At 40.4% G+C, this 288,358-nt stretch overlaps 6 protein-coding genes across 24 annotated transcripts in view; 2 read left to right on the forward strand and 4 right to left on the reverse strand.

Annotated features, from left to right (window-relative positions):
* Positions 1-45,615, reverse strand: part of LOC128689963 (major facilitator superfamily domain-containing protein 8) — a 76,377-nt gene extending 30,762 nt beyond the window's left edge. Inside the window, exons 1-4 of one of the 6 annotated variants that reach the window (XM_070088546.1) lie at positions 45,421-45,615; positions 36,465-36,581; positions 23,106-23,274; positions 1,923-2,038 (exon numbers count right to left, since the gene is read on the reverse strand). In XM_070088546.1, the coding sequence (XP_069944647.1) occupies positions 1,923-2,038; positions 23,106-23,274; positions 36,465-36,562 (383 nt within the window). In that variant the 5' untranslated portion in view covers positions 36,563-36,581; positions 45,421-45,615. Of the gene's footprint in view, positions 1-1,922; positions 2,039-23,105; positions 23,275-36,464; positions 39,314-45,420 lie in introns of those variants that run through there. The other 5 variants (XM_070088545.1, XM_070088544.1, XM_070088543.1 and 2 more) reach the window with 5 other exon arrangements.
* Positions 45,616-86,358: 40,743 nt separating this feature from the next.
* LOC128690067 (dual specificity protein phosphatase 3-like) lies at positions 86,359-159,531 on the reverse strand. 3 transcript variants are annotated; one of them, XM_070088550.1, is made up of 7 exons: positions 159,432-159,531; positions 109,968-110,532; positions 109,447-109,585; positions 100,509-100,623; positions 98,665-98,776; positions 97,503-97,619; positions 86,359-90,896 (listed from the first exon to the last, which is right to left on the reverse strand). In XM_070088550.1, exons 2-7 carry the CDS (start codon positions 110,008-110,010, stop codon positions 90,802-90,804), a joined length of 621 nt encoding a protein of 206 aa, XP_069944651.1. In that variant the 5' UTR covers positions 110,011-110,532; positions 159,432-159,531; the 3' UTR covers positions 86,359-90,801. The 3 variants fall into 3 exon arrangements, 2 of the variants coding, with proteins under 2 accessions (XP_069944651.1, XP_069944650.1); XM_070088549.1 differs by lacking the exon at positions 86,359-90,896 and adding an exon at positions 92,906-95,747; XR_011392396.1 differs by lacking the exons at positions 86,359-90,896; positions 97,503-97,619 and adding an exon at positions 101,031-101,554 and having other exon boundaries at positions 98,757-98,776.
* On the reverse strand, positions 148,153-159,511 carry LOC128690068 (dual specificity protein phosphatase 3). Of its 4 annotated transcripts, none has more exons than XM_053778634.2 (4): positions 159,396-159,511; positions 154,660-154,912; positions 150,788-151,011; positions 148,153-149,255 (listed from the first exon to the last, which is right to left on the reverse strand). In XM_053778634.2, exons 2-4 carry the CDS (start codon positions 154,827-154,829, stop codon positions 149,053-149,055), a joined length of 597 nt encoding a protein of 198 aa, XP_053634609.1. In that variant the 5' UTR covers positions 154,830-154,912; positions 159,396-159,511; the 3' UTR covers positions 148,153-149,052. The 4 variants fall into 4 exon arrangements, with proteins under 4 accessions (XP_053634609.1, XP_053634610.1, XP_053634607.1 ...); XM_053778635.2 differs by lacking the exon at positions 159,396-159,511 and adding an exon at positions 159,161-159,334; XM_053778632.2 differs by lacking the exon at positions 159,396-159,511 and adding an exon at positions 155,219-155,360.
* A 2,636-nt stretch (positions 159,532-162,167) lies between the features above and the next one.
* LOC128690066 (recQ-mediated genome instability protein 1) lies at positions 162,168-178,042 on the forward strand. 5 transcript variants are annotated; one of them, XM_053778628.2, is made up of 10 exons: positions 162,169-162,414; positions 163,509-163,649; positions 165,366-165,470; positions 167,425-167,550; positions 171,113-171,246; positions 171,983-172,160; positions 173,368-174,423; positions 174,709-174,834; positions 175,088-175,183; positions 176,378-178,042. In XM_053778628.2, the coding sequence occupies exons 1-10, from the start codon at positions 162,298-162,300 to the stop codon at positions 176,531-176,533; spliced, it is 2,235 nt and encodes a 744-aa protein (XP_053634603.1). In that variant the 5' UTR covers positions 162,169-162,297; the 3' UTR covers positions 176,534-178,042. The 5 variants fall into 5 exon arrangements, with proteins under 5 accessions (XP_053634606.1, XP_053634605.1, XP_069944653.1 ...); XM_053778629.2 differs by having other exon boundaries at positions 162,206-162,428; XM_053778631.2 differs by lacking the exon at positions 167,425-167,550 and having other exon boundaries at positions 162,168-162,414.
* Positions 178,043-182,297: 4,255 nt separating this feature from the next.
* Positions 182,298-226,988, reverse strand: LOC128690065 (transient receptor potential channel pyrexia-like). 2 transcript variants are annotated; one of them, XM_070088553.1, is made up of 4 exons: positions 226,888-226,988; positions 205,861-207,683; positions 189,102-189,271; positions 182,298-187,619 (listed from the first exon to the last, which is right to left on the reverse strand). In XM_070088553.1, exons 2-4 carry the CDS (start codon positions 207,409-207,411, stop codon positions 186,824-186,826), a joined length of 2,517 nt encoding a protein of 838 aa, XP_069944654.1. In that variant the 5' UTR covers positions 207,412-207,683; positions 226,888-226,988; the 3' UTR covers positions 182,298-186,823. The 2 variants fall into 2 exon arrangements, with proteins under 2 accessions (XP_069944654.1, XP_053634602.2); XM_053778627.2 differs by having other exon boundaries at positions 205,474-207,683.
* Positions 226,989-233,989: 7,001 nt separating this feature from the next.
* Positions 233,990-242,505, forward strand: LOC128690064 (tonsoku-like protein). Of its 4 annotated transcripts, none has more exons than XM_053778626.2 (4): positions 233,990-234,187; positions 235,699-235,784; positions 237,490-237,517; positions 237,985-242,505. In XM_053778626.2, the coding sequence occupies exon 4, from the start codon at positions 238,086-238,088 to the stop codon at positions 242,322-242,324; it is 4,239 nt and encodes a 1,412-aa protein (XP_053634601.2). In that variant the 5' UTR covers positions 233,990-234,187; positions 235,699-235,784; positions 237,490-237,517; positions 237,985-238,085; the 3' UTR covers positions 242,325-242,505. The 4 variants fall into 4 exon arrangements, with proteins under 4 accessions (XP_053634601.2, XP_053634598.2, XP_053634599.2 ...); XM_053778623.2 differs by having other exon boundaries at positions 233,990-234,154; XM_053778624.2 differs by lacking the exon at positions 237,490-237,517.
* Positions 242,506-288,358: the final 45,853 nt, after the last annotated feature.

Genomic DNA, 288,358 nt, shown 5'->3' on the forward strand with positions numbered 1-288,358 from the left:
GTACAGTACAAATTAGGTCAGAAGCTACAGCTCAGGACCTGAGTTTCTCAGAGTGTCTATGAGAGAGACAACCTCAGTACAACGTCAAAAATCACTAAGTCTAGGCTATGTTCTGTGAATAGAGTTACACAGAACCAACAACAAGAAAGCGACAGAGACAATCTTCCAACAAGGGCCATCAAGGAAGAGTTGGAGAGGCCGTCTTGTTGGAAGGCACATCAAACAGACAATAGCAAGCACATGCCAGGCAGACTACTCCAGGTGAGGTGTGATCACCCCACCCTGATCACGTGACTCCATGGACTGCTGCTGCCCAGCAACACAGAAGCCAGCAGCAAAACAAGTGGAGTGAAAATTACAGTAGTTAGACAATGCTGTCAGCTACTTAATACTCTCGAACTATGAGCACTGAATAATATATAAATGTTACATCCTACCTAATAATATAACAAAGTCAAATAATAATATAAAGCAATATACACCTACCATCCGACTTACGACCGAGTTCGGTTCCGAGAAACCAGTCGTAAGTCGAAATGGACGCAAGTTGAACTTTACTACTGAATATCAACATCACATTTTTGTAATGACTTTATTTTATTGTTTTATTTTGGTATTTCATGTTTTACTTTACTTTTTATGCTGTTAGTACTGTATTTTATACTGTAAGGTTTAGGATAAACACTGTGTACAACACAAATAGTTGTTTATTTCCCAGAAATTTGGCAAAAAAAAAAAACACGGTCGTAAGTCGAGTGGTCGTAAGTCAAGCAGGTCATAAGTCGGATGGTAGGTGTATTTACGATTTAGCTAATATCGCTAATATAAGCAATATAAAATTATATGAACAGGTAATATACATTGTATACATTGTGACCCATTCAAACACTGTAAATGCAAAAAGGGAAATTATATTGGAAATGTTTATGCATCAATTAAACATTAGCAATTGGTGCTACAATGCCAGAGGAAAGCCTTGGTAATAAAGAACCCAGAAGATAATTGTCTATTTAGCTGTAATATAGTATTAACATTTCTATAAATTATAGAAGAATCATCTTACATTATACTAACTTCAGATCAGTGTATATATATTGTGATGAGTATATTTCTTTTTATGTGTGTGCACTGAGAACAAAAGTGCACATACATGTGGAGGAGTATATATATTTCCTAGAGTTTACTAATTCCAGTATGATATTTGGAAATAAAATATTTTCGATTGGTGAACAAGTGATGTGCAGTTTTAATGACCTTCATGTGTCTATAGGCTTTATGCTCAATTAGAAAATGAACTAATCCGAGATAGTGTATGACTTGAAGCAGAAACTGTTGTTGTGCTGGAGTCAGAAATGGCAGGGAAACATATGGGACAAGAATACAATGGCCATAGCTTGACACCCATGCATAGCTTGCATAAGCATTAGACTTTAACCAACATAAAAACACTCTAAGAACACAATACCATGGCTGGAACAATTTACAAATAACCCAAACTTAGGAAAATAATTTTAGATGTCTTTAGTCCATTGTGGACCATTATCAAGCTGTAACATAATAATGGTCCAGGGTGAACCAAACCTTTGTCTAAACCTGTTTTAAATGTAGATTTTGTAAATAAAACCTGTTACTAGACAGGACGTACATTCCTGTAGTTTCTCTTAAAGACTACCATATTCCTGGATTCCTTGTGACTGTGCTTACACTGTTTATGATATGCACACCATTAGCAGCACACAACTGATTTTGGATTCATCTAATGTGATGACACATAGTGGAGAGGGTGAACAATAGACCAGCTGTAGTGTGGTCTTCTCTGAAACTGTATTATTTGTTAGAAAATACTGGAGTAAAAGACTGGTGATATTTGTTAAGACTATTACTGTATTATTCTCTCCTACCTTCATTTATTTTGTTTTTACCTGTTGGACTTGGCTTTGTTGCCCCAGTAGCCGAGCAGGGGAGAGATCAGCATCTGCCCTAGAGGATTAGCTGCGATCACCCATCCAAGGAACTCCTTTGACACCCCAGGATCCAGCTAAGCCATGGGTAGAATTATTAAACAGAATTAGATTTCGCAAACATCATTAGCAAGCTTTGAAATCTTCTAGCATTTATTATATAAATGTAGTAAAGTAAATTATGATGTTGACTTTCTCAATGACTATTACATATACACTTCTGGAAAGATGGGAGCTGAGTGAATGTTGGTGAATGTGTTTTCTTCTTTGAGTCACCCTGACTTGTGAGAGACAGACGCTGAGTTGTACGTATTATGTAATAATAAAAAAAATATATATTTTCTTCTAGGGTGGCCCAAACAGAAAAATGAAAGTTTCTCTTTTTAAAATAGCAAATAATGTTGTTGCAGTGATAACACCAGGAGGCAGCTCTGACGAGAACTCACACACACACGAGCTTTTAAATCTCTGCACAAAATTCAACTTAAACTAGCAAATAATAGAGCCTACTAAACTGGAGAATACACTAGACCTCATCTTCACTAACAGTGATGATCTGATACAAAATGTCGCCATATCAAAAAAATATACTCAGATCACAACATAATCGAGGTTCAGACATGTATGCGCGGAGCCCCAGACCGACAAAATGAGATCAGTCATGAGGGAGCCTTCACCAAATTCAACTTCAATAACAAGAACATAAAGTGGGACCAAGTAAACCAAGTCCTAAACAATATAACCTGGGAAGATAGATTAAGCAACACAGACCCCAACTTACGCCTAGAACAGCTTAACTCTGTGGCACTCGATGTATGCTCAAGGCTTATTCCTTTAAGAAAAAGGAGTAGATGTAAAATAGAATGACAGGCGCTCCCTTTACAGGCGATGGAAAAGAATAACAGAGCAGCTAAAAGAGGCCAATATATCTGAAATGCGTAGGGAGACACTGGTCAGAGAAATAGCAAACATCGAACTTAAGCTAAAGGAATCTTATAGGAGTCAGGAATCGCTGGAAGAACTAAAAGCCATAAATGAAATCGAAAGAAACCCAAAGTATTTCTTTTCTTGTGTCAAATCAAAGTCGAGAACAACATCCAGTATTGGGCCCCTACTTAAACAAGATGGGTCCTACACAGACGACAGCAAGGAAATAAGTGAGCTACTCAAGTCCCAATATGACTCAGTTTTTAGCAAGCCGTTAACCAGACTGAGAGTCGAAGATCAAAATGAATTTTTCATGAGAGAGCCACAGAATTTGGTAAACACAAGCCTATCTGATGTTATCCTGACGCCAAATGACTTCGAACAGGCGATAAATGACATGGCCATGCACTCTGCCCCAGGGCCAGACTCATGGAACTCCATGTTCATCAAGAACTGCAAGAAGCCCCTATCACGAGCTTTTACCATCCTGTGGAGAGGAACCATGGACATGGGGGTCGTCCCACAGTCACTAAAAACAAGACAGCCCCACTCCACAAAGGGGGCATTAAAGCAATAGCAAAGAACTACAGACTGATAGCACTAACATCCCATATCATAAAAATCATTGAAAGGGTTCAAAGAAGCAAGATCGCCATCCATGGGTTTAGAGCAGGTTGCTTCTGTCTGTCCCAACTACTGAATCACTACGACAAGATCCTAGATGCACTAGAAGACAAAAAGAATGCAGATGTAATATATACAGACTTTGCAAAAGCCTTCGACAAGTGTGACCATGGCGTAATAGTGCACAAAATGCGTGCTAAAGGAATAACAGGAAAAGTTGGTAATTTCCTCACAAACAGAACACAAAGAGTAGTAGTCAACAGAGTAAAGTCTGAGGCGGCTATGGTGAAAAGCTCTGTTCCACAACGCACAGTACTCGCTCCCATCTTGTTTCTCATCCTCATATCTGACATAGACAAGGATGTCAGCCACAGCACCGTGTCTTCCTTTGCAGATGACACCCGAATCTTCATGACACTGTCTTCCATTGCAGACACTGCAAGGCTCCAGGCGGACATCAACCAAATCTTTCAATGGGCTGCAGAAAACAATATGAAGTTCAACGATGAGAAATTTCAATTACTCCGATATGGTAAACATGAGGAAATTAAAGCTTCATCAGAGTACTACAAAACAAATTCTGGCCACAAAATAGAGCGAAAAACCAACGTCAAAGACCTGGGAGTGATCATGTCGGAGGATCTCACCTTCAAGGACCATAACATTGTATCAATCGCATCTGATAGAAAAATGACAGGATGGATAATGAGAACCTTCAAAACTAGGGATGCCAAGCCCATGATGACACTCTTCAGATCGCTTGTTCTATCTAGGCTGGAATATTGCTGCACACTAACAGCACCTTTCAAGGCAGGTGAAATTGCTGACCTAGAAAATGTACAGAGAACCTTCACGGTGCACATAACGGAGATAAAACATCTCAATTACTGGGAGTGCTTAAAGTTCCTGAACCTGTACTACCTGGAATGCAAGCGGGAGAGATACATGATTATATACACCTGGAAAATCCTAGAGGGACTAGTACCGAACTTGCACACGAATATCACTCGCAACACCATTGTTAATGAGGAGCTGATCAAAATATCGACTTGGATGACAGCCAATAAACTTACGCTTAACACTGACAAAACCTACTACATTATGTTTGGTAGCAGAGCAGGAGATGCGCAAATTAACATTAAGATCGACAACACTCTAATTGCCAGGCATAATGAGGGCAAATTCCTAGGCCTATACCTCGACAACAACCTGAACTTCAGCACCCATATCCAACACATAACCAAAAAAGTATCCAAAACGGTTGGGATCCTCTCCAAGATACGATACTACGTGCCGCAAACTGCCCTTCTCACACTATACCATTCACTTATATATCCATACCTCACCTATGCTATCTGTGCTTGGGGTTTAACTGCAGCAACACACCTAAAGCCAATAATAACCCAACAAAAAGCCGCAGTAAGAATAATCACTAAATCCCATCCCTGGCAACACACCCCCCCACTCTTCATAGATCTAAACTTACTCCCTGTTCAGTACATCCACACTTACTACTGTGCAATCTACATCTACAGGACCTTAAATTCCAATATTAACCTTGACCTAAAACGCTTTCTTGATAGTTGCGACAGAACCCACAGGCACAACACCAGACACAAACATCTCTATGACATTCCCCGTGTCCGACTAAACCTTTACAAAAATTCAATGTATGTCAAAGGCCCTAAAATCTGGAATACCCTACCTGAAAATTCTAAAACTGCAGACACATTCATCACCTTCAAAACTACCATCAGAAAACATCTTATCTCCCTGATACACCCTGTCAACTAATTACATGAATACCACCTGGTGGTTAACACTTACACTCACTCACCCATTTGACCATAAACAGAAATATCAATCTCAATCTCAAAATAATGAATCTTAACTAGTCATAAGTTGGCCTGTGATACTTCAATACTGAAACTATGTATAGTGCCAAAACAAAAGTACGTATTCACATTGCTAAACTCACAAACTAGTATTTAGTCACTTAGCCATAATACCAACTTACCTCATAATTTTGTAATATTTTAAACTTAAGATTTAATTTAAGTCTGCCCGAAATGCCTAGCCATGCTAGGTGTTCTAGTGGTACACTCTGTAATTATTATTTTACTACATGTAAACCACACAATAACCAAATTCTGTAAACTCAGCATTGTAATCCTTATAGAGAATAAACTTTGAATTTGAATGAAAAGCAGGGGTGTCACTAGGCCCGGTGGCCTGGTGGCTAAAGCTCCCGCTTCACACACGGAGGGCCCGGGTTCGATTCCCGGAGGGTGGAAACATTCGACACGTTTCCTTACACCTGTTGTCCTGTTCACCTAGCAGCAAATAGGTACCTGGGTGTTAGTCGACTGGTGTGGGTCGCATCCTGGGGGACAAGATTAAGGACCCCAATGGAAATAAGTTAGACAGTCCTCGATGACGCACTGACTTTCTTGGGTTATCCTGGGTGGCTAACCCTCCGGGGTTAAAAATCCGAACGAAATCTTATCTTATCTTATCTTAAAAGAAATACAAAAGTGTCAGGGGCCCGAGACTGTTCAACTGCCTCCCAGCATACATAAGGGGGATTACCAATAGATCCCTGGCTGTCTTCAAGCAGGTACTGGACAAGCACCTAAAGTTGGTATCTGACCAGCCGAGCTGTGGCTCGTATGTTGGATTGCATGCAGCCAGCAGTAACAGCCTGGTTGATCAGGCTCTGATCCACCATGAGGCCTGGTCACAGTCCAGGCTCGCCCCCCGTAACTCTCTCCAGGTAAACTCCAGTAATTTATACAGGAGAAGGGGTTACTAGCCCACTTGCTCCCAGCATTTTAGTCGCCTCTTACCACAAGGATGGCTTATGAAGGAAGAATTCTGGTCCATTTCCCCATGGATATATATAAACATGCTGGCCATCTCCCACCGAGGTGGGGTGACCCATCGTTTACACTATCACTGTCTTGCCAGAGGCATGCAGATTCGTCCATTTAGATGTCCCTCCAAACAGCAAATATCCCAAACTCCTCCTCTGGATTGCAGACACTATACTTCTCAAGTAATTGTCCCAAATTACAAACATCCAAACTTAAATTTTTACAAATGCCAATATGAAGTGCAACTTGTGAAAAAAAAGGCTCCACTGTACATTTTATTGTGTTCTACAGAAGAAATAGTTTGTAAGTTAAAACATCGCGAATACAATAAAGAAGGCCAATAAAAAGCTTTAGTCACAAACTGCACAAGGGAAACCAACAATTCCAGAATAATAATAGATAACCACACCACCTGTCAGGTCAGTTTATGTTGTCAAACAACACTGCGTTTTATCAATAACTAGATAGGTGATTGCACGAGAAAAATCCAGTCAATTTGGCTTACTTGAATGGGGGTCCGTTGGTGCTCTTGTCCAGGATATGACCCATAACAGCTGAAGAAAATAGAGCATTTATTTTCTGCTAGGTGTATAGGGGCAACAGATGTAAGGAAACATGGCCAGGAAACATCACCCACTCAAGGATCAAACCTTGGTCCTTCAGTTGTAAGCCGACGTTACTAATGAGCCACCACAGCCTGACCTTGGCTAGGGTGATTTATCAGCCTGGTTAAGCTGCAAGGCTGGTTACATATCATACTACCCTAAACATGCTTGGTCTCAGACCGGGCCACAGGGCATTGAGCCCCAAAACCCTCACAAGGTACAATGGAACCTCGGTACATGAACAGCTCCCTACTCAAAGCTCAGCACTCGACCAAAGAAATATGACCTGCCAGAACTTTACTGTAAACTATATTGTGTTTCTTAACATTTAGCATTTTTTATATTATTTGTATAAATAAGTCATCATGGGGCCTACAAAGATTAGTGATAACCAACCAAAAAGAAAATTGGTTGCAAAGAATGTTCGATACTTGAAGGATCGGCACTCGAACAGCCTTCTGGAATGAATTACGTTCGAGTACCGAGGTTCCACTGTATACCCATTTAAACAGAACTGCATCAGCACAACTTAGTGTTGCAAAGTGGGTAAGGGCCTTGTTAAATTATCTATAACAACAGCCTTGGTTTACTACATAGTTCACGTGTTTCCAGTGAGTCTGTTGGTATTAGTTGTACTATTCTCACAGCACAAGATCACCACTGTGTAAGACTCAGCAGTGATTATATAAGTAAGTTTATTCAGGTATACACAATTACAGTTGCATAGATTATCATAGCAGCATATGTGTTAGAGAACCTAAGATAGCCCAAAAAAGTCAGAGTGACTTATTTCTATTGGGGTCACATGTATTGTACCAGTATCACAACTGGTGAGTGTCACATACTGAGGACAAGATTGACCTTATTTGATCGAAATGCTCTGCATAACAATGGGCTTTCTATATAGTAGTAGGTCACTGACGTCAGCTAGGCCTGTATACCTTGTAATGTACTTGTAGAAATAAAGATTATTATTAATATTATTATTATTAGGACTCGGTAGTGACTTCATGTGTTTGTTGTACCACAGTCTCACAGCACAAGACTCAGCCGTGACTCCACATATATTTAAATCTCTCCCTGTCATTATCCTGTTAACCCATTGTAAAGAATTCACTTCAAATTGAATTACTACATCATTTCTCAGAAAGTAAGGTAATGCCAGGCTAACCCCTCAAGGGTGAGGGATAAGCCTGGTGAGGGGATCTTGATCCACAGAAGTAGATAATCTTCCTTGGCCTGAACCTGATTGCTTTATATTATCCATGTGCTGTATGACTCCTATGAGTTTAGCTCTTTCTCTGATAATAATAATAATAATAATAATAATAATAGGTAGGTAGTAGGCACAGTACTTGCTCCCATCTTGTTCCTCATCCTCATATCCGACATAGACAAGGATGTCAGCCACAGCACCATGTCTTCCTTTGCAGATGACACCCGAATCTGCATGACAGTGTCTTCCATTGCAGACACTGCAAGGCTCCAGGTGGACATCAACCAAATCTTTCAGTGGGCTGCAGAAAACAATATGAAGTTTAACGATGAGAAATTTAAATTAGTCAGATATGGCAAACATGAGGAAATTAAATCTTGATCAGAGTACAAAACAAATTCTGGCCACAAAATAGAGCGAAACACCAACGTCAAAGACCTGGGAGTGATCATGTCAGGGGTGTCACTAGCACGTTAAGAGACCATACAATAAGTGTCAGGGGCCCGAGACTGTTCAACTGCCTCCCAGCATACATAAGGGGGATTACCAAGAGACCCCTGGCAGTCTTCAAGCTGGCACTGGACAAGCACCTAAAGTCGGTTCCTGACCAGCCGGGCTGTGGCTCGTACGTTGGTTTGCGTGCAGCCAGCAGCAACAGCCTGGATGATCAGGCTCTGATCCACCAGGAGGCCTGGTCACAGACCGGGCAGCGGGGGCGTTGACCCCCGGAACTCTCTCCAGGTAAACTCCAGGATCTCAACTTCAAGGACCATAACACTGTATCAATCGCATCTGCTAGAAAAATGACAGGATGGATAATGAGAACCTTCAAAACTAGGGATGCCAAGCCCATGATGACACTCTTCAGGTCACTTGTTCTATCTAGGCTGGAATATTGCTGCACACTAACAGCACCTTTCAAGGCAGGTGAAATTGCTGACCTAGAAAATGTACAGAGAACCTTCACGGCGCGCATAACGGAGATAAAACACCTCAATTACTGGGAGCACTTGAGGTTCCTGAACCTGTATTCCCTGGAACGCAGGCGGGAGAGATACATGATTATATACACCTGGAAAATCCTAGAGGGACTAGTACCGAACTTGCACACGAAAATCACTCTCTACGAAAGTAAAAGACTTGGCAGACGATGCAACCTCCCCCCAATGAAAAGCAGGGGTGTCACTAGCACGTTAAGAGACCATACAATAAGTGTCAGGGGCCCGAGACTGTTCAACTGCCTCCCAGCATACATAAGGGGGATTACCAACAGACCCCTGGCAGTCTTCAAGCTGGCACTGGACAAGCACCTAAAGTCGGTTCCTGACCAGCCGGGCTGTGGCTCGTACGTTGGTTTGCGTGCAGCCAACAGTAACAGCCTGGTTGATCAGGCTCTGATCCACCAGGAGGCCTGGTCACAGACCGGGCCACGGGGGCGTTGACCCCCGGAACTCTCTCCAGGTAAACTCCAGGTAAATAGACAGCAACCACCCAGGGGGTTACTACCATCCTGTCGAGTGAGTGTGAAATGGAAACCTTTAACTGTTTTACATGATGGTAGGACTGCTGGTGTCCTTTTTGTCTCATGAAGACTGTTTGCACTTAGGTCACAGTACACAGGTTTGCAACAAGGATAGTTCCAGAGCTCAGGGTAATGTCCTACGAAGAAAGGTTGAGGGAAATCGACCTGACGACACTGGAGGACAAGAGGGTTAGGGGAGACATGATACAACATACAAAATACTACGTGGAGTAGATAAGGTGGACAGAAACAAGATGTTCCAGAGATGGGACACAAAAACAAGGGGTCACAATTAGAAGTTGAAGACTCAGATAAGTCAAAGGGATGTTAGGAAGTATTTCTTCGGTCATAGAGTTGTCAGGAAACGGAATAATTTAGCAGGTGATGTAGTGGAAGCAGGAACCATACATAGCTTTAAGACGAGGTATGATAAAGCTCATGGAGCAGGGAGAGAGAGGACCTAGTAGCGATCAGTGAAGAGACAGGGCCAGGAGCTGAGTATCGACCCCTGCAACCACCACAAATAGGTGAGTACAAATAAGTGAGGTGAGTACAGGCATGCACACACACACAATTATATATATATATATATATATATATATATATATATATATATATATATATATATATATATATATATATATATATATATATATATATATATATATATAATATATATATATATATATATATATATATATATATATATATATATATATAAATGGGAAGTACAATGCCTGCACTTTAAAGGAGGGATTTGGGATATTGGCAGTTTGGAGGGATATGTTGTGTATCTCTATACGTATATGCTTCTAAACTGTTATATTCTGAGCACCTCTGCAAAAGCAGTGATAATGTGTGAGTGTGGTGAAAGTGTTGAATGATGATGAAAGTATTTTCTTTTTGGGGATTTTCTTTCTTTTTTGGGTCACCCTGCCTCGGTGGGAGATGACCGACTTGTTGAAAAAAAAAAAAAAATATATATATATATATATATATATATATATATATATATAAATATATATATATATATATATATTTATTTATTTATTTTTTATTATTTTTTTTTTATTATCACACTGGCCGATTCCCACCAAGGCAGGGTGGCCCGAAAAAGAAAAACTTTCACCATCATTCACTCCATCACTGTCTTGCCAGAAGGGTGCTTTACACTACAGTTTTTAAACTGCAACATTAACACCCCTCCTTCAGAGTGCAGGCACTGTATAGGTAGTAGGTTGGTAGACAGCAACCACCCAGGGAAGTACTACCGTCCTGCCAGATGACTGTGAAACAGAAACCTGTAACTGTTTTGCATGATGGTAGGATTGCTGGTGTCTTTTTCTGTCTCATAAACACGCTAGATAACAGGGATATCTTGCTACTCCTACTTACACTTTGGTCACACTTCACAGACATGCACATGCATATATATATATACATACATCTAGGTTTTTCTCCTTTTTCTACATAGCTCTTGTTCTTCTTTATTTCTTCTATTGTCCATGGGGAAGTGGAAAAGAATCTTTCCTCCGTAAGCCATGCGTGTCGTATGAGGCGACTAAAATGCCAGGAGCAATGGGCTAGTAACCCCTTCTCCTGTAGACATTTACTAAAAAAGAGAAGAAGAAAAACTTTATATATATATATATACCCATGCACTCTGCCCCATGCCCAGACTCATGGAACTCCGTGTTCATCAAGAACTGCTTTTAACATCTTGTGGTGAGGGAGCATGGATACTGAGGTTGTCCCACAGTTACTAAAAACAACAGACATAGCCCCATTCCACATTATTTATTATTATAATCAAGGGGGAAGCGCTAAACCCGTAGGATTATACAGCGCCTGTGGGAGGATGGAAGGTATTCAGGGTTAATTCAGGGAACTGGATCAAGAGCCCCTCACCAGCATCAAGGAACCTTCTTTGAGGGGCCCCATTCCACAAAGGGAGCAGTAAAGCAATAGCAAAGAACTACAGACCGATAGTGCTAATGTCCCATATTATAAAAATCTTTGAAAAGGTTCTAAGAAACCCATCAGTTACACAACCCAGGGCAGCATGGGTTTAGAACAGGTTGCTCCTGTCTGTCTCAACTACTTGACCACTACGACAAGGTCCTGGATGCACTAGAAGATAAACAGAATGCAAATGTAAAATACACAGACTTTGTAAAAGCCTTCGGCAAGTGTGACCATGGTGTAATAGCGCACAAAATGCGTGATAAAGGAATAACAGGAAAAGTCGGTAGATGGATCCATAATTTCCTAACAAATAGAACACAAATGGTAGTCAACAGAGTGAAGTCTGAGGTGGCTACTGTGAAAAGCTCTGTTCCACAAGGCACAGTACTCGCCCCCATCTTGTTCCTCATCCTCATATCGGACAAAGACAGGGATATAAGCCACAGTGCAGTATCTTCTTTTGCAGATGACACCCGAATTTGAATGACAGTGTCCTCCATTGAAGACACTGCAAGATTCCTGGCGGACATCAACCAAATCTTTAAATGGGTTGCAGAAAACAATATGAAGTTCAATGATGAGAAATTCCAATTACTCCGATATGGAAAACGTGAGGAAATTAAAATTTCATCAGGGTATAAAACAAATTCCAACCACACAATAGAGCGAAAAACTAATGTCAAAGACCTGGGGGTAATCATGTCAGAGGATTTCATCTTCAAGGACAATAACATTTTATCAATTGCATCTGCTAGAAAAATGACAGGATGGATAATGAGAACCTTCAAAACTAGGGATGCCAGGTCGCTTGTTCTATCTAGGCTGGAATATTGCTGCACACTAACAGCACCTTTCAAGGCAGGTGAAATTGCTGACCTAGAAAATGTACAGAGAACCTTCACAGCACACATAACTGTGATAAAACACCTCAATTACTGGGAATGCTTGAAGTTCCTAAACCTGTACTCCCTAGAACGCAGGAGGGAGAGATACGTGATTATATACACCTGGAAAATCCTAGAGGGACTAGTACCAAACATGCACACAAAAATCACTCCCTACGAAAGCAAAAGATTCAGCAGACAGTGCAACATCATCCCCAATGAAAAGCAGGGGTGCCACTAGCACGACAAGAGACAACACAATAAGTGTCAGGGGCCCAAGACTGTTCAACTGCTTTACAGCATACATAAGGGGGATTACCAATAGACCCCTGGCTGTCTTCAAGCAGGCACTGGACAGGCACCAAAAGTCGGTACCTGACCAGTCGGGTTGTGACTCGCACACTGGATTACGTGCAGCCAACAGTAACAGCCTGGTTGATCAGGCCCTGATCCACCATTTGGGGTTTTTCTTCTTTTTCCTTAATAGTTCTTGTTCTCCTTTATTTCCTCTTATGTCCATGAGGAAATGGAAAAGAATCTTTCCTCCTTAAGACATGCGTGTCGTAGGAGGCGACTAAAATGTCGGGAGCGATGGGCTAGTAACTCCTTCTCTTTTATAAACTACTAAAAAAGAGAAGAAAAACTTTATAAAACTGGGATGTTTGAATGTGCGTGGATGTAGTGCAGATGATAACAAAGAGATGATTGCCAATGTTGTGAATGAAAAGAAGTTGGATGTCCTGGCTCTAAGCAAAACAAAGCTGAAGGGAGGTAGGGGAGTTTCAGTGGGGAGAAATAAATAGGATTAAGTCAGGAGTATCTGAAAGAGTTGGAACTAAGGAAGGGGTAGCAATAATGTTGAAGGATCAGTTACGGAGGGAGAAGAGGGAAAATAAATGTATAAATTCAAGGATTGTGTGGATTAAAATAAGAGTCAGATGCAAAAAGTGGGTCATAATAATTGTGTATGCACCTGCAGAAGAGAGGAGTGTAGAGAAGAGAGAGAGAGAGAGAGAGATTTTGGGAGATGTTAAGTGAGTGTGTTGGAACTTTTGAACCAAGTGAGCGAGTAATTCTGGTAGGGGACCTAAATGCTAAGTAGGAGAAATATTTAGATCTAGAGGGTGTGGTAGGTAAGTTTGAGGTGCTAGGTGTAAATGATAATGGGGATCCTTTGACTGAACTTTGTATAGAAAGGGAGTTTTGTTACAGGTAATATATATTTTAAGAAAAAAAAAGGATAAATAAGTACACAAGATATGACACATGCCGTAATGACAGTAGTTTGTATCGGTAGATAAAAGATTGTTGGGTAGACTTCAGGATGTGCATGTTTATAGAGGGGCCACAGATATATCAGATCACTTTTCAGTTGTAGCTAGTGAGAGTAAAAGATAGATGGGATACAAGGAGAATGGAAGCAGCAAGTAAGAGAAGGGTGAAGGTTTATAAACTAAAGGAGGACGCAGATATAGGCTATAGGAGAAGATATAGGCTAGTGAGAGTATAAACAAATGTTCATTATGGAATATATGAAAATAGGCTGCCTCAGTACAAACCCAAAAGTAGGTCTACTGAGAGGTATATATCTGGTCTGGTGGCTAAAGCTCCCGCTTCACACACGGAGGGCCCGGGTTCGATTCCCGGCGGGTGGAAATTCCGACACGTTTCCTTACACCTATTGTCCTGTTCACCTAGCAGCAAATAGGTACCTGGGTGTTAGTCGACTGGTGTGGGTCGCATGCTGGGGGACAAGATTAAGGACCCCAATGGAAATAAGTTAGACAGTCCTCGATGACGCACTGACTTTCTTGGGTTATCCTGGGTGGCTAACCCTCCGGGGTTAAAAATCCGAACAAAATCTTATCTTATCTCTCTTATCTCCCGCTGTATAGGAGTTTGCATATGGCGTTACATGATGAGCGTCCACCACAAAGCCGGTAGGCGCGTATTTACCTCTCGTATATCTTGACAAACCAGTCTTTATTTGAAGGATTTCGAAATACCTGATATGTAAAGGGCTGCGGGTCGTTAAAACAGAAGGTGGTAGAAAGTGTCTATCTCATTTCTGTTGAGAAAGAACGTCTGGGAAAGTAACTAACAACGATGAGGCAATTCTGGCTGCCAACACACTACACACACCTGTGTAGCCAACAGTGTGCTTCTGGTGAGTAGTTGGCAATCATTTATGCTCACCATATCCTTCAAGAAATGTGTCTTGACAGTGTGGGCATCTTGATCCAAGAAACTGGACTTCCCCTCCCTTTCCTTCCTTGACTTGAATTCAACTAGTTTCCCATTCCTCGGGCGTCTGAGGTTTAGTGTCTTTTATGATTTTTAATTATTATATTACACAGCAAAATGTATAACTTCTAGTGGACAATAAGTAATTAAGGTGTGTAGGCAACTATTTTCTGCCAACCCTCTCCGTGGTAGATTACAATCAAAATTAAGCGCTAAACCCAGAAAGGTCATACAGGTGTTCGTGGTAGAATGCTACATATGATCCCTTCCTATCCCTAATTACATCTGTCGCTACTCTCTACTTGGTAAGCAGGTCTTTTCACTCTCAGGCTTCCCATCATCACTGCCTCCAGTGTTGAGGCAGATAAGAGGGATGTTCCCATTACCTCGCATGATGTTTCCAAATCTGTTAACTGTATCCTCCATCCAAGCCCCAGGAAAACATGCCCTCTGCCTACAACTAGAACATTATTAACTATACTAGCGGTTGTGCTTGTGCCCACGATGACATGCGCACATTCCACTGACAGCACAGCAATGGAACTGATAGTCGTAAAATCTAGTGATGGGACGATACCACAGTTTTTACCAATACTGATCCCGATCCTCAATTTAAGGTCGATACCATCAACATAGTCGATACCGCCGTTCCTTTAGTAGATCCCCAGTAAAAGCTGCTTCGATCTTTATCTTCAGCTTAATCCTTGCTTGCCCATCAGTGTCTATTCCTTGTGGTTGGCATCCTTGTCATCGTTCTAGGGATGAACCTTTTTGTTCTTTAAAGGAAGTCGTATCACCTTCCTTCACCAGAAGGTACTGCTGTTCAAAACTTGGAAAAGACATTCTTAACATTTCAACAACACTAACGATGACAACTAAGAACGTATTCACAGGACACAGGTCAACTCACTACTGGTTACATCAGATTTACAGCCTAAGTGGGTGTTTAATACTGCAATTCACCTTTACACAAACTTTAAGAATATTTTAAAACCCTTAAAATAATTATTTTATTTTATTATCACACTGGCTGATTCCCACCAAGGCAGGGTGGCCCGAAAAAGAAAAACTTTCACCATCATTCACTCCATCACTGTCTTGCCAGAAGGGTGCTTTACACCACAGTTTTTAAACTGCAACATTAACACCCCTCCTTCAGAGTGCAGACGCTGTACTTCCCATCTCCAGGACTCAAGTCCGGCCTGCCGGTTTCCCTGAACCCCTTCATAAATGTTACTTTGCTCACACTCCAACAGCACGTCAAGTATTAAAAACCATTTGCCTCCATTCACTCCTATCAAACACGCTCACGCATGCCTGCTGGAAGTCCAAGCCCCTCCCACACAAAACCTCCTTTACCCCCTCCCTCCAACCTTTCCTAGGCCGACCCCTACCCCGCCTTCCTTCCACTACAGACTGATACACTCTTGAAGTCACTCTGTTTCGCTCCATTCTCTCTACATGTCCGAACCACCTCAACAACCCTTCCTCAGCCCTCTGGACAACAGTTTTGGTAATCCCGCACCTCCTCCTAACTTCCAAACTACGAATTCTCTGCATTATATTCACACCACACATTGCCCTCAGACATGACATCTCCACTGCCTCCAGCCTTCTCCTCACTGCAACATTCACCACCCATGCTTCACACCCATATAAGAGTGTTGGTAAAACAATACATTCCCCTCTTTGCTTCCAAGGACAAAGTTCTTTGTCTCCACAGACTCCTAAGTGCACCACTCACCCTTTTCCCCTCATTAATTCTATGATTCGCCTCATCTTTCATAGACCCATCCGCTGACACGTCCACTCCCAAATATCTAAATACATTCACCTCCTCCATACTCTCTCCCTCCAATCTGATATCCAATCTTTCATCACCTAATCTTTTTGTTATCCTCATAACCTTACTCTTTCCTGTATTCACTTTTAATTTTCTTCTTTTACATACCCTACCAAATTCATCCACCAATCTCTGCAACTTCTCTTCAGAATCTCCCAAGAGCACAGTGTCATCAGCAAAGAGCAACTGTGACAACTCCCACTTTGTGTGATTCTTTATCTTTTAACTCCACGCCTCTTGCCAAGACCCTCGCATTTACTTCTCTTACAACCCCATCTATAAATATATTAAACAACCACGGTGACATCACACATCCTTGTCTAAGGCCTACTTTTACTGGGAAATAATTTCCCTCTTCCCTACATACTCTAACTTGAGCCTCACTATCCTCGTAAAAACTCTTCACTGCTTTCAGTAACCTACCTCCTATACCATACACATGCAATAATTATATATATATATTTATATATATATATATTTATATATATATATTTATATATACATATTTATATATACAATAATTATATATACATATATTATGGAAAATTTTCTAGGATGCTTACCTGTATGTACCTCAACATTATATACATACCAGTAATCTCATTGGGAGACAATCATATTGTTTACCGTAGTCACCCCGTGTAGACATGTGAGAAAACTTAACCACCCCTGGTCGCACCAAGTGGTCCCCTCGACCTCACAATCTTATCCATATCTATCCGAGACCAGTATGGATTGGGTAGCACCCACAAGTACGGTGCTACTAATTAATTGTGGACTGTATAGATTATATTAGTTTAACTGAATGAAGGGGGGGGGGTAGGACACACCTGGATACATCCGTCAAGGAAAACATTTGTACATAATCCCACTACTTACCAGATGTTCTCTGGTGGTCACTTGATGTAGCTGGATCACTCGTAACCTATCTAATTATAACATACCACTACTGGCCAGTCTAAGGTTGCTATAACTAGAAGGGTTACTTAACTGTGGGTGATTGATATTCCTCATTTCTTGATTCACCATCTCATTTTCGATGTCCTGCTACACCGACACGATTCTCATTCCAGCAGGACGAGGTATCCGCTGGTTTGTCCTGCTTTAGACGTCGTGACTCAAGGAGTTTCCCTTTCCTCGTCTCGTTAACAACGAGGTCTAACGTGTTCACTCGGAGCAAACGACTTATTTCACTTCACATATTCTCTTAACTTAGCGTTATTATCATTAATTACATTACAATTCACAAGCCGATTTAACGTCTCATAACTATTATACAAACTAGAGGTCACTCCATTAAGATCTGAGACCGATGAGTGCTGATTAATCCAAGGGTAATTTTCCCCAGGACACAGTCCATTGTGACGCGTCAGTCACCCGCTCTTTATCACATTTTTACCACTCTATTACTGTGGTCCCGTAAATCCCGTTCCCTCACTCTCCACCAGGAACAATTACGACACTTCTTATTATGAGATGAGGCCTATATTAATCCTTAGGCCACCGTGAACGTCAATTTCGTGGTTCCATGTTTTCTCAGCTTCCTCACCACCATTCAAAACAATACGCGCCACTCCCTCCCGCACATCCGCGCATGCCCAAAGGGAACTCTTGGTTCTACTCTTATTTTCAAATACATTTTTGACCCATATAGACACATTAAACACCTATTAGGCACTATAGTTTCGGAAAATTAAAAAATTTTCCACACTGCGGCCGGGCGGAGGTCGTTGCTAGACGACTTACATAATGTGGAGTACAATTTTTTTCCATCTTCACTGGCCACCCATATTTATTGAACTCTCAAAATGGACTAATTGGTGTTCCATTCTCTCAGGGGCATAAGCCTATGCTCCCTGGATTAAGTTATTGGGCATACTGGAATTTTGAGACTTTACCAATAACAAGTCTCTCAGTATCCCAAGTCAGCCCCAGCACATTACTGCATATAGGCACCAACTCCATGGCCATCTATATTTATGGATCCCTCAAAATGGACTAATTAGTGTTCCATTCTCTCAGGGGCATAAGCCTATGCTCCCTGGATTAATTTATTGGACATACTGGAATTTTGAGACTTTAACAATAACAAGTCTCTCAGTATCCCAAGTCAGTCCCAGCACATTTCTTCATTATTTCATTAACCCCTTCACATATCCTCATTAGTTCCTCTTCAGTTGACGTCACACCCGGAAATTGTCCACATAAGATTATTTACCCAATTACTTCGCTCAGTGGACCGCCTGTGCATTTAAGGTGTGCATTTATCGTCGCCTGAAGTAAGAACAATTTATTATTTAACTGCTTATTAATTATATCATTATAAGCAGTCAACAATTTTGGTGTCTTGCTCAGTTCGCAGAGCTGGGTCCTTTAACTGTCCATACGCCATCCTATAATTAGTAGGTAATTCTGGACGGTCAAGCTTCCACGAAAGTCGCACCCAGTAATGTCCAGATTCACATTTAACATCCTTCAGGTATTGTTCCTGAGTAAAGGAATCATTTGGACTTTCCTCATTTACATTAATCCCTATGCTGTCCAGCTCCCACAAATTAGACTGGTTCAACATCATTCTCGATAGAAGAATACTTGTACTGGGTTGACCTTTCATGAGTAAGACACCGTGACCGTATTCACTACTTCCTCTAGTCATTATTACTAGGCGGTAGTCTGCCATATATTACATGGCCCGTACCAGTGTTGAGGAGAGTGACGCCGTATGGTTTTGGATTTATGCCCTTTATCCTGAATTTTTACATCCAACACCGTCAAGGCTACCTCAGCTAGGCCATCATTATTGCCATTAGCTGCAACCTTTACATCAGTCACTGTAGTGTCAGGGTTATTAACATTATCATTATTGTCACCATTATTATAAGAATCACATACAACCCTGCACATAACTGTATGGTGCTTTCCCTTGTTGCATTGATAGCAACTGTTCAATTTGGTATGACAATCCTTTACATTATGATTGTCTAGACATCTGATAAATCTGTCAAGTTCTTTCATTCTTTCCACTTTAATATCCCATGAATTACAGGCATTACAATTTTTAGTGAAATGAGTACCCTGGCAGAAGAGGCAGTCTCTCTTTTCCTTGCCTGACCTCTTATTAACTGGGTTACACTTACTGAGGTACTTATTCCTCTTACCTTGATGTGAGGAACCACTATTACTGATTCCTGACTTGATATGTGCCTATTTAACTCTTAACTATGATTATTACCACTGGGATTAATTTTCCCTTTTGAGACTTGACAGATACTTCAGAGTCATTATGTGTTATATCCTTAGAACTGTTTGGCTGACTGGTCTGCAATTGAACAATTAATTCCTGCCGACCTAGTCTGATTTCCTCCAGACCGTACTATGGAGGTTTTGGCAAACACACCCTTTGCATTAATAGGTTGATCAACTGCCTGGCTTACACCCTTTAATTTATTCAAAGCCTTACTTTTACAAGACAGTTTTTCTTCCAATTCGTAATGTTGATTAATTAAAACATTCATTTCCATTCTATCTGCACAATTCTCTAGCAGATCTCTTTCACAGTCTTTAAACCACAATTTGTACCAATCAAATCTACTCTCTAAAGCATCTAAATATAACTTTAATTCATTAGGGTTCACGGTTCTTTGATTCACTAAATCAAATGCCTTCGTCACATGGCTTTTAATAGCCTGTAATGATGCTTTCATTACTCTAAAATTCACGGACTTGTCAGCCACATTAACTCCATTAGATCCAGTCATGGTTAGAGAATTATTAATCACTGATTATACAACTTAAGTAGGCGCCTTATAAGAGTAATTCTTGCACTTTACTCTTGTATAAATCCTAGCCACACATGTGCTAGCAATTAATTGGGCTAATTGTCATCCATCACACGATCGATTAAACTTGTGCACCCTACACCCACTTCCTTCAATCAGTCACTTAATTATTAAGTAATTAATTCAATTAATTTTTTTCACTGATTGCACCCGGTTCTCGAAGGACCAACGGGCAGATATGGAAAATTTTCTAGGATGCTTACCTGTATGTACCTCAACATTATATACATACCAGTAATCTCATTGGGAGACAATCATATTGTTTACCGTAGTCACCCCGTGTAGACATGTGAGAAAACTTAACCACCCCTGGTCGCACCAAGTGGTCCCCTCGACCTCACAATCTTATCCATATCTATCCGAGACCAGTATGGATTGGGTAGCACCCACAAGTACGGTGCTACTAATTAATTGTGGACTGTATAGATTATATTAGTTTAACTGAATGAAGGGGGGGGGGTAGGACACACCTGGATACATCCGTCAAGGAAAACATTTGTACATAATCCCACTACTTACCAGATGTTCTCTGGTGGTCACTTGATGTAGCTGGATCACTCGTAACCTATCTAATTATAACATACCACTACTGGCCAGTCTAAGGTTGCTATAACTAGAAGGGTTACTTAACTGTGGGTGATTGATATTCCTCATTTCTTGATTCACCATCTCATTTTCGATGTCCTGCTACACCGACACGATTCTCATTCCAGCAGGACGAGGTATCCGCTGGTTTGTCCTGCTTTAGACGTCGTGACTCAAGGAGTTTCCCTTTCCTCGTCTCGTTAACAACGAGGTCTAACGTGTTCACTCGGAGCAAACGACTTATTTCACTTCACATATTCTCTTAACTTAGCGTTATTATCATTAATTACATTACAATTCACAAGCCGATTTAACGTCTCATAACTATTATACAAACTAGAGGTCACTCCATTAAGATCTGAGACCGATGAGTGCTGATTAATCCAAGGGTAATTTTCCCCAGGACACAGTCCATTGTGACGCGTCAGTCACCCGCTCTTTATCACATTTTTACCACTCTATTACTGTGGTCCCGTAAATCCCGTTCCCTCACTCTCCACCAGGAACAATTACGACACTTCTTATTATGAGATGAGGCCTATATTAATCCTTAGGCCACCGTGAACGTCAATTTCGTGGTTCCATGTTTTCTCAGCTTCCTCACCACCATTCAAAACAATACGCGCCACTCCCTCCCGCACATCCGCGCATGCCCAAAGGGAACTCTTGGTTCTACTCTTATTTTCAAATACATTTTTGACCCATATAGACACATTAAACACCTATTAGGCACTATAGTTTCGGAAAATTAAAAAATTTTCCACATATATTATGGGCACGACAAACGAGATTCTTAAAAAATAATTATATAAAAAGGAATCAAATAATAGTGTGTAATTCCTCGGGTGAATAAAATCCGCATCTTCCTGTACCTGACCAAGAAAATACGCCAAACTATTTCTACACATCAGAGACATCATAATCAGCTGACACTTTTTTAATACCCTAGTATAGTACTGTATACTAGATTACATCTCAAATGAAACAAATAGATAAAACGTATTAACTGCCAGTCATCAAAAAGTACAGCACCCTTTCAAGGATGGTGCCTTGATTCTAGCGAAGGTCTACCTTATCCAAGGAATTGAAACCACCTTTCCCTTCGAGTCAAACCTGATCACCTCATTTCTCTGGCGCTGTAAAACCTTCACGAATTTACCGCTTCTCTTCTTTCACCATATTTCTGCTTGTTGCTATTGTTGAATCTCAACTCCTGCATTATTTTCAAACCATACTTCTTTTATATTTGTTGATACGAAACAGCAAACCGGTGTATGTGTGATTAAAAGCAGGAGTGGCGGAAGATCGATCCTCCGTCTGGTAATGGCAAGACTCACGCAACCTGTGCCTCCCCTAATGCCAACTCTTCCTGGAGCGCATTCATATGTTCATCTCACAACGAACATAATATTTTATTCGGATTGTTAACCCGGGGGTAGTAATCAATGTGGCATATATCTACCGAGATCCTTTGATCCTCAGGATGCCACCCACAACAGTACAACAAAATCCAGGTATCTAGTTACTGATAGGCAAAGAATCTTATGTAGTTCGCTGAGCGAACTGCTAAGGATTGAGCCACAAGCCACCGAGTTGGAATCCCGGGTGGGTGGGATATATGTACAAGTCCCCTTACACCTGCTGTCCCTGTTCACTTAGCAGCTAAAAAAAAAAAAAAAAGGAAGGGGTACCTCTTGCAGGATAGAAATGACATGCATGTTTTCAAACAACCAAAGATAGTTTGCCCTTGTTGATTGCGTCTTAGTGATGGATCGCGATGAAAATAAGTCACTTCGTTTGGCTTTACTGGGTTATCCTAGGTAATATACACACATGTTACTATGTAAGATTACTGTAAAAATTTAAACATATCCTAACCCTACGAGGCCTGGTCACAGACCGGGCCGCGGGGGCGTTGACCCCCGGAACTCTCTCCAGGTAAACTTGAATAAACTTAAATAAGCCATACAGTACCACTTGGCTGTAGTGGGTTATTAACTGTCTGAAGGTGTCGTACTTGTTGCAGGTAAGGCCACACGCCCGTCAACACGATGGAGAAGCCGATGGACATGACGAAGGTAGTAACGTATACGACATAGTGCGAGCGTCGGCGGGCGCGTCGCTCCGATGGTATCTCCAACACTGGTGGCGACTCATCCTCTGGTATGTGAACTGATGCTCCATTCCTGCAACAAGGCATTACGGCAAATAAAAAACAATCGTGCGAATCATACGCTGATACAGCGCCCAAAGAATATCATGATAACCAAGGACAAGCTATAAACCCGTAAAGGTTGTACAGTACCTGGGAATGAAAGTAATCTGGATTGATTTCATAAATGTAATGCCCTGATTCCTAGAATCAGGAGCTCTTTACCAGCACCAAGACATCCCTTTGAAGGGAACACATGTAGTAGTGGAAGATCTATCCTGTTATAATGGCGAGACACTCAACCTAACTGCTACTACTCACCTCGTGTCCATGAAATCCTATCTAGCTATGAGTTTAGGTTTTAGTTAAAATTAAATGAAGCAGGAAAGGCACTAGCAATACTAGTCACGGCTCAGGCTTCGATCCACCATTTAGGAAAAGACAGAATAATATCACGTGGTTTACACCCTCGATGGAGACCACCCTGGCAGTAACCAATAGTGAATAACTGAATAATAAAAGCCATAATACCCTGGATGCAAGAATTTAGAACTCACAAATTGGAAATCTTAACACGTGTTGGAGTATTACATAGCCGTCAAGTGATAAAAAGGCTCACATAAAGCTAAATGAAACCTTATTAACACGGTTTCACATGAGGCCCTATCAAGCTTTATCTGTACTTAATAAAGCATCATGTAGGTGACGTCATACTAATTATTATAATCAACGAAAGCGCTAGAACGTCGTACTATTAAAGGTCTCATTTTGCTGTACGCGTCTTTTTACCAAATGCCAACAAGATGGCATTTTTGTCTGTCCTGGACCAGGATTGACAAACCTTGCCTTCTTTCCATTTTCGATTTATAGGTTTTACGCCAAGTACAAATAAGCTGGTAAAAGGTGCATGCTACAGAGCATATGCATCATCTGCTAAAGAGCTTGCAGTTTGTTCAAAGTTCTAAAGCCAACTTCTGAGCTACATGCTGGCTATGGAAGAATTCACTCATGAGCCCGTAATTTTATGAAACAATTATCGTAGACCGAAGAGTAATTCCTTAGCCTAGGGCAAGAATAAATCCTCATCTAACATGTCATAGATCCCACTCAAGAAGACAACATTTTGTTGTCAGGCACTGTACTCCTGTTGCGTACATCGGACTGTATCTTGTCTTGACCAGAAAGATAATCTGCTGTGCTCAGACCTTCCTGCTTAAACTAGTGTTTTTCCGGTCGATGCACCATCCGAGAACGCTATCAAACCACTATACGGATACCTGGAGTTTACTTGGAGAGGGTTTCGGGGGTCAACGCCCCCGCGGCCCGGTCTGAGATCAGGGTCTGATCAACCAGGCTGTTACTGCTGGCTGCATGCAAGCTGAAGTACGAACCACAACCCGGTTGGTCTGGTACTGACTTTAGGTGCCTGTCCAGTGCCTTCTTAAAAACAGCCAGGGGTCTATTAGTAATCCCCCTTATGTATGCTGGGAGGCAACTGAACAGTCTTGGGCCCCGGACACTATTGTGTTATCTCTCAGTGTACTCGTGGCGCCCCTGCTTTTCATCGGGGGAATGCTGCATCTCCTGCCGAGTCTTTTGCTTTTATAGGGAGCGATTTTCGTGTGCAGGTTTGGTATCAATCCCTCCAGGATCTTCCGAGTGTATATTATCATGTATCTCTCTCGCCTGCGTTCGAGGGAATACAGATCAAGGACCTTCAACCGTTCCCAGTAGTTTCGGTACATTATCGTACCTATGTGTGCCGTGAAAGTTCTTTGTACACTCTCCAGGTCTGCAATGTCGCCAGCCTTGAAGGGGGCCGTTAGTGTACAGCAGTATTCCAGCCTAGAGAGCACAAGTGATTTGAAGAGAATCATCATAGGCTTGGCATCCCTAGTTTTGAAGGTTCTCATTATCCATCCTATCATTTTCCTAGCGGATGAGGTTGATACATTGTTGTGATACAGTGTAGATACAGTGTTGTGGCTTGAACTCGCGGCAAAAGAGTCGTAAAACTCTAGGCCAGTGCGTAAGCCACTGGGCCAGCTAGCTACAAGATTCATCGAACTAGGTATATTTATACACCATAGGGAGGTTAGCATGGGTCCCACTGTGACCACAAATGCAAGTTTTTACAGATGAATTTCCCGCCAGCCAGTGTGGCCGTGACGAACGGCCAATGAGGAAAAATTCCAGTTACATTATGGTAAAATTGTGAAAATATAAATGATCTCGGGGTACAATAAAAACTCAGTCACTGAACAGAGCGGAAGTCTAATGGGATAGACTTAATAATGCCAGAGGCTCTCACTTTCAAGGATGACAACCCGGTAGAAAAGGAGAGGTTGGATAAATAGAACTTTTAAAACAAAAGGGGCCAAGCCAATGATGATACTCATCAGGTTACTTCCTCTCTCTCAGATGGAATGTTGCTGTATACTAAGCCTTCACTGTTTGAATAACCTCAAACACCTAATTACCGGAAACACTTTAAGTACCTAGATGCATATGCTACTCATTTTTTATAGAGGTGGACCGGTAAGCTAGCAGAAGGCCTCTGTCAGATGACCAAACGCTCCAGTGGCTGGTTATCATATGACTAAGAACCGCGTCAGAAACACTTGTCCTATTTCCTGACGAATCTTATCTAGCTTAACCTAAGTACCTCGAACTGTACTCTTTAGAACGTAGGAAAGAAAGATGTATCATAATCAGCTAGGCTTTTATTACCCACAGCCTGCAGACAGACATCAGACCCTTCCAGACCCAGTACATCTTGCACGAACTTGCCCAATTTCCTCTAGAAAGCTAACTTTCAACGCCATTTTTTTTTACATTTGCTTTTAAACGCTTAAAGAGTTGTGAGCAGTAAAGCAACAGCAAAGAACTACAGACCAATAGCACTAACATCCCATATCATAAAAATCTTTGAAAGGGTCCTAAGAAGCAAGATCACCACGCATCTAGAAACCCATCAGTTACACAACCCAGGGCAACATGGGTTTAGAACAGGTCGCTCCTGTCTGTCTCAACTATTGGACCACTACGACAAGGTCCTAAATGCACTAGAAGACAAAAAGAATGCAGATGTAATATATACAGACTTTGCAAAAGCCTTCGACAAGTGTGACCATGGCGTAATAGCGCACAAAATGCGTGCTAAAGGAATAACAGGAAAAGTCGGTCGATGGATCTATAATTTCCTCACTAACAGAACACAGAGAGTAGTCGTCAACAGAGTAAAGTCCGAGGCAGCTACGGTGAAAAGCTCTGTTCCACAAGGCACAGTACTCGCTCCCATCTTGTTCCTCATCCTTATATCCGACATAGACAAGGATGTCAGCCACAGCACCGTGTCTTCCTTTGCAGATGACACCCGAATCTGCATGACAGTGTCTTCCATTGCAGACACTGCAAAGCTCCAGGCAGACATCAACCAAATCTTTCAGTGGGCTGCAGAAAACAATATGAAGTTCAACGATGAGAAATTTCAATTACTCAGATATGGTAAACATGAGGAAATTAAATCTTCATCAGAGTACAAAACAAATTCTGGCCACAAAATAGAGCGAAACACCAACGTCAAAGACCTGGGAGTGATCATGTCGGAGGATCTCACCTTCAAGGACCATAACATTGTATCAATCGCATCTGCTAGAAAAATGACAGGATGGATAATGAGAATCTTCAAAACTAGGGAGGCCAAGCCCATGATGACACTCTTCAGGTCACTTGTTCTATCTAGGCTGGAATATTGCTGCACACTAACAGCACCTTTCAAGGCAGGTGAAATTGCCGACCTAGAAAATGTACAGAGAACTTTCACGGCGCGCATAACGGAGATAAAACACCTCAATTATTGGGAGCGCTTGAGGTTCCTAAACCTGTATTCCCTGGAACGCAGGAGGGAGAGATACATGATTATATACACCTGGAAAATCCTAGAGGGACTAGTACCGAACTTGCACACGAAAATCACTACGAAAGCAAAAGACTTGGCAGACGATGCACCATCCCCCCAATGAAAAGCAGGGGTGTCACTAGCACGTTAAGAGACCATACAATAAGTGTCAGGGGCCCGAGACTGTTCAACTGCCTCCCAGCACACATAAGGGGGATTACCAACAGACCCCTGGCAGTCTTCAAGCTGGCACTGGACAAGCACCTAAAGTCAGTTCCGGATCAGCCGGGCTGTAGCTCGTATGTTGGTTTGCGTGCAGCCAGCAGCAACAGCCTGGTTGATCAGGTTCTGATCCACCAGGAGGCCTGGTCTCAGACCGGGCCGCGGGGGCGTTGACCCCCGGAACTCTCTCCAGGTAAACTCCAGGTAACTGTAATTATTGCATCGTAAGTACATATCAACCGTATAACCTTAGCGACATACAGTACACAAAACTAGAAATGCTTTCAAGAACCTTGAAAAAACAATTTAGGACGTCATACACAACGTACGTCAGGTTCACAACGGAGCATGCATGCGCTAGCTAGGATTATACACCCGATGTGTGTGTATGTGTGTGTGTGTGTGTGTGTGTGTGTGTGTGTGTGTGTGTGTGTGTGTGTGTGTGTGTGTGTGTGTGTGTGTTAGTTACCATTTTGTCCTAGGCACATGTCGATTAGACACTAGGCCTGTTGTATATGAGTACGTGTGTGTGTGTGTGTGTGTGTGTGTGTGTGTGTGTGTGTGTGTGTGTGTGTGTGTGTGTGTGTGTGTGTGTGTGTGTGTGTGTGTGTGTGTGTGTTTCTCCTCTACGCTCTTTCCATTCTGCACAGCTGGTCGAGTGCTTTTGCCTTAACGAATTGACAAGAATGGTTCTGTCATCACCTGGAGTTGACAAGAGTGGTTCTGTCATCACCTGGAGTTGACAAGAGTGGTTCTGTCATCACCTGGAGTTGACAAGAGTGGTTCCGTCATCACCTGGAGTTGACAAGAGTGGTTCCGTCATCACCTGGAGTTGACAAGAGTGGTTCTGTCATCACCTGGAGTTGACAAGAGTGGTTCTGTCATCACCTGAGTTGACAAGAATGGTTCTGTCATCACCTGGAGTTGACAAGAATGGTTCTGTCATCACCTGGAGTTGACAACAGTGGTTCTGTCATCACCTGGAGTTGACAAGAGTGGTTCTGTCATCACCTGGAGTTGACAAGAGTGGTTCTGTCATCACCTGGAGTTGACAAGAGTGGTTCTGTCGTCACCTGGAGTTGACAAGAGTGGTTCTGTCGTCACCTGTAGTTGACAAGAGTGGTTCTGTCGTCACCTGTAGTTGACAAGAGTGGTTCTGTCGTCACCTGGAGTTGACAAGAGTGGTTCTGTCGTCACCTGGAGTTGACAAGAGTGGTTCTGTCGTCACCTGTAGTTGACAAGAGTGGTTCTGTTGTCACCTGGAGTTGACAAGAGTGGTTCTGTCATCACCTGTAGTTGACAAGAGTGGTTCTGTCGTCACCTGGAGATGACAAGAGTGGTTCTGTCGTCACCTGGAGTTGACAAGAGTGGCTCTGTCATCACCTGGAGTTGACAAGAGTGGTTCTGTCATCACCTGGAGTTGACAAGAGTGGTTCTGTCATCACCTGGAGTTGACAAGAGTGGTTCTGTCATCACCTGGAGTTGACAAGAGTGGTTCTGTCGTCACCTGGAGTTGACAAGAGTGGTTCTGTCATCACCTGGAGTTGACAAGAGTGGTTCTGTCATCACCTGGAGTTGACAAGAGTGGTTCTGTCGTCACCTGGAGTTGACAAGAGTGGTTCTGTCGTCACCTGTAGTTGACAAGAGTGGTTCTGTCGTCACCTGTAGTTGACAAGAGTGGTTCTGTCGTCACCTGTAGTTGACAAGAGTGGTTCTGTCGTCACCTGTAGTTGACAAGAGTGGTTCTGTCGTCACCTGGAGTTGACAAGAGTGGTTCTGTCGTCACCTGGAGCTGACAAGAGTGGTTCTGTCGTCACCTGGAGTTGACAAGAGTGGCTCTGTCATCACCTGGAGTTGACAAGAGTGGTTCTGTCATCACCTGGAGTTGACAAGAGTGGTTCTGTCATCACCTGGAGTTGACAAGAGTGGTTCTGTCATCACCTGGAGTTGACAAGAGTGGGTCTGTCATCACCTGGAGTTGACAAGAGTGGTTGTCATGATCACTAAAGTTCGTGGCTGAGAGCAGCAACAAAGTCTAATTGAGGTGCCTTAATCAACATGACAAACAGGCACATTAACACCTCCAGTGCTGGTGGCTGCCGTAACAACAGTGGCGGTAGCGGCCGTGACAACAATGGTGGTGGCTGCCGTAACAACAGTGTTGTTGGCTGCCGTGACAACAATGGTGGTGGCTGCCGTAACAACAGTGGTGATGGTGGCCGTGTGTGTGTGTGTGTGTGTGTGTGTGTGTGTGTGTGTGTGTGTGTGTGTGTGTGTGTGTGTGTGTGTGTGTGTGTGTGTGTGTGTGTGTGCGTGCGTGCGTGTGTGTGCGTGCGTGCGTGTGCGTGCGTGCGTGTGCGTGCTTGTGCGTGTGTGTGTGTGTGTGTGTGTGTGTGTGTGTGTGTGTGTGTGTGTGTGTGTGTGTGTGTGTGTGTGTGTGTGTGTGTGTGCGCGTGTGTGCGTGTTTGCGTGTGTGTGTACTCACCTAGTTGAGGTTGCGGGGGTCGATTCCAAGCTCCTGGCCCCGCCTCTTCACTGATCGCTACTAGGTCACTCTCCCTGAGCCGTGAGCTTTATCATACCTCTGCTTAAAGCTATGTATGGATCCTGCCTCCACTACATCGCTTCCCAAACTATTCCACTTACTGACTACTCTGTGGCTGAAGAAATACTTCCTAACATCCCTGTGATTCATCTGTGTCTTCAACTTCCAACTGTGTCCCCTTGTTACTGTGTCCAATCTCTGGAACATCCTGTCTTTGTCCACCTTGTCAATTCCTCTCAGTATTTTGTATGTCGTTATCATGTCCCCCCCTATCTCTCCTGTCCTCCAGTGTCGTCAGGTTGATTTCCCTTAACCTCTCCTCGTAGGACATACCTCTTAGCTCTGGGACTAGTCTTGTTGCAAACCTCTGCACTTTCTCTAGTTTCTTTACATGCTTGGCTAGGTGTGGGTTCCAAACGGGTGCCGCATACTCCAATATGGGCCTAACGTACACGGTGTACAGGGTCCTGAACGATTCCTTATTGAGATGTCGGAATGCTGTTTTGAGGTTTGCTAGGCGCCCATATGCTGCAGCAGTTATTTGGTTGATGTGCACTTCAGGAGATGTGCCTGGTGTTATACTCACCCCAAGATCTTTTTCCCTGGGTGAGGTTTGTAGTCTCTGGCCCCCTAGACTGTACTCCGTCTGCGGTCTTCTTTGCCCTTCCCCAATCTTCATGACTTTGCACTTGGTGGGATTGAACTCCAGGAGCCAATTGCTGGACCAGGTCTGCAGCCTGTCCAGATCCCTTTGTAGTTCTGCCTGGTCTTCGATCGAGTGAATTCTTCTCATCAACTTCACGTCATCTGCAAACAGGGACACCTCAGAGTCTATTCCTTCCGTCATGTCGTTCACAAATACCAGAAACAGCACTGGTCCTAGCACTGACCCCTGTGGGACCCCGCTGGTCACAGGTGCCCACTCTGACACCTCGCCACGTACCATGACTCGCTGCTGTCTTCCTGACAAGTATTCCCTGATCCATTGTAGTGCCTTCCCTGTTATCCCTGCTTGGTCCTCCAGTTTTTGCACCAATCTCTTGTGTGGAACTGTGTCAAACGCCTTCTTGCAGTCCAAGAATATGCAATCCACCCACCCCTCTTTCTCTTGTCTTACTGCTGTCACCATGTCATAGAACTCCAGTAGGTTTGTGACACAGGATTTCCTGTCCCTGAAACCATGTTGGCTGCTGTTGATGAGATCATTCCTTTCTAGGTGTTCTAGGTGTATGTGTGTATGTGTGTATGTGTGTGTGTGTGTGTGTGTGTGTGTGTGTGTGTGTGTGTGTGTGTGTGTGCGTGTGTGCGTGTGTGTGTGCGTGTGTGCGTGTGTGCGTGTGTGCGCGTGCGTGCGTGTGCGTGCGTGTGCGTGCGTGTGTGTGCGTGTGCGTGTGCGCGTGTGCGTGTGTGCGCGTGCGCGTGTGCGTGTGTGTGTGTGTGTCTTAAAACTGTGTATGGTTCCTGCCTCCACTACGTCGTTTTCTAGGCTATTCCAATGCCTTACAACTCTATGACTGAAGAAATACTTCCTAATATCTCTCTGACTCATTTGTGTCTTCAACTTCCAATTGTGGCCTCTTGTTTCTGTGTCCCCTCCCTGGAACATCCTGTCTTTGTCCACCTTGTCTATTCCACGCAGTATTTTATATGTCGTTACCATGTCTCCCCTGACCCTCCTGTCCTCCAGTGTCGTCAGGCCGATTTCCCTTAATCTTTCTTCATAGGACATTCCCCTTAGCTCTGGAACTAACCTTGTGGCAAACCTTTGTACTTTCTCTAGTTTCTTGACGTGCTTTATCAAGTGCGGGTTCCAAACAGGTGCTGCATACTCCAGTATGGGCCTGACATACACGGTGTACAGTGTCTTGAACGATTCCTTACTAAGGTATCGGAATGCTGTTCTCAGGTTTGCCAGGCGCCCATATGCTGCAGCAGTTATCTGATTGATGTGTGCGTCCGGAGACATGCTCGGTGTTATACTCACCCCAAGATCTTTCTCCTTGAGTGAGGTTTGCAGTCTTTGGCCACCTAGCCTATACTCTGTCTGTGGTCTTCTGTGCCCTTCCCCTATCTTCATGACTTTGCATTTGGCAGGATTAAATTCGAGAAGCCATTTGCTGGACCAGGTGTCCAGTCTGTCCAGGTCTCTTTGAAGTCCTGCCTGGTCCTCATCAGATTTAATTCTCCTCATTAACTTCACATCATCTGCAAACAGGGACACTTCTGAGTGTGTGTGTGTGTGTGTACTCACCTATTTGTGGTTGCAGGGGTCGAGTCATAGCTCCTGGCCCCGCCTCTTCACTGATTGCTACTAGGTCCTCTCTCTCCCTGCTCCATGAGCTTTATCATACCTCGCCTTAAAACTATGTATGGTTCCCGCCTCCACTACTTCACTTTCTAGACTATTCCACGACTTGACTACTCTATGACTGAAGAAATACTTCCTAACATCCCTTTGATTCATCTGAGTCTTCAACTTCCAATTGTGACCTCTTGTGTATGTGTCCCATCTCTGGAACATCCTGTCTTTGTCCACCTTGTCTATTCCACGCAGTATTTTATATGTCGTTACCATGTCTCCCCTGACCCTCCTGTCCTCCAGTGTCGTCAGGCCGATTTCCCTTAATCTTTCTTCATAGGACATTCCCCTTAGCTCTGGAACTAACCTTGTGGCAAACCTTTGTACTTTCTCTAGTTTCTTGACGTGCTTTATCAAGTGCGGGTTCCAAACAGGTGCTGCATACTCCAGTATGGGCCTGACATACACGGTGTACAGTGTCTTGAACGATTCCTTACTAAGGTATCGGAATGCTGTTCTCAGGTTTGCCAGGCGCCCATATGCTGCAGCAGTTATCTGATTGATGTGTGCGTCCGGAGACATGCTCGGTGTTATACTCACCCCAAGATCTTTCTCCTTGAGTGAGGTTTGCAGTCTTTGGCCACCTAGCCTATACTCTGTCTGTGGTCTTCTGTGCCCTTCCCCTATCTTCATGACTTTGCATTTGGCAGGATTAAATTCGAGAAGCCATTTGCTGGACCAGGTGTCCAGTCTGTCCAGGTCTCTTTGAAGTCCTGCCTGGTCCTCATCAGATTTAATTCTCCTCATTAACTTCACATCATCTGCAAACAGGGACACTTCTGAGTGTGTGTGTGTGTGTGTGTACTCACCTATTTGTGGTTGCAGGGGTCGAGTCATAGCTCCTGGCCCCGCCTCTTCACTGATTGCTACTAGGTCCTCTCTCTCCCTGCTCCATGAGCTTTATCATACCTCGCCTTAAAACTATGTATGGTTCCCGCCTCCACTACTTCACTTTCTAGACTATTCCACGACTTGACTACTCTATGACTGAAGAAATACTTCCTAACATCCCTTTGATTCATCTGAGTCTTCAACTTCCAATTGTGACCTCTTGTGTATGTGTCCCATCTCTGGAACATCCTGTCTTTGTCCACCGTGTCTATTCTGCGCAGTATTTTATATGTCGTTATCATGTCTCCCCTGACCCTCCTGGCCTCCAGTGTCGTCAGGCCGATTTCCCTCAACCTTTCTTCGTACGACAATCCCCGTAGCTCTGGGACTAGTCTTGTTGCAAACCTTTGCACTTTCTCTAATTTCTTGACGTGCTTGACTAGGTGTGGATTCCAAACTGGTGCTGCATACTCCAGTATGGGCCTGACGTAAATGGTATACAGTGTCTTGAACGACTCCTTATTGAGGTATCGGAACGCTATCCGTAGGTTTGCCAGGCGCCCGTATGCTGCAGCAGTTATCTGATTTGTGTACTCACCTATTTGTGGTTGCAGGGGTCGAGTCCTAGCTCCTCTGTGTGTGTGTGTGTGTGTGTGTGTGTGTGTGTGTGTGTGTGTGTGTGTGTGTGTGTGTGTGTGTGTGTGAGAGAGAGATACAAAAGTTTTCGATGAGACTGGTATTGAAATTGGGGGATATGACTATAATAAAACTCTAAGAGAGAGCGGCTAGGCCCTGGGAAGCCAGGGTACCAGCAACAGAGAGAGAGAGAAAGAGAAATACAAGTTTTTGATGAGACTGGTATTGAAATTCGGGGGGATATGATTATGATAAAATACTCTGGTGAAGAGAGAGTCGCTAGTCCCTGGGAAGCCAGGGGACCAGCAACAGCTAAGACATAGATGAGCCAAAGTGTCGTAAAAAGGCTCGTATTTTTTTCAGTTTCAGTGTGATGAACAAGAGGAAAGCATTAGAGGAAGAGGAAGTGGTGGCAACACACGAGTAATAATGACACGAAGAAAAACCCGATCTCTCTCATAATGATCATGTAACCTCCATAGATACCGGTGGCAACCAGAGTAAGAGACCTTGAGAGAGATTATCTCAACTCTCTACTCTCAATATTGAGACAGTGGACTTGGTTCTTGCACCTTGTTGCTCACTCAGCAAAGATCTTGACCCTACCCCACCGTATTAGGGTCATTCCATTCTTGGATACACAACACACAAATGGTGGGCCTTTTAAAATATTTGTCCTGGCTGCACATGCCACGCTCCTGCAAACACTACTTTTGAAGTTAACTGCAACATATTTGCTTCTATACTTTTTAGAACCATGAGAACCCATACGGGTTTAGCGCTTAATTTGATTATAATATGAGAAACATGAGGATATATAGCTCTAAGATTTTTGATGATGTTTGATAAATCTATTATTATTATAATCATGGGGGAGCGCTAAACCCGTAGGATTATACAGCTTGATAAATCTATTAAATCCCGTCCAACTGACAATACTCAGGAGGCTCTGTATAAGCCAAGAAAACATACTATGGAACTGAACCCCAAATTGAAAACAGACATGATAATGTGCAAGTGTTATCTTACACTGAGAACTTCTTTCATCTGCTCAATGTGAAAAGCTATTTTGAAGAACGATAATAGTGACAAAGACCTTGAAAGACCTCGAGTGTCAAATGATTGTTTATTTGGTTCCCTGTCAAGTTATAAATTCTAGGATAAACTGGGAACTTCCTTAAGATCAAGCTAAAATACAATATAAATATGCTTTAACAGAATAAGAGAAAAGTATTTTATTCATTCATCTTAGAACACAAGCTAACTAACATCAACAGATTATTTCTTCGTAACTCATAATTATTAAGCGTAACATTGAGCTGTTTCTTGCTAAGAATAATAAACAATAAATATCAAGCCGAAGTCTTAATATATAAAAGCTACAGTTTTCAAATTCAATATATAGCTCATGGCCTCATGAAAGAGAGAGGCTTCACCAAACAGTAACTATGATACGGATAAGTTTAGGAAAAGAGCAAGTGAGCAAACACTTTAAGACATTTTAAAGGAAACACTTCAATCCTTGGACTTATTTACAGCAATAATACACAGGGAACACACCTTACTTGTGCTGAAGCACAAGTAAGGATTAGACAGGTTAGGAATAATAAGTAAATGATACACTCAAGGTCACCTTACGAATTAAAAAATTAATCCCAACTTGCCTTCACTGCACCATATTTAAGGCGTTGTTGCTTACAAGACTCCCTTTATCGTTAATTCTAATAACACTAAGCAGGGAGCTTGCGATATCACAATATGGAAAATAACCACTGAAAAAAGTGTATTTCCAAGTACTTTCGTGATTTCCTAAATTATCTATTTCTTGTACACTGTGTATCACTGCCGTGAACAAAAGGTTCTTGGATAGAAACGTTTCAATGAAAATATAAATTTGCTCACATGTCATTTTCCATTTATCAAATAACTGAAAATTGTTTTAAAACAAAACACGAATTACAGTATATACACTCACCTCTTCACCACTGTTCGTATCTTTATTTTCATCTCAACATAATGCTAGTTAACAAACCACACCACGGGTGGGGATAGAACCCGCGATCAGTCTCAATCTCTGATCAGTCTCAAAACTCTGATCGCGGGTTCTATCTCCGCCCGTGGTGTGGTTTGTTTGCAATCGTGTCATTACGATTTCGTGAGTCATAATGCTAGTTATGAATTAAATAAATTTTGAAAAATTCCTTAATCTAAATTAGTTAAATTTATATAACATTAATAGTGTTTCGTATCTTAAAATAAAAAGAATATACGAACTTGCTGACCTGTTGGCAGTGTTCTTTCCGCTCCAGGTATAAACTAACCTTTATTTAATTTATTAAATTTCTTGGCCTATATGTTAGGGCTTGTGATATACAACCTTCACACGGCCTAAGATCAAGGCTACCGGAATCACTTTCCCTGTGCAACCCGTCCTCCTAAATTCTAAGTAAATTTACACTATTTAGGTTGGATTATCATCAATAATGTAATATTAATGCCAATAAATGTAATAACATAAAGAGGCGATAAAGACTTTAGGAGTGAAAACAGAAAACTGAGATCCATTGAGCGGACAGTATATGCAATACATTCACAATCACTGTTTCTTGTCTGTCAATCACTCATCCGACTGTCTAAGCCACAGTAAAATAATGACTGATTAGGAGGATATTCTGCCCTGTGTAGGAGAATCAGCGGAATTTCCGAGGAAAAGGTTTCCTAAATACTCACCCATTATTGGCCTTGAAGGAAGCTCTCACTCTGTTGGGTTTGATCAGCACCTCCGCCGAGGCTTCTTCAAGGCCTGCGTCTGCTACTTGTGCCGGCATATTTCTTTAAGATCAGCTCCTGAGATGACAGACTTTATTCCTGACGAAGTGAACCTACCACAACACCGTCTTACACGTTACGTTTCCTTTAATTTACATAGCACAAACTAAATTAAATATGAACACTACAGTTTCTGATGATTAGCATAATGTTTAGGGGCACTCATTTTCATTATTGCACCTTTAAAAGTAATCACCATTCACTGGAATATATTACTAATGGACCCTATAAGCTGCTGAAGAACTATAAATTTCTTACAAGGAATTTCCTCTCGCTTAGTGTGTTCATTCTAACTGTGTTAACAAATCATGGAACAACTGAGTGAGCATGTGTTAATAAAGCCAGAAGCCACAGCATAACACCATCTCCCACTCTAGCACACGTCACAATGACAAAAGAGGTGAAAGAAAGGTCTTCACCGCACCCACCTTGCTTCTCAATCCGTTTCGTTCGTTTTCCCTAAATCTGAAGGTTTTATACTATATATACATATATGTATAAGTAATATAAGGCAACAATTGTGACATCAATCAGTTTTGTATTTGTGTATGTTTTGTTTCAGTGTGTTGGGTGCGTCTATACAAGTGTTATGGAGAAATATTATTAAAGCGGGTTGTTTACTTTGAGAGTCGAGGCACAAATTACATGAAAAAAAAGCGAATTATACATTTTACGTATACATATATATATATTTGTAAAAAAAAAGGTGTACACAATACAGACCTCAGGTCGTAACCAGACTTAATGTAAAACTCGTCCTAATAAAATTACATATTACGCCTAAGCCAGGTATCAATCCGAGTTTTCGGATGTATCCAGTCACCGTGTACTCTATTCTATTTTTAGCGTTTAAACTATAATGCTATTTTTTGTCAAAGATCTGTTAAAGCCATTGCATACAAAATATATTGCATTGGTTACACTGTTACTTAGGAAAGACTTAATGCGTAAATTAAATAAAATACATTAAATAAAATCCAAACATCCGGCAACCCACGAGAACCACAGGCAAGGAAAACTTAATGAGCCTAAGGGACCTTGAATTTTGTTTGCATATCTCTAGTCTCTATATATACGCTAGGTAAACTTTAAATTTCTATTTAAGGGATTAAAATATTCTTGACATTAGTGTACTGGTTAGTTGCAATTTTAAGTGTCTAGGTCGCTGTTTGAACGAGAAAGATCCCCATATCATGTAACCTAGCCCATTCCACCTTGATGCACGTAGACATGTAGTGCAGGGCGGTCATAAAATTCTAATGCAGCGAAGTATAAAAATATACATACGTATAAGTGAGTATACTTGTCTGTGCATGTATATGTATATGTGCACTTGTGCAAATTTATACGTGTGTAAGGGTTTTCGGATGTTGCAGTTTGAAGGGTCACTTAAATTGTAATGTTGCAAACTTCTGACAAGACAGCTATTTAATGAGTGATAAAGTGCGTCCTTTTTTTGGGTCCCCTACCTCGGTGGGAGCCTACCGGTTTACCTAGAATTACTTCCGGAGGTCAATGCCCCCGCGGCCCGGTCCCAGACAAGGTCTCGTGATTGCTAGCCTGATCCATCAAGCTATTAGTACCCGCCGCCGCAGTATACATCACAACCCAGTTGTTAAGGAGTCGGCGAGTTAAGAAAAATACGTGCGCGTCTGCATCCTTGTACCCTTATTTTCTGTATATGTCTGTGTATATCTATACGCGTGCCTTAAGTGTAAGTTCATTTGTGTGCAGGAAATGAGGGTTCGTTCGAGTGCGAAATAGCCAGGGCTGGTGCAAAAGGCTAGCTTCATCTTATCTAGAATGTCTTAGAATAGTTTTCTTGGGCAAACACTTGACAGAGTTGTTTCGCGAGTCCTAAATGGCAGAAGGATGGGGTGTCTTGTTATGGCTATATGTAATATTGTATACGACTCACTCATCCCTTGTACTGTGGGGAAGAGAGAGGGCTCACGACTTCCTTGCTATCCCCTTGGAGGTAATTTCTCCACAAGGATGCCTACAGTTCAAAAGTCACAGAATGAGTCTGCGATGAAGATGGGATTTTCAGAAACGAGGGCAGTACCGGGTAGCAAGCGTGTCAGGGAATTTGAAGATGTCAAACTTGTAGTCTGGAGATCTTTAATAGATAGAATAGTCATTAACAGATGTTGTACTGTTGGACGCAATCAGCAGGTATTGCCTTTGCGGAATGTTACGTGTGACCTGATTATAATTTTTTCCAAGTGAAACAAACTTAAATTATTTGTGTACACGCTTCTATAACTACCTATATCTATCCACACACACGCACACACACGCACGCACACGCACACACACACACTCACACACACACACACACACACACACACACACACATGGGACAGTGGACCTAGTAACAGCCAGCGAAGAGGTGGGGCCAGGAGCAGTGAATCGACCCCTGCAACCACATATAGGTGAGTACATACAGATGAGTACACGCGCACACACACACACAAATGGTTCTTTACTACAGCCATATATCCAACACCTTCACTTTCCGTCAAAGTACACTCTCTTGTGATGCACTCACGCCCTCTTACACTTTCTCTCACCTCCCTTACTCTCCCTCACAGCTGTGCTACCAAGAGAATTACAAAGAATTTGAAATACACAGCACATCAACAGATCAATGTAAATACAAAGTCTTCGGGAAAAAAAGGATAGATGAGACACTGGTTAGTCTCAGGTTGTCTGAAACTAACGTTTCGAACAGTGCCAAGCCATCTACGAGATAAAATAAGAGTTCATTTTAAAGAGTTTCAAATACCAGAAAAATATCAACATAATGACAATATATCAATATTTCAAATTCAACAAGACACTTATTCACTTCTACCTCACTTCACCGAACGGAGAGTCGTTTACAATTGTGTCATTACGATTACGCGAGTCACTCATTTTTTTTTTTAATATTTAAATTTAAACACTCAAGTACTAAATGTAAAGACAACCAGAACACTGCATTTTCATAACATTCTTGTGAGCTATAATGGTTGTGGAGAAATTTTCTCCAGGAGGGGGGTATCAGCCCCCTTCAGCCCCTTTCAGCCCTGAATGGCCCAGCCCTCTCAGAAGGGGCAAACATCTTGTTTACTGCTACAGCAAGTAATTGATCTCAGATGCAGTAGAAGTATGTGACGTGGTCAAGCGACCGCCGCTCCTTGCAAAAGTCCAGTGTTGCAAAGTGTACTTTAATAAGAGACAGTCCATCTCTTACCTTAGCAGGACAATTAAGGAAAATCCTGCTCCCACTTTGTTACCATGGTAAATATAGTGTACATTGTTGTCTATGCTTTAGACAGCAAGAATTAAGCATTCTGCTTTGCGTCATGGAGGAAGCTTGGCAAGGAAGCCAAAGGAAGCTTTTCCTTTAAGTTCTAGGGGCATTGCAGTGGCGTAGGACGCTGTGAGGTCAGATTACTTTGACTCTACTGAGAGAGAGATATTGACGTGCCGGGATAACCAACAAAGAACGCTGTTCCGTGCGTTTTGCACAAAAGAATCTCAATAAACACTTATAGAGAAGTGTGATCAGCTTCTTTAATGACATTATGGTGTGAACAATTATTGATGAACAGTGTAACAACGAGTGTTGCGATCCAACAGAGTGTAGTGCGACATTCTTCGCACTACACACTATGGTATAAGAGGGCACTCCCTCAACTACCTAAAGTCATATCTCAACAACAGAAGCCAATATGTGTACACAAATGGGGCAAACTCTTCTGCACAGCCAATTACAGTTGGTGTCCCACAGGGAAGTGTCCTTGGCCCTCTTCTCTTTCTCATATACATAAATGACCTACCAAATGCATCACAACTACTCAAACCCACACTATTTGCAGATGACACTACATACGTCTTCTCTCACCCGAGCCCAGTCATGCTAGCCAATACTGTAAATACCGAATTACAGAAAATATCTACCTGGATGAGGACTAACAAACTTACTCTAAACATTGACAAAACCTACTTCATTCAGTTTGGTAACAGAGCTACAGATGTCCCTCTTAACATAATGATAAACAGATCACCTATAACAAAACTCAGAGGGAAAATTCTTAGGAATTCACCTTGATAATAGACTCAAATTTCAAACACATATACAGCAAATTTCCAAGAAAATTTCCAAGACCGTAGGCATACTATCGAAGATACAGTACTATGTTTCACAGTCAGCCCACCTGGCCCTATATCACTCACTTATTTACCCCTATCTCACCTATGGAATTTGTGCCTGGGGCTCAACAACAATAAACCATCTCAGACCACTAATTACCCAACAAAAGTCTGCAGTCAGAATGATAACAAATTCCCACTACAGGCAGCACACTCCACCAATATTCAAAACCCTAAACCTACTCACCATACAAAACATCCATACTTATTACTGCTCCTATTACATACATAGAACACTTAACTCGGATATAAACCCTCCCCTCAAACGTCTCCTTACCAACCTCAACAGAGCACTTGACCATAACACAAGGCACAGATCACTCTTTGATGTTCCTCGTGTCCATCTCACGCTATGCAAAAACTCAATGCACATAAAAGGCCCTAAAATCTGGAATTCTTTACCTGTAAATATAAAAGAAACACTGTTTATAAATTCAAGTCTCTTCTCAAAAATCACTTACTCACCCACAACCAAATAACTACTTAATAATTGTATATCTTAAAAATTGTATCTCACAAATGTTTCTCATAATTGTATCTCATAAATGTTTAACCTGATACCCAATCAAACTTTGTTATTTTTTTAATTACATTACCCAACAGAATACTCCATTCTATTGAATGCACAGCAATACAGTAAATGACCATATGACATGTCTTTGTAATACTCATTTGTGCTTAATTGTTATCTGTTTACAATAATGTTTTACCACTAAATATATCACTGCTTAGCTAATCTTAAGCCTGTCCATAATGCTCTGCATACAAGGGGCTTTGGCATGTTGCACGTAACTGTATTCAATTGTACTACTCTATATCATGTTCAAATTAATAAATAAATAAACACTATTCTTCAATCAACACATCGGATATCCGGGCGTAACTGTGGGTCAGATACATATGCCTAGGTAAGTGTGCTAACTCGTGATGTACTACTATTGACTGCGCAGCTGAGTATAAGTTAAGAGTTAGTCACTTATCATAAACCCCGGTGATAAGTGGACCTTTGAGTCCACACAAGTAAGTGTTGTCAGGAATCAGTGTCTGATATATGCTGATATAACAACCCCTAGGGGTAATTTATAATCATATCTAATACACTTTATTTCAGCCCGTTGCAAAGTGGTCAAGACAGCTTCTCAAGACCTCGCCTGCAGGGGCGGCTGTGTGGGCGATAGCTGTCTTTCCAAGCTAAGTTCCCCCTATATTTAAACTTTAATCTTAGCTGGTAAACCATTTCTCAACAATGGTAATAGTGTGAACACTTCGGTGTATCATACATCAACAATTACTGGTTTAACCCCAAATTCTCTTAGTTTGCACTTACCATGTATAAATTAAATTTGATATTCACATTGACTATAGTTTTTCATATATATACTGTACATTCGCAATATTTTGGTCTTCATTCCGATTTTGAACTTATACGACACAACCTTTTGTGTATATTTAAAATAAAAAAAAAAACAATTCAAGTCTTAGACAGGTAAACTGCTACAAAAGTTATGGCTTCATGGTCTCGCATGTCACACATCAGAAGGGAAGTATGCCAGACATGAGGAGGTCACCGACATCATAAAGAGAAGCCTTGCCACAGCCTGTTGCCCAGCCCAGTGGGAACCCCAAGTGCAGAGGTCTGATGGAAGTCAAAAGTGTCCTGATGGAGCCACTATGCTACCCTGGAAGGATGGAAAGCAGATTGCCTGGGACTACACCTGGCAGACACCTACTTCCCATACTCCATAGATGAAGAGGGTGGAGCTGCCAGTGTCAGCATAGTTGCCGATTCCCTACATGTCGTGTGACATATCTGAGTATCATAGTTAGTACCATCCATATATTTTATACAGTCGACCCCTTGCTAGACTTAGCGGCTAGCATGTGTGACATCACGTGATGCCGCATGTGAGTGTCAGACGCGCTAACTGAAATACTTCACTGCATGAATTACTGGGCAAGGAACACAGTACTGTGAACACGAGATAATTGTGAAGTGTAAACACAAGTTTAGATTAAGACACATGTGCAACATCTGGGTATCTTTATTGTAGACGTTTCGCCATCCAGTGGCTTTATCAATACAAATTCTAGGACATAACTTGAAGACAGTAGAACTATGTACAGAAGATGAGGTAATCAGTCCCTCAACCTAGGAGTAGGTGCGAAGATTACCATAGTCGTGGAGATTCTGAAGCAGAAGAAAGGACCCTGGCGCTTATATAGTAACGTCAGGTGTAGCAGACGAGGGCATATTCACTGGTAGGCGGGATTCCCCAGTGGAAGTAGGTCCTTCCCAAAGAGATGGGTTAGTTGTAGTAGTAGTTGTCGTAGCCGTGAAGGTTATGTACATGTCCTCAGAATTAAGATTCCATGATGTTGCAGTGTCTGACAAGTTGTGTACGAATGGTATATAATACCGACAAGATGAGATTAAGACACATGTGCAACATCTGGGTATCTTTATTGTAGACGTTTCGCCACTGGATGGCGAAACGTCTACAATAAAGATACCCAGATGTTGCACATGTGTCTTAATCTCATCTTGTCGGTATTATATACCATTCGTACACAAACACAAGTTTATACTGCTTATATATTGCACACAACAGGGAAAAACGGAAAAGTACTTACTTCACCAGCCACAGGGAGACCCAGAAGACCCGCCGATATGAAGGCCTTCCCCCGTGCTATAACTTTATCCCAATAGGATCGGAGACCCTTGGAGCATGGGGCAAGTGTGCTCTAAAGTTCTTCAAAGAGCTGAGTGAAAAACTCATCATAGAAACCAAGGACCACAGGGTGGCCAGCTTCCTCTTTGAGAGACTCAGTGTGTTGCGATCCAGATGGGAAATGCCTGCAGCATTCCGGGCATGCGGCCCACCACTGGGGAGCTGGACAAAGTATTTGAGATGTAGCTCTGAGTTATCTATGTCGTTTTACTCCCCACTGTATTTTTGTCAATGTATTTTGTCTTTAAATAAAGTATATATAAAATATAGAGGGTGGTAGGAGAAAATTTTCAAACAGCTTCAGGGAGAACCTTGAGTTTTCCCTGAAGCAAGTTTATTATTTTCTCTGAGGATGAGGGTCCCCAGGACAGTTCCAGTGGTGGTACCTCCCTATATATATATATATATATATATATATATATATATATATATATATATATATATATCTATATATATATGCAAGACAAGCCATGGGGTGGAAATCTTTAGCTCAAGTACTTTCACACTTTTCAGTGCATCATCAGGAGCTATGCAAAGTTGCAATGCAGCAACTGAAGATGTGAGCGTAAAGTTTTTTTTTTCTCAGTAGCGCACTGCGCTACTCAAGGAACTGTAGAAAATACTGGCATGATGTATTAAAGACCCAGATGCAGTATATAATGCGATCCTTTACTGACAATGTTTCGCCAACAAAGCGGGCTTTATCAAGTCACAAAGGATCTACTTCATTACACATGCACATCCTTTCTCCGCAGGTAAATCCGTTTGACCAGATAAAGCTCACTTGTCAATGAAGGATCGTATTATACATACCTTTGTCTCTATCTTTATGCTGCTTTGGCTCTTACTAAATTATGACTTAAGTTACTCATGGCCAAATTTTTCTTTTATAAATATCCTGACTATACACGTGTCTTTGTCCACATCGTGGTATCAACACGCTTTGTACCCCCCACAATTAGATTATGCAGCGCAATTCTGGTCTCAGGACCTAAACGTTTGTTAATGTCCTAGCGTTTGCTTCAACTACTTCGTCGATATTAATTATCCTGGTTTATTTGGAGAAGAGGTTATAAAGTAATTACACTGAGAGACACTAACGGAAAGGTAAATGATTCGAAACTCGTTTGTGTTAATAATAATAATAATAATAATAATAATAATAATAATAATAATAATAATAATATCTTTACTTACTACAAGTACATGTGCAAGGTATACAGACCACAGCTGATATCATTGACATACTACTATATAAAAAGCCCCTTGTTTTCAGAGCATTTCGGGCAAATTAGGTCCTTGTCCCAGGATGCGACCCACACCAGTCGACTAATTCCTACGTACCCATTTTACTGATGGGCGAACATAGACAACCGGTGTGAAGAAACACGGTCATGTTTCTACCCTCGCTGGGAATCGAACGCAGACCTCGCCGTGTGAAGCGAGAGCTTCAGCGACTACGCTACGGGGCACCGTGTTGTTGGGTAAGGTGCCCACAATTGTAGCATCACCATTCTTGGCAAATTATTTATAAATTATTGAATTACTGTTGAAATAACATAGAGTACAATTATCCACAATTATAGAAAAATACTAATTATATTTTTTTTTTGTATTCCTAGCACATTTCACATGGCGGGAACGTTGAAAGTAAAATTCCAAGTGTACGAGCATGTGTTCGTTTTATGTCTCTAGTGAAATTTATTCTATCTACGTACTTTCATGCATTTAATATACCTGTTAAGTGAGTCTTCATACTAGCATGCGTTTACCTCACAGGAATGCCAGAACATTTACCAAAGGTAAGAGCTAGTGGATGACTGAATAATTATTACTTTAGAACTCCAACGACAAGCTTAAATTAAGTAATGACATACAAGTATGTATGAAACCTGACCAGAGATCTGGACAACTACTGGATACCTTACCAGGTTAGACGCTTATTCCTGTTTTTTCTACGTGTTATGGTCTCTCAAAACAACTTTTGCACTTCAAGCAATAGCGTGCATATAATTCCAGAAAAAAATTGTATAAATCAATAACAAGAACTAGTGGCTTTGCAATAGATAGTACTAGAAGTAGCGGACGCACACCCGACACTTCCCCTCCTCAGCAGGACACTGGTGTAACCTCTGGTGTTTACCCCTCGCTCAGCTGACACTGTGTCCGAATGTCTCACCTCACTTTTGTTAATAATATAAATACTAAATATCACTGAAAGCTGATTTTTTATAAACTAGATGCAGTAGCATTAAAATTTTATTTTACTCTATATTTAGAAGGGGATAACGTATGATATTTCTTACTAACTCATATATGACTGAAAGGTATCCAGGTCGCGTGTCAGTTTTCGTGTGTACAGTATTGGTTGCCATGATTTTAATTTATCACGTTCATTGACTGATCATACTAAAATATTTAGAGCTTTCATTAATATTCTCAAATAACATAAAGAGTAAGTAAGCTTATTTAGGCACAGGTACACATAGGTACAATTGTCATTCATAGTGTAAATTACCAAGGATAACCAAAAAAAAGTCAGTAACTCATTGCAATTGGGGTTTCATAACAGAATTTTTCGCATTATAAGCATTGCAATCCGTTATTAATCAATGGTCAGTGTAGCACTTTAATGCTAGATAACACAATTAGATATACGTCGGTTCATGCGAGCCTGCCGGTCGTGGGAAGAAATAATCTTGTAAGTTTATTCAGGTACAGGTACACATAAATAAAATTGCATAAGATATCAGACATAGCAGCATATGTGTAAATTACCCAGGATAACCCACCAAAAAAGTCAAAGTGAGTTATTTTCACTGGGGTCCTTGAGTTAGTCTGTTAGTTACCAGGGAAACCTGACCCCAGGCCGGGTTGCTTCCAGGAAAACTCTGAAAACCGGTCACAGGCACATCAAACAAAGCAGTCCTGAAAGCAGGAATCCATGCCTGAACATTTCCCAGCATCCATCATGTGTTTCCTGTCGTGTTGACCTTACAGGGAGAGTTTAATGTCATCGTATCCTCCCGGCAAAGGTTCCTGTATTTCCGGTTAAAGGCTATTGTCATTATTATAATCATAACTAAGTGCTAAACCCACAAGGGTCACACAACACTGCGGTTAAAGGATAATAGTTACAGGGAAATAATTTTTTGTACTAGCAAAATTAAATAAATCCTCATCGTGCAACAACTATGACCATTATAATATTTATACACCAGCAACCGACTTGACTGTGTTTCTGTAATTAATATCTAATTTAGTATAAACACACACACACACACACACACACACACACACACACACACACACACACACCTGACAGGGAGGCAACAACGAGTCATGGTACGGGATGAGGTATCACAGTGGGCACCTGTGATGAGCGGGGTCCCACAGGGGTCGGTTCTATGACTAGTGTTATTTTTGCTATATGTGAATGATATGATGGAAGGGATAGACTCAGAGGTTTCCCTGTTCGCAGATGATGTGAAGTTAATGAGGAGACTTAATTCAGATGAGGATCAGGCAGGACTACAAAGAGACCTGGACAGGCTGGACACCTGGTCCAGGAACTGGCTTCTTGAATTCAACCCTGCCAAATGCAAAGTCATGAAGATCGGAGAAGGGCAAAGACCGCAGACAGAGTATAGACTAGGTGGTCAAGGACTGCAAACCTCGCTCAGTTAGAAAGATCTTGGGATGACCATAACATCGATCATGTCTCCGGAGGCACACATCAACCAGATAACTGCTGCAGCATATGGGCGCCTGGAAACATGAGATTAGCATTCTGATACCTAAGTAAGGAATCTTTCAAGACACTGTACACCGAGTACGTCAGGCCCATACCGAAGTATGCAGCACCAGTTTGGAACCCGCACCGGGTCAAGCACGTCAAGAAATTAGAGAAAGTGCAAAGGTTTGCAACAAGGTTAGTTCCAGGGCTAAGGGGAATGTCCTACGAAGAAAGGTTGAGGGAAATCGGCCTGACGACACTGGAGGACAGGAGGGATAGGGGAGACATGATAATGACATACAAAATACTGCGTGGAATAGACAATGTGGACAGAGACAATATGTTCCAGAGAGGGGACACAGAAACAAGGGGTCACTCTTGGAAGCTGAAGACTCAGATGAGTCACAGGGAAGTTAGGAAGCAGTTCTTCAGTTATAGAGTGGTCAGGAAGTGGAACAGTCTGGCGAGCGATGTAGTGGAGGCAGGAACCATACATAGTTTTAAGACGAGGTATGATATAGCTCATGGAGCAGGGAGAGAGAGGACCTAGTAGCGTTCAGTAAAGAGGCGGGGCCAGGAGCTGAGTCTCGACCCCTGCAACTACAATTAGGTGAGTACGCACACACACACACACACCTCTATAGCTGGACTGGGGACCCTCATCCTCAGAGAAGACAATAAACGTACCTCAGGGAAAACTCAAGGTTCTCCCCGGAGCTGTTTGAATATTTTCTTCTCCTACCACCTCCTATATTTTATATTTTATATTATATATATATATATATATATATATATATATATATATATATATATATATATATATATATATATATATATATATATATATATATATATATATATATATATATATATATATATATATATATGCTATAATATGAGATGGTGGCAATAAAATGCCTAAATTATGTATATTCATTTTTGGTATTGGTGTGTGGTGTTAGCATGTCATGGCGTGGTGGGAAAGTCGTAACAAACAATATGAATACATGCAAACACTGAGACATATCTGCACAACACACCAGTCATTGCTTCTAGGAGGGTAGTACGTTGAATATTTATCACAAAACTAGTACATCCGGTACGTGTGTGTGTGTGTTAGTGCGTCAGTGTGTGTTAGAGAGTGAGTCAGTGTGTTAGAGAGTGAGTCAATGTGTTAGAGAGTGAGTCAGTGTGTGTTACAGAGTCAGTGTGTATTAGAGAGTGAGTCAGTGCGTGTTAGAGAGTGACGTATGGGTGTCTGTGGGAAACAGTCAGGCTGCAGTACTAGGGCTGAAAACAGCGGATATAACCAGGATACCTCAGGGATATGTTTAAAAGACAATATTTAAAATAAAGTTGCTAGTAAAGGCAAATCAACTGATCAACGAAGAGAGATAGTAGAGGGCAACTAGTGACTAACTCCCTTAAGGTTTACTATACAAATAGTAGGAGTCTAAGAAATAAGATAGATGAGCTAAGATTACTTGCAAGTGCAGATAATATAGATATTATTGCTATAACAGAGACCTGGTTCAACTTGAAAGATAGAGAAATGCCCTCTGAATGCAACATACAAGGTTATAAACTATTCCATACTGATAGGGTCAACAGGAACGGTGGTGGAATGGTGATGTATGTCAGAGATAATTTAAATTGTTGTGTTAGACAAGATATAATCGCAGAGTCACTTATTTGCACAGAACTGCTTAATGCCTCAAATGATGTAGTGGAAGTTTTAGCAGTAAAGATCGAGAACCAAAACCTAGTCATTATGGTAGTCTACAAGCCTCCGGATGCAACGTCCCAGCAATTCCAGGAACAGCTGTTGAAAATTGACCATTGTCTGGAAAATCTTCCAGCTCCTGCTCTGCACAAAATTCAATTTAAACCAGCAAATAATAGAGCCTACTTGACTGGAGAATGCACTAGACCTCATCTTCACTAACAATGATGATCTGATACGAAATGTCACCATATCAAAAACAATATACTCAGATCACAACATAATCGAGGTTCAGACATGTATGCGCGGAGCCCCAGACCGACAAAATGAGCTTAGTCAAGAGGGAGCCTTCACCAAATTCAACTTCAATAACAAGAACATAAAGTGGGACCAAGTAAACCAAGTCCTAACCGACATAAGCTGGAAAGATAAACTAAGCAACACAGACCCCAACTTATGCCTAGAACAGATTAACTCTGTGGCACTCGATGTATGCTCAAGGCTTATTCCTTTAAGAAAAAGGAGGAGTAGATGTAAAATAGAAAGAGATAGGAGCTCCCTTTACAGGCCACGGAAAAGAATAACAGAGCGGCTAAAAGAGGCCAATATATCTGAAATGCGTAGGGAGTCACTGGTCAGAGAAATAGCAAACATCGAACTTAAGCTAAAGGAATCTTATAGGAGTCAGGAATCGCGGGAAGAACTAAAAGCCATAACTGAAATCGAAAGAAACCCAAAGTATTTCTTTTCCTATGCCAAATCAAAGTCGAGAACAACGTCCAGTATTGGGCCCCTACTTAAACAAGATGGGTCCTACACAGATTACAGCAAGGAAATGAGTGAGCTACTCAAGTCCGAATATGACTCAGTTTTTAGCAAGCCGCTAACCAGACTGAGAGTCGAAGATCAAAATGAATTTTTTATGAGAGAGCCACAAAATTTGATTAACACAAGCCTATCCAATGTTATCCTGACGCCAAATGACTTCGAACAGGCGATAAATGACATGCCCATGCACTCTGCCCCAGGGCCAGACTCATGGAACTCTGTGTTCATCAAGAACTGCAAGAAGCCCCTATCACGAGCCTTTTCCATCCTATGGAGAGGGAGCATGGACACGGGGGTCGTCCCACAGTTACTAAAAACAACAGACATAGCCCCACTCCACAAAGGGGGCAGTAAAGCAACAGCAAAGAACTACAGACCAATAGCACTAACATCCCATATCATAAAAATCTTTGAAAGGGTCCTAAGAAGCAAGATCACCACCCATCTAGAAACCCATCAGTTACACAACCCAGGGCAACATGGGTTTAGAACAGGTCGCTCCTGTCTGTCTCAACTATTGGATCACTACAACAAGGTCCTAAATGCAATAGAAGACAAAAAGAATGCAGATGTAATATATACAGACTTTGCAAAAGCCTTCGACAAGTGTGACCATGGTGTAATAGCGCACAAAATGCGTGCTAAAGGAATAACAGGAAAAGTCGGTCGATGGATCTATAATTTCCTCACTAACAGAACACAGAGAGTAGTCGTCAACAGAGTAAAGTCCGAGGCAGCTACGGTGAAAAGCTCTGTTCCACAAGGCACAGTACTCGCTCCCATCTTGTTCCTAATCCTCATATCCGACATAGACAAGGATGTCAGCCACAGCACCGTGTCTTCCTTTGCAGATGACACCCGAATCTGCATGACAGTGTCTTCCATTGCAGACACTGCAAGGCTCCAGGCGGACATCAACCAAATCTTTCAGTGGGCTGCAGAAAACAATATGAAGTTCAACGATGAGAAATTTCAATTACTCAGATATGGTAAACATGAGGAAATTAAATCTTCATCAGAGTACAAAACAAATTCTGGCCACAAAATAGAGCGAAACACCAACGTCAAAGACCTGGGAGTGATCATGTCCGAGGATCTCACCTTCAAGGACCATAACATTGTATCAATCGCATCTGCTAGAAAAATGACAGGATGGATAATGAGAACCTTCAAAACTAGGGAGGCCAAGCCCATGATGACACTCTTCAGGTCACTTGTTCTATCTAGGCTGGAATATTGCTGCACACTAACAGCACCTTTCAAGGCAGGTGAAATTGCCGACCTAGAAAATGTACAGAGAACTTTCACGGCGCGCATAACAGAGATAAAACACCTCAATTACTGGGAGCGCTTGAGGTTCCTAAACCTGTATTCCCTGGAAAGCAGGAGGGAGAGATACATGATTATATACACCTGGAAAATCCTAGAGGGACTAGTACCGAACTTGCACACGAAAATCACTCACTACGAAAGCAAAAGACTTGGCAGGCGATGCACCATCCCCCCAATGAAAAGCAGGGGTGTCACTAGCACGTTAAGAGACCATACAATAAGTGTCAGGGGCCCGAGACTGTTCAACTGCCTCCCAGCACACATAAGGGAGATTACCAACAGACCCCTGGCAGTCTTCAAGCTGGCACTGGACAAGCACCTAAAGTCAGTTCCTGATCAGCCGGGCTGTGGCTCGTACGTTGGTTTGCGTGCAGCCAGCAGCAACAGCCTGGTTGATCAGGCGCTGATCCACCAGGAGGCCTGGTCACAGACCGGGCCGCGGGGGCGTTGACCCCCGGAACTCTCTCCAGGTAAACTTCAGGTTACAGCCTGGCCAGAACTTTCAACAGTTACAGGTAACACTCTTTCGTTTGTTCGACTTTTGGATAGAGAGTTCAGGAATTGATCACAGTTATGAATCTCTTCGAGACTTCATGGTTGCTGACCAGTTCCTGACAGCTCTTCTGAGTAATTCGGTTACCTTTCAACTGTGTTAAGCAAGAGTCAGCCTGTTAACATCTATGTTCCTTGCCATCTCATCTAGTGGGTCTAGCGCCTAGTTAAAATTGTAATAGTAACAATTTGCAATCATTATACTTCTAGTTATACATTGTGTAAATTGTTTTAGACTATTTGATCAACTGGATTGTAGTGTTTAACTTCTGATACACCAATTTAATGACTGCAGACTCGCACTGACACATAATAAACACATTAAAACGCTGGTACCTCTCCAGAAGCTGGGCCTAGTGTGTGACTTTGAGAAGTTGAGAGTGTTTATTACTACCAGCGGTGTACCACTCTCACCTATATTTACATCAACAAAAGTGTATTCTAAGTGATAAAGTGTACACTTGGTGTACTTGGTAACACTTGTCATACATAGTAACGCATGTGTAAGTGAGATTGTTTAGGTACTGGTTCATCTATCTACAGCTGCACACTTATGCTTGCATACATGTATAACATAGTAATGTGTGAGTTACCCAGGATGGACCAAGGAAGTCAACCAGAGTGATTTATCTCATTGTCATTGTAACATTACCTAGTGTTTTTTTTTTTTTTTTTTTTTTTTTTTTTTTTTTTTTTTTATTTTTTTTTGTTTTGTTTTTTTTTTTTTTGGTTTTTTTTTTTTTTTTCAGTAATTCTGTTTACAATCTATGGTTGGGGTAAGAGGTTGTCTTCAGCGTTCATTGTGATGTCTGCTATATTATTATTTCAGTGAGGTACATTAGGTGGCAGTAGCCTGAACTATCTCAAGTGGAAGTTATCATTTGAACCTCATGTTTAATGTGATGTATGTCAGAATTCTAATTTTATGCTCAATATTACCTACTTTCTTTCTCTCTCTCTCTGTTCATCTTTGTAATTTGTGATATGGTGTAAGACCTCGCCTGTACCATCCATTATATCATTATATGTACCATATTATTAACACACATACAAGAGGTCTCTGAGTGTGTTTTTGGTGGGGTGTGTGTCGTATTGAGTGGTGGTGGTCTGGGTTGAGTATGGTTGGAGGTGTTCATTGAACTTGAGCACTTGTGTCTTGTGATCTATTTTGGACTTCTGACTTTGTAGTGAATATTTGCTCTTGCATAAGCTATAAGGGAAAGATAAGCGAGGAATTCTTGTGTTGTGAGTCTTACACCAGATATCATCACTGGCAAACATGGCAACTGTCATAGAGGAACCTATTTCTGCAGGTGATGGAAATGATGATAGCTTCCAGACCTTTAAAAGTAAACAAAAGAGAAAAAGTGAGAAAGGGCTAGAGCGTCGACGTAGTCAGACCCACTTGACTCGTACACAATGTGATACTAAACGTCCTTGGTGCACAGAGGCTGCAAGAAGTCTTTCTTCAAAGGAAGAATGTGTTAAGCTGAACTTCCCTGACAACACCCCGCTGCCTGCTAAGTGTGCATGGCTAATGGAAGCTGTAAACAAGCATCCTAACTCAAGGATCCAATTTAGGAAAAACACACACAACTTTGTGTTTGTGGAACCTGGAGAGAGACCTGGAGTTTACCTGGAGAGAGTTTCGGGGGTCAACGCCCCCGCGGCCCGGTCTGTGACCAGGCCTCCTGGTGGATCAGCGCCTGATCAACCAGGCTGTTGCTGCTGGCTGCACGCAAACCAACGTACGAGCCACAGCCCGGCTGATCAGGAACTGACTTTAGGTGCTTGTCCAGTGCCAGCTTGAAGACTGCCAGGGGTCTGTTGGTAATCCCCCTTATGTGTGCTGGGAGGCAGTTGAACAGTCTCGGGCCCCTGACACTTATTGTATGGTCTCTTAACGTGCTAGTGACACCCCTGCTTTTCATTGGGGGGATGGTGCATCGTCTGCCAAGTCTTTTGCTTTCGTAGTGAGTGATTTTCGTGTGCAAGTTCGGTACTAGTCCCTCTAGGATTTTCCAGGTGTATATAATCATGTATCTCTCCCTCCTGCGTTCCAGGGAATACAGGTTTAGAAACCTCAAGCGCTCCAAGTAATTGAGGTGTTTTATCTCCGTTATGCGCGCCGTGAAAGTTCTCTGTACATTTTCTAGGTCGGCAATTTCACCTGCCTTGAAAGGTGCTGTTAGAGTGCAGCAATATTCCAGCCTAGATAGAACAAGTGACCTGAAGAGTGTCATCATGGGCTTGGCCTCCCTAGTTTTGAAGGTTCTCATTATCCATCCTGTCATTTTTCTAGCAGATGCGATTGATACAATGTTATGGTCCTTGAAGGTGAGATCCTCCGACATAATCACTCCCAGGTCTTTGACGTTGGTGTTTCGCTCTATTTCGTGGCCAGAATTTGTTTTGTACTCTGATGAAGATTTAATTTCCTCATGTTTACCATATCTGAGTAATTGAAATTTCTCATCGTTGAACTTCATATTGTTTTCTGCAGCCCACTGAAAGATTTGGTTGATGTCCGCCTGGAGCTTTGCAGTGTCTGCAATGGAAGACACTGTCATGCAGATTCGGGTGTCATCTGCAAAGGAAGACACGGTGCTGTGGCTGACATCCTTGTCTATGTCGGATATGAGGATGAGGAACAAGATGGGAGCTAGTACTGTGCCTTGTGGAACAGAGCTTTTCACCGTAGCTGCCACGGACTTTACTCTGTTGACGACTACTCTCTGTGTTCTGTTAGTGAGGAAATTATAGATCCATCGACCGACTTTTCCTGTTATTCCTTTAGCGCGCATTTTGTGCGCTATTACGCCATGGTCACACTTGTCGAAGGCTTTTGCAAAGTCTGTATATATTACATCTGCATTCTTTTTGTCTTCTAGTGCATTTAGGACCTTGTCGTAGTGATCCAGTAGCTGAGACAGACAGGAGCGACCTGTTCTAAACCCATGTTGCCCTGGGTTGTGTAACTGATGGGTTTCTAGATGGGTGGTGATCTTGCTTCTTAGGACCCTTTCAAAGATTTTTATGATATGGGATGTTAGTGCTATTGGTCTGTAGTTCTTTGCTGTTGCTTTACTGCCCCCTTTGTGGAGTGGGGCTATGTCTGTTGTTTTTAGTAACAGAATAAAGAGCTGATCAATGATCTACTTAGTACACCTTATGGGGATATTAAGCTGCTCCGACCTCAATCAGACACTCACCACTTTAAAAAATGGGTCAGTATCATAATCTTTGGATACCCTCTCTGCATGGACCCATCCCATCTGACTCTAAGTGAGCATATCATCAAGCCTAAAAGACTTAAAGGAAAATCCCAAATTATTGCCAGTTGGGTGGGTCCTGTGCCCCTCCCCCGGAATATCTGGGTGCATGGTTTACGTTTCCTAAACATCGAAGTGTACCTACCCCCTAAACGTAGGTGTTACAAATGCCAGCACTATGGCCATGTTGCAGTAGACTGTGGAATACTACATTCTTGGTGTGGTAAGTGTGCTGGGAATCGAAAGAAACCCAAAGTATTTCTTCACCTATGCCAAATCAAAATCGAGAACAACGTCCAGTATTGGGCCCCTACTTAAACAAGATGGGTCCTACACAGATGACAGCAAGGAAATGAGTGAGCTACTCAAGTCCCAATATGACTCAGTTTTTAGCAAGCCGCTAACCAGACTGAGAGTCGAAGATCAAAATGATTTTTTTATGAGAGAGCCACAAAATTTGATTAACACATGCCTATCCGATGTTATCCTGACGCCAAATGACTTCGAACAGGCGATAAATGACATGCCCATGCACTCTGCCCCAGGGCCAGACTCATGGAACTCTGTGTTCATCAAGAACTGCAAGAAGCCCCTATCACGAGCCTTTTCCATCCTATGGAGAGGGAGCATGGACACGGGGGTCGTCCCACAGTTACTAAAAACAACAGACATAGCCCCACTCCACAAAGGGGGCAGTAAAGCAACAGCAAAGAACTACAGACCAATAGCACTAACATCCCATATCATAAAAATCTTTGAAAGGGTCCTAAGAAGCAAGATCACCACCCATCTAGAAACCCATCAGTTACACAACCCAGGGCAACATGGGTTTAGAACAGGTCGCTCCTGTCTGTCTCAACTATTGGATCACTACGACAAGGTCCTAAATGCGCTAGAAGACAAAAAGAATGCAGATGTAATATATACAGACTTTGCAAAAGCCTTCGACAAGTGTGACCATGGCGTAATAGCGCACAAAATGCGTGCTAAAGGAATAACAGGAAAAGTCGGTCGATGGATCTATAATTTCCTCACTAACAGAACACAGAGAGTAGTCGTCAACAGAGCAAAGTCCGAGGCAGCTACGGTGAAAAGCTCTGTTCCACAAGGCACAGTACTCGCTCCCATCTTGTTCCTCATCCTCATATCCGACATAGACAAGGATGTCAGCCACAGCACCGTGTCTTCCTTTGCAGATGACACCCGAATCTGCATGACAGTGTCTTCCATTGCAGACACTGCAAAGCTCCAGGCGGACATCAACCAAATCTTTCAGTGGGCTGCAGAAAACAATATGAAGTTCAACGATGAGAAATTTCAATTACTCAGATATGGTAAACATGAGGAAATTAAATCTTCATCAGAGTACAAAACAAATTCTGGCCACAAAATAGAGCGAAACACCAACGTCAAAGACCTGGGAGTGATCATGTCGGAGGATCTCACCTTCAAGGACCATAACATTGTATCAATCGCATCTGCTAGAAAAATGACAGGATGGATAATGAGAACCTTCAAAACTAGGAAGGCCAAGCCCATGATGACACTCTTCAGGTCACTTGTTCTATCTAGGCTGGAATATTGCTGCACACTAACAGCACCTTTCAAGGCAGGTGAAATTGCCGACCTAGAAAATGTACAGAGAACTTTCACGGCGCGCATAACGGAGATAAAACACCTCAATTATTGGGAGCGCTTGAGGTTCCTAAACCTGTATTCCCTGGAACGCAGGAGGGAGAGATACATGATTATATACACCTGGAAAATCCTAGAGGGACTAGTACCGAACTTGCACACGAAAATCACTCACTACGAAAGCAAAAGACTTGGCAGACGATGCTCCATCCCCTCAATGAAAAGCAGGGGTGTCACTAGCACGTTAAGGGACCATACAATAAGTGTCAGGGGCTCGAGACTGTTCAACTGCCTCCCAGCACACATAAGGGGGATTGCCAACAGACCCCTGGCAGTCTTCAAGCTGGCACTGGACAAGCACCTAAAGTCAGTTCCTGATCAGCCGGGCTGTGGCTCGTACGTTGGTTTGCGTGCAGCCAGCAGCAACAGCCTGGTTGATCAGGCTCTGATCCACCAGGAGGCCTGGTCACAGACCGGGCCGCGGGGGCGTTGACCCCCGGAACTCTCTCCAGGTAAACTCCAGGTAAACTCCAGGAAACATTCCACTAGAGAATGCACAGTAGGCCCTGACAGCCAAAAATTTAAGTGTATTAACTGTAAAGAAGTTGGGGTTACAGTTTCCCACAAGGACTGCAGTCAGAACCCAAACAACCTTCGAGGTAAACCTGATAACAGTCCTTTAATGGTAACTGAGGATGGGGCCATCCAGTCTACCACAGCCAGATCTGAGACTGAACTTCTGCAAAGTGTGCAAGAACCCCACCTCACTGCAAACAGTTCTGGTGATACCAGAATGCCATCACACACACCAGCTGTGGAGGAGCTAGCCATCCCTGCTAGCACATATGGAACTACTGGTCTGCCACTACACACAACTACAACAGTCAGACGGACACCACACAGGTAACCTCCCTGGAAATTGGAGATGAGTCAGATGCACAGGACCTACCTGCAATGAATGATGAAACAGAGAACACTAATGTAACCATGGTACCTGTTAAGGTGATAGGTGTTAAAGGAAGCACTAACCCAGAAGTGCCATCCTCCGGAGAGGCATTGGATTCGCCTGACCTTCCTCATATTATAACAAATTTCCAGAAAAAAATTGAGCATCTTGAACAGATCCTGACAAGTTTAATAAATATATGTAATCAGGATGATGCTCTTGAGCATGGTGATGATGTCAAAAGTGCAGCAATCTCCGTTCAGCTTCCAGCAATTTGTGAGAAAGAAGCCCATAACTCTTGCCTTCAAAACTTGCCTCATAACTGGCTGCCAAAATGCCGAAAAATGCTTAAAAATAAAGGTTCTGAAGATAAAGACGTACAAACTATGCTATTTGCTCTTAAGTATCTGCACACTGCAGTCAAAGCATAATAGTTTTACCATCTTATGAGCAAGAGATTGTAATAACTCACTACAATGGATACATTACAAATCTTTTCATGGAACATTGCTTCCATCAGGAAGCGGTTGCCTGACTTACATCATATTAGTGCAACCAAGAATATTGATGTCATCTGTTTGCAGGAATGTAGATTGAAAGATGGAGCACCTCCACCAAACTTGCCTGGATATGCAGCTTATAACCTAAGGTCAACCAACTGTTGTGTGATGTATGTCAGAAAGAACTTGCCACATTCACTCCTTTCCTTGCAGAGTCGAGTTAACATGCAGTATCATGGTGTCAAAGTATATGCAGGCGATTTTTCCATAAACATTTTTAATCTCTATGCCCCAGCGAACCAGCTTCGACCTGATGCTTTACCAGATCGCATCAATAGTGAACCTACCATCATTCTTGGAGATTTTAATGCCAGACATAAGAATATTGGTGGGTCTATTACAAACACCAATGGAACTAAACTAGTGAGATTGCTGAATGAGCATGATAATGTTCGAATTGTGGGCACTACTGAGCCTACTCACATATATGGTGGCATACTAGATCTGTGTCTTGGATTTAATACATCATATACGATGCATGACTCTGTCATAGTTGATGATCTTCTATCTGATCACTTCCCAAGACTAACAACTGTCAATCTTGATCACATCTCCAGCAATCAAGGAGCTAAATACAGAAGGAGGAAACTTATTCTCAAACCAGAACACAGAGACAACTTTATTAACCACTTGGATCAATGGTATAAGAATTACGAGCCCACTGGCACACAAAAATTTAATGATGATTTAATTACCACTATTGAGAGTGTTCTCACAGATCAAGTGGGCAGGAATAGGAAACAAAGACCCTCCACTATAAATAACAATAAAAACCAATGTAAATACTATAATGATCCACAGCTGCGCAATCTAACACATGCAGCTAGGAGGATTGGTAAAGCATACCGTGAATGTAGAACCCCAGACCTGCTCAGAACGTTCCAAGCTGCACTAACAAATGCAAGGAATAGAAAGGAAGAACTTAGGCAATAGGAATGGGAACAGTTTGTTAGTGGATTAAATAGGTCCACCCCTTTGAGTTTGGCTTGGAAAGGTATAAATAAAATAACCAGGAAAAAGACTGGCAATGTTGCTCATCCCTTTCCTCTTGAAAAAGCAAATGACCTCATAAATGACTGGTCCAAAACATCCAGGCATGAAAGCCTTCCATCTCATATTAGAAAAAATTTAGAGAGTACTTCTGAAGAAATGTTGAAACTGATTAATTTTATGAGCCAAAATATTGATGAGAGTGATTGCCTCTTTACCGAGTATGAATTAGATAATGCATTAACCAAAGGTCGATCAACTGCTCCTGGAGAGGATGGTATAACCTATGATATTCTCAGAACTCTAAGGCACGTGCCTGATAACCCTTTGTTGGCACTGTATAATCTCAGTTACATTGAGGGCGTTCTTCCTACTTCCTGGACCAATAGTCTCATTGTGCCTATCCCTAAGCCCCAACAGCCTGATACAATTAGGCCGATCTCCTTAACTAGTTGTCTTTGCAAAACTTTTGAAAGAATGATGCTTAACAGATTGTACTACAGAATCAGACATCAACTTTCCCCCTACCTCTATGGGTTCATGAAAGGTAAAAGTGTGCAGAACTGTATTTCCACCTTTCTCACTGCACACACCGTGCAGTGTCAGCGTGCCTCGTTGTGCTCGGGTTTTCTGTTGTTTTCACGGTCGCTCTTACGTGCTAGAACTTTGTGTCATCAATCCTATACGATACATCCCTCTAGCGCCTGGAACCAATCTTGGGCGGAAAACATTATATACTGGGTCAAAAAAGGAGAATTAGTGTGCACTACCTAGCAGAGTTTACTGCCAGAGGGGAATCATAGGCCTGTGTCCCGTGTGAAAAAAAAAAATAATAATAATTGAACTTTGTGTCAGAGGAAAGAAAGTCTCCCTGAAAACATTGAGTATACATAGTGTATAGTGTATACTACAGTGGCTCCCTAGTATATTGATGATAAAGGCTAAAGTGTCATTTGAAAACAGGTGAATTTGTAAATGAAGTGATAAGCCTATAGAGGCAGGTGCCAGAAGTCGCCAGAAACTTACCACAGGTCAGCTGTTTTAATAATCTTCCTGGCCTGCTAGTGTACTCGCATATAATCTAGTGATACCAGTGAATAGCAGAATACAGTGTTGTAGTAGCAACTAACCAGTATTATAATGGTACTTAGTGGAGTGGAGTGACTTTCATTAGTTTCTTTTTTTCTTGAAATACCAGACGTATACTGTGAATTTCATATAACCTGTTGTTACCAGCGGTCGCAATATACACAACGAGAAGCAATTATTACTACAGAAAAAGCGTCCTTCCTCCAAAATTTGCACCAGTCAACTATAGTGATAATATAGCATTTATTGTGGTGGAGACGGAAAAAAAAAAATAGAGAAGCTAGATACAGCGATTGATAAACAAGGGTGGAGGTCGACCGTTCGTCATTGTAGGAGCTGCCAGCAGTCACCGGCTCTTCAACACGCAAGTTATACTTTTGTATCAATCAAATCACATATTACTCGGGTAGATAATTTCCAGTAGATCCTTCATGTGTTAGCTCAAATCACCGACCAGTATGGTTTAAATAAGTGACCCACTGATCAGATCAGATAGACTGGTCCGAACCCTTGACTGGTCCGAACCCTTGACTGGTCCGAACCCTTGACTGGTCCGAACCCTTGACTGGTCCGAACCCTGGACTGGTTTCAAACGGTTTCGTTGTGCACTACCTAGCAGGTTATTAATAGAATATTCAAGAGGTTGCTAGTAGAATTGCAGTAAATCAACCATTCAAATCATTATGAAGCTGTGTGTAGTCTGTGGTCAGTCAAACAAACGGGCCTCCACATGCATAAATTGTCATTTTTGTGGAAATTGGTGTCACGCCCCTTGTGCAGATATCCAAGAACTAGCTACAAGCAGTATTAAAACAGGGAAGTGTTTTTGGGTATGCCCAAATGAGATAAATCTGTGGACTAAAATCACAAGGGTATTAAAAGAGGTCAACATCAAAGCTGCTTTCATAGAAAACCTGGAAGCTTTCTACAACAGATGGGAACATAAAAAGTCTGGGCTGAATGGTACTGCCCTTGATACTGGCCATGTAGTCAGAAACTGTAAGGCTGGAGATGATGTCCTGGTAGTCAGTAAATGGGGGGCTGATAGTGCTGTCCTGGGAGACAGTAATGGTGAAGCTGGAGTGTGCTGTCCTGGGAGACAGTAATGGTGAAGCTGGAGATGCTGTCCTGACAGTAATGGTGCTGTCCTGGGAGACAGTAATGGTGAAGCTGGAGATGCTGTCCTGGGAGACAGTAATGGGGAAGCTGGAGATGCTGTCCTGGGAGACAGTAATGGTGAAGCTGGAGATTTTGTCCAGGTAGTCGGGAATTATACGCAGGAAGGAATACATATAAATGACCTCATAGGGGACAGGAGCCATAGTAGGGAAACAAGTGTAGTCAAAGATAAGATAAAACCAATATTGCAAACTAGAAATACCGCAGGAAATAGCAAACAAGAGGACTCCACTAGCAATAGTGAGGATATATTACCAAAAACAACTGGTGGGAGCTCCATTGTTGGTGCTAGGGAGGATAGAAGTAAGACAGGGAAACATGCACCAACAGGGAATACAGTCACAGAAACCCAAGGCAAACGGAAACCAAGCCTGTGCACATACTATGCACTCGGTATCTGCTGGCATGGGAAATCTGGAAAAACAGATGGGACGTGCAACTATGACCACCCTAGAAAATGCCATGCCCATATGACAACAGGAAAATGCAAACTCCCTTCCTGTAAGCTTTTTCACCCTGAACTGTGTACCTCTTCAGTACAGGAAAGACTGTGCTATAACTTAAATTGCCAGGCATACCATCTAAAGGGGACAAAAAGATACAAAACATCCAGGCCATGGGAAAACCTGGGTAGCCACAGCCACTCAAGAGGGAGAGGTTTTTTAGTGCCAGGAAGGAAAAAAAACTGGCAGGAAATGGCAGAAATCGTACACCAAATCCAGTCATTCCTGGAGTGGAACCACAGTCGATGGCCTCCACTCCAAACCAACAGATACAGATACTAATCCCGGAAAAAAATCCCCCCCCAGTACCAACAATACCACCAGTCCGATAACATTCTTCTTTGCAAATATACAGGGTCTAAAGCCAGCAACAAACAACAAAATACCTTTCATCCGTGGACTGCTTGCAGAGGCAAAGGCAATGTTCGCGGCTTTCACTGAGACCCACATAAAGGATCACTTGGACAACGAAATATGGATCCCAGGTTACAACCTATACAGATGTGACAGAGTGAACAGGCAAAAAGGGGGGGGGGGGGTTGGCCTGTACATTGCAGAGTCACTTGTTTGCACAGAACTGCTAAATGCCTCAAATGATGTAGTGGAAGTTTTAGCAGTAAAGGTCGAGAACCAAAACCTAGTCATTGTGGTAGTCTACAAGCCTCCGGATGCAACATCCCAGCAATTCCAGGAACAGCTGTTAAAAATTGACCACTGTCTGGAAAACCTTCCAGCTCCTGCACCCAACATCTTGCTCCTGGGGGATTTCAACTTAAGGCACCTAAAATGGAGGAATATAGCAAATAATATTGTTGCAGTAATAACACCAGGAGGCAGCTCTGATGAAAACTCACACTCACGCGAGCTTTTAAATCTCTGCACAAAATTCAATTTAAACCAGCAAATAATAGAGCCTACTAGACTGGAGAATACACTAGACCTCATCTTCACTAACAATGATGATCTGATAAGAAATGTCACCATATCAAAAACAATATACTCAGATCACAACATAATTGAGGTTCAGTCATGTATGCGCGGAGCCCCAGACCGACATAATGAGATTAGTCACGAGGGAGCATTCACCAAATTCAACTTCAATAACAAAAACATAAAGTGGGACCAAGTAAACCAAGTCCTAACCGATATAAGCTGGGAAGATATACTAAGCAACACAGACCCCAACTTATGCCTAGAACAGATTAACTCGGTGGCACTCGATGTATGCACAAGGCTTATTCCTCTAAGAAAAAGGAGGAGTAGATGTAAAACAGAAAGAGACAGGCGCTCCCTTTACAGGCGACGGAAAAGAATAACAGAGCGGCTAAAAGAGGTCAATATATCTGAAATGCGTAGGGAGACACTGGTCAGAGAAATAGCAAGCATCGAACTTAAGCTAAAAGAATCTTTTAGGAGTCAGGAATCGCGGGAAGAACTAAAAGCCATAAATGAAATCGAAAGAAACCCAAAGTATTTCTTCTCCTATGCCAAATCAAAATCGAGAACAACGTCCAGTATTGGGCCCCTACTTAAACAAGATGGGTCCTACACAGATGACAGCAAGGAAATGAGTGAGCTACTCAAGTCCCAATATGACTCAGTTTTTAGCAAGCCGCTAACCAGACTGAGAGTCGAAGATCAAAATGAATTTTTTATGAGAGAGCCACAAAATTTGATTAACACAAGCCTATCCGATGTTATCCTGACGCCAAATGACTTCGAACAGGCGATAAATGACATGCCCATGCACTCTGCCCCAGGGCCAGACTCATGGAACTCTGTGTTCATCAAGAACTGCAAGAAGCCCCTATCACGAGCCTTTTCCATCCTATGGAGAGGGAGCATGGACACGGGGGTCGTCCCACAGTTACTAAAAACAACAGACATAGCCCCACTCCACAAAGGGGGCAGTAAAGCAACAGCAAAGAACTACAGACCAATAGCACTAACATCCCATATCATAAAAATCTTTGAAAGGGTCCTAAGAAGCAAGATCACCACCCATCTAGAAACCCATCAGTTACACAACCCAGGGCAACATGGGTTTAGAACAGGTCGCTCCTGTCTGTCTCAACTATTGGATCACTACGACAAGGTCCTAAATGCACTAGAAGACAAAAAGAATGCAGATGTAATATATACAGACTTTGCAAAAGCCTTCGACAAGTGTGACCATGGCGTAATAGCGCACAAAATGCGTGCTAAAGGAATAACAGGAAAAGTCGGTCGATGGATCTATAATTTCCTCACTAACAGAACACAGAGAGTAGTCGTCAACAGAGTAAAGTCCGAGGCAGCTACGGTGAAAAGCTCTGTTCCACAAGGCACAGTACTCGCTCCCATCTTGTTCCTCATCCTCATATCCGACATAGACAAGGATGTCAGCCACAGCACCGTGTCTTCCTTTGCAGATGACACCCGAATCTGCATGACAGTGTCTTCCATTGCAGACACTGCAAAGCTCCAGGCGGACATCAACCAAATCTTTCAGTGGGCTGCAGAAAACAATATGAAGTTCAACGATGAGAAATTTCAATTACTCAGATATGGTAAACATGAGGAAATTAAATCTTCATCAGAGTACAAAACAAATTCTGGCCACAAAATAGAGCGAAACACCAACGTCAAAGACCTGGGAGTGATCATGTCGGAGGATCTCACCTTCAAGGACCATAACATTGTATCAATCGCATCTGCTAGAAAAATGACAGGATGGATAATGAGAACCTTCAAAACTAGGGAGGCCAAGCCCATGATGACACTCTTCAGGTCACTTGTTCTATCTAGGCTGGAATATTGCTGCACACTAACAGCACCTTTCAAGGCAGGTGAAATTGCCGACCTAGAAAATGTACAGAGAACTTTCACGGCGCGCATAACGGAGATAAAACACCTCAATTATTGGGAGCGCTTGAGGTTCCTAAACCTGTATTCCCTGGAACGCAGGAGGGAGAGATACATGATTATATACACCTGGAAAATCCTAGAGGGACTAGTACCGAACTTGCACACGAAAATCACTCACTACGAAAGCAAAAGACTTGGCAGACGATGCACCATCCCCCCAATGAAAAGCAGGGGTGTCACTAGCACGTTAAGAGACCATACAATAAGTGTCAGGGGCCCGAGACTGTTCAACTGCCTCCCAGCACACATAAGGGGGATTACCAACAGACCCCTGGCAGTCTTCAAGCTGGCACTGGACAAGCACCTAAAGTCAGTTCCGGATCAGCCGGGCTGTGGCTCGTACGTTGGTTTGCGTGCAGCCAGCAGCAACAGCCTGGTTGATCAGGCACTGATCCACCGGGAGGCCTGGTCACAGACCGGGCCGCGGGGGCGTTGACTCCCCGGAACTCTCTCCAGGTAAACCTCCAGGTAAACTTACTCTGCCATGATCCATACAACAGGGTATAAGAAGATGAATACCATTCTTAATGAAGTTCAAGCAATTTGTAATAGACTAGGCCTCATAATATCTTCCTCTAAAACAAAGATATTAACAAGCAAACGACATCCCCCACCCATCTATTTGCAGGGTGAAATCATTAGCTACGTTAAAACTTACAGATATCTTGGTGTAGATGTACCCTTTAACAAATCCACTATACCACAACTAAACAAGAAATGTAAAGCTAGGCTAAATGCTCTCAAAGCTGTTGCTGGCTACAATCCCAACTATGGTGCTAATGTGAGAATCGTGAGAATGATGTACATAGCCTATGTTAGGTCCTTAATTGATTATGCTGCTCCCATGTTGATATTAGCTAGAGAAAGTTCCCTCCGACCCTTGGAGTTAATGCAAAATGAAGCTCTCAGGACTATTCTTGGCTGTCCCAGATCTACGAAAGTTCTTAACATGAGGAAGGAGCTTGGTATTTCTAGTATCAGTGATAGGATTGTTGAAATTAACACTGTACTTGGTATTAGAATGTTGAGAAACGAACCAGACACTGTCACAGTGAATCTTACCAAGTGTCTAGAGGTAAATACACACAGATCTAAATGGATTGTGAAAACGTGCAATTGCATTAAGTTTTATAACCTGCATGAACTGTATCACTGTAGGCAACAAGAGCATTTCACCCCTCCATGGAAGATGTGTTCATTTAATATCACATACCTACAAGTCCCTCCCAAGAAGCTCATTGCTAGTAATCCCTTCCTTAAATCTCTTGTTAGAGCAACTGCTCAAGAAGAAATTTTTCGCCTAGCTGGTAGTAATAAGTTATCACAAGTTATATACACTGATGGATCTAAACAGGAGTCTTCTGGCAGGGCTGCATCTGCTCTTGTTGCCACCTCCCTAGTTAAGAACGATAATAAATTTGTTGAGTTAGGCATAAGAATTAACAACTGGGCGTCTACACTGCAAACTGAATTGTTTGCAATCCTAATGGCGCTAAATTATTATTATAATCAAAAAGAAGCGCTAAGCCACAAGGACTATACAGCGCTGTAATGGCGCTAAAGCTAACCTATGACACTGAGCTTGACTCTATCATCATTACTGATTCTATGTCATCATTGAAGGCTCTTGGCTCATATAATGACTCCAACAACATGCTCATTGGGGAAGCCAGGTATAGATACTCAAAAATTAGGGACAAAGGAATTAATGTACAATTGCTATGGATCCCATCACACATTGGATTACTCCTTCATGATAAAGTTGATATGTTAGCCAAGAAGAGTATCCAGAAGGAGAACGTAGAATATAACTTTGGTATAACTGTGTCTAGCATTAGGAATAATATTAGGAGAGAAGTAAATAATGAAGATGATTGTTATAGGAATGCAGTTAGAAGCCTGAGTAGATCTATAACCCACTATGATAACATGAACGTAGATAAGTATGTTTATGGAGCAACTTGCAATGTGAACAGACTGACTGATGTTGTAGTGGCCAGGCTTAGGCTTGGTTACAAGTACTTCTGGCAGTTTGGGAGACACACAGATGATGATCAAACTAAATGTAAATTATGTGATCAGGCATATGGTCACTCTCTTGAACACTATGTGCTTAATTGTCCACTTATTGAGGAATACAGAGACAGACAGTATAATAACCTATGTGACATGTCAAGATATCTTATTAATGAAAATAAGATACCAGATATACTAAGCAAATTTCCTAAATTTGCTTGTAACAGATAAGTGAACTATAGATATGTAGATATAAATCCATATGTATTCCTGTTAACCCTTTGGGGCCTAGTTCCTAGGCCTTTTGTGTATCCACATGCTCTCGCGCTACCGTCCACAGGATGGATATGGGGTGCACAATAAACTAGCCACTTCGGTGGCAAAATCTAAAAAAAAAAAAATCTTTTGATAGAGTTCCGCACCAAAGACTGTTAAAGAAAGTGGCAGCTCATGGCATTGGGGGAAAAGTGCTCTCGTGGATCGAGTCATGGCTCACAGACAGGAAGCAGAGAGTGTCCATAAATGGGGTTAAATCTGAGTGGGGATCTGTAACAAGTGGCATTCCACAGGGATCAGTCTTGGGCCCGTTGATGTTTATAATATATACCAATGATGTTGTTAGGTAAGACACATATGCAACAGTTAGGTATCTTTATTTCGAAACGTTTCGCCTACACAGTAGGCTTCTTCAGTCGAGTACAGAAAAGTTGATAGAAGCAGAATTATTATTATTATTATAATCAAGGGGGAAGCGCTAAACCCGGAGGATTATACAGCGCCTTGGGGGGGGGATGTGGAAGGCATTCAGGCTTAATTTGGGGAACTGGAGCACAGATCCAATTCCCTAAATCAAGAGCCCCTCACCAACATCAAGGAACCTTCCTTGAGGGGATAGAAGCAGAAGAGATTTGAAGACGATGTAATCAGTCCATCACCCTTAAAGTTTTGAGGTGGTCAGTCCCTCAGTCTGGAGAAGAGCATTGTTCCGTAGTCTGAAACAACATGGAGTTGAAGTGACAGGATGGAGCCTTATATAGTGCCAGGATGGGTCCTACACAGATGACAGCAAGGAATTGAGTGAGCTACTCAAGTCCCAATATGACTCAGTTTTTAGCAAGCCGCTAACCAGACTGAGAGTCGAAGATCAAAATGAATTTTTTATGAGAGAGCCACAAAATTTGATTAACACAAGCCTATCCGATGTTATCCTGACGCCAAATGACTTCGAACAGGCGATAAATGACATGCCCATGCACTCTGCCCCAGGGCCAGACTCATGGAACTCTGTGTTCATCAAGAACTGCAAGAAGCCCCTATCACGAGCCTTTTCCATCCTATGGAGAGGGAGCATGGACACGGGGGTCGTCCCACAGTTACTAAAAACAACAGACATAGCCCCACTCCACAAAGGGGGCAGTAAAGCAACAGCAAAGAACTACAGACCAATAGCACTAACATCCCATATCATAAAAATCTTTGAAAGGGTCCTAAGAAGCAAGATCACCACCCATCTAGAAACCCATCAGTTACACAACCCAGGGCAACATGGGTTTAGAACAGGTCGCTCCTGTCTGTCTCAACTACTGGATCACTACGACAAGGTCCTAAATGCACTAGCTCAAATCACCGACCAGTATGGTTTAAATAAGTGACCCACTGATCAGATCAGATAGACTGGTCCGAACCCTTGACTGGTCGAACCCTTGACTGGTCCGAACCCTTGACTGGTCCGAACCCTGGACTGGTTTCAAACGGTTTCGTTGTGCACCACCTAGCAGGTTATTAATAGAATATTCAAGAGGTTGCTAGTAGAATTGCAGTAAATAAACCATTCAAATCACTATGAAGCTGTGTGTAGTCTGTGGTCAGTCAAACAAACGGGCTTCCACATGCATAAATTGTCATTTCTGTGGTAATTGGTGTCACGCCCCTTGTGCAGATATCCAAGAACTAGCTACAAGCAGTATTAAAACAGGGAAGTGTTTTTGGGTATGCCCAAATGAGATAAATCTGTGGACTAAAATCACAAGGGTATTAAAAGAGGTCAACATCAAAGCTGCTTTCATAGAAAACCTGGAAGCTTTCTACAACAGATGGGAACATAAAAAGTCCGGGCTGAATGGTACTGCCCTTGATACTGGCCATGTAGTCAGAAACTGTAAGGCTGGAGATGATGTCCTGGTAGTCAGTAAATGGGGGGCTGATAGTGCTGTCCTGGGAGACAGTAATGGGGAAGCTGGAGGTGCTGTCCTGGGAGACAGTAATGGTGAAGCTGGAGGTGCTGTCCTGGGAGACAGTAATGGTGAAGCTGGAGATGCTGTCCTGGGAGACAGTAATGGGGAAGCTGGAGATGCTGTCCTGGGAGACAGTAATGGTGAAGCTGGAGGTGCTGTCCTGGGAGACAGTAATGGTGAAGCTGGAGATTTTGTCCAGGTAGTCGGGAATTATACGCAGGAAGGAATACATATGAATGACCGCATAGGGGACAGGAGCCATAGTAGGGAAACAAGTGTAGTCAAAGATAAGATAAAACCAATATTGCAAACTAGAAATACCGCAGGAAATAGCAAACAAGAGGACTCCACTAGCAATAGTGAGGATATATTACCAAAAACAAATGGTGGGAGCTCCATTGTTGGTGCTAGGGAGGATAGAAGTAAGACAGGGAAACATGCACCAACAGGGAATACAGTCACAGAAACCCAAGGCAAACGGAAACCAAGCCTGTGCACATACTATGCACTCGGTATCTGCTGGCATGGGAAATCTGGAAAAACAGATGGGACGTGCAACTATGACCACCCTAGGAAATGCCATGCCCATATGAAAACAGGAAAATGCAAACTCCCTTCCTGTAAGCTTTTTCACCCTAAACTGTGTACCTCTTCAGTACAGGAAAGACTGTGCTATAACTTAAATTGCCAGGCATACCATCTAAAGGGGACAAAAAGATACAAAACATCCAGGCCATGGGAAAACCTGGGTAGCCACAGCCACTCAAGAGGGAGAGGTTTTTTAGTGCCAGGAAGGAAAAAAAACTGGCAGGAAATGGCAGAAATCGTACACCAAATCCAGTCATTCCTGGAGTGGAACCACAGTCGATGGCCTCCACTCCAAACCAACAGATACAGATACTAATGCCGGAAAAAAAATCCCCCCCCAGTACCAACAATACCACCAGTCCGATAACATTCTTCTTTGCAAATATACAGGGTCTAAAGCCAGCAACAAACAACAAAATACCTTTCATCCGTGGACTGCTTGCAGAGGCAAAGGCAATGTTCGCGGCTTTCACTGAGACCCACATAAAGGATCACTTGGACAACGAAATATGGATCCCAGGTTACAACCTATACAGATGTGACAGAGTGAACAGGCAAAAGGGGGGGGTTGGCCTGTACATTGCAGAGTCACTTGTTTGCACAGAACTGCTAAATGCCTCAAATGATGTAGTGGAAGTTTTAGCAGTAAAGGTCGAGAACCAAAACCTAGTCATTGTGATAGTCTACAAGCCTCCGGATGCAACATCCCAGCAATTCCAGGAACAGCTGTTAAAAATTGACCACTGTCTGGAAAACCTTCCAGCTCCTGCACCCAACATCTTGCTCCTGGGGGATTTCAACTTAAGGCACCTAAAATGGAGGAATATAGCAAATAATATTGTTGCAGTAATAACACCAGGAGGCAGCTCTGATGAAAACTCACACTCACGCGAGCTTTTAAATCTCTGCACAAAATTCAATTTAAACCAGCAAATAATAGAGCCTACTAGACTGGAGAATACACTAGACCTCATCTTCACTAACAATGATGATCTGATAAGAAATATCACCATATCAAAAACAATATACTCAGATCACAACATAATTGAGGTTCAGTCATGTATGCGCGGAGCCCCAGACCGACATAATGAGATTAGTCACGAGGGAGCATTCACCAAATTCAACTTCAATAACAAAAACATAAAGTGGGACCAAGTAAACCAAGTCCTAACCGATATAAGCTGGGAAGATATACTAAGCAACACAGACCCCAACTTATGCCTAGAACAGATTAACTCGGTAGCACTCGATGTATGCACAAGGCTTATTCCTCTAAGAAAAAGGAGGAGTAGATGTAAAACAGAAAGAGACAGGCGCTCCCTTTACAGGCGACGGAAAAGAATAACAGAGCGGCTAAAAGAGGTCAATATATCTGAAATGCGTAGGGAGACACTGGTCAGAGAAATAGCAAGCATCGAACTTAAGCTAAAAGAATCCTTTAGGAGTCAGGAATCGCGGGAAGAACTAAAAGCCATAAATGAAATCGAAAGAAACCCAAAGTATTTCTTCTCCTATGCCAAATCAAAATCGAGAACAACGTCCAGTATTGGGCCCCTACTTAAACAAGATGGGTCCTACACAGATGACAACAAGGAAATGAGTGAGCTACTCAAGTCCCAATATGACTCAGTTTTTAGCAAGCCGCTAACCAGACTGAGAGTCGAAGATCAAAATGAATTTTTTATGAGAGAGCCACAAAATTTGATTAACACAAGCCTATCCGATGTTATCCTGACGCCAAATGACTTCGAACAGGCGATAAATGACATGCCCATGCACTCTGCCCCAGGGCCAGACTCATGGAACTCTGTGTTCATCAAGAACTGCAAGAAGCCCCTATCACGAGCCTTTTCCATCCTATGGAGAGGGAGCATGGACACGGGGGTCGTCCCACAGTTACTAAAAACAACAGACATAGCCCCACTCCACAAAGGGGGCAGTAAAGCAACAGCAAAGAACTACAGACCAATAGCACTAACATCCCATATCATAAAAATCTTTGAAAGGGTCCTAAGAAGCAAGATCACCACGCATCTAGAAACCCATCAGTTACACAACCCAGGGCAACATGGGTTTAGAACAGGTCGCTCCTGTCTGTCTCAACTATTGGATCACTACGACAAGGTCCTAAATGCACTAGAAGACAAAAAGAATGCAGATGTAATATATACAGACTTTGCAAAAGCCTTCGACAAGTGTGACCATGGCGTAATAGCGCACAAAATGCGTGCTAAAGGAATAACAGGAAAAGTCGGTCGATGGATCTATAATTTCCTCACTAACAGAACACAGAGAGTAGTCGTCAACAGAGTAAAGTCCGAGGCAGCTACGGTGAAAAGCTCTGTTCCACAAGGCACAGTACTCGCTCCCATCTTGTTCCTCATCCTTATATCCGACATAGACAAGGATGTCAGCCACAGCACCGTGTCTTCCTTTGCAGATGACACCCGAATCTGCATGACAGTGTCTTCCATTGCAGACACTGCAAAGCTCCAGGCAGACATCAACCAAATCTTTCAGTGGGCTGCAGAAAACAATATGAAGTTCAACGATGAGAAATTTCAATTACTCAGATATGGTAAACATGAGGAAATTAAATCTTCATCAGAGTACAAAACAAATTCTGGCCACAAAATAGAGCGAAACACCAACGTCAAAGACCTGGGAGTGATCATGTCGGAGGATCTCACCTTCAAGGACCATAACATTGTATCAATCGCATCTGCTAGAAAAATGACAGGATGGATAATGAGAACCTTCAAAACTAGGGAGGCCAAGCCCATGATGACACTCTTCAGGTCACTTGTTCTATCTAGGCTGGAATATTGCTGCACACTAACAGCACCTTTCAAGGCAGGTGAAATTGCCGACCTAGAAAATGTACAGAGAACTTTCACGGCGCGCATAACGGAGATAAAACACCTCAATTATTGGGAGCGCTTGAGGTTCCTAAACCTGTATTCCCTGGAACACAGGAGGGAGAGATACATGATTATATACACCTGGAAAATCCTAGAGGGACTAGTACCGAACTTGCACACGAAAATCACCCACTACGAAAGCAAAAGACTTGGCAGACGATGCACCATCCCCCCAATGAAAAGCAGGGGTGTCACTAGCACGTTAAGAGACCATACAATAAGTGTCAGGGGCCCGAGACTGTTCAACTGCCTCCCAGCACACATAAGGGGGATTACCAACAGACCCCTGGCAGTCTTCAAGCTGGCACTGGACAAGCACCTAAAGTCAGTTCCGGATCAGCCGGGCTGTGGCTCGTATGTTGGTTTGCGTGCAGCCAGCAGCAACAGCCTGGTTGATCAGGCTCTGATCCACCAGGAGGCCTGGTCTCAGACCGGGCCGCGGGGGCGTTGACCCCCGGAACTCTCTCCAGGTAAACTCCAGGTCCAGGTAAACTCCAGGAAGACAAAAAGAATGCAGATGTAATATATACAGACTTTGCAAAAGCCTTCGACAAGTGTGACCATGGCGTAATAGCGCACAAAATGCGCGCTAAAGGAATAACAGGAAAAGTCGGTCGATGGATCTATAATTTCCTCACTAACAGAACACAGAGAGTAGTCGTCAACAGAGTAAAGTCCGAGGCAGCTACGGTGAAAAGCTCTGTTCCACAAGGCACAGTACTAGCTCCCATCTTGTTCCTCATCCTCATATCCGACATAGACAAGGATGTCAGCCACAGCACCGTGTCTTCCTTTGCAGATGACACCCGAATCTGCATGACAGTGTCTTCCATTGCAGACACTGCAAGGCTCCAGGCGGACATCAACCAAATCTTTCAGTGGGCTGCAGAAAACAATATGAAGTTCAACGATGAGAAATTTCAATTACTCAGATATGGTAAACATGAGGAAATTAAATCTTCATCAGAGTACAAAACAAATTCTGGCCACAAAATAGAGCGAAACACCAACGTCAAAGACCTGGGAGTGATTATGTCGGAGGATCTCACCTTCAAGGACCATAACATTGTATCAATCGCATCTGCTAGAAAAATGACAGGATGGATAATGAGAACCTTCAAAACTAGGGAGGCCAAGCCCATGATGACACTCTTCAGGTCACTTGTTCTATCTAGGCTGGAATATTGCTGCACTCTAACAGCACCTTTCAAGGCAGGTGAAATTGCCGACCTAGAAAATGTACAGAGAACTTTCACGGCGCGCATAACGGAGATAAAACACCTCAATTACTGGGAGCGCTTGAGGTTTCTAAACCTGTATTCCCTGGAACGCAGGAGGGAGAGATACATGATTATATACACCTGGAAAATCCTAGAGGGACTAGTACCGAACTTGCACACGAAAATCACTCACTACGAAAGCAAAAGACTTGGCAGACGATGCACCATCCCCCCAATGAAAAGCAGGGGTGTCACTAGCACGTTAAGAGACCATACAATAAGTGTCAGGGGCCCGAGACTGTTCAACTGCCTCCCAGCACACATAAGGGGGATTACCAACAGACCCCTGGCAGTCTTCAAGCTGGCACTGGACAAGCACCTAAAGTCAGTTCCTGATCAGCCGGGCTGTGGCTCGTACGTTGGTTTGCGTGCAGCCAGCAGCAACAGCCTGGTTGATCAGGCGCTGATCCACCAGGAGGCCTGGTCACAGACCGGGCCGCGGGGGCATTGACCCCCGAAACTCTCTCCAGGTCTCCAGGTCCAGGAGGTGAGACGTAGGTCACTTTGGGAGGTCAGGTCCCTCTCAAATCCAGCCGTTCTCACTATTAGAGGTTGTCGAAGTTGATTTTAGGTATGTACCAAGATACTCTTGTGTTGCAGTGTCTGACAGATTGAACATCAAAATGGTATAAAATACCGACAGGTTGTTAGGTAAGACACATATGCAACAGTTAGGTATCTTTATTTCGAAACGTTTCGCCTACACAGTAGGCTTCTTAGTCGAGTACAGAAAAGTTGATAGAAGCAGAAGAGACTTGAAGACGATGTAATCAGTCCATCACCCTTGATGAGGGAATTACTAGTGATATGAGCAAATTCGCCGATGACACAAAGATAGGTAGGATAATTGATTCAAACGTAGACGTTAGGGAACTTCAGAAAGATTTAGACAAACTCTATTCTTGGTCAGAAAAGTGGCAGATGCAGTTCAGTGTAGATAAATGCAAGGTTCTGAAGCTCGGGAGTGTCCATAACCCTAGCACTTATAAGTTAAATAATGTAGAACTTAGCCATACAGATTGCGAAAAGGACTTGGGGGTTATGGTAAGCAGCAACCTTAAACCAAGACAGCATTGCCTAAGCGTACGTAATAAGGCAAATAGATTACTGGGATTTATATCAAGAAGTGTAAGCAACATAAGTCCAGAGGTCATACTGTAGCTTTATACATCTTTAGTAAGGCCTCACCTAGATTATGCAGCTCAGTTCTGGTCTCCATATTACAGAATGGACATAAATTCGTTAGAAAACATTCAGCGTAGGATGACTAAATTAATACATTTATTTTTTATTATTATCACACCGGCCGATTCCCACCAAGGCAGGGTGGCCCGAAAAAGAAAAACTTTCACCATCATTCACTCCATCACTGTCTTGCCAGAAGGGTGCTTTACACTACAGTTTTTAAACTGCAACATTAACACCCCTCCTTCAGAGTGCAGGCACTGTACTTCCCATCTCCAGGACTCAAGTCCGGCCTGCCGGTTTCCCTGAATCCCTTCATAAATGTTACTTTGCTCACACTCCAACAGCACGTCAAGTATTAAAAACCATTTGTCTCCATTCACTCCTATCAAACACGCTCACGCATGCCTGCTGGAAGTCCAAGCCCCTCGCACACAAAACCTCCTTTACCCCCTCCCTCCAACCCTTCCTAGGCCGACCCCTACCCCGCCTTCCTTCCACTACAGACTGATACACTCTTGAAGTCATTCTGTTTCGCTCCATTCTCTCTACATGTCCGAACCACCTCAACAACCCTTCCTCAGCCCTCTGGACAACAGTTTTGGTAATCCCGCACCTCCTCCTAACTTCCAAACTACGAATTCTCTGCATTATATTCACACCACACATTGCCCTCAGACATGACATCTCCACTGCCTCCAGCCTTCTCCTCGCTGCAACATTCATCACCCACGCTTCACACCCATATAAGAGCGTTGGTAAAACTATACTCTCATACATTCCCCTCTTTGCCTCCAAGGACAAAGTTCTTTGTCTCCACAGATTCCTAAGTGCACCACTCACTCTTTTTCCCTCATCAATTCTATGATTCACCTCATCTTTCATAGACCCATCCGCTGACACGTCCACTCCTAAATATCTGAATACGTTCACCTCCTCCATACTCTCTCCCTCCAATCTGATATTCAATCTTTCATCACCTAATCTTTTTGTTATCCTCATAACCTTACTCTTTCCTGTATTCACCTTTAATTTTCTTCTTTTGCACACCCTACCAAATTCATCCACCAATCTCTGCAACTTCTCTTCAGAATCTCCCAAGAGCACAGTGTCATCAGCAAAGAGCAGCTGTGACAACTCCCACTTTGTGTGTGATTCTTTATCTTTTAACTCCACGCCTCTTGCCAAGACCCTCGCATTTACTTCTCTTACAACCCCATCTATAAATATATTAAACAACCACGGTGACATCACACATCCTTGTCTAAGGCCTACTTTTACTGGGAAAAAATTTCCCTCTTTCCTACATACTCTAACTTGAGCCTCACTATCCTCGTAAAAACTCTTCACTGCTTTCAGTAACCTACCTCCTACACCATACACTTGCAACATCTGCCACATTGCCCCCCTATCCACCCTGTCATACGCCTTTTCCAAATCCATAAATGCCACAAAGACCTCTTTAGCCTTATCTAAATACTGTTCACTTATATGTTTCACTGTAAACACCTGGTCCACACACCCCCTACCTTTCCTAAAGCCTCCTTGTTCATCTGCTATCCTATTCTCCGTCTTACTCTTAATTCTTTCAATTATAACTCTACCATACACTTTACCAGGTACACTCAACAGACTTATCCCCCTATAATTTTTGCACTCTCTTTTATCCCCTTTGCCTTTATACAAAGGAACTATGCATGCTCTCTGCCAATCCCTAGGTACCTTACCCTCTTCCATACATTTATTAAATAATTGCACCAACCACTCCAAAACTATATCCCCACCTGCTTTTAACATTTCTATCTTTATCCCATCAATCCCGGCTGCCTTACCCCCTTTCATTTTACCTACTGCCTCACGAACTTCCCCCACACTCACAACTGGCTCTTCCTCACTCCTACAAGATGTTATTCCTCCTTGCCCTATACACGAAATCACAGCTTCCCTATCTTCATCAACATTTAACAATTCCTCAAAATATTCCTTCCATCTTCCCAATACCTCTAACTCTCCATTTAATAACTCTCCTCTCCTATTTTTAACTGACAAATCCATTTGTTCTCTAGGCTTTCTTAACTTGTTAATCTCACTCCAAAACTTTTTCTTATTTTCAACAAAATTTGTTGATAACATCTCACCCACTCTCTCATTTGCTCTCTTTTTACATTGCTTCACCACTCTCTTAACTAGAAATTTAGAAATTAGAAATTTTCCTTATGAAGAAAGATTGAAGATTCTTAAATGACATTCACTTGTTAGACGAAGAATGAGGGGAGACATGATCGAAGTGTATAAGTGGAAGATGGGTATTAATAAAGGAGATATTAATAAGGTCTTGAGGATGTCTCTCCAAGAGAGAACCCGCAGTAATGGATTTAAATTAAGAACATAAGAACATAAGAATGGAGGAACGCTGCAGAAGGCCTACTGGCCCATGCGAGGCAGGTCCTTATCAAAACGACTACTGGAGTTTACCTGGAGAGAGTTCCGGGGGTCAACGCCCCCGCGGCTCGGTCTGTGACCAGGCCTCCTGGTGGATCAGCGCCTGATCAACCAGGCTGTTGCTGCTGGCTGCACGCAAACCAACGTACGAGCCACAGCCCGGCTGATCAGGAACTGACTTTAGGTGCTTGTCCAGTGCCAGCTTGAAGACTGCCAGGGGTCTGTTGGTAATCCCCCTTATGTGTGCTGGGAGGCAGTTGAACAGTCTCGGGCCCCTGACACTTATTGTATGGTCTCTTAACGTGCTAGTGACACCCCTGCTTTTCATTTGGGGGATGGTGCATCGTCTGCCAAGTCTTTTGCTTTCGTAGTGAGTGATTTTCGTGTGCAAGTTCGGTACTAGTCCCTCTAGGATTTTCCAGGTGTATATAATCATGTATCTCTCCCTCCTGCATTCCAGGGAATACAGGTTTAGGAACCTCAAGCGCTCCCAGTAATTGAGGTGTTTTATCTCCGTTATGCGCGCCGTGAAAGTTCTCTGTACATTTTCTAGGTCGGCAATTTCACCTGCCTTGAAAGGTGCTGTTAGTGTGCAGCAATATTCCAGCCTAGATAGAACAAGTGACCTGAAGAGTGTCATCATGGGCTTGGCCTCCCTAGTTTTGAAGGTTCTCATTATCCATCCTGTCATTTTTCTAGCAGATGCGATTGATACAATGTTATGGTCCTTGAAGGTGAGATCCTCCGACATAATCACTCCCAGGTCTTTGACGTTGGTGTTTCGCTCTATTTTGTGGCCAGAATTTGTTTTGTACTCTGATGAAGATTTAATTTCCTCATGTTTACCATATCTGAGTAATTGAAATTTCTCATCGTTGAACTTCATATTGTTTTCTGCAGCCCACTGAAAGATTTGGTTGATGTCCGCCTGGAGCCTTGCAGTGTCTGCAATGGAAGACACTGTCATGCAGATTCGGGTGTCATCTTCAAAGGAAGACACAGTGCTGTGGCTGACATCCTTGTCTATGTCGGATATGAGGATGAGGAACAAGATGGGAGCGAGTACTGTGCCTTGTGGAACAGAGCTTTTCACCGTAGCTGCCACGGACTTTACTCTGTTGACGACTACTCTCTGTGTTCTGTTAGTGAGGAAATTATAGATCCATCGACCGACTAAGCTTCCCTAGAAATAACTCCCGTACCCAATGACACCAATCAAACCCAGCCCCTCCCACTCATATATTTGTCCAGTCTCTTCTTAAAGCCACACAAGGTCCTAGCCTCTATCACCCCACTGGGAAGACTGTTCCACGCATCTACAACTCCGTTAGAAAACCAGTACTTACCTATGTCCTTTCTAAATCTAAATTTATCCAACTTAAATCCATTATTCCTGGTTCTTACCTGGTTCGACACCCTCAGTACTTTATTAATATCTCCCTTGTTTATGCCTGCAATCCACTTATACACTTCAATGATATCTCCCCTCATTCTATGCCTCTCCAGAGAGTGGAGATTTAAGGCTTTGAGTCTATCTTCATACAGAAGGTTCCTTACACAGTAAATCATTTTAGTCATTCTTCTCTGTATGTTCTCTAATGAGTCTATATCCATCCTGTAGTAAGGGGACCAAAACTGAGCAGCATAATATAAATGAGGCCTCACTAGTGATGTATAGAGCTGTAAAATAACTTTTGGACTTCTGTTACTTATACTTCTTGAGATAAATCCAAGTACATAATCTGTTGGCCTTGTTGCGCACACTAAGGCACTGCTGTCTTGGCTTTAGATTTCTGCTTACCATGACTCCCAAGTCTTTTTCACATTCTGTATGATCAAGCTCTACTTCACCTAGATTATAGCTTCAAGGGTTATTTTCATTACCAAGGGCAAGTACCTTACACTTATCCACATTGAACTTCATCTGCCATTTTTCAGACCAAGACATTAATTTGTCCAAATCGTCCTGGAGTTCATTGATATCCTCCTCAGAGTGAATTATACGGCCTATCTTTGTATCATCAGCAAATTTACTCATGTCACTCGTAATCCCTTCATCAAGGTCATTAATGTAAATTATGAACAAGAGAGGGCCTAAAACTGATCCTTGTGGAATGCCACTAGTGACTAATCCCCATTCAGATTTCACTCCATTAATGGTAACTCTCTGCTTTCTATTGGTAAGCCATGCCTCAATCCATGCTAGAACTTTACCTCCTATACCATGAGCTGCCACTTTTCTTAAGAGTCTCTTGTGAGGTACTCTATCGAAGGCTTTACTAAAATCCAAATAAACAATATCATATTCCTTATCACTGTCAACTGCCTCAAATGTTCTATTGAAGAACGTCAGTAAGTTTGTCAAGCAGGAACGACCTCTCGTGAATCCATGCTGAGATTCATTTATCAAGTTGTGCTCAAGGTGACTTCTGATAATGTCAGCTATAATTGATTCTAATAACTTGCCCACTATAGATGTCAGGCTTATTGGACGGTAATTTGAAGGAGTGGACTTATCCCCTGATTTGAATATAGGAACCACATTAGCCATCTTCCACAACTCTGGCACAACACCGGTAAGGATGGACGCATTGAATACACTCGTTAATGGCTGACTAAGCTCCATCTTGCATTCCTTAAGTACCCTGGAAAACAACTCATCGGGTCCCGGGGACTTATTTAGTTTCAGTTTGTCTATCTGTTTAATAACCATATCCCTCGTGACAGTAATATTAATTAACTTAAATTCATCAGGAACTAAATAATTGTTAATTACTGGAATCTCATTTACATCTTCCTGTGTAAAAACTGACAAAAAATAGTCATTAAATATGGAACACATTTCCAGTTCATTATCCGTCAGCTGTCCATTCCCAGTTTTCAGAGGTCCTACTTTTTCCTTCACCTTCGTCCTATACACTTGAAAGAACCCTTTTGGATTAGTCTTTGATTCATTAGCAACTCTAATTTCATAGTCACGTTTAGCCTTTCTAATCGCCTTTTTTACTTCTCTTTTAAGCTGAACATATTGGTCAGTAAGGTTAACCTCTCCTCTTCTGATGCGCCTATAAATTCCCCTTTTCTCCCTTAATAGATGCTTTAGCCTCCTGTTAACCCATTTGGGATCGTTATTATTAGACCTAATTTCTCTCTGGGGAATGTATATACTCTGGGCACTGTGTACATTATTAAGAAAACAATTATAAAAGCAGATCCCTTCATATTCGTAAGTATGATTATTGTCAATAAAATCATTAGCTAGATAACCCCAATCAAGATTAAACAGATGTTCCCTAAGTCCATTATAATCGGCAGAACGAAAATCAGGGATTTTTACTGTATTATCATTATTCTTGCATTCCCAATTAATGCTAAAAGTGATGGATTTGTGATCACTTGCGCCAAGCTCTTCAGTGATCTCCAGATTATTCACGAGTGTTTCGTTATTTGACAAGACTAGGTCTAGCAAATTATTACCCCTGGTAGGCTCAGTTACGCTCTGTTTCAGAAAACAGTCCTGAACTGTTTCCATAAAGTCACTGGACTCTAGATTACCTGTCAAAGAATTCCAGTCAATTTGACTAAAGTTAAAGTCCCCTATTATGACTATGTTACTGTGTCTAGAAGCCCTAACAATTTCGTCCCAAAGAAGTCTCCCTCTATCGTGATCCAAGCCTGGAGGTCGGTATATTACACCTAGAATTAGTTTTTCTTGACCCTCCACGAACTCTACCCAAACAGACTCTGTTACTGCTCCATCTATTTTTATACCTGTTTTTATGCAACAATTAATATTTTCTCGAACATACAATGCAACTCCTCCCCCTTTCCCATTACATCTATCCACATTGAACAACTTAAATCCCTGAATATTACACTCAGCAGTCATATCCCAACTCTTTAAATCATACCACGTTTCAGTTAATGCAATGATATCAAAGTTCCCAGCACATGCTACCAAACGTAGTTCATTAATTTTATTTCTTGCACTTCGACTGTTAGCATAAAATACCATCATATGTTTTTTCTTCTGCACATTTTTCCTATTCATCTTTGTTTTTACACAATATCTGAAATTATCATTACCCAGAGTTACTCCATGACAGTTACTATTAAGATTCTTAATATCAGAGCATAAGTCAATATATCTATACTCATTATTTATCATTTCTAAACCCATACCTCTAACTAATACTAGTTTAAAGTTGATGAGTGGAACAGTCTACCTAGTTGGGTTATTGAGGCTAGGACTTTGGGTAGTTTCAAATTTAGGTTGGATAACTATTGGATCACTACGACAAGGTCCTAGATGCACTAGAAGACAAAAAGAATGCAGATGTAATATATACAGACTTTGCAAAAGCCTTCGACAAGTGTGATCATGGCGTAATAGCGCACAAAATGCGTGCTAAAGGAATAACAGGAAAAGTCGGTCGATGGATCTATAATTTCCTCACTAACAGAACACAGAGAGTAGTCATCAACAGAGTAAAGTCCGAGGCAGCTACGGTGAAAAGCTCTGTTCCACAAGGCACAGTACTCGCTCCCATCTTGTTCCTCATCCTCATATCTGACATAGACAAGGATGTCAGCCACAGCACCGTGTCTTCCTTTGCAGATGACACCCGAATCTGCATGACAGTGTCTTCCATTGCAGACACTGCAAGGCTCCAGGCGGACATCAACCAAATCTTTCAGTGGGCTGCAGAAAACAATATGAAGTTCAACGATGAGAAATTTCAATTACTCAGATATGGTAAACACGAGGAAATTAAATCTTCATCAGAGTACAAAACAAATTCTGGCCACAAAATAGAGCGAAACACCAACGTCAAAGACCTGGGAGTGATCATGTCGGAGGATCTCACCTTCAAGGACCATAACATTGTATCGATCGCATCTGCTAGAAAAATGACAGGATGGATAATGAGAACCTTCAAAACGAGGGATGCCAAGCCCATGATGACACTCTTCAGGTCACTTGTTCTATCTAGGCTGGAATATTGCTGCACACTAACAGCACCTTTCAAGGCAGGTGAAATTGCTGACCTAGAAAATGTACAGAGAACCTTCACGGCACGCATAACGGAGATAAAACACCTCAATTACTGGGAGTGCTTGAGGTTCCTGAACCTGTATTCCCTGGAACGCAGGCGGGAGAGATACATGATTATATACACCTGGAAAATCCTAGAGGGACTAGTACCGAACTTGCACACGAAAATCACTCACTACAAAAGCAAAAGACTTGGCAGACGATGCAACATCCCCCCAATGAAAAGCAGGGGTGTCACTAGCACGTTAAGAGACCATACAATAAGTGTTAGGGACCCGAGACTGTTCAACTGCCTCCCAGCATACATAAGGGGGATTACCAACAGACCCCTGGCAGTCTTCAAGCTGGCACTGGACAAGCACCTAAAGTCGGTTCCTGACCAGCCGGGCTGTGGCTCGTACGTTGGTTTGCGTGCAGCCAGCAGTAACAGCCTGGTTGATCAGGCTCTGATCCACCAGGAGGCCTGGTCACAGACCGGGCCGCAGGGGCGTTGACCCCCGGAACTCTCTCCAGGTAAACTCCAGGTAATGAGTTAGAGGGGTTGGATCTGATTGGGACTTGCACATGAGTAGATAGAGTTATCAGAGATTATTTCTTGGGTAGCATTAAAATTGGGTTGGGCAAATGTTTTGTTTGTGGGATGGATTGTAAAGGACCTGCCTAGTATGGGCCAACAGGCCTGCTGCAGTGATCCTCCTTTCTTATGTTCTATGAAGTTTCGGATTGTTTAAACACCCCCAAACATTTATATGAAACTAATTTAATTAGTACTTTAACTAATAGTACTACAAATAATAATAATAGATAGTAATAATACTGACTTCATAAAAATAGTTAATATTTAAATTATGAAAAATATAAGATTTAACATAACCCCCTTTTTTACTGACTGTTGATTTCATTGATGGGAAGGTTGCAGCTGATGAGCGTCAACAAGGGCACTGATATTTTGTTGGAGAGATGAAAGACAAGGGGGAGGGTGGAAGATCACAGATACACATCGCGAAGAACTTCGCCAGACATTTACTAACTTCCCTTCCTCTTTTGACCCCCAGCCATTTATCAACCCCTTGGATAGTCACATCGGCTCTTATGGGTTGATACTGACCACTTTGGGAAACCCTGTCTTATACACAACTTTCCTCATCTGAATCTTAGTCCTGGCTTTGTTTCTGTATTATCAAGGGGAAGCGTTAAACCCATAGGATTATACAGCGCCTGGGGGGGGGGGAATGTGGAAGGCATTCAGGCTTAATTCGGGGAACTGGAGCACAGATCCAATTCCCTAAATCAAGAGCCCCTCACCAACATTAAGGAACCTTCCCTGAGGGGTTTGTTTCTGTAGATGCTCCAAACTTCAGAATACTCGTGACTTGACCTAATCTTTATCTCCTCTCCTTTCATATATTTTCTTTGCCTTTCCTTTCTTCTGCCTATTTGTGTTCTGTCCTGTGTTTTCCTTCCCTGTGTGTTTGGTCTCACCATCATGGCCATTAGCTCTTGCAGTTTGTTTTTTATTCTCAGACTTTCTCCACTACTACTACTACCACCTTGCTTCACTTTATTCTCAGATTTTTGTGCCACTACCACTTCTTCCCCTACCCACTACAACTACTGCTACCACCTGCACTACCTCTTCCACTACTACCTCCACTGCCTTCTTTTATTTTTCTATCTTTTTCTCCCATCCCTGCCCTTCTCTTGTATAAATACTGGATCCCTTACCTTAAATTTTTTTTTTGCAACAGATAAATGAACTGTTGATAAAAATGCAGATGTATGCCTATAAACCATTCTGAGACCTAGTTTATAGATCTTTTGTGTATAAATATACTCTTGCGCTACCGTCCACAGGATGGATATGGGGTACACCATAAACTAGCTGTTTTGGTGTCAAAATAAAAAAATCTAATAGACAAAGAGGCGTTGCACACCAGACCACAAGAATTAGCTCAGTTTTCGTGTTAAATTTGGAATATGCTACAGTCTTACCCAGAGTAAACCTGGTTATTCTGAGGGTCAGTGCCCCCCACAGCCCTGTCCATGACCAGGCCTCGTAATAGATCAGGGCTTGAACAGCCAGGCTGTTACTGCTGGCTGCACATAAACTGATGTATGAATCACAGCCCGGCTGGTCAGGTACTGACTTTAGATGTCTGTCCAGCTCCCTCTTGAAGACAGCCAGGGGTCTATTGGTAATCCTCCTTGTGAATGTTGGGAGGCAGTTGAACGATCTTGGGTTTCTGACACTTACTGTGTTGTCTCTTAGTGTACTCATAGTGTCCCTGCTTTTCACTTGGGGGATGCTGCACCGCCTGTTGAATCATTTTCTTTCATAGGGAGTGATTTCCATGTGCAGATTTGGGACTAGACCAAGTGTATATTATCGTACATCTCTCTGGCCTGCATTCCAAGGAGTACAGGTCAACTGGTCCTAGTAATTCAGGTGATTTATGGTACTTATACTTACAGTGAAAGTTCTCTGTATATTCTCCAGGTCTGCAATTTCGCCTACTTTAAAAGGGGCCATTAATGTACAGCAACATTCCAGCCTAGAGAACAAGTGATTTGAAGAGAATCTTCATTGGCTTGGCATCCCTAGTTCTGAAGGTTCTCATTATCCATCCTATCATTTTCCTAGCAGATGTGGTAGATACAATGATGTGATCTTTGAGAGTGAGATTCTCAGACATTATCACTCCCAGGCCCTTCAGGTTAGTTTTTCGACAGAACATCACTTGCTGTTCTACTACTGTTTCAGTTTGATGGGATCCTTACCAGCCACTCTCATCATCAAGATGATGGATATGGTAGGTGCATTTACTTTTTCATCTCCTCCCTCTTTGCCAATATTTTTGGTCAACATCCTTATCCAGAAAGAGTTTGCCAATCATGAAGCATTCTGAAAGAGCCACTGTTGGTGTGACCAGCAGGAGCAGTGATTCTGATTCATGAATCCACCTGGCCCTTTTACTCAAAAATTATCCTTCTGTACAGGTGGATGATCTTCCTGCTTGGTACTTTTGTTTAATACTGCATTCTGACTGAGTTTTCTTTTTTATGCTAGAGCTCACAAGTCCAACAATGTATCATTCTAGAACTCTACTTTTTCAACCATCATTATTCATAATGGTTTACCTGGAGAGGGTTTCGGGGGTCAACGCCTCCGTGGCCCGGTCTGAGACCAGGCCTCATGGTGGATCAGGGTCTGATCAACCAGGCTGTTACTGCTGGCCACACGCAAACTGACGTACGAACCACAGCCCGGTTGGTCAGGTACTGACTTTAGGTGCCTGTCCAGTGCCTTCTAAAAGACAGCCAGGGGTCTATTGGTAATCCCCCTTATGTATGCTGGGAGGCAATTGAATAGCCTTGGGCCCCAGACACTTATTGTGTTGTCTCTCAGTGTTCTCGTGGCACCCCTGCTTTTCATCGGGGGAATGTTGCATCTCCTGCCGAGTCTTTTACTTTCATGTGGAGTGATTTTCGTGTGCAAGTTTGGTACCAATCTCTCCAGGACCTTCCAAGTGTATACATGTATTATCATGTATCTCTCTCGCCTGCATTCGAGGGAATACAGATCAAGGACCTTCAACCATTCCCAGTAGTTTAGGTGCCTTATCGCACTTATGTGTGCCATGAAAGTTTTACATAATTTTACAGGTCGTCAAGTTTTTTGTATTCTAAAAAAATCACCCACTAACAGTTAACAAAATACTTAAGTTTAATTTATTCTAAAACGACCATAATAGAATTTGACCAAAACTAACCCTCAGGTTATTCACCAAGAGCCTATTTTCAGTTGTTAAAATGAGAACCCAGCTACCTAGGGGCTCATAAGTCAGGCTTGAAGATATTGTCAAATGATCAGGAAAAACCTTAAAAATCTTAAGAATATAGTACTGTATATTTGAGATGTATACAATAAGAATGTGCTCATTTGCATCTTAGTGATCATTATGCCTGTTCACAAATAATCAAATATTAAACTAAAGAACAACAACAAACAATACTGAGGGAAAATAATGATAATAAAATATGAGTGACTTTCAGAGATTTTTTGCTGTAAAACTCAAGTTATATTTATATATATATACTATATACAATTACAGTTGTACCTTAGTATACGTCCACTTCGGAGTAAGTCCAACTTGGTATATGTCCTGTTTGGATGCGAAAATTATTGCTTGGTATACGACCTTTGTTTGGAATACAACTCGCGTGCTAGAACAAATATGGGTTAAAATGAGCCACGACACTGTGTGCTACCCTTGTTTACCTCTCTCTCGAGAGAGACAAAGCCATGACTGCCCACTAGTGTCAGTACTATCATCCATTGCATAACTCTCATTGACAAAGCCTGGCAGGAAGTTTCATACAGAACAATGAACTCTGCTTGGAGGAATTTGTGGCCAGAAGCAGTGGATGAAAGGGATCTGAGGGCTTTGAGGCTGTATCTGTAGTGGAGGATAGTGTCTCTCTGGGCAGGTCCATGGGTCTGGATGTGAGTGATGGTGATGTGGAGGAATTAGTGGAGGGGCACAGGGAAGAGCTGACCACTGAAGAGCTGCAGGAACTTGAGAAGGAGGAGCACAAGACTAAGATGGATGCACCCTCTTCAGGCTCAGAAGAGGAGATAGAGGAAGCCCCTACTTCATTTATCAAGGAAATCTTTGCCAAATGGATGGACGTCAAAAACTTTGCAGAGAAGTACCACCCCAACAAAGCCCAAACAAGCCATAATACATTGTCTGGAATGACCAGACAATGTCACATTTCTGAAACATCCTGAGGAGAAGGCAAAAGCAAAGTTCTTTGGACAGATTTTTAGTAAAAGTCAAACCTGATAAGCTTCAACCAGGTCCATATAGGGAAAAAGAGACAGAAAAGAGGAGTCTTTCCTTCCAAACAATAACATTTCCTCCTCCTCCCTCCTAGCATTATTCTAGTAGGCACTAGACTTTTCAGCAAAGTAAAATGAGGTTAAATTTGCATTTGTTTCATCTAATTTTTTTGTGTCTATGTATATATTACAGTATTAAGTAGTGTTTAAATTACATATTTTAGTATTAAGCAATGTTAAAATTATTTTATACAACTCCATCAATGTATAATATGTCAATAACAATAGGATTTTTTTTCATGGGAATGGATTAATTGTTTTCCCTATATTTCTTTTGGGAAAATTCGTTTGGTATACGTCCTGTTTGGTATAAGTCCAAGGTCCTGGAATGGATTAAGAACGTATACCGAGGTACCACTGTACTAGTAATCTTGATTTTTTTTCAATGATTATTTTTTTCAACATTTGTACAAGAATATGTACTGCATATACATATTGTTTTACTATTATGACAAACTGGGCTATCTAAGATTTTGGAACAATGTGTTATCTCCGTTGCTATTATGAGTTAACTAACCTAGAGTGCAATAAATATAAATTTCACATATATTACTATTGCATCAAGTTTTCCATTAAAACATTCCAAAAAGATGCAGTTTACATAATACAGTAAAGTCTGAAGTCAGCCTTGTTAGTTCATCAGATGAAAGTAAATACAATCAATTAAATATATTTTTAACAGGTAAATAATTAAACATGAATATTTAGATTAAATTTTCTTAATTCATTTACAAACTCAAGATATGTGGATGGAACCTTAACCCTTTCAGGGTCGGCAGGCCCTCTCCTAAACTTGTTCTCAGGGTCGGAAATTTTTCGAAAAAAAAAAAAAAAAATTCTTATAAAATGATAATCTTTTCCCGATCATAATGACACCAAAAGTATGAAATTTGATGGAAAACTTACAGAATTATGCTCTCGCGAAGTTAGCAGTCTCGATGATGTTTACGCATCGGCGATTTCGCCCACTTTGAGCCCTATTTTCGGCCAATTCCCATGTTCCAGTCAAAGAAATCATAACTCTTTCGCTAGAACTCCATTTTTTCTATCGAATGAGTACAAGAAATCACCCATTTACCAATTTCAACTATCCAATGAAGTGGTCAGAAATTGGCAATTTTGCCAATTTCACACAAATTTCAAAAGATGCCAATTTCCAAATAGGGTCCAGAATAAACAAGACAGACATTCCTGGCACTTAAACGATATTTCCTCTGTTCATTAGTCATGTCCCCAGGCCTCTGTTACATTTGTTTTGCTTCCCACTTTGAATTTTTATTCTCACAAAAAAATAAAAGATTTACTGTTATGCAGACTACTGCATTAGTGTAGAAATGGTATAAATAATATCAGCACACTTGTGAAAGAATATTAGACTCACCAGTTGACGTGTATTGGACGCATGGCAGGATTTGTTTACTTTTGAACTTTGGCAAAAATCGAACATTTCTGCTACTTTGAGCTCAATTTCAAGGTACGTTTCTTTGTGAAACCAATCAAAATCATCTCAATTTCCATAATATGTCTTCCATTCTATAAAATGAGACCAGGAAAACTAGAATGCAACCATAAATATCATATGAAAATACACTACAAAGTCGCTGTTTTAAACCAAAAACACAGTCAGAGTTTTTTTTTTTTCTCATTATGCACTATGTGCTGCAGGATTTTTTATACTGCGTACACTGACCACATAGACCCATTCTTTCATATGTAGGCCTACCAGCTTTCTCTCGCTAGATTTGAAGGCGCTAGAATTTATGAGTACTAGTATGCCAGCAACCCTGGCGTGCAAGCCGTACTAGTACGGCACCAACCCTGAAAGTGTTAAAGAGAAATAAAATACAAATTTCCATATCTACTGTGTTCCAAAAGATGAATAGAAAGATATAGCAATCATTAACTACTCTTCTAGTGGTACACTCTGTAATCATTATTTAACTACATGTAAACCACACAATAACCAAATTCTGTAAATTCAACATTGTAATCCTTATAGAGAATAAACTTTGAATTAAACTTTGAATTAACTACTCTTAGCTACACTAGAAAGAGCATGATTTTATGTATTTATAGACTGATGATATGCCTACAATCATCATTATTCCAAGTTTAATAATTCATCCCATATAGATTAAATATAAATTAAAAGCCAAAATAGAGAGTGACAAAATTTATTACCATATCTTAAAAAAAAAAAAAAAAAAAAAAAAAAATGGAGGCTTCATTCCAGGTAAAGTAGATTGTTTTAGTCCAAGTACTTTGTTGTGGAAAGCAGTACATGAATACTGCAAGCCATATGTCAAACCTGATACCTGAATCATGTCACATGCTTAACACCTGACTTTCATGAGTTGCCTGTGTAAATCACTAGTTTAGCTGGACTTCCCAATCTGTTTCCTTTAGTCTTAGCCAACCTATCATGCTTCATTCAATCTTTCAAAATTCCTAAACCACATAAACAATGTTTCTGCGCCTTGATATATACCTTTCATACCACCACTTCAAATTCTAATTTTTAATTCGTTATTCCTTGCAAGATTTTCACATCAAGCACTCATTTCAAGCATGTATCTACACTGCCTCCAGTGGCCTCCTCACTGTAACAATCAAGAAGCCCATCTTACAATGATATAATAATGTTAGCACAATCCAGGGCAACGTGGTTTCAGAGCAGGTCGCTCCTGCCTTTTGCAATTATTGGACCACTATGATATGGTTTTAGATGCACTGGAAAACAAACAGAATGCAGATGTAGCATACATATATTTTGCAAAAGCCTTTGACAAGTGTGATCATGGTGTAATAGCACACAAAATGCATGCTAAAGGGATAACTGGCAAAGTAGGCAGATGGATCTTCAGCTTTCTAACCAATCAAACACAAAGAGCAGTGGTAAACAGAGTTAAATCGGAATCTTCCATAGTGAAGAGCTCTGTTCCACAAGGCACAGTACTCGCCCCTATCCTGTTCCTCATCCTCATATCAGACATAGACAGAGATGTAAACCAGTCACAAGTTTGCCTGTGATACTCCAATATAGAAACTATGTATTGTGCCAAAACAAAAGCATTCACATTGCTAAACTTACAAACTAGTATTTAGTCACTTAGTATTTAGTCAACTTACTCCACAAGTTAAGAATTAATCTAAGTTTGCCCGAAATGCCTAGCCATGCTAGGTGTTCTAGCGGCCCCCTCTGTAATTAGTATTTTATTACATGTAAACCACACAATAACCAAAATCTGTAAACCCCGCATTGTAACCCTTATAGAGAATGAACTTTGATTTGATTTGATAGCACTGTATCATCTTTTGCAGACGATACTAGGATCTGCAAATCTCCAAGAAGATATAAACCAAGTTTTCCAATGGGCATTGGAGAACAACATGATGTTATGGAAAACTGGAGGAAATAATAACAAGGACTAATCACACAATAGAGCGGAAAAGTAACGTGAAGGAGCTGAGTGTGGTAATGTCCAAAGATCTCACCTTCAAGGGCCACAACAACGCCACTATCACATCTGCAAGGAAACCGATAGGATGGATAATGAGAACATAAAAAAAAGAGATGCTAGGCCAGTGATGATCCTTTTTAAATCACTTGTTCTCTCTAGGCTGGAATATTGCTGTACATTAACATCCCCATTCAAGGCAGGTGAAATTGCAGATCTAGAGAATGTACACAGAACCTTTACTGCATGTATAAGTTCCCTCAAACACCTTAACTACTGTGAATGTCTAGAAGTACTTGACTTGTACTCAATGGAGTGCAGGCGAGAGAGATATATTATAATCTACACCTGGAAGACTCTGGAGGGACTGGTTCCTAATCTGCACACAGAAATCACTCCCTACGAAAGCAAAAGACTTGGCAGGCGATGCAACATACCCCCAGGAAAAGTAGGGGTGCCACTGGTACACTAAAAGAAAACACAATAAGTGTCCAGAGCCCAAGACTGTTCAACAGCCTCCCACCAGTCATAAGGGGCATTACCAATAGACCCCTGGTTGTCTTCAGAGGGAGCTGAACACATATCTAAAGTCAGTGCCGGATCAGCCGGGCTGCGGTTCATAAGTTGGACTATGTGCGGCTAGCAGTAACAGCTTCGTTGATCAGGACTTGATCCGCCGGGAGGCCTGGTCATGGACCAGGCCGCGGGGGGTATTGATCTCCGGAATGCCCTCCAGGTAGATTCCAGGTAGACTATGCTCTGACACATTTCAAGTTTTACTGCCACTGATGAACTTCCTTCTTTCTAGAGACTATTCAACTATTGTATTCTGTGATTCAACTCATCACTTGCAGACCCATCTGCCTACATATTCGCTTCCAAATATCTTAATACATTCACTTCTTCCATTCTTCTTTCCTCCAATTTCATATTGTCATCACTTCTTACTTTCATCACTTTGCTCTTTTCTGTATTCCCATTCAACTGTCTACTTTTACAAAACCTCTCAAACTCCATTAATTTCTGCAACTTCTTTCCCAAATCTCTCAAATACACTGTATCACTGGCATAGCGTAACTGTGACAATTTATTTTATTTTATTTATTTATTTATGTCTTTGCAAATAGGACATTGAGATTATGTATTTACAATAATGGGTTGCAATGCAAAGAGAGGCTTTATTATGCCTAGGCATTATGAGCCGACTTAACATTATTGGCTTACTGACTACTTAACACTAAGAATTATATCATAGTTGTACAGTAGAATATTAATTATATCATAGTTGTACAGTAGATTATTAATTATATCATAGTTGTACAGTAGATTATTAATTATAAGTGAATCTAATTTATATAAGATAAAAGATATATTCATATATTCAAAAATGCTTTTTGTGAAATAATGATTCAATTATATTCCTGTCGACAATGGATAAAAGGCGCAAAAGTAATTGTTGAAATTATGATATGGGAATACATATTGAGTATGTGAGTACTGAGTATTGAGCATTTAGTCTAGGGTGATTAAGTGGCTTTTGAGAAGAGTCTTAAATTGATTTTCAGACCGGGTTACTTTAGTATCTTCTGGTAATGAATTCCATATTTTGGGGCCCTTTATGTGCATAGAGTTTTTACACAGTGTGATATGGACACGAGGTATATCAAAAAGAGATCTGTGTCTTGTGTTATGGTCGTGTGTCCTGTTAAGGTTGGTGAGAAGTTTGAGTGGAGGGTTTATATTTGCGTGTATTGTTCTGTGTATGTAGTAGGCACATGAATAAGTTATTTAAATTTGTTAAAGCCCACATTTCTCCCTAAAACTTTAGCATTCACTTTTTTAACAACCCCATCTAAAAACATGTTTTACAATGACATCACATATACTTATAATGATTTAAGCACTTGTGGAGGATAGTACCTAATAATACTACAGTGCTTTTAACAATTCATATCCCTATTTCATTCTCCATGGGGAAGTGGAACAGAATTCTTCCTCCATAAGCCATGCATGTTGTAAGAGGCGACTAAAATGCCAGGAGCAAGGGCCTAGTAACCCTTTCTCATGTATCCCACCAAGGCCAACCTGCCTTGGTGGGATACGGCCAGTGTGTTGAAAGAAGAAGAAAGATCCCTATTTTATACATTTACAACACATTCTACATTCCTTTCCTATCTACCCTGACATATGCCAGTTCCAAATCCAACAATGCAACAAACAGTGTGATTTAATGTGAACACTTGATCCTCCAGATCCCCCTCTTTTAAATCCTCCTTGTTAATGTAAAATCCTACTTTATTCAATGACTTGATGCAGACATTTCTCTGAAACATCTGAATAAAGATGCTGATGTTAGCTTTGGTATTACTGTTCCTGATAAAAATAAAGTTTCCTAAGGTCAAGGCTATTTATGACATTATTATATGAAGCCATGGCCAAGCAAAACTACTCATCTTCAGGACAGTAGAGATGCTTTAATTCATGACATAGAAGTGGGACTTGGATCTTTGCTTTCTCAATATGTGCCAAGAATATGACTTTATACATGTACATGTACCTAAATTTTGTTAGGTATAAGGTATATATAATAAAAAAATTTGTTTACATGAATATACAGTGGACCCCCGACATTCGATATTAATCCGTTCCTGAGAGCTCATTGAATGTTGAAAATATTGAAAGTAAAATTAATTTTCCCCATAAGAAATAATGGAAATCAAATTAATCCGTGCAAGACACCCAAAAGTATGAAAAAAAAATTTTACCACATGAAATATTAAGTTTAATGCAATAGAAAAATTACAATAACAACAATAACAATAGAATAATAACAATAGAATAATTGACACTTACCTTTAATGAAGATCTGGTGATGATTGATGGGATGGGAGGAGGGGAGAGTGTTGAAGTTGTTACTGTTAAGAAAGGGAAACCCCTTACATTAGGACTTGAGGTAACAAGTCCTTTTCCGGGGTTACTTCCCTTCTTCTTTTAATGCCACTAGGACCAGCTTGAGAGTCACTGGACTTCTGTCGCACAACAAATCTGTCCATAGAGCTCTGTATCTCCCGTTCCTTTAAGATTTGTCTAAAATGGGCCACAACACTGTCATTGTAATACGCAGTCACCAGCATGGCTTGCAATAGCTGTGTTAGGGTGATTTTCATCCTTAATTTTTTAAATAGGCACAATGGATTCCACAACTGGCATAGGCTTCTCAGGGTTAGCCCCAAACCCTTCAAAATCTTTCTTAATTTCCATACTAATTCTCACCCTTTTTACCACAGGGTTGGTACTAGAAGCTTTCTTGGGGCCCATGGTGACTTATTTTGCAGAAACAAGCACCAAAAACAGTGATAATCCGGATAATATGGAATGTACCGAATGCATCCTTAGATGCGCACACACTGGCTGGCTTGTAAACACTGGCACACATGGGGCAGTTCAGGCCACATGTGGACACGTCTCGTACGAATCGTATCGAATAGCGGGTTTTCGATCGAATGTCGAGGCGAAATTTTTGTGTTAAAATGCATCGAGTGTCGGATTTATCAAATGACGATGCCATCGAATGTCGGGGGTCCACTGTATTCTTGACTGTTTAAACTACTGGATGCTGAAATTAGAACACAAAATAGACAGTTTAATTATCTTAGCAGTTCTTTATTACAGCTAAAGTCAAATTTCTCATTTATTGATCATAAATGTCCTTTATTATCAAAACTAATGTAAAAAAGAAACTGTTAAAAGTAAAATGCAATCATCATCATAAGTTAAGAATTTAGGTGTAAATACTGAACAAAAGGGTGATAGTTATAAAGTAATTGTTTATTTTAATTTTCCATAGAAAAACAAATAGACCAATTATTTTAAAAATATATACCACCTGCTATTAGTATTCCAAATCTTATATCCCATTAACCCTCACTACTTTCTTTCCTTGTAACCCGTCCACTGCCTCAACCAGTTCCTCCACACTCGTCTCCAGCTCTTTAACAACTTCTCAAAATATTCACTCTGAAGCATCTACCTTTCATTCTAGCATGTCACCAATTTCATTGTAAAGCCCACTTCTTCCTCAGGCTGTCTTGCCTTATCTCTCTCCATGGCTGCTTCCCATGCTTCCTAACAAATATTCACCCATTATCTCACATGTTTTTTTACACTCCCTCATCCCTCTTTACCCTTTTGTTTCTCTCTCCTTATGTTCTTATTTCTTTATGTAAATTTTACAATGTATAAATCTTTTATGCCAGGAGCAAGGGGCTAGTAGCCCTTTCTCCTGTATACATTACTAAATTTAAAAAGAGAAACTTTCGTTTTTCTTTTTCAGGTCACCCTGCCTCGGTGGGATATGGCCGATTTGTTGAAAAAAAAAAAAACTTTTATGTGCTAACTTATCCTTGATTACCACCTTTTTTTTTTTTCATCATTCTTTTTCCTCTCTCACCCACCTTCCTACATTCAAAAATCTGTTGCACACAGTCCAGCAATTTAATCATAAATCTAAACCATACCCCCTTGACCTTACTGTTATCACCAATGATAGCGAATATGTTTCCATTTTTGTGTTATCCTACCTTGGGTAAGAAGATAGATGGTTGTAGTAAAAAATAATATGTGCATTCAAATAAATAAATACACAAGGATGCACGTAACTTTTCCTTGTGTTTCTCATACATTCAGTCCAATAGAGATAACAGTTCTACCTCTTCTTGGTTGATCAGAATTTTTTATTTACATCCTCTCATTATGAGATATCACTATCATTTTCACAATCAAGTGATGAGTTCTCGTCTGGCTCTGACTCTGATTCGGAGGATGACTCGTCTCTCAGTTTGTCTAACCTCATTCTGAACAGATTTAGATCTAGCTCTGCCAGCTGCTGAAGAAAACCATTGTTAGGTCGAATCTCTCGAACTGGGAAGAAGAAACAATGGATAAATGGTGACATCTTTAGCTGTAATTATGAAAGTGCTATATGACCCTGGTGGTTTAGCACTTAGGTTTGATTATAATTATAATACATTTATGACAGCATACTATATTTCATTTCAGTACTCACATCTCACACATAAAAATACATTAACACTTTCACTATTGGCATGCAGAGCTACATCAGTGTTGCTGACGTGGATCTACGCATAATTCATTTTTTTTTTTTTTTTTTTTCAACAAACCGGCCGTATCCCACCGAGGCAGGGTGGCCTAAAAAGAAAAACAAAAGTTTCTCTTTTTAAATTTAGTAATTTATACAGGAGAAGGGGTTACTAGCCCCTTGCTCCCGGCATTTTAGTCGCCTCTTACAACACGCATGGCTTACGGAGGAAGAATTCTGTTCCACTTCCCCATGGAGATAAGAGGAAATAAACAAGAACAAGAACTAGAAAGAAAATAGCAGAAAACCCAGAGGGGTGTGTATATATATGCTTGTACATGTATGTGTAGTGTGACCTAAGTGTAAGTAGAAGTAGCAAGACGTACCTGAAATCTTGGATGTTCATGAGACAGAAAAAAGGACACCAGCAATCCTACCATCATGTAAAACAATTACAGGCTTTTGTTTTACACTCGCTTGGCAGGATGGTAGTACCTCCCTGGGTGGTTGCTGTCTACCAACCTACTACCTACTAATTCATAGCCCCTCAAATTTGGTGTAAGTAGCAAATTTTGGCCTTAACATGAGAGAATAGGTCTGTGCATTGGATGTGCACAATATAAAAAAAAATCCTGCCCTATGCAGTGCATGATGGGAACAGCTACCCACTGACCTTGCATTTGAGTTAAAATAGTAACTTTGGGGCATATTTTAGGGTGGATTTCTTAGTTTTATTGGGTGATTTTTGGTGTTAATAGATATACTGGAAGCCATATTATTGAAATGGAAGAAAATTTTCCTTGGTTTTGGACTAGAAGTGGTGTAAAAGAGTCCCCAAAGTAGCAGAAATGGTTGACTTTTGGCAATTTCCTGGGTAAGTGTAGGGTAGGGATTCTTCCCTACCCCCCAGTCAGTTCTGTAGGTTTTACCAGGGCTGCTTCAGTTACTGGGATGGCCTAAACTATGATTAAGCATTCTTGGTTATGGTTTATTGGCTGAGAAAGAGGGATAAACATTCAATTTTTGTGTGATGATGGATTCAGTATGGAGGACAAGTGTTTCATAAGTAATGAATAGAGGGAAGGTTACTTTACTGGCTGCAATACCCACAGTGTTAGTTTACGGACTTTTTTTCTAATGGAAGTTGTTGAACAGATAGTAAAATTGGTCAAATTTTTGAATTCTGGTTGAATGGGCAGTTACTTACACTCAGTAGATAGTACAAAATGCATACTAGGAAATAACTGAAAATTGTGCTGGTTTGAGCAGCGAATTGGGTGCAATCAGTTACACAGAGTGCTCCCAAACTTTCAACTTTGTTCCTATGTAATTCAGTAAGTATTATATAAATTTTTGCATTTTTGGTGTCATTTTCTTCATAAAGAAGGTACCAACAGTGAAAGGCCTTAATACAGAAAGTATGTGTATTTTCAAAGAAATGCTGTTGTGTTCACTGCTTTGTACTGGTAAGAGAATCCTTGGGTATCACACAAAAAAATATAAGCCTCTTTGATATTCCACTTAATTACCAATATATTACAGATTATATCATTTTTAATACTGTAATGGTAACTCACTCTCTCTTAGCATTGTTAGTGCAGTAGCTGCTGTCATGTTGTGACACATCATCAGGTATGCTGCAACAATTGTTGCTGATCGTGAACGCCCTTGTCTGCAGTGGACCAAAACTTTTCCTGTATGACAGGCACAGCAGTTCACATAAGAGAGGCCACAGTTGTAACTTGAGGAAAAAAAGTAAAGCTAAAAGAATACTAAAAAATTTTTTTTGTTTACAAAATGATAGAACAGTGGAATGGATTAAAAAGAGATAGAAATTTACAAAAATTATATGATCAATTAATTACTGAAGATGGCATAACAAAAGCACACTTCTGTTCCTGTGACTACAAATAGGTATTTAAAAAATGAGTAATTACTAGTGATAAATTTAGGGAAATATAATAAGTTAGAACCAAAAAAATATATTTGAGACAAAGGCAGACTGCTTTCATCTGTTTAAAGTCTGAGATGATAATTAAAAAAAAAAAAAAAAAAAAAAAAGAAGCACAGTACAGTACAACACTGCTATTTGGAACATTGGCATTTTACCTGTCAGTTCCTATGGACTGACATGTAAATTTACCCATTAATTCACAGATCCTTTGTTGGTTTCAGATCATAGCAAGAAAAAAGAATTCTTTTTCATATATGGTGCTCTCTCCAAATTCAAACGACCCTCTGAACTGCAACCTCCCCATCCATCCTAAAAAATACATCCACTATACCAACCATAGCCAGAACTCACAGACTGACTAACTGGTTTTCTTCAGTTCCTTCATGTTATCTTGCTCACACTCCAACAGCACATCAAATACAGTAAACCCTCCATTTAATGGACTTTAGATATATGTAGCTGGAACAAAATCTACTAGATTACTGGATTTGGAAACAATGGACGAAGTCGTTTGGTTGCAGAACTGTTCATTATTGTTATAATCATTGCAAAGCAATCTTTTCTTTATCTACCACAAATGCCATAACTGGCCATCTGCTCTCCTTCAATTAGTCTGTTAAACAGAGGTTCACTGTATATAAAAAACTTTTTAAAAATCTACTACCACATTGAAAACTGACCTGTTGTTTTAGTTTTAGAAGTAGTAGGGATACTGTGCTATCATGTACAGTGTACTAAAATTATAGTCATATTTAATTACACAAAAAATAATATATTGTACTAACCTCCTGAGCTTAAAGCATTGTCAATAAATTCTGAAGCCTTCTCAAAATGCATTGAAATATTGATAAATGGAAGATCAATGAGGTCAAGTCCTATGTATGTGATTGAAGGATCCTGCAAATATAAACATACATGAATTAAATAAATGATCAGCCTTTATTTACACTAAAAGCAACTAATGTTGTACATACGTGATAACATGAAGAATGATATACGTAATTTAAAGAAATGGCTAGCAAAAGGTGGTCATGAGCAGTGCTTATGTGCTGACCCTTTCCTATAGCATTTTAGTTTTGTATCACTGATAGTGAACTAGTAAGACTACCTACTGTACTTTGTTAGGATCTAAAATGAAAGTGGGGAGCTATGTCATCCCTTATAGTCATGCACAAATAACACGCACATAGAAGAGAGGAGCTTACGACAACGTTTGGTCTGACTTGGACTATTTACAAAGTGACTTTGTAAATGGTCCAAGTTGGACAGAAACGTCATCGTAAGTTCCTCTCTTCTATGTGTGGGTTATTTGTGTATCGTTCCAGTCACGGTATTGTGCCTTTTTTTGTTACTTATATTTAGTAAAGCATGATGGGCAGAATGTAAGCATAGGGACCCACACTGCCACATACACACTTGCTTTGGTTTACAAATAAAAAAACTGAAAAAATGCTAACCTGACTGGAATATCCATTCAAATGGAGAGGATTTTACACTAACCCCTCACTGGAGGTTCCTTGATGCTGGTGAGGGGCTCTTGAGCTAGGGATTTGATCTGTGCTCTGGTTCCCTTAATTGAGTCTGAATACCTTACATCCACCCCCCCCCCACATGTATAATTCTACGGGTTAGGCACTCCCCCATGATCATAATACGTAATAATAATACACCAACTAACCTAGGTGAGTGAGAGTTCACTGTGCATTACAACAAGCAGTGATTTTACATCTCACAATTCCTGAATGCGATAAGATTAAAGAAACAGAGCAATAGGTTGATGCTTCTGAAAACTTGTTGCCATGGGATCACAGATGTGTGAACACAGGATTCACATGCGAGAAGCTCCAGATTACTGCTTAAATTCTCATTTTACAGAGACCCCAATGCCAACTTGCATCCTAAGAGAAACTTGGCTCATATACATACAAACCAAATTTTCTGAATACCTTCATAGATATTACCATCCTCACACTCTAACAGTATGTCACATTTTTCAAAAATACTGATCTACAATACTCACATATACAGCTGGATGCTCAAACCCATTATTCTCAAAAGCCCCTTCCAAGCCTCCCTCAGATGTTCCCTACACCCACTTTTATCCAGCCCTAATATTTACCCTATTAATAAACTTAACTTTCCATATCAACTGCTTCTCTACTGTCTGAATTACTGTCAAGCCCAGAATGTTCAGATCAATCCAGGTCAGAAGCTTCCTGAACTTATGATCTGTCCCCCCTAGCTCACAAACTTCTTTCTATCCACATATTCCTCAACACATGTAATTTTCTGCATTTGCAAATAACAATTGTGACAACTCTCACTCTGATTCATTATCTATGCTCTAACATTCTCTCTTTTTTCCAACCCCATCTATAAACACTGTGCTATTGCACACTTATGCCGAAGATCTACTTTTATCTGAAAAAAACTTTCCCCTTCTCTCGTGTACACTCAAACCTGAGCCTTATTTACCTCATAAATAAACTTTACAACTTATCATCTGTTCCATACATTTGCAACATTAGCCTTATTGCTGCCCTATGTACCTATGTAGATTATTTTTTTCTTTGCTGAGGAAAAAAACAAATCATACATGCATTAAAAATATTTCAAAATAAACACATACCTTATAATAAGTTGAACCAGTTTTAACAGGGGCAGGTCCAGCAGAATTATTTGCAGCATTAACTATATGTGTAATGCCATGACGGAGAAGGTACTGCTCATTCATGGCTGCATCACTGAAAATAAATTACTGTCAAGTACAATATATTATAATGAAAGATAAGAAAATTAAAAATATATTAGCATTAGGTTTATTGCTTAATATCAATGTTGCTTTTTCCATGGTACCTCTTGAGTTCAGTGCTTTAGCTTGACAAGGGTGTGATCCTTGACTTTGTGGCCTACAACATATCCCAGCCATAAATTTGACTTAAAATTGCAATCACGGACTAGTACCCATGTTTTGAAGCAGTGACAGTCACATTTACTATAATTATTTATACAACCCTACCACAGTTTCTTCCTGGCACAGTAGGTATATTACTTTGTGTTGAAAAAATTTCAGAATCTGGCCACAGAGATAAGAAAACACAGAAAGGGCATCCAACCTCTATGATTTTCTTGTGCCCCATGATGGCATTACCTTTCTTCATCTTCCTTCTACCCAGTATTAGCCAGCCCTCCTCATTCTTTTCACCCACTTTCCCTTGTGAAGGCAGAGGGCACTGGAGTTGGCAGATAAGGAAGAAGTGAAAGTTCATGGGGAAGGTGAAGAATAGGAAAGAGGGAGAATGGGCAGAGGAACAGGGTTTGGGGTAGTGGGTACAGGTGGTGTGGGAGTTAAAGCAGGATGAGAAAAAGAAATTGGTAGAGGAGCAGGCAGAATAAGTAGAGTAAAAAGGGAAGAGGAGCAGCATTGAAAGTGAAGAAAACATAAGAAGTGAGGCAAGGAGTGGATGGAGACAGAGAGACTGGAGGAGCAGGTAGAGAAGGTGGTAGAAGCGGGTCTTGGTATCTTTTGTAAACCCACATGGTGACAGGGAAAGGGAGGTGGTTAAGGAAAGAAGACTGGTAGGATAACTAGGTGGGTGGTGGTCACGGCGAGGGCTGGTGTAGTGGAAGGTGCGAATGAGGGTGAGGTGCTGGGAGGTATCATGACCATACAGCCTGCTGGTAAAAAGCTAGGTTAGGATTTTAGTGGTCATATTCTCAACAGATAAGGCCCATGCCTATGGTAAAGACATGCATATCTACTTCCTGATACCATATGATTATACAGTACTGTTTACATGTGTATTTAAAAACTATTTTGAAGTTTGCCAATATTGTGCACAAATCTCTCCACATTTATGAGACTTTCTGATATTAACTTGTTTTATAATCACTCATCTATTATTCTCTTCAATATCTTTAATGATGGTGAAAGTGTGGAATGATGGTGAAAGTGTGGAATGATGGTGAAAGTGTTTATTTCTTTTTTGGGTCACCCTGCCTCAGTGGGAGACAGCTGATATGTTGAAAAAAAATCTATAATCATTATGGGATTACTCATTAATTATTATTATTAATATAATCAAATTAAGCACTAAACCTGCAGGGGTCACACAGCACTGCAGGGAGGGATGTGTGAAAGTAGAAATGTGCAAAGGCTAAGAATGAGCAAGAGGTAGGGGAGACTGCAAAGTCTGGGGTTAGCAGTGGTGGGGGTTAGTGAAATAAAATTTAAATCAAAGTTAGTGTAAAATGTTAGTTTCAGTTAAAAAGTCAAAGTTAATGTAAAATGCTAGTTTCAGTTAACAAGTCAAAGAGAGAATCTGCATCAAAAGTGGGACTTCCAGCAAGGAGGTGAGCAAGAGTAAGCATGTTGGGGCAGTGGAGACACTGCAAGTGGGTTCTTCGTGTACTCTGATTGGCTAAGACAATCAATTAATAAGTATTGGATGGATAATGCAACCTGACAACCCTCATAGAGTGGTGCTAATTGTTTCTCTATGTGATATCCATGAGTGAGCCGTATGCATTCAATACATAACTACGAAAGTGTAGTCTCTCAAGCCCAAAAACACTGGGAAGATGGCCAAAATCCGAAACAGTTTGATAGAAAACAGTGTTGTGGTTGGGGTTGCCTATCAAGGTGGTAGGCTTTGATGCCAGTAAAGAGCTTCTGATAAAAGGAACTGGAGCTACCCTTCCCTTCCTCACATTAAAACAATTACTTCTCATTCCCATGGTGCTGTATGTCCCCATTTATCTATCTTTTTTTAATACACCAGCCACCTCCCACTGAGTATAATGACCCCTTCCCCCCAAAAAGGTATATGTATTTTCCCTTTTTTGGGTCAGCCTACCTTGGTGGGGGTGGCCAATGTTAAGTAAAATCCATGATCTATTTCGGTATTCCTAATGTACCTGTAAGTGTTGAGAGAATTTTTTTTTCATGTTTATTACTAGAGAATACAGGTAGTAGACTGGTAGACAGCAGCCGCCCAGGGAGGTACTACCGTCTTGCCAAGTGAGTGTAAAACGAAAGCCTGTAATTGTTTTACATGATGGTAGGACTGCTGGTGTCCTTTTTTTTGTCTCATAAACATGCAAGATTTCAGGTACGTCTTGCTACTTCTACTTACACTTAGGTCACACTACACATACATGTACAAGCATATATATACACACCCCTCTGGGTTTTCTTCTAATATTTTCTTACTAGTTCTTGTTCTTGTTTGTTTCCTGTTATCTCCATGGGGAAGTGGAACAGAATTCTTCCTCCATAAGCCATGCTTGTTGTACGAGGCGACTAAAATGCCAGGAGCAAGGAGCTAGTAACCCCTTCTCCTGTATAAATTACTAAATTTAAAGATAAACTTTTGTTTTTCTTTTTGGGCCACCCTGCCTTGGTGGGATACGGCCGGTTTGTTGAAAGAACTAGAGAATACCTCATCTGATTGGCTTCAAACTTTCAACGCTGGTTTATTATAAGTAGGGAAAGGTTAATTTAACTAGTGGCATATGCAGGTATCCCTCTGGTCAATTTTATATAGATTATTCATTTTTTTTTTGTTAACTTGAGAAAACCTTTTCTGACCAGCTTGAAATTTTCAACACTGGTGTATCCTATGTAGGATAAGGTTGGTACTGTTATTATAGCATGTAGGTGCCAATTTGCCAATTTTATTTTTGAAATAGTTGTACTTTTTCTGTGAAATAACTTGAGTCTGCCTCTTCTGCACAGTTTCAATTTTGAACTTTTGATGCATCTTATGGACAGAATGGTACATTATAAGTTTAGACTGTGTAGATGCAAATTTGCCAATTTACTAACAGTTAATAAACTTGAAGTTGTGGAATTACAAGCAATGACTAGAGAATGCTGTTCCTGTTCAGATTAAAATTTTCAACAGTGGTGGTCTTTGCTTAACCCTTTCAGGGTCCAAGGCCAAAATCTGAAGTCACGCACCAGTGTCCAAGAAATTTTGAAAAAAAAAAAAAATTATTTTTTCTTACAGAATTAAAGAGCATATTTTTGTGAAGGTAATAAAACAAAAAAAAATTAGAATCTGATCATTACTTACCGAGATACAGTGCCAAGAAGTTTATAGAAAATGATGTGGTGGCGGCAACATCGACAAATTCCACATACGCGTATTATTTTGTTGTTTTAGTTGTTTTTTCTTTTCTTTTCCAATTTTTTTCTATTCCTACTAACATTTGGGGCCTGAGAGACCAATACTGTATATAATTGATATATATATACTCACTGTATTGAACACAATAACCGCACTAAAGTTATTATCATATTATTGTTTACCACTGTTGTTTATTACAATAAACATGCACAAATATTGTATAATACTAATGTTCTATCATATATTTACAATCACTGGACATGGTTTTAGAACTGCTGGAGCTTGTGGAACTCCTTGAAACAAGGCACCATGCACAGAGGCACCTTACATTCCTCACACATAAACCGAGTGTCTTTGCGTCTTTGTTGCTGTCGTTTTGTTTGTGCACAGACAATGCATCTCTTCTGAGCAAATTTCTTTTGAGTTGAAGGAAGCTGTATTATGAAATGATCACCTTCTCTCCTCAAACGCTTGGGTATATTGTGATGAATTCGAGGACCATGTTGTACTGCAGGTGTTGTTACTTGGTACTTCATTATGAGTTGTCTGACAACAGACAAACAAAATTCACCATACGGTGGTCTGTTACCAGTCTTTATTTGGTACATATTATATGCATTCAGCATTGAAATGTCCATGAGATGGAAGAAAAGTTTCATGTACCACTTGTAACTCTTACGAACACAGTCAACAAAACCAATCTGCATGTCACACTTGTCAACCAAGCGCATGTTTTGTGTATAATCAATCACTGACACTGGTTTTCGAATACGTTCATTAGTCACTCGATCAACTTTGCCACTGTCTTGCATTTCATTACGGTGAATGGTTGTCAACAATGTGACATCTCGTTTGTCATGCCACCGTAATGCCATGATGTCATTGGCAGTAAACACCTGCACGTCATCACCATGAACACCTGCGTTGAGCCTGGGCATATGTTTACGATTAGAACGCACTGTGCCACACACATCTGTCTTGTTCACTCGCATGAAATCACTGAGTAATGGGCTTGTGTACCAGTTATCGGTATATAATGTATGGCCCTTACCAAGATAAGGTGCCATCATGTTTCTCACTACGTCACCTGAGATACCCAATAACATCTTGGTATCTTTCAATGTTTTACTACCCGTGTATACAACAATATCCAACACCAGGCCACTGTCACAATCACAGAGTACAAACAATTTTATACCAAAGCGGTTCCTCTTGCTCGGTATATACTGCTTGAATGACAGTCTACCTTTGAACAAAATCAAAGACTCGTCAATTACAAGATTCTTGAATGGATAAAAGTATATCCTGAACTTTTGTTTGAGATACATGAAAACATTTCTAATCTTGTATAACCTGTCACTTCTGTCAGGCCTGGTTTTGTCAGAGAAGTGCAACATACGTAACAGTAAGATAAACCTGTCCACTGGTATTATTTCACTGAAGGATGGGGTACAAATTAGCCGATCTGTGGACCAGTATGCTTTTATATTATGCTTATAGACGTGAGGCATAAGCATTATTGTTGCAAAAAGCAAATACATTTCTGCAACAGTCGTCTCTTTCCACCTGTGTAGTCTTGACTGTGGTGATAAGATCGTATTTGCCATGGTGTACTGAAAATACTTATTACTTTCCCTGACAATAATTTCCATCAATGGCTGGTCAAAGAATAATTCAAAGAATTCCAGTTCATTGGCCGTGGTTCCAAGGGGACAGGTAGGTAGAATTCCACTTTGAGAGTCATCAAAGTGGTGAGGGCTGGGAACAAAATTGGGATTTTGCTGCCAATCCCAGATACGGTTTGCTGGTGGATACTGGACATCATAGGCTGGTTGTACGGGTGGTTGTGGCGGGCTGGTGGGTGACGCTCCGCTTTGTCCTTGAACTGACGAGTCAGCAGCGTGGGTCCCCGCGTGGCACAGTGAGTCATGCATGGCGGTGCCACTACCACCACCAGCACCACTAACACCATCCACTGATGCCTGTGGCCCATCCATGCCAAGTGTAGCCACATCATCCTCACTATCACTACCTAAAACGGGTGTAGGGCCACGGGATGTACTCCGGGATGTACTCTGTCCCCTGGGCACAGCATAGGGTACACTACCCGAGCGCATGTGGCGGCGAACATACCGACGCTTCACTGGTGAATATGTTTCCTCACTATCACTACTCGAATGATCGTCGAGCTCAATAAAATCACAATCCACGTCAGAATCATCGTCATTACTGAAGTCAGAGGCCAGGCCACGGGAAAATATTAGTTTTCTCTTACGTTTAGGAACACCCGACCGTGAGTCACGAGTGCCCACACCAGAGGTAGAAGGTCGAGGATCGTCGGGGATTTCTGCACTATTATCGATATCCTGGTCATTATTTTCGGTCACTAACTTATCAAAGCCGTAGAATTCGTCTTCATTTCCACTTCCATCAGTGTCAGAACTATCAGACAGGAAGAGGAGAGTCCCAATTTTCCGGGAAGTGAGAGCTGACTTGCGACGAGGCATGGTGAACAAGGGTGACTGAGCCGGCGTTCCCACAATGCTATGCAGGCGCCTAGATTTTTTGTTTATGGCGCACACCCACGGCGCAGACCCATTCTTTCACATGTAGGCCTATGAGCGCTTTCGTGCTAAATTTGACGGCGCTAGAATTTTGGCGTAGATCTACGGTTTGGACACTCACCAAAAATCCGTAGATCTACGGGACGGACCCTGAAAGGGTTAAAGGAAGGTTCATATTGATTTTGAATTATGTAAGTTTTATTTGCCAATTCTGTTAAACAGACTTCCCTGCAATCCTGCAATAACTGGAGAATGCTCAGAGAAAGTTTTGAACTAATTTTGGGCTGTGTAGATGCCAGTTTACCAATTTATTGAAAAAAAAAAAGGAAAAAAAATGAAGTATCAGCTTCATGTGATAATTTGTGAATGCATTTTCTGAGTGCCTTGAAACCTTCAGTGCTGATAGCTTGAGAAGGCAACTCTTGAGCAGCTTTAAACCTAAAGTGCTGGTGTATTGGTCTGTGCGATAATTAGAGAATGCCTCTTCTGATTGACTTAAAATTTTCAATGCTGAGCTTTAACACCATTAAGATTCATTCTTTTTGTGTGCACTGAGGTAGAGGAGGCTAGGCTTATGAAGTGTGGAGATATGTTTCTCTGATCACACAGAGACTGAAAGACTTCTGGTTGCCTGTCTCCTTATGCAAGTAATAGTGCTTGTGAGACTTCACGAGTGACATTAACCCATGTGAACATCTTTCCTCTTATTACTATTAAAATTGTCTTTCACACAAAATTTCAGAAAGTGAAAATAAGCCACATGAGAATACAGATTGCATAATGAGACACTAAAGGTTTCAGACAAAAAAAAAAAAAAAAAAAAAAAAAAAAAAAAAAAAAAAAATCAAATTGTGAGGCTCTTGTGTTGCATTGGCAAACTTTAAAAGAGCCCTTAGATACATAGATGGGAAATGCTACAGAAAGGTTGTTCAAGTTGGAATATTTGGTGGTGATATAGGAATTGCTTTAAAAAAAAAATAAACTCCAAAACAAGCTATAAAAAAGTCTAAAGAGGAGTTGCAAAATGACTCCCAGAGCTGAATAAATAAAAGTTATGAAGAAACACAGAGCATTAAATGTGTCTTTGTTGACAGAGAAAAAAAAAAAAAGATGGCATAATAACCACATACAGCATAAGATTATAAAAGTATATAAAATAATAGATAAGACAGATTTCTCAATGTCATTAACAGGGAGAGCAAGAGGTCATAGTATAAACCGAGAAAGGACAAGTACCTAAAGGATACCGGAAAATTATTCCTTACAAAATGAGTGATATAACTAGGGATGCACCAGAGCATCAGTATCAGTATGAATATTGGTGGGTAGTGGCCAGTTTTGATGATATTGGTATCAGTATTGGCAAGTATCAACAAATTTTGAGAATATCAGTATCAGCTAATTTGATCAGTACAGTGGTACCCCGAGTTTCATACAGCTCCCATCAACAATTATGTAAGTGTATTATTGTAAGTGCTTTTGTACGTGTATTTTTGGGGGTCTGAAATAGACTAATCTAATTTACATTATTCCCTATGGGAACAAATTCGTTTGGTAACGGCACTTGAACAGCCTTCTGGAACGAATTATGGCCAAAACTCGGGGTACCACTGTATCAGTATCGGCCTAAAATTAAGTATCGGTATCAGCAAAAAGTTTGTCATCATCCCATCCCTATGTACAGTGGAACCCCGGTTTACGTTCTTAATCTGTTCCAGAAGGTCAGTTAAAATCCGAAAAAATATTACCCATAAGAAATAATGTAAATCCAATTAATCCGTTCCAGACACCCAAAAATATTAACAAAAAACACATTTTATAAAGAATAAGTATAGTGTGTTACATACGCACAGAAAACAATAAGGAATAAATATAAAGCACTAATTTTAATGAAGAAATGAACATTTAAATAACTTTTACCTTTATTGAAGACTTTTGTTGGCATATTCTTTACAAGACCCGCATGCAACTGCCTTGCCTTTTCACAAATTATCGCCTCCACAACACTCCCGCTAACTGTTTTTCGTTGATTCACACTACAACAGCTTCTCAACATCTTCGACTGTTTGCCATCACTACCACCCTGTACCACCTTCTGCCACCATCACTACCACCCTCTACCACCATCACTACCACCCTCTACCACCATCACTACTACTCTCTGCTACCATCACTACCACCATCACAACCACTACCACCCTCTACCACCATCACTACCACCCTCTACCACCATCACTACCACCCTCTGCCACCATCACTACCACCCTGTACCACCATCACAACCACTACCACCCTGTACCACCACAACCACTACCACCCTCTACCACCATCACAACCACTACCACCCTCTACCACCAATGTTTTGGATGAACGTGCAGAGTATTGCTCACTGAACAAGTGACAGAGGTAGACTGAGTCGCATACGTGTGAGCGGCCGTATCCTGGGTGGGTGGACACATCTGATACAGACGATTTCCGAGTGGAGGTCTGAAACCCGGGGTAAAATTTCACCCAAAAAAGTGGTCGAAATCCGAATTGCATGATATCCACACCAGATGAAATCCGGGGTTCCGGCTACAAGAGAATTTAGTTAGTGATAGAGCCAATGGAAATTTTAACATAATTGTGTGAAGATTAGATAGCAAATGCAAGACACCATAAACATAGCTCTCCTTCTGTAGCTATAACTATGTACAGTAAAGTAATAATATTCAGTCAATTATAGGAGATTCTATGAGAGATAAGCATACATTTGTGCTGAAACAGGTGAACGCATTGGTTTCTTCAATGCAGTTGGAGATGAAATCTAAAAGTAATTACGTTTCATTAATTTTCAATGCATATACGTACGGTACACAACTTAGAAACATACCAGTCGCCTAGGTATAAGTTTGGGAAGACTTCATCCATATCTGCACCATCCATAAAGCGTGAGATGTGCATCCTGATCTCTGGAATGGGTCGAAGTCTGGTCTCCACAGTGGTCACAATCTCTCTCAGATCCTCATAATCTTTAAAAAATGTTTTAAGACAAAATATTAATTCTCAAGCATACTAAGTCTACTCCCACATAAACAAGTATTTTTATTATATAGTAAGCTAATAGGGTACTGTATACCTCTGTACACTACTGGTTGCAAGTTTATCTGAGCACTAGTACAATAACATTATAATGATTTCAAAGTCAGTACCTTACTCCATGTTATGCTGTTATTTATACATTGTTACATATGTTGTAACTTGCACAGTTACTATGCTGTTATTTATACATTGTTACATATGTTGTAACTTGCACAGTTACAGTTTAGTGCTGAGAAAAGATGTTTATTACAGTACAAAAAAAAATTTAAACATGCTTCAAAAAGGAACTGGTTTAAAGATATACAGACTTACATGATGGAAATTCCAATCCTTTGAAATGCATTTGCATCCCCATCCTGACTAATGTTCAACGGTTCTTGTTTCAGATGAATGTTGACTGCAGGCTCTTGACCCACTTGCTTGATTATTGAGACCCTCGGCACTTCAATTCTCTTTTACAACCAGTGGATGACATATGAATAATAAATTGCCTGCATTTACATTATGAAAATTAGGGTTTGACATAAGCATCAAATTTACAATGATACAGTACTTTTTTATATACGTATAATGCCAATAAATAATATAATTACTCTGCTTAGTAATATATTTGCTTTAATGATACTAATGACAATGCATTAAAATGGGAATAAAAGGAATCATAGCACATAATAAAGCAGACAGGCTGAAAGCTAAAAAAAAAAAAAATACTAAATAATATGAGCTAATGGAAGGTCATGATACTTGATTTTTTTGTGTGTGATTATGCAGCTGTGGCTATTATGTAGGTTCCTCAGGGGTGCTTCAAATGCATCATTAGAGGTACGAGAGAGTACGTTTTCATACCCACAACTTAAATTGACCAGTCCTGCCACAACTGAAACAAAAAATACATGTGATTACCCACATGCAAACTAGGCTTTTCGTTCATTAATTTGAATATGGAATTAAAAAATGTGGATACTTGAATTTGCATCAGCTACACAATCCTAACTTAATTAATAAAAGGAATGAACTTTTAAATTGCTTGAGTTATCAAGGTCCTCCAGGCAAAGGACTTGAGTACGGTACTGCCAAGGATGTGACCCATAACCACTGACTACACTCAGGTACCTATTTACTCTATATGAGCAGGGGAAATTGATGTAAAGAGACTTGCTCTTGCTCATACACCTCATCAACCCTAGGATTTGAATTGAGTTATTATTATTATTATTTATGGAAAGTGCACCACCTAGAAAAAGAGGTTAAAGAGATAGGTGTATCGAAGGAAGGGCAACAGAAGAATGGGTGGTGCTGTCATAGTTGGTTTATCATGTCATAAGACATTACAGTTGGTTTATCATGTCATAAGACATTACAGTTGGTTTATCATGTCATAAGACATTACAGAGAGGAGGGGAGTCAGAATAAACATGTCAGAGCATTGAAAGCATCTGCTCTTTAATTAATGGGACACTTATTTGGTTGTGAGCTGACTAAAAGATGATTTAGCAAGATCACTAAGATGTTCATTTAATATTTTTGACAATAATAAAGACAAAGCAAATACATAACTAAAAGAGCTAATAAATGTTGCACCACTAGCATATCAAGAATAATAAACTATTCTATAATTGTAAATCCAGTACATATTATAAATACAGTGGTACCTTGAGTTACGAACTTAATTCGTTCCAGGAGGCTGTTCGAGTGCCGATACCAAATGAATTTGTTCCAATAAGGAATAATGTAAATTAGATTAGTCCGTTTCAGACCCCCCAAAAATACACTTACAAAAATACACTTACATAACTGTTCGAGTTGGGAGCTGTTCGAAACTTGAGGTACCACTGTACTGTACTGTGATACATGATAATATGTGATACCATGCTATACTATACAGTTATTCCTACAAATTTACAGGTTGGTATATGTTTCAGATTTTCGTTGGAAGGCTGCCAACATTTTAAAAAATATACATATATGTATAGATAATGTCACTTTGATCTTACAGTCATAAGAAATAATTGCAGAATATAATGATAACAGGGATATCTTGCTACTCCAACTTACACTTTGGTCACACTTCACAGACATGCACATGCATATATATATACATACATCTAGGTTTTTCTCCTTTTTCTACATAGCTCTTGTTCTTCTTTATTTCTTCTATTGTCCATGGGGAAGTGGAAAAGAATCTTTCCTCAGTAAGCCATGCGTGTCGTTTGAGGCGACTAAAATGCCGGGAGCAATGGGCTAGTAACCCCTTCTCCTGTAGACATTTACTAAAAAAGAGAAGAAGAAAAACTTTATAAAACTGGGATGCTTGAATGTGCGTGGATGTAGTGCAGATGACAAGAAACAGATGATTGCTGATGTTATGAATGAAAAGAAGTTGGATGTCCTGGCCCTAAGCGAAACAAAGCTGAAGGGGGTAGGGGAGTTTCGGTGGGGGGAAATAAATGGGATTAAATCTGCAGTATCTGAGAGAGTTAGAGCAAAGGAAGGGGTAGCAGTAATGTTGAATGATCAGTTATGGAAGGAGAAAAGAGAATATGAATGTGTAAATGCAAGAATTATGTGGATTAAAGTAAAGGTTGGATGCGAGAAGTGGGTCATAATAAGCGTGTATGCACCTGGAGAAGAGAGGAATGCAGAGGAGAGAGAGAGATTTTGGGAGATGTTAAGTGAATGTATAGGAGCATTTGAACCAAGTGAGAGAGTAATTGTGGTAGGGGACCTGAATGCTAAAGTAGGAGAAACTTTTAGAGAGGGTGTGGTAGGTAAGTTTGGGGTGCCAGGTGTAAATGATAATGGGAGCCCTTTGATTAAACTTTGTATAGAAAGGGGTTTAGTTATAGGTAATACATATTTTAAGAAAAAGAAGATAAATAAGTATACAAGATATGATGTAGGGCAAAATGACAGTAGTTTGTTGGATTATGTATTGGTAGATAAAAGACTGTTGAGTAGACTTCAGGGTGTACATGTTTATAGAGGGGCCACAGATATATCAGATCACTTTCTAGTTGTAGCTACACTGAGAGTAAAAGGTAGATGGGATACAAGGAGAACAGAAGCATCAGGGAAGAGAGAGGTGAAGGTTTATAAACTAAAAGAGGAGGCAGTTAGGGAAAGATATAAACAGCTATTGGAGGATAGATGGGCTAATGAGAGCATAGGCAATGGGGTCGAAGAGGTATGGGGTAGGTTTAAAAATGTAGTGTTAGAGTGTTCAGCAGAAATTTGTGGTTACAGGAAAGTGGGTGCGGGAGGGAAGAGGAGCGATTGGTGGAATGATGATGTAAAGAGAGTAGTAAGGGAGAAAAAGTTAGCATTTGAAAAGTTTTTACAAAGTAGAAGTGATGCAAGGAGGGAAGAGTATATGGAGAAAAAGAGAGAGGTTAAGAGAGTGGTGAAGCAATGTAAAAAGAGAGCAAATGAGAGAGTGGGTGAGATGTTATCAACAAATTTTGTTGAAAATAAGAAAAAGTTTTGGAGTGAGATTAACAAGTTAAGAAAGCCTAGAGAACAAATGGATTTGTCAGTTAAAAATAGGAGAGGAGAGTTATTAAATGGAGAGTTAGAGGTATTGGGAAGATGGAGGGAATATTTTGAGGAATTGTTAAATGTTGATGAAGATAGGGAAGCTGTGATTTCGTGTATAGGGCAAGGAGGAATAACATCTTGTAGGAGTGAGGAAGAGCCAGTTGTGAGTGTGGGGGAAGTTCGTGAGGCAGTAGGTAAAATGAAAGGGGGTAAGGCAGCCGGGATTGATGGGATAAAGATAGAAATGTTAAAAGCAGGTGGGGATATAGTTTTGGAGTGGTTGGTGCAATTATTTAATAAATGTATGGAAGAGGGTAAGGTACCTAGGGATTGGCAGAGAGCATGCATAGTTCCTTTGTATAAAGGCAAAGGGGACAAAAGAGAGTGCAAAAATTATAGGGGGATAAGTCTGTTGAGTATACCTGGTAAAGTGTATGGTAGAGTTATTATTGAAAGAATTAAAAGTAAGACTGAGAATAGGATAGCAGATGAACAAGGAGGCTTTAGGAAAGGTAGGGGGTGTGTGGACCAGGTGTTTACAGTGAAACATATAAGTGAACAGTATTTAGATAAGGCTAAAGAGGTCTTTGTGGCATTTATGGATTTGGAAAAGGCATATGACAGGGTGGATAGGGGGGCAATGTGGCAGATGTTGCAGGTGTATGGTGTAGGAGGTAGGTTACTGAAAGCAGTGAAGAGTTTTTACGAGGATAGTGAGGCTCAAGTTAGAGTACATAGGAAAGAGGGAAATTATTTCCCAGTAAAAGTAGGCCTTAGACAAGGATGTGTGATGTTACCGTGGTTGTTTAATATATTTATAGATGGGGTTGTAAGAGAAGTAAATGCGAGGGTCTTGACAAGAGGCGTGGAGTTAAAAGATAAAGAATCACACATAAAGTGGGAGTTGTCACAGTTGCTCTTTGCTGATGACACTGTGCTCTTGGGAGATTTTGAAGAGAAGTTGCAGAGATTGGTGGATGAATTTGGTAGGGTGTGCAAAAGAAGAAAATTAAAAGTGAATACAGGAAAGAGTAAGGTTATGAGGATAACAAAAATATTAGGTGATGAAAGATTGGATATCAGATTGGAGGGAGAGAGTATGGAGGAGGTGAATGTATTCAGATATTTGGGAGTGGACGTGTCAGCGGATGGGTCTATGAAGGATGAGGTGAATCATAGAATTGATGAGGGGAAAAGGGTGAGTGGTGCACTTAGGAGTCTGTGGAGACAAAGAAGTTTGTCCTTGGAGGCAAAGAGGGGAATGTATGAGAGTATAGTTTTACCAACACTCTTATATGGGTGTGAAGCATGGGTGATGAATGTTGCAGCGAGGAGAAGGCTGGAGGCAGTGGAGATGTCATGTCTGAGGGCAATGTGTGGTGTGAATATAATGCAGAGAATTCGTAGTTTGAAAGTTAGGAGGAGGTGCGGGATTACCAAAACTGTTGTCCAGAGGGCTGAGGAAGGGTTGTTGAGGTGGTTCAGACATGTAGAGAGAATGGAGCGAAACAGAATGACTTCAAGAGTGTACCAGTCTGTAGTGGAAGGAAGGCGGGGTAGGGGTCGGCCTAGGAAAGGTTGGAGGGAGGGGGTAAAGGAGGTTTTGTGTGCAAGGGGCTTGGACTTCCAGCAGGCGTGCGTGAGCGTGTTTGATAGGAGTGAATGGAGACGAATGGTTTTTAATACTTGACGTGCTGTTGGAGTGTGAGCAAAGTAACATTTATGAAGGGGTTCAGGGAAACCGGCAGGCCGGACTTGAGTCCTGGAGATGGGAAGTACAGTGCCTGCACTCTGAAGGAGGGGTGTTAATGTTGCAGTTTAAAAACTGTAGTGTAAAGCACCCTTCTGGCAAGACAGTGATGGAGTGAATGATGGTGAAAGTTTTTCTTTTTCGGGCCACCCTGCCTTGGTGGGAATCGGCCAGTGTGATAATAAAAAAATGAGATTTGGGCATAGGAGAGTCATATTTAGCTAAAAACCATTGGATAATTGAAGCTATTGCCTGGTTACCCATTAGAGAATATGTTATATACATAACTGAAACCTGCAAATAAGTTGATTATTCAATTTTCTTGTATTCACTGTAACTCACCTAATGACCATATGAACAATTACAGCACTGTTATTGCCTTATTAATCTTAAGTTAGTCTTAAGTTTGCCCAAAATGCTCTGCATATAAAGGGGCTCTTGGCATGTTCACCAAATTGTTACACTCCTTTGTACAAACATGTATCATGCTAAAATAAAAATTGTTATTGTTGTTATAACGAAGCTTGCAAATTTGTAGGGACAACTGTACTATAACCCTAAAATATATGTGGAGACATTATATTCAAGTATAACTTCCATAAATATTATGTAAGTAGTACAAGTCAAACATAAATACATTACATGCAGTTACTTGGGTGGTGGCTTAACAAAAGAGGAGTTACAGAAGTTGTAGATGATGTCTTGCTCTTCAATGAATATAATAAGGGCCACACATAAGTAATCCAGTCATTATCATCCATCATGGAGGTCAGGGAGTTGTTCAGTTATCTCAGGAGGGAGGTCATTAATCATCACAAACCTGTTATCTATAAAAATATGAGTGATGACCATTGTCAGTTGTTAGGAAGTTGAAGTTTACTGAATGGTTGCTATCCATCTGGTAAGTGGATGCAGGTGAGATTTTAATCCAACTTTTTCTCAGAAAATTAGTCTATATAGATACCTGAAACCCATGGATGGTGAGTGGGAATCTGCAACAAACTCTAACAATAGTGAGATAGTCTTAATGACTAACATTTGAAGTCACATTCACTTACCTGTTTACAGCAGATTATTAATGTGATTGTTATTTTTTTTAGCTCAACAGCTGTCTCCTGCAAATGCAGGGTGACCCAAAGATAAAAACACATTCACCATCATCTACTTAATCAAAGTCTTTCCAAGTGTGCTGACATCATAATCAGATTGCCCTCCAATGGTAGCATCCCTGCCCCTCTTTCACATTACTTGCATTGCCCTTCCTACCTCCAGGACTCAAGACTGGCTAACCAGTTTCCCTGAATTCCTTCATCAAGTTTACCTTGCTCACACTACAACATCTTATAGCTATGATTCTTCTTTTTCATGGTGAAGTACTAAACCCATAAGGGTCATTCAGTGCTGCATTGCAGAGATGAATAAGTTGTAATGAGAGAAGACATTGGTAGAAATAATGAGGTTACACTTGATGTGGTAAATAAAGGTGGGACCATCAGGAAGAAAAGTGGGTAAAGTAAGCATATTAGGGTAACTGAAATGAAATCAATGCTCTCTGATAATGAGATAGTTGACAGCCTAGATGGCCTGACATTCATTGCAGAGTGGGACCACTGCTTCTCATAAAAATGAATTTTAAATGTTATATAATTTTTTTTAATTTCCCAGAGGTCTTTGCCTGCTCCAAGAGTATAACTGGGTGGTTTTGAGTTCAGTTATTTTTGCAACTAAAATATCTCATCTCCTTTTCATCTTACTTCATTCATCTTAAAAATATGTATGTATATAGCAGAATAATAAAAGACTATGTATTATATAAATTTGCTGTAATTTTAATTGTTCAGTGCAGATATAGTATTAAAGAATGATATTACTGACACACTGTAATCACACTATTAAAATTTTTGCAGTTACAGTGGTACCTCAGGATACGAACAGCTCAAAACTCGAACAATTATGTAAGTGTACTTATGTAAGTGCCAATATTATTGGTACCATATACTTAAAGTCCATCATCTCTGCAACAGGTAACAAATACATATATAATAACACTAAATATAAACCTATCTCATTCATGCAACACAATTCATTCAATATTGGCACTCGAACAGCCTTCTGGAACGAAAAAAATTCGTATCTCGAGGTACCACTGTATTAGGTGATATTATCACAAATCTTCTATAGGTTGATTTTGGAGATGTGATGCCAGTTATTCTACATGTTTAAGTCATCACTATACAGTATACACATGCATGTACAGTGGACCCCCGCATAACGATCACCTCCCAATGCGACCAATTATGTAAGTGTATTTATGTAAGTGCGTTTGTACGTGTATGTTTGGGGGGTCTGAAATGGACTAATCTACTTCACAATATTCCTTACGGGAACAAATTCGGTCAGTACTGGCACCTGAACATACTTCTGGAATGAAAAAATATCGTTAACCGGGGGTCCACTGTACTTGTCTTTGTTTACAGCATTTCTTGCTCTCTGATGATATCTTATTCACAGAAGTACTTAGAGCACTGTAATTTTAAGTTTGCCTTTTCCCACCTCAACAAGTTTTTCCTGTTGAGTGCTATTCCTGCCTACATTGTAAATCATTCAGTGCAGGACTTGTACACACAAGCATATCAGTCATAACTTGGAAAATTGGGCAAGGACACACACACACAAAAAAAGATATACTATAACCATTACTAAAATAAATGTACGTATATGGTTTTACCACATAGTATCAAAGAAGATATGTAGTATGTAATATCAAAGAAATTATGACTTTTACTTACTAAAGAATTTTCTTCTGCTTACAAAGTGAAGATTGTGCATTAGTGAGGAGCAAGGAACTGACATCTGGATCAGTGTTGGTAATGCATAACAACACACTGCAAAATCCAGGACATGAGACTATGCAAAATAATCACAGGGAGGAGTTGAATGATAGCTCTAGACCTTTTGTTACAATCCAAGCAGATTTTTTCAGGGGAATGACTATGGAGAGAGTCATTCCTCTGCATTTATTGCTAGTTTGGAGGGATATGTTGTGTATCTTTATATGTGTATACTTCTAAACTGTTGTATTCTGAGCACCTCTGCAAAAACACTGATAATGTGCGAGTGTGGTGAAAGTGTTGAATGATGATGAAAGTATTTTCTTTTTGGGGATTTTCTTTCTTTTTTGGGTCACCCTGCCTCGGTGGGAGACGGCCGACTTGTTGAAAAAAAAAAAAAAAAATACTCACGTAGTACCTGTACAATTTATATGATCTAAATTATTATTATGATTTGGCTAACAAGATGCCACAATTAATTCATATGAATGCTCCACAATCATTGAATGTTTTAACATTATTTTTGTTTAGTTATGGTCTGTGTGTATGTGTGTACTTACCTATTTGTACTCTATTTGTGGTTGCAGGGGTCGAGTCACAGCTCCTGACCCCACCTCTTCATGTGTGTGTGTGTGTGTGTGTGTGTGTGTGTTAGACTTTCTGACATAGAAAAAGAGCTATACAATGACAGGTTTTTCAAAATAGGTCAATGAAAAATACTGCACAAAAATTTGGCACTGTACAAGAGTGCCTGGGATCAATGACTTCTATATATTTTAATTATTCAGAATATATAAAGGTGGCTTAATATAATGGACAATGGTTGATGTACCAGTATGTGATAAATATCATCCATTTATGAACTAAATTAATTTCAAGATAATGGAAGAGCAGGAGCTGCAGACAAAGATGTTATGAAAAATTCTCATTAATCACAAACCATTATTTAGCTAAAAACTCATACCCATACAAAATGTTATCTGCAAATATGCTTCACTTGGTTAATTACCTTGGCATTTAGAGGAATTACCTTGGCATTTAAAAATAATGTTGAGATGAGGAAAAACTTATTTATTTCTTCAATAAACTACTAAATCTTTCATTAATAAGTAAGTAAGTTTATTCAGGTTTACACAAATACAGTTACATAGAATTATCATACATAGCAGCATATGTGTAGAGAACCTGGGATAACCCAAAAAAGTCAGAGTGACTTATTTCCATTGGGGTCCTTTTACCTTATTATTATAATATGAAGGTTATAATATTTTCTCATTATTCTATAATGAAGATAACATCTTATTATCATACTAAAAAGACTATCTACTACACGAGGGTCATTAAGACTATCTACAATATGAGGGTTATTACTAGGAATATGGTAAAATTCACACGTATGTTAGCTAAAAAATAGAAAATCATTCCCCTCCCTTTCTGTAGCTACATTCATCAGACACCTTTTGGCACTCTTCTTGAACTGGTTCATGCTATGACTGGCTTTGACATGTGCGGGTAGTCTGTTCCATTCCTTTATTGCTGTACAATAAAAGGTGTTTGAAGCCTGGCCAATGACTGTGGGTACTACAAAGTTGTGCTCTCTCCCCCTAGTACTATGATTGCTTTGGTTCCCAACCTTGGCAAAATTGACAGCAAGATATTCTGGACACTGTGAGCAATTTTATAAACAAGATTTAGCTTCAGTTGTTTTACTCTGTCTTCAACATTCAGCATATCCAACTGCTGTAATTCATCCTGGCCTACATGTTCTCTTGGTCCCAGCCCCAGGATGAATCTTACGATTTTGTTCTGGATGATTTGCAGTCTATCTCTCAGTTTTTTTGTCAAGGCAGAGTACCATGAAGAGCAAGCGTAATCCATATGGCACTGTATAAGGGCTAGACATAGGGTCCTGCGAGCCTCAGTAGGTAGACACTGTGCTTGTCTATACAGGAACTTCAGTCTGGCATTCACTTTCTTTACTACACTGTTCCCTATCAATTCTCCTGACATGCATGGGTCAAAGGGGATTCCCAGATATTTTACTGATGAAACCAAAGTGATGGGCTCCCCATTACATTGGACATTAAAATTATTTACCCTTCTCAGTTTATGTTTTGTGCCAAAGAGAATGGCTTCAGTTTTCCCGAGGTGTAATGACAGTTTGTTGTCTGCTTTGTAAATTGTGAGTTCATTACCTTTGTAAATTGTGAATTCATTGCCTCTGTAACTTGCTCAGCTATCAAAACTTTGAGGCCCAGTCCCTGGACCCATTATGTACCTCTGTAATCTTTTGACTACCGCCCACAGGATGGGTATGGGGTGCATAATAAACATATTAAACTTAAACTTAAACTAACTAACCATTTGCTGTAGGACTCCAGTTCCAGTGTTAAAACATTAGCTATATCTTGTGGGTCTTTACCTGACACTAACAGGGCACTGTCATCTGCATACAGTAGGAGTTTGCACTTGACACTGATAGGCATGTCATTGACATAACATAAGAATAATAAGGAACCCAGAATACTACTAGATTAAAAAAATTCACCCCAAAATATCTAAATATTCTTGATTCCTGCTGGAGGTATTAAAGAAAAATAAAATCATTTTAATTATAGTATAGGACAAACATCACATCACTCAGAAAAGACTGAAAATCACAGCCTTGATAGGACAGGAATTTACAATACATTTCAGGCACCTAAAGCCAGTACCTGACCAACCGGGCTGTGGTTCATACGTCAACTTGCGTGCGGTCAGCAGTAACAGCCTGGTTGATCAGACTTTGATCCACCATGAGGCCTGGTCTCAGACCGGGCCTCGGGGGTATTGACCCCTGAAACCTCAGGTAAACTCCAGGTAATGTTCCTCTCACATTAGCATATCAAATCACAAGCAAGAAAAACAAATTTTTATCAAGGCCTCCTTTATTCCAATATTATTTTAATGCACCATATTAACAAAATTATAATTTTTTTTCATGCTGACTATTTTTAAGGTGAAAATCAATGTTTTTACATTTAAAATTTGTAATAACCTTGACCACAGACCATATACATAAAACCAACAAATAGCTGTACATGTACATTCTCACAATTTAAAGATACGGATCATACACTAGAATTTATAATGGGCAACACTAGAAATATTTTGTGTACATTATATCATTTAGGAACTTGAAAGTTTTTCTAACTTTGAGTCAGTATCCTCATAGTATTCCAGTCATCAATGGTAAGGTATAATACCAAAACTACAACAAATATTATATCCAATGCTAATGTTAATTAAGGAATGTAAAAAAAATACAAGGACTTATGGTAATTAGAAAGACATATATTCGGTACAAAAATTAATACATTTGAATTAGAATTAATCATGAGATCCTTGCATAATTTGGGATAAAAAAAATAACTAACAGATAATGTGTATGCAAGAAGAATAAGATATAGTGGTAGAGAGTCTTCAGAGAGGGACACAACTCATGGATTACCTGGAAAAAAGAATAGATGGAATCATTGATTATTAACCTGCATTGTGCAGAGGAAACTTTACACAATGCTTCAGTCTATCATGACTTGATAATGGTCCTCAGCAGACAAAAATGCCATGCACAAATAGCCCACACATAGGAATAAGAAACTTACGACAACATTTCGGTCTGACTTGTTAATGGTTCAAGTTGGACTGAAATGTCAACATAAGTTTCTTTCTCCTATGTGCGAGTTATTTGTGTATTGTTCCAGTCACACTACTGTGCCTTTTTATTCTTCAAAAATGCCATCCAAAACTTCCTCTCCAAATTGCAGGTTATTTGGAGTGTGTTTTTCACAAAAAACTCATTACTGAAGAACTATATCTACCAACATCCCCAAACCTTATCCCACATCTTGTTTTTAATGTGGGATTTTTTAAAGACAACTGTACATTTTAAATGTCCTCAGACTGCAAGTGCTCGAGGTACACATTGATCACATGGTAGACAGCATACTCTATAAGGAGACATTAAAACGTGTTTAACTACTGTAATGATTCATTGTATGCACTTGTTTAAACATCATAGTAATCAATACAATAAAAAAATATGCACTTTATCACTAATCATGAGTTGCATCACTCTCAAGAACCTGAACAGCATACAGTACTGTACATACTGTAACTTGTATGCTGTTAGCAACTAATTCCAAAATTCCAAAAAGAAGCTGGTATATAAATTTCAGGATTTAACACTGATTTCAAGATCATTTGTTGTATATCTTTAGAGAGCAAACATTCCATATTCTCAAGAATAAGAACTAAAGATTATCAAAGATGAGTTGTGTATATATATACGTATATACATATGTACATAATGTATTTAAATCAAATTAGATTAAATAGTCCTTTTAAAGTGTATTACAAATGACTGAATTAGATCTTTCAATACATGCATATAACAAACAATAATATATATTTTATTTATTTATTTTCCATGAAATTTGTTACATTATGAAATACTATCCTGTCCTTGATATTTAACAACAAAAATATCAGGTCTAAGACACTACAACTGTACTTATGTACGCACACACACACACAGGGTGAAGCAATAATAAAAATACAGCCTGTATAAATACTTTAGAAAATGTCCATATGCATTATCACCTATCTTGTAAACACTAGTCAGACTATATACTGTGTAACATACTGGATTTTTACAAACTAGAATGGATTAGTAACCTGATGTAATTATCAGTACAATACCTTATAATTTTATAAGGATTTAATACTGTAACTATATATTCACAAGAATGGCTGTCGTGCACTGAATATCACATTACTGAAGGTCGTTGTTTATATAAAACCAACAGATAATAAACTACATATCTAATATTATACTAGAGTATTTCTTCTACAGCTAATGCTTCATGATACGCACTCTACTCTGCTGGGGAGCTTGACACACTACCCAGGCAAGACACACACAGGTTATTGGTGTGAGTCAGGATAGCCATGACTAATGTAGCTCTGAAGCACACATCAACTCTCTATGTAAATATTACAAGATATCATTACTAGTCTCAAATAAAATCATACAGACTGTGAACCTGTTGTAACAAAAAGGGTCAGACAGTAAACTTTACAAGAAATGTTTATTTATTGTGGAATAAAATATTTTTCTTAATATACAACTGTCTCAAAATTTAAAACAATTTATTAAAAAAATGTAGGAAAAGGCAATACAGTATGAAAATAATTTACTTGGATAATGACATAGCCAATAGTGAATGATAAATTATCTTGCATATAGAAAATGTTGACTTAAGGTCTAGAAAATACATTTTACATACATTGGAGTATTTAAAATAAAACAGATGATGCCTGTGTTAACCAAAAGACAAAGTTAATAATGAATCCAGTGGCATTAAACTATTCTAGAAATTCCCCTAATATAAATTATTTACATTTAAGAAACAGGTACAACACTGATTATACAGTACCCTTGGTTCCTAGGCCTTGCTGGAATAGTGATTGTGTTACACCAAGAGAGATCACATAATAACAATTCAACAATACACCTCTGACCCACCATGGACTGATAGAAACTTTAATTAAATATTAGTATAAATGAAACGAGTTTATTAATTAATGTACTTACAAAGAATGTTGCAGTGCTATCACTCCCAGAATGGTAAATTATAGAATTTTACTGGAACTGCAAACCTAATCTTATCTTATCTGGAAGTTGAGGGTTGTCAGGACTACTGTCTGTTTCATGATGGATTTGTAATGCTTCAGGGAGGACATCTGGGGTACTTGAAGTATAAGCCAAAGAATTTTTAAATGAAGGTCTGCTGCACATTCTACACATTCTTTTTGGTTATCTTTTTTAAACATTTCATCCAAGCAAAGTTGTTTGATGTGCTTTGATCTTTTCCTGTGTAAATTTTCATGCATCAAGTAAAAATTCATTAGCTTTTTGTCTATAGGGCAAAAAACTAGTCTCATTGTCAGCATAGTTGCTGATCCCTTGTATATGCTATCTGAGTATCAGAGTACCATCCATATATTTTACATAGATGACCCCTTTGCTAGGCTTAGTGGCTAACATGTGTGACGTCACGTGATGCTGCATGTGAGCGTCAGACGCGCGCGGCCTCTCCCTCAGTTTGCGGACAGACCTACACGCAACAACAGGCTGGACTGGGGTCCCCTCTCATATCACCCAACAAGCATGTTTATCTCGAACCATCATATCTCCACGAACCCTCTCAGCAAATGGTGCCAGTGGTGAGCGTGTAAATTTGATACTTATGCAGATGTACAGATATTAACTTCTATCAGCCGACGGACATTGTGTGTGATGACTGCACGGCGGCCTGCCAAGCCCAGTGAAGCTTCACATACCAAGACAGCCACCCACCACTGCTTCCTGGTCAGTCTTTGTGTCTTAGCGTTTTATCTGCTTATTTGCATTACTTCCGAGGGGTTGACCCGGGTTTGCAAATTAAGCCAAGCTGCCAAGCCAGTCTGTAGGGGGGAGAGACAAGCCCTACGCCATCCAGCCCGTCTTAAGTACCAGCCTTGCCTGCTAAGCCAGCTTTTCACCTCTGCTGTGCTCATCGTTACAAGTTCTCAAGCCAGTCTGTGTGAAGGGTTAAGCCAAGCAAGCCAGCCAACTAACCCAGGTGACTAACCCTCAGTACTCAAGCAAGCCACGTGAGTTCCAGCCTTCACCATCGCTTTGTGCTCCTAGTTTCAAGCCATCCTGAGTGCTTATACCATTCCTGTGGTGTTGTGGTATTTTGTGGGTTTTTAAGCCAGCCTGGCTTGGAATATTTTCGTGCCAAGTGTGGGTGTACCCAGAGCACGTGGGTTATGCCGCTTATCCAGTCAGCCTAGTCACTCAGGCAGTGTCCCAGCGTATTGTGTTCACCCACACTACCCACCACCATTGTTTTTCACCCTTACATTGGGCGTAGCATCTTATTTTACGGCTCACATAGCAGGTCAAGACCCAAGATTGTTTCCTCGTACCTGTGCGCCAACGAAAAAAAAGCCTCGCTCTGTGGGTTCCTTGAGTTTAAGCACAAATTCTTCAAGAAATCGCTGAGAGCCCACGAGACTCAACAACCTTCCACCACCACCTTCCTCATTCTCCACTGATGTTGCTCCAGGTTAGGTTAGGTAAGGTTCGTCAGGAAACAGGACAAATGTTTCCTGGTGCAGGTCTTAGTCAGATGATGACCCACCTTTGGAGCTTTGGTCATCTGACCGAGGCCTTCCGCTGGCTTACCGGTCCACCCCTTTAAAAATTATGGTCATTTATAACCATGAATGTTATATAATCTGACGTCGCTCCAGTGATAAGCTTTTTATAGAGACATTTGCGAGTGTTGAGACATTTTTTTGTTCTCAGTGATTTCTTAGTGACATTCAGTGACTTTTGATTAGACTCAGTGTTCATTACATTGTGTTTGCAATTTTTTTTTTTTTCAGTGTTTAAATTTTCATGCTTTATTTTTATGTCTGTTGTGTTGTGTTCCTTTTTTTATATATACTTGAAGTAAGTACTCTAACATTTTTCCCTGTTGTCTGCAATATATAAGCAGTATAAACTTGTATTTACACTTCACAATTATCGTGTGTTCACAGTATGTACTGTGTTCCTTGCCCAGTAAGTTATGAAGTAAAGTAATTCAGTAACTGTTATCTTACATTCTGCATCACAACTCAGTGTTGTCTCAGTTATACACGTAATTTTTTTTCCCAGCATTTCCTTTTGTATTTTTGCTGATTTTATATTAATTCACTTCCCATTTTACTGTGTATTGAACATTCATTTGTGCTAATTCTTTTTATTTAGCCAGTGTCTAATTTGTCCTATCTCCACAGACAATAGTTGAGACTAAAAGAGGTGCCAGAGCATATGCTGCTGGAAAATCAGTGTTGTACCTGAACCAAAATCTTATTTTCTATTTGCTAAATTATCACACAATACAAACAGTACAGTACTTGAGACAATAAAATAATGGCCAGAATGTGTCTAGCTTATGAACAGATATTTTTCACATGACTGAATAAAAAAATTATCTCTAGTTAGGTCTTAAAATGTAAACTTACAGGTACATTATTTGTAACTTTATAATCTTTCCAAATATGGGGAATACACACTTACAAAAATTATGCTCTCTCATATTTTATTTTTATTGCACTTAACATCTTTTCATCTCCTGAGGATGACTGTCAATTAAAAAGTTCTATATCGAAAAGCAAAAAATATATACTGTACTCCCTCAGTATATTCAGGTGCTGCATACTGTGAGGTAACAGATGCTGAGTGCACAGAGACAGAACTTATAGCTCAAAGGCAAGATGGGAATATGCAGTCCAGACTCTGGTATCCAAACAGTATTATAAAATTTTGTGCTATGTTGGATCAGTCACAACAAAAGTGGATCATGTAACAGATTTGTAATATATATATGAAAGTTATACTAACATTAGCAATTTGAGGCTCTGGAAGTTTACAGATACTGTACTGTATAGTAACAGCACAATACTGTAAAATGGATAGAAAACTCCTAAGTAGTACTTAAAATGATGGGACCAATCTAGAGAACTAGTTTCTAAAAAAAAAAAAAAGAGAACTGCTATATTTTTATTTTAATAATAGTGAGGCATGTACAGTAAAATAAAATAGCTGGTATAACAATAACCTGCAACTATCAATTACTGGTTCCCTTATTTTTGTTAATTACCGACATTATTCTGTGTTGGCCAAGCAAACAGACTGGGAACTTGCAAATACCACCATACTGTCTGTTTTAAATTTTCAGATAGTCATAACACAGTACCTAGTCATTTTTGCCAAGTGGCAAAAATACAAGATGGAAATGCAGAAAGGTCACTGCCAGGGTACTTGTTTGTGATTCTGATAATAGAGCACTTTTCCTAAGTATTTCTATATGTCATCAGAATAAATTTATAATGATAATATTATATTTGTACAATAATTTTCCATTCCTTCCATACACAAGTCTCAATTTCAGAAGCCCAACTCATGGATCAGAGAATAATACTGAATGAGTTTTGAACTGGGGAGCCAAGTTCATAGATAACAGCACAGTACCATACTTGGCTAATGAGGGAGTACAATATATTTCCTAGTCCTAGGCATTAATGATGTTACTGTAAGCAAAAAGACATTACTTTCTGCATATTGAATGTATACAAGCTGTATTCACCAAATTCATTCCAGCTTTACTTATGAAACAGAGTAGTATTAGACTTTTAATAAAAAATATTTTTCAGCAACAATTAAGGCTACAAGATATAATGTACAATGTTAATGCACCTTTTTTTGTCAAGGAGATATTCCTCATACTCAGCACCTTACACACTGTGGTGTACCTAATTTTTGAGCAATTTGTTGAAGGATGTGATGCATGATGAGAAACAATGCTTTGTATGCATATGATAAGTTTCAGTCTAATACAGGTTCTAAACAAACATGTTGGAATATATTCTCTTACATTCTGGGAGATTAGTTCAAAAAGGTAAATTATTATTATAATCAAAAAGAAGCGCTAAGCCACAAGGGCTATACAGCTCAAAGAGGTAAAGTGTTTCAAAACCAGTGAAAAATTCATATACAGTAGGGCCTCAACTTACGATGCCAATGTGTTCCTAAAAATTGTTCGTCATTCAAATTTTTGGGGCTTGGAACCTATTTTTCCCATTGACACTCATGTTTTCATCAGAGATGTATTTCCCAACCATAATATTCCATATCTAGTTTCATTTATTTTTTCCAGTGAAACTGAAAGCAATGTACAGTATAGTAAGTCAACACTTAATGTCAATGATAGGTTCTTGGAAACTGTGACTTTAAGTGAAATGACATGTAACAAGACCAATTTTACCATAAGCTAATTGATATAAACATCAGGGGTGCACAGTGCATCTTTAGCATTCATTGCAACAAAATTAAATCAAGGAATAAATGTTTGCAAATTAAAAATTTTAAGGCACACTTTCTACCACCACATACATTCTAGTTCAAAAACAAATAAACAACAAATATGGCAGGCTTGCTGAGCACTTTCGTACCGCATAGTTTATTGTCATGCATTTGTATGATTATCGTATTCTTTACGAATTTTAATTTTACAATGATTTGGATTAACTTATTCATTTATTTTCCAACCTGCTTATTCCAGTTTAGGGTCTCGCAGGTGGCCAGAGCTTATCCAGCAGCTCAGGGTGAAAAGCAGGAACTAACCATGGAGAGTATGCCATTCCATCACAGGGCACACTCACACCCACACTCACTTATGCTGGGACAATTTAGACATGCCAATTAACCTAATTTGCACATCTTTGGGATGTGGGAGGAAACTGGAATACCCAGAGAACACCCATGCAGACATGGGAAGAACATGCAAACTCCACACAGACAGAAGCCCCTGCTGGGAATCAATTTTTTTTCTCGCCAACGTTATAATGAAATGATGCTGAATGAAACAACATTGAGTGAAGACTTACTGCACTCTGATTAGTCCCTCTTCCCTTTCCTCCCTCTTTCTTTCATACTTCCTTCCATATGGGCTTTTCAATGCCATGGAAAATAAACTTTACTTACTGTCTCCCATTCCTTCTATCCTGTAGTGAGGACGGAGGGTGGTACAGGCAGTAGCAATTGTGAATCTGTACCTTTCTCCCACTGTATCTGACAACAATAATGCTCTCTTATGTGCTAAGGTTAACAGGTGCCTGCAGGAAGGTAATAGTGAGGATTTTTTGCATGCCCAAATTGTTTGGTGGAGAGGGAGTGTGGAAGGTGATCTGAACCTTTGCAACTGGACATGTATCAAAGGCAGCCTACCACCACAACAACCATAATTTTTAAATCAACAGTTCTTGATGAAACTACCACACCAACATAACTGCCTAACACAATGTATAAGATAAACTTAAACTATAAATGCAATTGCTAAAAACTAACCAAGAAAAAAATTAATACAGTATGTAGATATTTATAATTCAGCCTTTCAAATAACATAACTTATGAATCTACAGCTCTTGACCAATCTCTACCAAACAAACATGAATTCTTTACACATGCATAAAATGAACATATACAAACTATCAATGCATGTGCTAAAAAAAATATATATATATATTTCAACTGTAATCAATACTGATATTCTCTTACGACCATGAAAATATCACTTCATTGAGTAAGTAGTCCGGCCATTTGGAGGGATTATTCTTTGTTCATAAATAATTAAATGGTTCCAAAGTGCCAAAACTGTAAGTATCATCATAAGTCAGAGCGCTGTAAGTCGAGGCCATACTGCACTGTAATTACTTTAATACAATATTCAATAAAATGCTAAGTTGACAGCTTTATAGACATGGAAGATTTAGAAAAGGACTAGGAGGTTGATGTATGAAGAACATGATCTCCAATCACATGTACACACGTATCTAAGGAGCAATTAACGTTATGAAGTCGTATATTTTTATGAATGAACACTCAACACAGTATCAATATGGCTAAGTAAAATTTCATACTGAAAATAAAGCTACTGATAAAACTTTGTAAAGCACAAATTAAAATACACTGCTGAAGATGCAGGAGCTATTCCCAGACACTAATTAGCTATTTAGAGTACTGAGGGCACTAATGTGGGCACGAGAGCCGGGGAAAATAAAGGTGAGAGATTTATATGGAACGTTGGTAGTTAAACCCTTCATGGGGCAAATTAGAAAAAAATTAGAATTTAGAACTGAACTCCCTAGAGTGGATAGAATATCTCAATATAAGGTGAATGAGCCCATATAAATGGAATTCTTATAGTTATTTTTCAAGCAATTGCTAATCTGCGAAGCCATAATGTATTAAGGCCTGCCCGATTAAAGGAGCATAACTGAATGTTGCAAAGTTGCAATTGTTAATAAAACACCAAATAACTATTTTTTTATTATACAAACAGGCAATATCAAAAGCATAAATGGAACTTGTATCCAAACATTTTGTAAGTATTAGAAAAATATAAAAATAAACCAAATAGCTACATTGACACATTGCAAAGGGATAAAATTTTCAAGTCCCATATTCCTGAGTTTCCTGAGAAAGAACAATCATTCTGTATTACTAATTGCTAGAATGAAAGCGTATGAAGCAATTTTTATCCTTCTTTATGCATAGATTTACTTTGCATATGGAACAGTAAAATGACGATGTGGTATAATTGTTCTTGTTGCTGCAATACTTACAAGTACGTACCTTGCCAAGCACTGGCCAGTGACCTAGCATTGTATCAAATCTCACACTGTCATCAGGCCTTATTGCACGTTGGTACTGCATAACAACTGGCAATTGCAAGGTTGGTAAATCATTACTGTCACCACTGGAATTACTTGTTGAAGCTCTTGTAGTTGTTCTGCTGCTGCATCCAAACTTTTGTCCTTTGGATCTTGCAGTGATAGAGATATCATTCCTGAAAATCTTCAGTGGCATGCACTTGGTACTGAGTGATTTACAATCACGGCAGTAAAGAAGCCATGCATTCACAACAGCAAGATCAAGAACATAGGCAAACAGCTGCATGTACCAACGTTTAGATTTCATAGGTGTTTTGTGCAGATGCATCAACATGTTACTTTTGTCAATACCTCCCATGTGTGCATTATAGTTCTTGCATTATAGTTCAGCCTTTCAAATAACATAACTTATGAATCTGCAGCTCTTGACCAATCTCTACCAAACAAACATGAATTCTTTACACATGCATAAAATGAACATACACAAACTATCAATGCATGTGCTAAAAAAAAAAAAAAATTATATTTCAACTATATTCAATACTGATATTCTCTTACTCAATGAAGTGATATTTTCATGGTTGTAAGTAGTCTGGCCACTTGGAGGGATTATTCTTTGTTCATAAATAATTAAATGGTTCCAAAGTGCCAAAACTGTAAGTATCATCATAAGTCAGAGCGCTGTAAGTCGAGGCCATACTGCACTGTAATTACTTTAATACAATATTCAATAAAATGCTAAGTTAACAGCTTTATAGACATGGAAGATTTAGAAAAGGACTAGGAGGTTGATGTATGAAGAACATGATCTCCAATCACATGTACACACGTATCTAAGGAGCAATTAACGTTATGAAGTCGTATATTTTTATGAATGAACACTCAACACAGTATCAATATGGCTAAGTAAAATTTCATATTGAAAATAAAGCTACTGATAAAACTTTGTAAAGCACAAATTAAAATACACTGCTGAAGATGCAAGAGCTATTCCCAAACACTAATTAGCTATTTAGAGTACTGAGGGCACTAATGCGGGCACGAGAGCCGGGGAAATTAAAGGCAAGAGATTTATATAGAACGTTGATAATTTAAAGTCTAATACAGGTTCTAAACAAACATGTTGGAATAGATTCTCTTACATTCTGGGAGATTAGTTCAAAGAGGTAAAGTGTTTCAAAACCAGTGAAAAATTCATATACAGTAGGGCTCCAACTTACGATGCCAGTGTGTTCCTAAAAATTGTTCGTCATTCAAATTTTTGAGGCTTGGAACCTATTTTTCCCATTGACACTCATGTTTTGATCAGAGATGCATTTCCCAACCATAATATTCCATACACAAATAACCCGCACATAAAAGAGAGAAGCTTACAACGACGTTTCGGTCCGACTTGGACCGTAAGCTTCTCTCTTTTATGTGAGGGTTATTTGTGTATCGTTCCAGTCACGGTATTGTGCCTTTTTGTTATTTATAATATTCCATATCTAGTTTCATTTATTTTTTTCCAGTGAAACTAAAAGCAATGTACAGTATAGTAAGTCAACACTTAATGTCAATGATAGGTTCTTGGAAACTGTGACTTTAAGTGAAATGACATATAACAAGACCAATTTTACCATAAGCTAACTGATATAAACATCAGGGGTGCACAGTGCATCTTTAACATTCATTGCAACAAAATTAAATCAAAGAATAAATGTTTGCAAATTAAAAATTTTAAGGCACACCTTCTACCACCACATACATAGTTCAAAAACAAACAAACAAATTAGAAAAAAAATTGAATTTCGAACTGAACTCCCTAGAGTGGATAGAGTATTTCAATATAAGGTGGGTGGCAACGCATGGTGTATCGAAGAAGGAGAAATGTTGTAGGTTGGATGATGTTAATTAATCTTGTAAATTAATGCCCAGGTCTCCGTAGGTAGCAGAGACATGAGTACCTTTTGAGACTATAGGGTGTGTGAGACATAGAAGACTGCCTTATGTAGCTATGTATAATATCAGATGAAGTCAACGAATGCTGCATGGGACAGCAAAAATGGTAGGTTAGATTCCCATTGTCAATAAAATCATGAATGCTTTCGTTGGAGCATAGGATTTGTTTATAATATAATGGAAAGTCCAACGTCTCTTGTGGTTTTGGCATACAAAAAGGCGAGGGGACAACCTGAAAGGTGGGCATAGCCGGGAGTGGGGAGGGTGAAAGAGAGCAAACTTGTTATCATGTCGTAACAAATTTAAGTTATCATGTATGGTGAAGATTTGGTTTTCCCTGTGTTGGGCATACGATTGAGATGTTCAGGCTGTGCTGGGGCTGGAGGTTGAAACGTATGTAGTTTTATGTACACTGTGTGGAGAGGAGGAAAGAGCTGGTATAGGTCACCATTGACATTTTGTCAGGTTTTGTGTTTTGAAATATGTATCTATATTGTACGTAAAGCGTGTAAACGTAGGTTTAAATATTCAAGGTGTTAGCCTCTTTTATTTTATCATTATTCATAAAGTCTTGTGTGGAGAGAGGGGGGAGGCAGCATATGTGCTTGTATCCCTTGTTGTGTGACAGACTTGTGTTTTAGATATAGTATTGGGGAACGTGATATCTCTGATGTGTCGACACATGTTTTGTCGTTTGGGTGTAGCGAGTAGTAGGGGGGATCATGTTTAGTTATTCTGTACTTGTTTGTAATATGATTAGAGACGTGGGAAGAACCGGTATAGGTCACTATACGGCATTATGTCATGTTTTATGGTTTTAACATATGCATGTATATTGGATGTACTGTTTTAAATAAAATCTCCAAGAGTGTGAATTATAGAAATGATTTAACTGGCTTCCGTAAGCTTATGTATTACTAGGTATTTTGTCTATGCGTCTCTGTGAAACGCACATACTATATGTTTATTTTGTGTTATGATCTAGGTTATATGTATTGGGTTTTCATATACATGTATATAGTATATATATGGATCAAAGTAGAATGACATGGAAAGCATATAAATCTATAGGGGAAGGAAAGAGGGGTAGGGGTCGTCCTCGAAAGGGTTGGAAAGAGGGGGTAAAGGAGGTTTTGTGGGTGAGGGGCTTGGACTTCCAGCAAGCGTGCATGAGCGTGTTAGATAGGAGTGAATGGAGACGAATGATACTTGGGACCTGACGATCTGTTGGAGTGTGAGCAGGGTAATATTTAGTGAAGGGATTCAGGGAAACCGGTTATTTTCATATAGTCGGACTTGAGTCCTGGAAATGGGAAGTACAATGCCTGCACTTTAAAGGAGGGGTTTGGGATATTGGCAGTTTGGAGGGATATGTTGTGTATCTTTATACGTATATGCTTCTAAACTGTTGTATTCTGAGCACCTCTGCAAAAGCAGTGATAATGTGTGAGTGTGGTGAAAGTGTTGAATGATGATGAAAGTATTTTCTTTTCGGGATTTTCTTTCTTTTTTGGGTCACCCTGTCTCGGTGGGAGACGACCGACTTGTTGAAAAAAAAAAAAAAAATTATTATGCTTTAAAACTACTATACTGTGATGTAACTTTCTGTATTGTGGGAGTGTTTATGTGGTGTGGATGATGTGGTGGTTTTCTTGGATGTTTTGTGATATGGGTGTTTTTCTCATGTATGCTGTTTGTCATACAAATATTTACACTGTTAATATTTCGGCTGTTTTGTAATACATGTTTTTTTGTAATTACAGTTTTAAATAAAATATAAAAAAAAAAATTAGTTATTTTACTTAACCCTTAAACGGTCCGAAGAGATCGACGTTCAGATTCGTAGTGCTACAAAAGTAGATCTACTTTTTTTTTTACATATTTTCAAATATAAAAAAAAAAAAATGTAGATAAAAGTTTTTTTTACATGTTTTCAAATGTAAAACAAAAAAGATCTACATTTTTTTACATACTTTCAGATGTTGAAAAAACGTATATATACGTTTGGACCATTTAAGGGTTAAATTGCAAGGCAGTGTTGAAGATAGTGTTCAAGATATTGACTTAATTCCTCATGTAATAACTACTGGTATTATATATATTTCTATGTGTACACACACAGCTATTGAAACCCAGGTTATATCACAGGCTTGTTCCAAAAGAGGTTTAGGTTAATGGAGTTCCAAAAGAACCTGTCAGTATTTTTACAGCTACAGCTTTTCTCACTGATAATGGAAAATATAAAATTAATCACAGCATTAATAAATCACAAAGTATTTTTATATTTTGTTATTTTTAAGGCAAGAAAAATATACACTCACCATTTTTTTTTTATAACTCCAGAGCCCCAGTTCTTAACCAGTGGACCCACGGTTATCAGCCATAATCTGTTCCAGAAGGTCGGCTGATAACCGAAATGGCCGATAACCAAATTAGTATTTCCCATAATAATTAATGGAAGTACAATTAATCTGTTCCAAACAAAAATATTCACAAAAAAATGATTTTCTTAACAATTATGTAAGTATTACATACCTTTATTGAAGGCTAATGCTGGCTTCTGGAAGATAGGGAGGAGGAAAGAGGGAGGAGTTAGTGATTGGAAGGGAAATCCCCTTCCATAAAGACTTTAGGTAGCAAAGTCTTCTCTGGGGTTACTTCCCTTCTCTGTCTTTTATTGCCACTAGGACCAGCTTGAAAGTCACTGGACCCCTGTCTCACAAAATAACTGTCCAGAGTGGTCTGTTTCTGGTGTCTCTTAAGATTTCCCTAAAGTGGGAACCTACTTTTCAGCTGCACATTTGTCAGAACTTGCAGCCTCACCATACCTTACAACACTGTGTATGCCACTACGCATCTTAAATCCATCAAACCATCCTTTGCTGGCCCTAAATTCACAAACTGCAGCACTTGTTCCAGGCATTTTCTTTGCAAGATCCTCATGCAATTGCTTTGCCTTCTCACAAATGATCGACTCCACAACACTGTCTCCCGCTAATTCTTTTTCCTTAATCCACAATAATAATAACTTTTCCAACTCTTCCATTATTGGTGGCCCTTGTTTAGTTAGAAAAGTTACCCTTTTGCAACATTAGCATCTTTGATTTGTTCTTTCTTTGCCAGGATGGATGTAATTGTTGATTTATTCTTGCTGTACATCCTGGCAGGTTCCATCACCTTCATACCATTCTCAAACTATTCTGTCACTTCATGCTTAAATTCCATGGTGTTTCTCACTTTCTTTACCACAGGAACTTTCTTTGGAGCCATCTTTACCTATTTCACAGTTGCACTGCAAGAAAAACCACTAAAAAAATGGTAAACAACCAAAATGTTTGGATGTATGAGCAGAAGCTTCCTCAGCCACCGATAGACAAAGCCAAACTGAAGCGCAAGCTGCCCCAGCTGGCAGATGCACGTGTCCAAAATGGCCGATAACCAAGCAAACGGCTGATAACTGGGCGCCAAAAAACCTGCCGATAACCAAACCAGCCAATAACCTGGGGTCCACCGTATTTCATTTTATGATTTCCTCTTCGTAGCTACAGGAGTAGAGTAAAGTTTGTGGTGTCTAATCTATCATATATTTTTTTTTAATTTCCAGGAGTTGTACTTATTATCCTTACTTCTAAATCATTCCACTGTCCTACCACTTACTCTGTGAATCAACAACTTTCATATGTATGAGTTTGTGGAATTATCTATTTGAGTTTGATGGGGTGAGGGTATAGTGCTTGGGTCACCTTATTAATTTTTTTAAATTGAAGTTGTGAGCTTTCCTATATAGTCAGTTTCTATTATACCAGTGTCTGGCTCATTCCACTGCACACTATTACTTCTCTTATATTGAAGAGGTGTTTCTTTGTCTCTGGGGTTTGCATGGGTTTGCTATCTCCATATCTGACCTCTTGGTTTAGATCCTTCCCTTGTAAAGTCTGGCTTGTGTAAATTTGCCAATGCCCTATTCTGTATGTCATGACCTCATACCCTTCCCAACCATTCTTACAAGAACAACTTGCATCTCTCAGGGTCTCCCCTTCCCGCCTACTCAGTCCTCTCAGTTCAAGCACCAGTCTGGATGCATACCTTTGCATTTTCTCAGATTTTGCTTTATCTCACTATGTATGGGTTCCACAAAAGAACAGTATATCCAAGGATTGGTTGCATGCATGTGGTAAAGTGTCTTCACAAGGAGTCTCTCTAAATTTTTTAAGCACATTCCTTTGTTTGCAGCCTAGAGTGTGATGTTCATGTTATGCTTGTGTCACTGTATTTGATTACCCATGTGTTGTTATTGTAGCAATGCTTGAGGGTGTCCCATCTTTAGCTGTTTAATTTGTTAAATATTATGGTCACAAAAAGTGCTAAACCCATATGGGTCATTCAGTCTGTACTGTAAATTGTTAAAGCTCCCAATGGTTGTAGCATTTATTTCCATTTCTTGAATCTCATTCTAGCAATGTACTACTATTTTTGTTAAGAAATACTTTCTAGTACCCTTTCAGTACTATTTTGTCTTATTTTGCAATCATAGCACTATGTTCTTCCAGTTCTTAAGGCCATCAAGTCTTTGTTACCTATTTTCTTTTATCTTTAATGCTGACTGGACACTGGATTGCAATAAATAGATGGGGGATCAATTATTATTATTATTATAATAAAAAAGAAACGCTAAACCACAAGGGCTATACAGCACTGCAGGCAGGGAAGGAAGCGAGGGTATCGGGTGGCAAAAGGGAGAGGGATGATTAGTAGGTTACGGAGATCAGCGGGACAGTGGATAGTGCGGGAGTAGAGGGTAGCAAGAGAGTGAGGTAGAAAGGGCTGAGGGGAGTGCTAAAGGTATCATCATCAGAGTTTGTGGAGTAAATCAGTTGTCAAAAAGTCAACTAGAGAGTCCGGATTAAAGGAGGATCCATCAGCAAGAAGGGAAGGTAAAGAGAGAGCAGCAGAGCGGAGACGGTGTTGGAGGTAAATTCTGCATGCTCTTTGACAGAGTGGGCAGTCTAACAGAATATGGCTAACCGATACTGGAATCTGACAATTCTCACAGAGAGAAACTGGGTGCCTCTCCATGAGATACCCGTGAGTAAGACGAGTGTAGCCAATGCAAAGACGGGAAAGAGTAGTCTCCCAACCTTGACACTGATGACAAGACAGCCAGTAACTTATACTCGGTTTAATAGACTGAAGTTTGTTACCGAGCAGATCAGACCAACGTCGTTGCCAACGGGTGTGAAGGTGGGATGCTATTACAGCAAAATAGTCCATAAATGGAACACCTCTATATGAAACTGGAAAGTCATGTACTGGAAAGTCATGTACTGCACGGCAGTGTCTGCCTGTTCATTGCCCTGTACGTCAACATGACCAGGGACCCAACAAAAATCAATATCTTTATGCTTGGTAGAGATACAGTGTAACCAAAGTTGGATACGGAGAATGAGGGGGTGAGGTGTATAAAATTTTCGTATAGCCTGTAAAGCACTAAGGGAGTCTGAAACAAATGATGACACAGGCATAGATGCAATACAGATAAGTGCTGCAAGAATGGCATACAATTCAGCAGTAAAAATGCTAGCCTATTATAGTAAATGCCCTCACATGACACTGTCTGGAAACACTGCTGCGAATCTGACACTGTCAGAGGACTTAGAGCCATCCGTGTACACTGCAATGGCATGAGAATGAGAGCGGAAGTGGTCAAGAAAAAGTGAGCGGGAAGCAACCGTAGGCAGTTGGGCTTTCGCGCAAGGGAGTGAGAAAGAACAGACTCGAACAGCTGGAACTTCCCAGGGGGGCAGGGAAAAGTGAGATGCTACATGAACATAGAAAGGTGGTAACTGAAGGGAAGACAAGAGCCAATGTAGGCGAAGAGAAAGGGACGGAGCAAACAGGGGCGACGAACAAATAAAGAATGTCTACTAACATCGGTGACTATTCTATATATGGAAGGATTTGGGAGAGCATCAGAACATAGCAGCGAAGGCAATGGGCATCACGGCAATCGGAGAAGGATGGAATATTCGCTTCTGCATAGAGGCTTTCAACAGGGAAGAGTGGAAAGCACCAAGGCATAAACGTAATCCCTGGTGGTGGATGGGATTAAGGCTAGAGAGAGTAGTATGAGAGGCCGCTGAATAGATCTGGTCACCACAATCGAGTTTCGATGAAATAAGGGCTGAATGTAGGTGAAGGAGAGTTCGACGATCACCTCCCTATGAAAGATGAGCAAGGGTTTTAAGAAGGTTCAGCTGGCTGTGACAAGTTGCCTTGGGAGGTTTCCAGGATAACCTACGGTCAAAGAGAAGGCCTAAAAAACTGACCGTATCACATTCAGGGATACATGAGCCACAGAGGTACAAAGGATGACCAGAGATGACAGAGTGTCTAGCGAAAGTAATTTGGTGTGTTTTAGTACTGGAAAATTTAAACCCATGCGTGGTGGCCCAATTGGAAACACAATTGACCACATGCTGGAGAGAAACTGTAATGAGGTGGCAGTCAACGCCTGCACAAGCAATAACGAAGTCATCATCATAGAGTGATGACCAAATATTGGATGGAAGAAGAGAGGCCAAATCATTTATAGCAAGGAGAAAAAGTGTTGTGCTCAGAACACATCCCTGGGTAACACCGTCAGCTTGGACAAAGTCCGGGGAGAGCATATTATTAACCCGAACAAGGAAATGTCTGTCAGTTAGGCCTCGGAGGCCTAAGGAGTGGGCTTGGGCCAAAATATTATACCTCCAAGATGTGTCACATGCCTTCTCAAGGTCAAAAAATATTGCAATAATTGAGTGGTTATTTGCAAATGCATTACGAAAATCTGTATCCAAGCGCAGTACGGGGTCTATGGTAGAACGACCCTTACGAAAGCCATATTGACTAGTGGAGAGACTGTTGTGTGTCTCTAAATACCACATTAACCCTTAACCCTTTGAGGGTTTCGGACGTACGTACTAGTATGGCTTATGACCCAGGATTTTTGACGTACTAGTACGCCTAAATTCTATCGCCCTCAAATCTAGTGGGAGAAAGCTGGTAGGCCTTCATATGAAAGAATGGGCCTATGTGGTCAGTGTGCACAGTCTAAAAAAAATCCTGCAGCACACAGTGCATAATGAGAAAAAAAAAAACTGACCATTTTTTTGGAATAAAACAGCGACTTTGCACTGTATTTTCGTATGGTATTTATTGTTGTATTCTAGTTTTCTTGGTCTCATTTTATAGAATGGAAGACATATTACAGAAATTGAGATGATTTTGACTGGTTTTACAATGAAAGATACCTTGAAATTGAGCTCAAAGTAGCAGAAATGTTCAATTTTTACCAAATTTCAAAAGTAAACAAATCGTGCCAAGCGTGCAATACACGTCAACTGGTGAGTCTAATATTCTTTCACAAGTGCACCAATAATATTTATACCATTTTTTACACTAATGCAGTAGTCTGCATAACAGTAAATCTTATATTTTTTGTGAGAATAAAAATTCAAAGTGGAAAGCAAAAGAATATAAGAGGGGCCTTGAGACGTGACTAATGACCAGAGGAAATGTCATTTTAGTGCCAGGAATGTCTTTCTTGTTTATTCTGGACCCTATTCGGAAATTGGCATCTTTTGAAATTTGTGTGAAATTGGTAAAATTGCTAAATTCTGACCACTGTACTGGATAGTTGAATTTCATAAATGGTTGGTTTCTTGCACCCATTCGATAGAAAAAATGGAGTTCTAGCAAAATATTCATGTTTTTTTGTCGACTAGTACAGTGGAATTGGCTGAAAATGGGGCTCAAAGTGGGCAAAATCGCCGATGCGTAAACATCGCCGAGACCGCTAACTTTGCGAGAGCATAATTCCGTAAGTTTTCCATCAAATTTCAAACTTTTGGTGTCCTTATGACCGGGAAAAGATTCTCTATCTTTTCATAAGAGAAAATAATTTTTTTTTTTTTTAAATTTGGCCGACCCTGAGAACGAGTTTCGGAGAGGGCCTGTCGACCCTCAAAGAGTTAAACGGTCCAAACGTATACAGTGAACCCCCGCATACCGTTGGCATCACATAACGTTAAATCCGCATACCGCTACATTTTATCACCATGATTTTGCCTCGCATACCGCTAAAAAACCCGCTCAACGCTGTTCGTCTGAGACGCGTCTATGTGCGGCCTGAGCCACGCTCACATGTTCCGCCGGTGGCATTGTTTACCAGCCAGCCTCCGCGGTAACATCCAAGCATACAATCGGAACATTTTGTATTATTACAGTGTTTTTGGTGATTTTATCTACAAAATAAGTGACCATGGGCCCCAAGAAAGCTTCTACTGCCAACCCTACAGCAATAAGGGTGAGAATTACTATAGAGATGAAGAAAAAGATCATTGATAAGTATGAAAGTGGAGTGCATGTCTCCGAGCTGGCCAGGTTGTATAATAAACCCCAATCAACCATCGCTACTATTGGTGGTACAGCTGCTGCTGCTGTTGTACCACCGTCAGCTGCTGCTGCTGCTGCACTGTCAGCTGCTGCTGCTGCTGTAGCACCGTCAGCTGCTGCTGCTGCTGTACCACTGTCAGCTGCTGCTGCTGCTGTAGTACCGTCTGCTGCTGCTGTAGCATCGTCTGCTGCTGCTGTAGCACTGTCAGCTGCTGCTGCTGCTGTTGTACCACCGTCAGCTGCTGCTGCTGCTGTAGTACCGTCTGCTGCTGCTGTAGCATCGTCTGCTGCTGCTGTAGCACCGTTGTTGGTGTGGCTTATTGAGAATACCAAGAAAAAATTAACCCCAGAGGGTTAGCCACCCAGGATAACCCAAAAAAGTCAGTGTCATCGAAGACTGTCTAACTTATTTCCATTGGGGTCCTTAATCTTGTCTCCCAGGATGCAACCCACACAAGTCGACTAACACCCAGGTGAACAGGGAAAAATGCCTGGAACTAGTGCTCATATTGGTGAATTTAAAGCCAGCAAAGGTTGGTTTGAGAGATTTAAGAATCGTAGTGGCATACACAGTGTGATAAGGCCTGTTCTGGAAGAAAATGCCAAACAGGACCTACAGTACTCAGGAGGAAAAGGCACTCCCAGGACACAGTGTCTCATCAGTCATTGCTGCATCTTCAATAAAGGTAAGTGTCATTTATTCTTCATTTAGTAGAGTAGTACATGCACAATATATATTGTGCATGTACTACTCTACTATTGTGCATGTATCATTCTCTTTGTGAGTAGGAAAATGTATATTTCATGTGGTAAAATTTTTTTTTCATACTTTTGGGTGTCTTGTACGGATTAATTTGATTTCCATTATTTCTTATGGGGAAAATTCATTCGCATAACGATAATTTCGCATAACAATGAGCTCTCTTGCACGGATTAAAATCGTTAACCGGGGGTCCACTGTATATACGTTTTTTCAACATTTGAAAGTGTGTAAAAAAATGTACATCATCTTTTTTTTTTTACATTTGAAAATGTGTAAAAAACTTTATCTGCATTTTTTTTTTTTTGCTATATTTGAAAATATGAAAAAAAAACAAACATAGATCTACTTTTGGAGCACTACGGATTTGAAAGTCGATCTATTTGGACCGTTTAAGGGTTAAACGTCGATGTACCAGACGTTCCATCACCTTGCAAACTGCACTGGTAAGAGCAATGGGACGGTAGTGGGAGGCATCATGTCCTGTAGTACCTGGTTTGCGGAAAGGGAGAACAACGGCAGATTTCTACAGCTTGGGAAGAACTCCTTGTGACCAAATAAGATTGAAGAGATGTAAGAGGACTTCAAGGGCTGACTGATGTAAATATCGTAACATCCGAATACGAATGTCGTCTGGCCCAGCTGCCAATGATCGGCAAGCTGAGAGTGTTGCCTCCAGTTCCTGAAGTGTAAAAAGCACGTTATAAGATTCTTCTTTGAGAGAAGAAAAGTCTAAGGGCACTAACTCTCTGGCAGACTTTGAGGAAAGAAACGAGGGGCATAGATGTAGCCCCTGAGAAATACGGACCCGATGATTACCAATTTCAACGGCAACGTTAAGAGGGTTTGCTACATCAACACCGGCAATCCGCAGAACAGGAGCCGGGTCAGGAGAGTATTTACCACTCAGTTTCCGTACTTTTTTCCAGACTGCACTCAGAGGAAGCAGAAGTGATGGTGGAAACATAAACTCGGCAGCAAGTGTGTTTAGCGTCACGGATGACACGGCGAGTGACTGTACGCTTCTCCTTAAAATCAAGAAGTCTCTCAGTGGTTCTACTGTACCAGTACCTGCCCCACGCAGCACGTTTCAAACGTACTGCGTGAGCACAAGCAGAAGACCACCAAGGCACGCAATTCTGAGAATGCCTGACTGAGGTTTAGGGTATAGAATGAGAAGCTGCGGTTAAAACTGAGGACAAGATGTGTAAAAGCTCATCAATGGAGGACGAAGAAGGGACCTCACTAAAAGCAGTTAGTTGTGAGTAAAGGTCCCAATTTGCTTGATCAAATTACCAGCGTGGGCTACGAAGCGGTGGCAAATATGAAGGAGAAGAATGATTGGAAAATGATCGCTGTCATGTAAGTCCGGGAGAACAGACCAGGTGAAGTCTAGTGCAGTGGAGGAAGAGCAGACCGAGAGATCGATGCAAGAGAGAGTATGAGTATGAGGATCAAAATGGGTGGGAGTACCAGTACTTAAAACATGGAGGGGTTGAGAAGCGAGAAAAGCCTCCAACTGAATGCCACAGGAATCACAGTGAGACCCCCCCCCAGAGGAAATGATGAGCATTAAAATCATTAGTAACAGAAGTGGTGGTGGTAAGGACGAGACAAGAAAGGCAACATCCGGTATAGATAATGCCCGAGAAGGAGAGAGAGATACAAAGAACAGATTGTATACCACTTATGCAAGTGGATACGGGCTGCAGTGTAATGCAGCGATTTACGAACAAATAGTTGATGGTATGGAATATCAGTGCAAAGAAGAAGTGCACTTTCATTAAAGGTCCCATCAGGAAAAGGATCCGAAGAATACAGTAAATTATACCCTGAGATGGGACAGATAACAGCGGAGTGTAATTTTAGTTCCTGTAAGCAAACACCAACAGGGGAAAACCGGGAAAGCAACATCTGAAGCTCACCCTGATTACTCCTGAGGCCGCGGATATTCCACTGTAAATAGGCCATGATTGGTAGCAATAAAGATACCAGAAATCCACAGGTAAGGGTACCTACGGACTAGAGGGGTTTGAAAAGTCCACATGTGGTGGCAGCGGAAAACGTTCAAGTAGTGAAGGAACGGAACGCTGTGAAGAAAGGAGTTGTGCAGATGGAGGAGAGGAAAGAGAAGGAACAGAGGGCGGACCAGTGTCCATTGATGGTTTAGTCTCTGCAATATATTCTGAGATAGCTTCAAGTGTTTCGGAACTCAAAGACGTTGTATGGGAGACAATATTGGAGATGGAAGGAGGAGGGTGAATAAAAATTGGGACAGTAATGGACTGTACCAAAGTAGGGGATGACGAAAGGGTGGAGGGAACTGGAGAAGAAGTGTGGGAGGGGACAGAAGAGGAAGAAACTTGGGAGGGGACAGGGGAGGAAGGCACAGTAAGAGGAGGAGGGCGAGCCTCCACACTTGTAACAGAGCCAGTGAGAGGGGGAGAACCAGGTACAGAGACTGGAAAGGTAAAATGTGGAGGTGGAAGAAGGGAAGGAGGGGTTAAAGGAGATTTGAGCAATGGGGATTTTTTGGACTTCTGAGAAGTAGAGGGGCGATTGGGAGGAGGTGTCGTACGAGGTCTTGTCAATACCAGGGCTTGTGAGGGAGAACATGAAGATGTGAGAACAGACGGAGGTGTTGAAGTAGGGACTTCTGAGCCCAGGACAGCAAAAGAATTAGAGACAGGAGTGACTATGGGAGGGGTAACCACAGAGGAGGTTGCAGAAAACGGGACCCCAGAAGTGGGGGAATGTTTAGAAACACAAGAATAAGAGGCGTAGATGAGAAACTGCCATACCATAAGGGAGACCTTCTGCCTCTTTAAGGAAACGGATTTCTTGCTCATTTAACCCACTCAGGGTTGAGAGGCCCTCTCCTAAACTTGTTCTCAAGGTTGAAAATTTTTCGAAAAAAAAAAAAAAGAATTGTTTTTTCTTATGAAAAAAAATAGAGAATCTTTTCCCGATCATAATGACACCAAAAGTATGAAATTTGATGGAAAACTTATGGAATTATGCTCTCGTGAAGTTAGCGGTCTCGACGATGTTTATGCAGCGACGATTTTCGGCCAATTCCAGTGTACTAGTTGACAAAATCATAACTATTTCACTAGAACTCCATTTTTCTCTCGAATGAGTACAAGAAACCACCCATTTACCGATTTCAACTATCCAATAAAGTGGTCAGAAATTAGCAATTTTGCCAATTTCACACAAATTTCAAAAGATGACAATTTCCAAATAGGGTCCAGAATAAACAACACAAACATTCCTGGCACTAAAATAATATTTCCTCTGTTCATTAGTCATGTCCCCAGGCCTCTGTTACATTTCTTTTGCTTTCCACTTTGAATTTTTATTCCCAACAAGAAATAGAAGATTTACTGTTACGCAGACTACTGCATTAGTGTAGAAATGATATAAATAATATCAGCGCACTTGTGAAAGAATATTAGACTCACCAGTTGATGTGTATTGGATGCGTGGCATGATTTGCTTACTTTTGAACTTTGGCAAAAATCGAACATTTCTGCTACTTTGAGCTCAATTTCAAGGTACTTTTCATTGTGAAACCAATCAAAATCATCTCAATTTCCGTAATATGTCTTCCATTCTATAAAATGAGACCAGGAAAACTAGAATACAACCATAAATACCATACGAAAATACAGTGCAAAGTCCCTGTTTTAAACCAAAAACACGGTCAAAGTTTTTTTTTCTCATTACGCACTGTGCGCTGCAGGAATTTTTTTATACTGTGCACACTAACCACATAGACCCATTCTTTCATATGTAGGCCTGCCAGCTTTCTCTCGCTAGATTTGAAGGCACTATAATTTAGGCGTACTAGTACATCAATAACCCTAGTGTGTAAGCTGTACTAGTACGTCGGAAACCCTGAAAGGGTTAAGTAGACCTGGCAATGGTGAGAGTAAGAAGGGTGAGCCTCATGACAAGGCAAGAGGGAGGTCGACTACAAGACGTATTAGAATGGTCATCGGCACCAAAGACTGGGCATTCGGCTATAGATCTGCAATAGTTCGCTGGGTGACCAAATCGCCAGCAATTTCTACACTGTTGCGGTGTAGGGATCCCCTTTCGAACTTGTAACCGATGTCCTGCTACATAAACAGAGGATGGGAGTTCACGGCTGTTAAAAGTTAATCGAGCCACATTGCAAGGGTATCGTCTCCGCCTGCAGGCAGGAAGGACGTAAGTGTCTACTTTGAAGATTGGGAGATCTTGGAGTTCCAGCTGTTCGAGAATGTCATTGCCACATGTCTGGAAATTCTGTTGGACTATGGTATGGGGCAGAATGACAGTGCCACTACAAGAATTGAGGGAATGATGTTTTTCAATAGTGACAGGAATAGTATCATGTGAAAGAAGGGAAAGATTATGAATTTGGGGAGCATTCTGGACAGTGATGATGCGCGTACCGCTCTTGCGAGCATGAATAATAATAATAATAATAATAATAATAATAATAATAATAATAATAATAATTTTATTTCTTCGTAAAGGTTACAGTGTGTAATTACAATTTTGATTTGCTATGTACAAGGAAAGGAAATATCTCTACCAACATGGCGTAGGAGCACCTTGCCAATGCTATGGTTATAAAGATAGGCAATAGAAGAAGTCGGTCGTAAAGTAAAGAATTTAGTCCATTGTGCATTCTGAAACTGAGCGTGGAAAGGGAGTGCATGACGTGTCGGCCTCTTCTGAGTAGAACGAGAAGGTAGCGAAGTATCATCATCAGGCAATTGACGTTGGCGTTTAGGAGTGGGACCGGAGTTGGTCCGATATGGGACGGGCTGGTGATTCGAAAATTGCTGCACCGTAGAGGGAGAGGACAGAAGCATAGTCAAAGGAGAGTGGAGGTCAGACAAATCGAAGGAGTCAGTCAAAATCCCAGTACTTGTAGCGGGTGATGATACAGCACCAGCAAGAGGTACAGGGGCATCAGGAGTGTCCGAAGAGTGGTCAAAAAACTAGGCAGGGTCAGAATGGGGTGCGGTATCAAGAAGGGGCCCGGGGATAGCAGGGTCATGGACTGGGTCTTCCATGGTTAGGTTACTTCTTTCTTTTTGCTTTTAAGAAAAAAAAGAAAGAAAATAAAAATAAAAAAAAAGAATAAAGAAAGGGGGGAATGGGGAGGAATAGTTCCTAGGAGGAATGAAAGGGCCGGAAATCTTCCTCCATGCCCAAGAGGACCTCAGCACCGCAAGTAGCGCAGATGCGGCATGGAACCCGTGCCATATCCTACCCTTTATGCCAGTAAACCAGCAATCCGGGATAGCAACTTCACATCTGCCGAGCTACCTCGGTGGACAAAAGAGGGCGGCCGGATACCCTCCACAAAGCATACCTCCTTTGGCCACCACCCCTGGAATCTGAAAGGCAGCCTCCAGAGATGCACCCGTTGCCCGAAAGACACCCAAAGCCACCCCCCGGGAGACCGGAGAGGGATCGGGACATCCCCAGGCGATCCAGATTCCACGGCAAACTACACCACCGCCAAGAACCTCAACGGAATGGGATGGACCCCGGTACCCTTCCCTCTACCTAGGAACTAGTGTGCCTGTGGGAAGAATCCCAAAGGCCAATAAGAGGAAGGAAAGAAGGGAGGGATGGGGAGGAGAAAGAGGAAAAGAAAAAGGGACGATGGGGAAGATAGGATAGGGAAGGGGGATTGGGGGGTAATTAGGTTCGGTCTGAGGAAGGAGACCAACAGGTCTAATTCCTCGGACCAAGAGCCTCTTCACCACGCCAAGGAACCCCCCTTGAAGAGGATGGGGGATCAAGCCTCCACTACTCAAGAAACAGTCTTGTATCCTGCTATGATCTTACAAGTGGTTATCATATACACTACCAATTCATATTTTATAGCATGTTCTTAGGCTTTTTCTTCTTTTATCACATGCTTTTTTTTGGCAGACACATTAAATTAGTGTTGCAAATTCCAGTTTTGACCAACCTTATGTTGGTCAACTTCTACACATCTGAAGTTTACTGGGAAGTCTTCCAGTGTTGCATATGAGTGTATCACTACTGCCACTCCATTTGTTTAATTTATCCCTGTCTTCTTGTAGGGATTTAGTCATTTTTATTATTTGATTTGCACAGGATTTTTGCATCAACAGCAAAAATGTTTATATGGTTTTGTAAGTCTTCATGATAAGTCATTCACATAAATCAGAAATATTATCGAAGTAAAAGTAGATCCTTGTGGGACTCAGATGATGACTTTTTACCTTGAATTTTTTCTTATAACTCCTTGTATCTCAAACTGAAAATCTCCCATCCATTGTAAAACTTTAAATTCCTCCTATATTTATGATTTCTAAATTAGCCTTTGATGAGGCACTCTATATATGTAGAGTACAGCTACAGTATATCTATATTTTTACTAAAATTAGCCATTTCCTACCAAGATAGGGTGACCCAAAGAAGGAAGCACATTCACCATCATTCCTTCAATGGTTTTCTTGTCAGAAGTGTGTGGACATTACAATTCAAATAACTCTGAACCACATCCCATCCCCCATTGTTTGGAGGGTCATTTAAAATGTGATGCATGCACACTTCATGCACACAGTACGTATATACATGTCCCTACCCACTCCTTCATTCCACCTATATATATACCCTCTTGGTCATCCTCTTCAGCTCCATCCTCTCTAAATATCTAAGCCCTTGCAACAACACATCTTGGCCTTCTGAATTATTCCTTTGGTAACCGCACCTGTCATCTAATTTCTATGCTTCAAATTTACTACATAATATTCACAACACACACTGCTCTCAAATATGACAGTTCTACTGCCTCTAGCCTACTTCTCTGTCTACTGATCCTATTAATAAAAAAAAAAAATGATCTATGGTAGCTTTCAAGGCTATATTCATCAGAATATTAAAAAAGAAATGACAGACAATCAAACATTCTTTATTCCTGTCAATAAGATAATTTCAATCTTTAACATGAGAAAATAATTTGGTAAATTTATGTCTGAAATATTTACTACAGGTACTTAAGAATTTTGTAAGTACAGTATAGCAAGTACGGTATATATTTTGGTTAAGAGTCAGGTGGGTTATTTACTTACCATATGTCAAACATAATATATAATAACTTTACTGACTGAAATAAATGTGTGCATTTATCTGTCACTTTATTTGTAAACTGTACTGTAAATTAATATAGCATCATGCAGAGTACTGCAAAGAGTAATTTGAACATAACCACTGGATTTTTATGAGCTACAGTCTGTTGTCATTAAAATCAGTGGAAAGTTTTAGGGTTGTCATCTGATGTGACTATCATTTTCATTACTTTATCTTGAGTCACATTAGTTTGGCCATTTAAAGTCAGGGCAGATCAAGTCTTGCATATAATGTATACTGAATGTATTCATCTCTTTTCTTGTATTTTGCCACTGCAATACATATCCAATAATTAAGCACTTATGAAGCTTATGTTTTTCTGTAATGACCTGCTTATTCATTATGCAACAAATATCTGAAACATCAACACATTTTAACATCAATTTCTTCAATATCACAATAAGAGAACCAGATATGTAATGCTACAATAAAGAAAGTTTTAAAAATCTTCCACAATAACTCACTGAACCAGAAATAAAATGTTCCTGTAAAATATTTAAACCCTTGTTTTCTGCAATCCAAGTGCAATGCACTCTACTGCATTTATATGAATACAAAATATGTCAAGGGAAAGATTTTTTAACAAAAAATAATCATGCTATGTGTGAAAAGAAAGTATATACTGTACTGTAATATAATAACATTTCAAAGCACATCAAATCTTTTCTAAAGCTCTCCTCGTTCCTTCCTCAGCCTGTTATCAAGGTCAGCCAACTGACTGAGGAACCCATCATTAGGGTATATGGCCCTGTTTTTACGAAGAGTTTGTATTGCCTCCACAGCTGACATGTGTTTTTTCAACATTAGATATGAAGCAGCAATTGTTGCTGAGCGTGAAATGCCCATAAAACAGTGGACCAACACTTTTCCTATAAAAGAAGAAAAATGACATATGCTTGTTTTATTATGTACACAAATTTGAGATTTACAAAATGATTACACTTGTTTATATATATATATATACATGTATATATACACGTGTGTGTGTGTGTGTGTGTGTGTGTGTGTGTGCAACTTGTTTTTATACTGTACAGTACCAACTAACATTTACTGATCAACTTCTGTTATAAAGCAGCACAAAATCTATCCACATGAAAATGCTGCATTTTTAATATTACAGGTTGAGCATCCCTTATTCAAAATGCTTGGGGCCAGAAGTGTCTTGGATTTAAGAATTTTTTGGATTTTGGAATATACAGTAGTTCCCCCAGTATCCACAGGGGATACATTCCAAGACCTAATGGGGGTACCTGAAACCGTGGATAGTAGCGAACCCAATACTATATAAGTCATTTTTCGTTCACATACATACCTATGATAGTTTAAATGATAAATTAAGCAAAATAAATCTAGAATTAGCGCTTTTTCACTGATGGGAAGCATTTCACAGCTTCTCTTAGCCTTGAAAAACTGCCAGCATCACTACTCTTGTGCTTTGGAGCCATTATTAAACAAAATTAAGGTTATTTTTGGGCCACGGTAAACCATGGATAACTAAAACCGCAGATGCCGAATCCGTGGATACAGAAGTCTTACTGTAATGAGATAGCTTGGAGATGAGACCCCAAGTCTAAACATAATATCCATTTATATTTCATATACAACTTATACAAATAGCCTTGAAAGTAGTTTTATACAATACTGTATTAACAAAAACAATATTTTTAATAACAAAAGTAACACAGCAGCATTGGCAGAATACCTGCATCAGCTGTTAAAAAAATGACACCAAACAATGGCAAGCTTTCAGTTTCCACCTACAATGCTGTGTTTTGATTAAAAGGCCTGTACACTGTATTTTTTCCTATCATTGTTACTCACAGGTGTATCTGCAGATTTTTTTTTTTATATTTTCAACAATATCTTTGCACTACACAGCAGAGAATAAGCACCAAACACATGGTAATCATAGTGAGTAATGTATGTAAATCAAGCAGTGATAAATGGTGATAAAGTGGCACCAACAGAGCGTCAAGGTATGCAAGGTCATATGTCACAATTGTCTGGGTATGCAAAGATCTCTGCAATGTGGGGGGGACCTCCTCCAGAGCCAACCGAGATTTTCCACCAATGGCGTTACGTTGGCACTTGAAAAGTTTCGGATTTCAGAGCTTTTTGAATTATGGAATTTTGGATAAGAGATACTTAACCTGCATTATTATAATCATGGGTAACTGGTAAATATGCATGTGTTTTAAGACACCTGGAGGATGGAAAGTAACCAGGATTGATACAAGGAAAAGGATTGTAGCTCTAATTCCCTGGATCTAAAACCCTTTGCCAGCATCAAGGCACCATCCCATCTGAAGGGTCAAAAAATTAGCGTAATTTTTTTTATGTGACATTACTTCTTAACACTAAATACTTCTTTATAGCATAGAGGATTACAACTCTTACTCACCCCCACTTGACAGAGCATCATCTATGAATTGGGAGCTATTATCAAAAAACTGGGCTATATTTGCTGATGGTATATCTAGCAGCTTGATACCCATGTACTTGATGCCAACATCTTTATAAAATTCAGCATCAGTGTCCACAGTGGCAAATTTATTACCCTGTGCAGCATTCAAGACGTGTGTTATGCCAATCATCTTCAGATAATCTTTGTTCTTTGCTGCTGCACTGAAAAGCCATACACAAGTTATTAAAAAATCACTTACAAGCATAAAAGAAGATTTATGAGGATAGAGTTTACAATCTTGATACACTGCTATAGTACTGTAAAAATACAGTGACTATATATATGTACCACTTACTGATCTGGAAAAAGTTTAAATGCCTTATTATACTGTGCAAGTTTTTAAATCAGTTTTACTCCTGGTTTAAGTTTACCTGAAATATACATACTACTGTAATTATATATAAAGTAAATGGTTAAAAGCTAACTAGTTTTCCTGAGTCCCTTCATAAATGTTACCTTGTCCACACTCAAACAGCATGGCAAGTCCCAAAAATGACTTGCTTCCACTCATTCCAATCAAACACACTCACACAAGCTTGTTGGATTTTCAAGCCCCTAGCACTCAAAACTTCCTTTTACCCTCTTTTTTTTTTTTTCTCCAACCCTTCCTGACATGGCCACTACTTCTCCTTCTGTTAATACCAGGAATAAAAATAAGTATAAAAATGTTTGCAAATGATGAAAACACTATGGAAAATCAGTATCATAATAAAAATTACTAAATCCCAACAAGAAAATTTTGATAAACTGAGTGAATGGAATGACAGATGATGGAATTTAATGAAGATAAGTGCCTTGTAAAAGAAATGGGAAAATGTGATAAAAGGCCAAATGTAGAGCATAATTATAGAAATTATAGACAAAACATTTCTTACTGGAAGATCACATAAATGTAGTGGTGGTGGTAGTGTGGTTTCTGCATCTAAAAAATATGAGTAAGAAAGTCTAAAGCTATTATAGCTGCAAAAAAGTAAATAATGCCTACTTTGGATGAAAAAAAGGACATGGTAGGCACTGGAAGGGGTAGGAAGAGAAGAGAGGGAAAGGAAAGAATACCTGAGGATACGAATCTATAAACTTTTTTTTGCTCCTGGGGTGCATGATTATGGACTTGTGTATTAATGCAGTTGCCTAGCTTCATCCTTAAAATATCTTTAATTAGATTTTTTTAAACTACCGAATATCTTCAATACAGTATAAACTATGCGTGTATTCTTATTCTCATGTACTACACATGTCTCACTGTCTAGTAATTATAAGTCAGTTTTCAGGCTGTCTGAAATGATTTGCATAACAAGGGGCTTTCTATAAAGTAGTTTGTACATCTCAATTACCTTAACTGTAAACTGTGTAGTATACACAAATAACCCGCACACAGAAGAGAGGAGCTTACGACAACGTTTCGGTCCGACTTGGACCATGACGTCTTTGCTCTGTGGCCTCATGACTCCAGTCTCTTCCAACCTTTTCTTGAAGCTCTTAATAATCTTGCCCCTTCCATCAAGTTTAAAGCTCAATGGGAATCTAATTCCTTGCTTCCTTTCCTTGATGTCCATGTCCACCGCTCAGATACAGGTTTTTCCTTTTCCATTTACCGCAAACCTATGCACAGTGGCATGTACATTCACTACTTTTCATATCATGCTTCACCTGTCAAGAAAAGTGTTCTTATCTCCCTCTTTCTCCATGCCTTCCGCATCTGTGATCCTCAGTTCCTTGCAGCAGAAATTTCCACTCTTCATAATTCGTGTTCTCATCTTGGCTACCCTTCCCATTTCACAGACTCTGCCCTCTCACGTGCTAAATGTAATTTCTTCTCTCCCAAACTCTCTACTCCTGGGAACTCTTCCGTCCTCTGCCTTCCCTACATTTCCGGTCTTTCTAATCTCAACAATTCTCTCCGTCCCTGAGACATCAAGCTTACTTTCTGCCAGACTAATACTCTTCGCACTAATCTCGTTCATACCTCTCCTCCCTCTACAGATGTTCCTGGTGTCTACTCTATTTCTTGCTCCTCCTGTCCTTTTCAATACTTTGGAGAAACTGGTCGATCTCTTTCTGACAGACTTAGGGAGCATAAAAATAGTGTTAGGCTTGCCGACACTAATGATGTTCTTTTCTGTCACGTCAGAGATCACAGCCATCCTATTGACTGGTCTTCTGCTAAAACTGTCTTCCCTACTTTCAACTTTAACAGTTGCCGTCTGGTTGAAACCTCCCTACTACACAACTTTCCCTGTATGAATCTTAGTCCTGGCTTCATCTCTGTAGATGCCTTCCTCTCCCACTACATTGTAAAATGCTCCAAACTTCAGAACACCCGCGACTTATCCTGATTCCTCCTTTTTTCTTCTTCTCCCTCTTCCCCTTTCCTCTTTCCCTTTTTCTTCTCTCTTATGGGCTGTCTTTCTTTCTTCTGTCTTGTGTTTCTGTTCCTTCATTATTTATTTCATTACTTCCCCTCCCCCCCACCTCTGTGTTCTTGCTCTCCCTCTGTGGGCACCTAGCTCCCTTGCAGTGCTCCCCTTTCTTTGTATTTGACTGGCTCCTCCTCCTCCTTAATTCCCCACTACCACTACCACTACCACCACCACTACTACTACTACTACCACCACTACCTTTTCCTGCCTATATATACCCATCCTGCTCCACTTCTTGTTAGTGTGACTTTGTAAATGGTCCAAGTTGGTCCGAAACGTCGTCGTAAGCTCCTCTCTTCTATGTGCGGGTTATTTGTGTATCGTTCCAGTCACGGTATTGTGCCTTTTTTTGTTATTTATTAACTGTGTAGTATGCCACTTTACAGAAATAAAAGTTGTTAGTCTGTTTGTATGTATGTTTTATATATGTATACGTTTTTAGGTAGTGTCTCTTTTAATTTAGTCCTTGTGGGGACTATAAATGAAAATGTGTAATATTCATGGGTGTAATGATAGCTGTCCAGTCTTTACTTGCTTATATGTAATAATAAAAAAACCTAAGATGTACATTATACTGTAGCTCAATGGAATAAAGTGTGCTCTTTCTAATGAAGGATTTTAGAAAATTGGTTGTGCTGCTTTTTTGCTAATCATCTTCAAAATGGCCTAAAATTCACTGTGAGGTCTGTGAGGGCATTTTTAGTACCATTAGCACAGGAGCTAAAAACATTTGGAGTCTGATATTTTAGGATTGTGACAATGTCCACTTGGGTAGCTGGCTACAATAATGTCATACTAAAATAATGTTTTCCTTTAGAGATACAGGCAGCTGAATTCAAGATTCAATTTTATGTGACAGAATTTTTGCCTACTTTGGCTTCATTCTGTGAAAAAAAGTAAAAGTATGTTAAGTTTTAGGACAGCAATTTTTGAAATCAGCTCCAAAAGTTGTATGGGCATGTATACTTACATAAGTTTTACTTTTCTATATCTGCCACAGCAATAACCTGAACACTGCTGTGTGCTGCAGGTTGGCAAAATTTTCACCTGCCTCCACTCTGAGGGCCTTAGCATTACTACTACTGCATATTTTGAACTAAAACTTTCCCGAAGATAGTATGACATATATGCCAACCTTCGTGTAAAATTTTATCGAAATTATAGATGGTCAGGTGGGGACCCCTGGTCCATTTGACACTGCTTCCCAGAAGCAAACTCATAGATAATGCCATAGTACTGTATGTAGGTTGTGCATCTGTAAGCACAGGTACAGACAAGACATAAAAGAATGTAAACATACAACTTGCTGACCTACAAATTCAAAAATGTAAAACTCATGTATAAATACAGTACTGAAAATATACAGTACAAAAATAAAACATTACTTACAGGTCACCAATGTAGATGCCTGGGTAGCATTCGTCCATGCACACACCAAAGCCAGAAGACATTTTATTTTCATAAGTAGATAATGGATTGTAGACTGGCTGTATCTGTTGAACTGCTGCCAGAATATCCCTGACGGTTGTCTGTTTTTTCTGTTTTGGTGCCTCAGCCATTGTGTTGTCAAATACAATGTACTGTACTGTTCAATAGTTAGTTCACGTCAATCTGTGCCTTACAGTGCTTCATAAGCTAAATTCTTTGATAAAAGATAAATTTTTTAAGTTACTGAAATATTTTCTTGTAATTAACAGATTTTCATGATAACTTTTTTCAACACATTAAGCACAATGAATAACATTAAACTTTTCATGTTAAAAGAGCACATTACTGTACATACTACCACCTTTGAATTTTATTTACCATGCATGAGGATTCATTATTAAGGCAAGACTGAGGTACTGTAGAACAGTGCCTCTCTTAAGTCAAAGAAGTTGGTCTGACCCTAAATGCTAGTCAGAAGTGATAAGGCATTGTTCTATTGTTAGAAATGAAAAATACTTACTGTAGTGTATCAGAGTTTGGTTAATACACTAATATACAGCTAATAGTGATAAGAGATATCAGATAAGAGATACTGACAAAATAATCTGATTAAAAATATATGAGTATCTGAAACATTATGGCCACTATTTATCTAAACTCAACAGAATATATGTATAAATGGGCACAAAAAAAAAAAGCTTCATTGAACAGTAAAAATTTCACACAGTATGTATATGAAATTTTCAAAATTTTCAAAATTATGCTACTGGAATTGCCATTTCATTGTTCTAACTCTTTTGTTTTGATGCCAGATGGATTTCTACTCTATTAAATAAATCTATATAAAAAATTTAATACTATTTACATACAGTGGTACCTTGACTTACGAAGTTAATTTGTTCTGTGACAGAGCTCGTAACTCAGTATGCTAGTATATCAAATCAATTTTCCTCATTGAAATTAAATGAATTGCCGTTAATCCATTCCAGCCCCACCCACCACCTTCACTACTCCACTCACCATCAGCTCTACTTCACCCACCACCCTCACTACTCCACCCACCACCATATCTACTCCATCCACCATTATCACTACTCCACCCACCACTATCACTACTCCACCCACCACTATCACTACTCCACCCACCACTATCAGTACTCCACCCACCACTATCACTACTCCACCCACACTATCAGTACTCCACCTACTGAAGGAGCCTCCATGAGGCAGGTAAATATCACGGAGACCTTTCTTAATGTTTCTGGAGAAACTCTTGAGTGTTGAAATGGAGGTTACCTCTTCCCCGGATTTATATGAGAACCAAACAAGGGACAAGGTGCCTCACTACAATCTGGGATAAGTGTGGGAGTATTATCCTTCCAGTTTTGTCTTGGAAGAGCATGTGGGATGGGACAAAGTACCTGACATTCCTCTGGGTACAGAGTAGGATTTGACTTCAGATACACTGCCAATTAGTGGCAGCGTATCTGAAGCTCGCTTGTAACTTGGATTTTGGCTTGCAACTCAAAGCAAAAAATCGACCGAGCGACGGCTCGTAACTCAGAAAACTCGTAAGTTGGAGCACTCGTAAGTCAAGGTACCACTGTATAAATAATCCCTGACACTCTTTTAATATACATAAGTAACAACTGAACATACTTAACTCCCTTAACACCTAATTATTACTGATATTCCAAATCAGTACAGTACACAATTTTCAGTTTTATACACTACATCTTCAGAATTTTGAATCTTAGTAGCAAATTAAAATGGGGCCATTGAATTAGCCAAAAAAAAAAAATTAAATAAATTAATGTTGGATACTGTATTGACAGAAACAAAACAATGGGACCAGATGAGATATTACCCTGAAATTTAAATAATTGTGCAGAAATAAATGATCTGGATGGGAATAATTCTGTACAGCATTTTATTAAGAAGGAAAAAAAGACAAATAGAAAAAAGGCACACATTGAAAGAATATTAAAAAAAAAAAAGTGATAGGTAAAATCATTTGAATTATAGGCCTATTTCAATAAAAATATTGCAAAAAGCTGAGAAAAATCATTAGGTGATCAAAAACCTGCTATCAGCTAAATTTCTAATCATCAAAATAATGTCCATTGCTCCCTCATGGAGGATACATTCCTATCAGTGGCCCAGAAACCATGAATACCACCAAATAAAGTTTTTATAATTATTACAGTTAAACTTGTCAATACAGTTTTGTTTAACTGTCTCTGTGCATTAACACTGCTGTTTTAAAACACAGTTTTTTTTTATTAATCATTATATTTAATAAATTTAGAGTTGTTCGATTCTGTGTCAATTTCAGGCTTTTAGTAATGGTGTGTTATTTCTCAAAGGAAACTTCACGTTGTTTCTGAACACAGTATAAGTTTTAATTTGGAAATTATCTTGAGCAAATTGGTTTCTGTGCAATAACTAGAGAATGCCATTTCTGATAGGCTGCAAACTCTAAATACTGGCATGCCTTGCTTGGATATTTAATCCTTAAGCTGCCGATGACGTAAATTTACGCCAACTTGGGAAATGTTGTTGACGTAATTTTATGCTAACTGGGAAAATGCCACTGATGTAAATTTATATGAAAATTCTAGAGCCTCCAAAATGGTCCCAACCAGCTTGGTTGGGGCAGCATCAGAGAAAACAGGTCTGTACCACAGGTGCACAGTATAAAAAAAATTCACATGTGGGGCATTGTGGGAGCCAGTAAATGCCATTAATATCTGTTCAGTGTTTACATTTGTTTAGTGTGACTGGACAATAAAGTGAAATATGATATGAAAGCATATATAGTAGCTGTAAAACATACAATCCATAAAAATAATTAGATAACTAGAAAAAATCTTAAAAAGGTTAAAGCACAGCAACTTCCTTCCATAACAGAGCACTGTCACCTTCAAACCTTTATATCTACATAAATAATAATTAGATTTCACTCATTCTTGTCTTACTGCACTTCTAAGACTATGAAAAATAAATCTGGTAAAATCAAATAATTTTATTTTTTCAAGATCACCAGAAATGAGGGCACACTTATTTTAGATCCTTTGGCAGTTTAAGGATTAACTGCATTAGAAATCTGTACTGTTCTCTGTACCATTTTTTTTTTTTTTTGGCATCAAGATTTATAGGGCTAGACTTATGGAATATGGGGATATTTCTCTTGAATGAAAGCACATCTAGATACAATATTATATTCATGAGAAGCTCTAAATACATAAGAGGCCATATAGCATTTAGGGAATGGAAAGTAATCAGGTTTTATCCAAGGGATAGTCCAAATTCTTTGGATCAATAAGGATCAAGGTGCTCATGGTGTGTTGGTATAATCGAGATAAGATTTTATTTGGATTTTAAACCTAGTGAAGGGTTAGCCCCCCAGAATAACCCAGTAAAGTCAGCACATCATCATGGGCCGTTTGTCTTATTTCCATTGAGGTCCTTTATTCTTGTCCCCCAAGATGTGACCCTCCACTAACACCCAGATACCTATCCACTGCTAGATGAACAATATGAGGTGTAAGGAATCATGCCTAACATTTCACTCATGCTGGGGACTGATCTCAGACCTTCAGTGTGTGACCTAAGGATGCTACCAAGCCAAAAGCACCCATGCATCCATACCAAGTCACCTGTGCTGTACCCCAGCACAGGAAAAACCATGAGCATATTTCCTCACACCTGTGTCCCTGTTCACTTAGCAAGATGGTACTAAGGTGTTAGCCCACTGTTGTGGGTCGCATCCTTGGGGATAAAATGAAAAGATTCCAATGATGCACTGATATTACTGGGTTATAAAAGATCCGATGATGCACTGACATTACTAGGTTATAAAAATCCAAACAAAATTTTATCTTATCCCCTTGAAGGTAAATTATATGAAGATTTCCTGTAACCTAGTACAGTACACCAATTACTTAAATAGTATTATTATAATCATAATAAAGCACTAAACCCTTAAGGGCACTTATATAGTAAAAACTGGTCAATGTCATAAAAATAACCAAACAGGTGTGAACATAAGGTTTTAAACAGTTTACTTCCATTATATACAGTTTATCATTAAGTCATAGGATGGTTCAATATACCACAGTCAAAATGTCCTATTCTTGTCACCAAATTCTCTGTTAAGTAAATTCTATTATGTCTCAGACATAATTTACAACTTTAAGAACAGCTTCAAGTTATGTAGAATGTAACTTCGGATTTAACTGCATGTGATTATTTTTGGAAGTGTATTCTTATTTGTATTAGTGTGATGGCTGCTGCTGCTGCTGCTGCACCTTGCACTATATGCAGAAGTTCTTGACCTTCAGACATGGCCTTGGGTTGTATCTAGAACTATATATATATATATAATCCACCTGAGATGTCAAGACAACATCTATTTTTAATCACATTAAAAACTTCAAAATAAAGATATAAAACTTCTAACTGCGATAAAGACTCCTCTCTGTGAGGTCCTTGTTAGAGGTGTAAGGCAGTCGTAATTATAATCCCACAAGACCGGGCTGCACAATGATGTTAAAACTGGTGAGTAAGTTTAGGTTCCCCTCGTTTAATGTTCCCCTCATGCTCTCCTCCCCTCTCTTGCTGCTTTACACACTGCTGCGCCCCCTCACACTCGTTATCACACACAAAGTGGCTGAGGTCGTGCAATAATAACACACCAGCAATGCACGCACATGCTATATTGAAACACTTACTGAGAGGCAAGGTAAAGACGCCTAAATATAGCAGAGGAGAGGATGGCATGAGAGGCGCAAACAACACCAGCTCCCTGGACCAGCCTCGCGCACGCGCCCTCACGTTACATTTATACCACAAAAATAATATTGTATTTAATACAGTCAGTACGAAAAAAAGGGGGGGAAAGAATTAAGTATAAATTGTGAGTTTTTTTTTAAATCGGGAAATGCGTATTAATAGAAATAAATATATAAACTATTCAGGTGATGATTTCTGTAAAGCGTTTATATATGTCGATCAGTGTTTGTATTTTATAGAAACAAAGTTTGTCTTTGTTTTATATTTTGTTATTGTTTTGTTGCTATTATTAATGCTTCCTTTTTTGCCTACTAATGTTTTATTAAATGTAAACTACTTTTTTTTAGTAACGCATAAAGAAATAAAAGGCATATTGTTGCTGTTGTTTTTTAAGGGCTACGACAGCTTGCAAGAAAATTCCATAGGTTTTGTGTTGGAACTTTTGCGTCGATGTTGAAATGAAACATCTCGCTCAACCCTACTTCCTTGAGCATTATTATACATTTTTTTCCTGTTTTCTCTCCCTGGTAGGGTTGTTCCTTATCAAAGAATACTCGTCTTCTTCGAGATGTTTCTTATCTGCAATGACAGCTACTGGCCAGATGGTCAGGCGCCATACTTGAGCTAGTTATAAAAAAAGCCTGCTGCTGTTGATTTATGATGTTTGAGAAGGTGTTCGACTATGCCGGGATTTAAATAAACTTTATTTTTATAAAGAGGAGTACAATACATCATACAATAACAACAACAACTTTTGGGTTCAAGTATTCCTTAGATGGTGGCTTCAGGGTTCATTGGGGACAATAATACGAAATGTCCGAAATGCTCAGGCATGTTAGTGGTTCTCTCTGCATTTAACAATATTAATATGTAAATCACGTGTTGTATACTAAACAAAGAAATAAAAAAAAATTAGCATCCATCAGTCAACTTCCTTCCCCTTCGGTCGACTTTTTTTTCCGGGCACTGCATGGCAGGGTTCGATACGGCGTATGCAGTCAGTGGTCCTATAAATCTCTTCAACAACACCTACAATCGACTTCTGCGCCAGCCGTCGGGTGTGGACGTCTCTCTCTCTCGCATACCAGTGATAAATTCTCCCCGTTCTCTCTGGGATGCTTGTCCTCATCCATTTTGCTCGCTGGGAACTTTACTTTAAAGGACCCCAATGGAAATAAGTCACTCTGTCTGACTTTTTTGGGTTATCCTAGGTTCTCTACACATATGCTGCTATGTATGATAATTCTATGTAACTGTATTTGTGTATACCTGAATAAACTTACTTACTTACTTACTTACTTACTTACTTACTTACTTACAGGAGGGGCACATGTTCATTGATTTACTTTTAGCCAGCTCCAATTTTCTGCTTTGCGGATAATTCTTTAACGGTTTTGATGGGAAGCCGGTTACTAAACTCAGTTGGGATGTAGACGTCTCGCTCTGCTGGGGCTTGGCAAGGTGGTCCATCGGATCTGATTGGAAACTTCAAGTTTCTATTTCTATTTACAAAGAAACTTTTGTTTCTTTTCTTTCGTCGCTCAGCTTTGGGGAACAAATCTTCCCCGAACATCGGGAAGTCGGGTTCGAAATGGCACAAGCTGTCAGTGTAATAATATTGGTGTAGATAAATGGTTCAGAGGACCGACAAGTTGATAAATTAGACACATTTACAACATCTGAATATCTTTAATGAGGAAACGTTTCGCCACACAGTGGCTTCATCAGTCCAATACAAAGCAGAAGGGTGTAAGGAGAGGAGGAGTTTGAGGCAATCAGTCCCTCAGCCTGGAGTCGATGTGTTCAGGCCATCAATCTTGTAGAATGTACAGCAAAGGGCCGTAGACGTGGCTTATATACTGTAGTCAGGTGAGGCGAAGCAGCAGAAGGCGGGGTCATAGAGGTACCATCCACTAGTCGAAGTAGGTCTTCGTCCGAAGGTTGGACAAGAATTCTTCAACACTTGTCCAACCTTTGGACGAAGACCTACTTCGACTAGTGGATGGTACCACTATGACCCCGCCTCCTCCTGCTTCGCCTCACCTGACTACAGTATATAAGCCACGTCTACGGCCCTGTGATGTACATTCTACAATATTGATGGACTGAACACATCGACACCAGGCTGAAGGACTGATTACCTCAAACTCCTTCTCTCCTTACACTCTTCTGCTTTGTATTGAACTGGTGAAGCCACTGTGTGGCGGAACGTTTCCTAAATAAAGATTCCCATATGTTGCATAAGTGTCTCAATCTTCAAAGGAGAATGGTGAAGAATAGGAGGAGTTTGAGGTAATCAGTCCCTCAGCCTTGAGTCGATGTAATCAGTCCATCAATCTTGAAAAGAATACAGCACATGTGAGAAGTGGCTTATATACTGTAGGCAGGTGAGGTGCAGCAGTAGTAGGTGGTATCACATTTGACAACTCCAAATGTGGAAGTTGGACATGCCTAAAGTTTAGGCAAGTGAAGAATTCCCTGTATTAAAGATACCCAAGTGTTGCATATGTGTCTAATTTATCAATAATATTGGTAGAATTACCGACAATATGTTAGGTAAAAGAATGCAAGTGTAACTTGTTAAGCCGTCACAATTAGTAACGGCTTGACAAAGCTCCTGGAGAACGAAACGTTGCCACAGTAAAATGTCACAATAATTGCACGTCTGTCCTTTTACCTAACAAGCTGTCAGTGGCCCTTATAAACCCAACATAGAAAGAACGGACAATCTGCTTCATATATTGAAGACGTTAACTACCATGGTATGAGGTCGTGTGAAGCTGTTGCTGCTTTTTTTTCATTAAAATGATGGATGTTAAGAGCGCTGTCAACACCTTCCTAAAATCAAAGCATATACAAGTACCTGATGAGTGGCTGACGGAATGTATTCAGTGGGTTCGGTCAGAAAATACCAATCAGAATGTGAGTTTATAATAGTAAGTGAATTATTATACCATGAATATACAATTCAAGGCGTATGCCTTGATGCTAGTGAAGGGCTTTTGATCCAAGGAGCTAGAGCTACCCTCCCATTCCATGGATTATCCCATGATTATTATTATTATTTACCAGGTGGAAATAAGTGGGCTATCCTAGGTTAAATTTACATAATTAAACTATAATTGGACTTCTGATCGTCTCTTCACTGATGGTTGTGGTGATCTGTTTATTTATCAGCTGGACTCGTATATGAACATCTCTTATAGGGGCACCCTAGTGGGTTTAGTGCTTTTTAATTATAATAATCATACAGGGGCACCCAGCACTACTGTGAGATGTACGTATATGGTTCAGAGAACTGATAAGTTGATAACTTAAGACACATCTTGATTGATGGACTGATTATATTACTCCAGGCTGAAGGAATGATTACTTCAAACTCCTGATCTTCACCATTCTTCTTTACATTAAACTGATGAAGCCACTGTGTGGTAAAACGTTTCCTAAATATACTTGTCTAATTTATCAACTACTGTGAGAGTTGTCAGGGATGTGTAACAGCCTTCACAACTGTCATTGATAATAGAACATGGTCACTTCATTTACAGCTTCTTTTTTTCAATGCAGTGACAATTACTATGTCTGCCTGCTTTGAAAGTTCCACCTTTAAATCAGCTTCACTGACTTTTTAATTGAAACAGATCACTACATTTATTCTGACTCTCACTTTTCACCCTTGTATACACCTTTTATAAGATGAGGGTCCATCATGTCAGTCAGGTGAAAGTCTAGAGACTTGATCAAGGGCTCAAACTGGTAATTCCTAACCCCTCTCCACCACAAACTCGAATAAGTAACTACACCTTCAGTACTTTAATTTAGTTAATCTACACATATGCTGATATGTATGATAATTTATGTAACTATTTATGTGTACCTGTACCTAAATAAGCTTACTTTTTATGAGGGAACTAACAGAAGTGTTTTAAGTTTTGTAATAAAACAGCAAAATAAATGATTAAAAGTGTTTTCTAACTAAATAATACAAAAATATTTTATCTAACCTTTTCTTACAGATCAACAGTAGCCAAAATGTCCCAGAAAAGGTCTATGAGCAATGGCTGTACTGTGATCTGACAGAGCTAGCAACCTGTTGTTTGCCCTTTGGTTTACAGCAAAAAAAAGCTACCACCATTACTGGTCACTTTGCCTTGCAGGTATGAGTGTTTCTGAACTCTTTTGATAGTATAACACAGTGGCTTAGACTTTTGTCTGGTATTTCCTTTCCTAGTAATATACACACCCTTCTGGGTTTTCTTTTGTTTTCTTACTAGTTCTTGTTCTTGTTTATTTCTTCTTATCACCGTGGGGAAGTGGAACAAAATTCTTCCTCCGTAAGCCATGCATGTCGTAAGAGGCGACTAAAATGCTGGGATCAAGGGGCTAGTAACCCCTTCTCCTGTATACATTACTAAAGTTAAAAAGAGAAACTTTTTTTTTTTTTTTGGCCAGTGTGCTTTGGTAGGATATGGCTGTTTGTTGAAAGAAGAAGAAAATAAGGATTGCTCTTGTGAAGAATCTGGGTTATATGTTTGAAATTTGTGAAGTTCCTTGCTGCATTAAAGTTGGATTTAAATGTGCTTTTTTATGAAGCTAGATTAGCTTACAAATATTGTACACATTTAGACTCCAAATGAATATTGTAATCTGATAGTTTTTTTCTTATCTTACTTCTGCCTGTATTGGGGTTACTCCATTTGCCATTAACCCTTTGACTGTCGCAAGCCCCTTTCTGAAACTTGTCATTCTATGTCGCAAAACTTTTGGAAAAAAAAAATTATTTTTTCTTATGAAATGATAGAGAATCTTTTCCCGGTGGTAATGACACCAAAAGTACGAAATTTGGTCGAAAACTCATGGAATTACGCTCCCGTGAAGTTAGCGGTCTCGGCGACATATACGCATCGGCGATTGAGCCCAGTTTTTTTGGCCAATTCCGTTGTTCCAGTTGACCAAACTCATAGCTGTTTCTTTAGAACTCCATTTTTTCTATCAGTTCAGTACAAGAAACTGCCCATTTACCAATTTGAACTACCCAATAAAGTGGTCAGAAATTGGCAATATGGCCAATTTCACACAAATTAAAAAAGATGCCAATTTCAAAATAGGGTCCAGAATGAACAATGTAGACATTCTTGGCACTAAAATAACATATCCTCTGTTCATTAGTCACATTTCTAGGCCCCTCTTATATTACTATTCCTTTCTATTTTTATTTTTTATTCATACAAAAAATACAAAATTTACTGTTATGCAGACTACTGCATTATTGTAAAAATGATATAAATAATATCAGTGCACTAGTGAAAGACTATTCGATTCCCCAGTTGACAAGTATTGGACGAGTGGTGTGATTTGCTTACTCCTGAACATTGGTAAAAATCGAACATTTCCGCTACTTAGAGTTCAATTTCAAGGTCGTTTTCATCGTGAAACTAATCAAAATCATCTCTATTTCTGTAATATGTTTTCCATTTTATCATGTGAGACCATGAAAACGAGAATACAACGATAAATACTATATGAAAATACACCTCAAAGTCGGCGTTTTAATCCAAAAAAATGGTCAGTTTTTTTTCTCATTATGCACTGCGTGCTGCAGGATTTTTTTTATGTGGTGCACACTGACCACACAGACCCAGTCTCTCACATGTGAGCCTACCAGCTTTCTTCTGCTTGATTTGAAGCCGCTAGAATCATTGAGCATATATATGTCCGAAACTGGCTCGTAAGACGTATATATACGACCAAAACAGTCAAAGGGTTAATCACTGTCAGAAACTAATTAGGAATTAATGTTAGTTACTTCTTTAGCAACAAAATGGAATTTTACATGCTTCCTTCATTCAGTTTCATTTGAGTATAATTTTTAGGTGAACCAGATTCGTGATGTTGGCCAAGCAGCTTATGCCCAGTTGCTCAGAATTCAAGGTGCAGAAACAGCAAATTCAGATGTATCAGCTGAAAACTCATATCAGGTAGAAATTGATTCATTCCTAATATAACATATCATCTTGTTTAAATTCATTGTGCCTTTTCTGTTCACTCAGCATGTGAAAACTTCCCAATTCATTTATCCTCTTAATACTTGAACTTTCAGCTTGCGGCTCCTAGTCAAAGATCTTGTCTGCTGCTCATATATTTTTACTTTATAACTTGCTTATTGTCTCTCCAGTTCTTTAACTTATCACTGTTTTTTTGGTACTGGAGTTTGGCCAACCTGTTTATTTGGAACTGAATATTTGGTAATATTAATTTTAATATTAATATTAATTATATTAATATTAATAGTATTAATATTAATATTAATATTAATATTAATATTAATATTAATATTTATTTTCATATAGTCGGACTTGAGTCCTGGAAATGGGAAGTACAATGCCTGCACTTTAAAGGAGGGGTTTGGGATATTGGCAGTTTGGAGGGATATGTTGTGTATCTTTATATGTGTATGCTTCTGGACTGTTGTATTCTGAGCACCTCTGCAAAAACAGTGATAATGTGTGAGTGAGGTGAAAGTGTTGAATGATGATGAAAGTATTTTCTTTTTGGGGATTTTCTTTCTTTTTTGGGTCACCCTGCCTCGGTGGGAGACGGCCGACTTGTTGAAAAAAAAAAAAATTAATTTTTTAGTTATTTGACCAGTGGCCAGCCACTGGAAAGTGCTTGTCTTTCGCATTTTTTTTTCTACAACGCATTTTAAAAATTTTATCCTTGGAATATTTATTATTATTACGTATTTTATTTATTATCACACTGGCCGATTCCCACCAAGGCAGGGTGGCCCGAAAAAGAAAAACTTTCACCATCATTCACTCCATCACTGTCTTGCCAGAAGGGTGCTTTACACTACAGTTTTTAAACTGCAACATTAACACCCCTCCTTCAGAGTGCAGGCACTGTACTTCCCATCTCCAGGACTCAAGTCTGGCCTGCCGGTTTCCCTGAATCCCTTTATAAATGTTACTTTGCTCACACTCCAACAGCACGTCAAGTATTAAAAACCATTTGTCTCCATTCACTCCTATCAAACACGCTCACGCATGCCTGCTGGAAGTCCAAGCCCCTCGCACACAAAACCTCCTTTACCCCCTCCCTCCAACCTTTCCTAGGCCGACCCCTACCCCGCCTTCCTTCCACTACAGACTGATACACTCTTGAAGTCATTCTGTTTCGCTCCATTCTCTCTACATGTCCGAACCACCTCAACAACCCTTCCTCAGCCCTGTGGACAACAGTTTTGGTAATCCCGCACCTCCTCCTAACTTCCAAACTACGAATTCTCTGCATTATATTCACACCACACATTGCCCTCAGACATGACATCTCCACTGCCTCCAGCCTTCTCCTCGCTGCAACATTCATCACCCATGCTTCACACCCATATAAGAGCGTTGGTAAAACTATACTCTCATACATTCCCCTCTTTGCCTCCAAGGACAAAGTTCTTTGTCTCCACAGACTCCTAAGTGCACCACTCACTCTTTTTCCCTCATCAATTCTATGATTCTATGATCCTTGGAATAACAATAGTAATCAAAAAGCTATCCAGTGTCTTCTTTACACTTCTAGATTGTTATTATTATTAACATTATTAATTGTAATAATAATTATTTTACATATTAGTGTTGTTGTTATGGTATGCACTAAACTCTTAAGAGTCATACAGTGCCTGGGGAAGAATAAGTAGCCACCTATGTTCTGAGGAAAGAAACATAATCCCTGGTTTCTTAGATCTGGGTAATTCTATTGGAGGGGCTACATTACTAGAGCTGAGTAGTCATGTTTGATATATAAATTATTAGCAAGCAAATTAAGAAGCATTTATATTCCAACAGCCTTCCTCTCTTATTCAGCACTTTTATTTTTCAAAAATATTACATTTAAGTTTGTTTTTGTGTTGTCTGATATGCCTTTTCATTTCCTTAGCCAGGTTGGGAGCCAAAACCAACTAGAATGTTGGTGCTACAGCTAACAGATGGCACGAGTGTAGTGCAGGCTATGGAGTACCGCTTAATACCTAGACTTAATGCCAACCTGAAGCCTGGCTCAAAGGTATCTTAGCTAGTCACATCAATTTTGGTATTATGCAATATATTTAGTAAGAGGGAGGTGAAAGTGTATAAACTAAGGGAGGAGGAAGTTCAGGTGAGATATAAGTGACTATTGGCAGAAAGGTGGGCTAGTGCAAAGATGAGTAGTGGGGGGGTTGAAGAGGGTTGGAATAGTTTTAAAAATGCAGTATTAGAATGTGGGGCAGAAGTTTGTGGTTATAGGAGGGTGGGGGCAGGAGGAAAGAGGAGTGATTGGTGGAATGATGAAGTAAAGGGTGTGATAAAAGAGAAAAAGGTAGCTTATGAGAGGTTTTTACAAAGCAGAAGTGTTATAAGAAGAGCAGAGTATATGGAGAGTAAAAGAAAGGTAAAGAGAGTGGTGAGAGAGTGCAAAAGGAGAGCAGATGATAGAGTGGGAGAGGCACTGTCAAGCAATTTTAATGAAAATAAGAAAAAATTTTGGAGTGAGTTAAACAAGTTAAGAAAGCCTAGGGAAAGTATGGATTTGTCAGTTAAAAACAGAGTAGGGGAGTTAGTAGATGGGGAGATGGAGGTATTAGGTAGATGGCGAGAATATTTTGAGGAACTTTTAAATGTTAAGGAAGAAAGAGAGGCAGTAATTTCATGCATTGGTCAGGGAGGTATACCATCTTTTAGGAGTGAAGAAGAGCAGAATGTAAGTGTGGGGGAGGTACGTGAGGCATTACGTAAAATGAAAGGGGGTAAAGCAGCTGGAACTGATGGGATCATGACAGAAATGTTAAAAGCAGGGGGGGATATAGTGTTGGAGTGGCTGCTACTTTTGTTTAATAAATGTATGAAAGAGGGGAAGGTACCTAGGGATTGGCGGAGAGCATGTATAGTCCCTTTATATAAAGGGAAAGGGGACAAAAGAGACTGTAAAAATTATAGAGGAATAAGTTTACTGAGTATACCAGGAAATGTGTACGGTAGGGTTATAATTGAAAGAATTAGAGATAAGACAGAATGTAGGATTGCGGATGAGCAAGGAGGTTTCAGAGTGGGTAGGGGATGTGTAGATCAAGTGTTTACATTGAAGCATATATGTGAACAGTATTTAGATAAAGGTAGGGAAGTTTTTATTGCATTTATGGATTTAGAAAAGGCATATGATAGAGTGGATAGAGGAGCAATGTGGCAGATGTTGCAAGTATATGGAATAGGAGGTAAGTTATTTAATGCTGTAAAGAGTTTTTATGAGGATAGTGAGGCTCAGGTTAGGGTGTGTAGAAGAGAGGGAGACTACTTCCCGGTAAAAGTAGGTCTTAGACAGGGATGTGTAATGTCACCATGGTTGTTTAATATATTTATAGATGGGGTTGTAAAGGAAGTAAATGCTAGGGTGTTCGGGAGAGGGGTGGGATTAAATTTTGGGGAATCAAATTCAAAATGGGAATTGACACAGTTACTTTTTGCTGATGATACTGTGCTTATGGGAGATTCTAAAGAAAAATTGCAAAGGTTAGTGGATGAGTTTGGGAATGTGTGTAAAGGTAGAAAGTTGAAAGTGAACATAGAAAAGAGTAAGGTGATGAGGGTATCAAATGATTTAGATAAAGAAAAATTGGATATCAAATTGGGGAGGAGGAGTATGGAAGAAGTGAATGTTTTCAGATACTTGGGAGTTGATGTGTCGGCGGATGGATTTATGAAGGATGAGGTTAATCATAGAATTGATGAGGGAAAAAAGGTGAGTGGTGCGTTGAGGTATATGTGGAGTCAAAAAACGTTATCTATGGAGGCAAAGAAGGGAATGTATGAAAGTATAGTAGTACCAACACTCTTATATGGGTTTGAAGCTTGGGTGGTAAATGCAGCAGTGAGGAGGTGGTTGGAGGCAGTGGAGATGTCCTGTTTAAGGGCAATGTGTGATGTAAATATTATGCAGAAAATTCGGAGTGTGGAAATTAGGAAAAGGTGTGGAGTTAATAAAAGTATTAGTCAGAGGGCAGAAGAGGGGTTGTTGAGGTGGTTTGGTCATTTAGAGAGAATGGATCAAAGTAGAATGACATGGAAAGCATATAAATCTATAGGGGAAGGAAGGCGGGGTAGGGGTCGTCCTCGAAAGGGTTGGAGAGAGGGGGTAAAGGAGGTTTTGTGGGCAAGGGGCTTGGACTTCCAGCAAGCGTGCGTGAGCGTGTTAGATAGGAGTGAATGGAGACGAATGGTACTTGGGACCTGACGATCTGTTGGAGTGTGAGCAGGGTAATATTTAGTGAAGGGATTCAGGGAAACCGGTTATTTTCATATAGTCGGACTTGAGTCCTGGAAATGGGAAGTACAATGCCTGCACTTTAAAGGAGGGGTTTGGGATATTGGCAGTTTGGAGGGATATGTTGTGTATCTTCATACGTGTATGCTTCTAAACTGTTGTATTCTGAGCACCTCTGCAAAAACAGTGATAATGTGCGAGTGTGGTGAAAGTGTTGAATGATGATGAAAGTATTTTCTTTTTGGGGATTTTCTTTCATTTTTTTGGGTCACCCTGCCTCGGTGGGAGACGGCCGACTTGTTGAAAAAAAAAAAAATGAAACTTTATGATTAAGTATATACTTAGCCATTTGGAAGAGTACAGAAAATGCAGGTACTAGTAGTTTCATACTTTAATATATGCAATGAATTTATAGGATACTAAATGAAAGAAAAATATTGTATTGATGAAGGTGCACAATATTTATTGTATAGTTTCCTGCCTTCATTATCACCTATATGCCGCTTTTACAAGCCATTAAAGTGTGTTACCTGAAGGATATTTGGATGGAGCAACTCTTTTCATATTCAAGTGGTTTATTAAAATAATTGTGCATAAAATATTATGTAATCAAAGCTGCACTGAAGATTTAACTTTGGATGGGGAGATACATTTAAATTTATTTATTTATTTTTTTTTTAACAAGTCGGCCGTCTCCCACCGAGGCAGGGTGACCCAAAAAAGAAAGAAAATCCCCAAAAAGAAAATACTTTCATCATCATTCAACACTTTCACCACACTCACACATTATCACTGTTTTTGCAGAGGTGCTCAGAATACAACAGTTTAGAAGCATGTACGTATAAAGATACACAACATATCCCTCCAAACTGCCAATATCCCAAACCCCTCCTTTAAAGTGCAGGCATTGTACTTCCCATTTCCAGGACTCAAGTCCGACTGTATGAAAATAACCGGTTTCCCTGAATCCCTTCACTAAATATTACCCTGCTCACACTAAATTTATATTAAGATAAAAAAAAATATTAAAATACTTCTTAGAGACAACAAACTTACATTAATACTGTACGTTGGTATGTGCTCACCTGTGCACAAACAATGAAGAGTGTCTATTCAATACTTGTAATAAATTACTTCTTCATAAATTGTAAAATATTTATACCATTTGTCTTTACACTGGCTGCTAATATATGCAATAACTAGTTTATGCTTAGTTAAAATCTATATTTGACAGTGTATAACGTGACTCATAAGCATCTTGTAGACAAAGAAAATAGCTATATCACAACTGACTTCATCTCTCTAGCATGCATTAATTATTTTTTGGCAGATCTTGATATCCGGAACTATACAGGCACGCCGTGGCATATTGCTCTTGACTCAAGAGCACATAACCATTTTAGGAGGGGAGATTGAAACCTTGCTTATTCCAAATGCCTTGGAAAACATTCTTGCTAGGCAATTGTAAGTATTAATTTCCTTTTTTCTCTAATTTTGTAGTAATTTAAAAAAAAAATTGTAGCAATATTTGTAAATATTTTTACCCTTTTCTAGTTCTTAACCCTTAAACTGTCCAAACATAGATCTACATTCATGTGCGTAGCGCTCCAAATGTAGATCTATGTTTTTTCACATAAGAAAGCATGTAATATAGAAAGTTCGGAGCGCTACATACGTGAACATAGATCTACGTTTGCACAGTTGAAGGGTTAAATATGATAATCATATTGCATTTGTTGCCTTATATGATTCCTATATTGCATTTGCTGCTGAGTATGATTCCTGTATTGCATTTGTTGCTTTGTATGATTCCTGTATTGCATTTGTTGCTTTGTATGATTCCTGTATTGCATGTGTTGCTTTGTATGATTCCTGTATTGCATTTGTTGCTTTGTATGATTCCTGTATTGCATTTGTTGCTTTGTATGATTCCTGTATTGCATTTGTTGCTTTGTATGATTCCTGTATTGCATTTGTTGCTTTGTATGATTCCTGTATTGCATTTGTTGCTTTGTATGATTCCTGTATTGCATTTGTTGCTTTGTATGATTCCTGTATTGCATTTGTTGCTTTGTATGATTCCTGTATTGCATTTGCTGCTGAGTATGATTTCTGTATTGCATTTGCTGCTGAGCATGATAGTTGTACTGAATTTGCCATTGTACCTATTCTTATCAATGAGTTTAATTTTGTTTTACAGAGGGACTGAGGAAAATGAGATGCCAAGAGAGTATGTAGACACAGCCTCTACCCAGGTAGCTCCAAGTCAGACCACCCAGTATTACCCTTCCCAGCTTAATGCAGCTTCTACTAGATCTCAGAATTCTTGGCCACCTACAAGAGGAGGGACACAGGCTTCAACTAGAGGTAGAGGCCAGGTAATGATTGGTTTCTCTAGAGCTCTGATGTTTAAAATAATAGTGTAGATAAAAAATAATCATGTTATGAATATACAGGTACATTGCAGTGGCTTTAGATAATACATACTCATTCAGTGAATGCAATTACTATAGTCTTTTCCCCATGTGTCTTCCACATCTATGTAATCAGGCAATGAAAAAGGATGTAAACACAACAGCATTCTTGATAAGAAAATGCAGATACCTTGAAAGAGTACCATCACTCGTGTGGCATTTGTTATTTGAAAGATTCTTTTCAGTCTACCCTTATTTTCTGGCCAGCATTACATTTGCTTTATTATGCTTGTAAGTGTCATCTTATAGGTAGTAGGTTGGTAAACAGCAACCGCCCAGGGAGGTACTACCGTCCTGCCAAGTGAGTGTACAACGAAAGCCTGTAATTGTTTTACATGATGGTAGGATTGCTGGTGTCTTTTGTCTGTCTCATAAACATGCAAGATTTCAGGTATGTCTTGCTACTTCTACTTGCATTTAGGTCACACTACACATACATGTACAAGCACATATATACACACACACCCCTCTGGGTTTTCTTCTATTTTCTTTCTAGTTCTTGTTCTTGTTTATTTCCTCTTACCTCCATGGGGAAGTGGAACAGAATTCTTCCTCCGTAAGCCATGCGTGTTGTAAGAGGCAACTAAAATGCCGGGAGCAAGGGGCTAGTAACCCCTTCTCCTGTATATATTACTAAATTTAAAAAGAGAAACTTTAGTTTTTTCTTTTGGGCCACCCCGCCTCGGTGGGATACGGCTGGTATGTTGAAAGAAAGAAGAAGTGTCATCTTGTTCTAAAAAATTATTTTTTCCTGTATTTTTCATTTCTTTTTTTATATGAAATTTCTCTATTCTTGCACACTTTGATATGAAAAACACACTCAACTTGTACAGCCCATCCATAATGTATATCTGGAAAATTATTCACCTTCTGTCTAATAATAGCTAGCAGAAGTATCTATACAGCATGTGTGTGTTCTCTCTTCCCTGAGCAAGAAGAGGTTTCATAAGTTATCTATCACCTATGGTCAGGTATTTTTTTAATCAAACAGAAGCATTTGACAAATAAAATGATTCCATGACATTTTCTAGATTCTTCATTTGTTCAGGAAATAAGTGCTGAATGTTACCCTGAAATTACCTCAAACTTAATCATTTTTTTCTTTTAACAGGCTAGCATAGCTGCACCTTCAAGCAATAGCTTTGATGAATTGGGTGATGATGATTTTCTTGATGCAGACTTTGAAGCTGCTATAAGCCAAATTGAAAATCAAGCATTGCCACTTTCTGCAGCTAATTCCTCATCTTCAGGGCTATCAAACAAATCATCCACAGCTATGTCAAAAACAAGGTCTAATACGGCTGGAGACTTGAGTACCAGTAATGTTATTTATAAGAATAGTAATGAATCAAGCAGAAAAATTTTGAACCTAACTAATACTATAAATACATCAGAAAGTAATACAGACATGGAAGTGAGAAACATGGATGATGATATAATTATTGATGATGACATCTTCAGTGATGATATTGATGATGAACTCCTACTTTCTGCAGAAGGACAGGTTGATAAATTGATACCAAATTCAGCAGTGTCAACATCAACAAAAAGAATGCGTCAGGACACCACTAAATGTGATGAAAAGTCATCAGATCTTGCAAAACAATCTAGTAGTTTTTCTAACTTGTCTACAACTTCAAAAAATCATTCATTAACAGGTATTAGACAAGCTAGCACTTCTTGTATTAGCACACTAACACCAAATATTAAAAAGGTGCAGCCGGTAACTAATAAATTAAGTAAATTAACAACACTTCAGAAACACAGCAAACAGCAAGCAAAGCAATCGAGCCTAAAGAGTTTTTTAACCCAGTTACCAAGTCAGTCTTCTGGAAGTAACAGTTTGTCAAATTCCAAAACCTTCCAGCAAGATAATCAAGTTCAAGATGATTTTCAGGAAGAATTTTTTTCAGATTCTGAAATGACAATAATGTCAGATTCATTGGACATGGAAACCTCTTGTGCAGCAACTTCTTTGTCTTCGGAATTGAAACTGAAAGTAACACCTTCAATAAGTAGTCACTTTGAGCAACCTGCTACTAAAGCACCACAGATAAAATACAATGAGAGTTCTTTATTATTAAGTAAAAATATAGCACAAATAATTAAGCAAGAGCCACCTTTTACATATCTCATCCTCTTACCAGAGAAACCATCTGTTACTCAGGTTTGTGATTTTAATGTCAGTTTTTAAATTAATTGCCAAATCACGGATATCTGTTTTATAGCAGCACTGTATGACCCTGGTGGTTTAGCATGGCCGATGTGTTAATAAAAAAAATAATATCTTATGAAACATTTTAAAGCTTTATTTGACTTTCTGCTGATATCGGTATTTCACCATATAATTCTTTGTACATATGTTAAATTTAATTTTTTTTTATATTGGTCATTGATAGTTTATTAGTTTTCTCCTCGGTATGCTAAAATATTATATTTGGTCTTTTAATAGGAATTTGTAGTGAAGGGTTTTATCATGACTTTAGTATCTCGTCTGGAACAATCAGCAGGGACGTGGAAACTCACTGTTATGATCAACGATGGAACAGCCTCATGTGAGGCAGATGTTGATGACCACGTAAGTGCAAGGTTTCATATAAATTTTTTCTTAAATTGCATTTATATGATTGTTTTTTGCTCTGTGTTTTTATTCTGTATAATTCTTCACATTGGTCCAACATATGAGTAATAATAGTTCACCTTGACACAGACCAGATGAGTGTTATTGTATAACTCTTGATATTGATTCTGAAATGATGAGGAATGTGTTACTCTTCATATGTGTTTAGAACTTACAAATGTGTGGTTCTTTATATCCTTACTGTTTTTAGGTTCTTCAGGAACTCATAGGCATGAGTGTAGAAGAAATGATTCAGAAGAAAATTGAAGCCAAGAGCAATCCAGTCCTCAAATCACAGCTTGTCAAGGTATGTAATTATACTGTATAGTTGTTCATTGGCCTCTCTCAGAATACTTAAATAATTAATTTATGATAGATTTTAATAGTTCATTTTAGTGCAAGATCCACGAGTTTAGTGAAAAAATCTTGAAGTGTGTCTTCTTTACAAATTTCTTTTAGCTTGCTTTTTCATTACTATACTTCATGTGTACTGCTTAATTCATAATCTATATTTGATGTTGTTTTTAATCTTGTTTTACAGAACATGTAATGACCATAATTAAATTATAAGGTAAATTGTATAAGGGAAACACTGGTACATAATAGTCATCAAACATAAGTAAATTATCCGAAGTGGATAGCCTTTTTGTTTTTTACACACCGGCTGTCTCCATCATTAATTCTATTACTGTCTTGTCAGAGGCAGGCCACTATTACAGCTCAGATGCCTCTCCAAACTGCAGTATCCCCACTCCTTCTTCAGAGTGCAGACACTGTACTTCCCACCTCCAGGACTCAAGCCCAGCTAACCAGTTTCCACAGTTCTCTTGATACATGTTACCTTGTTCACACTCCAACAGCATGTCAAGTCATATAACCCACTTGCCTATGCTTACTTCCATCTAACATGCTCACACATGTACACTAATGTTTTTAATAAAAATAGCCTTCAGTATCACTGTAGCCTTATAAATCACTTGATTGCTCACTCCAAGACCCAGCAGTTGCTATTTCATTCCTGGTTATGTGATCTCTCTGCATAATAATAGTGTTAATGATAACAGATCTCCACAGATTAAGTGACACACAAAAAGTAACAGGATCCTTTCCTATGCCTCATGAAAATAATGACTGTTGGCTCTCCTAATAAAAATTCCAGATCAAAAAAATTGGAGCTAACCTTTTTCTTGGATCAAACTGAGTTACCTCCCATTTCCCAGGTGCAGTAGACCTTACAGATTTAGTACTTATCCGGTTTTGAGGGGCATCTGAGCTGTAGTGTTAACACCCCGGGCAAAACAGTGATGGTGAAAGTGTTTCTTCTTTTTCAGGTCACCTTACCTTGGTGGGAGACAGCCAGTGTTGAAAAAAAAATAATAATAATCATAATCTTGATATAGAGAAAGCTAATCAAGAACCTGAATAGTTCTTCTTCCTCACCCTATTACTTTTAAATTAAATACTCGGAAAAAATGCTGTAAACTATAATCTTCCCTTACAGAACGTTGGTGGGTGTCAACAGAAGCTGATCTCCTTGTGCAGTCTCCTTCACCTGCGAGTGTCTGCAGACTATACAAGACCAAGACTCACAGCCATAACTTCTCTTACTACCACTGTGGCTCACCAACTTACCAAAAGATTATCTCTGAACTCATGAAAACTTCTAGTTTAGTTATTAATTTTTTATTGTACAACTGAATTTTGATATAATTCAACATTTTTTAAAATGGAAATACTAAATATATTTATCCAAAATGAGATCACTAAAAATGCCCTTTCTAATTTTGTTGTCCTCAGCTTAAATGCCCTTTCTAATTTTGTTGTCCTCAGCTTAAATACTTTTATGTCAACATGCAAGAGAACAAATAATTTAAGGTATAATAAAATTCTTCCTTCACTATTATAAACGAAAACTATATAGAGAAAGGGGTGATTATCTCGTCTGATTAATGTCTGAAAGGCATCATTGTGATAGCCATACAACTCTCAAGCTATCTGCTGCTCAGTACTCTTATTATTTTTGGAGGGGGGAGGTAGGAATCTACTTTCCTAAATAGCATAATGACAGATTTTTTGATGCATTGATATGCCTGTTAGTTAATCATAGTTGCTGTGCAAGAAAAGTACTGTAATATATTTTTAATTTAGCTTTATTTACAATTTTGCTGTTCACCTAAAACTTCTACACCAATTATTTTGTTGGGGGTCCAAAGTGTTGTCAGTTACAGCATTGCCTGGGAGTTAAACTGATCTCCCTAAATTATAGTCAACCAGTGTTCTCAGTATATTGCACTGTTGAAGATTCCTTACAGTATAAAATGAGCTTAAGGATATTGCTTGGAAAATGGCATTTAAGTTGACATCAAATATTTTCCTCACGTTCTCCAAAGACTATTTTACAGAGGTTGTGTAAGAAAGAACAATAGTACTGCACAGGGCCAGAGTAAGGCATGGGTTTTAGGGCCTGCAGCCCAGGGGTGTCTGCCAGTTGGAGGGCCTCCAGAGATTAAGTGAAAAGTGAAAAGGGGAATGAATAATGTTTTCTCCCTCAAAAGGACATGCATATTATGCTTGCCTTCTCTTTGAGGGTATACATGAATCAAAACTTTTTTTTCTTTTGAAAATATCACTTGGGCCCTCACAGTACCTGTAGCCCAGGGGCCTCTCAGTACCTGTAGCCCAGAGGCCTCTCAGTACCTGTAGCCCAGGGTCCTCACAGTACCTGTAGCCCAGGGGCCTCACAGTACCTGTAGCCCAGGGGCTTCACAGTACCTGTAGCCCAGGGGCCTCAGTACCTGTAGCCCAGGGGCCTCACAGTACCTGTAGCCCAGGGGCCTCACAGTACCTATAGCCCAGGGGCCTCACAGTACCTGTAGCCCAGGGGCCTCACAGTACCTGTAACCCAGGGGCCTCACAGTACCTGTAGCCCAGGGGTCTCACAGTACCTGTAGCCCAGAGGCCTACAAAATCTTAGTCCAGCTCTGATCCTGTAGTATGAATCAAGTTACTAATGTTGATGAGCCATAATATTATGTCACTTACAGCATGCAGCTTATGTTGACCATTACTAGTAGCTGTGAATCTCAGTGACAGAGCATAAAGAAAATAACTTTTGAAAGTACTGTAATATTTCCACAGGAAAATATACATTTATAAATTGGTAAAATTTAATTTTAATAGTTTACATAAAAATATATTCTTCTGTATATATAAATTATATATGCAGCCTCTCTTCAATTAGTGACATACTCGTTTACCAATGACTCAGACTTACGATGAGCTCTCTGACAAGTATGCATACCTAAATAATGTATATTAGAGCTGATTTCGTCGATTCTGTTTATTACAATATACAGTACACTATATAAAAATATACTAAAAATGTTATAAATGGTGCAAGGGTGACATTAAAGCAATATCAAAGATGGTTTACATAAACCCACTACTGTTATTGTATGCTCCTCGTTTAGCAACGAATTTGTTTACCGATGTGGTATTAGGAGTGAAACGCTGTCGTTAAGTGAGGTGGGGCTGTATATGTATATACATGTCATGCCAAATAGGCAAAGTTGGTCAATTAGCAAGAACTCGTATAAAATTAAGCCCTTTCTAAAATTTTCTCTTATATGTTTAGCCCTTTCAGGGTCCGTCCCGTAGATCTATGACTTTACGTTCAGGGTCCAAACCGTAGATCTACGCCATGAGCTCAGCTCACTCTGATAAACTGTGAGTGGTACATTTGGGCCTAGATATGAGAGAATACATCTTATGTGGTATGTGTGCACCACATAAAACAAATCCTGCAGTACACTGTGTATAATGAGAGAAAAAAACTGAGACCATGATTTTCGATTAAAACAGCGACTTTGCAGTGTTTTTTCGTATGTTTTTTATAGTTGTATTTGCGATTTCTTGGTCTCATTTGATATAATGGAAGACATATTACAGAAATAAAGATGATTTTGATTGGTTTTAGCACTGGAAATGGCTTGAAACTGAGCTCAAAGTAGCGGAAATGTTAAATTTTTGCCGATGTTCAAGAGTAAACAAACGACCTCACACGTCTAATACACGCCAGCTTGTGGGTCTAATATACATTCACAAATGTGGTGATGATATTTATACAATTATTACAATATTGCATAACAGTAAATCTTCTATTTTTTGGTGTGAATAAAAATTCATTATGTGAATAAAAAATCAAAATGGAATTTATTTGTAAAGCCTCAAAACGTAACTAATGAACAGAGGAAATGTTAGTTTAGTGCCAGGAATACCTACATTGTTTATTCTGGACCCTATTTTGAAATTGGAATATTTTGAACTGTGTTAAATTGGCCAAATTACCAATTTCTGATCACTTTATTTTGTAGTTGAAACAGTTGACTTGGCAATTTCTTGTGCTCAATCGATAGAATAGAAGTAATACTAGTGAAATAGCTAAGAATTTGGTCAACTGGAATAATGTAATTGGCCTAAAGTGGGAGTTAAAGTCGGCAAAATCGCCGATTCGTAAATATCGCTGACACATCAAAATTCGCGAGAGCATAATTTCGTCAATTTTCCATCAAATTTTGTACTTTTTTTTCATTACCTTCACAAAAAGATTCTCTATCATTTCATAAGAAAAAATAAAAATTTTTTTTTTTTTTTTGAAAATTCTTGGACACTGGGGCACCACTTCAGATTTTGGCCTTGGACCCTGAAGGGGTTAAAGGTACATTTTTTTCATTTATGTTAATGTAAAAAACAATAATTTTTTATCAAAAGAACCTTAGAAATCTTATCTAACCTTTTTATAACAAGCGCAGTTTAATTTAGCCTAATCCAACTAAATATATTTCAGATAAGTTTACAATAATTTAATAAACAAACACAATGAAATTATTTTTTTTGTTAGGTTCAGAATAATTTTTGCGAAATTATTGCATACACAAATTTTCGCTTGCCTTGTTTGGCAAGAAGAACGTTGCTCAGCACGACATATATATAGTATATATATTCTTCTTCTTTCAACGTACCAGCTGTATCCCACTGAGGTGGGGTGGCCCAAAAGGAAAAACGAAAGTTTCTCCTTATAAATTTAGTAATATATACAGGAGAAGGGGTTTTATATATATATATATATATATATATATATATATATATATATATATATATATATATAAATATATATATATATATATATATATATATATATTTTTTTTTTTTTTTTTCAACAAGTCGGCCGTCTCCCACCGAGGCAGGGTGACCCAAAAAAGAAAGAAAATCCCCAAAAAGAAAATACTTTCATCATCATTCAACACTTTCACCACACTCACACATTATCACTGTTTTTGCAGAGGTGCTCAGAATACAACAGTTTAGAAGCATACACGTATAAAGATACACAACATATCCCTCCAAACTGCCAATATCCCAAACCCCTCCTTTAAAGTGCAGGCATTGTACTTCCCATTTCCAGGACTCAAGTCCGACTATATGAAAATAACCGGTTTCCCTGAATCCCTTCACTAAATATTACCCTGCTCACACTCCAACAGATCGTCAGGTCCCAAGTACCATTTGTCTCCATTCACTCCTATCTAACACGCTCACGCACGCTTCCTGGAAGTCCAAGCCCCTCGCCCACAAAAGCTCCTTTACCCCCTCTCTCCAACCCTTTCGAGGACGACCCCTACCCCTCCTTCCTTCCCCTATAGATTTATATGCTTTCCATGTCATTCTACTTTGATCCATTCTCTCTAAATGACCAAACCACCTCAACAACCCCTCTTCTGCCCTCTGACTAATGCTTTTATTAACTCCACACCTTTTCCTAATTTCCACTCTTAATTTTCTGCATAATATTTACACCGCACATTGCCCTTAGACAGGACATCTCAACTGCCTCCTCGCTGCTACATTCACAACCAAAGCTTCACACCCACATAAGAGTGTTGGTACTACTATACTTTCATACATTCCCTTCTTTGACTCCATAGATAACGTTTTTTGACTCCACATATACCTCAACGCACCACTCACCTTTTTTCCCCTCATCAATTCTATGATTAACCTCATCCTTCATAAATCCATCTGCCGACACGTCAACTCCCAAGTATCTGAAAACATTCACTTCTTCCATACTCCTCCTCCCCAATTTGATATCCAATTTTTCTTTATCTAAATCATTTGATACCCTCATCACCTTACTCTTTTCTATGTTCACTTTCAACTTTCTACCTTTACACACATTCCCAAACTCATCCACTAACCTTTGCAATTTTTCTTTAGAATCTCCCATAAGCACAGTATCATCAGCAAAAAGTAACTGTGTCAATTCCCATTTTGAATTTGATTCCCCAAAATTTAATCCCACCCCTCTCCCGAACACCCTTGCATTTACTTCCTTTACAACCCCATCTATAAATATATTAAACAACCATGGTGACATTACACATCCCTGTCTAAGACCTACTTTTACCGGGAAGTAGTCTCCCTCTCTTCTACACACCCTAACCTGAGCCTCACTATCCTCAAAAACTCTTTACAGCATTTAGTAACTTACCACCTATTCCATATACTTGCAACATCTGCCACATTGCTCCTCTATCCACTCTATCATATGCCTTTTCTAAATCCATAAATGCAATAAAAACTTCCCTACCTTTATCTAAATACTGTTCACATATATGCTTCAATGTAAACACTTGATCTACACATCCCTTACCCACTCTGAAACCTCCTTGCTCATCCGCAATCCTACATTCATGCTTCTTGTTTATCATAAAAAGTTTTAAAGCTTATTTAATATGTTATTGATCTGACAACACATTAGTTATGCATCTGTAATAATACAATTTGCAGTAGTGATAGATACTTTGTAGATGTGAGCATTTTGGTAAAATGCTCACTAATAAAATACGTATATACTTCTTCCACTCGCAGATGCCAATTGAATAATTTGCAGTACTGGTCTGTTTATTTACAAGTTCGTAATTTCAGTCTAGTTTTCTGATAGTTACAACTAAAACGGAATATCATCAAAATTGCCCGTGTATTAAATCCATCTCAAAAAGTTTTTGTATATACATAATTGCCCATAAAGTAAGATTGTTAAACCACTAGAAATCCAAGTTTTTATATACAGTACATCATATACGTACTAAATAACTTGTTGGCATTAATGCTGATACTTCTATAAATATTTTATAAGCCAAATAACACTGAATCATACAGGTTAAGCACACTTTTGTGAAAAATAAATTTACAAACCATGTGCTGTATTTGTACCTTGGCTTTATCAAAGCTCCCCTCACTCAATCTCTTTCTCAAATTTTTTATCCAGTTTTGTGTTCCTGAGTTAACATGATAATTAAAATTTGAAAACTTACAAAATCTTTCTTATTTTAAGAGGGTGTATAAAAGAAAAAATAATACATAATTTTTTGTTATATATAGTATTGCATTTTGTACATGAAAACTTAATTCATGTGAGCTATATGGTCACTTCCCTGACTAAGAACAGTTTCCAGATGAAATAAAACATCAGTCATGTATTATTATTATTATTATAATCAAGGTAAGTGCTAAACCCAAAAGGGTCATACAGTACTGCAGGGAAGGGATGTGTGAAAGTAGAAATGTGTGAAGGATAAGAGTGAGTGAGGGGGCAAGGGTAGGAGTTAGTGGAGATAAGGAAGAGTGTAAGAGTAATATTTAAATCAAAGCTGGTGCAATAAGTTAGTTTCTGCTCAAAGCTGGTGCAACATGTTAGTTTTTGTTAATAAGACAAAGACAGACACCAAAAATGGAACGTTCAGTGAGGACATCAGAGTGAGTGTGTTCAGATGGTGGAGAAGTCAGAAGTGAATCTTGTGGTTTGCTGATAAACAGGAAAATCTCTTAAGATATGGTGGACTGGCAATGTGACCTGTTAGTTCATGCAGTGTGGTGCTGAGCATTTCTCCATGTGGTATTCATTGGTAAGTCAAGCGTCTGATATGGAGGTGGGAGAGCATATTCTCCCAACCATGACTGGTGGGAAGAAGATATGGCCAGTATTCTAAACTCAGTGCGATAGAAATTTTTTTTATGTGGTCTAACTCGGACCAATGAATGGTGGACTGAGCAGCTGAGTCTGCTTGTTCACTGTTCCAAACACTGACATGTCCAGGGACCCAGCAAAAAATGACTTCTTTATTCCTGCTAGAAATGAGGCGTAACCAAAGCTGTATATGAAGGATGCTGGGGTGAGGGGAGTCAAATTTCTGGATAGAAGTCTGAAGCAAATACAAACGAGGCAGGTATGGATGACGTGTATGACAACATTGAGAATTGCATATAACTCTGCTATGAAAACAGTGGCATTAGATTATTCCCACAGGAAAAACAGATGCATACCCAACACCATTGGGGGATTTAGAACCATAAGTGTAAACTTATTTAGCACGAGAATGAGAATGGAAATGTTCAATAAAGAGTGAGCATGAAGTTGCTGTAGGTAAGTGAGCTTTTTCACAGAGAAGTGGGGAGGAGCAAATATGAATCACTGGAACTTCCCAAGGAGGAAGGGAAAAGTAAGATCCAGGGTGAACGTAAAGGGGAGGTAATCAAGGGAAGCCACGGAGAGTGAAGACGAGGAAAGCAGCGTAATAAACAAGGGTAACAAACAAATTACCCATACTAATATCCATTATCATAACTGGAATACACAAATAACCCACACATAAGATAAAAGGGCATCTTGTGAAGGTTATTGGGTGTGTTTTAGCAACAGAAAATTTAAACCCCCCATGAGAGATGGCCCAGTTGGAAGTGCAATCAACAGCACACTGGAGAGAGGCCACCGCAAGGCAACAGTCAGTGCTTGCACATGCTATAGCAAAATCGTCGACATTAAGAGATGACCAGACATTAGAAGGGAGAACAGACGCAAGATCATTAATGGTGAGCAGGGAGGAGGATAGTACTAAAAACAACCCCGAAGTATGTCTTCAATGTGGAAAAAGTTGGGGGAAAACCATTATACTTAACTGGACATGGAAATGCTTCTGATAAGACATCTTGAAGGAAAAGTGGCAAACTGCCCAGGATCATGGAATGGGCTGGAGCCAAGGTGTAGTAATGCCAGGTTACTTTTTTTTTTTTTTGAAATAAAAAAAAAACGGCAGCAATAATTTATTAGCAAAGGCACTGCATATGTATGTATCTAAGCAGATCATGGGATCAATGGTAGACTGGTCCAAGGACCCCAATGGAAATAAGTCACTTTGACTTTTTTGGGTTATCCTAGGTAATCTCTACATATGCTGCTATGTATGCTAATCTATGTAACCGTATTTATGTGTACCTGCATCTGAATAAAAACTAATTTATTTACTTACTTAAAAACCAAACTGATGTAGGCAGAGAGAGAATTTTGGGTTTCCAAGTACCGTACTCAATGTTTGTTAACCAAGCATTCCAGCAACTTAAAAATTGCAATAATAAGAACAATGAGACTATAATGAGAGATGTCATGGCCCCAAGTACCTAACTTACAAAAAGGATATTGAGTGATGTAGAGTATAAGTGTTGAAGCATATGGAAATGGAGGCCATCTGACCCAGCTGCTGTCAGTTGACATATGGAGAGTGTTGACATTTTGCAGAGAGTGAAGGGCAAGTTGTAAGGTTCCTCAAGATTGGAAGAAAGAAATGAGGATGCGAGATGTAGTCCCTGGGATATACATACAAGTGGATGCCAAGTGCTGTGGCAGCCTCAGGCTCTGCAACACTATTGCCAACAAATGTAAGAACGAAGCAAGGTCCGGAGAGTACTTGTCAGTCAACCTCTGTTCCTTCTTCCAGACTGTGTACATAGTAGTAGGGTAGTAACAGTGGATACATATGCTCACCAACAAATATCACACATTTTGCTATGTGAATAACATGACAGGGAAGCCCTCTTGCCTGTTTATAAGTTAGGAATATGACTGTAGTTATTGTAACAGTAGCAATCCCATGCAGTGTGTTTCAAACACACTGTGCTAGTCAAGAGACCACCAGGGTACACATTTGCAATAATCTTGATCCAAGGTTCAGGGGATTGCATTTGATGCAGTAAGAATAGAGGCAATAAAAAGTTGTAACAATACGATAGATGATGAAGGAGAAGGAACATTAGGCAAAGAGGTATGGTGTGTGTAAAGAATCCAATCTATTCTGATACATTATAGGAGCAATAACTAAACACCTGCCTGCTGAAAATGGTTCTCAAATACATTGAAGTAAGTGTTTAACCCTTTGAGGGTTTTCGTCGTACTAGTACGTCTTACGCATAGGGGTTTTTGACGTACTAGTACGCATAAATTCTAGCGGCCTCAAATCTAGTGGGAGAAAGCTGTTAGGCCTTCATATGAAAGAATGGGTCTATGTGGTCAGTGTGCACAGTCTAAAAAAAATCCTGCAGCACACAGTGCATAATGAGAAAAAAAAAAACTTTGACCATTTTTTTGGAATAAATCAGCGACTTTGCAGTGTATTTTCGTATGGTATTTATTGTTGTATTCTAGTTTTCTTGGTCTCATTTTATAGAATGGAAGACGTATTACAGAAATTGAGATGATTTTGGCTGGTTTTACAATGAAAGGTGCCTTGAAATTGAGCTCAAAGTAGCAGAAATGTTCGATTTTTACCAAACTTCAAAAGTAAACAAATCGTGCCAAGCGTGCAATACACGTCAACTGGTGAGTTTAATATTCTTTCACAAGTGCACCAATAATATTTATACCATTTTTTACACTAATGCAGTAGTCTGCATAACAGTAAATCTTATATTTTTTGAGAATAAAAATTCAAAATGGAAAGCAAAAGAATATAAGAGGGACCTTGAGACGTGACTAATGACTAGAGGAAATGTCATTTTAGTGCCAGGAATGTCTTTCTTGTTTATTCTGGACCCTATTCGGAAATTGGCATCTTTTGAAATTTGTGTGAAATTGGCAAAATTGCTAAATTCTGACCACTGTACTGGATAGTTGAATTTCATAAATGGGTGGTTTCTTGCACCCATTCGATAGAAAAAATGGAGTTCTAGCGAAATATTCATGTTTTTTGTCGACTAGTACAGCGAAATTGGCCGAAAATGGGGCTCAAAGTGGGCAAAATCGCCGATGCGTAAACATCGCCGAGACCGCTAACTTTGCGAAAGCATAATTCCGTAAGTTTTCTATCAAATTTCAAACTTTTGGTGTCTTTATGATCGGGAAAAGATTCTCTATCTTTTCATAAGAGAAAATAATTTTTTTTTTTTTAAATTTGGCCGACCCTGAGAACGAGTTTCGGAGAGGGCCTGTCGACCCTCAAAGGGTTAAGTCACTTTCAAAGAACTTAAGAACCACTGAGACGGCTTTCTGCGCGTTAAAGGTGTCTTGAATTGTATTAAAATGTTTATCTGTTAATCTGTTGTCTTCCAAAACGAACAGTCTCTATGGAAATCTTCTTCATTTAATTTCCTCTGTGCCTCTACTTGTGCACTTTTGCAACTTAATTAGATGTTCCATCCTCTCAAACTAATCCTGAGGGATAGGACCAGTGGACAACAAAGGAGTAGGAAAATTAACAAATTGTCTGGATGTTCCTTAGGTTGGGCACCTTGTCCAGCCATTCCTAGAGATTTTAGATCTGGTCAAGGACAACTATATACACTGCCAATGGGAGCAATGAGGGTGGTTAGGTGTAAGAATGAGAAGAGGAAAATGATCATTGACATGAAGATCAGGTACAAGAGACTAATCAAAGTTCAGTGATATAGATCAAAGATGTAAATTAGAATACTGTAGCTAGAACTCATAGACTGTATTTTATTGAGTGTAATACTTGCAAGGATAAAATATTTATAGAATTGATTCACATTAAATAGTTAATATTCGAGATGACAATTAGAAGATGCTGCAATATTAAGTGATGCAATAACCTTCCTGTTAGACAGCGACTTCAGTATCAGCTCTATGGATAGTTTGTGAGGATGGTGGACAGTCTGTGTCTCGCTGTTGTATGACTACAGAAATTTTTTCAACTTTATCCTCCAGATGAATAAGAATATTTCTCAATTCTTCCAATCGTGCATTTGGATCTGGAATAACAGTTCGTTGTGTTGCCACAGGATGAGATGACCAGATAGAAGGTTGACCCAGTACTGCTGTTGGCAACATGTTCACACTGTCATCTTCACCATCTGTATCACTCATAAAAGTCCAGCGCCATGAGGATCTAGCACCTTTGGTTGCTGGTCTTATGTATGAAGGTCCCCTGGTGAGTGTGGTCTGACTAATGGGTAGCTGAGCTTGTGAAGGCTGCCCTAACTGCCCTTGTTTGTGATGTCCACTGGCTCCAATTTGCAAAGCACGAAGATGCAGCAGGCGTTCACGCTTATCCAGTTCGTGTTCTCGCAGAGCTACATCAAGAGCCTCTCTCATGAGCTGTGAGGGAAGTGAAACTTCATGTTCAGGAGGGATGAACCCAGATATGAATATTTCAAAGAGTTTGATCATTAGCCTTCGTGTTCCAATCACCCTAGAGAAGAATAGGAATACTGTATCACTGAAACCCCGTGTGAGATTTGGGTATACGGAGACAATTGGCTTCTCCTGAGATCCCATGATGCCAATACTACTGAGGAGACACTGTTGCATTTTCTGAGGAATAAGACGATTCTTGAACAAGGCTTCCACTTGAATCATTAGCTCCACATGTTGTGTTAATTGTAGAACCTCTGACCTGCAATTTTAAAGTATTATGCAACATATCACCTTTATAAAATTTATATTACTATAATGATAATAAAAAAGTGCTAAACCTACTAGGGTCATACAGCACTGCAGGGCAGAAACTGATGCAGGATCAAAGGATAAGCAAGGGTGGAGAGGACAACAAAGGTAAAGTTAGGAAGGGCTATGAAGAGTGCTAAAGGAAGGATTATCAAAGTTCACAAATCACTGGGAGTGACTGAGGGGCGAGAAGATTCAGAGAGGTACAATAATTATGTACATTAGTTAATGTACATAATTATGTACAATAATTATGTACATTATGTACACACTGATTTCTATCCCACATTTCAATTAAAATCATGTTCTGCATACTGTTGATTGTGATATGGGACAGAACAGAGCCAAAGTTAGTGGTGAGGAAGAGTAATGATACAGTTATCATAATAGTTTTATTCAATATAATTGACTTATAAAAACACACAGGGGCTCTGGTGGCCTGGTGGTTAACGCTCTCGCTTCACACGGTGAGGGCCTGGGTTCGATTCCCAGCCAGAGTAGAAACATTGGACGTGTTTCTTTCCACCTGTTGTCTATGTTCCCCATCAGTAAAATGGGTACCTGGGTGTTAGTCGACTGGTGTGGGTCGCATCCTGGGACACTGACCTAAGGAGGCCTGGTCACAGACCGGGCCGCGGGGGCGTTGACCCCCGGAACTCTCTCCAGATAAACTCCAGAAACGTGAAATAGTGAAGTGTGAAAAAGCTACTTCTGAGGACACCAGAAAGAGTGAATGAACAAGAGAAAGTCGAGTGATGGAAGGAGAGCCCATACGTATTTACCAAATTATTACACTATCATTATATTTGTGGGGAAGCACTAAACCTGTCAGGATCATGTAGTGTCTGGGGAACGGGAGGAAATCAGGAATGATCTAAGGAAACATAGCCCTTCACAAGCATTGAAGCAATCCCCTTCAAGAGACTGCACAATGTAGACAACTCCACGAAGTACAGAGAGAAGCAACAAGTGATCATCTTCATATTTTTAAGTACTACTTTAAGATTATTCCTTTCTTTACTGTGATTGGTTATAATGAATAGAGTAGTTTTATTAACAATGACAATACTGTACATGATAAAAAACTGATACAGACATCCTGTTTTAAGTTAGAAACATGATTATCTGCAGATACAACAGCCAGTCCATCACTTTACTAAACCACTCAGCTAAGCCTGGGTGGAATGGCACCAGGCTTAGCACCATTATAAATATAAAAATTATAGATTTAAGTACACATTTTTGTTTATTCTGTAAAATTATTTTGTATATGTACTCTGTCTTAATATTAGCTGAATTCTGGTATCAAGAGAAAAATTCTAGGCCCAACAAGTTTTCTTCAAAATAAGTCTTATTCGAGTGACACCTATAAAACAGGATATTAAAAAATGCATAAAGAATTACTGTGACAACTGAAAGATTGAATTTTTACCTCTGTTGTATGGCATACATGTCACTGACAGCAAGACCCACAAGGAGGTTGGAGAGGATAATATACACCAGCACAATAAAAACCACCAAAATGAAGATGCACAAAACTGATGACCCTGATGGTTCTGCCAGAAAAGTTGACTCGTAGTTTAGTTCCCCGGTCATCATTACCTGCATGAAATAAAATAATAGTCATAATTAGTGAAATGACACCTTAAAATTTCTGTAACTAGAGTAATAGGTGGTTACAATTTAATTAAAAAAATACCTTAGAACTTTGAAAGTAAGAAGCATTTATTGTACAGGATTATAATTATTATCAAAATCAAAACTAAGCGCTAAACCATCAGGGTCATACAATGCTACTGCATTACATACAATGAAGGAGGACTGATCTACTCAGAAATATATCAGAGATTGACCTTGGTTTATCCTGACCATGAACATTTGAGGGAAATCCTCTCAGTACATATATTCTATTCAAATTTATTTATTTATTTGCAAGTACATGTAGTACATTGAGATTATGTATTTACAATAATGGGTTGCAGTGCAAAGAGAGCCTCTATTATGCCTAGGCAGTATGGTTCGTTAACCCCTAATGAGAGGCTCTTGATCTAAGGAAGGGGTCTTGTGCTCCAGTTCCTTGAATGGAGTCTAAATGCCTTCATTCCCCCCCCCTCCAGGTGCATTATGACCCCTATGGCTTTAGTGCCCCTCCCCCATGAACATGTGATATGGTTGGTCAAGATATGATTTGATTAGGATTTTTAACCTTAAGGGTTAGCCACCCAGGATAACCCAATAAAGTCAGTGCATCATTGGGGTTTGTTGATTTGACTTCAATTAGGGCCTTTTGATTAATCTTCCCCCCATCAAGGAGGCGACACACAATTTATTTATTTATTTATTTATTTATTTATTTATAATTTGAGCACACTTACTGAGGTACAAAAAAAAAATACAGATAAGAGCAGCATGCCAAAGCCACTTATACTATGCATAGCATTACGGGCTGGCTTAAAATTAACTTAAGATTAACTAAGCAATGATGAAATCAGTGAAAAACATTAATGTAAACTGATTACTATAAAGCACAAGTGATTATTACAAAGACAGGTCATATGGTTGCATGCATTGTTATAAATTCAGTAGAATGGAGTATTCTGTTAGGTAGTGTATTTAAAAAATAATAAAGTTAGATTGGGTTTTAGGTTTAACATTTATGTGATATAATTGTGAGAAACATTTAAGATATACAATTTATAAGGTTCAGTTATTCAGTATTTATTTGGTTTTGGGTGAGTAAGTGATCTTTGAGAAGAGACTTGAATTTATAAACAGGTAGTGTTTCGTTTATATTTACAGGTAATGAATTCCAGATTTTAGGGCCTTTTATGTGCATTGAGTTTTTGCATAGCGTGAGATGGACACGAGGAATATCAAAGAGTGATCTGTGCCTTGTGTTATGGTCATGTGTTCTGTTGAGGTTGGCAAGGAGATGTTTGAGGGGAGGGTTAATATCAGAGTTGAGTGTTCTATGTATGTAATAGGTGCAGTAATAAGTATGGATGTTTTGTATGGTGAGTAGGTTGAGTGTATTGAATATTGGTGGAGTGTGCTGCCTGTAGTGAGAATTTGTTATCATTCTAACTGCAGCCTTTTGTTGGGTAATTAGTGGTCTGAGATGGTTACTTGTTGTTGAGCCCCATGCACAAATTCCATAGGTGAGATAGGGGTAAATAAGAGAGTGATATAGGGCCAGGAGGGCTGACTGTGGAGCATAGTACCGTATCTTCGATAGTATGCCTACAGTCTTGGAAATTTTCTTAGAAATTTGTTGTATATGTGTATGAAATTTGAGTCTATTATCAAGGTGGATTCCTAAGAATTTTCCCTCTGTTAGCTTTGTGATAGGTGATCCGTTTATCATTATGTTAAGAGGGACATCTGTAGCTCTGTTACCAAACTGAATGAAGTAGGTTTTGTCAATGTTTAGTGTAAGTTTGTTAGTACTCATCCAGGTAGATATTTTCTGTAATTCGGTATTTACAGTATTGGCTAGCGTGACTGGGCTCGGGTGGGAGAAGACGTATGTTGTGTCATCAGCAAATAGTGTGGGTTTGAGTAATTGAGAAGCATTTGGTAGGTCATTTATGTATAGGAGAAAGAGAAGAGGGCCAAGGACACTTCCCTGTGGGACACCAACTGTAATTGGTTGTGCAGAAGAGTTTGCCCCATTTGCGTATACATATTGGCTTCTGTTGCTGAGGTATGACTTGAGGTAGTTGAGGGAGTGCCCTCTTATACCATAGTGTGACAATTTTACGTGGAGCAAGTCATGGTCAACTGTATCAAAAGCTTTACGTAAGTCAATGAAGATCCCCAGTGGGACTTCTTTTTTCTCTATTGCAGTGTATATATGTTCTAGCATGTGTATAATAGCAGCATTAGTATTTTTATTAGGCCTGAATCCAAATTGGCAGTTGATTAACAGGTACCTACTTGCTGCTAGGTGAACAGGGACGTTATTATTATTATTATCAAAACCAAGCGCTAAACACACGAGGGTCAACAGCGCTGCAAGAACAGGGACAGCAGGTGTAAGGAAACAAAAACCTTATTTCACCCATGCCAGGGAGCGATCCCAGGTCCCTCAGTGCCTGACCTATGGAAGTTATCAAGCTTGTCCACTACTCAATAACAATATTAATAATAATAATAATAATAATACATTTATTAATTACAAGTACATGTGGCCTGGTGGCTAAAGCTCCCGCTTCACACACGGAGGGCCCGGGTTCGATTCCCGGCGGGTGGAAACATTTCGACACGTTTCCTTACACCTGTTGTCCTGTTCACCTAGCAGCAAATAGGTACCTGGGTGTTAGTCGACTGGTGTGGGTCGCATCCTGGGGGACAAGATTAAGGACCCCAATGGAAATAAGTTAGACAGTCCTCGATGACGCACTGACTTTCTTGGGTTATCCTGGGTGGCTAACCCTCTGGGGTTAAAAATCCGAACGAAATCTTATCTTATCTTACAAGGTATACAGACCATAGTTTATTTATTTATTTATTTATTTATTTATTTATTATTAATTTGAACATGATACAGAGAAGTACAAGGAATACAATTTTTTAAAAGTGCAGCATGCCAGACATCAGTGACATACTACTATAATAGAAAGCCCCTTGTTATGCTGAGTATTTCCCGCAAATTAGGTTAGTTTTGTCCCAGGATGCGACCCACACCAGTTGACTAACACCCAGGTACCCATTTTAATCTGATGAATGAACAGGGACACGGACAGCAGGTGTCTTATGGAAACACGTCCCTAATGTTTTCCAGCTGTACGGCCCCTCAAGGAAGGTTCCTTGATGTTGGTGAGGGGCTCTTGATTTAGGGAATTGGATCTGTGCTCCAGTTCCCCGAATTAAGCCTGAATGCCTTCCACATCCCCCCCCCAGGCGCTGTATAATCCTCCGGGTTTAGCGCTTCCCCCTTGATTATAATAATAATAATAATAATCCAGCTGTAGGGGAGGAGATTCGAACTCCGGACCTCAGTGTGTGAGCTGAGTGTTTGTAGGCCCCTGGGTGAGTAAGTTTATCCAGGTATACACAAATACAGTTACAAAGATTATCAAACATAGCAGCATATGAGTAGAAAACCTGGGAGAACCCAAAAAAGTCAGAGTGACTTATTTCCATTGCGGGTATTGTGAGGCCCCCAGAGAAATTTTTTTTTTTTTATATTTTATTTTAAACATGACATTACAAAATATAATATGTAAAACTCATTTAAGTCTATAAATTAACACAATCCTCCCTACAGCTAATGTTACACACCACACTTACAACTTCGTGTGGGTACACCCCCCCCCCTCCCTGCTCCCTCATCCTATCACTTAACCCAAACCTGTTGGAGCTACTCAACAGAATTACATGATATGAACAACACTTATATACACATCCCTCGAAATGGTACTTAATGATCGACTACAGACCATGCAATGCATTGCACTGAACATATTATACAGACATATTACCCTCCCCCCCTAGTGGTTATCCAACCACCCCACTATTTACAACCTAACATACTATAAACAATGAATGTTGCCTAATCTAAAGTCACACAGCAATGACCCAAACATTAATTTATGTAATTGTCCTAATGGTTCAGTTACATAACAATATGTATTACACAACAATGGTGATATAGAAAAGTCACAAGGACATACAAAATTACTACAAAACCATAAGAATAAACTTAGTCTCAAAATCCAACACATGTAAGCCTTTACACATTTAAACATGCAATTCCAGTGTTAAAACAATCACACAGCTTCAACTATGACATTCAAGCTCTATACAGCTTATATGGACATTACATAGTGCTATTGACAACAGTACAATACAACATAAAATATAACCATGACACAAGTAACACATAAAGACTGTGCCTAGCACGCACCTAACCACAAAAACCTATAACACCACTGTTGCCCAACTTTATTTACACTATCTGACGTGCATTAACCTCTTTACTCTCAAAACAAAACTGAAAATTGCAGAACACCAGTGACGAACAATAATGCACAGACATTAATACAAACATATCACATCATATCTCTGGACACCGTGCATGATCACAGCATCAACACTATGCAGTGCAAGGCACCTAGAAAACAAGTTGGAGCAAACACATGCAATTATTATAGCAAATCTCCAAATTACAATGTCATTACCGTAAATCAATATTACCACACACAATATGTATAATAAGTATAAAGTCCTGTCACACAAAAACTGGCCAGCTCCACAGGTGCTAGCACCCGTGGTCCACATATTATTCACTCATACATCACTCATCCAACACTCTCGCAAAACTTTTGTTATCCATTACCAGGGAGGCAACCCTGTTTTCACCCCTGACTTCCCTACCCCAGCAACACTTTCCAATCATACCCTCCCCTCCCTCGTATATTACAAGTCTAATAAAACCTGTAACGTAAGTTGCCTATATCCCTCTGAAAAATCCTTCACCCACCTCCTCCCATAAATTTCCTTATTTCTACATACCGTTTTATAGAACGTTAACGCTAACACCCTCCTCTTCACCTCAGTAACCTGTTTGCCCCGCAATCCCCACACTATATAGATATAATCTGCCATAATGTATCCCACAGCTCTGATTACACGTTCCTCCCAACCCCCCACGTCGAGACTTAATGCTCTCAATACAGAAATTCCTTTACCTCCTATCCTATTTATCACCCTATTTAACCACCCCTTGACACTCCTCAGTCCATCACAAAAATATACTATATGAAAAGCCGACTCCTCCCCACCACATATCCCACACTCCCCCCCGTCAACGACTCGTCTATCCCGTAGAACCACACCCGACGGTAAAATGCCGTGCAGAAAACGATACATTACATCCCGAACACGAGGTTGCAACCTCATCCTACTCAACCTATTCCATATACTTCCCCATGCATACATGGGGAAAATTCCCTCTACAGGCGCTACAACCCTCCCGGCTAACAATCTACACAACCTACCTATTTTAACCTTTGCTGGCTCTCGATCCCACGCCAGAGCCCTCAACACAGTTTCACACTCGTGCAACTCAACTCCTGTATACATACGTTGCAATCTGTTATGGAGCCTGGCCAACCCCCCCCCCCCCCCACCCACACTTTCCCTCATCACCTCCCTTTTAATGAAGACACATTTGACCCTCCGCTTTAAGTCCAGCAATCCCAGCATCCCCTTACTTACAGGTAACATTACCACATCTCTCTTAATCCAATCACAGCTCGAACCCCACAAGAATTTAAAAACCTTCCTAAGTATGTTCGTTATTGCTGGCCCAGTTAATGGGAACACGGCTGCCACGTGCCATACTTTGCTATACAGTAAGATATTAACAACAATGGCACGCTGCACAAGGGTCAAATGATAAGGTCGCAATGCACCCAAGCGTCCCTGAATCCTTTCTACCATCCTAAGCGAGTTTTCCATGCGTGCCACAGGTAGATCGTCTGCATAAATAAGACCACAGATTGTTAACGAATTCACCTGCTTCCTCACAACTGCACTACCCCAATCAACCCTACCCGCCCAAGCTCCTAACCCCATGACCATGGATTTATCCGAATTTACCCTCATACCAGTTGCCCCTGCGAACATTTGTACTACCCCGTCTAATGTGTCCATTGACATCCCCTCCCTGATCAGAACAGTTGTATCATCCACATACCCAATTAAAACTGGCCAAACCCTCGCAACCTCACACCCTGGTCCCTCTACGTGACACATACGCTGCTCCATCAATCTATAAAAGGGGTCCTGTACGCATGCAAACAATAATTGTGACATAGGACACCCCTGCCTAAGTCCCCTATCCATTACAATCTTCCCACCCAATCGACCATTAATCTGTACCCTCGCCATTGCACCTCCATACAACGCCTCAACCCAGCCCACTATTTCTTCCCCAAACCCCTGACCCCTGAGGATGGCTTTCAATGCTTTCCGATCCACTCTATCGTATGCCCCTTACCAATCGAGCGCCACCAAACCTCCCTCCCTCCCCCCCCCTTTTGCCTCCACGAAATCCCTAAGTAACCCATGCCCCTCCACCATAGACCTCCCTGGCAAACCAAACTGAGTTTTTGATACTACCCGCCCTACCACACACTTTACCCGATTTCCCAAAATCTTCGCAAACAATTTATAATCTGCGCATAACAACGAGATCGCCCGGTAATCCCGAAGCGTATGCTGCCCCTTACCCTTCGGTACCAATACAACGACAGCCGTTGCCTGCTTCTCACCCAGCTCACCTCTCTCCTTCATGCAATTTAATAACCTAACCAGAAAATGCCTCAATAGTTCCCAATGCTGCTGATAAAACTCTACCGGGAGTCCATCAATTCCCGGTGCTTTGCCCTTTCGCATTCCACTTAAAGCCCTCCATATTTCCCCCTCAGTTATTTCGCCACCCAGTGCTTCCCTATCACTGTTACGCAACTGACATACCACACTCCCACACACCTGTTCTAAAACCCCATCCTCTACCCCTTCTCGTTGCCAGTACTTCTCATACCACTTGTCAGCAAACGCCCCCATTCCTTCCGTAGCTTGTATGACCTGCCCCTCCCTGTACCCTCCTATCGATTCATGAACCTCCAACCATGGAATAGCCATTGCCTGCTGTCTTTGTTTCTGCCTACGCAATACGCACGATGAAGGTCTATCGCCCCATAACACCTCTTCCACCCCCGCCTGTACCCGCACCGCTTGGAACCTCTCATCCTGTACCTCACGCAGCCTCCCTTTAATTGCCATAATTTCATCCATTGGATAAGTGCCCGCCACCGCCCCCTTCGCATAACAACCCCGTAATCTATCCTCCAAATAGTTAGCAAGCCCATATTTTAAAGAATTGATACGTTTCCCTTCCTTTACGTAATATTGCTTAATCCGTTCTTTAGCCACACCATCCCACCACATCACCACATCCTCTACCCCTTTTATCTCTGCACGTAACCCCTCCCACAGCGTTGCAAATCCCTCTATCCCCTCCTCATCACCTAACACACTTGTATTTAATTTCCAATATCCCCTAGATATACCTGCTAGTGACTCCCACGCCACCTCTGCTACTACCGCCCGATGATCCAAATAAGCTACTTCTATTGTACGGAAAAATGTCAACCCAACCCCTTGAGATATATACAGCCTATCCAACCTAGCAGCGTAACCCCGTCTTACAAAAGTGTGCTCTACCTCCCACGCCCCTCCTCCAACCGCATCCCGCAACTGAATATCCCTCAAAAGATCTCGCAAGGCCGCCGACACGTGCCCCGCCCCTTTTGGTTCCACGTCAGCCCTCCTAATAACGCAGTTCCAGTCGCCACCAACGATGGCCACTGCAGGTAAACCACGTAAGAAGAAAACTAGTTCTTCACATACAAAATCCCTTTTTACCCTCACATCATTTTCCGCTGGTGCATACACACATACAAAAGATACCCGCTGTCCCATCCACCACCCATCCACGCGCAATACTCTTCCCCCTCCTCCCCCCTCACTTCTTAGCAACACAAACGGGCTTGCCTCCCTGATCAATATACCCACACCACCTTTCAGACGTGCAGATGGCAGAGTCATGACCTGAAACCCCTCCACCTCGAGCACTCTTCCCTCCTTGAAATTGTGTTCTTGCAGGAACACTACATCCACCCTATATTTATACAGAAACATTCGAAACCATTCCTTCTTCACACTATTACACAGTCCATTTACGTTCACAGTCATACACCTAAGGCCTCTTTATAGTTTCCAACCCTTCCTCCTCTCTTCATTCATCCCAGGGCCTCCTGCCCCAGAGCCAGCACAAGGCTTCACACCATCAACCCCTCCCCCTTTTTTGCGATGCCTCTTATCGTGACTGCTTCGACATTGCTCTTCCTTCCTCCCAGACCTCTGCGCCGGCGTCAGGACGTCATCTGAGTCTGACGCCGCCGCTCTCTTCCTCGTGATGCCCTCTACATCCATGTTATCTTCTGAGGTTCCCTCACGATGAACCTCAACCTCCACCACGCCCCGTTCCACAGCACACGGCGACAACTCTCTCTTACTAGTTGGCCCGTCAACCCTGCTATGTTTTTTATCCTTACATTCCTCTACAGGCACCGCCGTGTCTCTCACCAGCTCAGGAACAACATCCTCTGCAGGCGGTGTCAATGTCCTTAACACCTCCTGAAGCTCTTCCTCTATAGCCTGCACCTCCTCCTGCACTTGCACTTCTGTACTTGTCCTTTGTGTAGTAACAGATCCTTTTACATCACAGCTTACCTCACACATGCCATTCTCCTCTTTGGAATCCTCCACCTCTTCACTCCACAAGCGCCCAGGCCCTTGCTTGCGCACCGGGCTCTCAACAGCTATCACGCTGGTAACTGGTGCTTCACCAGTTTGCGCTGGCGCCCTCCTCAGCTTCACGCACTCTGCCGCCATATGGTCGTATGCCCCACATATTCTGCACGTACGTCTCTGTCCGGCATACGATACCATAACTTGCGTCCTGAAGTCCTCCAACACGACGTAAGACGGTATGGGATGTCTCAGAGTCATCTTCAGGGAAAAGGTACCCTCCGGACGTCCCATGTAAGCACCTGCCGTCCACTTGCCCTTTTGTGCCAGATGTACGGTTCCATATGTCTCAAAAACACTCCTTATGTCAGCCTCATCTGCCTCAAATGGGACATTACGTATCTTAACCCACGTAAAGTGGCGAGATACGTCGATCAAACGCACCTTCACAGCTGGAGTAGCGTCAAGACTCACGTCTTGGAACCTCGTCACCAAAGACTCATACACGGACGTGGAATTCAGTTTGACGAAGATTCTATAAGCCCCATTCAGGGCTACACCATACACCTCATCGTCCTGGATTCCATAGGTCTCCCTAATGATTGTCGGGAGTAAGACTTGCACTGAAGAGGGTGAAATCGCCCCACGAAGCAGCTCAATACCAATGGTATTTACGCGCCTCCTCACACTCAGCGCCATGTTGATACAAGGTAGCTCGCCTGAACAGCAGAGGGGTGCAGCGCACAACCTCACTCGACCGTGGTCAGGCAGCGAATCAACGTGATGGGGGACAAGATTAAGGACCCCAATGGAAATAAGTTAGACAGTCTTCGATGACGCACTGACTTTCTTGGGTTATCCTGGGTGGCTAACCCTCCGGGGTTAAAAATCCGAACGAAATCTTATCTTATCTTACAAGGTATACAGACCATAGTTTATTTATTTATTTATTTATTTATTTATTTATTTATTATTAATTTGAACATGATACAGAGAAGTACAAGGAATACAATTTTTTAAAAGTGCAGCATGCCAGACATCAGTGACATACTACTATAATAGAAAGCCCCTTGTTATGCTGAGTATTTCCCGCAAATTAGGTTAGTTTTGTCCCAGGATGCGACCCACACCAGTTGACTAACACCCAGGTACCCATTTTAATCTGATGAATGAACAGGGACACGGACAGCAGGTGTCTTATGGAAACACGTCCCTAATGTTTTCCAGCTGTACGGCCCCTCAAGGAAGGTTCCTTGATGTTGGTGAGGGGCTCTTGATTTAGGGAATTGGATCTGTGCTCCAGTTCCCCGAATTAAGCCTGAATGCCTTCCACATCCCCCCCCCCAGGCGCTGTATAATCCTCCGGGTTTAGCGCTTCCCCCTTGATTATAATAATAATAATAATCCAGCTGTAGGGGAGGAGATTCGAACTCCGGACCTCAGTGTGTGAGCTGAGTGTTTGTAGGCCCCTGGGCGAGTAAGTTTATCCAGGTATACACAAATACAGTTACAAAGATTATCAAACATAGCAGCATATGAGTAGAAAACCTGGGAGAACCCAAAAAAGTCAGAGTGACTTATTTCCATTGCGGGTATTGTGAGGCCCCCAGAGAAATTAAAAAAAAAATCACAATAGTCAACAGTTCAGCATATATGTAATAATATAATAATATACTATAAACTTATACATGATATACGACAGTAACTGTGAACACTTTTCACTTAATCTCTGGAGGCCCTCCCATGCCTTAATCGAGCCCTGTGTGTGGCTAGCAGTAACAGCCTGGTTGATCAGGCCCTGATCCACCGCGAGAGGAATACTGATACAACAGTCCGACACCTCTAAACTTTTATTCTCTCGGGTTACTGACTTCTTCAAGGGCGTTGAATAGTAAGTTTATTTAAGCACAGGTATACATAAGTGCAATTATCGTACAATGTAAAATACCTGGAGAGGATTTCGGGGGCCAACGCCCCCGCGGCCCGGTCTGTGACCAGGCCTCGTGGTGGACCAGGGCCTGATCAACCAGGCTGTTACTGTTAGCCGCACGTAAACCGACGTACGAACCACAGTCCGGCTGATCAGGTACTGACTTTAGGTGTATGCACCGAGAAATAGACACCTCTCGGTTTATATTTCTTGGTACATACACCGAGGTGTGCATCCCCAGTGTTCCTTCAAAAGGAAGGTAGGATTTTATGCTCCCGGTCAAGGATTTTGATCCAAGAAACTGCAACTACCCTGCCTTTCCTGGATCAAATTTGATTACCTCTCATTTTCTAGGCGCTATAACCCTACGGGTTTATTGTTTTAAAATGATAACAATAATCTCTGTGTATATCCACAGAGGTGCGCATCTCAGTGTATGTGCACCGAGAGGTGCATAATCTGTCGGCATATATACACAAGAAATATATCAATGGTATATAATACCGACAAGATAATGAATTAGATACATGTGCAACATCTGGGTATCTATTTTGTACACGTTTCGGCATCCAGTGGCTTTATCAATACAATACTGTGACATAAATGGAAGACTGTAGAAGAGGAGGTAATTAGTCCCTCAGGGACTGATTAACTTCTCTTATATATATATATATATATATATATATATATATATATATATATATATATATATATATATATATATATATATATATATATATATATATATATATATATATACACACACACACACAAGATCACAGTAAACAGGTGATTTCAGAATATGCAAAACAACCACTTTGAAAGAATAGAGAAATTCCAAGCGCTTTCGTGACTACTCACATTATCAAGGAACTATGAAAGTAAAGCATCCAAGGAAGCTATATAAGGGGTCTGGCCAGCACCTCACTATCAGATCCCACGACGGTTAAACACCTGACGCGCGCCGACCCAACTTGGATAGGTCCTTTGCACAACTCACCCACAAACTATTCTACCCAAGAAAATTTAAAAATTATTATTTATCCAGTGTATTATTAAATTCTTCCCAAATTCTATTAATTATAAATGGATCTAATTTATATATTTCCTTTGGTTTATATAAATTAGATCCATTTATAATTAATAGAATTTGGGAAGAATTTAATAATACACTGGACAAATAATAATTTTTAAATTTTCTTGGGTAGAATAGTTTGTGGGTGAGTTGTGCAAAGGACCTATCCAAGTTGGGTCGGCGAGCGTCACGTGTTTAACCGTTGTGGGATCTGATAGTGAGGTGCTGGCCAGACCCCTTATATAGCTTCCTTGGATGCTTTACTTTCATAGTTCCTTGATAATGTGAGTAGTCACGAAAGCGCTTGGAATTTCTCTATTCTTTCAAAGTGGTTGTTTTGCATATATATATATATATATATATATATATATATATATATATATATATATATATATATATATATATATATATATATATATATCTATATATAAATATATGTATATATATAAATATATATATATATATATATATATATATATATATATATATATATATATATATATATATATATATATATATATATATATATATATATATATATATATATATATATATATATATATATATATATATATATATATATATATATATATATAAACACACACACACGCAAGAATTTACTTTAGGGATCACAATACTGTATTCTTATCATTAGTGTACAGGAAACAAAGAGTTTTAATCTGACAAACTTTTATCGTTCACTGGGTATTATGATGGGAATCCGCAGTTAACAAAGCGACAGTTTCAGTATAACTGAACTTCACACGTAAGATATTGCATTTATTGCTAGTGCTGAATGACTCATAATGACTTGGCGCTTTTTGAGAGCATAATACAGTATTTACATTTGTTCTATAATGAATAGCATTTGCAAATCTGTGATGTTCATGTAGCTACTTGAAAGTACTGGTCTCCTCATTTATTTAAATATTTATATTATGTGGTTAATGCAGATTACAAACAGGATGAGCCACAGAATCTCGCTTCGGGGCTCCATTCCATACATAATTACCGTTAGATTCTACTTAACTGCAAAAAGATTGTTTCCTGTGTGTCAGGTCTCCCAAGTACTTCTGGCAGTTTGGGAGACACACAGATGATGATAAAACTAAATGCAAATTATGTGATCAGGCATATGGTCACTGTCTTGAACACTATGTGCTTAACTGTCCACATACTGAGGAATACAGACAGTATAATAACCTATGTGACATGTCAAGATATCTTATTAATGAAAATAAGATACCAGATATACAAAGCAAATTTCCTAAATTTGCTTGTAACAGATAAGTGAACTGTAGATATGTAGATATAAACCCATATGTATTCCTGTTAACCCTTTTGGGGCCTAGTTCATAGGCCTTTTGTGTATCCATTTGCTCTTGCGCTACCGTCCACAGGATGGATATGGGGTGCACAATAAACTAGCCACTTTAGTAGCAAAATCTAATCTAATCCTGTGTGTCAGCCATTGTTTCATTATAACAGCTTTTCCTAATGTTTTCCTATGCATGAAATAACCTGGGCATCCAACTGACAAGAAAGGCTTATTAAATAACAGTCCATATGGAGAATCCACTGTATGCTGTGCCCGCAGTTAACATATTTATTTCATTAATCACTAGTATTACAATTTTGAGAGTAACTGATTGCTGAAAACATATTTACTGTACTCTATCATGGTTAGTTGGGCAATAAGGCTTTAAGTCTATCAACTTCACTACGGTTATTTAGTAAAGGCTGCAGGCAAGAATTTTATTAATCCCTAAAATAATGATTAACTTAAATTTTCAGCCTATATACGCTAAGGTAAATACACCACTCAAGGTATATGTGAATCTATCATATGGATTTTGGACTGATAAGTAATTAGGTTAAAATATAAAGCACACTTTTAAATATTTTAACATAAGATAAAGCAAAAACTACAAGCCTACATTTATTTAATGTGTGGAAAATACTGTATATATTTTCCGGAAATACGGTAATTTATAGGTAAATAGATGCCCTATATTGTATTTTTAAAAGAAGTATGATATCGAAAATGGTAAACCTGCGGCTGGGGGAGTCACTCGCCATCTTGGTTTTGAATTGGATACAACGTTAATATAATGGGAAGAATTTTTCGTGCTCTAGAGGTTAAAATTGGATTGACACCTCTCAAATAGGAGGCGAAATTGTTGGATGTGCATTCCTGCATAACTTGAGATATCAGACGACTGGACAAGACAGCTCCATGAACCTCAGATAAGCTCTCAAGATTTGTGTATAATTCTGGCCAGTGTTTTCATAAATTTAGCTAGTGAGGTTTTTCTGAGTATGATACAACTTAATATCTAGTCAAATTGGTTTGTGATATTAAGATATATTTTCATTCTGTTATGTATATGTGAATTTATATATAATCATTTTTTAATATACAGTCCACAAATTTATATATTTACCAGTATTCCTGGTGTATGTATATTTCATTTAATTAATAGGTCCAGAGCAACTTGTGGTTATGACAGTGGTAGGTATCGAAGGGGGACATTTTTTGCGACCTAGGTGTCCCAAATTCCTACTTGTCTAACTGATAAATAATAATTATCTGTTCATTTACTGTTATGTACATAATGATACATTCAGCTAAATGCAATTTTCCACATTTAATTTTCCCGTTGATCCTTCTTGAACCGGAGGTAATTAGTGAAGTCATTAATTGGTTAATTACTTAATAATTATATGTGAAATGACAGCAACGGGCAAATTAAATGTGGAAAATTGCATTTAGCTGAATGTATCATTATGTACATAACAGTAAATGAACAGATAATTATTATTTATCAGTTAGACAAGTAGGAATTTGGGACACCTAGGTCGCAAAAAATGTCCCCCTTCGATACCTACCACTGTCATAACCACAAGTTGCTCTGGACCTATTAATTAAATGAAATATACATACACCAGGAATACTGGTAAGTATATAAATTTGTGGACTGTATATTAAAAAATGATTATATATAAATTCACATATACATAACAGAAGGAAAATATATCTTAATATCACTCACCAATTTGACTGGATATTAAGTTGTATCATACCCAGAAAAACCTCACTAGCTAAATTTATGAAAACACTGGCCAGAATTATACACAAATCTAGAGAGCTTATCTGAGGTTCGTGGAGATGTCTTGTCTAGTCGTCTGATATCTCAAGTTATGCAGGAATGCACATCCAACAATTTTGCCTCCTATTTGAGAGGTGTCAATCCAATTTTAACCTCTAGAGCACGAAAAATTTTTCCCATTATATTAACGTTGTATCCAATTCAAAACCAAGATGGCGAGTGACTCCCCCAGCCGCAGGTTTCCCATTTTCGATCATACTTCTTTTAAAAATACAATATAGGGCATCTATTAACCTATAAATTACCGTATTTCCGGAAAATATATACAGTATTTTCCACATAATGAATACTATTTATTGATTTTTTAATAATAATAATAATAATAATAATTCGATAAGAAATGTACCTGACAGAGAATTCATTATTATTACATATTAGGGTAGATCAGGTTAACTGGGTTACTCAGAACTTGTGGATTTTTTTTACATAATTTTCCCAAATGTAGAACATATAAACGTAAATAGATAATAATGAGTATATTTGTGATGCTATTTGAACCCTTAGAGAAATTTTAAAGTGAAAGGGAGGGGTAGGGAGGGGGGGGGGGAGAACAGAGGCAGTGACACAGACGGGAAGGACGCCATAGTGAAACTGAATGTGTGAACACTGGTCTGTTAGTTGTGTAATGTAATCAGGCGTCATTGAGATCCAATTGGTGTATATCGGCCTCAATCCATAATTTAGAAATTGCTGACACGTTCCCACTGAAGAATTGGGATAAATAGTGGAAAACCCTAACAATTCAGCAACAATTATGGAGAAATAGAGGACTCCGATTCTTCCCAGCAGCATACCTTATCTAAGTGACGCTTACCCATAATGTCCAGTAGTTTTGCATTGGCCATCATAAATTCTAGCTGTTAGGGTAGCGTTAGGGTGTGTTCCAGAAATAATTATGATCCAATTACAATAAGTCAGTGGTAAGTGGTAATACGAATTTCTTTTCTAATAACACTATTGTATTATGTATTGTGCAATAGTTATATTCTGCATACCCCGCAAGCCAAATAATATACAGTCCACATTATTTTAGAATTTACCATTATTGGTATTAATGTTTAATACTGCAATTATTAATTTAATGTCAGGTCAAGCTTTTTTTGTGAGAGTGGTGATGGAGTGGGCATCGAAGAAGTGAGAGTCCTGTGACCTACAGTGACTAAGTCCCACTTACATCACCCAAATTACTTGCACAATAATTCAGGTAATACCCTGTAAACCTCTTGGAGGCAATTTCTCACATAATTCATAATGTTGCAAACTCATAATACTGCAAAAAAAGAGCCATTTGGAATGACATACTCACTAGAGAGGTGATGAGTGCAGTGGCTGGAGTCCTAAAGGTGGGCAGGGAACGCAGGAGCACGTAGAAACCCAATGCGAAGGCCACCAACACGAACACATACATAGCCATAAACTTTAGCACGTTCTTAGCCACAGTGGAGAACATGACGATGTAGACCCCACAGCTGGGGAACTGGCCAGTAAAAAGCATGAGCCGCACCCAGGCTAAGATTATAGCTATAGCACCAACCTGCTGCTGCCACAATGCTAGGCAACACACTGCCAGTTCCCCATTGGTTTCCATTTCATATGCTGAACGTCCTACCAGCAGCTGTGGGACACACAGTACTAGAGCAGCATCCAAGAGGTTCCCAAGGTTATAAATGTAAATGAAGGGGTTTTGTGTTACCTGGATAACTTCTCGAAGATCTAGTAAGGCAGAGAAGATAACCAAACACCACCAGGTTAAGCCCACTACACCCGCCTCCAGGGCCGTCCACCGACATACTGCTGTTGCTTTGCTGTTAGCATCCGTCGTGAGGTTTGTGATCTGTGCAGATGTGTTGCTGGCATCATTGGTATGCTCTGGGCAGTTGCTGGATGACAGCAGGAAGGCCGTGAGACTTAGAACAAAAAGAAAGTAGAAAATGACATTAGCCAGAAAGTATTTGCGAATTTTCGACCATTTAAGATGAAGGTAGGCCTTACAGAGAGGGTGGAGGAGGAGTCGTTTCCTTCCAGCCCAGAGAATGTAATGAAGCATGGCTACTTCTGAGTCTCCAAGCAGCGGTGACGGCAGCTCTGACTGAGGGTTTAATGGGGACTGGCGTTGAATTTCTCTGAGTTGCTGAGCATTTACAGAAAGGGGCCCGAAGTCAAAGTCAAGACGAAGATGAGGAGAGTCGCGAGCAGACGTATTGGCACACACTGACCTGTTAAGAGCTACTGGCACGAGAGAGGGAAAGCTTTCAACCATCCTCCACATAGCAAATCCATCCTGTACACAGCTGCCTTTAGCTACCAGCTGCTGAACAGCATGCAAGATGTGGTCTCTGGCTCCCGGACGACCAAACCACATAGTACGCCTCAAGGCCAGAGTGAGACCATTGTAGCCTTCGTCATTTTTGGCAGCCACTGAAGCCCCGTGTGACAGCAAAAGCTCCAAACATGTTCCGTCAAACTCGTCATCCACGTAGTTAACTTGTCTTTTTGCTGCCAAATGGAGAGATGTGTGACCCTGGGCATCTCGGGAATCTATATTAGATCCGAGTTCTATCATGGCCGCAACGGCGTCAAGAGACCTCGCCCCGAGTACTGCGCAGTGAAGAGGCGTCCGGCCTTCATTGTCCTTCAGATTGACTGTTGCTTTGTATGCACCAGCTGCAAGGACTCGGATAAGCTTGGCACTCCCTGCATGGGCGGCGTTGTGAAGGGGCAGGCGACCCTCTCCATCCCTCAGACCACAACGGGCTCCCGCGCTGAGTAGCAACTCCACCACTCCCACCATATTGCTGCTGCCGGGGTCCTGTTTGTCGCCTCGCGCAGCGTAGTGGAGAGGAGTGCTGGCGTGTGTGTCGAGAGGATCTACATGGGCACCACGAGACAAGAGAAGTCTCACTGTGGAGAAGTGACCACCACCAGCAGCCATGTGTAGAGGTGTGGCCCCAGTTGCATCCGCTATACTCACGTTAGCTCCTGCACCTAATAGCTCCGCCACGGCTTCCACAAACCCATATTCAGAGGCACATATGAGCGGAGTCTTGTTACCAAGTGCCGGTTCGCGGTAATTGACAGGGAGACCCTGCAGTAACTGGTCTCGAACTCCTTGAACGTATCTTGTCTTCAGCGCTTCTAAAAGTGCAAGGAAACGTACGTCGGGTTTTGGACCTCTGCTTAGGGGTGTCCCCGGGATTGAATCCTCCCAGGAAACATAGCGAAACAGAGGTTTCCTTCCTGTCATGATCACTGATGCACAGAACACACCATGCCACTACTAGCCCAGTATCCAAGAGTAGTGACGCTTTATGCAACAGTTCCACTCGTCTATTGTCATTTGGTTTCCACTGAAAGCCAGCCCTTACTTTATTATATAATTCCCTGCTGAGTGAGCAAGTAATACTGTTTAAACACCCCAGAAACTCCGAAGTTCCCAGCCAGTAATTCCAAGTCACAAACATGGAGGTTGTAAGATCAATGATGATGCCGTGGCGATCGCTCTTCGTCACTCCGTATCTGTTCAAAAAAAATGTGAGGTTAGTGAAACGGAGATCAAAGAAAGTATGTTGAAGGTCCCAGTATAACTAGTATAACTGATTAGTGACCCTGTCCCCCCCCCTCCCGAAAAAAAAAGCTAAAGGTGTGTGTGTCAAGTAACACACGATGAGCATGAGGCTCGCATTAAGAATATATCTTAGAAAGTGATAATTTTTTACTGGGTGATCCTGTAAAGTAGCTAAAGGCCTGTCGAATGACCAAAAGCTCCCATTGTGTGGACCATCATATGAGCAAGACCAGCATCAAAACAAATTTTCCTATTTTTTGGACAAACAAAACATTCTCTCCCCTTCCCTTGCATTGGAAACATAGCTAGCTTTTGTTATCATATTGTCAGAATATAGATGTATAATGCGCGTGTATCTAATTTTATTAAAAAAAAAAATGCGTCTGGTTGAATGGCATGATTCTAATGACTATAGTGAGAAATGCCATTAAAATCTTTGCCTAGGGAACACCTGGTTAGCGAAGGTGACCAGGGAAATGTATATGGTACAACTTTTAGTCATTTTCTGGCCAATGTAAATATTTAGTTGGTGAAAGAAATTACTAAAACAAAACATACAGCTTAGTGAGAGCAATGTTTGTAGAGAAAATAAAGGAAAGCTCACTGATATTTCACTAACATGTAATTTTATAAATTTAAAATATTATCAACAGGAACTTAAGTAAAAGCAAAAGTCCACATCATGACTCGACGAAATACGATAATGGTTTTAGTCTGTAAATTCAATATGTTAAAAAAAAAAAAAAAAGGCCACGGTATGGCACAGATATGTTGATGACTTTTGTCGCAATCTGGAAAGAGTAATGGGGTCCTGTTGACAGTGTTTTGGAAACATTAATGTAGTAATCTAATTTCCAACATAAATTTAGAATGGAAGAATATATATATATATATATATATATATATATATATATATATATATATATATATATATATATATATATATATATATATATATATATATATATATATATATATATATATATATATATATATATAAACTTGAAAAATAAAGAAAAAATGGAATATCAGAGAAACACTAGTTCCGATTTGACCTTGAGTACAGGTAACATCTCAGTAAATCTGATCTTACATTTCCTTACCTTCAATTATGCAAAATCATCTATCACATCATCAAAATCAATGATTTTCCCTATATAGGCTTATTTGTACTTTGTTAATATATGATAGGCTATATAAAACGAAGGATACTTTTCTTATGTTGGTGCAGCACTGTTTTGGTCATTAGTGTCACCTTTAGAGGCTCTATGGTGTCACCCCCTAAATGGTGTCACCCGGGGCGGCCCGCCCCCCCTTACGACGCCTCTGATAAATTGCCCATTGACTTAAAAGTCATAATATAGGAATCTCCCACGCTGCAAGGCTGAGGACCGGGGACCAGGGTCCGGGGCCCCGGGTTCGGGGTCCTGGGACTGGGGTTCGGTACCAAGCTCTGGTAAACAACCTTGGGAAGTCACCACCTGGGAATTCCCAGGTGGTGGTGTCAACACTCACCCGGTGCTGACACTTGCCAAGCGCAGAACCCGTAAGGGTGAGGGCATATAGCTCCTGGGGAAAGGGAGGCAATCATGTTTCATTCGAGGAATGGAAGGGTGGCTTAAATTTCTTGGATGAAGAGACCCTCAGCAGCATCAAGGCAGCTCTGCGCATGTAAATATACAAGGAAAGAAATCGTGCGTCTGGAACCATTGTCTATAAATAACAAGTAGTGAAGACGAAGCTGTGAATTATTATTATTATTATTATTATTATTATTATTATTATTATTATTATTATTATTATTATTGTTGTTGCTATAACTTTATTCTGATTATTATTATCATTCATATAACTTTATTATTATTATTATTATTATTAATGTTGTTGTTACGGAGAAACGCTAAAACCGTAAGAATCCTTACAGCGCCTGGACAGTGGAAGGTAATTTGGTTTGATCCGAGGTAGGGAAAGGTAGCTGCTGTTACAAAGGTTTGATTAAAGCCATAGGAACAAGAGAAAGTTTTTACTATCAGCAATGTCTGAGTGTGGAACATCCTCTACTGCAAGGTCATCTATTGTTACTTCTTGATCATTAGCATAACAATAATAAATTAAAAAAACCTACGTTATAAGGATTTTTCTGTACTATTCATTATTTTAATTTGCTGCTATGGTGTGAGATTTCATCTGTATTGAAGTGCCATCTTCTGTACCATATTCCTTCTTTCCATTATACAATACAATACCATTTTTATTATGAATATGATGGTATACAATACTGAAAGGTTGATAAGACGCGCGTGCAAGTTATAGGTATCTTTATTTTTGAAACGTTACGCCTACACAGTAGGCTTCGCCAGTCAAATACAGAGGCAGTAGGTGTAGTGGCGAAATGAAGATGATGTAATCAGTCCTTCAACCTCGGAGAAAAAAGTGTTTGAGGTGTTAAGTCCCTCAGTCTGGAGAAGAGTTAAGATCCGTGATCTGGATTCGCAACTCTTTTTTAAGGACGAGGGACTGACCACTTCAAATACTTTTTCTCCAGGGTTGATGGGTTGATTTCAACTTTCACCCAACTTCTGTACATGGATCTTAATCGCCAACTTGTCTTTAATTTATACCATTTTCAACATTGTTACTTCCTGAACCTCACCATTTTCCTTTTATGTGTCCCCTGTGTGTCCTCAATTCTATGGGTTTGATGAAGCTTCGTCACAGCGAATCGGAAGATTAATTAGGTATAATTTTACACAGATAGGAACGAATACATTTTCTACTACTCCTGATACTACTACCACTGATACTACTACAATAGCTACTACTACTTCAAGGACTACAAATGCTGCTACTACTTCTACTACTACTTCTAATAGTACTATTACCACCATCATTGCTGCTTCAACCACTACTACCACTAGTCTACATATACGACCACAACTACTACCTTCCATAATAACATATATAAATTACCTAAAACCAACAAAAATTAACTAAGTGATTTTTATTTCCATTGGTTGTAACCGTAGCCGTAGTAAATGTCTCATCACTTGCTCTTCTGCCCTATTACCTAATAGAATAAATCACGTTAAGAATGTGTTAAGACAATGTGAGCGGCTTTCATGAACATAAAAGAAGTAACAATACAGTCTCAAGTTGCCTGGGTACGCACACATGCTGTTTGTAAACAAACCTGCAACCCTCCCACACCTCTAAGAGACAACTGGAGTCTCACAGAAGCTAAGATCACCTTACAAATACCTCTCAGATGCTGAGATCACTTTACTAACACTTCTTAGAGGCTAAGATCAACTTACTAACACCTCTTAGATGCTGAGATCACCATACTAAAACCTCTTAAATGCTGAGATCACCTTACTAACACCTCCTAGATGCTGAGATCTCCTTACTAACACCTCTCAGAGGCTGAGATAATCCTCCGGGTGTAGCGCTTCCCCTTGATTATAATAATAATAATGAGATTACCTTGCTAACACTTCTCAGAGGGTGAGATCACCTTACTAACACCTTACAGAGGGTGAGATCACCTTATTATTACAGAGGGTGAGATCACGTTACTAACACCTTACAGAGGGTGAGATCACGTTACTAACACCTTACAGAAGGAGAGACCACGTTACTAACACCTTATAGAGGGTGAGATTACGTTACTAACACCTTACAGAGGGTGAGATCACGTTACTAATACCTTACAGAGGGTGAGATCACCTTACTAGCACCTTACAGAGGGTGAGATCACCTTACTAACACCTTACAGAGGGTGAGATTACGTTACTAATACCTTACAGAGGGTGAGATTACGTTACTAACACCTTACAGAGGGTGAGATCACTTTACTAACACCTTGCAGAGGGTGAGATAACCTTACTAACACCTTACAGAGGGTGAGATCACCTTACTAACACCTTACAGAGGGTGAGATCACGTTACTAATACCTTACAGAGGGTGAGATCACCTTACTAGCACCTTACAGAGGGTGAGATCACCTTACTAACACCTTACAGAGGGTGAGATTACGTTACTAATACCTTACAGAGGGTGAGATTACGTTACTAACACCTTACAGAGGGTGAGATCACTTTACTAACACCTTGCAGAGGGTGAGATAACCTTACTAACACCTTACAGAGGGTGAGATCACCTTACTAACACCTTGCAGAGGGTGAGATAACCTTACTAACACCTTACAGAGGGTGAGATTACGTTACTAATACCTTACAGAGGGTGAGATTACGTTACTAACACCTTACAGAGGGTGAGATCACTTTACTAACACCTTGCAGAGGGTGAGATAACCTTACTAACACCTTACAGAGGGTGAGATCACCTTACTAACACCTTACAGAGGGTGAGATCACCTTATTATCATTTCACTGAGGCAACAAAGGTTAAGATCACCTCACTAACACGTCACAGAAGCTAAGATTACCTTACGATCATCGAAACCTTCTTACAACGTGAGGATAATGAAAAACTGAAATAATGATAACTTTGTAAATTACCTCCATAAACCGTTCTAATATATCAATAAAATAGTAATATTAATGGTATACACTAGCGACCAGTAGATGAGTTACATTCACTTGTTAGACGAAGAATGAGGGGAGACCTGATTGAAGTGTATAAGTGGAAGATAGGTATTAATAAAGGGGATATTAATAAGGTCTTGAGGATGTCTCTCCAAGAGAGAACCCGCAGTAATGGATTTAAATTAGATAAGTTTAGATTTAGAAAGGACATAGGAAAGTATTGGTTTGGAAATAGGGTAGTTGATGAGTGGAACAGTCTACCTAGTTGGGTTATTGAGGCTAGGACTTTGGGTAGTTTCAAATCTAGGTTGGATAAGTACATGAGTGGGAAGGGTTGGATTTGAGTGGGACTTTCACATCAGAGCTTATTTCTTGGGTAGCATTGAAAATTGGGTTGGGTAAATGTTTTGTTAGTGGGATGAATTGTAAAGGACCTGCCTAGTATGGGCCAGCAGGCCTCCTGCAGTGTTCCTCCTTTCTTATGTTCTTATGTTCTTATGGACAACAGTGTGGCATCCTCACTGAAGGGACGTGTCTCCAGCGAAGCAGACTTCTTCAGTCGAAATACAGAGGTAGCAGCCAAAGTCGTGGAGATGTAGATACGAGGAGATGAGTCCCTCGATCTGGAGAAGAGGTAACTAAGTTTGAGGTGGTCAGTCCCTCAGCTCCAACTTACTTCTTCTCCAGGCTGAAGGACCGATCACTTTGTGTCTACATCTACACGATTTCTGTATTTTGACTGAAGAAGCCAAGTGAGGAGGCGAAACGTCTCGTCAATCAAGATCTGAAAACAAAGAAAATGCGTAAGGCTTTAGGATATAAAGGGATATAATTGTTTCTTCTCATCAGTAGTTGTTGGTGGGTTGGTAACTGTCTTGCTTCACACACCGAGTGTCCGTGGTTCAATCCCCAGCAAGGGTGGAGGGGTTGGGTATGTTTCCTTACACTTGCTGTTCTTGTTCACCTAGCAGTAAGTAGGTACCTGAGTATTAGCCGACTGGTGTGGGTCGCATCCTGGGCGACAAGACTGTAGTGCCCCAGTGGAAATAAGACAGACAATTCTCGACGACGCACTGACTTTATTAACGGGTTATCCTGGCTAACCTTCCGGGTTAAAAATTCCAAATAAATCTTAATCTGGTTCATTACCTTGTACCTAGTTCAGCCATCAAAACTTTGGAGCCCGGTCCCTGGACCCATTGTGTACCTCTGTAATCTGTAAATACCTTTGTAACTTGTCATGATTGTGACTAGACCTACCTGGAGTTCATTACCTTTGTAAATTGTGAGTTCATTACCTTTGTAAATTGTGAATTCATTACCTCTGTAACTTGCTCAGCAATCAAAACTTTGAGGCCCAGTCCCTGGACCCATTATGTACCTCTGTAATCTTTGACTACCGCCCACAGGATGGGTATGGGGTGCATAATAAACATATTAAACTAACTAAACTCTGGCTACGTGCGGAGAGTAGTAACAACCTAGTTGATCAGTCCTTGATCCACTGGGAGGCCTGGTCGTGGACCGGGCCGCGGGGGTGTTGATCCCCGGAATACCCTCCAGGTAGACGAGGGTCAGTGATCTGAGAATACTTTAATATCTAAAACAAGGAATAAACTTTCGGTGTATATACACTGAGACAACTCGGAGTGCACATCCGTGAGGGTGTTGGGAGTCTGATATGACCTTTGGGATGGGAGTGTCATCGCCCAGTAGTGTACTACTCTGTTTCTCCTAGCTTGAACAACCATGATTGGGATCCTTATGTTCTTAAGAGTTACAGCAATTACTGTAATAATGCAGTTTGTGTATATTTATATTTTAGCTGATATCAGTGGAACTAGCTAATTCCAGATCGTGAATATATATTTTAATAACAATGTGTGTGTGTGAGAAAGAGAGAAAGAAAGAGAGAGAAGAGAGAGAGAGAGAGAGAGAGAGAGAGAGAGAGAGAGAGAGAGAGAGAGAGAGAGAGAGAGAGAGAGAGAGAGAGAGAGAGAGAGAGAGAGAGAGAGAGAGAGAGAGAGAGAGAGAGAGAAAGAGACAGAGCTAGCGAGAGAGAGAGAGAGAGAGAGAGAGAGAGAGAGAGAGAGAGAGAGAGAGAGAGAGAGAGAGAGAGAGAGAGAGAGAGAGAGAGAGATCGTTCAAATTTTATTTATTTTCGTTTCAAGACTACATTAGAGCATATTAATTCTTTAAACAGGAGCCTTGTCCTGAAGGCGGATCTCGAGCAGCAGAAGTGAAGGTAGTGCAGCGTGATGTTGATGATGTTGTTATATTCAGTACATGTAAAACGTCACAACTAAACACTTAAAGGGCAGCAGCAGCAGCAGCATCGACCACATACCACCTCACAAGACACAGACACCCTCTCAGTCACAGGTCGCTATATTATCACTCTACACTTCCTCGCCACTACGTTTGAAGTGCCAACCATTTATTTGTATCTAAACCTCCAGCGTAGTCAAGAAAGTCACCTTTTATTTACATATTACTTACATTAAAAGTTAGCAATGGTCTTGCGAGCATACAAGTGTTATGGGCACATATATATATTATATATAGTGTAAAAAATGGGGTAACTCGCAAGCCAAAGTAGTGAATATCTTAGCACTAATACCTTAAATATTGGCTAACATTGTAGCTTTAATTAGCTTCAAACTCTATACTGTACTGACTATACTGACAATTTTTTTAAATGACTTTCAATAAGTACTGCTTGCAAGGTACAAATGATGGAATAAACCTGTACAGTTCTGTGCTCCTAAAACTTTAAACAAATGTGAATGTCAAGGAGTAAAGCTCAAAGATATGGGTAGAAATACACAATATGCAAAATGAACATTTGAGACAATAAAAGTTTCTTCTGCATATTTTCATTAAATCTATTAAACATATGTATTCTAAAATTAATCTCCCATCAAAAACATTTACATTTTTGAAGCAAAATTTGACAAAGAGGAACAGAATAACTTCTGTACAACAAGCAAAATTTATCAATGGTTTAGCATATTTTATGAATGTTCACCAATAATAAAATTACAATATATGTGTTGTTTATTTAATTAATCTCAGAAACAGTGAAATTCAAGTCACAACAATTAGCAATCAGAGTATCTTTTTTAACGTTAAAGCCAGATCTACTTGCTGCCATGTTATGACAACGAGATGATTCGTAACCTGACACGACCATTAATTCCTCTTCCTATGACTGGATTAAAGAGGAACTATAAGTGCCTGGATTGTATCACAATGGAAGTTGTGAGCATCACGCAACACGAGTAAAGCCTCTAATGCGAGTCTTAACAAATATGTTTCAGGTACGCAAACAGTTTTTAAGCCTCTCAGATCTAAAGTGTAACAAAAGATCCTAAGTTAAATTTCTAAATTTTATACCAATCGTTAAAATTTATGATGAGGATGGACCTGGAATTCCAAGTGCAGTCACTGAGGGAAGAAAGCTCTAAGAAAACTACTTGCATCGTAAAGAAGTTTTATATATTAAAACCATTCACTTGAGAAGTGATATATTATCAAAGAATAAGACTGAGCAGAGTTAAAGCTGACGTCAGTTCTTAGCGGCATAAAACCTGGCTGGCTCATTGCTAAGTTTAAGTCTTTATTACACTATTGTATCTGTATCTTTTACATATATATATATATATATATATATATATATATATATATATATATATATATATATATATATATATATATATAGAGAGAGAGAGAGAGAGAGAGAGAGAGAGAGAGAGAGCATTGGAATCTTGTCCAGTTCTAATGCTATATTTATGTTGTTTTAATCTTAGTTCGAGACGTTTACCAGTTTGACCGTAATAAACTTTATCGCAAATTTTACAAGGAATCTTATAGACACATCCATCAGCATTTTGGGGGGAATTCTTTATCAAAAGTTTTTTTTTTACTGTATCAAGATTTTTAAATACGACTTTAATATTAAGTCTTAAGAAGAGAAGGTATATCAACCAAGTTTTCATGGTAAGAGAGAACCAACATATTTTTAGTTGAATAAGGCTGGTTGTCCCAAAAAGGGACAGTGTTCTCTTTAATAATTATGAGTCGCGCGTCAGGTGTTGCTTTGTTGTGGGATGTGATAGTGAGGTGTGGGCTAGACCCTTTATGTGCCTTCCTCTGATGCATTACTTTTATTGTTCCTTGATAATGTGAGTAGTCACGAAAGCGCTTGGAATTTCTCTGTTCTTTCACAGTGGTTGTTTTGCATATGCTGAAATCACCTGTTAACTGTGATCTTATTGCATATATATATATATATATATATATATATATATATATATATATATATATATATATATATATATATATATATATGCAATAAGATCACACACCTACACACACACATATATATATAAATATATATATATATATATATATATATATATATATATATATATATATATATATATATATATATATATATATATGTATACATGTCATGCCGAATAGGTATAACTGGTCAATTAGCAAGAACTCATTTAAAATTAAGTCCTTTCTAAAAATTAATCTTATACGCTTAGATATATATTTTTTCATTTATGTTAATGTAAAAATTAATATTTTGTACCAAAAGAACCTTAGAAAACTCACCTAACCTTATTTTAACAAGCGCAATATAATTTAGCCTAATCTAACTCAATATATTTTAGGTAAGTTTACAATAATTTAACAGTAAACGAACACATTGAAATATATATTTTTCGTTAGGTTCAGAATGAGTTTTGCGAATTTATTGCGTACACAAATTTTCGCTTGCCTTATTCGGCAAGAGCGTTGCTATTTAAGCCAAAATATCATCTCCAGATTTTGCATTACCCCGAAGGTGTTAGCGCTTCCCCCATGTGTATCATAACAATCAGTCAGTAATTGTTTGATGTTGTTTGGGTAGCGGGTGTTAGCGGTGAGTTCAAAACCTCCACTCACTAACGACACACACAAGGCGCACCATTCACGTCCACCACAGGGAATTTGTACTAAATGACCTGCTGGGCGTGATGTTCCGTAGTGTAGGCAGTGAGTGGTCCAGCCACGAACCCAGGGTAGCCAGCACACGCTGGCCCAGACCTGTACGCAGGACAGTCAGGAGTACACGCTGACCCAGACCTATACGCAGGACAGTCAGGAGTACACGCTGACCCAGACCTTTACGCAGGACAGTGGTCAGTACACACCGACCTGTACGCAGGACAGTCAGGAGTACACGCTGACCCAGACCTTTACGCAGGACAGTCAGGAGTACACGCTGACCCAGACCTGTACGCAGGACAGTCAGGAGTACACGCTGACCCAGACCTTTACGCAGGACAGTCAGGAGTACACGCTGACCCAGACCTTTACGCAGGACAGTCAGGAGTACACGCTGACCTGATGAATAAGACACAGATGGGTATCTTTAATATTGAAACGTTTCGCGTACGCGGAAGTCTTCTCCTTTTCAATAATATAACGATGCCCAACTTTTGCACGTCTTAATCATCAACTTGTGGGTATTATATACCATTTTCAACCTATACCCAGGGCAGTGCATGAGTGTCCCCCCATCCCGCCCAGTCCATCCACTGGCCACTACAGACACAAGGACATTCATTATCCCCTAGCTATGCACTTCACTGCCCATCTCACAAACCACCCACTTAACATTTTTGATATACCTTTGATGTACCTATGATGGGTTTCGAGTTTTCCTACTCTCGGAGCCCGACCCGGGACCAGACTTGTCTTGTGCTTGCCTGGTCAACCAGACTGTTGCTGCTGACTCACATCTATCAAAGCCTGTTTAATCTGGCAACTGGAGGTATTTATCCAGTTTCCTCTTGAAGACTTCTCCACTTGTTCCAGCAGTGTTTCTGATATCTTCTGGTAAGACGTTGAATAATCTGGAACCAAGGATGTTGATACAATGTTCTCTTATTGTAAGTAAGTTTATTCATGTATACACAAATACAGTTACATAGATTATCATACATAGCAGCATATATGTAGAATACCTGGGATAACCCAAAAAAGTCAGCCAGAGTGACTTATTTCCATTGGGGTCCTTTTACCTTATTATAATATAATGGTTGTAATATCTTACTATTATTCTATAATGAAGATAATATCTTATTATCATACTAAAAAGACTATCTACTACACGAGGGTCATTAAGACCATCTACAATACGAGAGTCATTACTAGTAATAAGGCAACATTACATGTGTGTTAGCTAAAAAATGAAAAATCATTCCCCTCCTTTTCTGTTGCTGCATTCATCAGACACCTTTTGTCACTCTTCTTGAACTGGTTCATGCTATGACTGACTGTGACATGTGCAGGTAGTCTGTGCTATTCCTTTATTGCTGTACAATAAAAGGTGTTTGAAGCTTGGCCACTGACTGTGGGTACTACAAAGTTGTGCTCTCTTTCCCTAGTACTATGATTGCTCTGGTTCCCAACCTTGACAAAATTGGCAGCAAGATATTCTGGACACTGTTTGTGAGCAATTTTATAAACATGATTTAGCTTCAGTTGTTTTACTCTGTCTTCAACATTCAGCATATCCAACTGCTGTAATTCATTCTGGTCTACATGCTCTCTTGGAACCAGGCCCAGGATGAATCTTACAATTTTGTTCTGGGTGATTTGCAGTCTATCTTTCAGTCCTTTTGTCAAGGCAGAGTACCATGAAGAGCAAGCGTAATCCATGTGACACTGTTTAAGGGCTAGACATAGGGTCCTGCGAGCCTCAGTAGGTAGACACTGTGCTTGTCCATAGAGGAACTTCAGTCTGGCATTCTCTTTCTTTACTTCACTGTTCCCTATCAATTCTCCTAACATGCATGGGTCAAAGGGGATTCCCAGATATTTTACTGAGGAAACCAAAGTGATGGGCTCCCCATTATGCTGGACATTAAAATTATTTACCCTTCTCTGTTTATGTTTTGTGCCAAGGAGAATGGCTTCAGTTTTCCTGAGATGTAATGATAGTTTATTGTCTACTAACCATTTGCTGCAGGACTCCAGTTCCAGTGTTAATACATTAGCTATATCTTGTGGGTCTCTACCTGACACTAACAGAGCACTGTCATCTGCATACAGTAGGAGTTTGCACTTGACAATGATAGGCATATCATTAACATAGCATAAGAATAATAAGGGACCCAGAATACTACCTTGGGGAACTCTACATGCTATCGGCAAGGGTTCTGATTCCGTTTTGTTGATTTTGACAATTTGTCTCCTGTTGCTAAGGTAGGACTTAAACCAGTCTACAGATCCTGTACTGATAGCTTGAAGTTTCTTACATAATATATTGTGGTTGACAGTATCGAAGGTCTTTTGCAGGTCTAAGGTTACCATACCTATGAGGTTCCCCATTAACATTTCAGTTCTCAAGTAATCCATCAGATAAATTAGGGAGGTGTCAGTTGAATGAGATCTTCTAAATCCCGATTGATAGCTATGGAGAATGTTGTTGTCATTAAGGTACTTAACTACAGTGGACCCCCGGTTAACGAACTTTTTTCATTCCAGTAGTATGTTCAGGTGCCAGTACTGACCGAATTTTTTCCCATAAGGAATATTGTGAAGTAGATTAGTCCATTTCAGACCCCAAACAGACACGTACAAACGCACTTACATAAATACACTTACATAATTGGTCACATTTGGAGGTGATCGTTATGTGGGGGTCCACTGTACTTGACAGTACACCGCCTTCTGTAAAATTTTGGATATTATACTGAGTATACTAACAGGCCTATAGTTGCTTACATCAGACCTATTATTTTTCTTGTAGAGAGGAGTAACTCTGGCCTCCTTGAACCCCTCCGGTATGGTATTAGTGGTGATAGACAAATTTATTATGTGAGCAATAGGGATTGACAGTTCAGAAGCACCATCTTTTAGGAACTTAGATGGGATGTTATCTGAGCCGGTGCTCTTAGTTGGGTTTAACCTGCTTAGTTCTTTTTGAATAAAGTCATGAGATACACTTAGTAGTTGACAGCTGTTTGGGGTTACCGTTTTATTGGTATAGTATGTTTGAAACTTATCAGAGTCTGTGTTAAAGGCATTTGATGCAGCTGGTAGTTTACTTACTAGTATTGATGCAACAGATGCATAGTAGGAATTAAAACAATTTGCCACCTTAGATGTTTTGTGGCATACCTTGTTATTGATAGTGAGTACTATATTAGACCTATCTTCTGGTTTATGGCTATACCCCAGCTGTTTTAGTTGTTGCCAGAGCTTTCTGGGGTTATGTTTATACTCTTCAATTTTTGAGCAATAGTGCTTTGCCTTTGCTCCTTTTATAAGTCTCTGCACTCTGTTCCTCACCCTTTGGAATTCATTTAGTGCTGCAATATCCTGTCTGTTTGCTTTAAGTCTTTTTAGCAGCTGGTCTCTGAATTTCATATTATCTAATATCTCAGTAGTCATCCAGGGTTCACTTCTTTGTTTAATCCTAACCTCTTTAACTGGTGCAATATTATCAAGGATGATAGTGAACATTGTTTTGAATTTTTCCCAGGCATCGTTTATGTCCCCACAACTTGTTATCTCTGTCCAGTTTCTTTACTGTAGTTTCTAGTTGACCTCATTTTTATTGTTCTGTGTAGGTCTATCCTATCCCTAGTGATTTTCCTGGTGCAGTAAATGATGAAATGATCACTAAGGCCTGTGGTAATGATGCCTGACTGACGGTTACAGAGTATGTGGTCAGTTATGGTGGCTGTGAACTGTGTGATCTGGGTTGATGCATTAATTAGTTGAGTGTAACTATTTAAATCTAGAATTTGCTTATACCTTTTGCATAGCCCATTATTTTGCTGTTGAAAACAGATATTGAAGTCACCCAGTATTATTGTCTTGCAATTGTTTTCAAGTCTGGACAAGACTCTGGAAAAGTCTACTAAGAACTGGTCCTGGGTGGGAGGGCGGTAACTAATTCCTACTATGATGGGTTTAGTCTTGGGAAGCAGCACTTTAAACCATAGAATCTCCAGTTTATTGTTATTTAAATCAGGTCCTGGGTTGTAAGCTAAGTCATTTCTAATGTAGGCACATACCCCACCATCCTTTCTGTTCCTATCTATGCGTTTTATATTGTAACCTTCTATTTTGACCTCATCATCAGTCACCATATCATACAACCAGGATTCAGAGATGGATATAACTGCTGCTAGCTAGAATCCTAATCTCTGCCAATTTTGGAAAAAAGGATCTTGCATTCACATGAATAAAGTGAAGGCCTGTTTTCATAAAACAATTATAATCATCAGTATATGACAAGGGGTCATCTGTATTAAAATTAGGTAAATCAATGTCATCATTGCTAAAGGGTAACTGTGCCAGAGTGCATTTATTACACACAAAATGACTTCTGGCACTGTTACTATAATTGTACATACATCCATCATGCACCCACCCTTTACACGTTTTACATAAAGTGTCTTTTCTGTTTTTCTTTTGTGCTTTAGTGCAGTGTATGCACCTGTTTGGTAGTGTTTGAGATAATAAGAATGGCTGTATTGTCTCACATTGACCTATGTATGCATCACATATGGGATTAAGGTTATCATTCCTAGCTACTAGACCGTCATTATCACCGCATTTATCTGTCTATTTTGCCTCTGCACAATAATTTGAGGTCCTGGAGTAATTTGGATATCACCACTTAAGAGTGCTACAATAAGAGCTGTGTGCCACTGTTTTTGTTTGGGTATGCAGTGTTGCCATACCTTGCAGCGATAGTGACATTTACATTTCTTGTAGGATGGCAACTGTTGGGCTTTTACTGTCCGGGATGATTACTCCATTCTAGCCCTCATGACTGATTTCTTTTTTCATAGAATTGCAGGAGAAAGGTAAATATAATTATGACAGCCTATATCCCCCAATGCCTGCCATTTTCACTCTTCACTCTTTTTCTCATATAAATAAGATTTATTTCTCTTTTCCAGTCACCTAGCAAACCCTAGTATCTGCTTTAGCAATCACCACTGAATTACTAGTAAATTTTCTACTTCAAAATGACTCTCTTCACTCCTCACTTATCCCTTAACTCCACAAAACCTTTTCACTTATCCCCTTATTTCACACTCCCCTTCACGCCTCACTTCACAGTCCAAAGATTCCTTAGTCGTTGCTGACGGTGCTTTATATACATAAGAACATAAGATTGGAGGAACACTGCACGAGGATAATTACCAGGTTCCTATTTTCTACGTTAATATCTAGAACTTTTAATGAATTCAACAGTTCAATGAAACAGAAAGTATCTTTCACATAGAGTCCTGCTCCTCCCTGTGACCTGCTAACTCTGTCACAACTATACATATTATAGTTTTTATCGTTATCTCACCGTCCAAAACATCCCTTGAAGGTATTTCTGTAAATACTCCAAACATGCTATTCCTTTCTATGAAGAGTCCCCCCCCCCAAAAAAAAAAAAATAGCTAACGTTTAACGTTGTCTCTTTTATTTGATCTCTGATCCTAAAAGTTTGCAAAAATGAAGCAGGATTTACCATTTGGGATGTTCTGGTTTACTGTGGGTTTTATTAGTACCACTGGTTATATACCACCTCGTATGACACCTGGTGTATATATCCCTGCTTTCTCCAGTAATGGTTTGACCCTGTTGAGTGTATGACTGGCTTGATTTTTCCCACTGCTGTGCACCTCTGTACCACCTGTTGTTCTTCCTGTTGGTTCCCTTTTCTGGATCTGATCGTTTCTCTCTTCCTCGAAAAGAGAATGCTGTTAGTTGTCCACACCCCTGCTTTCTCAGTAGTGTAGTGTTCCTTTCACGTGGTAGTCAGGGCAACTGAAACCATAACATTCTCTGTGTTGCATTAAGGATTTGCACATTTTTGGATGGAAGTACCTGCATTCCTCTTTAAAGGCAACACTTTTTCCTTCCTTAGCACACTAAACATAGTCTGGTGTGTTGATACCAGCGTTCTTTCCCGTACATGTACATCACTTAGCGTAGTACTGGCAAATTTTCTTAATGCCTACACTGTCTGTGGTAGACTCATTCTCGCTTTTTGAGAGATGATTGGACACTCCAATTTCAAAACCCATCCTAACACCACCCAGGACCCACCTTAACCCCACCCATCACCCACCTTCACCCCACCCTAACTTGTGGGCAGCCAATGCATCTTCTAATCCCGTCATATGGTTCGCCTGGACCTCGGCTGATTGTTTTTCTTCAGATTATGCGCATTTAGGATGGTGAAAGGAGAGAGGGCCATGTGGCACGCTTTGCTGCGTGAGTCATGTTGATGCCGAAGAGGCAGGGAGGAACAGCAGCATCATGCAATGTGTCTCTCAGAATGGCGCTCATTGTTAAACGAAGACCTAGACATAGCCCATGCTGGAGGTGGCGAGAGACGCCATGCTAGTATACATGTGTGGAGCCTTGCCAGACAGTCATGATGTGTGAGAGAGAGAGAGAGAGAGAGAGAGAGAGAGAGAGAGAGAGAGAGAGAGAGAGAGAGAGAGAGAGAGAGAGAGAGAGAGAGAGAGAGAGAGGGAGGGGAGGAGGGAGGAGGGAGGGAGGAGGGGAGGGAGGGAGGAGAGAGAGAGAGAGAGAGAGAGAGAGAGAGAGAGTGTTATAGAGAGAGAGAGAGAGAGAGAGAGAGAGAGAGAGAGAGAGAGAGAGAGAGAGAGAGAGAGAGAGAGAGGGAGGGAGGGGAGAGAGAGAGAGAGAGAGAGAGAGAGGGAGGGAGGGAGGAGGGAGGGGAGAGAGAGAGAGAGAGAGAGAGAGAGAGAGAGAGAGAGAGAGAGAGAGAGAGAGAGAGAGAGAGAGAGAGAGAGAGAGAGAGAGAGAGAGGGGGGGGGGGAGGGAGGTGAGACTGGGGAGGGAGAAAAAAAAGAGAGAGAGAGGGAGGGAGGTGAGACTGGGGAGGGAGAAAAAAAAGAGAGAGAGAGAGTTTAATATCTTTAGTATGCACCCCATACTCACGGTGGGGGTGGACAGTCAAAAGATTACAGAGGCACATAATGGGTCCAGGAACTGGGCAGCCAAGTTTTCATAACTAAGCAGATTACAGTGGTCATGAACTATTTAAATATTTATATCTGGTTACAATCGTAGTAAGTTATTTTTGCAGACCTGAATTAAGTCACAAAAATATGGTAGTTTATATGTAGCTTTGAATTATTTATATTACCTTATATTTTAGCAAGGCATGGTTGAAATTAAGCAAGTTTAAGTGGTTGAGTTATCTGCGATAAGTAGTCAGGATATTTTTTTCCAGAATGGTTGGTAATATGCCACTGTGGAGTTTACCTGGAGAGGGTTTCGGGGGTCAACGTCCCCGCGGCTCGGTCTGAGACCAGGCCTCATGGTGGATCAGGGTTTGATCAACCAGGCTGTTGCTACTGGCCGTACGCAAGCTGGCGTACGAACCACAGCCCAGTTGGTCAGGTACTGACTTTAGGTGCCTGCCCAGTGCCTTCTTAAAGACAGCCAGGGGAGTATTGGTAATCCCCCTTATGTAGGCTGGGAGGCAGTTGAACAGTCTTGGACCCCGGACACTTAGTGTGTTGTCTCTCAATTTACTCGTGGCGCCCCTGCTTTTCATTGGGGAAATGTTGCATCTCCTGCCGAGTCTTTTGCTTTCACAGGGAGTGATTTTCGTGTACAGGTTTAGACCAATCCCTCCAGGACCTTCGAAGTGTATATTATCATGTAAATGAGTCGTCTCTGAATTCATTGATTTTATTCCACTGCAGCACATAATGAATCAAGATGTGACAATAATCCATCTGGTAAAGTTTACACTAAGTTGTGTATTTCAGCTGGTGAAGCAACTTCCAAGAGGTACTTGTAACCCAGACGAAGTCGGACATTAATAACATCGAAGGGTCTACTTATTTTGTTGAATGCATGCACCACTGACATCTGGCTCCTCCTGTATGACAGAATGACGATAGGTATCAGTCTTCCTTAGTCTAGTCCAGGAAGTTCAATTACAGTTCTTTTCCCCTGACGGCTCAAGGCTTAATCTACTCCCTTCATGAAGGCATATACTTTCGCCAGTTCATCATTTGTATCATGCATCTGAAGACCAGTGTAAGATGGAATCCACAACTGGTGCTTACAAACTTAATCGCTCAGTCCACAGCAGGATTCGAACCTACACACTGCATCAAACTACGTAATACTTACGCCACTCGGCCAGATCCCAGGGACTGAGAGATAGTGTATGTGTGTCGAATAGGTAACATTGGTAATTAGCAAGAATTAATTTAAAATTAAGTCCTTTCTAAAATTTTCTCTTATACGTTCAGATATATTGTTCCAGTTATATTAATGTAAAAATTAATAATTTTGTACCAAAAAAAATGAGAAAACTTACTTAACCTTATTATAACAAACGTAATTTAATTTAGCCTAATTCAACTAAATATATTTTAGATAAGTTTCCAGTAATTTAATAATAAACAAAAAATGAAATATATTTTTTCTCGTTAGGTTCAGAATAATTTTTGCGAAATTACTGGATGCACAAATTTTCGCTTGCCTTATTCGGCAAGAAGAGCGTTGCTATTTAAGCCAAAATCGATAGTTTTACCTATTCGGCACGATATATATATATATATATATATATATATATATATATATATATATATATATATATATATATATATATATATATATACATATATATATACATATATATATATATATATATATATATATATATATATATATATATATATATATATATATATATATATATATATATATATATATATATATATATATATATATATGTATGTATGTATATGTGTGTGTGTGTGCATGTGTGTATTTTTTTTATCAACACTGGATTTGAGTTTTTAATAAAAAACTATGGTTAATGAAAGAAATTTTGTTTACTCAAGTTATAAATATACACCCTATAAACTGGAATAAAACAATCCATCAGGCAGATATTTTCCAGATAGTTTCTGGGCTTAACAGACAGTTGTTTTCTTACATCAGTTACATTTCAAAGCCCAGCCCTCTCTTGTATGTTCCCCCCTCCCCCCACGCCCCACAGGATGCAGCCCATCACAGGTGTCACCTTACACCGATGTACCTACTTACTGTTATGTGTACTAGACTAGGGCAACAGGTGTAAGGGAACTTGAATGATTCACCGGTACTGTCCCGGCCCGGGTTTTCTCCAGATGGTGACCCAGCGAATGTAAGAAGACATGCTCGTAAGTCTACTCACCTGGGACTGGCCCCGGACCCTTTGGTTTTGAACTAAAAATCTACCACTGAGCCACGAGCCATGGACCCCAATGAAAATGCACATGTCCTAATTTGACTTTCTTGACTTACCCCCAGGTTAAATCCACATAATGGAATATGCATTTGTACCGGTATTAGTTGTCCTCAAGACTTTTGTAAAACTTTAAATAAAAATACAAAGAACCGAATGGAAATAAGCCAGTGACTTTTAATGGGGTAATCCTAGGTAATTTTTAGTGTATGATGTGTGTCCCTGTGCCTATATAAACTCACTCCCTCAATTCAATAATGTTCACAATACAACCTATATTATTCAACGCAAAAATTACTTACTACTCTGGTAATCCTAACACCACATCTATCCCCTAGACGTTAAACAAAATATGTCCAGAGCAACACAAGCACCCACACAGCAGAGAGCACAAGCTCAAACTACAGGTCCTGCCTGGCCCCTGGTCCCCGGACCGGGGTTCCTCAAGGTACACTGCTTGGTACCCTCTGGTTTATCTACCCCAGCATATTCACGCGTTAACTTTCTCGTTAACACATGACTTAATATTATTTTTAGTTATCTGATCGTGCTATTTTATTACAAATTCTGTGAACTTTTATTGACAGCGCCGGGAATAATTAAAATTAGTCATTATTGAATACTGGATGGGCGGACGTACGATTCGTGCAGCACTGAACCAAGGTGAACAAAGAGACATTTATGCAACATTTAGAATCTTTATTGAGGAAACGTTTAGCCATGAGATATTTTAACTTCCTCATAAGATCTGGCATTCATTGCCCGAACCAGCAAAAAGGTCCCCTGCCGTCAAGAATATTTTTGTCTTTAAAGCCGGGGCTGAAGTAAAATCTCAGTGTATAATACATAGAAATATACATCTCTGTGTGAAGAAGGAAAAAAAAACACAATACCGCACTGAAAGAATTCATCACAATTTGCAAGTTGACTTTGTCTCCCATGTGCGGGTTATTTGTATGTATCTGTGTGTATACACTGAGAGATACACCAGTGTATATATGCTAAGAATTATACACTCCTAGATGTATAAAGTGTATGTACACCTCTTGGTGTACATATGCGACAAAGTGCACATCTCAACGTGTACACATAGCTTTAAGCACAGGTATGATAAAGCTCACGGTTCATGGAGTGACCTAGTAGCGACCAGTGAAGAGGCGGGGCCAGGAGCTAGGACTCGACCCCTGCAAGCTCAACTAGGTGAGTACATCCTTCCACTGTGGTAGACCTGAAAATGCAAATAAAGGAAAGTAGGAAAACAAGGAAGCCCGGGGAATAAATGTGGTTCATACCAGTTATATATTCGCGGTGGTAGAAGACGGTACAACAGAGGTACATGGGTAAGGACCCCAATGGAAATAAGTCACTGTCTGACTTTTTTGGGTTATCCTAGGTTCTCTACACATATGCTGCTATGTATGATAATTCTATGTAACTGTATTTGTGTATACCTGAATAAACTTACTAAGGAGGAGTCAAAGATGGACAAGCAGACAGAGGCTGACTCTTGCAAGTTCACTCTGTCAACGACCGTGTTTCATTAGATAAAATACGATAAGATTTGCCCGGATTTTTAATCCGGAGGGTCAACCGCCCAGGATAACCCAAGAAACTCAGTGCATCACCGACAACTGGGTCTTATTTCCATTGGGATCCTTCAGTCTTGCCTCCGAGGATGCGACCCTTACCAGGCGACTAACACCCACATACCTACTTGCTGCTAGGTGAACAGGGACAACAAGTATAAGGAAATATGCCCAACGCTTCCACCGCCGAAATGAACCACGGACACAGTGTGTGAGGGAGAGAGTTGTTTTCCAAATCACGTGGAGCTCGGGGTGGACCCACCTATGAAACTATTTCTGCCAAGTACAATTTACAATTAATTCAGGAATAGTTGAGATCAAGACTGTTCAACTGCATCCCACCATACATAAGGGGGATCACCAATAAACCCCGATGAAAATAAATCACTCTATCTGACTTTTTTTTGGATTATCCTAGGTTCTCTACACATATGCTGTTGTGTATGATAATATATATATAATTATATTTGTGATGAATGGTTTTGAAAACCGACAAGTTGAAGATTGAGACACTTATGCAACATATGGGAATCTTTATTGAGGAAACGTTTCCTTAATAAAGATTCCCATATGTTGCATAAGTGTCTCAATCTTCAACTTGTCGGTTTTCAAAACCATTCCTCTCAACTGTCAGACACTGCATCATCATGGGATCTTGATACAAAGGATTCTTCCAACTTGTCCAACCTTTGGACGAAGACCTACTTCGACTAGTGGATGGTACCACTATGACCCCGCCTCCTCCTTACCTGGAGAGAGTTCCGGGGGTCAACGTCCCCGCGGCCCGGTCTGTGACCAGGCCTCCTGGTGGATCAGAGCCTGATCAACCAGGCTGTTACTGCTGGCTGCACGCAAACCAACGTACGAGCCACAGCCCGGCTGATCAGGAACCGACTTTAGGTGCTTGTCCAGTGCCAGCTTGAAGACTGCCAGGGGTCTGTTGGTAATCCCCCTTATGTATGCTGGGAGGCAGTCGAACAGTCTCGGGCCCCTGACACTTATTGTATGGTCTCTTAACGTGCTAGTGACACCCCTGCTTTTCATTGGGGGGATGTTGCATCGTCTGCCAAGTCTTTTGCTTTCGTAGTGAGTGATTTTCGTGTGCAAGTTCGGTACTAGTCCCTCTAGGATTTTCCAGGTGTATATAATCATGTGGCCCGGTGGCCTGGTGGCTAAAGCTCCCGCTTCACACACGGAGGTCCCGGGTTCGATTCCCGGCGGGTGGAAACATTTCGACACGTTTCCTTACACCTGTTGTCCTGTTCACCTAGCAGCAAATAGGTACCTGGGTGTTAGTCGACTGGTGTGGGTCGCATCCTGGGGGACAAGATTAAGGACCCCAATGGAAATAAGTTAGACAGTCCTCGATGACGCACTGACTTTCTTGGGTTATCCTGGGTGGCTAACCCTCCGGGGTTAAAAATCCGAACGAAATCTTATCTTATCTTATCTTACACCTGTTGTCCTGTTCACCTAGCAGCAAATAGGTACCTGGGTGTTAGTCGATTGGTGTGGGTCGCATCCTGGGGGACAAGATTAAGGACCCCAATGGAAATAAGTAGACAGTCCTCGATGACGCACTGACTTTCTTGGGTTATCCTGGGTGGCTAACCCTCCGGGGTTAAAAATCCGAACGAAATCTTATCTTATCTTATCTCTCCCGCCTGCGTTCCAGGGAATACAGGTTCAGGAACCTCAAGCGCTCCCAGTAATTGAGGTGTTTTATCTCCGTTATGCGCGCCGTGAAGGTTCTCTGTATATTTTATTTTCTAGGTCAGCAATTTCACCTGCCTTGAAAGGTGCTGTTAGTGTGCAGCAATATTCCAGCCTAGATAGAACAAGTGACCTGAAGAGTGTCATCATGGGCTTGGCCTCCCTAGTTTTGAAGGTTCTCATTATCCATCCTGTCATTTTTCTAGCAGATGCGATTGATACAATGTTATGGTCCTTGAAGGTGAGATCCTCCGACATGATCACTCCCAGGTCTTTGACGTTGGTGTTTCGCTCTATTTTGTGCCTACTTCACCTCACCTGACTACAGTATATAAGCCACGTCTACGACCCTATGCTGTAGTAATAAAAATGGTTATAACTGACAATAATTTTTAAAGGGTAAGCCAGCGGAAGGCCTCGGTCAGATGACCAAAAGCTCCAAAGGCGGGTCATCATCTAAGACCCGCGTCAGGAAACACTTGTCCTGTTTCCTGACGAACCTTACCTAACCTAACCCTATGCTGTACATTCTACAAGAGTGATGGACTGAACACATCGACTCCAGGCTGAGGGACTGATTACCTCAAACTCCTCCTCTCCTTACACCCTTCTGCTTTGTATTGGACTGATGAAGCCACTGTGTAGCGAAACGTTTCCTCATTAAAGATACCCATATGTTGCATAAGTGTCTCAATCTTCAATTATATTTGTGTATACCTGAATAAACTTACTGAGAGGGTTCGTTCGTTAGTTTGCGTGCTGCCAGCAGTAACAGCCTGGTTGATTAGGCCCTGATCCACCACGTGGCCTGGCCATGGACCAGGCCACAGGGGCGTTGGACCCCGGAACAGTTCTCCAAGTATACTACAGGTATTATGCAGAGCATTTCAGACAACCTTGCAATAAACTTAAAACTCATGAATGAGTAAATAATTTTGTTTGCAATTTTTTGCAAAACAATTTATTGGGAATTTTTGTACAACAATTTGCTATTTGTAAAAAAAAAAAAATGCTATATAACGTTCGAGCGGTTATTACAAATGTTAGTCAAATACGAATGTAAATACTAATCTATAATTCAATATTATTGTACAGGACATAGAGTAATCTGAAGACCCATGGAATACACAGCACCTCGGACAAAACTTAGATTATGCTGTACTAATGAAAATGCCAGATTATATGTTAAACAGCCTAAAATCAATGCGAACCTTCTTCTGATCAAAACTCACAACGGACTCTATTGGAAATAAGTCACTTTGACTTTTTGGGGGGTTATCCTAGTAATTTACACAAGTACTATGCATGGTAATTTGTTTAATTATATTTATGTGTACCTGTACCTAAATAAACTTACAAACTTATTGCCTAAAGTTTGAAGGCGATTGACTTTTTCTTAGGTCATGAGATGGATGGTACGAACTGGAAGGGCAAAGACGATTTTTTTTTTAGATTTTGCCGCCGAAGTGGCTAATTTCCATCCTTTGGAGGGTATTATTATTATTAGTAGTAGTAGTAGTATTACAGTCAAAACGAAGCGCTAAACCCACGAGGGACATGCAAGGCTGTCTGTGGAGGGTAGCACAAAAATATATGGATACACAAAAGGCCTGGGAACTAGAGCCCCAAAAGGGTTCACGGGAGTACATGTTGATTTATATCTAGGGCTGAGTTAGGGTAAAATAGGGAAAAGAAAGGTTGTGGGTACACAGGAAGAGAAGGTGGGTTGAAAGAATGTTTTTTAACATATAGTGTCGAAACTAGGGTGCTCAGATTTTTTTTTTCAGGGAAGTCTGTTAACAAACATGTACAAAGAAGACAATGTGAGAGTACCATAAACTCAGTTTACCTTATTCATGGTATATCTCCTTTTATTGTAGTTGTTTTTCACACAGTTGAGTTACTTAGCCCTTTTAACTTTTAAAATTTAAATAATAAGGTATTACAAGGACCACAAAGGAAATGAGTCACTTCGACTTACTTGTGTTATCCTGTGTAGTCTACACATGTGCTGCTATGTATGATAACTTATGTAACTCCCACAACATACTCAACCCCTGTCAGTTTGGGTTCAGGCCTAATAAAAATACGAATGATGCTATTATACACATGCTAGAACAAATATACACTGCACTAGAGAAAAAAAAGAGGTCCCACTGGGAATCTTCATTGATTTACGTAAAGCTTTTGATACAGTTGACCATGACTTGCTCCACATAAAATTATTGCACTATGGTATAAGAGGCCACTCCCTCAACTACCTAAAGTCAAACCTCAGCAAAAGATGCCAATATGTGTACACAAATGGAGCAAACTCTTCCGCACAGCCAATTACAGTTGGTGTCCCACAGGGAAGTGTCCTTGGCCCACTTCTCTTTCTCGTTTACATAAATGACCTACCAAATGCATCGCAACTACTCAAACCCACACTATTTGCAGATGACACCACATACGTCTTCTCTCACCCGAGCCCAGTCATGCTAGCCAATACTGTGAATACCGAATTACAGAAAATATCTACCTGGATGAGGACTAACAAACTTACTCTAAACATTGACAAAACCTACTTCATTCAGTTTGGTAACAGAGCTACAGATGTCCCTCTTAACATAATGATAAACGGATCACCTATCACAAAGCTCACAGAGAGAAAATTCTTAGGAATCCACCTTGATAACAGACTCAAATTTCAAACACATATACAACAAATTTCCATGATCGTAGGCATACTATCTAAGATACGGTACTATGTTCCACAGTCAGCCCTCCTGGCCCTATATCACTCACTTATTTACCCCTATCTCACCTATGGAATTAGTGCATGGGGCTCAACAACAATAAACCATCTCAGACCATTAATTACCCAGCAAAAGGCTGCAGTCAAAATGATAACAAATTCCCACTATAGGCAGCACACTCCACCAATATTCAAAACTCTAAACCTACTCACCATACAAAACATCCATACTTATTATTGTACCTACTACATACATAGAACACTTAAGTCGGATATAAACCCTCCCCTCAAGCGTCTCCTTACCAACCTCAACAGAACACATGACCATAACACAAGGCACAGATCACTGATGTTCCTCGTGTCCATCTCACGCCATGCAAAAACTCAATGCACATTAAAGGCCCAAAAATCTGGAATTCATTACCTGGGAATATAAAAAAAAAAAAACTGTTTATAAATTCAAGTCTCTTCTTAAAAATCACTTACTCATCCACAACTAAATAAATATTGAATAATTGTGTCTCATAAATGTTTAACCTGTGACCCAATCAAACTTTGTTATTTTTAATTACATTACCTAACAGAATACTCCATTCTACTGATTACACAGCAACACAGTAAATGACCATATGACCTGTCTTTGAAATACACATTTGTGCTTAATTTTTATGTTTACAACAATGTTTACCACTGAATATATCATTGCTTAGTTAATCTTAAGTTAATTTTAAGCCTGCCCATAATGCTCTGCATACAAGGGGCTTTGGCATGTTACACTTAACCACTGTATTTCCTTGTACTTCTATGTATCATGTTCAAATAAATAAATAAACTGTATGTGTACCTGCACCTGAATAAGCTTGCTTAGCTGCATCTAGGAGGGGAAGCTTATGGCGACATTTCGGTCTTCCCGGACCATTGTTAAAGTCACAACGGACTTGACAATGGTCCATGTAGGACACAAACGTTGTCACAAGGTTCCTCTGCTAGGTAAGATAAAATAAGATTTTGTTCGGATTTTTAACCCGGAGGGTTAGCCACCCAAGACAACCCTCTAAGAGCGGGTTAAGTAAGTTTATTTAGATACAGGTACACATAAATACAATTGCATAAATTATCATACATAACAGCATATATGTAGATTATATAGGAAACCCCCCAAAAAGTCAAAGTGACTTATTTCCTTTGTGGTCTATGTTTCCATGAGATATACGACATATGCAAGACTCGTTAAAGAATGCTGCAACATTTATCAACATGCATTTGAAGTTATATTTATTTCCATAAAAAATAATATAAAACCGTAAATCATAAATATATAATGGGATGGCGTTATATGTTTTAGGCTCGTGTTTAATGTAAACAGAAGATGGCGGGAAGGTCGTTGAGAGAACTACAGATGAATGTATCTTGAAGAAGACTTCAGCGACGTCCACGCTGGAGTCACCTTGCTTTCCCCTGCTCTCAGCATCAGTGAATAAATTCCTCGTTGTCTCTCAGGGATGCTTGTCTTCATCATACAGTGCTTGCTGGGTAATTGATCTACTGGTGTGGGTCGTATCCTAAGTTAGTATAATAATAATTATCTCAGCATGATGCAGCGCTGTATGACCCTTGCGGTTTAGAGCTTCTTTTTTATTATAATAATAATAATCTCAGTATGATACACTGTACAAAGATGAATGACATTTAGGTGTACATGCATAAAGCCCCTAAATATGCAGAGCATATCGGGCCAACTTAACACTAACTTAAGATTAATAAGCAAGTTTATTTAGGTACAGATATACTTAAATACGGTTACACAATAATTTAATATAGCAAATTATGGTATAAACCGTGGTAACTGAGACCGAGAAATTAGTTTGATAAGACACATGAACAAATGCTAGGACATATTTATTAGAAAATGATTCAATTTTGGATCGGAAACATGTCTTATGTGACAATAGAAATTTATGTAGAATTTCAATAGAATAGGACATTAAAGTCATCTAGGTATCTACCTTGTCCAATTAAATTTAAACTTATTATTTATAAAAGATATGTTGGTGATACTGTTTTGCTTTTCAGGAGCCCTAATCACAAATTTATTTAAATATTTAAATTCTAAATAGAAAAAATGTATTTGCATAGAGAAGAATAATATGTTGTCTTTTCATGATGTAAATTTAGAAAACAAATGCAGTTTATGGAAGGCTACATATACTGGTGTTATGATTATAATAATTATAATACATATTTTGGTGTGTGTTTGAATTTTTTTATCCTTTGTATCTACTCTGTTTAAGGAAAATTCTATAAAAACCTTAATTAATAGATGCTAATTATTATGTTCAACTTGGTCTGCTTTTTTACATGGAGATCAAAATTGAGTTTTTTTTCTTATACAACAGGTATACATTTTGTTACAAAATGTTTTAATTTTTGGGTGGATAATAAATTATGGTTCAAGGTCCTAAAATGTTTGTTATACCAATCTTCCTTTCTATGAACAGTTATGTTGCAATATTAGGAAACATTAAGACATATTTATTAAGCCACTAACTATTGGTAGTCACTTTAGATATTAAGATCTAGTTATGCTACCTCTGTGTTCAAATGTCATTTTTTCAGTTTGTATGTTCTAATTGAAATGTTAGATACATTGGTAGTATTTTTAGAAACTTCCAAATTAAAATATATAATAATAGAAGAATGTCATATAGAACCCTCACTAAAGTATCTAAACCTCCCATATTAACTATAAGATTATATTCTGAGAATAAATTGCATCCATTAAGTGCTAATGTAAAGGCTTAAAATATATTTTTACTGTACTAATAATGACTATGTACTTAATTCAAATGATGTGGAATATAACTTGAATATAGTTTATCTGATCTCATTACTTTTTTCATTCTGTTACAGTGCTCTTAATATTTCTTTAGATTTTTTCAGGTGAGCATTATCAAATGTTATTGTCCTATCCATAGATTGTCATGAACCACTCCTGAATATAAGCTAAAGAATATTTCTATATTTTTGCTGACTTAGTGCTACATATTAACATACTTTTAATTATTTATTATCCACAGATGAGCTCTGTTGCTGAGATGGCACATAAAGAGTGAGGAATCTCCACATATAGTGAATACGGACTGCTTTGTCAGACAGAATTAGGGTTGGTATACATTACTGGAAGTTGTAATTTTTTTACCCCTTTAAGAAAATATAATAGCCAATTTTTGTAAGCATTTTTGGTCATTTCTGGGATAATTTTAGTATGATACAAGGCCCTGTTCCCACTGATTTCAGCAATGAGTGAAGCCCTGTAAAAGCAAACCAACATTCTTAAAAAACCTTTTCTAACCTTCAATGAAAGCTAATTACAGTAATTGGTGCAATAGTTCATATTATTGGCACTAGTAGGGGTAAACTGTCGAGGGAATGAGGTATTACATATACACCCAAATTGTATCTTTAAGTGCATATACCCTGAGAGTTCACATTAAGCCCTATTTTAGGGATTAAAATGCAGCAGGTATTCTTAATTTTTTGTCTAAAGGTGAAATATAAAGTTAATGACCTAAATTCAGCTGATAGGATTTAAACCTAAGAAATCAACCAATTAATTATGCTGTTGCAAACAGAAAGCCTATTGTTTGAATAACTTCCTCTTCAGTAAAGATATGTATTTTTTTTTTTTTAACAAGTCAGCCGTCTCCCACCGAGGCAGGGTGATCCAAAAAGAAAGAAAATCCCCAAAAAGAAAATACTTTCATCATCATTCAACACTTTCACCTCACTCACACATAATCACTGTTTTTGCAGAGGTGCTCAGAGCACAATAGTTTAGAAGCATATACGTATAAAGATACACAGCGTATCCCTCCAAACTGCTAATATCCCGAGCCCTTCCTTTAGAGTGCAGGCATTGTACTTCCCATTTCCAGGACTCAAGTCCAGCTATATAAAAATAACCGGTTTCCCTGAATCTCTTCACTAAATATTACCCTGCTCACACTCCAACAGATCGTCAGGTCCCAAATACCATTCATCTCCATTCACTCCTATCGAACACGCTCATGCACGCCTGCTGGAAGTCCAAGCCCCTCGCCCACAAAACCCCCCTTACCCCTTCCTTCCAACCTTTTCGAGGACGACCCCTGCCCCGCCTTCCTTCCCCTACAGATTTATACGCTCCATGTCATTCTACTTTGATCCATTCTTTCTAAATGACCAAACCACAAGAATACAAGAATAGATTTCAGTAAAACGTTGATATAACAGTCCCTGATTTATAACTTCAGATTTAAAAGATGAACTGTGTCCAGACAATATGCAGAAACAATGGGCATAGTCCAGTAAATCCAAAAATTTTGTTTATTGTTACTGTCTGCTGGGTGAATTGATTTTGGATTTAACAAAGTTTGTTAAAGCTAGAGTATTCTGTTATTGTTGCAATCATGGAAAAATAATCTTGGTATTCAGATTTAATGAGTAGTTGACATTAATGGATACCTCTTCCCCCCCTTATTATTTCAAAGTCTTGTATGTCATGATATACCTGCATACAATACTGTAGAAGAGACCTGGTGCACTTCCTTTGATTAGTCTTTAGTTTTATTATTGCTAGCATCTAAAAGCTAGTGTTTTGAGATCCCAGGAATATTACGGAAACTAATTTTTTTCACCAAATGGTCATTAATGTGTGTAATCTACCATACAGGAGGTACATACAGTATTTCAACATTAAGCTATTGATATACTATATTGATCTGCATTATGTCTAAATTTTGTGAATTATTCTTCAGCTGTGTAGTATGATTTCAGAGTTTTAGAATTAATTTTGCATTAACAGATGCCTTGTATACTTTTGTTTTCAGGAGGAGGGTTTTTCATTGATGTACAAAGGTATGTACAGTAAACCCTAGATTAATGGACTAATATGGGTGACCGGTAACAGAGATAGTGGCAGATAGAGATGAGATTGTTTTGTTGTTTTCGAATCAGTTGACCCATCACATTTTGTCCCATATTTCCTAAGCCATTAAATTGAGGTCTGTTAAATCAAGGGTTATTTGTAATGTGCATAGGTACAGTACAACAGTTGGATAACAGGTTTTATACTAGGGTGACTAGCCTTATAATATCCTTGGCAGATGTTACAAATTCTGTAAAATAGTACAGCTAGGTAGTGTCTATTAATGCTTAAGGATTGAAAATCAGACCTCCCATCACTTCATATGTTGAATGACCAACATGAGTTTACCACTTAACATAAATATTTGTTGGCAGATACTGCATATGCTGTAGTTTTATCTTGTTGACAAAATAATTTTTAGAAAAAATTTTCTAATTACAGAATTATTCTTTTCCAGAGTGAAATTGTAAACAGATCATCATAGTTATTTGATCTGGTACACTTGGAGATATAAGTGACAGATCAGCATTGAAGAAAATAGTACATATCAGAAGCAAGATGAGCGAGGTAGCTAGACTTGAGCGTGAGAAGCACCGTGCAGAGAACAAAAACAACCTACGTGAAGTTGCTATTTTATCAAACCTGCTTGGTCAAGAGTTACAGAAAATTGGAGACTATGAGGGAGCATTAGCCCAGCACCGAGAGGAAGGATCTCTGTGTGAAGCTCTTGGTGATACTATAGGAGTTGCAGTCTCCCATCGGAGGATGGGAGAAGTCTACTGTGAGATGGAACAGTGGAAGAAAGCTCTTCAACACCAGCATCGTCATTTAGCACTGGCTAAGGAAGCAGAAAGTTTAGTCGAAGAGCAGCGAGCTTATGCTACTATTGGTCGTACTCACTTGCAGAGAGCTGAGGAGTCTGGAACTAGTGAACGAAATGAGGAGCAAATTACAGCTTTGTCTGAAGCTGAAAAAGCATTCTTGCGATCTCTGTCAACATGTGAGCAACTTAAAGGAGCGGTTGATGCTCGAGAACATAGTCAGATGCGTTGTCGATTGTATTTAAATTTAGGGTTAGTGTTAGATTATAGAGGGAATGTCAAAAAGGCTCAAGATTTTATTGGTCAGGCTTTAGAACTTTGTTCAGCTCATAGTCTCCATGAAGATGCCCAGAGATGTCACTCTGCATTAGGTGTTATCCTCCTTCGAGAGGGTATCTTAACAGAGGCGCTACAAGAAGGTAAAAAGTCTTTGGCTTTGTCAACAAAACTTCATGACAAAGCTCTGCAGTGTGAGTGTAATTTATTTTTAGCACACGTTCATCTTGCTAACACTGACTATGAAGCAGCGAAACGGTGTTTATATAAAGCCTACAAGCTGAAGCATCCACATTTAGAAGATAGGCAACGTATTGAAAAGAATTTGAAAACTGTAGTAAGCCTCTGCACAACTGAAGATTCTCTATTAATTTCTGGGGAAGCTGAAGGAGAGGAAAAGCTGAAGTTGTATGAAAAATTAGGTGATGGATCAGCAACTCTTTGTCTCTATTCTCAAGCTCTGGAGTATTACCATAAAATGTTGGATCTAGCTCTGAAACTAGATAAAAGCCCATCATTCCTTGCTCCTGTGTATTTATCCTTAGCACAAACATATTTTGATAAAAAACAATACAAGGAAGCTAAAGATTACTATATGAAAGAATTTAATATCAAGGTTAGGGAGGACTATAGTGAGGCTTGCAAAACACTGATCAGTATAGCTGATACCTGTGAAGCATTGGGGGAAAAATATGAGACAGTTTGCCTAAATTATGAACGAGCTAAAGAACTGGCAGTAAAGGCTAACAATCCCAAACTTGAAGCTTATATTTTGCGTTTACATTCTTCATTGAAAGGAATCCCAGAGTCACTAAAAATGGAACTAAAAGAAGAAATAAATAAGCTTATTGAAGAAAATGGTTTAGACCCAGAACTGGAGTTAAGTGAGGAAGAGGAAAGTGAAAATGAGGTTGATCTGGACATGATATACATCTCTGATAGTGATACAGAGCAGGAGAATTTTGATAGACCACGGCATTTGCGCCAGAAAAAAGCATTTGCTGTTAAGAGAAATGATAAAGGGGAGACTCCTTTACACAAAGCTTGTATAGATGGCAACTTGAACATGGTTAAAAAACTTCTTCAGCAAGGTCATCCAGTGAATCCGAGGGATAATTGTGGCTGGCTTCCTATTCATGAAGCTGCAAATCATGGTTTTTATGACATTGTTCTTATATTAATAGAAGCTGGTGCCTGGATCAGTGATCGTGGGGGGCAACAATGTGATGGCATCACTCCGATCCACGATGCTGCATCCTGTGGAAATTTTGAAGTTGTAAGATTATTGATGAACAAAGGAGCATCAGTCATGTCCAAGACTGATGATGGTGACACACCACTTGAGAGTCTGATCAAGTACAGAATGAGAACAAAGCTGTCACAAGCTGAAATAGATGAATGTATTATTTTGGAGAATGAATTAAAGGAAAAAATGGAGTTAACCGGTCATGGAGTATCAGAGTTATATGAAAATTCCACGAGTCAGCTTGATAAAACTGGATCATCTAGGTTAGCAAGAAAAACAAATGATGGGGCATCCTCATCACATTCAAGGATGAGAGCTGTCAATAATAAAAGTGAGTTCTCAAAAAATAGTTCACATAGAGAAAAAGCCAAATCATCATATCTGCATAGATCAAATGAAGAAGCCTCTTCAGTGAAGGGTAGTAGTAGTAGTGCCAGTGATCATGATGGGGACAATGAAGATGACCTACACAATGTATTACTTAGCTTGACTGAGAAAGAGGTAGCAGAGCCAGCAGATTGTGTAGTCAGCAAGGAAAATGATGATGATAAGGACGAAGATTTTTTTAATCCTTTGTTAGACGATTTACATAAAACATCTGCGACTGGAACGTATCTTAATGCAATAAACAGTGTGGGGAGCGCTGCACGTAGAGCTGAGCTCCAGAGAAGTTCCACAAGTGGACTGAAGCTCAGCAAAAGTAAAAAAAATGCTCTTGTCTCAGAAGAAGAGGATGTTGGAGATAACTGGCTTGATGATGATTTAGGTATCTTTACAAAGAAGAGAAAAAGGATGGAAAAATTTGAGTTTGAATATAAAGAACCGAGGAAAGAGAGAAAAATTTTGACTGAAAAAAATCCCATAGTAAAATCACTTTCCCTTTCAAAAAAGGTCCGGCAGACAAAGTTGACATCAATAGTCCAACAGTATTCAGGCAGAATTGGTACTTCAAACAAACCTGAGAATGAGGCTGTGAGTGAGTTATCTGAAAGCAATGTAAATATAACAGACATAAATGTAGCCATAGGTTCATCTATCATTAATAAAAGTGAGAGCCCAAATAACATTAATACCAGAACACCAGTTGTGGGTGGCAATGCACTTCGCTTAAGAGTTCGTGTGCAGAATCGTGTTTTATTAGTACCTGTGGCAGGTGCTGGCCAGGATCGCACTGTAGGATGGTTGGCAGAAGAAGTTACTCGAAGGTATTATCAACTAGCAGGGTTGCGTCCCCATCTCACTCTGACTACACAAGATGGGGCTGTTCTTGATTCTAATGACCCCATATCTCTTGTTCTGCCCAATGAACAAAGTGAACTACAGGCACAAGTTAAAGGATGGGATCTTCCACCCCTGCCTGACCGCTATTCTCAGGCTTGTCAAGCACTTGGTTGCATTCCTGTATCATCTCTAAACTCTGTTCTTTACCGTACAGAGGCGTCAACTAATCTGGATTTGAGTCGTGGTGGACGGTTAGCTGTAGCACAGTTGCAGCCTGTGCTAAGAGCTATCCAGTGTCAACAGAATTTACGTTGCCTTAATATTGCAAATTGCCGGCTTGGAGATGATGGTTTTCATTATTTAATGGAGGCTTTACCATCATTACCTTCCTTAGAGGTTTTAGATCTTAAATCCTCAGCTTTAACAACATCTAGTCTTCTTGAGCTTACTGAAGCTATCACTATGGATAAATTATCTTTAAAATCACTCGGTTCTCTTGATCTTAGTTACAATACCTTTCCTGGAGCTAAAGTGTCACATATTAAAACATTACTTAATCTACCTGTGCTAAATGTTTTATCATTAAAACATTGTTGTCTGTCACTAACTGGAGAACAGCAGCTACCTTTAGTTACCTCATCTCTCAAGACTTTAAATTTAGATTATAATACAATATACAGTGTAGCTTTAACTTCTCTTTTATCTTGTCTACCTCAAGTTTCAGTTATAACTCTAAGTGGATTAAACTGCAAAAGAGAGACACCAGAAGCAAGTACTCGCTTAGGCATGGCTCTGTCAGGGGTGCTGGGTGCTGGGAAGGAGTGTCTGATACAGCATCTTGATTTAAGCTCTTGCAACCTAGTAGATGCTGACCTGGAGGATATATCTGCTTACTTATATCGATGTCCTAATCTGACTTCTATTAACTTGGCTCACAATCCATCTCTTACATCATCATCTATCAATACACTTCTCAATGAACTGACTACAAATATTATCCTTCCACTCACAACCTTGAATCTTCATGGTAATTCATCTTTCCCATCTGATCTGAAAAGCAAAATCGCCTCTGCCTTAAAACACAAAGCTGCTACAGCGCACACTATAACAAACCTCTCCTTATCAACTGTTGATGCAGACACTGTAATAGAAGACATCTGGAAGTCTCAATATCAACACAGAGCTTCCATTACAAAAATTGGAAAGGAACTATTTCTTTCATGCTGTGACTAATGAATTTTATTATGCTGTAAACTAGACGAGTAAAAACTTTATTCTGATTCTTAAATAATTTATTAATGCATTATTTTAATAAAAGAGCTTGTGCACTATAATATTTCTTTTTTTCAACTTGTGTTTATTGCCATATTTTAGCCTTGTCCAGATGTTTAATTCTTCATAATATAAACTATGTAAAAAATATATATGTTTTTGTCATCCTTTAAGACAGTGTATTGTGGAGTGAATAAGGTTGTGCTTCTTTCAGCGAAGCTCCTTGATACTGGTGAATGGCTCTTGATTTAAGAAATAAATTTCCTCTTGTGGGGGCATTGTCCCACAAAACCCTCTTCAGGTATACTCCAGATTACTTCCTTTTCTCCAAGTGCTGTATGATCCTACAGGTTTAGTGCTTCCCTGTGAATATTAGTACAGTAATAATACTGTGACCCTAATGGGTTTATCACTTCTTTTCGATTATAATAATACAGTAATAATAATAATACTGAGAACACAGGCTCCCCCTCAAGTGAAGTTCCTTGATGCAGGTGAGAACTTTTGATAAAAGGTGCTGTATGACACCTCTAGGTTGAGTATTTCTCTTTGATTATATTAATAATTTTGATCCAAGTTATTTCACATAACCTCTCAATCTATGGATAAATTCTCCTCAGACCGAACCTAATTACCCCCCAATCTCCCCTCCCCTATCCCATCCTCCCCTTTTTCCTTTCCTTCTCCTCCCCACCCCTCCCTTTTGCCCTTCCTCTTTTTGGCCTTTGGGATTTCTCCCACAGGCGCGCTAGTTCCTAAGTAGGGGAAAGGATACCGGGGTCCATCCCATTCCGTTGAGGTTCTTGGTGGTGGCGTAGTTTGCCGTGGAATCTGGATCGCCTGGGGATGTCCCGATCCCTCTCCGGTACCCCGGAGTAGCTTTGGGTGTCTTTTGGGCGACGGGTGTATCTCTGGAAGCCACCTTTCGGATTCCGGGGATGATGGCCGAAGGAGGTATGCTTTGTGGCGGATATCCGGCCGCCCTCTCTTTTGTCCACCGAGGTAGCTCGGCAGATGTGAGGTTGCTATCCCGGATTGCTGGTTTACTGGCATAAAGGGTAGGGTATGGCACGGGTTCCATGCTGCATCTGCGCTACTAGCGGTGCTGAGGTCCTCTTGGGCGTGGAGGGAGATTTCTGGCCCTTTCATTCCTCCTGGGACCTATTCCTCCCCGCTCCCCCCTTTTTTTATTCTTTTTTTATTTTTATTTTCTTTTCTTTCTTTTTTTTTTTCTTAAAAACAAAAAGCAAAGGAGTAACCTAACCATGGAGAACCCAATCCATGAACCCACTACCCCCGGGCCCCTTCTTGATACCGCACCCCATTCTGACCCTGCCTTGTTTTTAGACCACTCTTTGAACACTCCTGATGCCCCTGTACCTCTTGCTGGTGCTGTTTCCTCACCCGCTTCAGGTACCGGGGCTTCGACTGACTCCTTCGATTTGTCTGAACTCCGCTCTCCTTTGACTATGCTTCCGGCTTCTCCCTCTCGGGTATGGCAATTTTCGAATCGCCCGCCCATTTCACGCCGGACCAACTCCGGTCCTACTCCTAAACGTCAATGTCAATCTCCTGATGTTGCTCCTTCGTTACCTTCCCATTCTACTCGGAAAAGACCGACACGTCATGCACTCCCTCTCCACGCTCAGTTTCGGACCACACAATGGACTAAATTCTTTACTTTAAGACCGACTTCTTCTTCTGCCTACCTTTCTGACCATAGTATTGGCAAAGCGCTCCTGCGTCATGTTGGTAGAGATATTTCATTTCATGATCTCAAGAGCGGTACGCGAATCGTCACTGTCCAGAATGCTACCCAAGCTCATGATCTTTCTCTCCTTTCGCATATAGATACTACTCCTATCACTATTGAAAAACATCTTTCTCTCAATTCTTGTAGTGGTACTGTCATTCTGCCCCATACCATAGTCCAACAGAATTTCCAGTCATGTGGCAATGACATTCTTGAACAGCTGGAACTCCAGGATCTCCCAATCCTCAAAGTAGACACTTATGTCCTTCCTGCCCGTGGGCGGAGACATTACCCTTGCAATGTAGCTCGTTTAACTTTTGACAGCCGAGAACTCCCGTCCTCTGTATATGTCGCGGGACATCGGTTACAAGTTCGAAAGGTGATACCTACACCGCAACAGTGTAGAAATTGCTGGCGTTTTGGTCACCCAGCTAAATATTGCAGATCTATGGCCGAATGCCCAGTCTGTGGTGCCGACGACCATTCTAATACATCTTGCAGTCAACCTCCATCTTGCCTTAATTGTAATGAAGCTCACCCTTCGTACTCCCGACGTTGCCAGGTCTACTTAAGAACATAAGAAAGGAGGAACACTGCAGCAGGCCTGTTGGCCCATACTAGGCAGGTCCTTTACAATTCATCCCACTAACAAACATTTGACCTACCCAATTTTCAATGCTACCCAAGAAATAAGCTCTGATGTGCAAGTCCCACTCAAATCCAACCCATCCCACTCATGTATTTATCCAACCTAAATTTGAAACTACCCAAAGTCCTAGCCTCAATAACCCAACTAGGTAGACTGTTCCACTCATCTACTACCCTATTTCCAAACCAATACTTTCCTATGTCCTTTCTAAATCTAAACTTATCTAATTTAAATCCATTACTGCAGGTTCTCTCTTGGAGAGATATCCTCAAGACCTTGTTAATATCCCCTTTATTAATACCTATCTTCCACTTATACACTTCGATCAGGTCTCCCCTCATTCTTCGTCTAACAAGTGAATGTAACTTAAGAGTCTTCAATCTTTCTTCATAAGGAAGATTTCTAATGCTATGTATTAATTTAGTCATCCTACGCTGAATGTTTTCTAACGAATTTATGTCCATTCTGTAATATGGAGACCAGAATTGAGCTGCATAATCTAGGTGAGGCCTTACTAATGATGTATAAAGCTGCAGTATGACCTCTGGACTTCTGTTGCTTACACTTCTTGATATAAATCCCAGTAATCTATTTGCCTTATTACGTACGCTTAGGCATTGCTGTCTTGGTTTAAGGTTGCTGCTTACCATAACCCCCAAGTCCTTTTCGCAATCTGTATGGTCAAGTTCTACATTATTTAACTTATAAGGGCTAGGGTTATGGACACTCCCGAGCTTCAGAACCTTGCATTTATCTACATTGAACTGCATCTGCCACTTTTCTGACCAAGAGTAGAGTTTGTCTAAATCCTCCTGAAGTTCCCTAACATCTACGTTTGAATCAATTATCCTACCTATCTTCGTGTCATCGGCGAATTTGCTCATATCACTAGTAATTCCTTCATCAAGATCATTGATATATATTATAAACAACAACGGGCCCAAGACTGATCCCTGTGGAACGCCACTTGTTACTGATCCCCACTCGGATTTAACCCCATTTATGGACACTCTTTGCTTCCTGTCTGTGAGCCATGATTCGATCCACGAGAGCACCCTTCCCCCAATGCCATGAGCTGCTACTTTCTTCAACAGTCTTTGGTGCGGAACTCTATCAAATGCCTTACTAAAATCTAAGTAAATAATATCAAATTCTTTATCGTGGTCAACAGCCTCAAAAGCTTTACTGAAGAAAGTTAATAAATTAGTTAGACAAGACCGGCCTCTTGTGAATCCATGCTGAGTATCATTAATCAAGCTATGCTTATCGAGATGGCTTCTTATAATCTCAGCTATAATTGACTCTAGTAATTTGCCTACAATTGAGGTCAGGCTTATTGGGCGGTAATTTGACGGTAACGACTTGTCCCCTGTTTTAAAAATAGGAATTACATTAGCCATCTTCCACATATCAGACACTGCACCTGTTTGAAGAGATAAATTAAAAATATTAGTTAATGGTTCACAGACTTCCATTTTGCATTCCTTTAGAACCCTTGAAAAAACCTCATCAGGACCCGGTGACTTATTTTGCTTCAGTCTGTCTATCTGCTTCACAACCATTTCACTAGTGACTGTGATGTTACATAATTTATCTTCTTCTGATCCACTATAAAAATTAATTACCGGAATATTATTAGTGTCTTCCTGTGTAAAAACCGAGAGAAAATAATTATTTAAAATCGAGCACATTTCATTCTCTTTGTCAGTAAGATGCCCATAGTTATTTTTAAGGGGACCTATCTTATCTCTGACTTTTGTTCTATAGACCTGGAAAAAACTTTTTGGGTTAGTTTTAGAATCCCTAGCAACTTTAATTTCATAGTCCCTTTTAGCTTTTCTTATCCCCTTTTTAATGTCCCTCTTAATGTCAATATACTGATTCATAAGATGACCCTCGCCTCTTTTGATACGCCTATAAATTCCTTTCTTATGCCCTAGTAGATATTTCAGCCTATTATTCATCCATTTTGGGTCATTTCTATTTGATCTAATTTCCTTATAAGGGATAAACGTTCTTTGAGCAGCATGTATTGTGTTCAGAAAACTGTCATATTGATAGCTCTCTTCGTTACCCCAGTCAACAGATGATAAGTGTTCTCTAAGCCCATCGTAATCTGCTAAGCGAAAATCTGGGACTGTTACTGAGTTATCCCTACTATCATACTTCCATTCAATTCTACATGTAATTGATTTGTGGTCGCTAGCACCCAGTTCCTCTGAAACTTCTAAATTATTAACAAGGAATTCATTGTTTGCCAGAACTAAGTCAAGCAGGTTATTACCCCTTGTAGGTTCTGTCACAAACTGCTTCAAGAAACAATCCTGAACTACTTCTAAGAAATCGTATGATTCTAAATTCCCAGTCAAGAAATTCCAATCAATATGACTAAAGTTAAAGTCTCCTCGAATTACTACATTATCGTGCCTTGTGGCCCTAACAATTTCCTCCCATAGTAGTCTCCCCTGGTCCCTATTTAAATTTGGGGGACGGTATATCACACCTTAAATTAATTTTTCATGTCCCTCTGAAAATTCTATCCAAACAGACTCTGTATGTATTACTTCAGACTTAATACCCGTTTTTATGCAACAGTTCAAGCGATCTCGGACATACAATGCCACCCCACCCCCCTTCCCGATACTTCTATCTACTTGGAACAATTTAAAACCCTGAATGTGACATTCTGCAGGCATGTCCCGACTTTTTGAATTAAACCACGTCTCAGTAATGGCAAATACATCTATGTTACCTGCACTAGCAACTAGTCTCAACTCGTCCATCTTATTCCTAGCCCTGCGACTGTTTGTGTAATAAATATTTAATGACCCTCCTATCTCTTTACCCTTCCTGCTCCTTTCTGTTATTCCACTAAACCTATTACTGTCATTGTCAATTAGTGCCACTGGCTTTCCAATATCCTCCTCATTTTGCCTATTACTAGTTCTCCTAGTACTCATGTTACTACCCTGCGACTTCACAGTTTTCCCGCCAAAACCCATACCACTAACTATTCCTAGTTTAAAGACCTAACAGCTCCCTCCACTGCGTTGGCCAGTGCTCCCACCCCACACCTAGACAAGTGAACCCCATCCCTGGCATACATGTCATTTCTGCCATAGAAGAGGTCCCAGTTGTCAATGAATGTTACCGCATTTTGCTTACAGTATTTGTCCAGCCAGCAATTGACACCAATTGCTCTGGACAACCATTCATTTCCAACTCCTCTCCTTGGCAAAATGCCACATATGACAGGTTTCCCACCCTTCTTCCTAATTATCTCTATTGCTGAACTATACCTGCTAATCAGGTCCTCACTCCTACGTCTGCCAACATCGTTGCCTCCAGCACTGAGACAGATAATAGGATTGCTCCCATTACCTCTCATGATGTCATCCAGACGGCTAACAATATCCTTCATCCCAGCCCCAGGAAAACATACTCTCTGCCTCCTACTCCTGTCCTTCAAACAGAATGCCCTATCCATGTACCTAATCTGGCTATCCCCAACTTAAATGAACGTGAAATCCGTTGCCTCAAAGAGGCAGAAGGTCCCCCTTATGCTATGGCAGTTACTCATCTCCGCCTCCAAGGGAGACTACCCCGTGTTTCTTATTCTCGTGTTTCAAAACATCCCCCCACTTCTGGGGTCCCATCTTCTGCAGCCTCCTCTGTTGTTACCCCTCCCATAGCCACTCCGGCATCTAATCCTTTTGCTGTCCTTGGCTCTGACGTCCCAACTACAACTCAGTCTGTTCTTACATCTTCGCGTCCTTCCTCACAAGCCCCAGTATCGACAAGACCTCGTACGACACCTAATACCAATCGCCCCTCTACTTCTCAGAAGTCCAAAAAATCCACATTGCTCAAATCTTCTTTGCCCCTTCCTTCCCTTCTTCCACCTCCACACTTTACCTTTCCAGTCTCTGTGCCTAGTTCTTCCCCTCTCTCTGGCTCTATTACAAGTGTGGAGATTCACCCTCCTCCTCGTACTATGCCTTCCACCCCCGTCCCCTCCCAAGTTTCTCCCTCTTCTGCCACCTCCCAGGTTTCTGCCTCTTCTGTCCCCCCCCACACTTCCTCTCCAGTCCCTTACACTCTTTCCTCCCCCTTTACTTTGGTACAGTCCATTACTGTCCCAATCTTTACTCACCCTTCCCCTTCTATCTCCAATATGGTCTCCCATACATCTTTGAATTCAGAAACACTTGAAGCCATTTCAGAATATATTGCAAAGACTAAACCTTCAATGGACACTGATTCACTTCCTGTTCCTTCTCTTCCCTCTCCTCCATCTTCACAACCCCATTCTTCGCAACGCTCCGTTCCTTCGCTACTTGAACGTCTTCCAATGCCACCACACGTTGACTTTTCTAACCCCTCTAGTCCGTAGGTGCCTTTCCCAACGGATTCCTGGAATTTTCTTCATCGCCAATCATGGCCTATTTACAGTGGAATATCCGCGGCCTCGGGTAATCGGGGTGAGCTTCAGATGTTGCTTTCCAGGTTTTCCCCAGTTGGTGCTTGCTTACAAGAACCAAAATTGCACTCGGCTGTTTTCCAACCTATCCCAGGCTATAATTTATTGTATTCTTCAGATCCTTTCTCAGATGGGACCTTTAATGAAAGTGCCCTTCTTCTACGCAATGATATTCCGTACTGTCAACTATTTGTCCATACCTCACTGCATTACACTGCAGCCCGTATCCACTTGAATAAGTGGTTTACAATATGTTCTTTATATCTCTCTCCTTCTCGAGCATTTTCTATCCCAGACTTTGCCTTTCTTGTTTCATCCTTACCACCACCACTTCTGTTACTTGGTGATTTAAACGCCCACCATTTCCTCTGGGGGGGGTCTCATTGTGACTCACGTGGCATCCAGTTGGAGGCTTTTCTCGCCTCTCACCCCCTCCATGTTTTAAATACGGGTACTCCCACCCATTTTGATCTTCGTACTCATACTCTCTCTCTTGCATCGATCTATCCGTCTGCTCTTCCTCCACTGCGCTAGACTTCACCTGGTCTGTTCTACTGGACTTACATGACAGCGATCATTTTCCAATCATTCTTACTTCTCCTTCCTATTCACCACCTTTCCATAGCCCTCACTGGCAATTTGATCGGGCAAATTGGGATCTTTACTCGCAACTCACTGCTTTCAGTGAGGTTCCTTCTTCATCCTCCATTGATGAGCTCCTATACCTCTTCTCGATGTCAGTTTATACCGCAGCTTCTCATTCTATACCCCAAACCTCAGGCAGGCATTCTCAGAAGTGCGTGCCTTGGTGGTCTCCTGCTTGTGCTCGTGCAGTACGTTTGAAACGCACTGCATGGGGCAGGTACCGGTACAATAGAACTGCTGAGAGACTTCTTGATTTTAAGCAGAAGCGTGCGATCGCTCGCCGTGTCATCCATGAAGCTAAACGCACTTGCTGGCGAGACTATGTTTCCACCATCACCTCTGCTTCTTCTATGAGTGCAGTCTGGAAAAAAGTGAGGAAATTGAGTGGTAAATACTCTCCTGACCCGGCTCCTGTTCTACGGGTCGCTGGTGTTGATGTAGCCAACCCTCTTGACGTTGCCATTGAACTTGGCACACATCTGGTCCGTATTTCCCGGGGGCTCCATCTATGCCCCTCGTTTCTTTCCTCAAAGTCTGCCAGAGAGTTAGTACCCTTGGACTTTTCTTCTCTCAGAGAAGAACAGTATAATGTGCCTTTTACACTTCAAGAACTGGAGGCAACGCTCTCAGCTTGCCGATCATCGGCAGCTGGGCCTGACGACATTCATATTCGTATGTTACAACATTTACATCGGTCAGCCCTTGTAGTCCTCTTACACCTCTTCAATCTTATTTGGGCACAAGGAGTTCTTCCCCAGCTGTGGAGATCTGCCATTGTTTTCCCTTTCCGCAAACCGGGTACTACAGGACATGATGCCTCCCACTATCGTCCCATCGCTCTTACTAGTGCAGTTTGCAAAGTAATGGAACGTCTCGTAAATCGACGTTTAATGTGGTATTTGGAGACACACAACAGTCTCTCCGCTAGTCAATATGGCTTTCGTAAGGGCCGTTCTACCATAGACCCCTTACTACACTTGGATACGTATGTTCGTAATGCCTTTGCGAATAATCACTCAGTTATTGCCATATTTTTTGACCTTGAGAAGGCATATGACACAACTTGGAGGTATAATGTTTTGGCCCAGGCCCACTCTTTAGGCCTCCGAGGCAATCTACCATCCTTCCTTAAGAACTTTTTAACTGACAGACATTTCCGTGTTCGAGTCAATAATGTTCTTTCCCCGGACTTCGTCCAAGCTGGAGGTGTCCCTCAGGGATGTGTTCTAAGCACAACACTTTTTCTCCTTGCTATAAATGATTTGGCCTCTGTTCTTCCACCTAATATTTGGTCATCACTCTATGTTAATGACTTCACTATTGCTTGTGCAGGCGCTGACTGTCATCTCATTGCAGTTTCTCTCCAGCTTACGGTCGACCATGTTTCCACTTGGGCCACCATGCATGGGTTTAAATTTTCCAGTACCAAAACTCACCAAATTACTTTCACTAGACGCTCTGTCATCTCCGATCATCCTTTGTATCTCTATGGCTCCCGTATCCCTGAACGTGATACAGTCAGGTTTCTAGGCCTTCTCTTTGACCGTAGGTTATCCTGGAAACCTCACATTACCTCTCTGAAGGCAACTTGTCACAGCCAGCTAAACCTTCTTAAAACCCTTGCTCATCTTTCCTGGGGAGCTGATCGTCGAACTCTGCTTCGCCTACATTCAGCCCTCGTTTTATCGAAACTCGATTATGGTGACCAGATTTATTCAGCGGCCTCTCCTGCTACTCTCTCTAGCCTTAACCCCATCCATCACCAAGGATTACGTTTGTGCCTTGGTGCTTTTCGCTCTTCCCCTGTTGAGAGCCTCTATGCAGAAGCGAATGTTCCATCCTTGTCTGATCGCCGTGATGCCCATTGCCTTTGCTACTATGTACGCTCTCACGATCTCCACAATCCTTCCATTTATAGAATGGTCACCGATATTAATAGACATTCTTTATTCGTTCGCCGCCCCTGTTTGCTCCGTCCCTTTTCTCTTTGCCTACATTCGCTCTTGTCTTCCCTTCAGTTACCACCTTTATATTTTCATGTAGCATCTCACTTTTCCCTACCCCCCTGGGAAGTTCCAGCTGTTCGGGTCTGTTCTTTCTCACTCCCTTTCTCGAAAGCTCAACTGCCTATGGTGGCTTCCCGCTCTCTTTTTCTTGATCACTTCCACTCCCATTCTCATGCCATCGCTGTGTACACAGATGGCTCTAAGTCTTCAGACGGCGTTGGATTCGCAGCAGTGTTTCCGGATAGCGTCGTGCAGGGGCAGTTACTATCTTCGGCTAGCATTTTTACTGCTGAATTGTATGCCATTCTTGCAGCACTTATTCGTATCGCATCTATGCCTGTGTCATCAATTGTGGTAGTCTCAGACTCCCTTAGTGCTCTACATTATTATTATTATAATCAAAAAGAAGCGCTAAGCCACAAGGGCTATACAGCATTAGTGCTCTACAGGCTATACGAAAATTTGATACATCTCACCCCCTCGTTCTCCATATCCAACTTTGGCTACGCCGTATCTCTACCAAGCATAAAGATATTATTTTTTGTTGGGTCCCTGGTCATGTCGACGTACAGGGCAATGAACAGGCAGACACTGCTGCGCAGTCAGCAGTACATGACCTACCAATTTCCAATAGAGGTGTTCCATTTCCGGACTATTTTGCTGCAATAGCTACCCACCTTCACGCCCGTTGGCAACAACGTTGGTCAACTCTGCTTGGTAACAAACTTCATTCTATTAAACCGAGCATAGGTTACTGGCCGTCTTCTTGTCATCAGTGCCGTGGTTGGGAGACCACTCTCTCCCGTCTTCGCATTGGCCACACTCGTCTTACTCACGGGTATCTCATGGAGAGGCACCCTGTACCTCTCTGTGAGCAGTGTCAAGTTCCTTTATCGATTAGCCACATTCTGTTAGACTGCCCTCTCTATCAACGAGCACGCAGAATTTACCTCCAACGCCGTCTTCATTCTACTACTCTCTCTTTACCTTCCCTTCTTGCTGATGGACCCTCCTTTAATCCTGACTCTCTCATTGACTTCTTGACAACGACTGATTTACTCCACAAACTCTGATGATGATACCTTACGCACTCCCCTCAGCCCTTTCTAGCTCAGTCTCTTGCTGCCCTTTACCCTTTCACCATCCACTGCTCCGCTGTTATCCGTAACCTATTACTCATCCACCTCCCTTTTGCCACCTGATGCCCTCGCTTCCTTCCTGCCCTGCAGCGCTGTATAGTCCTTGTGGCTTAGCGCTTCTTTTTGATTATAATAATATGGATAAATTCAGATTGTCTCCTATTCTTTCAGTCCCCTCACCGAAGGTTCCTTGATGTTGGTGAGGGGCTTTTGATTTAGGGAATTGGATCTGTGCTCCAGTTCCCTGAATTAAGCCTGAATGCCTTCCACATCCCCCCCCCCCGGCGCTGTATAATCCTACGGGTTTAGCGTTTCCCCCTTGATTATAATAATAATATTCTTTCATGCTCTGTATAACCCTTATTGGTTTAGTGCTCCCTCATGAATAAGAGTGTGGGGTCCTAGGTAGGTGCCTTGATGTAGGGCTCTTGATCCAAGTGAAAGCTTTGTCCTTCCTTGGATTAAATCCAATTACCTCCCATTTCCCAGGTGTTGTATGACCCCTATATTATTATAATCAAAAGGAAGTGTTAAACCCGTAGGATCATACAGCGCCTGTGGGGAAGATGTGGAAGGTATTAATTAATTCAGGGAACTGGAGCACATATCCAATTCCCTAGATCAAGAGCCCCTCACCAGTGTCAAGTATGACCCCTATAGGTTTAGCTCTTACCCCTAATATAAATATAATATAGAATTAGGGTACCAAGAAATGCAGAATTTTCAAGCGGTGTACCTTGAAGGTGGTGAAGGGCTTTTGCTGCAAGGAATTGGAGTTGCCCTGCATTTCCTTTGATGGAAGCTAATTATCATCCATTCTCCAGGCTATACGACCCCAACGGGTTTAGCTCTTGGAGTGTTGTGTGAAGGTAACACTAACAGCCACCAGGAACAGGAAACATGGTTAGTAACCCAGGATAACCCAGAGGGTTAGTAACCCAGGATAACCCAGAGGGCTAGTAACCCAGGATAACCCAGAGGGTTAGTAACCCAGGATAACCCAGAGGGTTAGTAACCCAGGATAACCCAGAGGGTTAGTAACCCAGGATAACCCAGATTGTTAGTAACCCAGGATAACCCAGAGGGTTAGTAACCCAGGATAACCCAGAGGGTTAGTAACCCAGGATAACCCAGAGGGCTAGTAACCCAGGATAACCCAGAGGGTTAGTAACCCAGGATAACCCAGATTGTTAGTAACTCAGGATAACCCAGAGGGTTAGTAACCCAGGATAACCCAGATTGTTAGTATCCCAGGATAACCCAGAGGGTTAGTAACCCAGGATAACCCAGAGGGTTAGTAACCCAGGATAACCCAGATTGTTAGTAACCCAGGATAACCCAGAGGGTTAGTAACCCAGGATAACCCAGAGGGTTAGTAACCCAGGATAACCCAGAGGGTTAGTAACCCAGGATAACCCAGAGGGTTAGTAACCCAGGATAACCCAGAGGGTTAGTAACCCAGGATAACCCAGAGGGTTAGTAACCCAGGATAACCCAGATTGTTAGTAACCCAGGATAACCCAGAGGGTTAGTAACCCAGGATAACCCAGATTGTTAGTATCCCAGGATAACCCAGAGGGTTAGTAACCCAGGATAACCCAGAGGGTTAGTAACCCAGGATAACCCAGAGGGTTAGTAACCCAGGATAACCCAGAGGGTTAGTAACCCAGGATAACCCAGAGGGTTAGTAACCCAGGATAACCCAGAGGGTTAGTAACCCAGGATAACCCAGAGGGTTAGTAACCCAGGATAACCCAGAGGGTTAGTAACCCAGGATAACCCAGAGGGTTAGTAACCCAGGATAACCCAGATTGTTAGTAACCCAGGATAACCCAGAGGGTTAGTAACCCAGGATAACCCAGATTGTTAGTAACCCAGGATAACCCAGAGGGTTAGTAACCCAGGATAACCCAGAGGGTTAGTAACCCAGGATAACCCAGATTGTTAGTAACCCAGGATAACCCAGATTGTTAGTAACCCAGGATAACCCAGAGGGTTAGTAACCCAGGATAACCCAGAGGGTTAGTAACCCAGGATAACCCAGATTGTTAGTAACCCAGGATAACCCAGATTGTTAGTAACCCAGGATAACCCAGAGGGTTAGTAACCCAGGATAACCCAGATTTTTAGTAACCCAGGATAACCCAGAGAATTAGTAACCCAGGATAACCCAGAGAATTAGTAACCCAGGATAACCCAGAGGATTAGTAACCCAGAGGGTTAGTAACCCAGGATAACCCAGAGGGTTAGTAACCCAGGATAACCCAGATTGTTAGTAACCCAGGATAACCCAGAGGGTTAGTAACCCAGGATAACCCAGAGGGTTAGTAACCCAGGATAACCCAGAGGGTTAGTAACCCAGGATAACCCAGAGGGTTAGTAACCCAGGATAACCCAGAGGGTTAGTAACCCAGGATAACCCAGATTGTTAGTAACCCAGGATAACCCAGATTGTTAGTAACCCAGGATAACCCAGAGGGTTAGTAACCCAGGATAACCCAGATTGTTAGTAACCCAGGATAACCCAGAGGGTTAGTAACCCAGGATAACCCAGAGGGTTAGTAACCCAGGATAACCCAGAGGGTTAGTAACCCAGGATAACCCAGAGGGTTAGTAACCCAGGATAACCCAGAGGGTTAGTAACCCAGGATAACCCAGAGGGTTAGTAACCCGGGATTACCCAGTGTTAGTAACCCAGGATAACCCACTCGGTTAGTAACATAGGATAACCCAGAGGGTTAGTAACCCAGGATTACCCAGTGTTAGTAACCCAGGATAACCCACTCGGTTAGCAACATAGGATAACCCAGTGGGTTAATAACCCAGGATTACCTAGTGTTTGTAACCCAGGATAACCCAAAGGGTTAGTAACCCAGGATTACCCAGTGTTAATAACCCAGGATAACCCTGGGGGTTATTAACCCAGGATAACCCAGAGGGTTAATAACCCAGGATAATCCAGAGGGTTATTAACCCAGGATAACCCAGAGGGTTAATAACCCAGGATAATCCAGAGGGTTAATAACCCAGGATAACCCAGAGGGTTAATAACCCAGGATAACCCAGAGGGTTAATAACCCAGGATAACCCAGAGGGTTAATAACCCAGGATAATCCAGAGCGTTATTAACCCAGGATAACCCAGAGGGTTAATAACCCAGGATAATCCAGAGGGTTAATAACCCAGGATAATCCAGAGGGTTAATAACCCAGGATAACCCAGAGGGTTAATAACCCAGGATAATCCAGAGGGTTAATAACCCAGGATAACCCAGAGGGTTAATAACCCAGGATAATCCAGAGGGTTAATAACCCAGGATAACCCAGAGGGTTAATAACCCAGGATAATCCAGAGGGTTAATAACCCAGGATAACCCAGAGGGTTAATAACCCAGGATAATCCAGAGGGTTAATAACCCAGGATAATCCAGAGGGTTAATAACCCAGGATAACCCACAGGATTAATAACCCAGGATAATCCAGAGGGTTAATAACCCAGGATAATCCAGAGGGTTAATAACCCAGGATAATCCAGAGGGTTATACAGAAGAACATTACTATATTTAAAATAATCGACTCGTCTTTGTCGCTTAATTTTATTATTATTATTATTTGAAAATAAATATTTAAATCTCACTCTAATACTATACTAATAAAATTTACAAATTTAAAGTAACACAGGCCACCACAATACAGTGGAACCTCTGGTCACGACCATAATTTGTTCCAAAACTCTGGTCGTGACCTTATTTAGTCGGGACCCGAACCTAATTTCCCCACTGGATTGTATGTAAATACGATTAATCCAGACCCGTACGAACTGTATGTAAATATATTTTTTAAGATTTTTAAGCACAAAATTAGTTAATTATACCACAGAATGCACAGTGTAATAGTAAACTAAATGTAAAAGCCTTGAATAATACTGAGAAAACCTTGAACAATAGAGAAAACTAACATTGCACGAGTCCTTAGAGTTTTAAGAGGCATCTAATGGCTGAGCAGTGAACTTCGTTTTTTTTGTCCGATTTCTTTCATTTTTGGTGTACGTTAAGAAGCATCTTTCCATCATACATTGCCCAAGTTTCAATAAGATAGCCCAACAAACAACTGAGAAAAAAAATTACCAAAAATTATATGGCAAGCCCTAGCCGGGTACTGGCACTGCGAGCTGTTTGGGCACTACCTGCTGATAAAACATTGATAATCCGAATTTATCACGGTAGCAATTACAGGAAGTGAGGAGCTTTTGGTCATCTGACCGAGGACTTTCGCTGGCTTATCCCTCCACCCCTTTAAAAATCATGGTCAAAGTGAATTACTTAGTGGGTTAGGTTAGGTTAGGTAAGGTTCGTCAGGAAACAGGACAAGTGTTTCCTGACGCGGGTCTTAGTCAGATGATGACCCGCCTTTGGAGCTTTGGTCATCTGACCAAGGCCTTCCGCTGGCTTACCGGTCCACCCCTTTAAAAATTATGGTCATGTAGAACCGTTTTTAGCGTTATTTACTTAGTGGGTACTATCCTGCACAACTTATATATCAGCTACTGAAGCCCTAGAGAAGAAATATACTCGACCATATTTAACGTAACTCAAAATCGTATAACTTGCTGCAGGTTCAACCCCCACCCGTTCCGTGGTTTATATTTAAAGAGATAAAATGCACACAATTTTACACATGAACTTGGCAGCTGTGTGCCCACAAACTTCTATAACACTCTCAGTTTTCTTATAAATAGGAGACATCAATGTTGAATGTTTGAAGGTAATTTGAAGAGGCTCTTCACAGTTACCGAGCATTCCAAGATCCTGTCAGAAATGCATTGCATACTAATGATATTCATCTGATCCTAACAGTGTTGTATTACATGTAAACTACATTGCCTTTGTACCCCAGTGAAAAATTTACAAGGACCCTAATGGAAATAAGTCACATTTACATGTTTATAGCTGTGCTAATATATTATTTACAGTGAGCGAAGTCAGGGTATTTTTCCAAAATGGTTCGTAATATACCACTGTGGATAAAATTCTTTGATATATGAACATTTCTGAGTGAGTTGTCTTTGAATTCTTAAATCTGATCGCATTCCAGTACATAAGGACGCAAAGTGTGACAATAGTCCATCTGGCAAAGTTTACATTTCGTAGCACTAGAGTGTACAAGGCAACACTATAGTGTACAAGGCAACACTATAATGTACTAGGCAACACTAGAGTATACAAGGCAACACTAGAGTGTACAAGTGTGTTTCAAGTAAGAACCCAAAATGTTGCTGGTAAAAATTTTTTTTGTCACGTCATTACTGCTTTAATGATCAAATGTTTACCCAAATATCCTTTGATAATTACCTTCAGCGTAATTAATTATGTTTACTCTGACCATATTTGCATTTTTTCGTAAAATAATTTTTTATCCTATGGCCATTACTACCGATATCTCTCTAATTAGTATTTATACGTATTCTCTTACCAGAAATTCTGAATACAGGCGGGTCCCACTTATACAGCAGGTTACTGTATAGGGGAATTTTCACTGTACATGGTTCTTTTTCTTTGTTATTATTGGTATAGCTAGTGTGGGTGTGGGTGTGTGTGTGTGTGTGTGTGTGTGTGTGTGTGTGTGTGTGTGTGTGTGTGTGTGTGTGTGTGTGTGTGTGTGTGTGTGTGTGTGTGTGTGTGTGTGTGTGTGTGTGTGTGTGTGTGTGTGTGTGTGTGCGTGTGTGTGTGTGTGTGTGTGTGTGTGTACTCACTTGTTTGTGGTTGGGTTGCAGGGGTCAAGTGGCAGCTCCTGGCCCTGCCCCTTTGCTGGTCGCTACTAGGTCCATTCCCTCCCAACTCTAAGAGCCTTGTCATACCTCTCCATAAAGCTATGTATGAATCCTGCCTCCACTACATCACTCTCTAGATTGTTCTACTTCCTGACAACTCTATGACTGAAGGAATACCAAGCATCCCTGTGACTCATTTGAGTCTTGAGCTTCCAGTTGTGAACCCTTGTTGCTGTGTCTCATCTCTGAAACATTCTGTCCCTATCCACTTTGTCAATTCCTCTTAGTATTTTATACATCGTTATCATTTTCCCCATATCTCTCCTGTCCTCTAGTGTTGTCAGGTCGAGTTTCCTTTACCTCTCCTCGTAGGACATACCCCTCAGGTCCGAGACTAGTCTTGTTGCAAACCTTCGCACCTTTTCTAATTTCTTGACGTGTTTCACTAGGTGTAGGTTCCATACTGGTGCTGCATGCTTCAACATGGGTCTGACGTACATGGTGTGTAGTGTCGTGAATGTCTCCTTACTTAGATGTCGCAACACTATTCTTAGGTTTGCCAGGCGCCCATATGCTGCGGCGATTATATGGTTGATGTGCACCCCAGGAGATGTGTTCGGTGTGATGCTCGCCAGAAGATCCCTTTCCTTGAGTGAGATTTGCAGCTTCTGACCTCTTAGGCTGTACTCTGCGGTCTTCTTTATCCTTCCCCAAGCTTCATAACTTTGCACTTGGTGGGGTTAAACTCAAGGAGCCATTTGTCGGACCAAGCTTGTGTGTGTACTCACCTAACTGTGGTTGCAGGGGTGGCTAAAGCTCCCGCTTCACACACGGAGGGCCCGGGTTCGATTCCCGGCGGGTGGAAATTCCGACACGTTTCCTTACACCTATTGTCCTGTTCACCTAGCAGCAAATAGGTACCTGGGTGTTAGTCGACTGGTGTGGGTCGCATCCTGGGGGACAAGATTAAGGACCCCAATGGAAATAAGTTAGACAGTCCTCGATGACGCACTGACTTTCTTGGGTTATCCTGGGTGGCTAACCCTCCGGGGTTAAAAATCCGAACGAAATCTTATCTTATCTTATCTTATCTCCTGGCCTCGCCTCTTCACTGACCGCTACTGGGTCCTCCCTCTCCCTGCTCCATGTGTATGTGTATGTGTATGTGTGTGTGTGTGTGTGTGTGTGTGTGTGTGTGTGTGTGTGTGTGTGTGTGTGTGTGTGTGTGTGTGTATGTGTGGTTTGCCTGGTTTGGCCATCATCAGTGCAGCAGCAGCCTCCATCACGGGTGGATGTATATCTCGCCACGGTCACTCCGTCACTGAGAGCTTCACAATCACCTTTACACAATAAGAACCACCGCTATATACAAACTATAATGAGTGCTGCCTTTTGCATTCAATGAATATTACAAAACTAGCCGGTAAAGTTAATATATATTGTGAATATTAGTTATTTTAGCACACTTGAAAATAGAAGTTTGTGACAGCCTTGCAGGGAGATTCTGCTAGGCTCATCTGGGTAAGTTTTACAGTTTATTTTTGCTTATTATTACTACCATCCTGTCATCCAGGTAGTAGGTTGGTAGCCAGCAACCATCCATGGAGGTACTACCATCCTGTCATCCAGGTAGTAGGTTGGTAGCCAGCAACCATCCATGGAGGTACTACCATCCTGTCATCCAGGTAGTAGGTTGGTAGCCAGCAACCATCCTGGGAGGTACTACCATCCTGTCATCCAGGTAGTAGGTTGGTAGCCAGCAACCATCCTGGGAGGTACTACCATCCTGTCATCCAGGTAGTAGGTTGGTAGCCAGCAACCATCCTGGGAGATACTACCATCCTGACATCCAGGTAGTAGGTTGGTAGCCAGCAACCATCCTGGGAGGTACTACCATCCTGTCATCCAGGTAGTAGGTTGGTAGCCAGCAACCATCCTGGGAGGTACTACCATCCTGTCATCCAGGTAGTAGGTTGGTAGCCAGCAACCATCCTGGGAGATACTACCATCCTGACATCCAGGTAATAGGTTGGTAGCCAGCAACCATCCTGGGAGGTACTACCATCCTGTCATCCAGGTAGTGGGTTGGTAGCCAACAACCATCCTGGGAGGTACTACCATCCTGTCATCCAGGTAGTAGGTTGGTAGCCAGCAACCATCCATGGAGGTACTACCATTCTGTCATCCAGGTAGTAGGTTGGTACCCAGCAACCTTCCTGGGAGGTACTACCATCCTGTCATCCAGGTAGTAGGTTGGTAGCCAGCAACCATCCTGGGAGATACTACCATCCTGTCATCCAGGTAGTGGGTTGGTAGCCAGCAACCATCCATGGAGGTACTACCATCCTGTCATCCAGGTAGTAGGTTGGTAGCCAGCAACCATTCTGGGAGGTACTACCATCCTGTCATCCAGGAAGTAGGTTGGTAGCCAGCAACCATCCATGGAGGTACTACCATCCTGTCATCCAGGTAGTAGGTTGGTAGCCAGCAACCATCCTGGGAGGTACTACCATCCTGTCATCCAGGTAGTGGGTTGGTAGCCAGCATCCATCCTGGGAGGTACTACCATCCTGTTATCCAGGTAGTGGGTTGGTAGCCAGCAACCATCCTGGGAGGTACTACCATCCTGTCATCCAGGTAATGGGTTGGTAGCCAGCAACCATCCTGGGAGGTACTACCATCCTGTCATCCAGGTAGTAGGTTGGTAGCCAGCAACCATCCTGGGAGGTACTACCATCCTGTCATCCAGGTAGTGGGTTGGTAGCCAGCAACCATCCTGGGAGGTACTACCATCCTGTCATCCAGGTAGTAGGTTGGTAGCCAGCAACCATCCTGGGAGGTACTACCATCCTGTCATCCAGGTAGAAGGTTGGTAGCCAGCAACCATCCTGGGAGGTACTAGCATCTTGTCATCCAGGTAGTAGGTTGGTAGCCAGCAACCATCCTGGGAGGTACTACCATCCTGTCATCCAGGTAGTAGGTTGGTAGCCAGCAACCATCCTGGGAGGTACTACCATCCTGTCATCCAGGTAGTAGGTTGGTAGCCAGCAACCATCCTGGGAGGTACTACCATCCTGTCATCCAGGTAGTAGGTTGGTAGCCAGCAACCATCCTGGGAGGTACTAGCATTCTGTCATCCAGGTAGTGGGTTGGTAGCCAATAACCATCCAGGGAGGTACTACCATCCTGTCGAATGACAGGACGGTAATGATTGCTGGTCTTTTTCTCTTACGACAGCGTAAGACGACAGGTAAATCTCACAGACTTCTACTTACATTCAATATATACCTCTCTTGACTTTCCTATGTGCTTCTTAACAGTTGTTGATCCTGTAATGATTTCCTTACCAACCTAGGAAGGCTGGTCTGAGACCAGGCCGTGGGGGACACAATCCTCGGAACTACTAGCAGATAACATGACGTGTTGGTCCATTCTTCTAGACCATTATCAAGCAACTTGATGAGACCCAAAGGATAGGTATGGGGTGACTATCACCTACGTGATGAGTCTGGGACGAGTACCACCTACATGATTAGTACTGGGTGATTACCACCTACATGATGAGTATTGGGTGACTACCACCTGCACGATGGGCGTGGGGTGAATATCACCTGCATGATGTGTATGGAGTGACTATCACCTGCGTGATGGGTGTTTGAAATCTACCACCTACATGATGTGTACGGGGTGCATAATACAACTATCAAATTAAATGAATGTTAATGTTACAAGGATTACTTACGCGCGGCTCCGTCTCTCTTTGGTATAAAGACATACCTGGAGGGTGTTTCGGGGGTATATAGGTAAAACTTGCGATTTTGGCTTAAATAACACTGCTCCTCTTGCCTTATAAGGCAAGCGATAATTTGAGTATGCAATAATTTCGCAAAAATCATTCTGAACATAACGAAAAAATATATTTCATTGTGTTTGTCTATTATTAAATTATTGTAAACTTATCTAAAATATATTTAATTGGATTAGGCTAAATTAAATTGAGCTTGTTATAATAAGGTTAGGTAAGTTTTCTAAGGTTCTTTGGGTAAAAAATTATTAATTTTTACATGAACTTAAATGAAAAAAAAATCTTTAAACGTATAAGAGAAAATTTTAGAAAGGACTTAATTTTAAATGAGTTCTTGCTAAATGACCAATTTTACTTATTCGGCACGACATTACATATATATATATATATATATATATATATATATATATATATATATATATATATATATATATATATATATATATATATATATATATATATATATATATAATGTATATATGCAAAACAACCACTGTGAAAGAATAGAGAAATTCCAAGCGCTTTCGTGACTACTCACATTATCAAGGAACAATCAAAGTAATAAATCAGAGGGAGGCATATAAAGGGTCTAGCCCACACCTCACTATCACATCCCACAACAAAGCAACACCTGATGCGCGACTCATAAGAAAGAGAACACTGAAGCAGGCCCGCTGGCCCAACTAGACAGGTCCTTCACACAACCCACAAACAAATTATTCTACCCAAGTATATATATATATATATATATATATATATATATATATATATATATATATATATATATATATATATATATATATGTATATATATATATATATATATATGTATATATATATATATATATATATATGTATATATATATATATATATATATATATATATATATATATATATATATATATATATATATATATATATATATATATATATATATATATATATATATATATATATATATATATATATATATATATATATATATATATATATATATATGTATGTATACACGGAAGAAATCACAATAAAACGCGTGAGAGATAGAGAGAGGACTGTAATTCAACAGGTATAACATCATTGAACTTTAAGAGACTTTGTATAATATATTTAAGTTTAAATATAACAAACTCAGCTGAAGATAAATTTCTTACAGCAGTCTTGTTAGCTGATTTAAAAAAAAAAGCAACTTCTGTTTATGAAACTTGCTGATGTATATTTCTGTATATATACCGAGATATCTATATCTCTGTGTATGACGGGGAAGTATGTAAATATATGTAAATGCGCCAAGAGGGATGTATATCTATATATACACTGACTCATGTGTAGCTATATTTCTTCGTATGTTCACCAAAAGGTGTATATCAGTGTTTACGGCGAATGATATATATTGTATCTTTCAGTATATGTTCCGAGAGATGTATATATATATATATATATATACCTAGAGTATACCTGGAGAGGGTTTAGGGGGTCAACGCCCCCGCGGCCGGGTCTGATAGATGTATTATCTGTGTATATATACTTAGAGTTCATGTTAATCTCTATTTTAGGCATTAAAGTATTCCTTATACTAAATAAACTTTTGGCTCATTTCTAAGAATTCGGCTCACAACCGAAAAGACCCGGGTTCAATTCCAGGGCGGGTGGAATTGTATTGGCAAGGGGTTCATGCTCATATTTCCAACATTGGTAACTGACAGTGAACTGGGTTCGATATATCAATGTTCCTTCTTTAACTTGTTTGACTACAACAGTTTGTTCCCACTGTCGAGGACCATCTGTATAGTGGACTCTGGATTCAAGAGTAAATAAAATAGTTGTTGCATAAAAAAACAAACCATACCCCCGGCCGGGATTGAACCCGCGGTCACAGAGTCTCAAAACTCCAGCCCGTCGCGTTAGCCACTAGACCAGCTAGCCACAATAAGATTCATCCAACTAGGTATTGGATGAATCTTATTGTGGCTAGCTGGTCTAGTGGCTAACGCGACGGGCTGAAGTTTTGAGACTCTATGACCGCGGATTCAATCCCGGCCGGGGGTATGGTTTGTTTGCAATCGTGTCATTACGATTTCGTGAGTCTAGTTGTTGCATATTAGGACTACTTAGTCAAGACAGCCTTGCCGGCACACTCACCACATACAACACTCCCATTCTTCCCATCCCAGTAATCACGTTATGGTCCTAGGAACGAAGGAGTGGAAGTTCTCAGTGCTCAAACAATAAAAAAAACTTGGGGCCCAGTCCCTGTTTTCGCTATGAGCAATACACAAATAACCCGTACATAGGATAGAGGAGCTTACGACGACGTTTCGATTCGACTTGGGCCATTGATAGTCACAATGTGATTATCAGTGGTCCAAATCGGACCGAAACGTCGTCGTAAGCTCCTCTCATGTGCGGGTTAATTGTGTATTGTTCCAGTAACGGTATTGTGTCTTTTTATTCTTCATTATGAACCTTTCATATTTTAACTACCGCCCATAGACTAGATATGGGATGCATACTATAGCAATGAAACAAACTCTGTCTCAAGCTTCTTCATATAGATATAAGCTAAAACGGCACTGAGAAGACTGCCCCTTGCTATGGCAAATTTTACTTGTAGCAGCTCTCTTCATATTGGAAGAAGTTGGAAATGACACGAAGGTCCGTTAACTTAACGAAGTCGTGTCTGGTCTCTGTTGTTGTTGAATTTCCCATCTAAGAATGCCAATGACGGCACTGGTAGAATATTAACGAAAACCTAAGTGACGTCAAAGGAAAGCATGTGTTTGTTCTTGATGTTAATGTTAGAGACGAAAAACAGAAGGTCGCTGGAGTGTTTCAAAAGTCCGGGGCTGAGTTGCCAGGAGTCCGGACACTTGTCTGGCTTGGAGTTTAGCTAGACGGTGCGCGGCGCTGCCATGACGGAGGTGATGGATCCAGAGGAGAGAAGGATACTTGAGGAAGAGGGAGAGAAGGATGCTTGAGGAAGAGAGGGAAAGAAGGATGCTTGAGGAAGAGAGGGAAAGAAAGATGCTTAAGGAAGAGAGGGAGAGAAGGATGCTTGAAGAAGAGAGGGAAAGAAGGATGCTTGAGGAAGAGAGGGAAAGAAGGATGCTTGAGGAAGAGAGGGAGAAAAGAATACTTGAGAGAGAGAGAGAGAGAGAGAGAGAGAGAGAGAGAGAGAGAGAGATTATGTTAACAGTCAACAGACACGACTTGTTTGCTAGCACGGTGTTTGCCGCCAGCAAGGAAGGCCCAATAATAACGAAGGTGGACACTTTTATGATAAGTAAACACTGACGAAGAGAAGAAGCAAAAAGTTATAAAATACGAAAAATGCGAGATTATATATATATATATATATATATATATATATATATATATATATATATATATATATATATATATAAATATATATATATATATATATATATATATATATATATATATATATATATGTATGTATGTATGTGTGTGTGTGTGTGTGTGTGTGTGTGTGTGTGTGTGTGTGTGTGTGTGTGTGTGTGTGTGTGTGTGTGTGTGTGTGTGTGTGTGTGTGGTTACCTGTAAATTACCTGTAGTTACCTATGGGGATCACCGCCCCCGGGGTCCGATCCCAGACCAGGGACCGGACCACCCCCGCAGGCTGTGGGTGTCCGCCGCCTGTAGTCCAACACATGCACTACAGCCCGGCTGATCAGGAACTTATGTGAGGAATTTGTCGAGTTTCCCCTTGTAGACAGGTGGGGTTTTGTTGGTAATCCCCCCCTTATGCATGAAAGGAAAGTTGCAGAGTCGTGGTCCCTTAACACTTATTGTGTTCATCGCTCCTCCGCATTTCACTGAAAGTATCCTGCACCGTCTGCCAAGCCTTTTATGTTCTTAAGTAGTATTTTCAGTGTGCAGGTTTGGGACCAATGTCTCTAGTATCTTTAAGGTGTAGATTATGATGTAACTTTCTCGCCAACGTTCTAATTGGTACAGTTCTTGGGACTTCAAGCACTCCCAGTAATTTAGGTGCTTGACTGAGTGTATACGAGCTGTGAAGGTTCTCTATATTTTCTAGCTCAGCAATTTCGTCTACCTTGAAGTTAGTTGGTCGTTAGTACACAGTAATATTCCAGCCTAGAGAGAACAAGTGACCTGAAGAGTATATTATTGACTTCATATATCTTGTTTTGAGGTATTAACGAGACGAGAAGATAAAACAAGAAAGACAATGATAGAAAGATAATAGTTAAATAAGAGATGGAGATATTAATGCACAAAATACATACAGTGTGGCTGGATAATTACTCTCCTTGAGGTTGTAATACTAGTCCTCGGATAATAGCTTTATTACTGTTATTGTTGTTATTGTTATTATTGTTGTTATATTATTATTATTGTTATTGTTTTATTATTATTATTATTATTATTATTATTATTATTATTATTATTATTATTATTATTGTAATTGTTATTATTGTTATTATTATTATTATAAACAAAAGTATAGCAATATATACACCAAGAGAAGAGGTAAAAACAAAACATAAGACACAGCAGACATTAATAACAGTTCTTCATTTTAACAATAATAATAAACTTTTAATTAAATTAGGAATAATATATATATATATATATATATATATATATATATATATATATATATATATATATATATATATATATATATATATATATATATATATATATATATATATATATATATATATATATATATATATATATATATATATATATATATATATATATATATATATATATATATATATATAACTTAAGCTTTATGTAGGCCCATGGCAACACGGATGAAGCCTACACGTCTGACCATGGTATACTGAAACTGGCTGGTTAATTGGGCGTGAAGCCTAGAGACTATACGAGGGTCAGGGTTATCAAGGCTGCTTGTTGCCTGTTCACTAAAAGTCAAGATCAGTTTAATACCTACGAATAAGATGTTGGAAATGGTATAAAATACCGACAAGTTGAGGATTAAGACATGTACAACAGTTATGTATCTTTATTAATGAAACGTTTCGCCTACACAGTAGGCTTTTTCAGTCAAATTCAGAGGTAGCAGTAGTAGTGAAATAAAGATGATGTGAAATAAAGATGATGCGAAATAAAGATGATTGTATCATCTTGAATTCACTACTGTTGCTGCCTCTGTATTTGACTGGAGAAGCTTACTGTGTAGACGAAACGTTACATCAATTAAGATACCCAAGTGTTGTACATACACCTCTCGGTGTATATATGGGGGAGTCTTGTAGTCTGTTGTATTTAAACCAATCTTTCATGTAAACTCTTTTGTCAGGCTGTATAGTGGTTTAGAAAACCATGTGAGCAAATACCAGGACATATTTATTAGCAAACATTTCAGTCCTGAGACTTTGATCACTTCCCAGAAGAGGTCAGGATCCCAGGACTGAAATGTTTTCAAATAAATATCCTAGTGTTTGCTCACATGAATTTTTTAAGCCACCTGGTCATGGACCGGACCTCAGGGGGCGTCGACCCCTGGAACACCCTCCAGGTATACTTACTGGTATCACTTACCAAGGTTTATACTTCACATTCTACCGTTTTATTTACAAAAAAAAAATAATGGCTCACACTGTATATTCATCATTTTAAGTCACAAAAATGTTTATATTTTATAACCATTATATTAAAACTCTTACAGTATTAAACAATTAGTATTTCCACTAAAATATATTAAATTGTAGAAATGTGAATAATTGTTTTTTTGTATTAGTTCTTTTCCTTGTCGTTTATAAACACATTAAACAAGCAGATCCGTCAAGGGATATAACATTATATTTTATCATGATCATAAGTTGTATTAAACCCTGGCTAATTATGTATTAAACGCTGGTTAATCATGACCATAAGTTATATTAAACCCTGATTAATTATGATCACAGATTTTAAACGCTGGTTAATCATGATCATAAGTTGTATTAAGCCCTGGTTAATTATCATACGTTGTATTAAACCCTAGTTAATCATGATCTTCATCTATATTTGACGTATAACCTGCAACTACAATCACTCACACGTTCCTTATACTGAACATTTACGTAATAAAAAAACTGCAGCTAGTTTACAAGAGTTGAGAGTCCAGTCTTGTTAAGACATACTGGCAGCTTCCCGGGATGCCGCCCACAACAGCCCGCTAACACCCAGGTAACTATTTTTATTGCTTGAAGAGAGGCATCAGGTGCCAGAGACGGGCTCAGAAATCGAGCCCCGATCCTTTTGATTGTGATCTCATCACACTGGACACCTGTCCACTGTGATGACAGTGTGTGATACACCTATCCATTGTGATGACAGTGTGTGATATACTTGTCCAGTGTGATAGTGTTTGATACACCTGTCCGGTGTGATGAGTGTGTGATACACCTGTCCAGTGTGATGACAATGTTTGACATCAAGAAGACGAACCTACAGAGACTTGTAGTAAACAAAAGATCAATATTCACAAAATAGGACAGATCAACTGGGTAAGCTAAATGAGAAGGTTAGGTGTGTGTGCACACAGCCTCTCATCATCATTATCATCATCTCAACCCCATTTCTTATTTGCGTGGGATATGGAGGTCGCCGTCAGGGAAAACATTGCCAAAATGAGGACAAAGGGGGGGCCTGTATATGGAATAAGCTTCAGTCGTCCGTATTACTTTCCACAAGTTAGTTTAATATGTTTATTATGCACCCCATACCCATCCTGTGGGCGGTAGTCAAAAGATTACAGAGGTACATAATGGGTCCAGGGACTGGGCCTCAAAGTTTTGATAGCTGAGCAAGTTACAGAGGTAATGAATTCACAATTTACAAAGGTAATGAACTCACAATTTACAAAGGTAATGAACTCCAGGTAGGTCTAGTCACAATCATGACAAGTTACAAAGGTATTTACAGATTACAGAGGTACACAATGGGTCCAGGGACCGGGCTCCAAAGTTTTGATGGCTGAACTAGGTACAAGGTAATGAACTCACAAGTTACAAGACTCCACAAGACTCCTATAAAAATGTTACTCTTTCACCACAGCCCCAGGCACCACCTGAACTACAGTATTAACCATCCAGCTTCCCTACACGACACCACATGAACGATAACTAGAAGCGCTTCTCCCTCCCAGCAGGATTCTCCAGTCATTCATTTGCTCAAGGGATGGTAAACAACGACACTAACCAGAATACAGTGTTCCAAACTACGGAGCAGAACTTTTCTCCAGGCTGAGGGACAGACCACACCATAACTACGTCTTCCAGGGTGATAGACTGATTACATCATCTTTACACCTTTGCTACTTCTGCTGCCTCTGTATTCGACTGAAGAAGCCTAGGGTATAGGCGATACATTTCGGAATAAAGATACCTAACTGTTGCACGTGCGTCTTATCAACTTTTCGGTATTGTATACCATCATATTCATATAATGTAAAGAAGGAATATGGTACAGAAGATGGCACTTCAATACAGATGAAATCTCAAACCAAAGCAGCAAATTAAAATAATAGAACAGAAAAACCCTAATAACGCAGCCTTTTTTAATTTATTATTGTTATATATATGTGAAACGTTAAACCTTGTGATTCATTCAGCACGAGGAAGATTGAAGCTTGATCTTCCGTCCGTCTAGCGTGAGAGACATGGGACAGAATCCTTACTCTCTTAGCCCACGGAAATTAAATCATGAGATGCAATAACAAATGCAGCATTTCCAGGAGGGTACCAATTCTTGAGGAAAGAGAAGGGCAGAGGAGGACTGGCACTGATTCTCGGGAACCATAAGATATGAGAGGCACACACACAAGGAGGACCGGCACTTCCCAGAAGTTTGCTTGTGGGGACGAGTATTGCGTGACAGGAACAGTGAATCAGGCAGCACCCCAGGGGACTTAAGCCTTTCAGCAAGAATGAATCAGGCAGCACCCCAGGGGACGTGAATCTTCCCCAGGTTCACTGCAGGTATTGGTTAAGTGCTTGGTGATGGGTGTAGCAGTCAGGTGTAGTGGCAGCTGCGGCTGTCTGCCCTCACAGTCTGCCGTTTAAACTAACGACTTACTTGGTTCAGCACCTCTCTCCTGATACTTCAGTGAGTACAGGTAAGTTATGTGTCTCTTCAGCGCTTCCGCGACGGAGGACCGAGCCTCCACCACTTATTCTGAATGATCAGTGTGGGTTAATGTTAATCTTAACAACACCAGCAAAAACAACAGCCTCAACAACGACAGCAACAACCCCATTCAGTATACACTATACTTTCTTGTATTAATATATCTCATTTTTGTAATATTTTCTTGTAATATTCTATCCGGGGGCGATGATCCCCGAATCCGTTAACAGATATTTTAACGGATACAATAAGAAATATTTTAACAGGCAAATAACACTGGTTCATTTTACAAGCTTATTTTCTTACTAGAAAATCTATTTTTCTTATGCATTGTCATTCATTAAGAGGAGCGTTGTGTTGTTTGTAGGTGAGCAGGTGTTATACAGGTTGATAATGACAGTCTTGTTGATCAAGGGAGAGATCAGTAAAGTCACATTGACATATTTACCACTTACATTAACTTCACCTTTACGTCATCTTCACCGCGTCCTCACCTCACTTTCAACTCACTTTCACTACCATCTCGCCATCACCACACCTTCACCATGCCATCACCACACCTTCACCATGCCATCACCACACCTTCACCATGCCATCACCACACCTTCACCATGCCATCACCACACCTTCACCATGCCATCACCACACCATCACCATGCCATCACCACACCTTCACTTCACCTTCATCTCACTTTCACCTCACCGTCTCCAGAGTCTCAGGTAAACATACAATAGGTTGCCATGACCACCGGTCCAGGGATGGTTACAAATTTTCAAGAGATATCTATATTTTGCACACACACACACACACACACACACACACACACACACACACACACACACACACACACACACACACACACACACACACACACACACACACACACACACACACACACACACACACAATCAGTGGAGACTAGTAAATGAAAGAGCTAAGCTATATGTGGAGGTCCTAACAGACCACAGCAGAGCCCAGGGAAAGCCGAGAAGGGAAAATGACAGGCCACTGAGCCCAAGTACATTAGCTAGTGAAACTGAAGAAAGGAAAGCTGAAATGGAGGAAATCAAATTGAATGAGGGGATACACAGGGATATGCAGTGGGAGAATTTAAGGGTGAGGTCAGTCTTTGTGTATGGGCTCCAGGAAGTTGAAGGGGAAACATATGAAGCAAGAAAACAAGGGGAAAAAAAGCAATTGAAAGCATCATGAAAGCAATAGGAGAAGACGACATGACCCTGCTGGAAAAATTTTCGGAGAATAGGGGGGTTTTAAAAAAAAAGAACCCGGCCAGTGAAAGTGACCTTCAAGGCAGAATCGACTCGGAACAGGATCCTGCAGGAGAAAGCGCGATTAAGGGACATGCCGGCATACAGGCTTGAGGAACTTCTTTCAAGACATTCAATGGGAGAGGGAACTGACAGGAAAACCAGTACAAGAAATGATGGACTATGTGGCAAAATGCAAGGAGGCAGAGGAGAGGTTTGTTCCCAAGGGAAACAGAAATAATGGGAAGAACAGAACGAGTCCTTGGTTCACCCAAAGGTGTAGGGAGGCAAAAACTAGGTGTGAGAATGGAAAAGGTACAGAAGACAGAGAACTCAGGAAAATAAAGAGATTAGCCGAAGAGCCAGAAACGAATATGCACAGATAAGAAGGGAGGCTCAGCGGCAATACGAAAATGACATAGCATCGAAAGTCAAGACTGACCCGAAGCTGTTGTACAGCCACATCAGGAGGAAAATAACAATCAAGGACCAGGTAATCAGACTGAGGAAGGGTGATGGGGAATTCACAAGAAACGACCGGGAGGTATGTCAGGAGCTCAACACGAGATTCAAAGAAGTATTTACAGTGGAAACCAGTAGGACTCCAGGAAATCAGAGCAGGGGGGTGCACCAGCAAGTGCTGGATGAGGTACATATAACCAAGGAGGAGGTGAAGAACCTGCTATGCGAACTTGACACCTCAAAGGCTGTGGGACCAGACAACATCTCTCCGTGGGTCCTTAAAGAGGGAGCAGAGATATTGTGTGTACCATTAACAAAGATTTTCAACACATCATTTGAAACTGGGCAACTCCCTGAGGTATGGAAGATGGCAAATGTAGTCCCAATTTTTAAAAAGGGAGACAGGCATGAGGCACTAAACTACAGACCTGTATCACTAACGTGTATAGTATGCAAGGTCATTTAGAAGATCATCAGGAGGAGAGTGGTGGAGCACCTGGAAAGAAACAAGTGTATAATTGACAACCAGCATGGTTTCAGGGAGGGAAAATCCTGTGTCACAAACCTACTAGAGTTTTATGACAACCTGGAGGTTACCTGGAGGTTATTCCGGGGATCAACGCCCCCGCGGCCCGGTCCATGACCAGGCCTCCCGATGGATCAGGGCCTGATCAACTAGGCTGTTACTGCTGGCCGCACGCAGTCCGACGTACGAGCCACAGCCCGGCTGATCCGGCACTGACTTTAGGTATCTGTTCAGCTCTCTCTTGAAGGCAGCCAGGGGTTTATTGGCAATTACCCTAATGCTTGATGGGAGGCTGTTGAACAGTTTTGGGCCCCGGACACTTATGGTGTTTTCTCTTAGTGTACCAATGGCGCCCCTACTTTTTATTGGCGGCATTTTGCATCGCCTGCCCAGTCTTTTACTTTCGTAGGGAGTGATTTCTGTGTGCAGATTTGGGACCATTCCTTCCAAGATTTTCCAAGTGTAGATTATGATATATCTCTCCCTCCTGCGTTCCAACGAGTACAAGTCAAGTGCTTCCAAGCGTTCCCAGTAGTTAAGGTGCTTGACAGAACTTATACGTGCAGTAAAGGATCTCTGTACACTCTCTAGATCTGCGATTTCACCTGCTTTGTATGGAGATGTTAATGTACAGCAGTATTCCAGCCTAGAGAGAACAAGTGATTTGAAAAGGATCATCATGGGCTTGGCATCTCTCGTTTTGAAAGTTCTCATTATCCATCCTATCATTTTCTTTGCACGTGCGATCGTGGCACTGTTGTGATCCTTGAAAGTGAGATCCTCAGACATTACTACTCCCAGGTCCCTTACATTATTTTTCCGCTCTATTGTATGGCCGGAGTCAGTAGTATACTCTGTTCTAGTTATTATCTCCTCCAGTTTTCCATAACGGAGTAGTTGGAATTTGTCCTCATTGAACATCATATTGTTTACCGTTGCCCACTGGAAAACTTTGTTTATATCTTCTTGGAGGTTAACCGCGTCCTCAGCAGATGACAGCCTCATGCAGATCCTAGTATCATCCGCAAAGGATGATACGGTGCTGTGGTGTATATCTCTGTTTATGTCTGATATGAGGATAAGGAATAAGATGGGGGCGAGTACTGTGCCTTGTGGAACAGAGCTCTTCACTATGGCAGCCTCCGATTTAACTCTGTTGACCACTACTCTTTGTGTTCGATTTGTTAGGAAGTTGAAGATCCATCTCCCCACTTTCCCAGTTATTCCTTTAGCACGTATTTTATGGGCTATTACGCCATGATCGCATTTGTCAAATGCTTTTGCAAAGTCTGTGTATATTACATCTGCATTCTGATTTTCTTCCAGTGCATCCAAGGCCATGTCATAGTGATCCAGTAGTTGTGAGAGGCAGGAGCGACCTGCCCTGAACCCATGTTGCCCTGGATTGTGCAGATTTTGGGAATCCAGGTGATTTGCAATCCTGCTTCTTAGCACTCTTTCAAAGATTTTTATGATGTGGGACGTCAGAGCTATTGGTCTATAGTTCTTAGCTAATGCTTTGCTGCCACCTTTATGGAGTGGGGCTATATCCGTTGTTTTAAGTGACTGTGAAATTTCACCCATGTCCAAGCTCCTCCTCCATAGTGTACTTAGGGCACGCAAGAGGGGTTTCTTGCAGTTCTTAATGAAAACAGAGTTCCACGAGTCTGGGCCCGGGGCTGAGTGCATAGGCATGTTGTCAATGGCTTTTTCGAAATCTATCGGAGTTAGGGTAATGTCGGAAATCTGGCATACATTTATGGAGTTTTGAGGCTCATTCATGAAGAAATCATTTGGGTCGTCGATCCTCAGACCGATTAGTGGTTCACTAAACACAGACAAGGTGACAGAAGTAAGACAAGAGAGAGAGGGGTGGATCGACTGCATATTTTTGGACTGCAAGAAGGCCTTCGACACAGTTCCTCACAAGAGGTTACTGCAAAAGCTAGAGGATCAGGCACATAACAGGAAAGGCACTGCAATGGATCAGAGAATACCTGACAGGGAGGCAACAACGAGTCATGATACGTGACGAGGTGTCAGAGTGGGCGCCTGTGACAAGCGGGGTTCCACAGGGGTCGATCCTAGGACCAGTGCTGTTTCTGGTATATGTGAATGACATAACGGAAGGGATAGATTCAGAAGTGTCTTTGTTTGCGGATGATGTGAGGTTAATGAGAAGAATCAAATCGGATGAGGATCAGGCAGGACTACAAAGAGACCTGGACAGGCTACAAGCCTAGTCCAGCGACTGGCTCCTTGAGTTTAACCCTGCCAAATGCAAAGTCATGAAGATTGGGGAAGGGCAAAGAAGACCGCAGACACAATATAGTTTAGATGGCCAAAGTCTGCAAACCACACTCAAGGAAAAAGATCTGGGGGTGAGTATAACACCGAGCATATCTCCTGAGGCGCACATCAATCAGATAACTGCTGCAGCATACGGGCGCCTGGCAAACCTACGGATAGCGTTCCGATACCTCAGTAAGGATTCGTTCAAGACTCTGTATACCATTTACGTCAGGCCCATACTGGAGTATGCAGCACCAGTTTGGAATCCACACCTAGTCAAGCACGTCAAGAAATTAGAGAAAGTGCAAAGGTTTGCAACAAGACTAGTCCCAGAGCTACGGGGATTGTCCTACGAAGAAAGGTTGAGGGAAATCGGCCTGACGACACTGGAGGCCAGGAGGGTCAGGGGAGACATGATAACGACATATAAAATACTGCGCGGAATAGACGAGGTGGACAAAGACGGGATGTTCCAGAGATGGGACACAGACACAAGAGGTCACAATTGGAAGTTGAAGACTCAGATGAATCAAAGGGATGTTAGGAAGTATTTCTTCAGTCATAGAGTAGTCAAGCCGTGGAATAGCCTAGAAAGTGAAGTAGTGGAGGCGGGAACCATACATAGTTTTAAGGCGAGGTATGATAAAGCTCATGGAGCAGGGAGAGAGAGGACCTAGTAGCAATCAGTGAAGAGGCGGGGCCAGGAGCTATGAATCGACCCCTGCAACCACAAATAGGTGAGTACACACACACACACACACACACACACACACACACACACACACACACACACACACACACACACACACACACACACACACACACACACACACACATGAAAAAGGAGAGCAGAATAACCCAGGAACAGGTGGAAGGACAAGCACACCCCCAGAAACACCTGCAGAAGGACTCCAGCCACGACACCCCCAAGGCAACTGAACAATCCAAACCAACCATCACACACCGATCCCTCTGTTCCCACCCCCCGCACCACGAACCCTACTCCTACAGGAACCCCCTATGGGAGCTCTTCCTCCACCTCCACTGCAACCCCCATAGGCCCCCACCAAGGCTCTAACAACCCCAGTATTCTCCCAGGACCACAGTTACAGTATTAGAACAGAAGTTGAAGGTTTGGTTCACAAATGCTGATGGATTAACGAATAAATATGAGGAATGGCAAGAAAGAATCAATGAGAAGACCCCAGACATCATAGCAGTTACAGAAACAAAACTCACGGAGACAATACCAGATGCAATCTTCCCACCAGGATACCAGATCACGAGGAAAGATAGAAGGGGCAGAGGGGGATGAGGGGTTGCTCTGCTCGTAAAAAACCGATGGAAATTCGAGAAAATGGGAGGCATAGACGAGACAGGAGAAAGGGACTACATAGTAGGTACACTTCAGTCTGGGGAGCACAAGGTGGTCATTGCAGTGATGTATAATCCACCACAGAACTGCAGGAGACCAAGAGAGGAATATGAAGAGAGCAACAGAGCAATGGTGGACACACTTGCTGAGGTGGCAAGAAGAGCTCACTCCAGCAGAGCAAAGTTGCTGGTTATGGGGGATTTCAACCACAGGGAGATTGACTGGGAAAACCTGGAGCCACATGGGGGTCCCGAAACATGGAGAGCCAAGATGTTGGATGTGGTGCTGGAAAACCTCATGCACCAACATGTTAAGGACACTACCAGAGTGAGAGGAGAGGATGAACCAGCAAGATTGGACCTTGTGTTCACCCTGGGCAGTTCAGACATTGAGGACATCACTCATTATGAGAGTCCCCTAGGAGCTAGTGACCACGTGGTTCTGTGCTTTGAATACATAGTAGAGTTGCAAGCGGAGAGAGTAACAGGAGTTGAAGGGGAAAAGCCAGACTATAAAAGAGGGGACTACATAGGGTTGAGGAACTTCCTGCAGGAGGTTCCGTGGGACAGAGAACTGGCAGGAAAGCCAGTAAATGAAATGATGGAATATGTAACAACAAAATGCAAGGAGGCAGTGGAAAGGTTTATTCCCAAGGGCAACAGAAACAATAGGAAGACCAGAACGAGCCCCTGGTTTACCCGACGGTGTAAGGAGGCAAAAACAAGGTGCAATAGAGAATGGAAAAAGTACAGAAGGCAGAGAACACATGAAAATAGGGAGATTAGTCGCAGAGCCAGGAACGAGTATGCACAGGTAAGGAGGGAGGCCCAGCGACAGTATGAAAATAACATAGCATCGAAAATCAAGACTGACCCGAAACTGTTGTATAGCCACATCAGGAGGAAGACAACAGTGAAAGACCAGGTGATCAGACTGAGGACAGAATGTGGAGAACTCACAAGAAATGATAAGGAGGTATGTGAGGAGCTGAACAGGAGATTTAATGAAGTTTTTACAGTAGAGACAGGAAGGGCTCTGGGAAGACAGCACAAAAGGGAACATCAAGAGGGAATATACCAACAAGTGTTGGATGACATACGAACAACCGAGGAGGAGGTGCAGAAGCTGCTAAGTGACCTTGATACCTCAAAGGCGATGGGACCGGACAACATCTCCCCATGGGTCCTTAGAGAAGGAGCAGAGATGCTGTGCGTGCCCCTAACCACAATCTTCAACACATCCCTTGAAACTGGGCAACTACCTGAGAAATGGAAGACAGCAAATGTAGTCCCCATATTTAAGAAAGGAAACAGAAATGAGGCACTAAACTACAGACCTGTGTTTCTGACATGTATTGTGTGCAAAGTCATGGAGAAGATTATCAGGAGGAGAGTGGTGGAACACCTAGAACGGAACAAGATTATAATTGAAAACCAGCATGGGTTCATGGAAGGCAAATCCTGTTTCACAAACCTTCTGGAGTTTTATGACAAGGTAACAGAAGTAAGACACGAGAGAGAGGGGTGGGTTGACTGCATTTTCCTAGACTGCAGGAAGGCCTTTGACACAGTTCCCCACAAGAGATTAGTTCAGAAGCTGGAGGATCAGGCGTATATAACAGGGAGAGCACTGCAATGGATCAGGGAATACCTGACAGGGAGGCAACAACGAGTCATGGTACGTGAAGAGGTATCACAGTGGGCGCCTGTGACGAGCGGGGTCCCACAGGGGTCAGTTCTAGGACCAGTGCTATTTTTGATATATGCGAACGACGCGATGGAAGGAATAGACTCTGAAGTGTCACTATTCGCAGATGATGTGAAGCTGATGAGAAGAATTAAATCGGATGAGGATGAGGCAGGGCTGCAAAGAGACCTAGACAGGCTGGACATGTGGTCCAGAAACTGGGTTCTCGAATTCAACCCTGCCAAATGCAAAGTCATGAAGATTGGGGAGGGGCAAAGAAGACCGCAGACAGAGTATAGGCTAGGTGGACAAAGACTACAGACCTCACTCAGGGAGAAAGACCTTGGGGTGACCATAACACCGAGCACGTCACCGGAGGCACACATCCCCTCATGGAAGGTTCCTTGATGTTGGTGAGGGGCTCTTGATTTAGGGAATTGGATCTGTGCTCCAGTTCCCCGAATTAAGCCTGAATGCCTTCCACATCCCCCATCCCCTGGGCGCTGTATAATCCTACGGGTTTAGCGCTTCCCCCTTGATTATAATAATAATAATAATAATACCGGAGGCACACATCAAGCAAATAACTGCTGCAGCATACGGGCGCCTAGCAAACCTGAGAATAGCGTTCCGATACCTTAATAAGGAATCGTTCAAGACACTGTACACTGTGTATGTTAGGCCCATACTGGAGTATGCAGCACCAGTCTGGCACCCACACCTGGTCAAGCACGTCAAGAAGTTAGAGAAAGTACAAAGGTTTACAACAAGGCTAGTCCCAGAGCTCAAGGGAATGTCGTACGAGGAAAGGTTGAGGGAAATTGGACTGACGACACTGGAGGACAGAAGGGTCAGGGGAGACATGATAACGACATACAAGATACTGCGGGGAATAGACAAGGTGGACAGAGATAGGCTGTTCCAGAGAGGGGACACAGAAACAAGGGGTCACAACTGGAAGCTGAAGATTCAGACGAGTCACAGGGACGTTAGGAAGTATTTCTTCAGTCATAGAGTCGTCAGGAAGTGGAATAGCCTAGCAAGTGAAGTAGTGGAGGCAGGAACCATACATAGTTTTAAGAAGAGGTATGACAAAGCTCAGGAAGCAGAGAGGGAGAGGACCTAGTGGTGATCAGTGAAGAGGCGGGGCCAGGAGGCGAGTCTAGACCCCTGCAACCACATTTAGGTGAGTACAATTAGGTGAGTACACACAGACACACACAAACATATATATATATATATATATATATATATATATATATATATATATATATATATATATATATATATATATATATATATATATATATATATATATATATATTATATATATATATATATATAATATATATATATATATATATATATATATATATATATATATATATATATATATATATTATATATATATGTATATATAGTGGAGGCAGGAACCATACATAGTTTTAAGAAGAGGTATGACAAAGCTCAGGAAGCAGAGAGGGAGAGGACCTAGTGGTGATCAGTGAAGAGGCGGGGCCAGGAGGCGAGTCTAGACCCCTGCAACCACATTTAGGTGAGTACAATTAGGTGAGTACACACAGACACACACAAATATATATATATATATATATATATATATATATATATATATATATATATATATATATATATATATATATATATGTATATGTTTATATGTATATGTATATATATGTATATATATATATATATGTATATATAAATATATGTATATATATATTATTATTATCACACTGGCCGATTCCCACCAAGGCAGGGTGGCCCGAAAAAGAAAAACTTTCACCATCATTCACTCCATCACTGTCTTGCCAGAAGGGTGCTTTACACTACAGTTTTTAAACTGCAACATTAACACCCCTCCTTCAGAGTGCAGGCACTGTACTTCCCATCTCCAGGACTCAAGTCCGGCCTGCCGGTTTCCCTGAACCCCTTCATAAATGTTATTTTGCTCACACTCCAACAGCACGTCAAGTATTAAAAACCATTTGTCTCCATTCACTCCTATCAAACACGCTCACGCATGCCTGCTGGAAGTCCAAGCCCCTCGCACACAAAACCTCCTTTACCCCCTCCCTCCAACCTTTCCTTCTTTTTGATTATAATAATAATCTGAGTCTTTTTGATTATAATAATAATCCACCCTTTCCTAGACCGACCCCTACCCCGCCTTCCTTCCACTACAGACTGATACACTCTTGAAGTCATTCTGTTTCGCTCCATTCTCTCTACATGTCCGAACCACCTCAACAACCCTTCCTCAATCCTCTGGACAACAGTTTTGGTAATCCCGCACCTCCTCCTAACTTCCAAACTACGAATTCTCTGCATTATATTCACACCACACATTGCCCTCAGACATGACATCTCCACTGCCTCCAGCCTTCTCCTCGCTGCAACATTCATCACCCATGCTTCACACCCATATAAGAGCGTTGGTAAAACTATACTCTCATACATTCCCCTCTTTGCCTCCAAGGACAAAGTTCTTTGTCTCCACAGACTATTAAGTGCACCACTCACCCTTTTCCCCTCATCAATTCTATGATTCACCTCATCTTTCATAGACCCATCCGCTGACACGTCCACTCCCAAATATCTGAATACATTCACCTCCTCCATACTCTCTCCCTCCAATCTGATATCCAATCTTTCATCACCTAATCTTTTTGTTATCCTCATAACCTTACTCTTTCCTGTATTCACTTTTAATTTTCTTCTTTTGCACACCCTACCAAATTCATCCACCAATCTCTGCAACTTCTCTTCAGAATCTCCCAAGAGCACAGTGTCATCAGCAAAGAACAACTGTGACAACTCCCACTTTATGTGTGATTCTTTATCTTTTAACTCCACGCCTTTTGCCAAGACCCTCGCATATACTTCTCTTACAACCCCATCTATAAATATATTAAACAACCATGGTGACATCACACATCCTTGTCTAAGGCCTACTTTTACTGGGAAATAATTTCCCTCTTTCCTACATACTCTAACTTGAGCCTCACTATCCTCGTAAAAACTCTTCACTGCTTTCAGTAACCTACCTCCTACACCATACACCTGCAACATCTGCCACATTGCCCCCCTATCCACCCTGTCATACGCCTTTTCCAAATCCATAAATGCCACAAAGACCTCTTTAGCCTTATCTAGATACTGTTCACTTATATGTTTCACTGTAAATACCTGGTCCACACACACCCTACCTTTCCTAAAGCCTCCTTGTTCATCTGCTATCCTATTCTCCGTCTTACTCTTAATTCTTTCAATAATAACTCTACCATACACTTTACCATGTATACTTAACAGACTTATCCCTCTCTGTATATATATATATATATATATATACATATATATATATATACATATATATATATATACATATATATATATATATATGTCGTGCCGAATAGGCAGAACTTGCGATCTTGGCTTAAATAGCAACGTTCATCTTGCCATATAGGACAAGTGAAAATTTGTGTATGCAATAATTTCGCCAAAATCATTCTGAACCTAACGAAAAAAATATATTTCATTGTGTTTGTTTAGTATTAAATTATTGTAAACAAATCTAAAATATATTTAGTTGGGTTAGGTTAAAATAAATTGCGCTTGTTATAATAAGGTTAGGTAAGTTTTCTAAGTTCCTTTTGGTGCAAAATAAATTTTTTTTACATTAACATTAATGAAAAAAATATATCTTTAAACGTATAAGAGAAAATTTTTAGAAAGGATTTAATTTTAAATAAGTTCTTGCTAATTGACCAGTTTTACATATTCGGCACGACATATATACATATATATATATATACATATATATATATATACATATATATATATACATATATATATATATATACATATATATATATATATACATATATATATATATACACATATATGTATATATATACATATATATATATATATATATATATACATATATATATATATATATATATATATATATATATTATATGAGACGTAAGGTTAGAGGGAGGGGGGTAAAAAAAATGTTTTGTATACGAGGGGCTTGGACATCGAACAGTAATATCGGCGAGCCTCTGGTAAGACAGTGATGGAGGAAGTGATGATTAGTGTTTCATAATTTTTGGGGTGACTTTACCTCGGTAGGGGACGGCCTGTGATACTTATATTGAAGTAAGGCGATGTTTAGAGTAGAAAGAACTGCTCATTACGTTACTTATCCTCAGGAATATTATGAGGAATTGCGTTGCAGTTAATTATTATTTAAATTGTTATTCATGCAGACCTCATTTTGTGCGAATTGTGTATACTGTAAAATTTCCAGAATTTATCTAAATCTAATTGCAGTCCGTCACTAACAGATGTTTATATTAATTTATTCATAGGATTCAACTCCCTTAAAACAAGATGTTTATAGTTATTATATATATATAGTTTCCAGCTCCTTTAAAACAAGATGTTTATGGTGCAAGATCTGGGAATCATTATTAAGGTAACGTTTCACCAGCCAGTGACTTCTTCAGTTTATAGGAAGAAGAATGGAAGATGAGGAGGAGTTTGAGGGCAAACTTAAACTAATATTAAGACTATATAGTTTTAAAGGGGCTGTTGCAAATAAAATAGTTAAGACACTGATAGTATAAGAGAGAGAGGCAGACAGACAGAGAGAGAGAGAAATACAGAGAGAGAGACACACAGAAAGAGAGAGAGAGAGGAGAGAGAATATATTACCGCTATGCGACTAGACGTGCTCTCCAGGTTAATCTAGGTGTTCTCCATGTTTTGTTTTCTACTGCGGTAAATTAAATTTATATTTATTATGACCAAGATTTATACATGTATCTTTTTTCGTGGCTTGGCTTGTAAGCCTGGCTTGGCCTGCGTGGCCTGGCTTGACTTGTAAGACTGTCTCCTCCTGAGTGACCTGGCTTGACTTTTAAGACTGGCTCGTCCTGCGTGACCTGGCTTGGCTTGTAAGACTGGCTCGTCCTGCGTGACCTGGCTTGGCTTGTAAGACTGTCTCGTCCTGTGTGACCTGGCTTGACTTTTAAGACTGGCTCGTCCTGCGTGACCTGGCTTGGCTTGTAAGACTGGCTCGTCCTGCGTGACCTGGCTTGGCTTGTAAGACTGGCTCGTCCTGCGTGACCTGGCTTATGTAGTGTAGATGTGAGATTTGGCTGAACTCTTGAGAAAGCAAAGGTACGTAAGCTGGTGCGTGTCTCTGGTGTGATCCCTGTGGTACCTGGTGGATCACTGTGACACCTGTTGGATCACTGTGATACCTGGTGGATCACTGTGACACCTGTTGGATCACTGTGATACCTGGTGGATCACTGTGACACCTGTTGGATCACTGTGGCACCTGGTGGATCACTGTGACACCTGTTGGATCACTGTGATACCTGGTGGATCACTGTGACACCTGTTGGATCACTGTGGCACCTGGTGGAGCACTGTGGTACCTGGTGGATCACTGTGACACCTGGTGGATCACTGTGGCACCTGTTGGATCACTGTGATGCCTGGTGGATCACTGTGACACCTGTTGGATCACTGTGATACCTGGTGGACCACTGTGACACCTGATGGATCAGTGGCACCTGGTGGAGCACTGTGGTACCTGGTGGATCGCTGTGACACCTGTTGGATCACTTTGATACCTGGTGGATCACTGTGACACCTGTTGGATCACTGTGATACCTGGTGGATCACTGTGACACCTGATGGATCACTGTGGCACCTGGTGGAGCACTGTGGTACCTGGTGGATCACTGTGACACCTGGTGGATCACTGTGGCACCTGGTGGATCACTGTGACACCTGGTGGATCACTGTGACACCTGGTGGATCACTGTGGTACCTGGTGGATCACTGTGGCACCTGGTTGATCACTGTGACACCTGGTGGATCACTGTGGTACCTGTTGGATCACTGTGGCACCTGGTTGATCACTGTGGTACCTGGTGGATCACTGTGACACCTAGTGGATCACTGTGACATCTGGTGGATCACTGTGATATCTGGTGGATCACTGTGGCACCTGGTGGATCACTGTGACACCTGGTGGATCACTGTGGTACCTGGTGGATCACTGTGGCACCTGGTTGATCACTGTGGTACCTGGTGGATCACTGTGACACCTGGTGGATCACTGTGGCACCTGGTGGATCACTGTGGCACCTGGTGGATCACTGTGGCACCTGGTTGATCACTGTGGTACCTGGTGGATCACTATGACACCTGGTGGATCACTGTGACACCTGGTGGATCACTGTGATATCTGGTGGATCATTGTGGCACCTGGTGGATCACTGTGACATCTGGTGGATCACTGTGACACCTGGTGGATCACTGTGGCACCTGGTGGATCACTGTGGAACCTGGTGGATCACTGTGGCACCTGGTTGATCACTGTGGTACCTGGTGGATCACTGTGACACCTGGTGGATCACTGTGGCACCTGGTGGATCACTGTGGTACCTGGTGGATCACTGTGGCACCTGGTTCATCACTGTGGTACCTGGTGGATCACTGTGACACTTGGTGGATCACTGTGACACCTGGTGGATCACTGTGATATCTGGTGGATCACTGTGACACCTGGTGGATCACTGTGACATCTGGTGGATCACTGTGACACCTGGTGGATCACTGTGGCACCTGGTGGATCACTGTGGAACCTGGTGGATCACTGTGGCACCTGGTGGATCACTGTGGAACCTGGTGGATCACTGTGGCACCTGGTTGATCACTGTGGTACCTGGTGGATCACTGTGACACTTGGTGGATCACTGTGACACCTGGTGGATCACTGTGATATCTGGTGGATCACTGTGACACCTGGTGGATCACTGTGACATCTGGTGGATCACTGTGACACCTCAAAGAGGCGCCTCAGTGATCCACCTGTAGAATTATGATTCAGATGAATCTACCATTCTTCAACTTACTCATAAAACTGAGTAGGTAGAGGCCTTGTGAATTCGCTTTTGCCTGGGCAGAGATTTGAGAGTATGAGTTCGGATCCTTTGTTTCGAATCCTATGGTTGCAGAACCATAATGGTTCTACAACCAGAAGCTGCTGTTATGTAGAAAATTTGGTTGAAAGCCACAACTGCGACCCATTCATCTATCTTTACAGCTGCTGTATGTGTGTGTGTACTCACCTATTTGTGGTCGCAGGGGTCGATTCACACTTGGCCTCTTCGCTAGTCGCTAGTAGACCTACTCTCTCCCTGCTCCTAGAGCCACATCGAGTATGTATGTGTGTGTGTGTGTGTGTGTGTGTGTGTGTGTGTGTGTGTGTGTGTGTGTGTGTGTGTGTGTGTGTGTGTGTGTGTGTGTGTGTGTGTGTGTGTGTGTGTGTGTGTGTGTGTGTGTGTGTGTGTGAGGAAAGTATAGTGTTGTGTGGTACACACGAGCCCCACATGGTGATGGCCCCTGGTGTGTAAGTGGTGGATATGTGAGGTAGGTTCCCCGGGGTCTACAACCACCATGTTTCATGTCAGAGGTGAACGTTTGATCTCCTTCAAGGCCTTACCGGCAATTTGTTGACTTAATGCGACCTGCGTTTTCTTCTATCGATCAAGATTTGCGTATTATCTTGAGAGAGAGAGAGAGAGAGAGAGAGAGAGAGAGAGAGAGAGAGAGAGAGAGAGAGAGAGAGAGAGAGAGAGAGAGAGAGAGAGAGAGAGAGAGAGAGAGAGAGAGAGAGAGAAAGAGAGAGAGAAAGAGAGAGGAGGTATCACGTCTTCATATGGCGGCGTTTAAAAGATGCTCTATCTGTGTTTTTAATGTTTTTGGTTACTGTCTTGACGGGACTGATCGGGACAGGACGGGATGGAACGAAATGGGACAAGTCTGGGGCAAAATAAATCGAACCGGAAAACAAGGATGGAGAAGAAACTATCAGTATGGGATAAAAAAAAAAAAAGAAATCGAGACTGAGAAAGGTTGGTCATGGATATTGCCTTAAGCTGTTGTTTACGTCGTGTGTGTGTGTGTGTGTGTGTGTGTGTGTGTGTGTGTATGATTCTCTCTCTCTCTCTCTCTCTTTCATACCTCAGGTGCATGAAGGCTCATATTTTTATCAGGGAATATGAAATATATGTATTTTCATCCTGATCATGTATTTATTCGACCTACCTACCTACTCGCCTGCCTGCCTGCCTGCCTGCCTGCCTGTCTGCCTGCCTGCCTGCCTGCCTGCCTGCCTGCCTGCCTGCCTGCCTGCCTGCCTGCCTGCCTGCCTGCCTGCCTGCCTGCCTGCCTGCCTGCCTGCCTGCCAGCCAGCCTGCCTGCCTACCTGCCTGCCTGCATGCCTGCCTGCCTGCCTGCCTGCCTGCCAGCCAGCCAGCCTGCCTACCAGCCAGCCAGCCAGCCTGCCTGCCTGCCAGCCAGCCAGCCTGCCTGCCTGCCTGCCTGCCTGCCTGCCTGCCTTCCTGCCTGCCTGCCTGCCTGCTAGCCAGCCAGCCAGCCAGCCAGCCAGCCTGCCTGCCAGCCTGCCTGCCAGCCAGCCTGCCAGCCTGCCTGCCAGCCAGCCAGCCAGCCAGCCTGCCTGCCAGCCAGCCAGCCAGCCAGCCTGCCTGCCTGCCTGCCTGCCTGCCTGCCTGCCTGCCTGCCTGCCTGCCTGTCTCCCTTAAATAGTCTCGATTTATTTATATATCTAAATATACAATAAATCTACTGAAGCCTCCTGAAGCTATATAAAGAGTATTCACACTAAACTCTGGCTTCCTGTATAACAGACCATTAATTTCAAATGAGTGTTTGGTGCATTTATTAGTGAAATCTGGCACAAAAATCCCGTGGACTTTTTATCTGGTAACGCTTTGTGATATCTGACAAGAATTTTTAATATGCTTTTCAATTTTATTTGGAAAAAAAAAAACATGAAAGCTGGGACATAAACCCCATTTGGAAATTGCTTGTGATGAATTTTTTTGTCAGTCGAAAACTGGTTTCTAGAGCGATTTGAGACCTGCTGCTGAAAATGTGGTTTCTGCTGTGATCCGCACTGAAGTACATAGTAAACACTCCAACTGTACTGTGAATAACGCCCCTGAAACTAATTTTAAGAGCACATAAAAATGTCAGACATCACTGTCGTAAAATTCTATAAATATTCTGAAACAAAGTACCAGTGTAATAGATAGACTGGAAATAAAGACGCGTGCAACATCTGGGTATCTTTATTGTAGACGTCTGCAGTAAAGATACCCAGATGTTGCACATGTGTCTTAATTTTCATCTTGTCGGTGTTGTATACCATTCATGTACAACAAAAGATGGATTAGGCAAACGTACGATTTATTTACACATACGTAGTATGCGTGAATAAATTGCCGCAACATAACTCTAGACACCACAAGGCAACAACAGACGTTACAGCCCAACAATAGATGCCACAACAAAAAAATAGATGCCACAACACGACAATAGACGCCACAACACAACAATAGACGACACAACAAAAACAATAGACGCCACAACATAAACAATAGACGCCACAACAACAATAGAAGGCACAATAAAAACAATAGACGCCACAACAACAATAGACGCCACAACAACAATAACAGATGCCCCAACACAACAATAAAGACCACAGAATACACAACATAGTAAAAACAATGCTTCCAATGTATACATAACCTCGGACTTACACTGCCAAAACTGAGTCACGAGTCTGGGTCCGTACAGCTCAATACTGAGTCGAGGGGGAGATGAAACTGATACCAGAATAATATTCTAAGTCATGTAATCAAATAACTTCGCTATTTTTTAATCTGAGCTATACAGTGCCTTCCCCAAATTATTTTTATAACGTTGCAGGTAGGAAATTTACACACTAGGTGTAAATAGCAAAGCACAAAGTATGATAGTTGTATCAGGAATGTTACTACGGTATCTCTGCTACTGGTATTATGTTAGTTTTTTCCTCAGCCATGATCAGATGTTTAAATGTGTCAGTAGGCTCTTTCACAGAGGGATTTATATGATT

Source organism: Cherax quadricarinatus, chromosome 25, assembly GCF_038502225.1.
Source record: "Cherax quadricarinatus isolate ZL_2023a chromosome 25, ASM3850222v1, whole genome shotgun sequence".
Lineage (NCBI taxonomy): Eukaryota > Metazoa > Arthropoda > Malacostraca > Decapoda > Parastacidae > Cherax > Cherax quadricarinatus.

Coding starts and splice junctions, on each gene's coding strand:
- LOC128690068 (XM_053778634.2), bottom strand. CDS start 154,829: ATGGCTGAGGCACCAAAACAGAAAAAACAGACAACCGTCAGGGATATT. Junction 151,012..154,659: donor GGCATCTACATTGGTGACCT/GTAAGTAATGTT, acceptor ATGGCTTTTCAG/TGCAGCAGCAAAGAACAAAG. Junction 149,256..150,787: donor TGATGCTCTGTCAAGTGGGG/GTGAGTAAGAGT, acceptor CTTCTTTTATAG/GAAAAGTGTTGGTCCACTGT.
- LOC128690064 (XM_053778626.2), top strand. CDS start 238,086: ATGAGCGAGGTAGCTAGACTTGAGCGTGAGAAGCACCGTGCAGAGAAC.
- LOC128690067 (XM_070088549.1), bottom strand. CDS start 110,010: ATGGGGATGCAAATGCATTTCAAAGGATTGGAATTTCCATCAT. Junction 109,586..109,967: donor AGGATTGGAATTTCCATCAT/GTAAGTCTGTAT, acceptor CATTTTTTAAAG/ATTATGAGGATCTGAGAGAG. Junction 100,624..109,446: donor AACTTATACCTAGGCGACTG/GTATGTTTCTAA, acceptor ATTTATTTTCAG/TGATGCAGCCATGAATGAGC.
- LOC128690065 (XM_053778627.2), bottom strand. CDS start 207,411: ATGACAGGAAGGAAACCTCTGTTTCGCTATGTTTCCTGGGAGGATTCA. Junction 189,272..205,473: donor CTGCACTCATCACCTCTCTA/GTGAGTATGTCA, acceptor TATTTCATGCAG/GTAATGATGACCGGGGAACT. Junction 187,620..189,101: donor ATGTATGCCATACAACAGAG/GTAAAAATTCAA, acceptor TTAAAATTGCAG/GTCAGAGGTTCTACAATTAA.
- LOC128690066 (XM_053778628.2), top strand. CDS start 162,298: ATGATGGATGTTAAGAGCGCTGTCAACACCTTCCTAAAATCAAAGCAT. Junction 167,551..171,112: donor ACCTGAAGCCTGGCTCAAAG/GTATCTTAGCTA, acceptor ATTTTTTGGCAG/ATCTTGATATCCGGAACTAT. Junction 174,424..174,708: donor AGAAACCATCTGTTACTCAG/GTTTGTGATTTT, acceptor GTCTTTTAATAG/GAATTTGTAGTGAAGGGTTT.